General features: G+C 41.2%; 15 protein-coding genes across 45 annotated transcripts; 13 read left to right on the top strand and 2 right to left on the bottom strand.

Annotated features, from left to right (window-relative positions):
* Positions 1-676: 676 nt before the first annotated feature.
* arnt (aryl hydrocarbon receptor nuclear translocator) lies at positions 677-15,450 on the top strand. Of its 11 annotated transcripts, none has more exons than XM_038711331.1 (21): positions 677-1,023; positions 1,699-1,798; positions 1,961-2,005; positions 3,549-3,596; positions 3,781-3,828; positions 4,471-4,684; positions 6,572-6,785; positions 6,915-7,017; positions 7,117-7,182; positions 7,370-7,455; positions 7,630-7,706; positions 8,075-8,209; positions 8,314-8,388; positions 9,538-9,689; positions 9,950-10,072; positions 10,553-10,640; positions 13,150-13,337; positions 14,151-14,349; positions 14,523-14,715; positions 14,802-14,938; positions 15,041-15,450. In XM_038711331.1, the coding sequence occupies exons 1-21, from the start codon at positions 987-989 to the stop codon at positions 15,125-15,127; spliced, it is 2,415 nt and encodes an 804-aa protein (XP_038567259.1). In that variant the 5' UTR covers positions 677-986; the 3' UTR covers positions 15,128-15,450. The 11 variants fall into 11 exon arrangements, with proteins under 11 accessions (XP_038567259.1, XP_038567258.1, XP_038567261.1 ...); XM_038711330.1 differs by having other exon boundaries at positions 9,947-10,072; XM_038711333.1 differs by having other exon boundaries at positions 678-1,023; positions 9,947-10,072; positions 14,541-14,715.
* Positions 15,451-17,951: 2,501 nt separating this feature from the next.
* Positions 17,952-20,241, top strand: LOC119897550 (cortexin domain-containing 1-like). Its single transcript, XM_038711342.1, has one exon. It carries the CDS (start codon positions 18,477-18,479, stop codon positions 18,660-18,662), a length of 186 nt encoding a protein of 61 aa, XP_038567270.1. The 5' UTR covers positions 17,952-18,476; the 3' UTR covers positions 18,663-20,241.
* A 204-nt stretch (positions 20,242-20,445) lies between these two features.
* On the top strand, positions 20,446-34,437 carry setdb1b (SET domain bifurcated histone lysine methyltransferase 1b). Of its 2 annotated transcripts, none has more exons than XM_038711329.1 (25): positions 20,446-20,599; positions 21,786-21,989; positions 23,283-23,449; positions 23,551-23,594; positions 24,306-24,432; positions 24,520-24,690; positions 24,847-25,048; positions 25,354-25,427; positions 26,385-26,575; positions 26,716-26,845; positions 27,113-27,326; positions 28,283-28,396; positions 28,528-28,825; positions 28,953-29,214; positions 29,659-29,749; positions 29,843-29,959; positions 30,133-30,302; positions 30,453-30,677; positions 30,838-31,008; positions 31,825-31,955; positions 32,208-32,227; positions 32,356-32,474; positions 32,949-33,202; positions 33,296-33,384; positions 34,103-34,437. In XM_038711329.1, the coding sequence occupies exons 1-25, from the start codon at positions 20,583-20,585 to the stop codon at positions 34,218-34,220; spliced, it is 3,720 nt and encodes a 1,239-aa protein (XP_038567257.1). In that variant the 5' UTR covers positions 20,446-20,582; the 3' UTR covers positions 34,221-34,437. The 2 variants fall into 2 exon arrangements, with proteins under 2 accessions (XP_038567257.1, XP_038567256.1); XM_038711328.1 differs by having other exon boundaries at positions 30,453-30,692.
* A 453-nt stretch (positions 34,438-34,890) lies between these two features.
* LOC119897541 (meiotic recombination protein REC8 homolog) lies at positions 34,891-49,990 on the top strand. The gene is made up of 17 exons (XM_038711315.1): positions 34,891-35,098; positions 36,593-36,661; positions 36,740-36,882; positions 36,959-37,034; positions 37,131-37,251; positions 37,384-37,462; positions 38,438-38,505; positions 38,613-38,691; positions 38,814-38,895; positions 38,976-39,153; positions 39,753-39,954; positions 45,233-45,414; positions 45,529-45,571; positions 45,776-45,860; positions 45,933-46,007; positions 46,153-46,262; positions 49,409-49,990. Exons 1-17 carry the CDS (start codon positions 35,043-35,045, stop codon positions 49,510-49,512), a joined length of 1,752 nt encoding a protein of 583 aa, XP_038567243.1. The 5' UTR covers positions 34,891-35,042; the 3' UTR covers positions 49,513-49,990.
* A 267-nt stretch (positions 49,991-50,257) lies between these two features.
* clk2b (CDC-like kinase 2b) lies at positions 50,258-57,423 on the top strand. 3 transcript variants are annotated; one of them, XM_038711322.1, is made up of 12 exons: positions 50,259-50,386; positions 50,665-50,747; positions 51,467-51,557; positions 51,645-51,711; positions 51,793-51,909; positions 52,000-52,166; positions 53,645-53,739; positions 55,984-56,113; positions 56,214-56,296; positions 56,709-56,788; positions 56,870-56,960; positions 57,049-57,423. In XM_038711322.1, exons 2-12 carry the CDS (start codon positions 50,682-50,684, stop codon positions 57,229-57,231), a joined length of 1,170 nt encoding a protein of 389 aa, XP_038567250.1. In that variant the 5' UTR covers positions 50,259-50,386; positions 50,665-50,681; the 3' UTR covers positions 57,232-57,423. The 3 variants fall into 3 exon arrangements, with proteins under 3 accessions (XP_038567253.1, XP_038567252.1, XP_038567250.1); XM_038711325.1 differs by having other exon boundaries at positions 50,258-50,747; positions 57,188-57,423; XM_038711324.1 differs by having other exon boundaries at positions 50,258-50,747; positions 56,870-56,973; positions 57,188-57,423.
* Positions 57,424-58,601: 1,178 nt separating this feature from the next.
* LOC119897546 (complexin-3-like) lies at positions 58,602-67,031 on the top strand. 2 transcript variants are annotated; one of them, XM_038711327.1, is made up of 4 exons: positions 58,602-59,457; positions 61,345-63,864; positions 64,704-64,791; positions 65,133-67,031. In XM_038711327.1, the coding sequence occupies exons 2-4, from the start codon at positions 63,629-63,631 to the stop codon at positions 65,355-65,357; spliced, it is 549 nt and encodes a 182-aa protein (XP_038567255.1). In that variant the 5' UTR covers positions 58,602-59,457; positions 61,345-63,628; the 3' UTR covers positions 65,358-67,031. The 2 variants fall into 2 exon arrangements, with proteins under 2 accessions (XP_038567255.1, XP_038567254.1); XM_038711326.1 differs by having other exon boundaries at positions 58,602-63,864.
* A 231-nt stretch (positions 67,032-67,262) lies between these two features.
* LOC119897544 (cytochrome P450 11B, mitochondrial) lies at positions 67,263-74,754 on the top strand. Of its 2 annotated transcripts, XM_038711321.1 has the most exons (9): positions 67,266-67,652; positions 67,883-68,038; positions 69,395-69,609; positions 70,729-70,932; positions 71,058-71,224; positions 71,315-71,481; positions 72,778-72,856; positions 72,946-73,158; positions 74,471-74,754. In XM_038711321.1, exons 1-9 carry the CDS (start codon positions 67,330-67,332, stop codon positions 74,579-74,581), a joined length of 1,635 nt encoding a protein of 544 aa, XP_038567249.1. In that variant the 5' UTR covers positions 67,266-67,329; the 3' UTR covers positions 74,582-74,754. The 2 variants fall into 2 exon arrangements, with proteins under 2 accessions (XP_038567248.1, XP_038567249.1); XM_038711320.1 differs by having other exon boundaries at positions 67,263-67,652; positions 71,058-71,481.
* Positions 74,755-74,791: 37 nt separating this feature from the next.
* Positions 74,792-89,022, top strand: pklr (pyruvate kinase L/R). Of its 4 annotated transcripts, XM_038711318.1 has the most exons (14): positions 76,772-77,698; positions 78,465-79,110; positions 79,980-80,144; positions 80,754-80,845; positions 80,954-81,085; positions 82,306-82,341; positions 82,460-82,646; positions 83,038-83,311; positions 83,775-83,925; positions 84,746-84,898; positions 85,012-85,178; positions 87,029-87,095; positions 88,380-88,494; positions 88,638-89,022. In XM_038711318.1, exons 2-14 carry the CDS (start codon positions 79,077-79,079, stop codon positions 88,742-88,744), a joined length of 1,680 nt encoding a protein of 559 aa, XP_038567246.1. In that variant the 5' UTR covers positions 76,772-77,698; positions 78,465-79,076; the 3' UTR covers positions 88,745-89,022. The 4 variants fall into 4 exon arrangements, with proteins under 4 accessions (XP_038567245.1, XP_038567244.1, XP_038567246.1 ...); XM_038711316.1 differs by lacking the exons at positions 76,772-77,698; positions 78,465-79,110 and adding an exon at positions 74,804-74,900; XM_038711319.1 differs by lacking the exon at positions 78,465-79,110 and having other exon boundaries at positions 76,952-77,698.
* A 1,564-nt stretch (positions 89,023-90,586) lies between these two features.
* LOC119897540 (potassium/sodium hyperpolarization-activated cyclic nucleotide-gated channel 1-like) lies at positions 90,587-107,276 on the top strand. The gene is made up of 9 exons (XM_038711314.1): positions 90,587-92,590; positions 98,418-98,624; positions 99,456-99,669; positions 99,978-100,139; positions 101,094-101,312; positions 102,206-102,352; positions 102,439-102,679; positions 102,881-103,045; positions 103,471-107,276. Exons 1-9 carry the CDS (start codon positions 91,893-91,895, stop codon positions 105,882-105,884), a joined length of 4,467 nt encoding a protein of 1,488 aa, XP_038567242.1. The 5' UTR covers positions 90,587-91,892; the 3' UTR covers positions 105,885-107,276.
* Positions 107,277-111,964: 4,688 nt separating this feature from the next.
* Positions 111,965-132,486, top strand: zbtb7b (zinc finger and BTB domain containing 7B). 4 transcript variants are annotated; one of them, XM_038711312.1, is made up of 4 exons: positions 111,965-112,268; positions 114,144-114,251; positions 128,267-129,342; positions 129,482-132,484. In XM_038711312.1, the coding sequence occupies exons 3-4, from the start codon at positions 128,273-128,275 to the stop codon at positions 130,110-130,112; spliced, it is 1,701 nt and encodes a 566-aa protein (XP_038567240.1). In that variant the 5' UTR covers positions 111,965-112,268; positions 114,144-114,251; positions 128,267-128,272; the 3' UTR covers positions 130,113-132,484. The 4 variants fall into 4 exon arrangements, with proteins under 4 accessions (XP_038567240.1, XP_038567239.1, XP_038567241.1 ...); XM_038711311.1 differs by having other exon boundaries at positions 111,965-112,294; XM_038711313.1 differs by lacking the exons at positions 111,965-112,268; positions 114,144-114,251 and adding an exon at positions 126,436-126,694 and having other exon boundaries at positions 128,267-128,794; positions 128,912-129,342; positions 129,482-132,486.
* A 1,065-nt stretch (positions 132,487-133,551) lies between these two features.
* Positions 133,552-137,846, top strand: LOC119897537 (NADH dehydrogenase [ubiquinone] flavoprotein 1, mitochondrial-like). The gene is made up of 10 exons (XM_038711308.1): positions 133,552-133,843; positions 134,798-134,880; positions 134,985-135,155; positions 135,290-135,473; positions 135,550-135,739; positions 135,867-136,079; positions 136,173-136,339; positions 136,438-136,519; positions 136,994-137,139; positions 137,294-137,846. Exons 1-10 carry the CDS (start codon positions 133,760-133,762, stop codon positions 137,387-137,389), a joined length of 1,416 nt encoding a protein of 471 aa, XP_038567236.1. The 5' UTR covers positions 133,552-133,759; the 3' UTR covers positions 137,390-137,846.
* Positions 137,847-138,178: 332 nt separating this feature from the next.
* Positions 138,179-153,368, bottom strand: khdc4 (KH domain containing 4, pre-mRNA splicing factor). 3 transcript variants are annotated; one of them, XM_038711304.1, is made up of 14 exons: positions 152,993-153,368; positions 152,353-152,536; positions 151,289-151,417; positions 151,118-151,197; positions 150,974-151,026; positions 150,699-150,877; positions 149,266-149,477; positions 149,078-149,138; positions 148,426-148,486; positions 142,306-142,586; positions 141,991-142,134; positions 140,398-140,507; positions 140,202-140,287; positions 138,179-139,249 (listed from the first exon to the last, which is right to left on the bottom strand). In XM_038711304.1, exons 1-14 carry the CDS (start codon positions 153,352-153,354, stop codon positions 139,023-139,025), a joined length of 2,169 nt encoding a protein of 722 aa, XP_038567232.1. In that variant the 5' UTR covers positions 153,355-153,368; the 3' UTR covers positions 138,179-139,022. The 3 variants fall into 3 exon arrangements, 2 of the variants coding, with proteins under 2 accessions (XP_038567232.1, XP_038567233.1); XR_005443407.1 differs by having other exon boundaries at positions 139,187-139,249; positions 140,398-140,479; XM_038711305.1 differs by lacking the exon at positions 138,179-139,249 and having other exon boundaries at positions 140,145-140,287; positions 140,398-140,479.
* On the top strand, positions 153,320-188,885 carry kcnj14 (potassium inwardly rectifying channel subfamily J member 14). 2 transcript variants are annotated; one of them, XM_038711307.1, is made up of 5 exons: positions 153,320-153,373; positions 178,892-179,046; positions 179,154-182,407; positions 183,500-183,817; positions 185,630-188,885. In XM_038711307.1, the coding sequence occupies exons 3-5, from the start codon at positions 181,349-181,351 to the stop codon at positions 185,858-185,860; spliced, it is 1,608 nt and encodes a 535-aa protein (XP_038567235.1). In that variant the 5' UTR covers positions 153,320-153,373; positions 178,892-179,046; positions 179,154-181,348; the 3' UTR covers positions 185,861-188,885. The 2 variants fall into 2 exon arrangements, with proteins under 2 accessions (XP_038567235.1, XP_038567234.1); XM_038711306.1 differs by lacking the exon at positions 153,320-153,373 and adding an exon at positions 172,262-172,350.
* LOC119897538 (urotensin-2 receptor) lies at positions 160,220-164,112 on the bottom strand. Its single transcript, XM_038711309.1, has 2 exons — positions 163,906-164,112; positions 160,220-162,319 (listed from the first exon to the last, which is right to left on the bottom strand). The coding sequence occupies exon 2, from the start codon at positions 162,253-162,255 to the stop codon at positions 161,110-161,112; it is 1,146 nt and encodes a 381-aa protein (XP_038567237.1). The 5' UTR covers positions 162,256-162,319; positions 163,906-164,112; the 3' UTR covers positions 160,220-161,109.
* A 1,188-nt stretch (positions 188,886-190,073) lies between the features above and the next one.
* On the top strand, positions 190,074-223,716 carry myh14 (myosin, heavy chain 14, non-muscle). Of its 7 annotated transcripts, XM_038711296.1 has the most exons (46): positions 190,075-190,419; positions 193,982-194,168; positions 195,715-195,921; positions 197,007-197,163; positions 198,311-198,338; positions 199,033-199,147; positions 200,508-200,555; positions 201,347-201,358; positions 202,494-202,586; positions 202,700-202,763; positions 203,030-203,128; positions 203,288-203,431; positions 203,534-203,748; positions 203,844-203,996; positions 204,311-204,484; positions 204,802-204,975; positions 205,066-205,180; positions 205,563-205,631; positions 206,596-206,801; positions 206,934-207,055; positions 207,340-207,409; positions 207,495-207,655; positions 208,339-208,447; positions 210,493-210,624; positions 210,723-210,929; positions 211,077-211,214; positions 211,450-211,573; positions 212,226-212,397; positions 212,508-212,720; positions 212,879-213,023; positions 213,109-213,315; positions 213,508-213,612; positions 213,872-214,024; positions 214,347-214,595; positions 214,687-214,800; positions 214,885-214,983; positions 215,071-215,283; positions 215,378-215,539; positions 215,639-215,767; positions 215,887-215,975; positions 216,054-216,177; positions 216,289-216,497; positions 218,136-218,244; positions 218,718-218,890; positions 219,087-219,110; positions 219,907-223,716. In XM_038711296.1, the coding sequence occupies exons 2-46, from the start codon at positions 193,995-193,997 to the stop codon at positions 220,094-220,096; spliced, it is 6,189 nt and encodes a 2,062-aa protein (XP_038567224.1). In that variant the 5' UTR covers positions 190,075-190,419; positions 193,982-193,994; the 3' UTR covers positions 220,097-223,716. The 7 variants fall into 7 exon arrangements, with proteins under 7 accessions (XP_038567227.1, XP_038567224.1, XP_038567228.1 ...); XM_038711299.1 differs by lacking the exon at positions 219,087-219,110 and having other exon boundaries at positions 190,074-190,419; XM_038711300.1 differs by lacking the exon at positions 200,508-200,555.
* The last annotated feature ends 5,570 nt before the right edge of the window (positions 223,717-229,286 follow it).

Here is a 229,286-nt window from a genome sequence, read left to right as displayed (position 1 = left end):
TGCACTATCCTCATTATACTAACACTATACCAATATAACCAAAGTTTTCCTTTTGCACATTCTATTACACTGTTATTGCACATACTGTACATATATTTGTTGTGTGCATATGTGTATATACTTAACTGTATACCTTCCTTGTAAATATTTTTTCATTCTCCTTATTTCATCCTTTAATGCTACTTTTCTTGTGACCAACATTTTCTTTTTTCCCACACTATCCCCACAAGGTTGCATAAACATCCAAATATACAAATTACACATACATAAGTACAAAGAAAGTGCTATATGGCTTCTTTCGTATAACTTGTTCTATATTGTATTGGCTTTGGTATTGTTTAGTCTAATTTAAAATATTTTGAATATGTTTTTGCACATTTTCTGTGTAACATAGAGGGGGTTGCAGCAACCCTGTGTTGTATATTTGACAATGAAGCTTAACCTTGAACTTTGAACTTAGCCATAATGCCAGTAAAAAGGCATGCTGCTCTTTTAGCATTAAACCACGAAAGAGTCATAGCCTCTCCACCCAAAACAGACATTTGAAAACTGAAGTGCTTTAACTTTGCTGACCTACAGGTCCTCCACTGTCAGCGGGCCGGAGCTAAACATGGATTTCCCAGCAATTCACGTCATTTGTATCCGGCTTGTGTGTGTCCAATAGAAAGAGGAGAAAAGAAAGCAGTGTAGGCTGCTTGCGCTCTGGTAGCCTGAAACGCCATCTTAACTAGAAAGGGGGTTTAAACAGGGATAAATCAGGAAAGGGGGCATTCATTGGAGGAGATAACCCCTTATTTTCGTGTATGTTTTAAATCCTCGGGTCGCTTTGGAACAACATGTTACTAGTCATGGTTTTAGGCGTTTATAACACCAAATAAAGGCGCATACGAGAGGAAATCGGCAAGACACTTATTAGCTTCTAGCAACCTAGCAAGGGGGAGGGGCGGGGTAGTAGGATTTTTTTCCACAGCCGAAGTTGTTTGTTTATGTTATTCCAAACGGATATGTCCTCTTCAAACCCAGGTAAAGTGCAATAAAAGTAACAGCGACAATACAGTCACATTGTACTACATAACTGTTAATCGGGTTATGGGCGTTGTCTCATGCAAAGCTAAAGCTGGCACTTTCCTAAAGATAGCGTGACAGCATCAGCTAAGTTAGCTTAGCAAAGCTAATGCTACAGCGAGGCTAGCTTGTTATTGCATAAGTGGTAGCTTGCTGACATGCTAGCTAGCTCATAGTGGCCAGATTAGCGACTAGCTAACTGTAAAGGGATGTTGTGATATTTTTTACATAGCTAAATAAAGTAAGATGACAAACCAAGTCTAAATTAGCTAACTGTGTTACCAAGCTGCGGTTGGCTATTTCGGTTAATATTTTTCTGTTTTTAAGTAACGTTAAGTTAATGGTCCTTACAACATTGCTAACTGTATGCTAAACGAAACGTTAGCTTTAACGTTAACTTAGTGTCGTGGTTGTCTTGACAATCCACAAACACGAAGAATAGTTTATGTGGACCTAATGTAGCACATTAAATGTTATACACACATGTTATGAAATAAAACCAATGACAGCTATGTGAGCTGATGCTAATTTGAGTATGGGCTCCGAGTGTTTTATTTTCTTTTTCACAGCTTGAGGCACAATAGGATATCACCTGTCATATCTGCTAACGTTACATTTCTGTGTTATTAATAGAGTTACCAGACCCAAATCTGGGTATGGGGGCAAGTGGGGCTCAAGCAAGTAGTGGAGGGGCTGCTGTTGTACCAAAAGGGACCAACAAAAGAAGAGCTGCGTAAGTTTGTGTGTGTTAGTGGTATATTTTATTCTGATGTGTCAGTATTATGTTATGGGTATTTGCTGACTGTTTTACTTTTGTTTTTGACATTTGTGGTCAAAATTCTTGTAAGAATATTGGTGTTAAGCTACCCATGTGGCTCACTTCTCCTTTTTCCAGGCCAGACTTTGACGATGAAGATGATGAAGGCAACAAGTTGTTCAGGTACTTTACATTTGTTTTGAGGATGCACGATATTGGGTTTTGGCCGATAATCAATATGCCGATATGTTAAAGGTCATTTTGGCCGATACCGATATTTACACGTCCTTTTTTTATTTTTTTTATTTATTTATTTTTTTATTCCACTGAAGAGAACACCAAGTCTCTCCTGTACTACTTTAACCCTAATACTCATTTGTTGTAGAAACATACATTAAACAAGACAAATAACATTTCATTCCACAAAAAAATTACCATTTTACAAATGGAGATAGACAGACATTCACCCCTGAAAAATATCAATTATTTCACTTAGGAGAGGATTATATGCAAGTGCCACATTTTATTTTTATGTAAAACCATAACAACCAAGCTCATTATATATTCTGAGCTGTAAACAGCACTATTACAGTGAGCTGTCTATTACACAAAATAAAAGCGGGTGTATCTTGAAGTCTCAGTACTGAGGATGTGCTTTAAAGCATAACAAACAACACGGAAAAAAACTTGAGCTGATCACGTCTGTAGCTGAGCTAATATCTATTGTCAGCTGTTTACACTGTTCCAGCAAACTCCTCAGCAGATTTTTTTAGAGAGGCATGTTGGGAGTGCTTAAAATGTCCTACAGTCTTCCTCCTGATCCAAACGCGATGAATAAAAAAAAAACTATTGTTATTTAGTGATGGGCACCGAAAGGCAGTATTAGATGGGCCTGGGGATGAACTGTTTATTACCAGGCTGCAGTCTCTGCCTGCTGTCTGTGTGTCGGCTTCTACACACACAGACATGCAGGCGCGCACACACACACACACCATGGCCAGCAGAGATCATGGCTGGGGTGGAGACAGAGAAATGAAGGTAACGCTGACTCCAAACTACTCAAGTTCAAGACAGCAGCGATCATTACTGTAAGTACATGCAATAAAACCACCATGAGTAAAAAGATGATACTTTATCAGTACATCTGTTAAACGAGCATAAACCTGTAGAAAGCGTCATTTTAATCTGCTCTGTCCACAATCTCTCATCCTGTTTTATATAAGCACAGCTAACGTTAGCTTGGCAATTAGCCAGATTTACAAACCAGCTAAATTGAAAGCTGTCTGTAGTCTAGCTGTTCATCTTAGTTTGCCATGTAGCTTAAAACTTGGCAGTGAATGACAGCAGAGAGACGGGGAGGAGGACGGACTGATGCCATATTGCGAAGGAGCTGTCGTCTTCTTAATCAGTGAAAAACATCCTAACCACCGATGGTATGTTTGTTTGGCTTTAGCTGCCTTCACCCGCGTCTGCGTGGCTCTATCCAGGAGCGGCAACATGATGCCCAGAGCTCGACAACAGCAGCGACGCATGTTTGATTCTCATTGGCCAAAATTTCATTTTCTGATAGGATTCCGATAATGAAAATATGCCCAATATCTGCAGATATTAAATCGGATGCTTCCCTAATTTGTCTCAGTTTGTTCTGTCCTAAACCAAGATGAGGTGGTATATCAAGTGTTTAGATTGTCTGGGCTGCTTCAGTGTTTTCTCTGTTTTTCTTCAGGTGTGACGATGAAGGAGGTTCCAGCAATGACAAAGAACGCTTTGCCAGGTAGGAGGATGATTTGGGAGAAATCGATGGGGTGTAGTGGAGCAATACTATTTATGCAGCTGTTACCCCATGGTGCTCTCCCTCTCCTTTCGGAGTATTTTTTTTTTGTTATATAATTTTTTTTTTTTTTGCACTTACACTTAATTTTTGGGCTTATGTTTTAGCGGGTTGGTTTCATTTCCAGGTTTTTGGAAGAAGATCAGAGTTTTGCAGATAAGGAAAAACAAGCCAGGTATGGCCTGTACCACTGTGGAAGGCTTCCTCTCCTGCTTGTATCCACATCAATATTGAATGTACTGATCCGATACTATTCTCTCCTGCTGGGACCCCAGCACATTGTCATTTTGAAAGCTCCAAATTACCGGTATATTTTGGAGCTCTATGAATCTGTTTTGGTGCTTGTCAGAATGTTTTGCTTTTTTACCGATGCAGCTGGTTGTCTCTATCAACCCACAGCTGTGTTATGTGTCACTAACTGCAATGCTGTGTGCACTCAGGGACTTATTTCACTTTGGTAATCCCTTCCTCTTGAGCAACTGTTCTCTCTGTTTTGTGTCCCCACTCTCAGGATATCTGAAGGGTCTTTCTCTTTCAGCATTTGCTCTCTTTTGTCACACAGACTGCCTTGAAAGACCAGTCTGTCTCGCTTTCTCACTATCATTTTTACAGATCATTGACTACACAATATTATTTGTGCGTCCATTATGTTTCTCACCTTTTCTCATTCCCACCTCTTCTTCCTGATTGACATACTTGCATTGCAGCATTAACTCTAAACTCTACTCCACGTTGTCCACCTGCCCGTTTGTTTTCCCCATCTCAATCCCTCCTATCCTCTCCACCTCTGCCTCCCTTCCTCATTTCCTCACTCCAGGGAGAACCACAGTGAGATTGAAAGGCGGAGGCGGAACAAGATGACTGCCTACATTACCGAATTGTCAGACATGGTGCCTACCTGCAGTGCACTAGCACGGAAACCAGACAAACTAACCATCCTACGAATGGCTGTGTCCCATATGAAGTCTCTGAGAGGAAGTGGCAATACCAATGCAGATGGGTCATACAAACCTTCCTTTCTCACTGACCAGGTATGAGGAAATGAGATGTAGAAATTATTCATATGGGAAATATAGTCAATTTCCTTTTGACATAGACTGCATTCACATTGGAGAAATCTAAATCTAAGAACTTTCCTTGAAAGCATTTGACATTTACTCATTTGGCAGACGCCTTTATCCAAAGCCGCTTACATTTGAGAAACATACAGCATACAAGCACCAAAAGAATCAAGACAACAAGAGATCTACAGGTGACAAGTGCATACGAGTAAGATCCAATAGCACGTATGGCATCAATGGTGTAATACCTAGGGAAAGAAATAAGAGTTAAGGAAAGAGTGTAATCAATACAAGAGCATTGTAAGGGGGAAGAAGAAGAAGAGCACAGGAAGTGCATGTTCAGCGTAGGCAACAATTTTGGAAGTCAGTACTACTTCTGTAGACTTCAACCAAGTAATTTAATATACAGGTCTCATAGTCACCATGTAGCTCATACAAAACCTCTCTGAGGTCAGTGGAAATCTTTTTTAAGCATGCAAGTTAGTTTCCTCACAAGGTGTAGTTTTAAGTATAGTTACTATTTTCACTGTCTTTGACATTGCTGGTGTAATCTAAATTTGTCAATGTCAAAACAGGCATCCTTCTTTTTCTTCATACTTCACCAGCATTTTCTCCCAGCCCTTGAACAACTTGTAAATTGTTCAGAAACAAACTTTGTGAAAATGCAATGACTGTAAGTAAGTCGCTGGTGGCTTACACCATCCTGGTGAAGCTCCTTGCTGAAAGGTGAAAAGAAGCAACTGGTGTCGCAGTCACTGAGGAAGCTCATATCTGTATACACTCTACCCAAGGCAAAAGTGTAAACAGCAATGATAAGGACCAATGTGCATAGGGATTTGGGTATTCTGAATTTGGAGAAAAGGGGGATTAATCACAAAAAAGTAAAATGCAAAGACTTTAGATTCATGCTTTTTATAGGGATGCACCGAATGTTCGACCACCAAAATGAATCGGCCGAAAATAGCAAAAAAAAAAAGCACTTTCGTTGTTCGGCCTAATCAAAAGACTAAAGACATTTTGCCGAACAATTAGGTTGACATGTCGGTAGTGTGGAAGCATTTTAAAGTTTCTGAGAAAGATGCAAAAGTTGCCTTTTGCAGACACTTTTCTGCTGTCTCCTAGCACATCCACTCCATCTGTGACTGACTTCTTAGAAAAGGCAACAAACGGTCTGACCCGCTTTGAGGCGATTAAGCTAGCCGCACATAAATTTGGAGTACACACGTATTCAAGCCTTTATGGTAAATCCATTGAAACGGACCAGTGCGAGCTGACAGGCAGGTTAGCGACTTTATCCTCTCATTTTCTCTCTTTACAAAGACAAGTGTTGCAGTATGAGAGTCCTACCTGAAGAGAGGCTGTGAAGTCTTCATGTTACACAATAGGAAACCACATACAACATTATTTATCAAATTGGGTCTGACTTGATAAATTTAGCACGAGGATAGACATGTGACAATGTCCGGTTTTCAAAATAAGGTGTCTATACAGGATGGAAATAAGATTAATTGGATTATATTCACAGAAACTATAAAACATTAACATGTGTCCATTAAAAGTCAATGGACACATGTAATTTACTTTACCAGACCTTCTCGGGCCTCGGACCCACCCAGCATAGTCCAAATCCTGTGGGAAACACTGAGTAAAAAGCACATTTTGACCATTTTATTTTTGCGATGTTAAAAAAAAAAAAGGCAAAATAAATGGAATAAATCTGAATGTACTTGTTCGGTATTCTGCAATTCTTTCCATTATATTTGGCTTCGGCCAAGAATTTTAATTTCTGTGCATCCCTAATGCTTTATGTTAGATCTCATCCTCACTGCTTAGCCTGCCTTTGATGTCTGTCTATAGGAACTCAAGCACCTCATACTGGAGGCGGCTGACGGCTTCCTGTTCGTGGTGTCATGTGAGACTGGTCGCATTGTTTACGTCTCTGACTCCCTGACACCCGTCCTCAACCAGTCGCAGTCTGAATGGCTCGGCTCCTCTCTTTATGACCAGCTCCACCCAGATGACACAGAAAAGCTCAGGGAGCAGCTCTCTACTGCCGAGAATAGCAACACAGGTACAATGCCAAACATAGACACTAGATATGCATACAGTAGTAGAGTTCATATCACTATTAATCTTGGCACACGATCACCTCATTACACCCGTGACTGAGTCGATTTGGTTTCTTGTTTGCCTTTTAAAGGGAGGATGTTAGACTTAAAGACGGGAACAGTGAAGAAGGAAGGCCAGCAGTCATCAGCCAGAATGAGTATGGGAGCCCGTAGATCATTCATCTGCAGAATGAGGTGGAACTCATACTATAATTAATTATCCAGATCATTATTTACACTCATGTGTACCTAGATGCATAAATGGACGATTTGGTGCCCTGTGTGTATTTGCAGGTGTGGCTCTTGTCCAGTGGAACCAATTTCCATGAACAGACTAAACTTCCTTAGGATTAGGAACAGGTGACCAAAAACCCAAATGTTTTTCTTTTACATTTCTTTGGGTTTTACATTTGAGATTACTGTGCAAAGGATAAACATACCGGGAGAAGCATTGTAGCAATAAGAGTAATGTGAGCACAATTCTTTTACTGGCATAGTAATGGGACTGATTTTGCAGTATTTTTAACACTATCTTCCTTCACCCCAGGAATGGTTTGGGTGTAGCCAAGGAAGGGGAGCCCCAGTATGTAGTGGTCCACTGTACAGGATATGTCAAGTCCTGGCCCCCTGCAGGTGAAACTAGTACTTTCTTTTTCAAGCTGTGTGCAAATACAGCCATTTGTTACATTTACTTTGTAATATGGCTAGGGCCTGTAAATGATGCTAAATTTATTATTATATCAATTGTATTTATGAGATATCATATGTGGCCCATGTTAACACAGTTTTTGCACGTTTGTGTTTTAGGAGTATCATTAACAGACGATGAAGCAGACAACACTCAGGGGAGTCGCTACTGTCTAGTTGCCATCGGTAGATTACAGGTATGATGGATGCCTTGTGTGTAGAGATACATATGTCTTTTGCTCTGGATCACGTTAGAATGCCAAAATTATTTTTAACTAATCATGTATTGAGCAGTGGATGGATGGAGTAGGAAATAAGTTGTGTAATGGTGAAAATGTGATCTTCAGTGTGGATCTTTTTAAAAAAAGAAATTGCCTTTATTGGTGGTAGAAGAGACGTGTATTCTCTTGAAAATTCAGCCACAAGGCAGAATTTTATGGTCACAATCTACAGTGTGGCTTTTAATGTATCTAACTTGTTTTGACCCATTTAACATGGTGTTAGCTTACATTCTTTGCGGTACTATGCTTGTATTAAAAATCGGGTTTTGTCCCCCCCACCCCAGGTGACTTGTTGCCCAGGTGACACAGACATCAACAGTATCAGTGTTCCAGTGGAGTTCATCTCACGGCATAATTGCCAGGGCATGTTCACCTTCGTAGACCACCGCTGCATGGCTGCTGTCGGCTACCAGCCCCACGTAAGACTGGGACAGGGACTGTTTTCCAACAGCCTTTGCGCCAGAAGTTTGCCTTAATGTCCTGTGGGCTAATGGTGGTTCTGTTATCTGCTGTGTGTTTGCAGGATTTACTGGGAAAGAATATTCTCGAGTTTGCCCACCCTGAAGACCAGGGCTTACTGAGAGACAGCTTCCAACAGGTAAGTATGAGCATGTGCTGATTTTTGACTGTACTACCACATCATTGTGGTTACGTACATCTAAAAGAGTATGACATAGCATTACACTCTTATAACATTGGCGCAGAGCAGCTCCCTCTGCAGACACAAAAGGCTAACTTTATAGAACTTTTGTAAACGATCTTTGATGTGTAAAACTGGCCTTCCCCTTTAAGTAACTAGTTTCCTGTTGGTTTTCTGCAGTGACCTAATTTCTTAAATGTGGTATATATCAGAAATAAGGCTGCAATTCGATTATATAATCATTATCGATGCATCTTAATCTTATTAACGGACACACTGTGACCTACACTGCACGTTTACTCATCATTACTTGCGCATTGATATTAATGATTGTGACATTTTAGTAGGTTGGTTATTCATTCCACAGCGGTGGTGTACTGAATACAGGGGGAACACTGGTCTCTCTGTTGTGTGCATGCCATAGACTGTCCGGGTGCTGCACTTCCGCGAGTTCTGCCTTTTGCGTTCCGTCAACATTTCGTTATCAATTAATGTTTAAATAATCGATTTTTTGACATTTGTCAATCGAATCAGAATCTTCCACGTCCACATGCGTCTAAGAATCGCTTTTTTTCCCTCCCCTAATCAGAAACCAAGTTATCTTCAGGTATGTAGGGTAATGTAGATTTAATGGATCTAATTTGCATATGCTTTCTCACATGCATGACAAAGACTTGATGTGGGTAAACTATTGCTGTGACAGCAGTGTGGCAGAACTAAAGAAAAGATTACTAGGGCCCTATGATTTCAGCAATGCGGAAAACAGACAGAATCACAGAATTTGATAATAAAAATGGAATCAATTGTAAAATGCGGAATATTGTCTAATCCACCAAAATGTGAATGCAGTTTATAAAAAGCTGGTTTTCCCTAGCATTATAAGCTTTATTTTCACAGCGTATAAGCCGAATGAACAGAGAACTGTGCTATGTTTGGTGTAAAGTACAGGTTTGACTGAAGGCAGGGCTCAAGGCCTCTTACACACACGTGCGTCCTTTCAAGCTTTTGTAAGCTTTGTTGTTTCTTGTGTGCCTGTTCACCTACTGCTCATCGATTATTAAAAACACCAGATAATGACTGTTTGGCATGCTTGACTTGTGTCCACAGGTGGTGAAGCTAAAGGGCCAGGTCCTGTCAGTGATGTTTCGGTTTCGCACTAAATCAAGAGAATGGATATGGATGAGAACCAGCTCCTTCACCTTCCAGAACCCATTTTCAGAGGAGATTGAGTATATCATTTGTACCAACGTCAATGTCAAGTGAGTCACACACTGATTTTTCCCAATACCGGTGATTACGCAACATGATTATACAATCAAATCCAGCACATAATGAAACTATTGCGTCTTGAAATGTGACTGTTGTGAAATATCCCTCTGTCTGAATGCTTACCTATCAACCTCATTCCCCAATTAATCTTACACCATTACCACACCCCCTTTTAATAAATCATACACTGATTACTCTCTCCCTACCTCCCACCTCTCCTCTACACACGCCTCTGATTGTGGGGCAGTAGAAACTCGACTCAGGACCCCCTCACTCCCATCTCCTCCCCAGGGGGTTCCCTGCCCCCCTCCCTGGGTCAGAGCAGCCCAAACTGCACTCCTGTAGTGCTCAGCCCTGGGCAGGTGGCCACCAGGTGAGACCAGACCAGGCCTGGCCTGAGATTCCTCCCCCTGCATGGGAGAACAAGGGCTGCTTCTTCATGGGAGACTACAGCTGTTTCTAGCAAACTTTAGTCCTTCTGTGTTTGTTTTCATTTCCCCACTCTGGGTGATTCTTCTCTCCACTGTATTTGTCTCTGTATTGGTGTTTAAAAAGAAGTATGTCTGATAGCTGTGTTCTTACAGTTGGTAGTGAATTTTTTTTAGAGAGATCAACCTTTTCAACACAGGTGGTGTAGCATGTTAGCAGTATGTATTTATTCCACTGACCTTTCTCTGCCAAAGGATGCTACTTTCTTCTTCTTCTGTCCTCGTTTCTGTTTTATGTTGCCTTGTTAACCGGTGGCGGGGTGAGTGCCATTTTGTGAGCTGGTGTTTGGGATTTCTCACTCAACAGCGGAGGGAATGGAAATGAGGCTATTTTAGACTAACTCTCTCTCTGTTTCCTTTGACAGGCAGTTACAGCAGCAGCAGCAGAACGATCTAGAGGGAGGTGGAACCAGAGACGGCCTGTATGAGGCAGGACCAATCACCCTCTCACAGGTTAGGCCATGCACATGTGGGAATACATGAATGTCTAGTTTGATTGAAATATATACACTGCTCAAAAAAATAAAGGGAACACTTCAGTCACACTCCTGTGAAATCAAACTGTCCACTTATGAAGCAACTCTGATTGACAGTCAGTTTCACATGCTGTTGTGCAAATGGAATAGACAACAGGTGGAAATTATTGGCAATTAGCAAGACACCCACAATAAAGGAGTGCAGGTGGTGACCACAGACCACTTCTCAGTTCCTATGCTTCCTGGCTGATGTTTTGGTCACTTTTGAATGCTGGCGGTGCTTTCACTCTAGTGGTAGCATGAGACGGAGTCTACAACCCACACAAGTTGCTCAGGTAGTGCAGCTCATCCAGGATGGCACATCAATGCGAGCTGTGGCAAGAAGGTTTGCTGTGTCTGTCAGTGTAGTGTCCAGAGCATGGAGGCGCTACCAGGAGACAGGCCAGTACATCAGGAGACGTGGAGGAGGCCGTAGGAGGGCAACAACCCAGCAGCAGGACCGCTACCTCCGCCTTTGTGCAAGGAGGAGAAGGAGGAGCACTGCAAGAACCATTCCCAAGACCTGATTCCAACTGAGCACATCTGGGACATCATGTCTCGCTCCATCCAGGATGCTTTAGTCCAGGTCTGGGAGGAGATCCCTCAGGAGACCATCCGCCACCTCATCAGGAGCATGCCCAGGCGTTTTAGGGAGGTCATACAGGCAGTGGAGGCCACACACACTACTGAGCCTCATTTTGACTTGTTTTAAGGACATTACATCAAAGTTGGATCGGCCTGTAGTGTGGTTTTCCACTTTGATTTTGAGTGCGACTCCAAATCCAGACCTCCATGGGTTGATAAATTAGATTTCCATTGATTATTTTTGTGTGATTTTGTTGTCAGCACATTCAACTATGTAAAGAAAGGAGCATTTATGAGATTATTTCATTCATTCAGTAGGATGTTATTTTAGTGTTCCCTTTATTTTTTTGAGCAGTGTATAAGACATAGAAGACAGAGAGACGGGACACTGGTGCTGCTCATACCGAAGCTCTGGGGTTCTGACAACTTTCTATCCCTTATCGTGGTGGAAAGGGCTTACCGGTTCAGGAAAGTTCCAGACAGCAAAATTCCTTAACTTCACCCACAAGGAAAAGGTCCTCCGGGTAGCACCAGAGAAAGGCGACTTTTATCTGGACAACAAGACCGTTTCTTTCTACTGGTATTACAGCGACAAGCTGCAGTGCTAAAAAGCCTAATTCAGCGGCGTGAAAAAGATCCTGTGGGATAAAAATGTTGACTTTGCCCTGTTTTACTCAGCCAAACTACAGATCAGATACCAAGGAGCTCTTAGATTATTTACTTCATCAAGCTGAAGTTCAAAGTTACTTCACTGACCTCTGTATCGGTCTGTCTGTTTTCCTATCCAAACAGAAGTGATACAGTTGGTTATAGCCTAACAATAAAGCTAAATCACTGCAGGGGAAATTCCTTCACCTCGAAAGTCCTAGTGACGTCCATTCTAGGTCGCAGGCCACAGTTGGACAGTATGTTATAAGTATTATTGTTGTTAATAGTAATAATAGTTTTGGAAAGAACCAGCAAAATGTTGATTATGTGGAAACTTTTGTGTGGACTTTGTTTAAATGCTTGCTTCACCTGGAAATTTTACTTTATTGAAAGAGATCCACGGTATTACACAACTGTGCTTTTAGGCTATATGAAAATGAACTTGCTCCATCTTACATTATTATTATTTATTATTATTAATGTAATATAATTATTATTAAGTAATGATTACCAATTTCATTATCAGTTAATCTGCCAATCATATTCTCACTTAATAATTTTGTTTATAAATTGTCAAAATGGTGAAGAAGCGATTTCCTAAATTTTGTTGGTTCCACAGTGTAAAACCCAAATATAAATGATTTACTATTATAGAAAGAAGAAAACCATAGAATATTCATATTTGCAAGGCTTAAAGCAGTGAATTTGATGTGTTAATTTGTTAATAGTTGCCGATTCATTTTCTGACCATCGATTAATAAACTAATTGTTTAAGTCTAGACTTGACTTAACTGTAGTGTGTGTTAGGGGTCAACTGAACAGTCTCAGTATTACATCCCCCTCAATACACCGTTACTATTATGTCAATATTGTCATGTGATTGGTTGTGTTTTTCATGATTTGGTCTGCACATATCCAGTTTACTCATTTGTTGAGCTTTTAAGTTATGTCTCCTCCTACATTGATTGCAGCTCCTCCATCTGTTGCAAAAGCCATAAAATTGCAGAAACTATACAGATTGCAGTGCCGTATTAGACAGAACCTCTATGAACACCACATTCAAGTGTTCTGGTGCGTTAGGGAATTGTTCATTTCAAGCAATTAACTTTTAGAGTGAGATGATGAATGGTCACAATTGGATTTTGGAGGTTAATGTTTCACCACTTTACACTTGATAAGATTTGAAGTGTGATCCTTGACTAATACTTCCTCAGATGCCGGTGCAGCCAGTGACTGCGGCAGGGCCGGACCACAGCAAGAGCCTTGAGAAACCAGAGCTCTACCCCTCCCTTTTTCAAGGCCCAGATCAGACCAAGGGTCTGCCCTCCACCCCGACTCCCTCCACACAGATCTACCCTCCAGCCAACAACTTCACTGCTGGTCATTCCAATGATGCATACAGGTAGGAAGTCTTCTGTGTGTATACATGTAACCCAGATGTTAAACCTGGTGCCAATAATGAGTCTAATCAACTGGAGCTCTGTCACAGACAGTTACTAGAGACAGTATCTCTGTTGACATATTATGTACAAACAACATGGCATAGCACAGAAACAATGTTTCTTAACACACTCAACTGTCACACTCACAGCGCATGAGAATGTGACAAGCAGTCCATAGCTCCCGAAGTGAAAACAGTATTTCCAAATCTCTACTGGTGGACACATTTCTGCTGTCACACGGTATATACTGTCATATTGCCTAACCCTAAACCTCAGCAGTTACTCACTGTAGTGAGAATGAATAAACTGACCCCATTTATGTAACCTACCAACTGGTTTGCATGTCTGGAGGTTTTGCCAACCAAAGCAGAGCTAACAGGGGACTTTTTTGTGTGATAGTGGCTTACGTGCAACAACAGCCCATGGGAAAACTTCCAGTTCTCTCAGTTGTAAATCTGCAATATACTATAGTCAACATAAATGGTATATGAGAACACGGGCTTCCCACGTGTACCCCAAGTGGGTGTAGATGCTGGATGACAAAGATTATGATCTGTTTAGAATGGATTCCTGAAAGCAGGAACTGTATGTTTAAAGAAGTTATACTCACTGTTACACTGACTTTAAAAACAATTTCTTCATTTGCTGTGAACGTGAAACGAAGTGGCTTCCATGTTTATTTCAACAAAGTTTTTAACATCTGATGAGATTTATTAAAGTTATTTTCTCTCAGTACATAACAGAGCTCTCACTCCCTTCACTTTTGTTCACAGGCCAGGCAATATGACTCCACAGATAACTCCACAGGTGGCACAGCCAGCCCATTCAGCAGGGCAGATGCTGGCTCAGATGTCTCGTCAGAATGGAGCGCCGCACTCAGTTGCCCCCTCCAGCACTGCCAGCCCCCTCCATGGAGGACCAGCAAGAGGAGGATGGCCTGGAGCTGGAGCTAGACCACAGTTTAATAACCAGGTAAGCCGGTACAACAAGATTGAACGTCTGTTTTGTTTTGCCTTTGGTTGTATATTTTTATTCAATCTTCATTCACAAATGAAACAAACTAGAAACTTGTATATGCTTCTTATCACTTATTTAAACTCAACCCCATCTGTATACTAGTCAGTAAATGGAGTTACTCTTTCTAGTTACACTCTAACCAGCAGGTGGCTCCCCAGGCGGCAAAGACCATGTCTCCACCGTTTGCTCCCATGGGAGGATTTGGAGGTGGCTCTTCAAACTCTTTTGGCCAGATGCCTACAGGTGCTGCTCCCACTCCAAGCAGTGGTGCCAACTATCCGCCCATTAATGCACGTGCCACCCTCAACACCAATGGTTATGGTAGGTTTAGTGAATGTATGTGTGAATCTGTGTCTCAGTGTTATTCTGGTGTATCCTCTCACTCACCTCTCTGTCCTTTGTTCCAGATGCCTCTCAGTCTGGGGCACAGTTCCCCTCTCGAGCGACGGAGGCAGTGTGGCCCCAATGGCAAGGCCAGCAGCACTCACAGAGTAATGCCGAGCAGCATCCTCATGCTCAGGGCAACCAGCAAGACATGTTTCCTGTGAGTGATACAATTACTAATATCTCGCCGTCTCTCAAGCAGTTTCTTCTGCCTCCAGCTGCCACTTAAAATAAATCTCATTGTCTCTTTAATCTGATTCAGGATGTGTTATCTATGCTGGACCAGCCTGCCAACTTCAACAGTGATGAGAGCTATGAGATTTCCATCTTCCCTCCATTTAACGAGTGACCTGGTCAATACTTCTCCACTGGTCTACCCTTTTGTCTTGACAGTTTTTGCCCTCAACCTTTCTTATATTTAGCTTTTCTGCTCCTCTTCCCGCTCCTGAGAGTAGCTCTTTTCTCTTGCTTTGCATGACTTAAATTGCACTGCCACACGCCAGTTAAAGATGGAGGGATATATCTGACTGCAGATATATAGAGAAGGAAAATCAAGGATTTTCTACTGACTAAAAGATGAGTATTTTGACTATTTCAGCCATTGTAAGAGAATTCTCTAGCTAGCACTGCCCAAAGCTCAACTCTATATATATATATATATATATATATATATATATATATATATATATATATATATATATATATATATATATATATATATATATATATAAATATATATATATATATAAATAATATATATATATATATATATATATATATATATAAATAAATAAATAAATAAATAAATAAAATAAAATAAAATATGCGCGCACAGTCACACATCCACACTTGAATAGACTGCACAAAAACACTGTTACGCTCTGGTAACCATCACAGGAAGTAAAATCACACATAAAGGCCTTTTATTAATATGTTCCTAGTTTTACTCAGGCGTTGATGAGGATTTTTTTTTTTCTGTGTCACTCTTTTGCATGTAGACTAATAACTTCAATCGTTTATTCAAACTCTCAGGAAATTGCAGGGATATACAGCTTTGATGATTAAAAATATATATATATTCTCAGCTGTTGCACGCAAACTACCACTGTCTGTGCTCACAGTTTTAAACCCACAGCATGTTTCTGCATGTCAGTACTGCTTTCATGGGGCGCTTCTACAATGTGTAGATTTATACTAAGTGCAGTTTTCTATGTACATTGGTGGTTTCACCTATAAATCTAATTATTTCATTTTTCTCTTGAGGAACATGAAAGGTTTTTTCCTTCATTGAATGATTATAACAGACACGCAGTGTCACAGTGGCTACATACTGTTTGTCTAGGTGCCCGGTGGAAATGTATACCATTTATTTTTCTTTGCCATACATATTTACAGTACACGTGTGTATGTATGTAAATGGATGTGTACAGTATCATTGTGAACATTAACACAGTGGAAGGGGTTCTGACTTGATATTCTTCTTTCTGTCGCCCTGCTTTACCCTGTACCAAGTATGGGCTTTTTGTAATGCTTTTTGTAAAAGAAATACAAAAAAAGAAATAACACAGCAATAATTAACAAGCAGGAATTGTGTACTTTTAAAGCCATTCTTTATTGTTGTCATAAATGTTGTCCTTAATTGATGTTTTTAAATGGAGAGACGTGGTAGTGATGTTTGATTTAATTGAAATGTTTCCAGTATTTTATTATTATGAAACTTTTGATGATCTCTTGGCCTCTCCATTGCTCTTTCCTGATTGGTATTCAGGATTTAAGTGGAATAATGAGAACTAAAAACAATATGATCTACAGGTGAGAAAACCTAGAATGCTCCAATGAGATTCCCCAAAAGTTTTTTTGTGTGGGTTTTGTCTTCTTGTTTATGTAAAAAACATTTTGATTTGGACTGAATCCTTGCCAAGATCCAATCACCAATCATTTTTTTGTTGTAAGTTTGTACTGTAGAAGAATGTTGTGGGATAAAACATAATGCTTCTAAAATATTTTAATTTTTAATATGTGGAATAAGTTTAAATTTGACCCTTTTTATTACAGTTTTCATTGTCTGTGTGTAACACTCACACACTCATGGTGACTAATTGTATGTAAACCCATGCTGGTGATTGTCCAGTTTTCATTTTCAAGAGGGTGGTATCATGTTGGTGACTGTGTTGTCTTTTTATTGTCAAAACATTTTTGGTTGCTCTGCAACCAGGTTTTTTTTTTTTTTCCAATGATGTGAACTTTTATCACTCATAAAAACACAAATATATAAATATACTGTATATGTTTAAGAAATGAGAGAGAAATGAAATGTTTGTCTTTTGTATTAAATTGTTATATTGTTGAAAATGAAAAACTTGGAGGTTGTTTTGAACTGCACACACATCATTTCAGGTATAGTACTATCATAGCAGAATTAGTCCCCACACATTTTCATTTTATCCTTAATTACAGTCATATGTATTTCCAGTCTTGTTCATGATGGCTAGTTTTACTGCAGCAGCACGCTCAACTGATCACACTCATGCAAGAGTCATGGCTGTCTTTACTTACATCCATGCATGTATTCACTTCCTTGAAACAGTTAAATGTTATTAACTGGTGAAGAAACAAAAGCCAGCTTAACTTTGATTGGCCTGTATCTATTTTACTTCACCGTTCTGTGTATCTGCAGAGGTCTGCGGGTATGTCGTGGGATCAGTTTACGCCTTTGTCCGTCCCTCCCCTCTTTCTCAGCCTGGGGTGAAATGGATGAAAACCAATGTTAGTCCTGGTCAAAAAAAGGTTTACTGTGTCAACTTATGCCCTGCTTGAGTTGCACTTACAGTGACCGGTTATGTTGTCAATCTTGTTTTGCAGCATCTTCTTTGAGCATTTTACTCAGATCCACTTGTTATTTGCATAGAGTCACTTTACTCTGCACTTGTGTGCATCTCTGTTGTGGCATCGGAGTACAAGCAATCTGCATTTTTTTGGTCAGTATCAGTTTCCAACCGCTCTTAAGTGGATTGCCACTACGGCATCATATCCTCTTTCTCTTCCTCAACCTTTTCTTCTTCCTGTTCTGCATCTTGACCATTCTATACCATATATTTTTTTGCCACTTTTACACCATAAAATAACCGAAATCTTGTGCATGCTTGCAGGGGTTGACTGAGCATCTTAATCTGCACACTATATTTGCTTTATAAACTTTCGTGCGGCCACATTTTTCAGCCGTGTTGTCATGTGTCCATACCTTGTGCTGACCAGGATCTCCAGCGACTCCTGTAAAGGTGTCCTCTCCTGTAAAGGTCTTCCTTTCTGAAGAGACCATGAGAGATGCCTGGGTGTTCTAATCTCAGAAACGGCCTGATTGTTACCAAACTCCTTATTAACTATTCATAGTGGACACAGGTGCCAAATGGGGCTCTGTGTGTCCATCTTATCTTTGGTAGGAGGACAGTAGGTGTCAATGTTGAGAGAAGAAAAGAAACTAAGACAGAGGAATGGATTGAGTTCAGACAAAACAGAAGAAGAGTAGCACTGCTGCACGGTGGATTGTTTGAGCATTGAGCCCATTCAGAGGAAGATAAACTGGATTTTGGAGTAATTCAAGCATTTGTGGAGCTACTTTCATGGTGTCAACTATCGGGGGAAAGTAAACCAATGAGAAATACAGACCTATTTTTTTTTTTTTTTTTTTTTTGGTCAACATGGACACTCCAAACCTCCCCGTGGCCAGGTTTGATGTGGATGTCGACCTCGGTTTTGCCCTCTTCTTCTTCTTCCTGCTCTGCTTCTTCCTGTTGGTGACCATAGTCCGCTGTGCTCAGATGGTGCTAGACCCTTACAGCTCAATCTCTGTCAGTATATACCAGGAGGAGCAATCAGAAGAATGACAGACCTACACATTACACAGTAGAGGCATTTTTTTCTACAAAAGGAGCGATGCCACTTGTTTAAACTCTTCAAACGGGATAACAAAAATGAGTAGCCAGAAGATTATTCTGAGGCTTCTCTCGTATGACTGAGTCCGTCTGGTTGAGTTGCGTGTGAGTGTTTAAAACAAGTTTCTAACTATATAAAACAACAAAAGCTATCTACCTGCAGCATCCAACGACTTACAATCAGAGTATATGTATGTTGTCTATGCCTATAAATAATAGAAGGTATGCATGTTTAAAAATATGATTAGACACAGTTGGAAGAGTCCTCAAAGAGATGGCATGTGACACAAATGATGTTTACATGTGTGCCGTATAATCTAGGCATGATTTAGATGGTTAGTTTTTCATTTATATCCCACAATGCAAAGTGGTCAAACATCAGCATTCCTTTAGCATCAGAAAGGACATTTGAGCTTGGCAATTTGGGCATTGGCATTGTACTATGACGTGTAATATGTTCATGATTTTTTAAATCAAACAAATGTTTCCATCCAGGTAGACCTTTCTGGTGTGATAAATATAAAGGCCTGCGGGTCCATATATTAAAACAGTCAGCTATTGAAAACCAGAATAAAGTAGTATTTATACAGTAAAATTTAATATAAAGTATTGGCTTAGAATATGCTCTCCCTTCTACGCTAATGCAGCACAGATGTTTCAGAGTTCTCAATGGTGGAACAATGATCCAAAACACATGTTCTGCCCTTTTCCCTAAATTCTGTGACAGAATGTTTTGAAGCTTTTCCACAAACTTTCATGCAATTTGCTTTGTTATTGAACAAATGAAATAAAGCATGTGTTGGTAATTCATCAGTAGCAGAATAAGAAGAGTCAAGAAAAAAACAAGGAGAGATTGTTTCTGTGTGCCCTGAATCCTCCTTTTAGGAAGTGGTTCTCCAAGTGAATACAAATAAGTTAAAACTCCTGGACGGGAATAACATAAGAAGTTGCAGCATGACTCAAAATAAGAGTCAGAACTGCGTTGAAACACATTGTTTTTAAGTCATATGTGAATTTTCTATTCACAAGGTCTTATGCATTTACATGAAAATCTGTCAGCCTAAATCCAATTACTTGAAATACTGTTATAATATTTTAAATAATATTGAGTTTTCTTTGAGTGTTTCTTTTTGCTTACATAAGTGTTATAGTTTGGTTTCATAGCCTGCATTTAACATTTTTAAACTGTGAAATTATACCTAATGCTCCTATAAAAGAATGAATCATTGTAAATTTACCATCCATACCATCCCTCTTGGTATCATTCAGAAACTCCATAATTAACTTCAAATAGTTGCTGGTTAATCTCACTTGGGGTATTTTAGTGGCATGTGGAAGATCGACCTAATTTATTCTCAAATTATTAAATCCATCTCTGGAAACAGTTTAATGACGCATTTTATAAGTTCCTGGAGTTAAGTATTTATCAGAATATTTATATAAACTGTGTTTAAAAGGGGCAATTTGTTTATTAATGTCGCTAGTTAATCTTGATTAAGTTTCAGATGCAGTTTTGTAGAACCTGATTTAGTTAATATGTGCTAAACCACAAATAATAATAATATTCTGTTATTGATGTGTCGGCAGTGTTCTGGTTTACTTCAGTTTTCTTCACCATGAAAGTGTTGGTTAATTTATTATGACATGATGAGAAATTTAAGCGCCTCATTCCCTACATCATGCAGCTCAGGTGCACGTTTTAAAAATACCTTAGTAAGCCGGGTGGGCGGGGCACTTGTGTTTCACAGAGATGACCCAACAGCGCGAAATAGCACCGGCCACTTCGGATACCCTGGGATGCAAAACATGCACTTCTTATTGTAGCTAGTCAGTAGCATTACCTAGCTAGCCTTACATTTTCAAGCAGACGGGATGGAAAGCACTGAGGGGTGAGTGTTGAGTGCTGTCTGCAAATGAAGTTATCATCTGATGTGTCAGCAACTCCAGAGGACACAACGCTTTTTATTTTCCAAACTCCTGCATCAGTCGGCAGATGAGATGTTCTCCGTGCTAATGCTAGGCTAACGAGCTAGCTTGCGCTCACTCGTGTCACCTTTCAGTTTGTTTTCTTTTAGCTCCCCGTCTTGAACGGAATGTGTTTTTAAGTGTCAATGAAGTTATGGTGGGTTACGTTAGCAGTTACTCTGTCAACTGAGATAAAAAGGGGAAGTTATGGAGGTATTTTAATGGGATATTAGCTTTCAAACGGTCCCTTGTTTTGCTAACAAGTAACGTTAGCAGCCTTAACGTTTCGCGATTCTCCAGTTTAGACTCTGGCAGCAGTTTTAAGATTTAAATTTAATGTTACTTACATTATTTGATGTGTGCCACATCAGTACCAGGTTTACATATTCTTGCAGTGGTTTATTTGGTTGGGACAGCAGTTACCATCAGCCCCTACGTTTCTGTGTGCTTTGTGTAAACAAAAGGCAACATCATCACATAAAAATCAGACTGAAATAGAGGAAGTAGTGGATTGTACACACGTGTCTCCTCGTCCAATGCACAGTGTTTTAACTGCAGCCCAACTACACAGTAGATAATCTTACAGGGATGGTCCGCATTGATGCTTTAAACGTAGTGATGCTGAGCCTCCACCAACCATGTACTTACCATGACACAAATAAAGCAGACCAACACCGGTCTCGAGTACTACAACACTAACACTAGCTGCGCTGTTGTTAACACAAGACTAGGGATTCAGTAATGTTTATTTTTGGAGGGGTGGTTATGGCGCATAGATAAGATCCTTGCCTTTGGTGTGGGAGACCTGGGTTCGATTCCCACTGTGAGACCATCCATTGAGCAAGACACTTAAGACCTAGTTGCTCTAGAGGTGTGTGACCTCTGACATGTATAGCAATTGTATGTTTTTTTTGGATAAATGAGTAAATGGAATTACTGACAGATGTTTGCAGACATGCAAATGAAAAACAGGTCAGCCTTGTCAGCAGGCTGACCATCATCATGGTATGGATGTGTTCCGATATTGATGTATGAAACCCAGAAGAGTCATGTGTAGATATTTAAAATAATGTTTACATGTCCTGTTCCTGTTGTGTTCCTTCTACTCAGGATGGAGGTGGACGGCTGGGACCCCGATCTGGAGGAAGAGCTAGGCATTTCTCTGGATGAGTTGAAGAAGTGGATCGAAGAGGCTGTGGAGAAGAGCGAGATTGTGCAGAAGAAAAAGGCTCAGCTGACAGAGCTCAAGGAATGGGTGGAGCAGAAGGAAGAAGAGGAGGCAAAGACGGAGATGCTTCTCAACGATGCCAGCCAGTAAGTAGACATTATCTTTTTCTAAAGGTCTGATTATTATTATTATTATTATTTTATTTACAAACATACATCTCTTCTGGATGTTTATTATTTTTAAATGTGTTATTAGTTGCTAGCATGGTTACTATGTGGTTAATTGTTTATTGGCAAGTGACTTTATCCATTTGAAAGATTTGAGGCAGCATGAGGCTTTATCTAAAAGGAGACTTAGATCAAGATAAACCTGGAAACATGCATGATTTATAAAGTCAGCAGAAACAGAACCACTCTCAGAACTCGCAGAGTTTTTGATGGTACTCTGAGTGTACTTTGGATATATGTCTGCATGACAAAGGAAGTTGTGGATTACTGTGTAAAAGCTAGCTGTTTGAATCAGCTACTGCATAATGGGAAAATGTCGCAGGAAGCATCAATGAAGCAGAAGGAACAGATCAACAACTATCTAACCACCAAACATCGTGGATGTCAGTTTCAGGCACGCCATAATAAGATAATATGGGTTTTCTAACAAACACAAAGAGTTGCTCTGCTGATTTTACACATGCTTATAGTTTTTGTGTCTGTTTATAACAACATAGATTGAATTGTTTGACATCACATTGTGCATTATGTTTAAATTTCATTTTGTAAAACACAGTGTGATTTTAAGTGTGATAACACGAGCAGAGGGATGACAGGAAATAAGGGAGAGAGATGCAACAAATGTCCCCAGCTGGACTTTTTTGCCCACACATAAAATTTGTAAACCTCGATTGTGCAAAATTAATTGGAATATTTTTTTGTGGAAGATGACACAAGGCCAAGGATTACTATGTCTCTAAAAGAAAAATGCGAGTGGGCAGCCACCTGTGACCAATGAATGTGGTGCAAACACAGAAAATCTTCTGTTGTTGAATTGAATTTTCAATATATAAACAGCATAATGCAAAAGATTGAACATATTACAGTAAATCAATGCAGAACAGGTAAAAAAAAACAAATCTGGGCACATATAGTAGTTCACCAAAGTAAAATAAGAAAAGGGGCACAAAGTATTAATAAAATACCACATAAGTACGACATAAATGAAGTACAACTGGGGAGATTCATTGGTTTATAAAAAATCTCTTAATCTTTTGACGGAAACACAAAATTTTATACATTGATGAAGAAACTGTATTTAATGGGATCTGTCGCATCATGGCCAATACAAAAACTGCTTAGTGTTTGCGGCGATCCACTGGTGCATCCTTAGGTGCACAGGACTTGTTTGTGTCTTACAGGCTCACAGTTGTTCTCTCTGCTCTTCCTCAGGTCCATATTGGAGTGTGAGAAACTGGTGAAGGCAACTTACCATAGGAACGGTCTCGTTTACCGCGAGAGCAGCTCTGAGGATGAGGGGGGTGGAGGAGGCGTGTTGTCCTCGGAGGTCATCGAGATAGACGATGACGACGATGACGATGTCATTGCTGTTGGCTGTCGTAAGTCTTGCTACTTTCAGTTACCATTCGTTGCTGCTACAACATGAAAACAATCAGGTTATTAAACATCTCTTTCTCTTCTGCGCTTCACAATGTTTCAGTGGTTCCTCCAAAGAAGCCTGTCACTCCGGGCAAAGATCCAGTGGTGAGAGCAACAAAAAGCTTCATTGCATTGATCTGTATTTACACTTTACTGCTAAATGTTTTGTTATGGGCTGGTCTGACGGCGTGTTGGTGTTGAGTTTCACTAAAAACACTACTTTAAAACTTTGTCAGTTATTTCCAGTATCTGTAACTTAATAACAAATAAGTTGTAAGACTAAGTTTTAGACTAGATAGTATACGTAGTGAAATAAATGTATACATATACTGTATGTACATATACTGTATGTACATATACAATAAAAATATACCTATATTTTAAAACACAATTAAATAAAGTAAAGAAATTAAATGAAGCGAGGTGCAAAGTACAAGTACGGAGCAATGCATTAATAAAAGTGTGTGGTACAAGCAATTAATAAACTGAAAGATGCACCCTCATTTCCTTATGTTTCCTGGGAATACCAAAATAGACCACTGACGCTCATCATTTCCTGAAATGTTGCCAAAATTGTGTTAAAAGCATGATAGATATTAAGGGGAGGGACAGGCCTGGACAAAGGACTGTCTTCCTGTCTGATTTAATCATAGACAGTTTACCAAAAGCTAAAATCTACTCCTGTCTCACAAAGCAGGATTAATTAGATTGAGTAAAAAAAAATTGGATGTGGATTTTACAGCAAACATCTGCGAGGAGAAACACTGCTCATTGTATGCAGATGATGATGTATGTCCTGTTTATTTATTTCGACAGGTAAAAGAGGCATCTGCAGCTTTACAGAAAACCTCTCAGCAGGTGCAGAAGTTGTTCCAAATGGTCAACAAGCCTTCGCCAGGTGCCCCATTGCTCAGATCTCCAGCACAGCCTCCATCCCAGTCAGGTGAGTGCACATGTTAAATGCCCATACCTGTTTTATGTTTTATATTTTTGATACTAAGAGTGTGTGTGTGGCTTTCCTGCCCGCCAGGTATTCAGAGTTCAGTGCCAGCAGTGTTTATATCCCAGGTTCCATCTCAGTCCATGACCCAGCCAAACCCAAACGTGAAAGAAGATGAGCTCAGAGTCGGGATGAGCATTCTGGGAAAGAAACGCACCAAGACCTGGCACAGAGGCGCCCTCGTTGCTATCAGTCCTGTTGGTGTGTTCCCAGAACATTCTGTTCAACTTTTAAAATGATGTAAAACATTAAATATTTAAGGTTTCCTGTATAAATTAGTATTCATTGTATGTATTCTCTTCTTGAATTTTCCTGATCTGCTATCTTTAATGCAGCACACCCTCTGTCTATATTCAGGAAACGGAATATTCAAGTATAAAGTGAAGTTTGATAAAGGAAAGAGCCTGCTGTCTGGAAATCATGTGGCTTTCGACTATAACCCCACCCTGGAGATTCTGTATGTCGGGGCTCGTGTAGTTGCCAAGTACAAGGATGGCAACCTGGTGTGGCTATATGCTGGAATAGTAGCAGAGATGCCCAACAACAAGAACCGTATGAGGTGGGCGAACAAAGCCAAAAAGTGGGGAAATTAAGGGTGGGGATGCTGATTGCATGTGCTTAATAGCTTATGGTAGAGCTTTACTAATACTGTATTTTTGATGCCAGTATCAGTATTTAAGAAATATTGAGAAAATATCGTAATTTCTTTTAACAGAAACATTTTGGGTAACTTAAATTTAGTTAGAAGAATTGTGACCAAGACCAACGATGTAAAAGAGACACTACATATACAGTGTCTGCAAATGCTGATTTATCTGTGACAAGTCAGAATCTGGTTAATATTTTTTTTATTATGTGTTTCAGGTTTTTGATCTTCTTTGATGATGGCTATGCTTCATATGTGACACTACCTGAACTTTACCCAGTTTGCCGACCATGTAAGTGCCGTTTCTCTTTTTTACTTCCTTCTTTCTTGTAGTCTGTGAACTCTGGTAAATTCTACCCGTTATGCAGCTGTAAAATAAGTTTGTTAAAGGTTCAATGTGTAATATTTAGGAGGATCAGAAATCCAATAAAATTTACATAACTATGTTTTCAGTTGTGTATAAAGACCTTACATAATAAACTGTTTTTATTACCTTAGAATGAGCCATTTCTATCTACATACACCGCGGCTCCTCTTACATGGAAGTCACCATGTTGCGCCACCATGTTTCTACAGTAGCCCAAATGGACAAAAAATGCTCTACAGAACGCGTTTCATCACTACATTGAATACGTATGAAAAAGGGAGAAGAATTAGTAGTAGTTGTCTGGTTTATTAGAAGTAAGAAGAGAAGTGAAATTTGGACAAACAGAGGACCACACTTATTATTTATCACAAGACGGAGCATGTTGACGACCGTAGCTTCTCCTGCGCGCTTGGAAAGGGAGGGGTGATTGGTGACTGATGGTGCATTCATGTGGTGTCGGAATAATCTGAAGTTTTTTTTTTTCCCTCCTTAAATCTTTTATTGCAAGAAGAGGAATAAAGTATACATGGGACATAAAGAAGTAGACAGAACAGGATACAAATTTATAAGACACAAATAATAAAAGTTTTACCAGGGGTAGTCTATATTATAGTAATATTAAAGGAGGACCATATGTTGACAGTTTTCACAGCCTTTTTGTTGTCGGATTTAGAAATTAAAATGATAAAAGATATCGTTGATGTATGGTGTTGTTTATACATTCTGATAATGATAATCCAACAAATGCCTTCACCACTAGATGCCACTAAAACTTAGACACTGAACCTTTTAAAGCAGTTAAGGTTTTTGTGAGCCAAGTTGTGGTACAAGTTAAAATGACAAATTAATAAAAGTGAGTGAGATTATTCTTGTTTTTTACAGTAAAACGTACCTGGGAGGACATTGAGGATGCATCGTGTCGAGACTTCATCGAGGAGTACATCACTGCCTATCCCAGCAGGCCTATGGTGCTCCTAAAGGTTGGGCAGATCATCAAGACAGAGTGGGAGGGAACCTGGTGGAAGAGCAAAGTTGAGGAGGTGGATGGAAGCTTGGTCAAGATCCTCTTTTTGGTATGTTGGCGTACAAAATTGAGAAAAAAAACCAGTCACCTTGTTAGACAGATGTCAGAAAGAATAGAAGCGTAACAGTTAATTTATCAGTGCAACAGTTGACCGAGAGTTAACCTCTTATGTGGTTTTGTGTTGATCAGGATGATAAGAGGAGTGAGTGGATCTACAGAGGCTCCACCAGGTTGGAGCCAATGTTCAACCTGAAGATGACCACCGCCAACACCCAGGAGAAGAAGCTTGCTGGCCAGCAGAGGACACGACCTAACATGGGTAACGCACACACTCATATTCACACGCTTGCAATTTTTCAATCAATTATGTATATTATATTATACATATTATATAAATATTTGTACCTAATTTAGATAATCTTTTAGAAATTTGTTCTTTTGTGCTGTTAATCTGTGTCAAAAAGCCACTTTTTAACCACTGTGTTGGTGTTGTAAAAGAGGAAAATATGAAAATATAGGCCTTCTGTTATAGCACACTCACTCAGTCATTTTCACTTCATTTCTCACTGTCCATTTCAATTCCCAGGGGCGTTGAGGAGTAAAGGCCCGGTTGTTCAATACACCAGTGACGCACATGTTGGAGCCTCTCCCGTAAAAACACCCCAGGCCTCACCTAGCCAGCCTTCACCACCACAGCGTCCTCAGCCCCCACAGCCCCAACAAACCCTACAACCCCAACCAACCCAACAAAACCAACAAACCCCTCAACCTCTGCAGCCTCCACAGCCTCCACGTGTTGAGTAAGTGATGCTTACTGAACATCTAGCACAAACACTACTCAAGACATCTTTTTACATACTTTGCAATTGAAGAAGAACTTGATGGAACAATCACTAGCATGCTACCAAATTCCCTTAGGGCAGTCTTCTAAGTAAGATCAGTATCTTCTCATGACCCAGTTAGAGCTTCATCCTTTGTCTTATAGAAAATCGAGGCAAGTGACCAAAACAAACACTGTGGAGAAGGATGGGAGAAAAGTATTTCATTCATGTGAGATACTGCACTGTCACAGCTTTTCCATTTCTAATGCATTGTTAGAAATGAGATACATTTTAGCTTTACATTTTTTTGCTGCTTACTATGTTGAAAGAAAGTAGGAATACGTCTGACTTAATGAATGACTTCTTCTTCTTCTTCTTCTTCTTTTAAAGAAAGGTGTTAACTTCGACCCAACACCCAGCAGTGATGCTGGGTGTGTTGTCAGAGGTGAAACGTCCTTGAACAAAACACTGCTTTGAACCTGCCGTTGAGCTATTCTTTAACAACTACTCAAAGCTGCATTATTTGATGCTTGACATATCACTTTTATAAAGTTGGCAAACTTGGCCACCAGCTGCCTGTTTTTACACAATCGACACATTCAACAGACACAGAGCAACATTAGCATTCATTTGGAGTCGACCTAATGAAGTCAAGTACAATATTCACTCTTTGAGCTTTTACAGCTTCTCCAACATCTGATGGAAATCAAAAACCATGAGCGGATTCACAAATGCCCTGTAGAGCTGAGCAGTATAGTCAAGTCATAACTCTCTGTGGGCCTGTCACTTTAAACGACAACTTTCACATTACATGTTAGATTGAAGCTTTTTTTAATGAAAATATAGTGATAAGTGGACCTTTAAATCTAGACGATTTGGAAGGAAGAGGAGACTTTTAACATTGGCTGACTCTTTTTCTCCTCGCCATCTTCAAGCAATAAACATCAGATGGCGAAGAAGAGTACTTCTCCGTTTGTCCCTGGGGTGGGAGGCACTCACGCCTCCAAAGTCATGCAGTCAGTTTCATCCAGTCCCAGCACAATCTCTGGGTGAGTCCACCTTGTTGTTTGGTCTAACACATTGCCTCTTGTGACGCAGAAAAAAACAGGAAAAGCACTGTTGAAAAGTGTTGTCCTGTTAGACATTTGATTTCTTTTTTCTTTTGTTTGTTGATCCGTAGTGGGAGAATGCTGAATGTCCAAAATATGGTTACGTTAACACAGCCGTATCAGAGACAGCTGCCCTCCCTGGCTCCACCCCCTCCTCCTATCACCCACGCAACGGCCACCATCCCGCATCAGCCCGCATACCGTGCCCCGACGGACCGCATCTTCTACCTAGCACACAACTGTCAACCCGCCTGTCTGAATCGCGTCCGACCTGCAAAACCAGACACGCACAGAGGAAAGAACCCCCTCCTCACTCCTTTACTGTACGATTTCAGACGCATGACCGGACGACGCAAAGTCAATCGCAAGGTAAATTTGAAAGAAGAGTAAAACACTTAGCAATATTTTACCTAACCTTTTAAATATGTGTATTTTTTTTTTTTGCTCTAGTTTGGAGTTAAAATGAATTGTACAATTCTTGTCTTCCTCACCTCAGATGTCTTTCCACGTGATCTACAAAGCTCCGTGTGGCCTTTGCCTGCGTAACATGGCAGAGATCCAGCACTACCTTTTCCAGACACGCTGTGACTTTATATTCTTAGAGATGTTCTGTCTAGACCCCTACGTGCTTGTGGACCGTCCCTTCCAGCCACAGAGGCCATTCTACTACATTCCCGACATCACTGGTGGAAGGGAGGACATCCCGCTCTCCTGTGTCAACGAGATTGATTCCACACCGCCTCCTAAAGTAGCTTACAGTAAGAATTACACTGGAAACAAAGGAGAGATTAATTTGGGCTTGTGGCGGGATCAGACTACACAATATTGTTTGAGCTTTCGAGATGATCAGGTGATCGTAGAGTCTTTAAAGCAGAAGTCTACTGATTTTGGACATATTAATTGAGACACTTACAATGAATCCAGTTACCTATCAGTTAAAACATGGATTGTTGAATAGCTTGAATGAAAATACTTTTTTATTTCTATTTCATTCCCTAGTTGTGCCTGGATGCCTTAAGTTTTTATAATGCAAATCATTTTGCTGTGGTCTATTTTTGCAAGCCTTTAGCTTCTTGCTTCTGCTGAAGGTGTTTTTTTATTGATGACCTATCCATGCCTTTTGCTGCCCCTACCTTATTTGAAAAGTCTCTTTGGAATAGGTTATTGCAGAGACTAATAGATCCTCCTCTCATCCCTTCAAGGTAAAGAGCGTATTCCTGAAGATGGAGTATACATCAACACCAGTTCAGACTTCCTGGTTGGTTGTGATTGTACCGATGGTTGTCGAGATAAGTTAGTGAGGTTCCTTGCCCATGACCCCATCCTTTTTTCATATTTCTCCCACTGTTGATATTCTGAACATACACCTTTGTGTCTTTATTACAGGTCCAAATGTTCTTGTCACCAGCTGACCCTTCAGGCTACAGGTTGTACACCGGGGGCCCAGATCAACCCAAATGCTGGATATTTGCACAAACGATTAGAGGAGTGCCTTCCCACAGGGTCAGACATTTTACACACACCAAAGCATCTCCCACCTGTGGTGCATTCTACAGAAAGACTAACTCACTCTCACCCCTCATAACCTCCATAAAAGATAATTACTCCTGAATATTACAGCTAATTTGGTTGTATTGTCTCAGAGGCCATGATCTCTCTCCTTCTTTTTCTCTCAGTATCTATGAGTGTAATAAGCGCTGCAAATGCTGTCCTCAGATGTGCACCAACCGGTTGGTGCAACACGGCCTGCAGGTGCGTCTTCAACTCTTCAAGACCCAGAACAAAGGCTGGGGCATCCGCTGTCTGGATGACGTGGCCAAGGGCTCTTTTGTCTGCATCTATGCTGGTGAGGAAAGGGAACAGACTTATAAGAATGGTTTTACAAGGACAGAGGTGATCGAAAACAGGCGGACATCATCAGTTTATTCATTACAATACAACAACAGATGACTTGATTGCAAAATTATTTTTTTCCCTTTTTATTCCACTTTAACAGGTAAAATCTTGACAGACGACTTTGCTGATAAAGAAGGTCTAGAGATGGGCGACGAGTATTTCGCTAATCTGGACCATATAGAGAGTGTGGAGAACTTCAAGGAGGGCTATGAGAGCGAGGCTCACTGTTCAGACAGCGAGGGGAGCGGTGTGGATGTGTCGAGGATAAAAATCCAACCATCTGCTTTAGCATCAGCTAACCCTGTTGGGCGACCGTCCAAGAAGGGTGAGTCCAAAAAGGGTGAGTCCAAAGGGGAGAGATCAAGGTTGTCCCTAACTGACTGAGTTGGGTTCTCGGCAGTGTTTGTGTTCTCGACCCCAGGTGACATTTTACCTTCCTTCTTCTCCACATGATTTTTCACATCTTTCTTTTGTTTCTGTCACAGTCCGGAGTCCAAGTTCATCTGGGGACAGCAACGACGACGATGAGAAGGATTCAAAGAGTGAAGATGAAAGTGACAGCTCAGACGACACTTTTGTGAAGGAGAGCTACTACAGCTCCAGCTCTGTGTGGAGGAGTTATACCACACGTGGTCAGGTCAAGGGGAACAAGGAAGGTGAGCTGGAGGCGTTGTTAGGAGGTGTATCTCAGAGGACACTGTCAGTGTTTGCAGTTTTTATTTAATGGAATAGTTTGACATTTTAGGAACTATGCGTATTCGATAGTTCTATTAAATTATCGATACCACTCTCCTCTTGTCTGTAAGGTAAAGAACTAGTCCAGGTAAGCAGATTTAGTTTTCTTTTGGACAGAGTCAGGCAAGCAGTTTCCCGTTTCCACTCTTTATGCTAAGCTAAGCTAACAGGCCCCTGGCTCGAGGTTCATGTTTATGGTGCAGACATTGTGTCAATACTTTTCTTCTAATTCTTGCTGATTCTAGTGGATGACTAACACCAAAATCTGTTATCCACTGCATTGTGACTGCACTGTTGTTGTTGTTAACATTTTAAATTAATTCACAAAGCAGCAGCTGAGCTGTAGAGACTTTAAAAATGTTATTATTTTGTCTTGCTTTTTATATTTCATATCATTTGTAGATTAAAACAATTATGTATAGACTATTTGATAAGGAAAATAATTGTTTCTTGCATCACTAATCCAAAACCTTTGCATCCACATGGCATTTATTTTATGCTTCCAGCGAAGTTTCAGGGTTAGTGTGCATGTAAGAGTGCCACATTTGGTGACTTGGAGGGTGAGTTAAAGGTTAGATCTTGGTATGTGCTGTATCTTTCTCAAAACACCTCTTTTATTATAACAAACTTATCTACAGTGTTTCCCCTGCATTAAATGTGTGAGTCCAAAGCTAGGTTTGGAAGATTCCTGGGGTTTGTTTTGTTTTTTTCACACACCCCTCTCGGTCCTGCTCCAGGGAGTCAAGACAGTAAAGACGGATTGAGTGCATCAGCCAAAGGAACTGATGACGAGAAGCCCCCATCTATGCCAGAGGAGACGGGGAAAAGTAAAGTGGCTTCCTGGCTTACAAGCCAGGGGCTGAAGAAGGTGAGTAAAGAGGAGATAAAGTTAGAATAACGTTTTATTGATCTGAACTCTGTGTGCGTAGCCTTCTTTAAATAATTGCAGTGTCTCACACAGAAATAAAAATAATCCTCGTGCTCATCAGCACTCTCATCTTAGATGTTATCATTTGTGAAGGGATAAACGGTAAAAGGTGGAATTTATTTTAGGAGATTTTGTCTCATCACTGTCTTGCATAATGATAGATAACCTTTAATTTTCTGTTTTCCATGACAGGATTCTGGAGACAGCAAAAGGTGTGTTGGACAAAATATTCTTAAAGTTTTTCCTGATTTTAAACATGTTTTATTTAACAACAATTCAACAGCTCTGTGAGTAATAATATCTTTAGAATAATATAAAAATGTTTATGTGTTTCTTGCAGTCAGATGAAGACAGAGATGGGGAAGAAGCAGGATGTGATGACCCTCTCTGACAGTGATGATGTTCAGACCATCAGCTCTGGATCCGACGACAATAAGGAGAAAGAAAAAGTCACCCCAGGTAATTTGAAGAGACAGGATTAATGTGAAAACACCTGAGTTTAGGTTGGTTTTCACTTGCGATTTTCTAGTGGCATTTTGACATCATCATCCAGTACCTGCACTCACTATGCCAATATACAAAAAATGTCTGTGGACACATCTGCAAGCAGCCTTGTCAGTGTGGCTGCTGTGGAACAATGTTAGTACTCCACCTTGTGAGTTTTTGAAAGTTGGAGCAGAAGTTAGTTTTGGGCACTGAAGTCTTTTCTTAATGTTAACATGTTCTTCCCATCCTAAATAGAATGGAATAATGGAGTTATACATGAATTTCCTTTATTTTGATGTCGGAATTATAAATTGGCCGTCCTGCTCTCTACAAATTGGCATCGGCCATTGAAAAACCCAAACTGGTCAACCACTAGTTGTCACTGTTTTCACATTTCATTCTTTTCTTTCTTTCTCGCTTGGTCTTGTTGCTGCTGTTCTGGCTCAGGTGTGACTAAGAAGCAGGTAGCAGTGAAATCTACACGTGGCATCGCCTTGAAGGGCAGCCACGGGATGATGGTAAAAGCAGGTCCGTCTGGAGGCGGGGGACCAGGAGGTCAGGGAGGAAAAACTGGACAGCAGGCACACACAGGAGGAGGCGGTGAAAACTCTTCCAAAAACACCCGCCTGTTCTTTGATGGTGAAGAGTCCTGTTACATCATTGATGCCAAGTTGGAAGGAAACCTTGGGCGTTACCTGAATGTAAGTGTGTAATATACACAATCTCAGTGTGTAACCATTTAACTCACTCATTCACTCAAATAAATCTAATTTTGTCTCCTTTCTGTATTACAGCACAGCTGCAGTCCTAACCTCTTCGTCCAGAATGTGTTTGTGGACACACATGACTTGCGGTTTCCCTGGGTGGCGTTCTTTGCCAGCAAGTGAGTTTTGAAACCAATTTTAGATTTGTCACAGGTCCCGTTATGTCAACTATGAATATTTTTCAGCCTCAGGAGAATTGTGTGAATCGCCAGGGGGCCAAAAACTGTGACGTGTAAATGTTATTTTCACAACTTGTTTCTGCTGCTCCATTGGCCAAACATATACTGCAGGTTTAAGTACTATATGTGTGAGTTTCAAGGCTAATCAAATGTCGGAAAACTGCACAGCGATTTGTAGTACTGAGAAGGATGCAAGGTTATCATTGTTTTATCCTCCGATGTGAAAATTGCCTGGTAAACAGTAGAATTACACTATTTTTTAGTCTACAGATAAGATGTTTTCCAATAGAGATGGAAATTATGGATCACTTTGCAGATTTGAATAGTTTTGATGATTGAAGCAGTAACTGTTCAGCACTATTTATAAGGTTAATACTTCGGCAGCCACCTATCTGCTACAGAGTTTTTGCATAGTAATTGTCTCCTGTGGCTTTCACAGTCTGTTGGTAAGTTTTTAACTAGGAAGCGATTACGCCTGAGCTGACAGCAGTCCTCACAGTGACCAGTGAGGGAAGCTCCACTACCTTTTCATATACAGTAGTAAATCCAGCTATGTGTTTTTCCAGGAGAAGGCAGTTATTAATGTAGTCATCATTGCACCATACTGGAAAGCTCTTGTCCTGCACTAACTTGCCTGCTTGCCTGTGTCCTCGTGCAGGCGGATCCGGGCCGGCACAGAGCTGACCTGGGACTACAACTATGAGGTGGGCAGCGTGGAGGGGAAGGTGCTGCTCTGCTGCTGCGGATCCACTGAGTGCCGAGGAAGACTTCTGTGATCTGCAGTCATCATGAACTTCACTCCCTCTGCTGGATCTTTAGGAAACTTAGAGAAGCCCTTTCCACACTGTAACTTGTTCTTTTTTTTTTAAGAAAAAGGAAATTTATTACAGCTGTTTTGTTGCCTTTTATTTTATATGAACCTATTACTTGATTTGCCCCATTTTATCTGTGACCCTTATCTGAATAAAATGCAATTTTCTTTAATGAACCAAAGCTCCTGCATCTGCTCTTTTGTGAAACAACATAGTACAATGTCAGGCTAAACCAGTTTAACTACTATGGGAAAGCTTGTGATTAAAAACTCAAAAGAAGAACAGTGTATGTAGATGCAGAAGTTACTTTCATAAATGCATAATTGAATCAAACAATTTTCACCACTTAATAAAATATGTAATGCTGCTCAAGCATCTTAATCCAGATGATTTATGTAATTAAAACATGAATTAATTTGTTTACATTGCACGAGACAAACGTTTATATTTAAATTTCTTAAATGTTTTATATAAGAAAACTATCTGAACAAATTGTCAGAGCTGTGATTTTAATTGCAGAGGTGGTTTAACTTTTTTTTATAGAGAACTAATTTTATTTAAAGAAATTCTATTTTCTCAAATAAAATGTAGGCTACCACCGGTACATTACATGTCTGAGCGTAACTAACGGGACAAATACCACTATTTTCAGTTGCTCTCAGCGGGATTGACCAATCTGCTTCTCTCAAACTAAAAGAAATTAACCCGACACATTTATCTCACACAGTGGACGCGCTCTTCTCTCATTACCTATGAATTTATTGATTTTCTAAAAGATTTGCTAAAATGTTTTACTACCCGACAGTTTTAAAGCGTCACTCAGGATGTTTCTCTACAATCTGGTGAGTAAAAATGTTCTGAATATTTTAAATCGATCCATAGCTTTGCCTCAGTGATGTGACTTTGTATTGGTGTGTAACATTATTTGTCACTGCGACAGTGGAAGGAGTATTCAGACATTTTAGTCGTAGTTAAACCAAAACTTAAAAATACTCTGTTACAACTACAAGTAAAACTCCTGCATCCATGCACACATTTTCCTAAAGTAGAAGTCGTTTCATCTGGAAAATGTGTTGCAGTAAAACTCCTCACTAGCATTTTAATATTGTAGCCAACTGCGGTAACGTTAGCTAATATTACTCATTTTATACACTGGTGGGTGGTTTATTAATTTACTGGTTAACAATACCTTGTATTTTTGATGTTTATTACAGGCTTTTAAATTCTCCACCTGCAAAGTAAGAAGTATCTAAAGCTTTCAGATACAAGTCGTGTAGTAAAAGTACAATATTTATGCAGTGTAAGTCAAAGTAGGCTATACAGTTTCTTAACAGTATCTCAGTACAGTAACGTTGCTTGAGTAAATGTACTTCCTTTCAACCACTGGGATGTTAACTACATTATTAACCCATGGGAAATCTATGAAGCTGGATTATGTTTGTGGTTGTTTTTTTAAACCTCCGTTTAGAGACTGCTGGTTTGTTAACTGAAAATTAAAGACCTTAATAATTAATGCAAAGACTGACTGTCATCAGACATGTAGTAGAGACGTTATTGTAGAGATATTGTTTGTTCGGGTGTACATTTAAAAAGCTACATTGCAGATTCTCCACCATATAAGCTACACACACAGTTGGAGCACATACACAATTGGACAGGTATTTTTTTTTTTAAAACAGGAGTGCAGGTGCACCAGTGGCAAAGAAAACAAATATCTAGCATCATATACACTGTAGACAAAACAGCAAAGTCTGAGTCTTTGAAGTCCCCTTTTCACAAGACAGCAGCTTTGAAGGTCAGATCAAAGGTCACACAAAAAATGCATGTAGGATGACATACTGACCACCAAACCAAAAATGTCCCAGGTTTTCATTTCAGAAATCTGGTCACCTTATTGTAGGTGCAAGTATGACTACATTATTTGATGTGTTAGGTTTAGGCTTAATTCATCTTTAATTTGCTCGGTTGACATGACTGTAATAAAGTACAGTATTGTCAGGTAAGACTATTTTTTTTTATTTCTGAGTAACAATGCATAATTATTATGATCCGCACTGTAAGATATGTTAGATAGAAAGATAGATACATAGATAATAAATAAACTTTATTGTTATTTCCCTGGGCATTTGCATACGCAGAAGAAATGAAAAGTGCTTGTCATCAGCTCCCGATGTAGTGCATATAAAAGACAATAACAATGCACAAATGGTCACTGCGGTTGAGGAGTTTAGTTGCCCCAGATGCTTTCAGAGGTTGCAGATTACTTAAAGCCCTTTTTTTTTTTTGTTGCCCAATGAGTAAAATATGAAACAACATTATACCAATGCCCATTTCAGGCTAGTTGCTACAAAAGGCATCAGAATCCCTCGCCGGGATTTCCTAAAAGTCAACGTCACAAGCACCTGGTAAGATGTCATTGTCACATATTTATAATCTGCTGAGCTGTAATCTGTCCAGTTACAATAAAGCTAATGCCTGTACAGCGATGACATCATGAACTACGTCCTGGAGCGGGTCCCGCCACCTCGGCCTGGTCTGCCGCGACCTCGCTTCTCCCTCTACCTCTCCTCCCAGCTCCAGTATGGCGTCATCGTCGTCTACCACCGGCAGTGTGCCATTCTCCTGGGTAAGACATGATTAACAGGGTGGAGGAAAGAGATGCTGAGACAAACGCAATGGTTCCTGAACTTGTGTCCTTCCAGAGGAACTTCAGTCCATCGTGGGCCGGCTGGTGAAACAGAAGACGTCCCAGAAAATTGATATGGATGACTCCAGCAGGTGAGAACAGGTGCTCAACATGCCACACATTCGCCTGCATGCACAAACACAAAGATAACTCAGGCCCTTGCTGCTTTGCCTCCTGTTTTCTCTCAGACAACCTCTGGACTTCCCTGATGCCCTGTCTCTCTTGGAGGAGACAGAAGGAGCCCCAGACCCCTTATTTGGAGTGATGTTCATGCCAGATGCCACATCCAGTCCCAATACACTGATAAAGGTACCCAAATAACCATGTAAGGAAAGAAATTTAACACTTAGCAGACATTTGTAAGTGAAGGTAAAGCTGAAAATCATCTAAATATCTGTACTCATAAAAATAAGCGTCCTCTGCCTGTTCTGTGTCTCTTAGATGGGTCAGGATTACCTGAGAGAAACCTCTCCTGAGCATCCTGGACTGGCCAGTCCAGCTGCAGCTGCACTAGAAATTGGTAGGATGACTTGATATGCTGTAATGACATAAAAATAATGATCTTTTCAGGGCATTGGGTCATTGCAGCAGCAGAAAATAGAATATAGTGTAGAAGCAAAAATATCAAATTTATTCTTAAAATGTAATGTCTCATGTGACCTGAAAAATAACCCCCAACCCTGAACCGCCCCAGTAGAGCATGTACCATCTCATCCTTACCGCAGTGTATGTCATCTCTCTCTGTCACCCTCCTTTCCTGTCCCACTCCACTGAGACTATCTAATAAAGCAGAAATGCCCCCCACAATGAAAATAAATGTATTAATAATAAAAAATGATCTTGTCTTGGGCGATGATGAATTTGGTGTTACAAACTAGGTACAAGAAGAGTTTTATGTGATGTGGGATCCAGCATTTTTGAAAATTGACCCATACCAGAGACTCAAAGTCAGGATATCGAGGGCTAGACTTTTACTCTTGTTTTCAATCTGTCTTTTTAAGTCCCCCTAACTTTATACTTTATAAGTATAATACTAAATCACAGGAACACACCTTTAAAGCCTGTTGCAATGTCTCATTCATGATGCTGACACAAAGTGATTTTATAACCTGAAGTATAAAATGAAGAAAAGTGCTGCAGGGAGTATAAGTACTGCCTGTAGGTGTCCAGGAATATGCAGTATAGCGATATGCACAGAAATGCCAACAGGTCCCAGGAACAGGCCGAGATCAGATTGTGCAGATCCAGGCAGAAATACACGAGAACAGCGCAGGGTAGAAAGATACGGTGGGTCAGGTCAGGGCACACTGTCTTCAACAACATCCTCCTAATTGGCTGAGGCTGATGCTGCGGTGTCAGGAAGTGTTGTGTAGCCGGATCTCACTCAGCAGAAGAGAGCACGTTAATTGCAGCTTGATTAGTAGTGTTCCCTCCCGCTGGTTTCACTGTAGGTGAAAGAGTGGCTTTTTACTAACGTCATATTATCCCCCCCCAGGCATAACGGCATCTCCAGACACCATCACTCTGAGAGACACGGAGCCTGTCGCTATCCCCGTTGCAGAGGTACAGCTGTCAAAAGAAGCTCATGCAAACACATATACATTTTTGTCACAAATTTCCTACTGGTCGTCACTCGCATCCATCTTTCTCTTTCTTCTTATCACTGGTAGTTTGAGGGCGAGGAGCTTGCCGATGAGCATCCAGATACTATTGACTTCCTCTTGGACCAAACCGATCACTTTCCAGAAGGTGTGTGGCAAAACTAGGAGCTCCTTTCTCTTGTGAAACGAGGGTGATAAAAAGAAAGTTTTGAGGTGGAAAGAAAGGAGGGGGATTGTCATCATTTTTCTTTCTTTAACTTTTTCTTACAGGAGATTTGGAGATACTGAGAGAAGGAGGAGAGGGTGACCTGGAGAAAGAGAGAACAAAAGAGCTTACAGGATCCACTATTGAGTAAATGATCCAGATGCATGTGGAAACACTGGTGCAAACAGATCCGCACAAACACACACTGACCTCTGTACCTGTGTCAGATTACAGCCCACCACTCTCTCCAGTGAAGACGCAATGTTGTTGCCTCAGGAAGAGCCGGGCCTGTCCGTGGAGGAGCCTGGACCCCCCACAGACCAGCTCACCCCCGTCTCTGTGCCCGCTATCCCCTACCCACCGCCTGCAGCAAAGGAACGTGAAAGACCAACGCTGGAGTTAGAGGTGCAAGCCTGTGTGGCGTTTGTTCAAGAGACAAAATACGGTACCGCTTTGAGCTAATGAGGCGGACTTCATAAAGGTGTATTACTGGTTAATAAAACACTATGAATACTTTATTGTATCTGTTATATGCCAATAACAACAACAATTCATGGGTTTCCAGGTTGTGATAAATCCCCTTTGCTGTTGTTAATGCTCTTCCAAAATGACACTTGCAATTTTCTTGTGTTGAATGTTTTTAGGTTATTTAAAAAACTCCATCAAGCCTGAATTTGTAATTGTTAACACACTGTTGTTAAATGGATTGAGGTTCGGTAGTTGAAAGGTCTGTTGGAAGGGTTTTCCTGAAAGCGCTAGACAAAGCAAATGTCAGGCTGAAGGAGGATAAATACCAGCTAAAGGATTTTTTCACAACCTGGCAACCCAAAAGCTCTTACTTATGGTTTATAAGTGATCTATAAAGCTCCAGTAAATTATTTATTAAGCGTTGATAAACTCAGTAGTTACAACTTATAAATACAATATAAGGTGCCCTAACATAAAGAGGTACCCAGACAGCTGGAGGAAAGTTTTTTTACTTCCCACACCCCTCCCATGCCCAGGATTTGCCTTCCCCAGAGGTGAAGACGAGGAAGAGGAGGAAGAGGCAGCTGATCTTCTTTGACCCGGTGACGCAGCTCTCCCAGGAGGTGCTGCAACAGTGGATCAACAACCCTCTGACTGAGACCAGACGGCCACTTCTCCCAACGCCTTCTTCTCACAGGATGCTCCCTGCTGCTGAGCTCCTCAACAACCCCTGCACCCGTAAGTAACCTCTATGTACAAAAGGCAAATAGCAAGTCAACGTGTCTGCTGTGGAAAAGGCCTATGATAACATTATAAGTTTTCCTATAGGTTCAGCAAAGCTAATAGGAGTGTGAAGAAAGTGTCAATTAAGCCCACCCCCACAGAAGAGGTCTAATCAGGCACCATAAGTGAAAATATCTGTGTGGTTGGATTATGGTTGTTAGGTAGCTGGTTACAGTAAAAGTTATTAAGGAAATGTTAAAAACGCAAAAAATAAATAAAGTTAGGAAATGTAGCCTACAACATTTACTGACTTTTGATGATTTAAAAAAAAGTATTTTACCTTTATTTTGCAAGGAAGTCCCATTGAGATCAAAAATCTCTTTTACAAGAGAGGCAGCCATACATAAACACAACATATTAAAAAACTACATATACACCATGACAAAATTCATAATAAAAAAAAAAACACTAACAAAAAGTAGATATATTCAAACACAATAACCCCTTAAGAAAAACAACCACATGCCTCTTTCACCACATTCATTATGAGCTCTTAAATTTCTAAATTGATATGCACGTTTCTAATTTGAGATCTTTTTGCAAATTATTCCACGCCCAGGGTGCATAGTATGAAAAAACAGTTTTCCCCAGATCTGTCAAAACCCTGGGTACATCAAAAAGCAACCACTTTTTACTGATGTAACTAGAAAAGTACACAGTTGACGAGTAACGTATGTTTATGTCACCTGTTTTTATTACAACAGCCATACTTTTAATTAACACCAAGGGCACTGCTGAGGGTTCAGTTGTGTGTACACTTGACAAAGATGACAAAAATGTTGGCATGCAGCATCATGCTCCTGGAACGCTTTGAGTTTGGAAGTCAGACATTTCAACTTGGAAATTTACGACTTCCGAGCAGTCTGGAACGCAGTACTAGACTCACATGCCACTGAGACAGCGGTGCTCTGAGCTAAATGCTAACATCAGCATGCTAACATGCTCACAGTCACAAGGCTAACTTGCTGTTTAGGAAGGTATAATGTTTACCATGTTTGTTTAGCGTGTTAGTTTTCTAACATTTGCTAATTAGCTCTAAACACAAAGCACAGCTGAGGCTGATGGGAATACCATTTGTTTGCGGGTATTTTGTAATAAAGCAAAGTGGTGGACAGACAGATAGACAGATGTTGCAATCTGCAGAGCTGCTAGCATGGCTCAAAATCAAAATCAAAATGATGGCTAATGTATTGTGAGTACATAGTTGAGAAGATTGGCCATAATTGCCAGGAGTATAGCTACCAAGTACAAGTGTAATTGTAGATACTATTAACCACTTCGTAATTAGTACATTACAACAGCTTTCAAGCTGTGGGTGAAAATGAAAGCGCAGTGAAAGCACGGACAAAAGCTACTGGTACAGCAATTCTCTCTAAAGGTTTATCACTCAACCCAGGCTAAACAAGTTCTGCCGCTACAGGTAATCTGCTCAGTGTTCCCATCAAAACTTTTATTTTAATCTATGCAATATATATAGTTACCATTATTTCAATTATATCATTACAATATACATCAGTAAGAGAAGTTAATCCACAAAATAAACAGATACAAACATTTTACTCTAGTGTTTCTCAAACGTACAGCCATGTGTCCCATAAACACAGAGCCTTCCTGCTGTGTTGCACTGTGAAATATTATTTCATTTATGCCATAAAATAAAGTAACCAGATTTTTATATAAATATAATGTTATTATATATGTAATAAAAAAGGGGGGCAATTTCGGTTTTATAATCTGTCAAATATAACTCCTCTGAATGAAATCAAGTCCTTATGAGGCAGAAATAACCTTTAGAGGCTGCAATCACTTTCTGGCAAGTAGAATATTGCATTTTATGTGTTGTTTTGGCCATTTAAAGGTATTTTAAGAACTGGATTGGTTGGTACACAGCAAGTTAAATAATGTAGAGTCATAAGGATTGAGAGAGATCATGTCTTTATTTTATATATTACTTAGCAGTTTGTCATGTTAATAGGCTACATTCCGTTTTCCAAATATAGACCTACCAAACACATAATCCATCGGCAACAACAGACTTATTATTGCCAATAATCATGTAAATGTCATGCCTGGTTACAATATAAACCGCAAACACTTATTTGGCCACAATTGTGATTATTCTGTTAAAAGAAATGTTAAAGTATCACAAAGACATACCTTTGCTATTACCACAGACATAAAGTGTTTGCAGTTTATAGTGTAACCAGGCATGACATTTACCTTTTTATTCACCGCGGGAGTTTTCCTCGTTTGTCCTGGTCGCTGTTTACATTCCACCTCAGGCCTGTGTTAGTGAGGCGTTACTACCGACGAGATAACTAACGTGGAGAAAAAACATCCAGATTCCCTGCTCAGCAAACCTCAGCCACTAACTACCAAAGTACAGACAGCATATTAAGTGTCCCACCAGGGACACTAACACACTGGACCACTGCTACACTACATTAAAGGACGCCTATCACTCTGTTCCCCGTGCAGCCTTGGGACTCTCTGATCACTGTCTGGTTCATCTTATCCCAACATACAGGCAACAACTGAAATCTGCTAAACCTGTTGTGAAGACTGTGAAAAGATGGACCAACGAGTCAAAGCTGGAGTTACAGGCCTGCTTTGACTGCACTGACTGGAGTGTTTTTGAGGCTGCAGCCACTGACCTGGACGAACTAACTGACTCTGTGACATCTTACATCAATTTTTGTGAGGACATGAGTGTGCCGACTAAAACCTTCCGCACATACAACAACCAAAAACTTTGGTACAACCTGGCCAGGAACACACTGAATAAAAAGATGTCAAAGCAGCAAAGAGATCCTATGCTGAAAAGCTAAATAACAGCTTTGCAGCCAACGTCCTGCGTTAGTGTGGAGAGTCCTGCAGACACTCACCAACTACAGGAGACCATCCCCCAACACTGCTGGTACTCAACAACTGGCAGACGAGCTGAAAGGCTTTTAATGTAGGTTTGAAAAGCCCACAGTCACACCTCTCCCCCGCTCCAACACCATCGTCAAACAGTCACCTTCCCCCTCTGACACACTGCCACCCCCCTCTCTGATCCCTCATCTGCACTCAAGATCTGTGAAGAGGACCTAAGCCACCTCTTCCAAAGGCAGAAGATCAGGAAGGCTCCTGGTCCAGATGGTGTGTCGCCATCCTGCCTGAAAATCTGTGCAGACCAGCTGGCCCCCATCTTCACACAGATCTTCAACAGATCACTGCAGTGAGTGAAGTTCCCTCCCGCTTCAAACGCTCCACAATCATCCCGGTCCCCAAAACACCCACCATCTCTGGACTAAATGATTACAGGCCTGTCGCCTTGACATCTATATTCATGAAGTCCATTGAAAGACTGGTGCTGCCCCATCTGAAGGACATTACAGGCCCCTTGCTGGACCCCCTGCACTTTGCCTACAGGGCTAACAGGTCAGTGGATGATGCTGTCAACTTGGGACTGCATTACATCCTGCAACACCTCGACTCTTCAGGGACATATGCAAGGATCCTGTTCGTGGACTTCAGCTCGACGTTCAACACCATCATCCCGGACATCCTCAGCACCAAACTCACCCAGCTCTCTGTCAGTGGATCACAAACTTCCTGACTGACAGGAATCAGCAGGTGAGACTGGGGAACATCACATCCAGCACTCAGACTATTAGCACTGGCGCCACCCAGGGGTGTGTGCTTTCCCCCCTGCTCTTCTCCCTCTACACCAACGACTGCACCTCAAGAGACCCATCTGTCAAACTCCTGAAGTTTGCTGACGACACAACGGTCATCGGCCTAAGCCGGGACGGTGATGAGTCGGTCTACAGACGGGAGGTTGATCAGCTGGCTCTCTGGTGCAGCCAGAACAACCTAGAGCTTAACATGCTCAAAACTGTGGAGATTAATTATGGACTTCAGGAGGAGCCCCCCCACTCTGCCCCCCATCACCATACTCAACAGCCCTGTGTCTGCTGTGGAATCCTTGAGGTTTCTGGGATCCACTATATCCCAGGACCTGAATTGGGAGCCCAACATGGACACCATTATCAAGAAGGCCCAGCAGAGGATGTACTTCGAGCTCAGGAAGCTCAACCTGCCTAAGGAGCTGCTGATCCACTTTTATACAGCTATCATCCAGTCTGTCCTCTGCACGTCCATCACTGTCTGGTTTGGATCTGCCACCAAAAAGGACAAGGACAGACTACAACGGACAGTCAGGACTGTAGAAAAGATCATCGGTGCCAACCTGCCCTCCATTCAGGACTTATACATTTCCAGAGTCAGGAAACGGGCAGGAAACATCACTGCAGCTCCATCTCACCCCGGACACAATCTGTTCCAGCTTCTCCCCTCTGGTAGACACTACAGAGCACTGTACGCCAAAACCAACAGACTCAGGAACAATTTCTTCCCACAAGCCATCACTCTGATGAACAGCTGATTTCTGACTCACGGTGTCAGGAACAATTCTTGTGCAATAACCCAGTAACTCTGCCTCTAATCAGCCACCTGTTTACTGGCTAACACTTATTATTTATTCACCATTCTCTATTTCAGTGCTGTTCATACTGTTATATTGTCATATTGTAGATACTGTATACCATATCCACCTACCTCAAGTCATAACTCTTGCACAAAATACTTATTTATTCCAGCATCCTTTGCACTATGCTTCATTGCACTATGTACATGTGTACATATATGCATGTATATGTACCTGTATATCACATCCACCTCCGACATGTACATTCTTCTGCATCCTGTGCACTCTGCTCACTGCACTATTTGTCCATATGTCTATATTGTTTTTGTTCATAGTGTGTATATTTGTGTTGTCTACACTGAAGTCTGTGTCTGATTTTATTTTTATTATTGTGATTTTGTATTTTTGTATGAGTAAGCACATCGTGAGCAGTGTATCCAATCCAGAGTCAAATTCCTTGTATGTGTACACATACCTGGCAGTAAAAGCTGACCAAAACCGGGGACTGTCCCTGGAAATCGGTCACCCTACCATAAAACAATCCAGAGTTTCTGTGAAATACAGCCCAGTGGCACCAACTGTAAAATGTCAGTAAATATGCCTATAGGCTGTTAATCTTCTCTAAAGTGTTATAATGATTTATTGATTAAGCGTAACAAATGTCACCTTTCATAATACATTTTTCTGCACTTACAGTTATTTTAAAGGACTCGACTCAAATAACTTCAAAAATAAACCACAAAGCAATTTCCTCCCCCACAGTCTTGCCCAAAGATGTGCAGTTTCTATGGAGACGGGCTGCGACCATCACAGCTATCTCAGGCCCGGACCTGCAGTTCGGGCAAAGAGGGACCGAGTCTTCCGACTCTGAAAAGGAAAGACAGCGCGAGATGATTGAGGCGGCTGAAAGAGAGGAGGCGAGACGTGAGCTCAGCCCCAAGGAGGTGTGGAAAGATGTTTATTTGTGTGACTCTGATATGGACATCTGTGCAGCCTTTTTGTGCAGGGAGAAATTTCAGAAGATGAAAAGCTGATTGTGCGTCTGTGTGTGAGTACAGGTCCCCAGAGATTTGGCAGAATCAGAGGCGTTTGATATTTCAGGTAAACCTTACTGTAAACTGTACTGTGAAGACTGTGTAACCACTGCAGTAAAATTTAGCATGAGCTTAAGTGGTTTGTGTCTTCCCTGAGGTGAGGCTGAGGTCAGAGGTCAGGGTTAGGCATGTATCACTTATGGTTAAGGGGCAAGCCTCCAGGGAATGAATATAAGCAGTGCAATGTCCTCAAATCTGTGTTTTTGTGCAGGCCAAGGATCACTGCCACTGGAGGGCTCCTATCCGAAAGAGGTGCCTCGAGAGATCTCCCCCATGTACACCCCTGAGAGAGAAGGGTAGGTGTCAAAAGAACATATGCGAAGTGTGTGAGCCCAGTCATCCTTATATGCAAACGTGTGTGTTGGCAGGTCCACTGTCTCCAGGTCTGTTTCTGTGCTGCAGGACATCCCAGAGGTGGTTGACGAGTTTCTGGAGTCTCTTGGGTAATGACAGTGAACGCACACACCTTTACTAACCAGTAGAAACTCAGAGCTCAGAATTTTGTCTTAAACAGTCTTTGCATTTGATTAGGTTTGGAGATAGTAATACGATTACATGCTTATGTGGCGTGTGTGTATGTGTGTGTAGGCTGCTGCCGGAGTTGCCCAGACATGAAGCGGCACCTGTGCTTTTTCATTCTCTCCTACCGCCCGAGGTCGACCGCAGAACTGTCAGCAACACTTTTCAGAGGCTCCTGGGTGAGGCATCAGTTTCAGTTATCAGCATATCATCCCATCAGCCCAAGGTTTATTTTTTGTTGGGTTTTTTTTTTCCACCTGTCCTGCCTAGCAGCCTGGTATAGAGTATGATGAGCTGGATACCATGTTGCGCCAGACAGATTTTACTTTAACAAGAGAGAATTAATATAGTCCTTTGTCTGTTTTATTATTTATTTAATTATGTGTATGTATATATGTAAATATGGGGATGGGGGAGCACAAACAGGCAGCACAGAGAAAGGACAAGACATGTAAGAGAAGGGGGATGGAAGGTGGGGACAACAGGGAAAATCAGTGGGAAACACCAATTGCAGAAAGCAACGAAACCTGCAATAGAATGGGGAGGGGGGCTTGGGGAGGAGAAAAACAACAACAAACAAACAAACAATAAAAAAATAATAATAATAATAAAAGACAACCAGCCGAACAGCATCAATAAACAGAGAGAAAAATGAAAACAAGAAACCGTCAAGCACAATAAATAAGCAACACAGCACAGCCATAAGAGCTGGAATAATAACAATTAATTTAAATAAGTAACTGAAAGAAAAGCATCAGGAATAATTCTACCAGGGACAACCTAGATTTGTTTGTGTCTATGTGTGAGACTGTGTGTGTCTGTGTGCGTGTGGGTGAATGTGTGTGTGTGTGTGTGTGTGTGTGTGCGTGTACATGTGTGCGCATAAGCCTGTTAAAGAATGTAGTTGTTAGTGATATTGGGACGCCACGACTGTGCCACACCGACCCCAGCAACAGGCAGGCAAGAACCCCAGTAGCCAATAAGGGTGGGAGAAAAATAAAATAAAATAAAAATATGACTCCCAGATGCACCGCGATGCAAACGACCTAAAAGACCCCGACCTAACCAACAGACGGCCAGAAAATAAATAAATAAATAAAAACGACCATCCAAATGTCAATTGACAATGCAATGCTGACGGAACGCAAGAGGCGTAACCTGCGGAAGAGCAGCGCCCGGACCGACCGCGGCGCGCACACAACATAGACCAGTGCCCCCCCACCCACCCAGCAACCCACCGCCGCGCAGCGAACAACCAAAACGTGTAAATGCTACGCAATCATCTTTATCAATGCACAAGTGATGAGCCCAACGCACGCTCTGCGCGAGCACGGCGACACCCAATGCCCGGCAGCCCCCCGCGAATCCTGCGTGCGAGGTCGGGCAAACGAGAGAGAGCGAGCGGCAGAACACGACAGCGAAAGCCAGCGGAGAGAAACACCAGCAGCAAGTCCCAGCCCGGCAGCAAACGCGCCGCACAGGCTACCGTGCACCCGCCAATAGCCAATAAAAGTCCGCCATGCCCCCAAATGCCGGAAAAACTAAGGCCGCCGCGCCAGCCGACATCCCCCATGCACAGCACGCCCCCAGGCCGCCCTGCAATGCCAAACCAGCAACGAGGCAAAATCAACTAGCTCAGCTGCATGCCGCCGCCAACCCACCCACCGGTCCAGGGCTGAGAACTCCAGGCACAAACCCAGAATAAACAGGAGCACAGCCCTGTCCCGCACCCACACTGCACATCCCGAAAACTAACTTTATACCTCAGTATCCAGAGGGGTCCAACAACTGGCCGACAGAGAAATGGGGAAGCATGGATCTGATGCCAACGAAGCAAACCAAGGATGCAAACTTGTGCCTCCATGCAAACGAGGAAATTCCCCCCCCGGACTCCAATGCACAAACTAAACGCCCAGCAGCCATCCAGAGACCCTGCCCAGGAAAGGACAAAATAACAAAAACACAATGCATCAACATGCATCTACAATCGCCCTACAATCCCACCACAGTCCTCCAAACCGCAACCGGATCAACCCGCGCACCGCCCAGAGACCCCCATCCCTGGTAGCCAGGGCACCCCGCGACCCCCCAAAGGACCCCAGACCACATGGCCCCGGGGAAACTGCGCCCCGCCCCAAGGAAGAACAGCAGAAAGCCGTGCCGGGAAGTTCCCTGCCGCCAGGGAGCGATAACGCGGGACAACCAGGCCTACAGCCACCCGACCCACCCCATGTCAGGCAAGACGGACACCAACCCCACTGCCAGGACCCACACACAGGACCCACACACACAGGACCGATACACAGGACCCACACACAGGATCCACACACACAGGACCCACACACAGGACCCACACACAGAACCCACACACAGGACCCACACACAGGATCCACACACACAGAACCCACACACAGGACCCACACACAGGACCCACACACAGGACCCACACACAGGACCCACACACAGGATCCACACACACAGAACCCACACACAGAACCCACACACAGGATCCACACACACAGGACCCACAGGGAGGCAGCCGAGCGCCACCACATCCGAACAGCGCGTGGGTCAAAATCACCACCCACCCTACAGCGGTGGCGCACCGAATACAGGCCAAACAGTCTATCAAAATTCTAAACAACAAAAACAAAAAACAAACAAATACGATCCACTGACACCTGTCAGTTAAGTCAGAATCCCCCACGCTCCCCCACACCGCAATGCATCCAACAATCAACCCACCCCCAGACACACCTACCGGCCTCACGGGACCCTGAGCAGCAAGGCAGTACATACCCACCCCCATTAAGTGATAAAGTTGATCAAGGGGGACCAGAGAGACTGGAATTGTGTCAATTTGTTTTTTTTTTATAGCAGACATTTTCTCCATGCTAATGTGATCTATAAGGAGATTCATATATTGGGCGATACTTAGATTCTTTTTGGCCTTCCAGTTCATGAGGATAGTTTTCTTGGCGTTGCATAAGGCAGTGAGAAGCATGTATGATGTGTCAACCTCTATACTAATGTCACTTAAGTCCCCCAGCACACAGAGTGATGGGGAAACTGGGACGGGGTAACTTAGCCATATCGATAGGTCTTCACAAATCTTCTGCCAGAATTTTTGAATCAGCCCATGTTGAAATCGTATTAATGTTACAGCATTAACACCGGAGGAAGCTCTTATATCAATATGTGGTCATTGAGTTATAATATCTGACTTTCAGTCTCAGTCAGAGTGGAAGCTTTAATAATGTGTGCTTAATTATTTTCCGCACTAATTGGATGTTTTTAAGTGGTTGTGTGTGCTTCTTGTCTGTAGAAACTTTATCGGCCAGGAAGGTGCATGCGGAGCAGGCCGAGCCTTTTGGTGACATATTGATATTACCTGTACCCGAGTATGAAGAGGAGCATCTGTCTTTGTGACGCGTACACGATCACACATGACAAGTCCCCCCTGAGCCTCCAAAACAAACGTTGTTCAGTCTGATAGAAGATTATTTGTCTGTTTCTTACATTTCCTGTGTTCACTCTCTCAGGAAGAAGAAGATCTGGATTTAAGCAGTATAAAAGTCATAAAAGTATGATGTTTTGTTAGCGATCACTTCATGAGATTTGTTATTGGTGTGGCTTGTTGACATGTTTGAAATTATTGAAGTTGTTACCTGCTGTTTTTATAGAATTCCAAAAGTATCAGAAAGCAAGTTTTAAAGTATTGGTCCCTTTTGCTACGGTGGCCAATAAGTTGAATCAACTCCATGATATTTCAGATAAATATTTTAACTGTTTATATATATATATATATATTGTAAGACCTGCATGGTATTCTGCACTGAAAAGAAACATCCACCTGTCTGTTCAGGTAATGTGTCCCTTTGAACATGAACTACAAAATAAAAACTTTATAAGAGTTTTGTTGGTTATTTTTGTAAAGAAAACATACACAGGATATTGAAAGGTATCTGTAGCATGCAGAGCAGGACAGGTGTGGCAAAACATATTGCAGGGGTTAAAGAGGTACAAGGAGGAGAGTAAGTAAGTTGAGTGAAACCGGATCTCTCCTCCTCACCCCTCTGTCGCTCCCCTCAACCACATCTTGATTCTCCTCTGAAGACTTTCTCAAGGGGTTGTGACCAAAATGTATTATTAGCCTCTGTCTCAGCTCTCTCTTTCTCACCCTCTCTCTCCGTCCTCTTCCTCCTCCCATCTTTTCGTCTCATTTCTGTCTGTCACTTTCTGTTTGTGTCATGTAGCTTTCTTGCTTGATGGTGTTTGATTTTTTTTCTTCAGTCCTCTTAAGGTATTCTTTCTTCTGTCAGTTTTGTGACTAGATTGTGTAGTTGTGTCTCTGCTTTACTTTCAGTTTTCTGCTGACAACACTGCAGGCTATTTTTTACTTTGTCACAACTCCATGTCCTTCTAGTTTTTCTGTGTTATTGCTTTATTATTGTATTGTCCCACCCTCCTTGTCTATTTTGTCTGCTACTGCTTTTGCTTCACCTGCCTCTCTCCATCACCTTACTACAACCTCCCTCCAGCCTCTTTTCTTCCACTGAAGCTCTTCTAATCTCTGACTAGCTCAACACTTCAGCGCAATGGGAAAGACAGAGCTGTACTCTTTCTATAAGGGTTTTCTGGACTGTATTTGCCTCTGCCTCTCTGTGAGTATCTCCATGTTCTGTGCATGCATTCTTAGTATCTTAGTATCTGCATTTCCTTCTACCAATAATCCTGTCACCTCTGCTTTGTGGTTGACCTGTGACCTGAAATCATCAGCACTATGTGGTCATTTTGTACTTACGCTCTGATACTTATCTTCCAATAACAAACCACATTCAGACTGTGTGTGTTTATATGGGTCACTTGTTTGTCTTATTTGTGGCCTGTGTCCTGCAGTAAGTGTCTCCTCAGCACATGCTGGCCTACTCATATTAATAACAGTCTCAGAATGTGGATGGAAATAGAGCCTCAGCTCCTCCATAGAGTGCCAGAAGTAATTTGACATTGCTTATTAACCTCTTTTAGAACAAGCTCAGGCCATCAGGGTCAACCTTAATGTGTAAAAGCTGCTTTCTGGAGGATTTGTTGTTATTACAGCCACAAAAACAGAGTGCAGATCGAACGAAATGCATGAAATGAAGCTCTTTTGAGTGCAGATTTGTTTCACCATGTGGGCATTTCTCTGCATGTTATATTGAATGCGTCACTCTTAACCAGGGGTAAATCCAGCTGATGACCTTTGCCCTTTAAGACCTAGTGGTCAGATGTCACTCAATCTGTCTCAGTCTTTAGTTGGAGAGTGAAGAAAGGGACGGAGGCAGGTTGATTTCTGCACAGATTTTTCTTCTTTTGCTCCACCTGTCATAAATTTGGTTTCCAGCGGAGCAGCACTGAAACTGCAAGCGATAAAGAGAGAGACACTGAGAATGGCCACCTGATCTACAAAAGTGGGGATGTCCTGGAAGACAGATGTAGGTATCAGTTCAGTTGCAAGTGTTGGCAGTGTTGGCCTTGGTCAGCATTCGCCAGCTTTAATATCACCTCAATCTGTTTCACAGATGAGATAGTCAACACCTTAGGTGAGGGTACTTTCGGGAAGGTGGTACAATGTTTGGACCACAGCAGGTAAATTGCTTCATCAAATAATGGAAGTTGCAACCAGTGTGTAGTGTTAATTACTTTCAAACACAGTGTTTCAACACACAGAGGAGGAAGTCGAATCGCTCTGAAGATCATTAAGAACTTGGACAAATACAGGGAAGCAGCCAAACTGGAAATCAATGTGCTGGAGAAGATCAGAGAGAGAGATCCTGACAACAAGCAGTGAGTAGTTTGGGATTTTATTATTAATTATAGGATGATATTACTCTTTTTCTGTCTGTTACATTTCTTCTCTGTTTCTTTTCCCATCAGTCACTGTGTGCAGATGCTGGACTGGTTTAACTACTACGGCCACATTTGCATCTCTTTTGAGCTGTTGTCTCTCAGCACCTTTGACTTCATGAAAGCAAACAACTACCTGCCTTATCCCATTAACCAAATCCGACACATGGCCCACCAGATCTGCCACGCTGTCAGCTGTGAGTTCAATATCCACTACGCTTCCACAACTTTGCTTTTTATCTTGTACCTCTGGATCAGTGTCAGTGATGACAGTAAGACGATTGTCAACAGCTGTCCCAGGGCAGGTAGATATCTAGAGAGTGACTCTTACCTGAAGATGATACACGTGTTCCTGATTTACATCCCCATACCAGACTGAAGTGAAAGACCAACAAACTTAGGCTGTAAACACACAATTATTATCGTTACTGATCTACAGATTTCAGGTTTAATCTTGATTATTTTGAGAAAAGAATGAAAAATGTTGATCCCTGTTTCTGAAATTGTCTTCAAATGACTTGCTTTTTATGTCCAATAAAAACGTGTTTAAAATTGAAGAGGATGGATATGCAAAATTTTGACCAAGGAATGTGCATGTAAAAGTATAAAATATAAAGAATATGTGCAATGCACACTGAGTCAGATGTAAAGGTTTCAATGTAGGACTGTGGCAGGTTGAACTTCTTCAGCTGCTGCAGGAAGTACATCCCCTGCTGGGGTTTCTTGATGAGTACCCACTTGAGGGCCTGGGTGATGATGGTGCCCAGGAAGCAGAAGGATTCCACAGTGTCGACTTGGTGTTGTCATCTGTAAACTTTAGGAGTTTGACGAAATGATGACTGCAAGGTGCAGCTACGTAACAGTTACTGTGGAAGGGTTCCTTAGCGAGACACTTGTGTAGGGATGCAAGGTGTATTGCCAATTATTAATAACCAGTTATAACACATTAATATAAAGAAATCTTGTGTTGCCAATAGCGGTGCGAGGAGATCTAGTGCCATTAGAGCTCGCAATACTGAAATGTGATGATGCTGTGAGATGAAAAGCTGTCTCACGATATCAGCATGGCGGAATGAGAGGGTGAAATTAGCTTAGAAGATGCCCCACCACTTAAATAGTTTGTACGGCAGCATTTTGGGTGGAAGCAATAAACAGTGCCAGAGCGAGAGACACAAACAATATTTAATATTAATATTCAATATTTAATATTTAACATTTCACAATGGACCTGCATCGCTTTGCATTTTCTGACTTTCAGTTGAATAAAAGATTATTTTTCCATTCATATATTTCATCATTCAAGATTTCTTAAAATAGTGTTAAAATATTGTTTCGGCTCATTCTCTTGAACCCAATAGGCTGTCGTGTATCGTCTCGTGAGCCAAGTGTATCATCACACCCTAGTTGCTGCCAGGTTGCACATTTTTAACAGCATACTGCAGGTGCACACCCTATTGTGAACCTATTTGAGGCCCATAAACAACTACAAAACTTTTGTTTGTTTTTTAATTAAACCAAGATTTCAGTAGAAAACTTTTCAACCCCCCCCCCAAAAAAAGGTATCATGACATCTAAATATTTTTACCTAACACAAAAATCAACCAGACGAGGGAGATGGCTCTCTCCTGATAAATCGTAATCTGCTTTCCTTCCTCTCCCTCTGTCTCCACTGCAGTTCTCCATGACAACAAGCTGACTCACACCGACTTGAAGCCTGAGAACATCCTCTTTGTCAAGTCGGACTACTCCCTCATATACAACGCTGAGAAGGTTAGAAACAGCTAAAGGCATGAATTGCTGGGATCTTCGGGGGTGAAAGGCAGGGAGATTTCTTTTTTGGTTTTGCACAGCAGATACCAAGAACCACCCACATGTCTGTCCTTTATACTGTAGGTACATATTTTTGTTGTGTTTGCTGACCTCAGTGTGGCACTAATTCTCTGTGTTATGGCATCTTTGAAGAGATATTGTTTTTGTTTTTATTAATTCTCTGTTTTATAGAAAAAGAATACATTCTTTCTTTAAACTTTGTTGTTATTTTCATAGTTTTCATAACTGGAAATAATAACATTGTACTCAGAAGTAATGCTGAGATCTGGAAACACTGCAATATCGCTAAAATAAGTCCAATGAGGCATAAAAAACAAGCAGTGAGACAATCTTAAAACATGTTTATTCACTTTCTTGCTGAGAATTAGCTGAGAAGGTTGATACCACTCTGATGTCTGTATGGTAAATATGAAGCTACAGGCAGCAGCCATTAGCAGGGATAGGCAAAGATACTGTGATGATTATAGACAGAACGGACCCAAACGCAACGCTTCAGGTTTCTAAAGAGGTTTATTGAGGGGAAAGGGGGATGTAGAGGGGCTGGAGAAAGGGGGGAAGATGGGCACCGGCAGACGTGGGCGCGGGGGACCGAGGAGCTGGCGGAGCAGGAGAGGTTCAGGCGAGAGGGCCGAGGGGGACTGGAGGCCGAGGAGGGAAGGATGCGGTGGCTGGCGGTCCGGCAGGGAGCGAGGGGAGGACCGGGGAGCGCCGTGGAGGCGGTGAAAGGGGAAGGCAGGTAGGCAAGCCCGGCTGGCCTAACGGGGAGGAAGAGGTGAGTGGACCTGGCGGGAGGAAACAGACAGACAGGGTTAGTTCAGGGTGACGGGAAATGAAAAGGTTCGACGTGAATACGTTCATTAATAGCTTGAATGTGGCTGTGGCAACAAGTCTGGAGCTACGACGATCAAGCGAGGATGGAGTGGAGAGCCGGGGTAGAAATACTGGTCGAGATGAGGCTGATAGCTGGCAGGTGCCGCGGTCGGAGATGGAGGTTGATGAGACGTAGGTGTGGGTAGCCAGCCAGGCTCCGGAGCGGAGAGGGAGAGAGCACACAGAGTGAGAGAGGAGGAGACACAGGAGAAACCAGGATGCGAAGGAGGAAAAGAAAAACAGGGCACTCACCATCAGCCGGGCTGCCACCGCAACAGATACTACTTCAAAATGTATTTTAAAAGAAGATACCTAATACCATAATTTTAAGTGTATCAAAATAAACTACAAAATACAGCAGCCACGCCATGTAAATAAACATAAACTACTGTATTTTTGTATTCCAAAAAACAATAAACATACTTTTCCAAGGTACCATAAATTACTTCCTGTCAAATCTCTATCTACCCCTTCACCAGTACACTAACTCAGTTGATTAAGTGAACTCTCTGCCTAAAACAAACTTTGGAACACTATTTTTTGTGCAAACAGACAAAAACATAGCAAAAGCTGAAAGTAGCAAGCCAATGTTAACTGTAACCGCTACTACTGGGGTCAAACATTTAGTTAGAAGATAAATTGCAGAACATAAAATAAACACCAATTGTTAACAGTAACTGGTCTGGATCATTTTTCTGTTCTGATCTCAACAAGTGTGGACAAATTACTGAGTAAGCACCAATCAGAGGCAGCATTTTATGATGTCATCAATTTCTCATAAAGTATTTAACAGTATATTTTAAGTATAAAAACCAAAACGCTTAAGTATTTTGATCACAAGTATTAAGCTATTTTCATCAACCCTATCAAAAACAAATGACAAAATCCTAGTTTATATTTGAAATAAGTACCGGCCATTAGCTTAGCTTAGTATAAAGACTGGAAGCAAAGGGAAAAGCTAGCCTAGTTCTGTCCAAAGGTAACAAAACTCCCCTACCAGCACCTCTCAAATTCAGTAATCAACATCTTGTTTGTTTCTGTATCAAAACCAAAGTATAACAACTTAGGCATAGGCAATGTATTCAGAACGAAAGTGAAGCACGCTTTTTCCTTTATGTTAATCAAAGCTAACTGCTGACTCTAAAAATGTTGCTTCTTATATTTGCCAAAATGTCTAACTGTTCCTTTAGCACAGCTGTGTGTGCAGTGTGCAGTAGGAGATTATTACCAACACTGGTGTGCTCACTTTCAGTCTCAACTCAAACGTTATACACCTGGATAAGTAGTTGACTTGTTTACTTTCTGTTATTTCAGAAGTGCAATGAGAGGAGAGTAAATGACACCACAGTGAGGCTCGTTGATTTTGGCAGTGCTACATTTGACCATGAACACCACTCTGCCGTCATTTCCACGCGTCACTACCGAGCTCCAGAGGTCATACTGGGTAAGAGATGTTGATTTAGACCAGGGAGTAATCCGGAGCTGTCAGTTCTGTTTAGTTGTTTTTGTTTTTGAAGGTTTTGTCCCTGTTCTCTATCCCACAGAGTTGGGTTGGAGCCACCCTTGTGATGTGTGGAGTATCGGCTGCATCCTGTTTGAATACTACGAAGGCTTCACACTGTACCAGGTTACATGTGTGTTTATACTGTTAAAATAACAGCCTATACCATTCCCATGTCTGTTCGGTAAATATGAAGCTAGAGGCAGCAGCAGTTAGCTTAGCATAAAGACTGGAAGTGGGTGGAAAAGCTAGCCTGGTTCTGTCCTAAGGTAATAAAACCCACCTACCAGCACTTCTAAGGTTCAGTAATTCACATGTCATATCCTTTGTTTCTATACACAAAACAAAGTGTAATGGTGTGTTCGGTCTGTGTTTAATTGCCCCAAACAGCCAATGTACCAACTATACAGATGTTAGCTTTAAGCTAGCTAGCAACAGACAGTGGGTGTTCAGCTCTGCTTCTGGCAGCATGCTGATTGTAGGATGATTTTGATCATGTTGACATGATCTTCACTTGTGCATCTGTGTTCACTTGTAGACTCATGACAATAAGGAGCATCTTGCTATGATGGAGAGAATACAGGGACCAGTTCCTCAGAGAATGATTCAGAGGAGCAGGTAACATACTCCACTGTCACATACACACAAACATACATGCAAGCAAACTTTATCTGACAAAATATACTTTTTTCTTCACAGAAAGAATAAATATTTCCACCGTGGTCATCTTGACTGGAATGAGTGCTCCAAGGCCGGACGTTATGTGAAAGCCAAGTGCAAACCATTAAGGGTGAGCCGTGCAGGTACAAACTTTTAAACATTAGCGAGGTACAATAACTCCCTTAAACAACATGTTTTTCTCTAATTGTTTTTTTTAGACGTACTTATTATCACACGGGACTGAGCACCACCAGTTTTTTAATCTGTTGGAGAGGATGCTGGAGTACGAGCCCTCAACACGCATCTCTCTTTCCTCTGCTCTGTGTCACCCTTTCTTCCTGCCCCTCTATCATCCAGGAAGGAGTCAAGTCTGGAGGAGCAGCTGTGATATGAGCAGATGACCCTGAATAACCACTTACTTACATTACACATGAGAACTGTGCCAATATGCTTGCAAGTTTTAGTTTCTCAACTACAAATCATGTATACTTTATATTACATCATTAAAAAATAATTTAGTGCACACAGAAGGACAAGTAGAAGAAAGTGTTAAAGATGTAAGGAATAAATTAGTAAATTATTGGTTAATCATGCCATGAGTCTTACAGGAATATTCACTTGATAGAGACACTGGTGCTGGTAAAAGAGTGAGAAACAATGGATTTGGATGGATGTGGTATGGAGTGGGATTCCTTATGAACTCAGTGGAAAGAGCGATTGGACATGAACTCTCTCTCTCTGATGATCTGATAAAACTGAAGGTGAATGGGGTTGAGGTGGGTCGTGTCAATCAGACACTGAAATTAAAGCTGAAAACACCAGAGAAAGTAAGAGATGATGGGGTGGTGATGGCCCAGTGGATAAGACCATGCCTTTGGTGTGAGAGACCCGGGTTCAATCCCCCACTGTGACCCATCCACCATTGTGTCCCTGAGCCCTTAACCCCAAGTTGCTCCAGAGGCATGGAACCTCTGACATGTATAGCAATTGTAAGTCGCTTTGGATAAAAGCGTCAGCTAAATGAATAAATGTAAATGATTGCAGAGTTAACTTGAAGGGGAACCTGTAAACATGCTCAGTCACCTAGTAGGAAAGATTCAAAAATAATTAGAGTAACACAGCACAGGTTAGAAGAATCGTAGAGTGTTCTGTAAGATTTACAGAATCTTCTCTGTTGACGACTCTACACTTATCTACAATATGTATGTACAAGAATGGAGTTCATGGGAGGACACCACGGAGGAAGCCATTGCTGCACGTCTGAAGTTTGCAATAGAGCACCTGAATGTTCCACAGCACTACTGGCAAAATATTCTCTGGACAGATGAAACCAAAGTTGAGTTATTTGGAATGAGCACACAACCTTATTTGTGGAGGAAAAAAGGCACAGATATAATATAAAAGTGCAGATTTGTCGTGTGCTAATGAGAGTGTATCATAACTACGGATGGGTATCACTACTCGATACCTTTATGGTTTTGCTTGCAGCCAAACACGCAAACAACACGCCAGAAGAAAGAGAAGAGCACGGCTTTTTTTCCTTATGTGTCTGCACCACTTAACTATTTCACTCCTCTCTCATTCAAAAACTCCCACGCTGTTGTCTTTCTTCCTTATAGGCTAATACTACCAGTGAGGATGACCTAATTAGGAGGAGGAGCGATCTGATACAATTTCTCAATATTTTTATTTAACAGTTATTTGAAACACGAAAAAATAAACTAGATAACCTTGCTTGTCCATAACTACAATAAAAATAATAATTGGCTACCAATCAACTACTATGGCTTCAACAGGTGGCATTTTATGCAAGGTATCCAATGAAGTACTTTATTGGTATCACTTTAAGGGAACTGGTTTTGGTACTGGTATCGTTAAATTTTAAACAATACCCAACCCTAATCATAACTAATATTTCTTTCAGGTAAGTTTTTGTATCAAAATAAATGAGTGGAAACACTCACACAAATTAATTTACAAAAAGCAGCATGATTGTAAGTATTTTGGGATAAACATGTAAAACCACCGCATATTGTCTTTTCTGTATGCAAGTGAATCAAGTCTGCTTCAAAATGTTAAAATTAATCTCTAAAATTTAGAGGATATAGATACAAAATCCTAAGCTTGCAGATCCTCGTGGCCCCCAAATGTCCTTCATTCACTACGTGTTAGCAAGTAGTAGCTAATCAGCTCAATTGCAAATTGGTTTGCAAGAAAATTTGCACCACTGCAGCACAAGCTTTTGTCTCTATCTTGTTGAAGTGACCATGCATCCATCCATCCATCGTCAACCACTTATCCTGTATACAGGGTCGCGGGGGGCTGGAGCCAATCCCAGCTGACCTCGGGCGAAAGGCGGGGTACACCCTGGACAGGTCGCCAGTCCATCGCAGGGCCAAACATACACAAACCACCAGTCACCTAAGGACAATTTAGGGTCACCAATCAACCTAGTCCACATGTCTTCGGACGGTGGGAGGAAGCCGGAGCACCCAGAGAGAACCCACGCAGACGCGGGGAGAACATGCAAACTCTACACAGAAAGGCCGAGATGACCGGGGTTCGAGCCCGCAACCTTCTTGCTGTGAGGCGACAGTGCTTACCACTGCCCCACTGCCCATCCTAAGGTAGCCTATATATGATCATTTAAAAAGTAAATTTGTAGTTTTATGGTAATGCATTACCAAAAAACATAGTCATAGTCATTAGATGAATGTAGTTCTTCTCTTCTTGTGTTTTGATTGAGGCCTTTCAGATCATCACCCAGAGTACGGTCTACACGTAGGCCTATGTCACACACACACACACTTCACGTTTACCTCCAGCTGTCCTCTGGCATATTGATGGAGTGCAGCTCAACAGAGAGCATGGTCACAAGGCTGAGCGAGTGAGTGCGCTTGCCAGTTTTCCTCTTCTTCAGCCTTGACAGAGCTGAGAGAGACTGATTATGTGTGTTTGACTGAATGAGAACTTATTCCTGAGGTGTGTGTTTTTTGTGGGATTTTATGTGTGTATTTAGTGAGAGTATGTATGTATGATGTATCTTCTTCCTTTGTAATGCTAAAAGTAATTTTAGGTTGTTAATTAGAAGGAATGATCTTAAAAATAAGACTTTTTAATGTGTGCATGGAAACACGATGAAGGACAGTAAGTCAATATCTCTTTGTGTGTATGTTAAAAGACTTGATCCCATTTACTTGTTGTTTATCAATACAGAACTTTTGTATCTTTTTAAAACAATATTTAACTGTTATGACACTGTCACTTGTCTTCACATATTTCATAAGAAACAACAGGATAATTTCAAGTATACAGTATTTAAAAATATATATATTTTCAATTATACTTGACATTTTATGTGTTTAAATTTTGGGACTAAAACGACGTGTTCATTAGGACCCTGAATGAAAACCGTTATTTTTTCCAGTTTAATTAAAATTTTCACAACAAATAGAGGAACGCCTGGGTGAAGCTCCTGCCGCAACTCAGAAAGAAAAGTAGGCTTTAAACAGGTGGTTTGACAGGTTGAGACACCCTCACACTGCTGTCATCTGCTCCAGCCTTGGAACAAAAAGGCCATGGAAGACATGTCTGTGCCAAAACTTTCCTTAATAAATCATTATTTTAGTCTTTCCAAGTTCAAGTACTGTTCTCTACCATAGACCTGAAACCCGTGCTTTGTGGCATGTGGTTGTGTTTTAAGAACTACATACAGAACTCCAATACAGAACTTTAATATGGCATACTCCCTTTTAATCCCCCCAAAAAGTGATAATTGAAAAGTGATTTTTTTTTACATTTACAATTATACAAAGTACAATGTATGTCAAATCTGTTCTCTGAATTTGAACCCACACTAATTATGAGCAGTGAGCAGCCACTGCAGCGCCCAGGGACCAGCGTCAAATCTAAGCCAGAGCACTGACTGGAGAAATGAACCCAAACATACATGTTTTAATTGAGAGCCATTTAAATAAATATCTATTCAAAGATGTTATGTTCAAATAGCACAAAAGTGAATCCCCTGATGGTCATGTTGGCTTTATTCAAAGGAATCATTTCAGATTTTAATGTATTTAGGTCATCATGCTAATGTATTATGATGATATGTATATTTAGTATTTTTGAAATTAAATTTATATCTATCTTACTGTTTGAGCTGAGGTCATGCCTCTCGTGAGTTAATGCATGAGAACATGTGTGCGATTGTGTGTGTGTGTTCATGTGTTGGTGTCAGCGACCGCCTGTCACGTGTTGGAAGCTGATCCGCCTGAGAATCCTTTAAGTGGCTCTGGTTCAACCACACAACCCGACAGTACACAGTGGATTTGACAAAGTGTACAATACTTATCAAAAGTCAGCTTGAGTATAATAGTAATTTATAGCAGTTATGTTTAGTTACTGTGCATGATGTAATGAGTAGGACCATATATTAACATATTTAACAAATTTCATATGTAGACTCTCCCTCTGTTTCTCCCATCTTCCTGTATCTGATCTGAACCTGCTTGTAGAAAAGGACTGCTGACACAGGACCAACTCAACCTCCCTACCTTCAGTTGTAAACGCCTGCACCTTGGAAGAGTAAACTGATCCCAGATCTGTTACATGAACATGAGTTTGAAGAGGTGTGGCTTTTGTTGGTGATCTTGTTAAAGGATTAAAGCCTCATCACCTGTTAGAAATTGAAGTGCTCTGTGCAGCAGGGTGGAAACCAAACACAAAGAGGGTAAGTGTGTGCTCACGAGACGTGCAGGCTATGTGATGTCAATGCCAAATAGGGCATTAGAGTAGGCCGTAGAGAAAAAAATCACCATGGGGTCATTGAAGGAAAACATTAAAACATAGAAAATGACAAAAGGAAATCAGGAGAAGTGCTCGAGCACATTCTGAGAAAAGACACGGGTAACACTTTACTTTAAAGCCCCCGTAATTAGCAGTTATCAGTAGTATACAGTATAAAGATCTAATGAAAGGTTTAAAACACACTATAATGTAGTTGTGAGTAGATATAAGTATTTATTAATGTATTGTCTATAACACCTCCTGGAGGCAGCCCCGTGTAGAGGCCTGAATATAAACAGATCATGAATGACAAAATAGTCAAATTAAGAAGCGGTTATAAATGTTAACTAATACTATACAGTGTTAAACACTTCAAATATCCATATATCTGCTCACAACAACAATTAATAAATGTTTCTTTAGTACTTATAAATGCTTAATAGGGGGACTTAAAGTAAAGTTCTCACACATACATCATCTGCAAACTGTAGTTATGTGTTAACAATAAATGAAAATAAGGAAATCAATGGATTAGTAGAATAAAATTGCATGAAAAAGCATTTTAGTTTAGAAGTTTTTAAAAAATGAATTAATAAAGGAGGATAAATAAGAGGAAAAAAGATTCCTCCCATGGTCTCCCAAACTAAAGAAATTAGCAGTATTGTATATTTACTTGATGCAAATGATACTGAATTTGCTTAACATGCAGCAGAAAGTTTTCTTACCTCTTATGTCTTTTTCAAGTTTTCATTGTAAGATAATACGTTTTCTTGTTAAACACAACGCCTTCAGTAGTTGTACTGCAACATCAGGTGATCTCATATCTTTTCTTTGTGCTGCATCCCTCATCCTTTATCACTTGAAGAGATTGTTGTGTACACTTCTAGCATTTGTTTCATCAACAGAATATGAAATAACATGCTCTGCATCTTTAACCAAACCTCAGCATTGACATTTTTTACTTTGTTGGAGAAATTAATTGGGGTGGCTTCACTCTGTCACTTCCTCTTTAACAGTTTGGGCAGCTTTTTGGTCCATCTATCAATACTTTTCTCTTATCTCCCTATGACTCAGACTCTGCTGTTGTAGACCACAGTCTCTCCATCCAGGTGTCTCTTTGTTTTATTTCCCCTTCCAAATCTGCGCACATCTCTGAATATCTAGTGAGCCAATCATGTTCTTATAAGAAAGTGAAAAGGTGTTGGAAGTTAAATCTGAGTTGCATGACACTGATGTGAGGCCCGTGAATGCATGCATGTGTCACTCAACATGACATCAGCTAGTGCCAGCTCTAAATCTTCATCACAAACACGTGAGTCATCGTGTGCTAATGAGATTCCCCTCATTAAGTCCTTTAAGTGGTAATCTTTATAGGAGACTTGAGAGGTGCAAAGAGGGAAGCAGAAGAAGCAAAGGCTGAAACCTGGCCCAGCAAACTTAAATTTTCTCCTTCTTGTGGAGCGTCTTCTGTTGTTTCTTTTTGTTTTCTAAAACGATTGTCTGGTTACAATGGAGGCAATCTGGCCAGAGCTTTATCAGGATTTTATGCTGTGAGCTTTTGGCCAACTGTAGCTGCTTGCATAGGTAAGAAAACTGTGGACTGGAAAACATCCTGAACCAAGTTAATGTTGCGTGTAGATAAATAGTGACAAATGGTCTGAAAAATAACCTGTTCAGTATGGTTGAGTATGACATTTTATTTTTGTCTATTTTTGTTCTTGTGTGCTTTCCCTTTTATTACTTCCCTTCCCTGTACATGACCCTTCATCTGTGTGTGTAATCTTTGTAAGCAGGTGTCTGAGAGCGAGAGTGTCATTAAGTCTGTGTGTCTGAGCCTTGTCTACTGTCCTTGTCCTTGGCGTGTCTGAACCGGAGTTAATGTCAGACTGTGTGTCCTCGTGTCAGAGCAACACAACATGAGTGAAGGGGAAAACCATTCTGTACTCACACATCATATATCAAAGAAGTAAGGGTTTTGGTTGTTACCTCCCATCCTGAGCACTCCGGTGCATCATGGAGGCTGTGGTGAGAGTAAAGAAATCGCTGAGGACACCCATTAGGAAGCTGACCGGCTGTGTGTCGGGGGTGAAGGAGAGGAAGTTGTGTGCCAGACGCAGGAACAGGAGGGGCAGAGGTGGGAGAGGAAGCGGAGGATGCAACAGGTTGGGGAGGACCCCTCCTCTCCGAGCTGCACACCCCAAAGATCCGTCAATCATCCGATCATACCAGGCAGACCTGGAGAAGGAGAGGCAAGTGGACACATAATGTAGAAACTTGCAGTGGTGGAGGAAGTATTCAGAGTATTCAATGTAAAATTCCTGCTTTACAAGTAAAAGTAATTACTGCATTAAAAATGTTATTTATGCAAAATATTATTATGAAATAACAGGCTAAATGTTCTTGAAGTAACAAAAGTAAAAGTCATCAATGCATAAAAATGGTCCTTTGAGTATTGTACTATTTTATTTTAAATTATTAGATTAGTGTTGCTGATGCATAAATGTGTAAGCAGCATTTTACAGTTGCAGTTGGTCAAGATGAAGCTATTTCCATAATCTTCTACAATAATTTATAAGATGTGCCTTGTGTGTAAAATCTTAATCTGTGCAACTATAGCTGTCAGATAAATGTATGCAAATGTAAACTGATAAAAAGTACATTATTTCCCTCTGAAATGTAGTGGAGTAGAAGTGTAGAGTGGCATGAAATGGTAATACCCAAGTAAAGTGTCTCAAATTTGCACTTATGTGCTTTTTCAATTCTCATAATTCCCAGGTGAAAATGGGTAAACTGACTTCTCTTTGTGTGTGAAATAAAGTTTTAATGTGGGAAAGAAATACTGTCAAACTGTATAAATAAAAGTGTTAAACACTTATGGCAATGAAACTGTGCTTTGAATTCACATCATTTATAATTGAGACATTCCTTTATAATGGTGTTTTCTGCAGCAGTTTCCATTTACCTTTATTTAGAGAAGGCAAAAATAATTTAATTTAACTCATCTGTTCTGCGGCACAGCTGATACTTCAATTAAATCCTGTCTATATTCATGTCAGGTGTATTTGTGTTTTGTCTGCTGTGTTCACAGGAAGCTGCGGGAAGAAATGAACGCTCAGAAGAATGCAGAGAGAGCTGCTATGAGAGCTCACTTCAGGAGAAAATATCAGCTGTCTGAGGTCTGTGTTTATGTTTGTAATAGAATGAGAAAAGAAACATCCATTTTCTACTGTTGTGAATTTTCTGCAAAACATCCAAGCTTCACCAAATTTGTTGATTTAAGACGTTATTCATCATTTCTTACTGATTTTTTTACCAGAATCTTGTATTTATTGTCTGTTTTTTTGTTCTGAACAGATTTTTAATTAATTAAACTTATGCACATAGCAACTTGTAACAGTCCTGCAAAATGTAATGCCATTTTCACCAAACAAAATATAATGCTACAAGAGCTTAATGCATTTTGTCACATGTTCAGCATTTCAACCTTTTTCTTCTTCTGATTTTCCTTCACGGTTAGAACTCCAAGGACACAAACCACCTGAGGTCTGTTGGGGGGAAAGTGTCGCTCCCCCACAAGCTGTTGAAGATCGTTCATCCTGAAACCAAAACCAAGGACAATGGCTTCAACCTGCTGAGTGCCTTTCAAGGCCTCAGTTTTGGCACAGCAGCACTCACAGGGGGGAAACACAGCAAGACGTCCACTCTTGCACAAGAAAGTTGGGCCTCTTGTAAAGTCATGTGATCAGGGGAGAGCGGGGTGAGTTGAGCCAGTTTTTACTTGAGGTGTCTTTAAAGTGAACACATGGCAGTAATGTCTCCAACTAAAATATGTAATATATATCAGGATGTGGTGCATCCCTGGGAATAATCACTATGTAACTAAAATACACTGTTTTCAAAATATGACTTTCCAAAAGAAAGTGCCCCTCTTGGCTCAACTTGACCCCAGTGAGGGGTAAGTAGAGCCTAGGGAGAGGATAAGGTATGCCACATGGGGGTCAGGGACATCAGTGTAATTTTGATGTGCCCAACTCAAATGCCAGTTCATGTATTGACTTCCCATTATGTATATATATAAATGCATGGAGTGATGGTTTCATTTTGGTGATAAAATATAATAATGCAATGTAGAATTACACAATAATCATGACTCCTTGAACATAAAAATCTATCACTTATTTCATGGGCCTCTCTCCATCACAGAGTGAGTAAAATGGATGACTTTTCAAAAATGTGTCGTCACATGACCAATTTTAGTTATGGGTACTGAGAAACAGGGGGTGGCTCAACTTCCCCACAGGCTCAAATCATCCGTCTCTCCTCTATGTCATCACAGGGACCATCAGTACTGTATACCGCCTTCTGATTGTGCTAGTTGTTAAAAGAAAAGCAGGGCAAATACCCTCATACATAACTACTGCTTAAAATCTTACATCAGACTCAGTCCAATCATCTCTGTCACACACAATGAAACCATGTTATTGACACTGTCTTTTTGTACTTATTTTTTCTTCTTCTTTGTAGCAATAGCAGTGTTTAACTGTCAGATAATTTAATATCTCATATAAACAATGAACCAAATATTAATTGAAGTGGGTTGAGAATGTGATCAAACCTGTAAATGTAATGAATTAAATGTATACATACACCAGTCAGTGAAAGCTAACTCACAAGTGATGTTATATTTTGTTTTAACCGATACAATAATGATATTGATTAATAAAACAATGACTCAAGTTAACATTGCTGAGGTGTTGGGGGTCAATAAAATCATTACATGATCAGTTAAATAATCAGTAATACTCTTTTGTTAATGAGATTCATAATTAGGTTTTCACATTTTCTGTCAACTGTTGATCACATTTGCTCCCCATTTAGATCCTCATTTAGTTATATTCTAATTACTCATTAGTTTATAATATACATAATAAAATATAGAAGCTACAGTAGCTAATTTCTTCTTACAAGGCTATCTCATCTCTCTAAATTTAGAGAGATGTGACATTTAGAGTCGAAATGATATAGATCCAGTTGGGCGATCTATATACACAAGTAAGGAACCTCAGGGCGACATGTTGACGTTTTGTCACACATTCACAGAAGTAATGAAATAACATCCAGTGTACTCATTTTGTATATTTGATTAACTGAGAAAATGTTTTTTTGTTGTTATTTGTGTGTACATGAGCCAAATTGTATCTGTAATGTATATGAGCCAAGTTTTAAGCCATTAGTTTCTTGATTGTCATTGAGTTGATAATGGTGAGAAAATAGTCTTAAGGTGCCTAATCAAAGGTTTTTATACAAGAGGAAGCAGAAACCCTACAAAATAATATAGAGTAGTCGACAGTCATGGTCTTTTTTTGTTTTGTTGGATAGCTGTGTCAAAAACCTATAATAAAGACATGTTTGACCAGCTGGACTAACTCTTTGTTTGACCTTTACATGGTGTGTGTGTGTGTGTGTGTGTGTTTGTGTGTTTATGTGTGTATCTTTTAAACCAGCCGAACATTTGGGCTCTGTTGTGATTCTCTTGAACTCTGATCTTAACATCCATAAATCATCATCTGCTATCGGTTCATCGGACATTCAAGGATGTGAGGTTGACGATGGAGGAGTGAAATAATCAGTCCTGCAGAGGAGACGATGACAACAAGGGGTATCACAGCTCTGGATGAGACCGACAGACACATCTTGTTTGGACCACAAGGAGCATGTACGCCCGAGGGACCGTGTATGTCAGGGCACAGGACGCCTGTGGGTCCAGAAATCTTCTTTGTGGTGTCACACCGCATAGAACTCTTTGTGTGACTGCAGCAGGGACGGTGGATGATGGAAAGTTAGATGGGAGGGAAGGAGCTGAGCGTACAGGAGTTCGAAAGAAGGGTGTGAATGGACGGGTGCGGAGCTTTGAGGAGATCCCTCACACAGGAAGGAGCGGCTGGGTCAACTTGGTGAAGTTCTGGAGAGAAGATCGTTTCCGGCAGCTCCACATGCACATGGAGAAGACTTTCAACTCCCTCGGCCCCATCTATAGGTAGCAGGAACATACAGGGATGATGTCGAAATGTTTTAAAAAACAAACATTTAAGAGCAACAAATGAGGTGCATGCTGGGAGTAGTTGATCACCTCAAGTGTGACACTACTGGTAGAATTTGGAGCAAAAGTCATCAAGGTTTTCCAATGTGTTTATGTTGCAGTAGTGCAGATACGTTCACACCATAGCCTTTCTGTGTGTGTGTGTGTGTGTGTGTGTGTGTGTGAAGGGAGCACGTGGGCACCCAAAGCAGTTTGAACATCATGTTGCCGTCTGACGTCGGTGAGCTGTTTCGCTCAGAGGGCCTGCACCCTCGACGGATGACCCTGCAACCCTGGGCAACACACCGAGAGATTCGCCAGCACAGCAAGGGAGTGTTCCTCAAGTCAGTACCACACTGTGTATATGTACGTCTATTATTCATGTCGTGGTGACATACTGTAAATCTGTTTAAGCAGTCACACTGTGGGGACTCACCTCCCTTTTGGGGACAAAATACAAATCTCAACTATGTAAGTCATTACATTTTAGGGTTAAGACTTGGTTTATGGTTAGGATAAGGCATGTAGTAGTTATGATTTAGGTCTCATTGTATGAATGTAGTCACTGTGATGGAAACAATGTGTGTGTGTGTGTGTGTGTGTGTGTATAAGAGCATCACTTGTGCCACCCTCATCTTGTTAATTTTTGGGGGGTTTATTCAATCAGTTGTGGAAAGTATTCAGCTAAACTCCTGTTAGCTTTTACATGCAGAATATTAATGTGGTTGTAGCAAATTATTCTGATAGTTTTCAGCCAGTAAAAACTGGAATTCTGTATTCTACCACTATTCTACCAGTCAGAAATGTTCAAATCTTACATATAATTTATTTAAAAGGGTACTAAACGTCTTTAGTACCACACTTTCATAAAGTCAAAAAGTCAAGTGTCAAAATTGGACCAGAAGAGATATCCTGATTTTTAGTCCCTGATGTAGGTCAAGCTGCTGGAATTCAACTAATAACATAATTTCTTTGGACTCACACTGCCTGTTAAATGCCCACATCTTTCAAATCCCATGCCCCCTTTTTGTAAAGCAGGCTTGATCTCATCAGTTATTAAAAGCCACAAAATACAAGAAAACTGTTTTCAAAGGCTAAGTAGCTCTCACCATGGTGAGTAAACTGGCCTTTATGCGTAAGCTTGGTTGATTTGACCTTTTTTTTGACATTTGAAAATCAATTATTTATTCTCATCATGGTCGACACAAAACAACCACAAAGAGACAAAAGGACCCCAAAGAGGTATAAAACAACTATACAGAGATGCAAAAAGACTACACAGAGACACGAAAGGACAACAAAGTGACCCCAAACAATCACAAAGACACGGAAAACACCTCCACATAAGGTGGTTGTGTTGTCACTTTTCAGTCTGGGTGTCTTGCTTCTATTCAGAAGTGGGCCCATTGTCTCATAATCTATCCATGATCTTATAGATAATGGCTAAGTATTGTAGAAATAACTGAATGAGGAGGTAAAGTTGGGCAGAGGTTAAGCATGCAGAAGAACTTGTTTGTGTGTAGGGCTTGATACTGATAGGGAAGCAGACTTTGACACAGCACCTCTATACTTTATGAATAATTAAGTAAAGGAACAGCATATCTGCTTCAGAAAGGTAGTCAGTTCCTTTGCTTCACAATGACTGAGCAGATTTGATATGGGTCCACTTTAATTTCTCGCCCCAAATCTTCCCTCCACAGGAACGGTGAGGAATGGCGAGCTGACCGTCTACTACTCAACAAGGAGGTGATGATGAGTGCTGCCGTGAAGCGCTTTCTCCCCCTGCTTGATGAGGTGGCGAGGGATTTCTGTGGAATGCTGCGGGCAAGAGCGGAGAGGGAGGGAAGAGGCGATGAGGGGAAACGCAGTCTGACCATGGATCCCAGTCCTGACCTCTTCCGCTTCGCACTTGAAGGTCAGGGGTCATCACCCCCAGTGATTTGTGACCTGTGGTTTCTTTGTAAGATTGCACAGTTGAAGTATACATGAATTCCTGTTTTATTTGCACAGAGGCAACACAATTCTGGCTTTTGATCTCTCTGGGAAAAGGTTGATAAATGTAGAAAGGTGCACAAGGATCGGGGACATCCCACCTCTTAACACCTCACGTCTCCTTTTCATCCAGCAATGAGCAACCTGTGGGACGGGAGTGCCTGGATCAATGCCAGCTGCCTCTTTTGACAGGCTTTCATTAATCCTAAATATCAGCTCTCTGGGTTGCGTCACGAATGCTGACGTAGGCTGTGACAATGTCTCACGTCAGGCAAATTATACAATCTACAGGAACATCTCCCCCTGCGAAGATCTCACTGCTTCTGCTCTGTCCGTTTTAAATTTTAAATGTTCTTACCTCGCATGAAAACCAAACCTCATTTTAACCTGAGGCGTATCTGTCGTTAACATATTATAGATGTAGGAGGTCAAGGAGAACATGCAGCCTTAAAAATAGAAACCCCAACAAAGATGATCAAAGCTCCAGCATTCTTTCACCAGGTCTGCTCCTGTAACGTGTCCGTCTGCGACATGCCACATTCCCATGTGTGAATGCTTATGTAAGTCAGTGTGCTGTACACTTACATGCATCTGTGTGTGTGAGAGAGTGAAGGTGAGGGGAGGGTTAATGACTTTGAGTCGTGCTGGTTTGCTCTTAATGGACCACAGCACACAAAGCCAGGTGTAGGAATAGACTGCCTCTCTATTCCAGTCAGTGATGTGTAGTTAATATGACACAAGCACGTCTGATAGGGGCTGGATGTTTGGTGGAAGAGTGGCAGTTCCTATGAGACAAAATATGCTCAAAATATTCTCACTGTGTGAAGCTGGATTGGAAAAACATAGAATATTTACTTGCACTCACTGACAGAAATGTCTTGTCATGTCATGCTTCACATCTTAAATTTAAAACATGAAAATATGAGTCAGGTTTTATAATCTACTGTCAACCAGTCATCCATCATTTGGTAAAGCTTTTATTAGTACCTTGAAATACACCAGTTATTGCTCACCCTCCTATTAACCCTCCGCCCCCCTGTAGCCAGCTGCCATGTGCTCTACGGGGAGCGTATTGGCCTCTTCTCCTCTTCTCCCTCCTTGGAGTCGCAGAAGTTCATCTGGGCCGTGGAGCGGATGTTGGCAACCACTCCTCCCCTCCTGTACCTGCCCCATCGCCTGCTGCTCCGCATGGGCGCTCCCCTGTGGACCCAGCATGCCAGTGCATGGGACCACATCTTCAGCCATGGTAGGATGAGCTTCAAGCATTCACTGGGCACCTAAATCAGGGAATAGTGGATTGTTTCTTTATCTAACTCAATTCAATGCTCCCATCTTACCTGACTCTGTCACCCTGTCCTGGTCTTCTTCCAGCGGAGGCGAGGATCCAGAAGGGGTACCAGCGCCTGGCATCCTCCCAGGATGGAGCAGCTGGAGGCCAGTACACCGGAGTTCTGGGCCAACTCATGGAAAAAGGGCAGCTATCTTTAGATCTCATCAAAGCCAACATCACTGAGCTGATGGCTGGAGGAGTCGACACGGTGTGTGTGTGTTTTTGTCTTCTTCGGCCTGCGTTTGTATACCTTACCCTAACTGATTCCATGTCACGTCTCATCCCATCCTCTCTGCAGACAGCGGTGCCCCTGCAGTTTGGTCTGTTTGAGCTAGGCCGTAACCCAGAGGTGCAGGAGAGGGTGAGGCAGCAGGTGAGGGCATCATGGGCACAGGCTGGTGGTGATCCTCAGAAAGCCCTGCAGGGGGCGCCATTACTGAAAGGCACAATAAAGGAGATTCTCAGGTAAATAACACTCAAGACACATCCATCTGTGTATGACCTGATTTAAATTTTTTATCAGTGGATGGAGTTTGATCATTATAATTTTCCCATAGAACTTTTAGGACCTCTAATCTAAATGGAAGCATGAAGGTTCCTTCATCCAACTCAAGGTCCTCTTACTAACCTTTCCAGGGCTTAATTTCCATCAGTGGATGGAGTTTACACATTTGTCCTGAAGATCAGCTCAGTAGTAGGTTACCTTTGTCTCATCCAGACAAGAAGTTTTAAAAATGCTATGGATGGAAACATCCATAGACTGAGCTATGGTAAATGTATTGGTCCTTTCTAGTCTTCCGACCACTAAAAGCGCTTTACACTAAATGTCATATTCACCCATTCACACACATTCATACACTGCTGGCAAAGGCTTACGTCCTAAGTGCTTATCAGAAACAGAAACTAACATTCAGACACATTCACACACCAATGGTACACAGGAAGGACACTTTGACATGGAGGAGTGCTGGACTTCCAATTAGTGGGCAACCCACTCTACCTCCTGGGCCACAGCTGCCCCAGAGCTCCCAGAAACAACTGATGAAGATTGTGAGATACGTACTATGTTTCAAAGTTCTAGAAAGAGTGTGTAATTGGACTTTGAGTGTTGTTGTTGTTTTTTCAAACTACTTTTTCCAAAGTCAAGAAAGAACTTTCATGCTTAAAGTAACTTTAGTACACGATGACACTTCAACAAGGCCTGCGATGGACTGGCGACCTGTCCAGGGTGTTCGCCCGATGTCAGCTGCGATTGGCTCCAGCCCCCTGTGACCCTGTACGCAGGATAAGCGGTTGACGATGGATGGATGGATGGACACTTCAACAAGATAGAGACAAAAGCTTGTGCTGCAGTGGTGCAAATTTTCTTGCAAACAAATTTGCAATTGAGCTGATTACTAATTGCTAACACATAGTGAATGAAGGACATTTGGGGCCCCCGAGGATCTGCAAGCGAAACTGCTTGCAATCTCCTTTACCATGAAGCAAAACCTATTTCTGTGCCATGAAAACAGGCTTTAGCTGAGGTGATGGATGTGAAATGAGAAGAAAAAAAAAAGTCTCCTTCAGATCAATGATGTGAGCCGGGGAACAGCTGTCTAAATGTCTGTTTTGCTTCCATCACACGTTTTTCCATCAACAGGTGCACCCCTCAAATATCTGAAATGAGAATTGATTACCCGTAATCTTGAGTTTGTTTTGAGAGTGAGTCAGAAGTCAAAGGTAACATCTAGAAAACTGTTTGTTTGTGTTTTGCGGCAGGTTGTATCCGGTGGGAACAACAGTGCAGCGGTATCCGATCAAAGATATTGTTCTTCAGAATTACCACGTACCTGCTGGGGTGAGTACATACTCATATCTGCACATAAACATATTCAGGTACATTCACCTTACTTCAGTGTGTTTGACCGCCATCAACTCTCCCCTCAGACCATGGTCCAGGTCTGCCTTTACCCCATGGGAAGGAGTGCGAAGGTGTTTGAGGATCCGCAGCGCTTTGACCCCGGCCGGTGGAGCGGCAGCAGAGAGGATGGCCAAAGAGGCGAGGGGGCAGGGTTTCGCTCCCTGGCGTTTGGATTCGGGGCGAGGCAGTGTGTCGGAAGGAGGATCGCTGAGAACGAGATGCAGCTCTTGCTCATGCATGTGAGTGGCAGACGAGAAGGAGGATGAGGATGGAGGTCAGAGAGAAAGGATGCAGTGTAGAAGCTGATGTTAGGTTATAACAGTGGTTCTAAAACCTTTTCTGTCATGCCCCGTTTTAGAAGACAAAAAAGGTTCAAGCCCCTGTCTCCAGCAAAGGTGAACTTTTTTTTATTATCAATTATTAACAACATGGGCAATTGAAAAAACTAACTAACTAAATTATCAGGTTCAAGCCCTTTTTTTTTTATGACACCACATCAATCATATTTATGCAACTTTAGGTCTGATCAGTTTTCATGCAGTGGCCATATGTTTGTGTGAAAAATAATAATTTTCCAAATTAGATTTTATTTTTTGTGTGTTTTTGGATCCAACACGTTGATATGTCAAAGGGAAAATAGTTTTTCAGGTCACATAGATAATGTTCTGAAAAAGAGATACTGAACATTGGCATAGTAAACATGTTTTAATGTGGTATATAAAGGCAAAAGTGTACAGAAATGGCTGAAATAACCCAAGGCTCCAGTACTTTGATGTAAAAATACTCCATTAAAAGTAAATGTCCTGCATTTAAAATCTTACTAAGTAAAAGTATAAAAGAATTATTAAAGTAATAGTAATTGCTTTGATGAAAATAGACCCCTGCGACTCATTACATCATCCTGATGCCTCAGGGCAGATTTTTACTGTTGTAGCTGCTTGAGGTGGAACTCATTTCAAGTTTTTTTGTTTTTTTTTTACAGTTAGTTTGTTTAATCCAGTGGTTAACAAGACGGATCAGATCCCTTCCAAAAAGCCAATTTGTATTCATTTTTAAGACTGTACTGTTTGCTTCTGTTGTGGAATATTGGATAATTGTGCTACCACTGGGGCCCCAAAGAGTCTTGAAGCCATCAGAGAAGTTGAGGGAGGATCTCTTTTAGTGGAACTGCTAACAAGAAAAAGTTTATTTAGTTAATTATTGCTAAGGGGTCACAAGCCAAAAAGACTGGGAACCACTAGCTTAATATTTAACAGTGTGTTGAATAATGTGTTTTTAATGTATCTATTAACATTTCACTCTGAATTCTAGTGGAGTAGGAGTATCAGGTAACATAAAATGGAAATACTCAGGCAAAGCACCAGTAGCCCAAATTGTACTTAAGTAGCCTACAGTGCTTGATTCCTGGTGAGTACAGCATAACTGTGATCCTTCTTAACACCCGCTCTGCTAGTTCTCCTCCACTCTGTCTTCACGCCTCCATCACATCTTATCACACACACCCTGCCTCCCTTCATCCTCCCTTCTCCTCTCTCCTCCCTCTCTGTCTAGATCCTGCTGAGCTTCCATCTCAGCGTGTCGTCCTCAGAGGACATCAAAACCACATGCACCCTCATCCTCCAGCCTGAGACTCCGCCACGGATCACCTTCAGCAAGCTCTGACACAGGAACACACAGAGAACAGAGTCATGCTATCAACATTTAACATGTTTAATGGCACAGTTTGTCTCCTAATCTCCCAAACATCATAGCCAGATTCCTGATTATTCTCTCTGAAGCTTATACTGAGCAACAATTTGCATTCATAACGCTGATGAATAAAGAAGCATTTCCTCCTCCTGTTGTCTTCATTGAGGCAAAAGCAACGGTAACAGCGCTCTCCACTAGATGGCGCAAAAACTCACACCAACCCATTCATTTGCATGTGTCGCACTTGTCCCTCCTCACAATTCAGTCTTCGCCTGCTTCATCCATGCAACAGGTTGGTCACTTTATTTCTAAACATCTAGACTTTACAACCTTACTTCACACTGTGACTTTGTGCTGCGTGTAAGGACTGTGCGCTTATACCAATACCTCTTTCTGTACCCTGCTGTGTTTTTAGTGAGATTGTAAATTTTTCAGCTGTATATATTTCCTGCTGTTTATTTCTGTTGCTCGGCCAGACATCGATTTCCCTTCTTGTTCCTTTTCTCCCCTCGATTGTTTGCAGAGGAGCTCCATAAAAAGACTTAATTTTTCTCCTGAAACAGGCGGCTGACTCACAGGTTAAGTTTTTGATGTTAGAGGCTGAAAGATGAACATTTTAATACTAATGTATTCTATTATTGTTTTATTTGAAGTGTTACAGAGTTGAGTTGCGGATCATGTTGTTGCACTTTGGTCTCCATGCGTAAAACAGACCTTTACTCCAGTCTGGCAGGTAGGCCATGTGCAGTGGTGCGTGCTACACAGAGCAGAGGGCTGCAGGGTAAAAAAAAAAAAAGACAAGAAAAAAGGCAGGGTACATTTTCTCTTGTCAACTCAGGAACAAAGGTCTGTTTGTCCTTTGGCTAACGATTTACACGTCTGTCAGCCCGGGCGTGACTATACATGCAGGAAATACAACTTTGCATCTCCATGCACTCTTAGAAAGACCAGAAACTTTGAGTGAACTGTGTTGAAGACTCATCATCTACATGCGTCACCTCATTTGTCAAAGTCTCATAAGCATTTAACATCTGGATCCTAACCTGTCCACACACCTGTCTCTAGACCCTAGAACTAAATTTAGACCCTGGTCCCTTTGGTTCCTCCAAAAGTTCCTAGTTCCGGGATATAGTTCCTTTGGTCAAAAAGGAACTCACTGCAAGTAGCTTAAGATTTCTGGGAAAAAAATGACTTTTTCAAAGGATCAGAAACTCACATCAAGAACCTCAATCTAAATGTGCATTAAACTCCTTTTGATAATATATCCTACTTTCTAATAAATCATCCTTTCAAAAGGGGTTATAAGCTGTAACAAATGGCTTCTAAATGATTAATAATTTACTTTATAGATAGGTTAAATAATAAACTGCTTTAGGGTTGCCAGGTTGTGGCCGGTGTTTAATCTTCTATATTATGACACTTTCTTTGGCTTTTAGCTCTGTAGTTCATCGCTTGAATTCTTCCAATGGGACTGTTTACCGTAGGGCCTTCTGGAAGCGCTGCAGGCAATCTCATTTTAATAATAATAATAATAATATATATATTCTTTATTTATACAGCAGTTGTCATAACAGAGTTACAAAGTGCTTTACATGGTTGAACATAAATTAAAAAAAATTTCAAGACAGAGACAATTTAAAATTCCACAACAGTGATACAATAAAAATGGACATATAAGACAAGGCAGAAATGAAAGGCTGCACAAAAATTAATAAAATGCTATTTTTGTAAAGGGATGTCTTGAGAAGTGATTTAAAAGATGTCACCATATCTGTAAGCCTCAGGTTCTCAGGGCAGGGAGTACCTGCAAAAGCCTGGTCACATTTGGTCCTGAGCCGGGGTTAAGGAACAGCTAACAGAGGATATGAAACTGCGCTCTGGTTCCTAGGGGAGCAGCAATTCAGCACTGTAGCTGGGAGCAGAACCATGAAGTTCTTCAACAGTGATCAATTCTAAAACTTACAGTTAACCAGTAAAGGGAGGCTAAAACCGGACTGATGTTATTTTGTCTTCTAGTGTTGGTCGAGCATCTGCGTCTTGTACCAGCTGAAGTCAGGAGATTGTTTTTGGGCTTAGCCCTGAATACAAGGATCTGGCAACCCAAACCTTTTTCTTCTTTAGGCTTTTAACATATATTTAAAGCATTTACTAACAATTTATTAACAATTACAAGCAGTAGGGTTGAGAATGATGAGCCTGAACAGTGAAATATTAGTAAAATGAAATATTTTTGAGGGGAACCTCCTGAAAAAGTCCTTTGTTCTCTGTACCCCAGTTTGGGTGACACAATATCAGTTAATTTGGTCATGCTCTTTTGAAAAATTCAGATGTAGAGATATGTGTCAGTAAATCAGTTCAGCTTATATAACTTGGGCTGCAAGTTTTCATTATTAATTACTCTGTTTAATTGTTGTTGTTGATGTCGTTGGTTTTTAACAAATTACAGATAAATTGTTGTCTAAAAAAGAGATAGAAAAAAGTGAAATAGAATGACATTTTCCTAGAGCCCAAGGTGACGTCGTCTTCAAATGTCACGTTTTGTCTAGCCGACAGTCCAAAACCCAAAGTTTTACAACAATATAAAAAAGAGAAAATCCTCACATTTGAGAAGCTTTCATGTGGAAATTACTCAGGGTTAGGATTACATAATCTGCAGCGATACAGCAGAAAGTATCACTTTGTACTGTAGGTCACCCTGATAGTTTAATGTCATCACTGGGCTATTGACATAAAGTTGTTCCATTTTTAGCATCATTTTGGCCCAGTCAGGCTCAGCCACCTACGCTGATTCATCCAAAATCACCAGTCTGTTGCAAGCGGTGGACTCTAAATGGTGTGAGTGGGAGGAGAGATGAAGGGGACAGCAGAGGGGTCAGAGGGTAAAAGTGAAGGAAAGTCACTGAACTAGGCTTGTTCAAGTGACACTGGACTTTGAGAATGACAAGTGCACAACCTGAACACAGGCAAGGATAAAGGCAGAGGAGGAAATTTATACAATAGTGAATAAAATCCACGGAAATAAACCAAGAGAGGAGGAGGAGCTGTGCAGTGGATTTGGATCTTTAAAGAATTTATGTTTTGTCTAAATGGGTAAGTGGACCAATTATTTTCATTTGTATTGTGGCTGCAGAGCAAGTTTTGTACATTATCATGCAACAGCTTCAGCATGATTCATGAATTAATCTGATCACAAAAAAATTACCTTTTAGTGATCAGATTAATCATTAAATTGAACTAGACAAAGGAACTGTGTGCGGTTAAATCAGTGTATGGTAATCTAGTGGCTAATATCGGTGGTTATGCAGCATCAAATTCATATAGTCATATGCATGGCTCAGTTGCCCCTTTTTAACTTATCGGTCCAATGACGTGTCGTTTGCTAGATCTGTTTGATCTTTAGTGCAGGAGGACAAACATGTACTCACTGATCGACCTAGAGTCTGTGCGAGGTTTCAGCCTGTTAAAAGGGAATTTTTCCTTGCCATTGTCATCAAGTGCTTGCTCATGGTGTACATTGTTGGGTAAATAATATTACAAAGAGTTTGGTCTAAACGTGCTCTAGATGAAAGGTGCAATAAAATAACCTCTGTTATGAATTGGCACTATATAAATACATTTTAATTGAATCAAGTGCTCACATGCACTCAGACCTGCTTTCATGCAGAAAGGTGACTCTCTGCAAACAGGTCACACCTGACCTCTCTTATCAGTCATAAATCCAGTTCATTGACTGATGTTTCGCAGCTGTCTCTGACCTAATGTCTGCTTTATTTATAGTCAGCTTTTCAGTAACAGGTACCTGGCTGCTTGTATATATGTGTGTGTGTTTCCATGTGTACGCTCTGGGATGTGTCAGAGGAGGATCTCAGTGGGACACGTAATGATGTGTGCAGCGGTGCGGCAGAACTGGGTCACGAGGAAGTGGAGAGAAAAAGACACGAAGAGAAAGAGAGAGAAAACACTGACAGCTACCAAGTCCACAGGATAGAGGAACTGTGCATGTTCACGTTATCCTGCAAAACCTCCAGCCACCATTTTCATCAGGGAGTTTCCACTGCATGCCTCAAGCTCCTCTGTTTCTGCATGTCCATTCATCACAAAGGGCTTCAATTTATAGCACACATTTAACTTTTATTTTTACACAACACTTATTAAAAGATTGATAACCACGGTCTAAACAGTATGACATGCTCTGCAGAAATAGCAAATTCCTTTTTTCCCATTATAGATTAATAGAAATCTACCATGTCATGTTCCTCCTTTCTTCACCTCGCCCTCCAGTCTTCCTCCCCACCCCTCCCCTCTCTCTCTCTCTTTCATCCTCACCTCTTCACTCCTGTTGTACCGTTAGCAGCGACCTTGTCTGTCAGGCTCTCCTCTCATTCTCCTTACCTCTTGTCTTTACTCTCCCCTCCCCTGCAGTGGCAGAAATTGCAGACTTGACCGGCTGTGACATCCTTTAAAATGGATGCCATTGTACTGGCTCCAAGTATTCAGCACAGGTACCACAATGCTTAGTATGAAGGACACTTCGGCTCCATTTACTGGTTTTTATTGTCAGGTTTTTTGCAGCATTGGTGGTGTCACTGGGATAGGGTGTTGAATGGCATAACATACTGGTGTCATCCCAGTTTGAGTAGAGAAACTGTTTGAGGGTTGTTTGTGGTAGATTCGTTGATTGTAGTTATTAGTAGTTTTTAGAAAATTATCTACACTATCAAATAACTCAACATTTTTATTTTAAAGCTGCTGTAATAAATATTTTATAGTAACAGTGACACACTGTGTATAATTTTAAAGGGGTCGTTCGTAGTGATGATAGCAAAAATAATCGTAATAAAAGTATCTTTCAGCTCATTTTGGTCTCTAAGGAGACCAAACCAGAGCTAGAAGGAGAGTGAATATTGGACTTACATTAACTTTAGTTTTCACACTCTCATCTATTAATTTGTCATTTGGTTGTGGAGAATATGTTCCACTGTGGTTTTCAGGATGTGGCTGAACATGTAGCTCCTAAACTGACATCTCAGTTTTCTTTACTTACCTTTTTCAGTAGAGAGGGAGATCATATTTTATTTAAAATGAGAATATTTTCTTCCTCCAGCTGTCTGAAATACGGCATTTCCTACTGGAAAGAAGAAAACGTACATATTCTATATGTTTCCTCTGCTCTCACTGCACATTCATTTTTATCCCACCTCTTCACTCTTAAAATAAACTAGTGTTGTTGTTCTTGTTCATCATTAACACAGATATAACACACTTTTTTTCTGTTTGAGGCGTTTAGTTCATTTGTATTCACAGGTGGATTTGGCAGGAGACTTTTCATGACAGATTTCACCCCGCTGACAATATTTCTCTGTCGCTACAGCTCGCATCAGGCGCTACTCTGAGGTGATGACACTGCCGGACTCTTTCATCCAGCGCCAGCAGCTGGACGCCAGCATGGCTGACACTTTCCTGGAGCATCTCTGTTTACTGGACATCGACCAGGAGCCAATCACAGCGCGCAACACCAGCATAATCTGCACCATTGGTGAGTGTGACAACCAGCCACAGTCTCAGTTTCAAGTTTGTTTTCTGGCAAATGTTGTTTGTCATCGCTGGCGGTCTGTCAGACAGCCAGCTCCTGGGTGCTGGGTAGCCTTCAGTGTGCTGGCAGGGTTTCATTCTTGGCTGTGGCGCTGTGGAGCTCTCTGTGTTTCTTCATCCCAGAAAAAAGGCAAATAATTAGAAGGAAATACAATATACAAATTGTCTCTTAGTTAATCCAGCGCGTCGACTCTCTAGAAACTGCTTTTGGTTCCTCTCAAAGGCAGGTGTTTCTTTACTGCTCACAGAAGGGCTTCAATGTATCAGGAAAGAGTGAAAAAAAGGCACATCATAATTTTCCAGAATACAAGTTGACATAGGCCTTTTCCATTTGCTTATGTTGTCTTAATGACATGCCAAAAACCTAAGGTATTCAGTTTACTATGACAGTACAGTGGGAAATCGTCACATTTGAGAAGCTGGAATCAGTAATTTTTGTTTATTTTTGCCTGAAATATTATTCAGTTATTCAATACTGTCAATCAATTTCTTATTTCAGCACAGTGAATGTTTTAATGTAAAACGTCCTTTCTCTTATTTCTTTTCCTTTCAGGTCCTGCCTCCCGATCAATCCCCAAACTCCAAGAGATGGTCAAGGCAGGAATGAATATTGCCCGTCTAAATTTCTCTCACGGCTCACATGAAGTATGCAGCAGCACCCGTGTTTCTCTGTGTACCGTCTCACATTTGCAGCACTTGTAAGGACAAGTTTTGGTCTTTCTATCAGTCATGTATTGGTTTTCTGTCTGTCAGCACCACGGTGAAACCATCAAAAACATCCGAGAGGCAGTGGAGACGTTAACTTCTGACCCCTTGTATTATCGGCCGGTTGCCATCGCCTTGGATACGAAGGGTCCAGAGATCCGCACCGGATTAGTGAAAGGGGTAAACATGTTATGCTTCATCTATCAAACTGTCTAAACCTAATCAACCAGTCACATTCAGTCAGGTGTAAGAGATGTTGGAAATATGTCAGCTGCTTTATATCATCATCACTTTTTACAGGTTGTTACCTGCTTTGTTTTTTTTTGCAAAACAACAATTTGTTGTGTCTCTTTCACTTATTTATCATCACCTTACTGTGTTGTTCTCTGTGTTGCTGTTGCATGCCATCTGCTTTGCTGAACAAATAACTCCAAGCTGCTGGAAACCTCTTCATGCCTTGATTAGCTTAGAAAATGCTCCGCATGATGAGCTGCACACAGATTCTTGCTTGTAGTGTGTTCCCGAAAGTCTGTGTAGTAGCTTAATTGGAAAATAAAATACAGTAACAAACACGGGTGTTATAGGATTGTGTGTTAATGTTGTTCTAAAATTGTTTATATTAAATATTATCTATAAATGATATTCTTACCAACTAATTCCAACGTTTTACATAACATGATTGCTGATGCCATTTAATTTCTTGCATGCTTTAGCAGATGATATTTTACATTAACAAGAAGTATGTTGATAACAGGAAGGATAACACACACTCTAAAACAAAAAAAACAACAACTAAAAAACAAGTACACTGAAGCGTCAGCAAATAGACATCAACAAATTATTGGTAGAAAACAGTGGACAATTATAAACCTGTACAGTTGTCTGTCATGTTATCATCATCACTGGCTCTTAAAACCTGTGATGTGAATTACCAGAACTATTAAGCCACAAGCATCATAAAACACACAGGCTTGTTGAAGCTCAGCATTGCATTAAATCAAACACTCACTGGTTTAGACAGCGTGTGGAGCTCAAGCCGATATCAGCCCCGCGCAGGTTGTGTTTTTGCGACAGCAAACCGGTGAAAGATTCTCTCTCAGAACCAGAAAGGCAAACATTTGATCTTTGTTGTTTTTTTGTTTGCGCTCCACAGATAGTGGTATATCAGCATGCTATAGATGATAACATCAAAACTTGGACGGTTGCCACATTGTAATTATCACATTTCATTAAAAATTAATAGCACAGCATTTCTCACAGCATTTCTCACTTTGTTGGTTCATGCTCATGGTAAACAGTCTGCAGGACAGTTTTTATGTCCATGTCTGTGTGTAGACACATTCCTGCAAACACAGTAGCTCAAAACAGTACTTGGAAGAAACTCTCTACTTGCCCCACAGGTTTCACACACAAAGATGATTTCCTCAAAACAACTAGTAGGTAATCAACAACACCTTCCATGCATTTGAAAAGACATAAAAATGCTATTTAATGCTTTACTCAGGATTACTTTCTTTCCGTTTTGTGTGTCTGTACATGTGTGTGTTTGTATAGAAAGTAGAGGAGGAGGTGGAGCTGGAAAAGGGCAGTCATGTCCGAGTGGTGACAGCAGAGAGTGATAAAGACAAGACAGACGGGAACATTATCTGGGTGGACTATCCCAGCCTGCCCAAAGTCATCAAGAAGGGAGGCAAGATCTACATAGATGACGGCCTCATTGGACTCAAAGTACTAGAAACAGGTAATACACTTTTGGTTGCAAAGTTGTTATGTGGCAGCATGCCTGTAATGCTGCTGCTGTACATCTGCATTGAAGTGCTACTTCTTTGCCTCTTATTGTGTTGTTTTATGATATGTATTGTATAGATTTTGCAATATAAGTGCATCAATATATATAATAAAAGAAACAAGAAAGAAAAAAAGATAAATCCACATAAGCATCAAAGCCAGTGTATAAGTACATATATAAATACGTGTTAATTTGGATTCATATGTTGATGTTTTCTGACCTTATGTGAACGAAAAGACACAAATTTGCCCGTTTTCCCAATGGAAATAGGTAAATTTTAAATATCACCTGGTCACAAAAGCGAAGTTTGTGGGGAATAATAACCATTTATACTTTGAGGCAGGCTCCGACTGGGTGGATACGGTGGTAGAGGCTGGTGGGGTGCTGTGCAGTCGTAAAGGCGTTAACCTCCCTGGCTGCGACCTGATCGGCCTGCAGGCGGTCAGCAAGCAAGACGAGGCTGACCTGAGGTTTGGGGTGGCCCAGGGCGTGGACATGGTGTTCGCCAGCTTCATCCGCTCTGCCCAGGATGTCAAAGATGTGCGGCGAGTTCTGGGGGCACCCGGACGAGATATCAAAGTGATCAGCAAGGTGGAAAGCAGGCAAGGGGTTCAGAAGTGAGTCAAGGAAAATACTATAAATAAAACTATTAAGGCACATTTAATAAGCTTCACTGTAGCTGGAGGCAGTGATTTCTTAATGAGGCTGCGACGTGACTTCCAGCGCTCCTGTGGACAGACAGCTGTCAGTGATGGATGGACATATGTCAGCTCTGGATTTTACACATAATAAGCGATCCATGTGGCTGTCTGTGTGAGCTGACACTTAATAGATAGAATTTATGTAGTAGCTCTCTTGTGTCCATTACTTATCTCTCGGTTTCTCTTACTGCTCAATATGTTTTCAGGATCCAGAAGCAAGTGAGCAAAATCCTGTTTTCACAGGTCAAGACCTGAATAATTCTCTGCTTCCTCGTCCCTGCTCACTCCTCCTCTTGTGCTCTTTTCCAACTCCCTCTTTTTTATCCCAAACTCTCAATCCTTTGCCTCCGAACCCCCCACTCCCTAATCTCTCTGTCAGTTTTGAGGAGATCCTGGCTGAGAGTGACGGCGTGATGGTTGCCAGGGGCGACCTCGGGATTGAGATCCCGGCGGAGAAAGTCTTCATCGCCCAGAAGATGATGATTGGACGTTGCAACTCTGCTGGCAAGCCTGTCATCTGTGCCACACAGGTCAGGGACGAGCACATACACAAACACACACACAGCACAGCATGCAGAAATGATCAAAAATGCAGATTTAGACGCTAACCACAGTGTTATCCAATCAAATGTCAAATGGGTCCAAGTAAACTAACATTAACAGCAACACATTAACCCCGCACTCCTACATAATGTACTGCACAAACACACAATTTCTTGTCCAATAAATTTATTCTCAGAAACACACACACACACATACTCTCTTTCACACCCCTCTCCCATTACACACACACACACACATGCACGCACACTCCTGCAGCCATGTTGAGTCACAGTGCTATGTCTTGTTTATGCTACAGCTCCTGACTCAGAATGACAGCGTTATAGCAGGTTTGCTACTCGAGACCCGAGCCCACAACCAACTCCCACACACATTCACTAATCTGCATAAGCAGCAGCTTCTTAACTACTAGGCTACAAAAATGCAGCCTCTCAGGCAATGCTGTGAGCTATCTTCTTTCCCAACTGTCTGGCGCGCTTATTGACTCATAATACTGGGTCCCAGGCATGCCAATAATGATCTCGCCTGCTGACTAAATTATCTCTCATTTCTTCCCCCCCACTGCTGTCCATCCATCCACAAAGCCATTAGCTACCTCTCTTCATTCTCTCCCTAAAACCTTTTGTCTGACATTAGTTTCTCATCTAGGACAAAAGTGGATGTATTCAGTGGTTTGTTTGTATGGATTAATTGATCGAATCCCTTTGCAGTGCCCTAATTATGACATTTTGGTTGTGGTTAAAAGACCAATGTGAAGCTAATGTATTGTGTGTGTATGTGTGTTTGCAGATGCTGGAGAGCATGGTGGCCCACACACGGCCAACCAGAGCGGAGAGCAGTGATGTCGCCAACGCTGTGCTGGATGGAGCCGATTGTGTAATGTTATCTGGGGAGACCGCCAAGGGACTGTTTCCTGTGGAGGCAGTCGCAATGATGCACTCGGTGTGTGTTTCTGTGTGTGCAAGATGTCCACTCTATTACATCTGACTTGGAGTCCTCTGATAACCCTCTACCCCTCTGTCTCCCCCACACCCTCACTCCTCTCTGGCGCTCAGATCTGCAGGGAGGCAGAGGCAGCCATTTTCCACCAACAGCTGTTTGAAGAGTTGCGTCGCCTCACTCCTCTCTCCTCTGACCCCACAGAGGTCACAGCCATTGGAGCTGTAGAGTCCTCCTTCAAATGCTGTGCTGGAGCCATCATTGTCCTCACCACCAGTGGCAAGTGTGTACACCAAACCTATTACCACAAACAAATATATGGTATTGTTAAAGGAATAGATTTGCTTTCTTGCTGAGAGTTAGACATGAAGATCAATACAACTCTCATATCTGTACAGTAGGCTATATATGTAGCTACAGCCAGCAGCAGCCTGTAAGCTTAGCTTAGCACAAAGACCGTCTGTGCAAAAACAGTCTGTCCAAAGGTAACAAAATCCACCTACCAGCATCTCTAAATCTCAGTAATTAACACATTGTATCTTGTCATTAGTACAAAAAGTGTATAAATGACCTTCGGACAGAGCCAGGCTAGCCGTTTCCACCTGTTTACAGTCATTGTGCTAGCTAACCGGCTGCTGGCTGTAGCTGTAGCTTTTATACTTACCGTACAAACATCGTTCTTCTTATTTAACTCTTGGGAATAAGCGTATCTCATAAAATGTCAAACTATTCCTTTAAGGTTAGGAAATGATTGTGATTACTTAAAATAAAAAGGTCAATGTGAGGTCTGCAGCAGGATGCAAACTCCAGTCTCCTGCACGGAATTCAATCTACATGCCCATTCACACCTTAACCTTCCACGTCTATACATATAGGGGACACCACTTCCTGCATTACCACTGAATGGTGGCATTGGACACAAATCATGAAGAGTCATCCAATATGAACATAATTTGTAATAGGACACTGGGATGCATACACATACTGGACGCATTTGTGGAATTGTTAGACCTGAGTAATCACTCACGGTTCTTGAGTTTCTCTTCCTCCCTGGACAGACACACAAGCTCTTTTAAGGCTGGAGCGACAGTTGTTATTTATTTATCCCAGAGCAAAGCTACAGATTAAATATTGCCATACTGTTCCCTGATTTCGCATCCTTTTACTACAATGTTTATGGTGTGTCCCGTTATGTTTTTGTCTATTTTGAATTTTCTGACTGCTTGCTGTGTAAATTAACTACCTGGCAAAATAACAGTTTCTGTTCTCTGCACAAATGCACACACACACACATACTTGAGATATGCTACACATATATACAGTAAATGTGTATTTTAAATGAGCACATATCTATATACACACATAGGCATAACATAGGGTGACAAATTGAAGGGGGGAAAAAGGCCAAACAGACACAGTTGACCTTGATTTTGGATCAAGATGGCAAGGAGACAAGACTAAGTGTCTGCAACGATGCTATCAGCTCTGTGAGGCCAGCAGTGCTTTGAGCTAAGTGCTAGTGTAGGCATGCTGATATACTCACAATGACAAAGCTAACATGCTGATTTTTAACAGGTACAAAGGTTACCATGTTGAACATCTTAGTTCAGCATGTTGGCGTAGAGTGTTGGGAAGGATTCTTTGGAAATGTAGGTCACCGATTACAAGTTACCCTATTTATAATGTAATAGTAGTAACTATATCAATTACTTGAGAACCAATCAAAAGGATCAGAATAGAAAATCATAAGTAACTCTAATTTAATTACACATTTTTTCCTAGTAACTGTAACAGATTACAGTTACATTTATTTTGTAATTAAATTACGTAACTAAATTACATGTAACTAGTTACTCCCCAACACTTTCTAATATTTGCTAATTAGCACAAAAAGCACAGTTGAGGCTGATTGCAATTTATTCTGAGGGAAGCATGAATGCCTGTACCAAATTTCATGGCAATCCATCCAAAAGTTGTGGAGACATTTTACTCAAAGTTAAATGTCTAACTCATGGTGGCGCTAGAGGAAAGTCAGAGTTTCACCAAAGTCAAATAAAACAACACTTTACTAAGACACTTTATGTTGCTTTTTCCATTAATTTGGCACCTAACTGTACCTTCTCGCCTCTTCAGGGCAGCACATCTCCTGTCTAGGTACCGCCCTCGATGTCCTATTATTGCCATCACCAGAAGCCCTCAGGTACAGTCTGCTGAACCAGCAGCACATTTGTCTTGTCTGAAATGCAGCTAATTAGTTGATTTGTCACTTTTAAAAACTGCACAATGTGTGATACAGTCAGTATTTACTCTCACTGCTATCAGAGGTTAAAGGACAGGGTCAGATTCAGAGTAACACATCTGGAATTGGGGTGGACACTGCGGATGGTCAGATTGAATGTTGTCTGTCCAAACCTTTATTTTAACAGTAGAAACTCTCTTAGAGCAAGTTCTCTTTTGCAGGAGTGTCCTGTTGACAGTGATATACAAATAATATGTTTGAACTAGTCATGTGATAAAAACATTTCCAGCAAGAATATAAAAAAGAAAAAACAATAAAACAAAAATGATAATGGATACAAGAGACAAATAATTACAGAGACAAAGTTATCAATTGTAACACCAACTGCTGAAAGTGTTTCAGTAATAGATTTGATAGAAGAGGATTAAAATAGGCATTTTGGGCCCACTTTTGTCCAAAACATTATATTTCCATAAATACACACATTTTTAACACTGCTGGGAATCAGAAGCCTACTCACACATGAATTTTAGTTATAAGGTATGTCTTTTCCTGAGGGTGAAACTAGAGGAAAGGCCACGGGGGCATGAAGATCAGACAGGTGTTTCCCCTTTGCAATATGTATGTGTTTAACAGCATTCTGCCCATTACAGCGTATTCAAATGTAACATTTGGGCCTGATAGTGAAAGCTCATAAAGCTTTCAGGATGGAGTGGGTTAGTCCTCTGGGAAGCATGAATGTATTTATTTATTGTATACAAGTGGAAACTTTGGCCTGCTGGTGGTGCTTGAGGAAGGGGATCAGACCAGATAATATTGTTATTCTGAATATGTCTGGCCTTGAGATTTTGAGACAATCTTGTCACGGGCCAAAATTTCAGTGGCATAGATCAGTGGGTCCCAACCTAGGGTATTTAGATTTTTCTTTACATTTTTCTTAAATGTTTGCTGTTCTTGTGAAATACTGGATACTTACATTTCTTTACGTCTCTAAAAATCCTTGAAACAATCTAAGATGGGAAATCATTGTTTGTTTTGACCATTCATAACCTTTGAAGCATCATCACATACTGGAAACCGCTGCAATAAATAGGTCCCTGGGTCATTGTGGGCTGACAGACATTCATCACCATATAGGCCCAACAATAAGCAGTTTAAAAATCAAATAACAATAAAGATTCATTCTAATGTAACAAAACCCCGAAAGTAACGCTGAGCCTTCACAGTCGCTGTCGTCTCCCTCAGGTGGCCCGTCAGTCTCAGCTGTTAAGAGGAGTGTTTCCTGTCCTCTTCCACCCGCTGCCTGCTCCTGTCTGGGCTGATGATGTAGACAACAGGGTCAACTTTGGCATGGATATAGGTCAGTGTGTGTGTGTGTGTGTGTGTGTGTGTGTGTGTGCATGTGAGCTGTTTGGATGCCTCCATTAGCCTGCTTATTTGAATGCTATGATACTCTCTTACTCACACACCCTCTCCTGTGTATCTCTCCATCCATCTCCTCAGGAAAAGCAAGAGGATTCTTCAAGTCAGGCGACATGGTGATTGTTGTGACAGGCTGGATCCCAGGGTCGGGTCACACTAACATTATGAGGGCAGTCACGGTCCCGTAACAACCCTACCTTACTTGACTGAGAGCCAGTGTTAAAGCCTCTTTAACGCAGATATAATGTATAAATGTGATGAAAACCTGAGAACCTTTAATAAAATCAAAACCACTGTCACTGATAGATTAACAAAAGCATTTTTGACAGCAGCATCATTGTTATTTAAACTCAAGGTTATGGTAAGGAAACACTTGTAATTGGTCTCACAAATGTTGAATTTGTGTTGAACATGCCTTGAAAGCTGAAATACTCCCTCCAAATAAAACTTGAATCATTAACTTGAACAGTCTCTGTTCAGTCTCTTCTTTTCATCTCTGTTATTTGTGTTTATTTAAAAATTTTAATTTTAAATTTTAAAAATTAAAAAATTAAAAACAAATAATGTCTCTGTGCATGCCATTTTTGAAGCATATCTTATTGGTAGCCTTTATAGAATTGGAGATACCGCTTTCATTCCTGTCCATAGTCCTGAGCTTATCTCTGTGATGGTGCAATTCTTTCTGCTGTTGTGAGCAATGCGATGCAGAGATGACGGGTATTGAACTACACCCTTTTGTCCACGGAGATAACCCAGATGCCGACATTTGCCTACTGTTCTCTTGTAAACGAATTATATCTGTTCCCCGATGGGGCTTTCTCATGTCTGAATATCCTTTATGTGACGTCCTTGCCTTTTTCTGCAGCTATCATCCTTCTTTGGTGTTTCCTTTTCAGCTCTATTGCACCTAGACTCCCCCTTACTTAGATTACCTAGGCTATATTCTACATATTCTGTCTGTAATATCCACATTCACGTGAGCTCATTGAGCAAAATGTATGGAGACAATGCATTTAGAGCACTTAAAGAATTATATTTTTACTTATATACTTCCAAATTCGGGTTATTTTAAAAAAATCATGTAGAAGAAATATATACACAAAAGTACTTATTATGCAGAATTGCCCCTTTCAGAGTATTATTTTATACACATAGGCCTACATATAATTGTATTGTTTTTTATTATTGATGGTGCATTAATATGTAAGTAGCAATTTAATGTTGTAGGTGGCTGAGATGAAGCTGATTTATTGGATGGATACATCTATGCATCATATTTTATACTATAATAAGATCCATATGTAGGCTAGACATGTGTAATCTGCAAAGTAACCTGTAACTATTGCCATCAAATAAATGTAGTGGAGTAAAGAGTAAGCTAAAATATTTTCCTCTTAAATTTAGTGGAGCAGAAGTATTAACTAGCCTATAAGCTAAAAATCACATAAAGCACAAATAGCCTACCTTATAGGCTACTTCATTGTGTTTGTAAGTATACAGCTTTTTCTGGGGGTAGCAAATTACTGATTGTGTATTAACAGAAAACTTGAAGTCTTCTGAAATTAGCAGCTATTACATATCAGCTCTGGGTAACATAAAAATATAATTCATTACACCAGAAGTAGCCTTTAAAATAGGCTACTTAAGCTTTATCATCAGGTTGGTTGGACCTCACGCTTTGTTATCAACATAATCCTGTTGTATTTCATTCTCCACTGGTGTCTTTTTGTTCCGTTTTTCTGTAACTTGTAACCTTTGTTGAAAAGGCTTGCTCTTGTTTTCCGAGATTTAAATAAAGTTTCATCATCGCTCTCTCCATCACGCGCTCCCTCGTCTTATTGGTGAGAGAGGATGACGCGCGACCTGTACCTGCGAGGGATGGGTGCGTGTTGCGCCGGCCGGGCATGCGGCCTTGGGGGATGGATGATGGGGATGCGGATGCCATGGCAACAGGCCGATTAGATCCAGACCTTTATATACACATTTATTTATTTAATATGTCATTTGCATGCGCTGCGCGCCACTGAGAGCGTGCGGGATCGACCTCTGACTGCCGAGTCAGAGTGAGAAGTGAATTTCAGCTTTTAACAGGACTCCATTGGCTCTGAACGGTCTTTGAATGAGCTGCCACCTTCAACGCTCAACAAGTTGTTTTATTTTTTAAGGAGGCTTTTGAATTCGTCAGAGCGCACCGTTTCACCGTGGAGCTGCTTAGAGCCTATTCGTCTGTCCTCAGTGCCAAACGGGGCGAAGGGACACTGCCTGTTGTCTGGACACAATGTCACTGAAAGTCGGCAGAAGTGCGAATAGATGGCTGATGAGAGAACTGAAGATTTCGGGCGTCCGACCAAGTTAATTCCGGCACCGGTATACGAAATAGCCCTGTTGTAGAGCCGCTCCTCTGGCAGCCAGAGCGCTTCAGTCAGGCAACATTTCGGCGCGCCTTCCATCATGATGACACTGAAAATGACAACGTGCCGCGGATTCCGTGAAAACACGGGCTAGATTGGTGGTAAATTGAGGTTGACGATTTCCATCGTCTGTTTTTCTGTGTGCGTGTTTCTGGTGGGTGTCATAATGAATCAGTGCGCCTTGGAGTACGAGCGCCCGTGTGTGCCTATTGTGTGCGTCCCTTATGTACATTAACAATCCAACCCTCCTGACAGAGAATCAAGTGTCCTTGTCATTCACCCGCGGATGAATGTCTCCACTCTGCCACTTTCACGCTCAGTCATCTCTTAGCCTACATAATGATATATATAGAAAATAGCACAATTGGGTGAGCAGCCTGGACATATAGGCTACACAGACAGGACTCGGTCAGTGAAGGGCGAGCTCCGTTATCTACAAAAGACAGGGAATCCGGTGCCAATATGACCGGCGTCGGAGCGATGAGGGCGGCTGTGAAGAGGAGAGGGAGGGCCTCGGGGGAAGAGCAACGTTTCAAGGACGAGGAAGGAGGAATTATACAGAAACATCTGTAAGGACAAACGAGACTCCTTAAGAGAAGAGTAAAAGTGAAGCTGCTGGCGTCACACCGGCAGGAAGGATTTAATGGATGGGGCTTTTTCCAAGGGCACTGAGGTAGCCTAAGCATGGCCACATCGACGGAGAGAGGGTGGAAATGTGAGCTGACGGCTCCGGGAGAATGACTAGAGATACAGAGACCACTCTACTTTAGTGTCTTCAATTTAACATTCAGATTGACATTGACATTCTCACCTAGCCTATGTAATCTAGACAAGTTGACTTAAGACCAAAAGGTAGTTTTCCTGAGGGGGCGGGAGTTACAGGTTAATTTCACCCTCCCTTCACCCTCCACCTCCCTGAGCCGGGATGGATGGGGTGGCTGGAGGCGTGGGTACCCCCAGTAGCGCCGGGGGCTCTGGGTGTGACAGCCTTCCCAGACGAAGCGGAGGGGACTCGAAGCGGCGCAGTAAGGGCAGCCTGCCCTCTCCGGGCTACAGGCTGTCCCAGGCCTCACTGGAAGGGGAAAGGGGCTCCTTCGGGGCAGACAGCACCTCCCTGAGTGGACGCGGCCGCCGCCTCTCCATCATGAGCTCCTCCACCAGGGACGGCGTTCCCTTTCGCCCAGCCGGTACCCCAACCACACCGGTACCCCTGCCGCCTCCTCCGCCCTCCTCGTCTGTCACAGCCCACCCTCCTCCGCGCTCAGTGGGCTTTACTGCGTCCCGCGCCGCCCTGGCCTCCACCTCCTCCACCGGGACCGGAGTGATGGTGGTGGCCACAGGCCTAGAGACCACCACCACCACGGCCTGTAACACCACCGCCGCGGGGAGCCCTGAGATGATGGGTCAGCATGGACTGGGTTTGTTTGGCATGGGTTTAGACGGGGAGGACTACAGCACCTCCAACCAGAGCACTTTCATCCAGAGGCAGTTTGGAGCCATGCTTCAGCCCGGGGTCAACAAGTTCAGCCTGCGCATGTTTGGATCACACAAAGCTGTGGCACTGGAGCAGGAAAGACTGAAATCAGCAGGGACATGGATCATACACCCCTACAGTGACTTCAGGTATGGAGTAACACACACACACACACACACACACACACACACACACACACACACAGCAGTCACTGTTGGTTTGTAAAATAAAAGCCACTTGTAGCACATAATAACACAATGTTCTTTTAGTGAAATGGATCAAAGCAAGTCAGAATTGTACTCACTTTAGCAAGCAAACTTGAAGCATAATGATGGACACTTAAGCAGTCGGAGGAACAGGGAAAGAGAAACAGGTCATTCAGCAGCCTCTTCTGTTAAGTGGGGGAACAGGGAGGGGGACAACTTGGATGAGAAAGAGACATGTAGGAGGTGATAAATATAATATTTCTGGGGACACAACTGAAGTGTATATGAAGTGATCTGAGAGTTAAAGGAGAGGAGATACAATGGGAGAGTGAGTCTCAGAAGGAAACAGCGTAGAGTTAGAGGATGCATGAAAAGGCAGAATGAAAAAAGGGGGAGTGGATGAAAAGTCCTTGGGGGAACAAAGCAGCCAGAGGTAGAGCTGTTTATGGAAAGGACATTGTGTTGGTGACAAGGCCTTCAGGATACACCCCATGCAGGAATGTCAGGTCTCCAATTGTAACATAGTGAGAGCATAAATACTCTAATTGTAGCCTGTTGTTTCCAGAATAAATAGTTTCACAGTTGGCGGGAGATAGAGGTGAGGAGATGCAAATTAGGAGGACAAATTTAGCCAAGAGGCATTTGGCTGATCGGGGAGCAGTGAGAGATGTCTTCCAAGTCAGTTAGGTAAAATGTTAAGTATGTTTTCATGTGAACAGTGATGAACCCAGCACCGCATGCCCTGCTTGTGACTTCATACAAGGTTGTGTCTTCCAGAATAATTGGCACCATTATTTACAGCAGACAAGCAGCCTTGGATTGGCTGCAGTTATTGGTTTGTTAGAGACTTTGCACAAGTATGCTCCTAATATGTGCAGGTGGACAGCAGAGGGAGGGACAGCATTCATAATCTCCAGACAGACTGCAGCAACAATGGATGACTTGATTCCCAAGACTCCTGGCCCACTTTTGTCTCAGCCACACACACACACATAGACACAGTCATTTCGTATTGTCTGTCAATTTGATGATCACTCACAAGTGCTGCTTATGAGTCTGCTCACAGAAGATACTGTGAATAAGGTCAGCAAGGAATGGAGAGCAGAATGGATGAAGGGGTGTGGATGGATGGATGCCCCGCTGAATCTCAGTCACCCCTGCACTTACTGATATTATTCATTCGACATATCACAAGATGTTATTAGTCCTAATTAACCCTTTGGAGAATCACAATTGAACGTTGAGCAATTATGGATGACATCCTTAAATTATGCGAGTTGAGTAATGCATTATGCATAATTCAGCCATCTAACTTTCCAGTTAAGTACCTGTAGTCTGGAGCGACGACTGAAGAGCAACTCTCTTAGGCCGGAGCGAGAGAATGAAAGGAAAGACAGATTACTTCTGAAGCCCCTTTATGTGTTTCTGTCCCGGTGTTGACCTTGAGCACAAGAGCCTGTGTGTGTCTGTGTGTGTGCACGAATATGTATACTTGTATGTGTGTGTGGTCTGGCTTTATTGAGTCTCGTGATAAGCTCTCACGTCCTTCACCTCATTAAGTAAAGAGGCATATAAAGTGGAAGAGAGGGGTGAAAACATGATAGACATGCAGTCTGGCTGGGTTATGTTGAAACAGAGTTTGTGGCATTACACATATAGTAGCAGGGATTTCTTATATAATAGCCGCTTGCTGCTGTGATTGTTTGTCTGTGTGTCTGGCAGGATGATGGGTGGAAACTTGCTCAGAACTGACATCTGGCCAACTGCAAACAGGGAACCAATCACAGGCTGCTCAGGAGACACTTGGCCTCAATTACAGTAGAATTAGTGTTTGGTTTGACAACAGCTGAGCAGGTAGATGCAGGTCAGTTCTCCTCTAGCACCTGCTCATGTTCAAAATCGTATACTGATGAGGCCGTGGAGAACAGCTTTGATTGCATTTGCAATTCCTCTTTGTGTGTATGAGAGAGACTGTGTGTGTGTGTGTGTGTGTGTGCAGATCATGAGTGCACGTAAGTGTGTACCTGCATGAACCACACACAATACACGACCCAGTATTGCATCAGTCCGCTGTTGGGAGATCAGAAACCAGGCTTTGTCAGGTATTTAGTCTAACATGACAAACCTTCACATCATTTATAGTTTGAATCTAATGTCTTCTCTCGTCTGTTTGGTTATTTCCATTTGTTTGAGGTCAAATCAGCTGCCACATCTCAGACTACAGCTTTAACTAGTACACAGAGGCTGATTAATGTGCAGTGACATGTTCAATGTCATCCATTACGCTACTCAGTAAAATAAAACATTATTGCTGCATGCTATTGAGGTTAGATGAAAAACATTGCAACAGTGTATGTTATAGCCTGCGTGTGTGTGTTCATAGACAGGCAGGGAGAAACACATATCTCTAATGGATAATGTAATATATAGTGGAGATAAGCACTCAGATTATTTACTTAAGTAAAACTACAACAGTGTAAAAATACTCTATTACAAGTAAAATGGCTTAATTTAAAGAGCTACTAGAAGTAAAGAAGTAATACCAGCAAAACTATAAAGGTAAAAATACTTCTGAAATATGGCCCCAGTCAGTAATATATCATATATAATTACATTATTAGATTGTTAATACTGATGCATCATGCATCAAGCAGCATTTTACTGTTGCGTCTGTGTATCTGGTTGAGGTGGAGCTCAATTTCTCTCCTTTATATACAGTTTGGTCGTTGAGTTCAGCGCACGAAAGAAGAAAAAACAAAGTTCGGCAACGGACATATGTATTTTAATTTTATGTAAGTTTTTTTATGGGCTTTATCTAATGTTTGCTTTTTTCCCTTCTGAAATAGTGGCTAATGTTACCTCTTTGGGCCTCAGAGACGTAAGCTATTTAAAATGAAGCCATTTGGAAAGTTTACAAGGGAAATGTGTCTTACTGCTAACAGCTCTTCTGAAATGTGACAAAGCGCCCAAACTACACTGCGTTTTTGTAAGCCAATAAGTTTTAGTTTTTTTAAATTGTCATATGTTGTTTTGTGTAAAATCCTAAACTCCAAAGTAAATAGTTTCTATAACGGTGTAAAAAATACGAGATTTCCTTCTGAAATGTTGTTGATGTTGAGTAGAATTATAAAGTAGCATACAATGGATACACTCAAGTAAAGCACCTCAATACTATACTTTAGTACAGTACTTGAGTAAATGAACTCGGTAACTTTGCACCACATTACCCTACCACAAACAAAAACTTTGATTATACATTAAGTGGCGCTACCAGCAGAGTTTCAGGAGTCGGACCACACATCAATCATGTCACTCCCAACATTTCCATAAATACCCACACAACCCATCTCTTCTTCTTCGCTCTCGCATTCTGCACCTCAGTACTGTTGCAGGAGAATTGTGAGTATCACTGTTTGGAGCTGGTGTGTGGGGTCTGGGACCGTCTCGTCCTCTCTACATGTTGTGCTAAGTATGCTAACCCATGACTTATCTAACATTAGTTACAATACTTGCTGTGTTGTTGTTCGCTCTAATCCATGGCGTTTGTCATATTGTTGGCTTTCTCCAGAATCACATACTTTAAACTGCCAATTCTTTTCTGGATTAATCGAATAATCTGTTTAGTCCATAAAATATCACTAAATAGTAAAAAAAGCCCATCACAAAGTCCTAGTTTACATATTCCAGTAGCTTGCTTTGTCCGAGAAATAATCCAAAACCCAAAGGTATTCAGTTTGAGATCATAAAGATCTAAGGAAACCAGATAAATCCAAGAAGCTTTAGAGAATTTCAGATACATTTTTCGTTGATCGACTAATTTCTTAATAGACTAATCGTTTCAGCTCTAGTACAACATACAGTAGTAAAAGCAAAGTCTGTACATCATTATAAAATATATTTTGCCTCTTAAGAAGCTCTGTCATGTGATTTCCTCCATCAGAACATTAAGTACCACTATAAAGCACTGGAGTTAATATTTTGTATATGCATGGAATTGATAGCCATAAACCATCAGTGTTGTTTAATGTGATTTACAGAATTTTTCCTGTAATCAGACTAAACATATCATGTCCTCAAGGTCAAGAATAAATCTACAGCCTCATCACAACAGCTAGAGAATCGTTGTGTCTGTAAATAATCCCTGTATTTATTGCCAGTGATTATGAAGTGATACATCTGTCAGTATAAGTGACAAAGTCAGGGAGAAGTGTGTAGCAGAGAGATGACTCATACTTAATCTTCATCAGTCTAGCAGTAGCGTCACACCATGAGGTTGTGTTACTAAATCAGCGCTCAATAGCAATCGACCACTGAGCTGTGAGTGTACTTTCTCATAGAAAGAGAGTGTGTGTCTATGTGTGTGTGTGTGTCTGTGTGTGGAAAGGAGGAGAGAGGATGCAAGAAGAAGCAAGTCACTCAAATGGGTTAAGATGATGGATAAAGGGATTAGGAGGGAGAAGACAGAAAGATGACAGGAATCATCTCCGGATGATTGAATCGCCTCTTCTGTCATACCTTAATCACTTGCTGCATCCCAATGACAAGACTGATTCTCCTTATTTTTATGAGAGGGCTACGTCATCCAGAAATACCCTCCAGCATGAAATACGGATTGGTGAGGCCTCCCAAGGTTACTGATCATTTCCCTCCCTCTGTCTAGCTTTCTCTATTCAATTCAGTTCAGTTCTGCTTTATTGGTATTAGAGAAAAAGGATGTGCTTTATGTTGTCAAAGCATTTGCAAAGGATGAAACTGTCTTAAGGGAAACATTCACATGTACTAGGCTGGGAAAAGGCTACAAGGAAGAATTTGTACTTCTTCGGGTCCCGGGTGATCCCAAGTTCTTACTCGGCTTGGCTCAGGGGGATGTAACAAAGGGGAGACTATATGAAAAACTTAACATTACAATATGTCTATGAAAATGAGATATTAAAGGATTAACTGAAAGAAAATATGGTGCTGGTGGCAGGAGAAGAGAAAGACTAGCAAGTCTAAAAAGTGTTTGAATCTCACTGAATTCTCCTTTCAAGGGCCACCCCATTGGTTTCACACAAAGATGGCAGCTTGCGCTTCATGGAGAATATCATTCAGCTGGTAAAGACAGTAGTATAGTGTGTGTGTAAGAAACTCACTGTTGACCTTGTGACCTTTCAACTCAGTGATGCTGAACTTTAAATGAATGTTTCTAACAATCAAAAAGTCATATTTAGCAGTCATTTCTCAAAACTCATTTGTTTTTTTTAAGCATTTTGGTAGGCCAAGGCATTGTATTTTAAAGAATCAATCAATATTGAAGCAGCAGGGGCCGAGATATCCAGACTTATAGAGTCCAGTATGGGTCAGGCTCCAGAAGAAAGTAGTCAATCAATATACTTTACCATTCTATATTAAGAGGAAATCATACAATATATGTGATGTTGGACATCAAACAGCAACTTTTGAATGTCACTGCCATTTAATACTTATTGTTTTCTAATATCTTTCTGTAGCCGTTTCACCACCACCCACGATTTATAAAAAATTTTGTAGCAGTGAACAGCTCATTTCCTTTGTGCATTACATTGTGGCATTTTGTCACTTTTACAGTGTGAACATACTACACGCTACTAAAAACTTGCTTAGAATTAGTGTGCATGTACGGATGTGGGACATACTGGATGACAGTGAGAATATATTTCTTAGACTTCCAGTACATATAGATAGCATAGACATATTCACATCACAACAGAAAACAATAAAACATAGTTGACCACTGTCTTTTTCTGTCTAGATTCTACTGGGACCTGTTGATGTTAATGTTGATGATGGGGAACTTAATCATCCTGCCAGTGGGCATCACTTTCTTTAGAGACGAGAACACTCCCTCGTGGATCATCTTCAACGTAGTCTCAGACACTCTCTTTATGGTCGACTTGGTTCTCAACTTCAGGACCGGCATCATCAAGGAAGACAACACTGAGATATTGCTGGACCCCAGGTCAGTGAAAGTATTAAAAGTATTGAAAGTATTAGTCATGTCAAGGTAGCATTATTTATGCGTATGTTATAGATAAAATATCAATACAGCAGCTCTGTTGCCATGAATGTTAACTTGCTTGTCACGGATGTGTGGTGAAGCAGGTTGGAGGACCCAAATGCAGGACGCAAGGCAAAGGAGGTACAGTTCAAGGGGTTTTAATAAACAAACAAAGGCGAGCACACTTACAAACTGAGTGGCAGATGACAGAGTCCAAAAACAAAGGTTGTCCAACAGAACATCCAATAACAAGCAGGGAAACACAACGAGTGAGGCTGACAACACAAGAACACACTGCAACACAGGGTAACAACATACAATGACCCAACAAGGACAAGACAGAAACACCAGGTATATATACACAGGGACTAACGAGCAGGGCGGGAGCAAGACAGGTGAAAGACACAAGGCTAACGAGGCACAGGCAGAGAGAGAGAGAGCAGGGGAAAACAGAGACAGACATGCAGAGGGATCACAGGGGTAACAGACATGACAAGGGTTACCGAACACTAGACGAAAGACAAGACAGACCCACAAAACCCAACAGACCAAAATAACGCTAACTAAACACAAAAGTTCAAAACACAGCATGGCAGACAGGCAGAGTGTGACATTGCTCTTCTGGCTATCTGCTGCATTTGTGTTATCCATGTGTGAGATGTGAAAAGATGACAAGCAGCCAGTGGCAGAGCTTTGTTCACGTTTCAGTTCTGTTCCTGTTGAGTATTGATGACAACCATTTTATTGCCAAATTACAAATGTCACCCTGTCTTCCATTCTGCTCTAACTCAGGGCAATCCGCCAGAATTACCTGAAGAGCTGGTTCTCTGTGGACTTTGTGTCCTCCATTCCCGTGGACTACATCTTTCTGATGGTGGACAGTCTCGACTCCGAGGTCTACAGGACGGCCAGGGCACTGCGCATCGTCCGCTTCACCAAAATCCTGAGCCTGCTTCGACTGCTCCGCCTGTCCAGACTAATCCGCTACATCCACCAGTGGGAGGAGGTGAGAAACAGAGACCAGGAAACAAAGACTAGAAACAGAGAACAGTGTCGAAAGGGAACGAGGCTGTTCTAAACTCAAAATGTAAATGTAAAATATAAGTTATCACAAGCCTCATGTTTTTAGGGTAGAATCAAATCCATTTTTTTGAGTATTGTCCCAATGAGCTGGAGGAAAGGCCTTTTTATATTTGCATTTACAATAAAATCCTTGCGAAAACATAAACCCCACCTGCCCTCTCCACCAGTTCTTCTATTTACCCCACTTGCATCCATATTTTCCTCCTCCTCTTTCCCTCTGCTCAACCTCAGATATTCCATATGACCTATGATCTTGCCAGTGCCATGGTGAGGATAGTTAACCTGATCGGCATGATGCTACTGCTGTGCCACTGGGACGGCTGTCTCCAGTTCCTGGTGCCCATGCTGCAGGACTTCCCTCCTGACTGCTGGGTTTCCAAGAACCTGATGGTGGTGAGTCTCTAACCAACCATCTGCATCTATGCGGCTGTTATTTTGAACATTTTGCAGTGAACGATTTCATTGTGCAGAGAACAAAAAAGGACACGACGTTCAGTTTTAGTTAAATGAAATGCACAAAGCACTATCTCAGCTTGTTCGAACAGAGTGCACGATATTTATTTCAGATGAATGCAAATCACAGATTCAGAAAGGCTCGGTTTTGGGTTATCTGTGTGTGTACAGAGTGAGGGTGTTTATCAGATTTGTCACTGTTTGCTCCTTATCTGTGTTAGTTGGCTCATGCAGTGACATATCCAGTTGGAATATGGTTGACTTTCACAATCACACAAATACTAAAGATTTTCCCATTAAAAACCTCAACAAAGAAAAAAAAATCAGGTGGAGGTTTAAACGCATGCAAGCAGTTGAAGGCCTTGGGACCTGCTGGGGATTTCTTCACGTGCATGCAGATGTACGGACACAGACACAGATCAATGCACACAGATACACAACTGTATGAATAGCTGACTCAAGTCTCAGCTGTTGCCTTGGTGACTGTTGCTAAGCAGGCTGATGCTGAGATTTTCCCCAGAGAAAGTCCGCTCATCCGATGGACCATTAACATATTTGTATAATTGGACTCACAAACAACATAAAACTGAAGGGCACACACACAAACAGAGGCTGGTCTTTCTTTCTGGTTGTCTTTAGGACATTTATTTAATAATGCATGATGACCGCCCTTTTATTTTGTGTGTGGCTTTATACACTCTCAAGCAGAGTAGGTTTGACAGTTAAATTGCTCTGCTGTTAAATGTTATGATCTTAGCTGGTGTGGCTGAGTGCCTCTGAGGGGAAAAAGCTCATGTAACCTGACTAAAATAAGAATGGTTCAATATTAGTGCGCTTTTTAATTAAGACTTGAAACTTCTTTTACCACGCTCTCTTTCTGTCTCCCACTCGCAGAATGACACATGGGGCATTCAGTACTCGTATGCTCTATTCAAAGCCATGAGCCACATGTTGTGTATCGGGTACGGTGCCCAGGCTCCAGAAGGGATGACTGATGTGTGGCTCACCATGCTCAGTATGATCGTAGGAGCCACCTGCTACGCCATGTTCATCGGCCACGCCACCGCTCTCATCCAGTCACTGGACTCCTCACGGCGACAGTACCAGGAAAAGGTGAAATGTGACGCTCATCCTTCTGTTCCTGCATCCATCTCTTCCTCAATCTTTTGTTGTTTAGCCAGTAAATCTGATTCAATCATTTTCTGTCTATGGCCGCAACTAACAAACATTTTAATTATCAATGAAGTTGTGGGATGTTTTCTCCATTAATCAATTCATCTTTTAGTCTATAAAAGCTCAGTAAAATATGGCCATCACAACTTCCCAGATCTCAAGGCGACATCTTCATATTACTTGTTTCTGTCCAAAACCCAAACATGCTCAATTTATGATATAAAACAGAGGAAATCAGGATATTGGTTTTGCAAAACTGGAACCAGTGAATGTTTGGCATTCTTTGCTTGATAAATGACTTAATTAAATGACTGTTAATTATCATAATAGTTTAATCATTTTCTGTCAAATGGTAAATCTAGTACTGTCCAACAAACTGCTCACAAGATATAGGCCTACCTGGGGTGGTCTCGAGATGATTAGTAGGATAGGTTAGAGTCAAAAACATATTTCTTCAACTTGGAAGTATTTATTTTTTCCTGACTTCTCTCAATTGATTTATTTTTCTTGCCTATTTCAGGCCTCATATTTCAATTTGAGTCCAAAATCCAAAATCAATATATGCTGTAGTTTCCTGCAATGGAACAGGTGCACTGTTACAACACCTGTCTTATGACAACTTAAAATGATGACCTAACATTTAGATTACAGCTCATTGAGTGTCTATTTTGTAGACATATAGTATGTCAACTGTGACAAGGGGACACATGTCAAAAACGTTGGGAACCAGTTGACTGATCAATGTTCTTATGTTATTTGTGTTTAAAGCAAATATGCAGTGTCTAGTTGCTGGTCCCTGACCTGTACATATGTGTGTTTGTGCGTTATTGCAGTATAAGCAGGTGGAGCAATACATGTCGTTCCATAAGCTTCCTGCAGATGTTCGGCAAAAGATCCATGAGTATTATGAGCACCGTTTTCAGGGGAAAATGTTCGATGAGGAGAACATCCTGGGAGAACTTAGTGAGCCACTTAAAGAGGTAATACATTCCCAAACATCCACACACACCTACAAATCGCAAATGCTCTGTCCTCCAGCAAATATCTCTTCTTCCTCTTTGTCTAGGAGATAGTCAGCTTTAACTGCCGCAGCTTGGTGGCTAACATGCCGTTGTTCGCCAACGCTGATCCCAACTTTGTGACTGCTGTGCTGACCAAGCTCCGCTTTGAAGTGTTTCAGCCTTCAGACTTCATTATCCGCGAGGGCACAGTCGGGCGGAAGATGTACTTCATCCAACATGGACGAGTCAGTGTGCTGACCCGTGGCAACAAAGAAACCAAGCTGAGCGATGGGTCTTACTTTGGCGGTGAGAATATGCAGAGTTATCTAGATACGTTTAAGTTGTGTAGGAAGGTACTTGCTTGGAAGGTAGAAGATAAAGGTGATTCTAGTTCATGTTTGTGCACAAGTAGGCCTGTATTCTGTAGGGTTAATTTATCTCACAGCATTTCACTGCCTATTCTCATCTTCTACTTTTCTCCTCCTTCCATTGTCCCTCCACATTCAGAGATCTGTTTGTTGACTCGTGGACGGAGGACAGCCAGCGTTCGTGCAGATACATATTGTCGTCTATACTCTCTCAGTGTGGACAGCTTTAACGAGGTGCTTGAGGAACACCCGATGATGCGGCGTGCCTTCGAAACTGTTGCTGTTGACCGATTGGACCGTATTGGTAAAGTGTTGATTTCTGATTGGCTCATACATTTCTCTCACCATCTTGTCTGTGCGGTGACTTGCTTTTATCCATTCAGCTCTTAATTCGACAGTAAACTTGCCAAATATTCACAGTTATCCATCCAATTCTGCTAAATTTCTCTGACGCTTTGTTCTCAGCTGGAAGGTCAGAACTCATCTTTGAAAACTACCTGAATAAATAAAAGCTTAAATCATGAAAGGATGAGCAGTGTTCCCGGTGCAGAACAGAAAAACCTTGAGGCTAAAACCTCAGATGTCTGCTGTATGTTCAGTAAACAACCTAGCCTTCAACAAAATAAAAGTTTTCACTCTCTGACGCCTTCCTTTTTGGGAACTTAATAGCTCAGAAAATGAAAAAAGGAATTATTTTGTCATATTGTCTCTGCTCTTTCTCCTCTACAGGTAGGAAGAACTCCATGCTTCTGCGGAAGTCATCCCAGGTTGGTTCCCTGGGGGGCAGTATGGGTCGTGGTGGAGGCCGGGGTGGAGGGGGTCCAGGAGCCGGAGGCGGCCTGGCAGGGGGCGGCCTGGGTTCCTGTGACAGCATGCTGGTGCAGCAGATTGTCAAACACGACAGCATGCCTGCCATGCAGGATGCTATTGCGGCTGCTGCTGCAGGAAGAGGTGGAGTCATGGGAGGAAGTGGCACAGTGTCTCCTCGCCCACGGCCGGTCATCTGGGCACCGCTGGTTCACGCCCCCCTGCAGACTGCGGCTGCCACCAGTAATGTAGCCATCGCCCTCATGCACCAGCAGCAGCAACAACAGCAGCAGCTACAGCAGTTGCAGCAGCAGCATGCGCTTGGAGGTGCTTTCTTCTTGCCCTCCCCTCTTGTCTCTCCCTCTCCCTCCTCCTCTTTCCCTCTGTCTCCTCCTCGTGCTCCTGTGTTACAGCCCCTCCGCCCTTCTGTGAGCTCTCTCATCGGGATGATGACGATGGGAGGGATGAGTGGTTTGTCCCCAAGAGGAGGATTTCCTGCCTCTCCCTCAACCATGGGCCCTCCTGGTGGGGTGATATCGCCCCCTATTGCCTCCTCTGTCCCGACCTCTGTCCAACAAGGAAGGACTCTTCATTACAGCCTCCGCCTCCAGGCTGATCATCCTGCTGTGATTGCTGGATCACTTGGAGCCCCGACAGGTGGAGGGCCACCAACTCCACCCCTCCACAAGGCCCCTACCACCAACTTACCTGCTGCTTCTGGTGCAACAGATGGCAACACTTCTGTGTCGGGCCAGAAGGGAGCAAAAGAAGCTCTGTTGCGCCATGGAGGAAACAGCTCTCAAGGTCTGCCAGCACTGGGCCGACTCACCCAAGAAGCCAGGCTGTTGTCGGCCTCACAGCCCACTCTGCCTCACCGCTCCTGGGCTGGACTGCAGCCTCAGCCGCCTCTCCACCGGAAGGCCTCTGGTGGTAATTTGCTGGCGGCTCCATTCCTGGCAGGGCAGTTAGCCAGGGGAGGCAGTGCGGGGATGCTGACCTCTAATGCTCCAGTTCAGTTGGTGGCACATATACCTTTTAATGCACAAACACAGTCCACAGTTCCTTTTCAGCCCATTTCAGCACATTCTGTCTCTGCAAACACAACCACATTCACACAATCTGCCCCTCACGCTGCCTCTGTACCCACACCTACAGCTGCACACATGCCTTCTGCAGCTTCTTTGCCATCTTCCTCCCCTCCAAAGCACACCCCTCTCTCCTCTGCCACCCCTTCACCTGCACCCACCCCCTCTTCTCCCACACCTATACTCTCCCAGACACCTCGTCCTAAACTTATCCCAATGACCCCCTCTCGCTCTGCCTCTCCTCCTCCCTGCTGCACTCCTCCTTCAGGAACACAACCGCTGTCGCTCTCATCAACTCCTCGTCCCAAACCGATCCCTACACCCTCTCCTCGGTCTTCTTCTCCCTCTCCCTCATCCACACCGCCTCCATCTTCTGTTTCTACCCCTGTTCCACTACCTCAAACTTACGGGCCCAGGTCATCTCTTACCTCCTCTTCTCCCCCTTCCTCTTTGGTCCCCTCTTCCCCACCGCATCTCCAGAGCCCGCGAGCCAAAGCATCTAACACACCTCCTTCTGCCTCTCCATTGTCTGGTCCCAGTCCTGCCCCAACCCCAATCCCTTCTCCAATACTCACTCCCACTCAGACTACCCGCACCCGCACTTCTACCCCCTCTCAAACACCCACACAAACAGTCACACCTGTTACTCCCACCCAGACCCTTACCCCTACACCTTCGCCCTCGCCCATCCCTATTACATCTGTCCCCTCCATAAGTAAATCCCAGAGTCCAACTGCTTGTCTCCAGCCTTCTGTCTCTAGCTCAGCCAGAGGCCCCACTTTGAGCCAGATTTCAAAACAGGCCCTGTCTCTAACCCCAACCCAAACTACATCTCCTCCAACACCAGCTACCACCAGCTCTCTAACTAAAGTAACTTTCTCTGTTCATCCTGTAAAGCAAACCTCTCCTGTCCCTACCCAAAGCCCCATTTCAGGCTCTGGTCATTCTATCAAACCAACCCCAGTGACAGCAACCCCATCTTCAACAACTTTATGCCCAAACCTGAGCTCCTTTAACCCCTCATCTCTTACTACCACACCTTCCTCCACCACCCCCTCTCCTAGTATCCAATCTGCCTGTGCTCACCCCCCAAAACAAATGCCAACCACCACAGCTGCCCCTACCCAATCAGCACATGCAGCCGCCCCTGCCAACACCACCTCCCCTAAGGGTGGGAAAAAGGACCCTCAGCTGCCAATCACCAGAAAAGACTCAGAGGGACTTAGACACAAACTGCCCGCCAATATGTAAGAAAGAAGAGGAATAAAATCTCAAAGGATGTTGGACTGGTGTTGTGTTCACTGCTCATTAACAGAGCCATGGGTATAGAGACTTGTGTCAGAGTTTGCACCAGACATGTGGACAGGTACATCTTGTTTGCATTCACTCTAGGATGTGATTGTTTTAGAACATCAGGTGTTCATGTGACTCTCAATCATGCCATTGATCGAGGAAAAAGACTTTATGGGACTGTCGAGTGGTTAGTACAGGCAAGGGTGGAGTCTGAATAAACATCCAAATGTATACATACATATCTGTGTTAGTGATTGTTGGAGCAAGCAGGGGAGCTGAAGTGGAAACAGCGTACACAGTAAAATGAGCTGGAAGCAATAGAGTGTCAGAAAAAAAAAATATGTGAAAAGTCTCTATTTTCTTGATGGAAACAGCAATACATATGAAACCTTTGAGACACTCATAATATGACAGGAAATTACCTACAATCTTGCTGCTGTTGGGAAGAAAACTATTATGATGTCAGGTTCAAATGCAGGCAACAGAGCAGACACTTCCTGGTTTCCAGCTCTAACTCCCTCTTGCCTCCCATTCTGCACCAAAGTGTAATATTTTCTCATCAGAATAATAATAATCATTATAAGGATATAGACTTTAAAAATCACTGTTAAGTGGATACTCGTATGAATTTTAATAATTAGGAGCAGTCCACTGGTAGTTTAGTTGTCCCAGGTGTGTGGTGTTTAGTTTTTAAACAAAGACAAGACTTTTAAACCTACATGTTCACTCTGACGATTTCTGTAAATTGTGTTTTTTGTGTGACACACAATACTGCTCTGCTGTGTACTGTGGCTCACTTGATTTTGTTCCACCCAGCTCCGTGTACTGTAAATACGTGCCTCTCTGTGGGTCTATTGTAAGCTTCCTCGCTCCTTAGTCTTTCATCCCGTGTCTGTCTCACAGCCTTTCATCTGATTTCACAGCTCTGGTTGCTAACTGTTTCTTTGACGGCCGCTCACAGAGTCTCTCCCTCTCTCTCGGTTTGTCCAACACTTTGCTCTCTGCTGCCATCAGCCTCATGTTCAATTTGCCCATCCTTCTGTTTCCTGCGATGCAGTTTCAGTGCCATTTCCAGTGATGTTTGATGTTTTGTGTGGGTAGCAACAAGGCATTTCTGTCTTAACCCCTGATACCATGATGCCTAGACTATATATTAAAGGACCAAATGTTTTATTTTTTATTTATCACAGCTTTAGCTTATTGAACAGATAAAATTGCTAATAATGCTGTCACAATGATGATCTTGAGCGTGGTGATGATTATGACTATGATGAAGATGATGATATTCTTGACAACCATGATGGTGATGATGATGATGATGATTGTGTATATCTGGATGTAAGAATAAAGTGGATTTAGATATCATCTTGGTGAGGTGTGTTGAGGCATGAGATCATGTGTGTTCCCATGTGTGTTTCTGTCCTGTGGACAGGTATATTTAAAATGCAGTTACATTAACAACAGACAGGATGTATAAAAGTACTGACCATGTAGCAAATATTGCTTTTTAATTCAACCCAGACATGAATGTTGATGACTTTTGCAGAGCTGATTTGAGACACTTGATTTTTAAAAGTGGTTGCTTTTGGTTTAGTTTGAAACACTTTAATTTCAGAGGGCTTTAACATGTCACTAACATTTAACTAGAGCTGAAACTGACATCCATAACTAACCATTCCAAACCATTACAACCACTACATTTTATTACTATTAAAAATGTTTGTACTAAATTTATTCAGTTATAGTTTCTGTAAATGTTATTTGCCAACATAAAGGTCTAAATATTATTTCAAACCACAACGTCAGAAAGAACATTTTGGAGAGAACTTCAGCTTATAAAATAACCACCAACTTTTTAATTGTAGATTGTAAACTCAATGCAGGCAGCAAAACCCCTCAAATTCACAGAAAAGATATCCTGAGCATATGACCTCACTGTCCTCAGCGGCAGTTATGGCCCTGTCTGTGAGTACCAGAAACAAAATAACTACTTTTAATACCTTTGTCTAATCTAATTATTTTGTGAAATACTACATAATATTACTTCTTTGGACCTTGACCATTTTTTTTTTATATTCTGAGAAGTTTGCAGGAGAAATGTTTAGTGGAACTGCTATCTTAAATGTGACAAGGGCCCCAACACTCTACACTTTATTGTAAAGCAAGGCAAGATTATTTGCATAGCACATTTCAGTAAGAAGGTAATTCAAAGTGCTTTACATAAAACATAAAGGCAACGTAGGGAAATATTTCAAAAAAGACATTTAAATACAATTGTAGCCAAAAATGTTGGGGAATTCCAGGGAATTATGAACAGTTCCAAATACCCTTAATCTGTAAAAATATGTCGCTTTTTTTACAAGCTTAACATATGTTCTTAATGTAAAATCTTTTCTCTGACACACTCAAACACATCTGTGGCTGTTGCAGGACTGTAATAAGCACGGCCAATCATTTAATTCGGACCAAATTCAATGATTGGCCATGCTTATTAGTGGCTTACCTGCCAGTCTACCTACCTACCTGCGCACACTCTGCCCGTGTGCTCACTGTGCATGAAAATGTTGTTTTGGGGGGGTGGCTTTGGAGGGAGGGCTGAAGGGAGGGGGTAGGATTTTTTCGGTTGGATACATTCTAAGTCTAGATTTCTCTTGCTAGTTCTCCAATGTTGCCTTCCCTTGTTTTAAATACAGTACTTGAAAAATTGTTTACTTTCCATACTGCCACTGTGGGTAAGGATTTGTTGTTTCTGTAATCTAAGTGAACTAATCCTTTAATTTGTATATTTCATTTCACTTTAGATGGATTATCAAGATACAGAGCACCACTTGAGACTCGACTTGATTCATCACTCATCGTGATTTCTGAGGATTTGGGACTCGAGCAGTTTGATCAGGTCAAGTCAAGCAAATTTAAAATCTGAAAGCCCAATATCACAAATCACAAATTTCCCTGGAGGAGCTTTAGAATCTGCACATAATACAACACCCACTATCCTTAGAAAATAAGTTCATATTAGGAAAATCTTCAGAATCAAAAATCATCAGTGTGTGGTAAAATAACTTCTTGTGTGAGCGACCAGTCGAATATACGTAAGAACTGTTCGCTTTGATTCAGCTTCTGCAGTCCCGGCTCTGCTGCTGCTTCTGGATCCCCAACCCTAATCCTGTACCTCTCAGCAGAGGGCAGACACACTCACATCCAAGGTTAAGCTTTTGAATGTGGGGACACTTAAATCTCTCTCGCTCTTGACCAGAACAAAATGAATATCCGCATTCGTGAGGGCAGATTACAGTCTCACTGATACACCTGCCTCCCCTTCCCTTCCTGAAACCTCCCCTACCTCCCTCCCTCACACACATTTATTTTACCTCTCCTCTTTCATTAATGTCCAAGGGGTTTTTAACAGCCCTTCAGCCATGCAGGCGGCGATGAGAGAATTATTTTTCACCTCTGCGAGTTAAGAGGCATTAACATATTGGATTTACACTTGTTACTATTTGCACACTGTTTGAATAGTCCCTGCTGAGTATCACAAATCACCATAAATTTGACAATAAGAGGGTGATTGCCTTGTAGCTGTAAATGTTATAGGTTTTTTTTTGTTTCGCTGTTTGGAAATTGCACTGACATTTTTAATTAAGGGAGTGAAAAGAGGTTGTTTTTGTAACTATGCTTCTACATTTCCACTGTGCAGAAATAGAGCATTTTTGTAGTGGAGGCCTCAGTTGAGCAGCCTGCTGGCTGTACAGTGACCACTAGATGGTGATGACACTTTAATTATCAGATCAACACAGCAGGAAGAAGGAGCATCTTGCACAATAGCTCCATTTATATTGCTTAAGTATGTATCTGTGAGCGAACAGGAAGGCCATTTAAATTATGGGAACTTTGTGAAGAGGAGAAGCCACTGTGGAGCAAGGAGACAGAGGTTAATGATGGCAGAGCAGCCTGGATTACTATAGCCATAGAGGTGGGGGGATAAACAGGTCTGTAATTGCTGCCTGTCATTCTGAAATAGACTCAGAGAGAAGTCTTTACTCTGAGGCTGCACTGGAAACAAATTAGAATGGCAGGACGTTTCAGGGGCTGAAAACTTACAATTATGAGTATTTTACTCCTTATCATACTACATTGTTGCATTACATTGTAATAGCAACAGTCTGTGTGTATTTATGCCGCAAGTTTAATCTCTGCATTGACATAATCCTCAATTCCTTCATCCACAAACAGAATGAAGGGTTCTCTCTGCAAGTTATTGTGCTTTAAAAAAGTGGTTCCCAGCCTTTAAAGTAGTGCAATGTGTAGTCAAGGCCCTTTGTCACAGGCAGTAAAGAACACAGATATTTCACTAGAGTAAAAGTAGCATTACCACAGTGTAGAAATGCTCTGTTACAGGTAAACGTTCTGAATTCACAACGTTACTTAAGCAAAAGTATTAGCATCAAAATATATTTAAAGTACCAAAAGTAAAAGTGCTCATTCTGCAGCATGGCCCATTTCAGAATAATATATATTATATTCCAGGAGTATAATTATTGACGCATTGAGTACTTTAATGTTGCAGCTGGTAAAATTGGGGCTAACTTTAGATACTGCTGGGTCTCTTAATCAATAAAAATACATCATAAATTAATAGTAGGTATTTTTTGTATTAATAAATGTAATGTGTAAAGTAACAAGCAACTATGTCTTGCCTCTGAAATGTAGTATTGTAGATGTAGCATAAAATGTAAATACTCCAGTGAATTACAAGTACCTCAAAATTATACTCAAATGCAGTACTTAGTTAGTACTTAGTTACGTTCCACTGGTCACAGGTTGCATATTGCATATCAGTATCAGTTGTTGCCTTTTTTAATAGTTTTTAGGGGCCTGGGGAGATTGAAGTATCCAGTTTCACAATAAAAAAATAAACATAATTTGTGTCGCAGCAGAACCCCCCACCCCCATTTACTATCTTGTTAATTATCTCAGGGCCCCTTATATGTATCTTGCGACCCCTTGGTTGGAAAACAGTGCTTTAACACAAACTAACTGGAAATAAGTTGCATTTATGGAACAAATGCTATGTAGCATACTTTACACGCCCTTTTCTGGTAGCACAACCGCAGAACAAGCACAGATTTAAGGTTAGGGGGTGGTAATGGGTGGGCTGTCTGAGCTCACCGCAAAATTATATATATACTTCCTGCACCCTCACTTCAAAACCCACCAACACACACCCCTGGAGCTTCGGCAGATGAGGATGAGATTCAAACTTTAAAAAAGGCGAGGTGATTCCCATACCCATAACCACTTCAAACAGGAGGCATAAACGTAAGTGTTCGAGAGTTCAGACTTTCGTTTTTTTTTGCAGTGGAATGAGGCTGTTGTTTAGCGTCTGTCACTTTTCTCTCTGGAAAAAAATCATAAATAGGCTACCATTTCAGCAGATAATAGCATAGCTTAGTGACTGATTCACTACTAGTAATTTTAGAAAGTCCCTGGTGTTGCCCTTTGCTGCCTTCACACTGGATGTGACACATCCTCTGTAACAGTTTCATTTATCACAATCTAGCTTCCATATATCAGCTTCAGTCCGGGCACTTGTTAAAGTTGGCAGGCCCTATCTGTGCTGCTTCTTCATCCAAGTCCAGGTGGTTTCGGAGGGAATATTGCTGAGTCATGAAGAGGGGGGCACTTCTGTTTCGATTGAAAATGCTTTTGAGTCGGACAGCTAGGACTAAACAATAAACAGATAGGCCTATCCTTCAATCCGCTTTCGCTCGCCCGCTGTAGTCTACCCACCTATGCGCGGTGATGCCCAAAGGAGAGAGAAGGAGGAGCGGGGTCTCCAAACCTGCCCACCTCTCTCCTCCCTGCGCCACCGGCACCGCGACAGACACCGCTGCTGGCCTATCGCACCAGAGCTGGACCCCCTCCCTCCCTGCCTCCCTCCCCATGTGCCCTGCCCACCCCGGCGGTCTCTACTCCAGCCCTGCCAGAGCCAATCCGCGACTGGGTGTAAGTAGGGCAAGCCGCTTCCTGGTTCTCAGAAAGAAGGAGCAGGGAGTCGGAGTGGGCCAGCGGAGGCAGCACACAGGGGGGTCAGAGCAGCCCAGAGAGCCGGCGGTCTGCAGAGAGAGGACCAACAAGAACGACGCACGATTTGGCGAATCATAAAACCTCCCGGGTGTCGAGCTGAGGACGGCACGAGTGGTGACCCCCCCGGCGGAGAAGAAAAGACGAGCTGAGAGGATAAAAAAAGAAGAATAAGAAGTAGAAGAAGTAAGCAGGGTGGGACGTTATAATCCAGGAAGTGTGGAGGCCGGTCAGGTGGGAGGCGACGAGTCTAAACAGGTGACACTCTGGCTCTCACAACTCAGGTAACTGCTTCACCTGGCTGCTGTGGGTTTGACTGAAAACTATAACGCACCTTTACGCTAAATGCGATGTAAGTGACATGTCTGTTTGCCATGACAGCACCGGCTTGCCTCAACCTATAGTCTCCCTCCTCCCTCCTTCCCTGTTCTGATCGGGGTCACGGGAGGACAATCCACGTCACGGGTATTCGGTAACTCCCGTCGACATTTATTCCCCCTTTTGTAATAGGCCTACAGCCAGTGCGCGTTTCGCATTCGCTTTTTCACGACATTTGTATTAGTATTTATTTTTTTTCGGAGCAGGTGCGGCAGCCGCGGTATGGTATGTGCGTCTGTGCGCGGCGGCCAGGTGAGAGAGCGAGCGAGGGAGCGGGGTCGGCGGGTACATTTCTGGAGACTCGGCTGCTAATTATAGCCGAGAACACCGGCTGACATCCAAAACCTAACCTGCTCTCACGCACATCACCTGCCTCTGTGCTGCTGGTGGGCACGCAGAGCAGTAGATCTATTGGATTTAGCCTCTTGCACCTAATGATCTCCCTTCAGTGGTCTGTTAATCATCATTATCATCATCATCATCCTCCCCATGGCGCACCCAGTGTTTTATTTTAATCCTGTCACTATCCTGTGTTTCAGTAGGATGTGCTCAGTCTGTAATGTTAGGTTAAGGCTTCTGCCTAACTCATGGGTGGGGAGGGCTTTCATGCCAGTGGGCTTTTGTGTGTCATTAACAGAGGTAGATGTGCTGCTGACTCGCCCCTCTGACAGACCGGCCCAACAAGCTCTACTGGTTTGGTTTCCCTGTCTTGGGCACAGCCTGTTTTGTTAAATCTTTAGCCGTCCATGCAGGTAGTTAATGTCTTACAGCATGCCCTCATAGGCTCAGGTATTGTTGCAGCTGTTTTGGCTCACCTCTCGGTCTCTGAGGGGCTCGAGTGGGAGGCTGACACACCGTCTATGGGCCTTTAGAGAAGTTAAGAGAAAAGAAGCCTTTGCTTTTACTCACTGTTTTCTTCTTCTGTGTGCCAGGGTCCATCACATGAGTGGACAATTCTAATGCTCTCTCTCGTGCTGGGATCTTTTCCCACATATGGAAGAGCCATCAGGGTTTTGAAATAAATTCTTAATGCCACCTCTGTTTGCCCTAACTTTGTCTGCAATGTAATTAGACATCTGTGCTTCATCCCTCGTTCCCGCCGTCCTGACATGACCTGCATCCTGCTCTGCTTTCTACAGGCCCGCTTCTCGTAGCTGATACCAGTTTCCTTCATCACAGTGTGTTTTAGCCTGAATCTGCAGTTCAGACGCACTCTCCACTGCCACCGCCTGCATTTATTGAATATTTCTTAGAGAGCTGTGGAAACTATAAAAATGCATGCACACACATCACTTCTGTACAGTATGTATTTAATCTCAAAGAAGTGTGTGTGTGTGGGTGTGCGTGTGTGTGTGTGTGGGTGTGCGTGCATGGGCTTTCCCAACCCTACTGACTGTTGGAGAACATCTTTTCTAAAGAAGTCAAAGTAGGAAGCAGTCGGTTTCTGTCTGTCTTTTTTACAAGAACCCCCCCCCCCCCCATACCACACCATATTACATCTGATGCATCATGTGATTAATTGCATGTGTGTTTGACCACATGCACTGTAGCTAAGTCCAACTTATTTTACAGAAGAAAAGAAAACATGTGGCTCAATTAGTCAGCACGTTTGTATTTTCTTGATATCTGTTAATCACGTACCCCATCTTTGTTCACATACTTGGCGAATGCCTGACTCATAGCCCCCCTTTGGGATGAATAATGCTCAAATTAAATCAGGTTAATTTTTTCACACTTCGGTGCCTTTTCCCTCAGGTGCATGACCTTTGCTGACCTCTGAGCAACCATTCAAAAGCGGAGGGGGACGGGCGAGAGGCAAGAAGGAAGCAGGCACCCATCTTCTCCTGGGTTTATGGACTGGAGGTAGGAGTCACACCAGATATCGCCTATGTATTAAGTCCCAACAGAACCTCTGTCTTTACAACATGCTTTTATTTATGATGTCACCCATTTTCGTAAAAGCTCTGTTCTTCCAAAAGATTCAAGCCCATAGATGTACAATGGGACAAAGATTATCTAACAGTTTCAGTATTCATCAAACAAAGCAAATGATACAAAAAGTGTCGTCCAAACACATCTAAAGGAAAAGGTGTTCTAAAAAAAGAAATATTATGCAATTCACCCTCATGGACAGCTATACCAGTGCATTTGTTGACAAGCTGAAGGAATTGGATTTGATTTGCTGACTTGGCTTATGATCAAAAACTAGTGTGTTGACGACTTTGCTAACATAGCCAAACATCAAGCAAGTACAACCACACGAGACACAGCAACAAGGCCAGCTCTGTGTCTGTCTTGCAGCCTTTTTATTCCGCGAAGCTCTCGCCAACGACTTAAAGTCCTCTTCGGTCTCTTTGCATCTGCTGTAATGTACGTAGTGAGAATACCGAACTAGACCCATCTCCAACGAAGGGTCTTGCTCGCCCAAGCTTGCCCAAGTTACATAGTGCAAGAACAGGCATAATTCGGGGCACAGAATGGGAATGAAAGAGGTTCCATTGTCCCTATTACAAGTCAGTGTATTTTAAGGTAAAATAGTTCTAATAGTCATAATGTTGCTTTAACACCCAGTCCAAATAGCTACACTTGAAGGTGGGGCAAAAAGGAGAAGACCGAGATGTAATTAATTGTACAAGTGGAGATAATGGTGTACACTGTAGGACACACTTTTTGACTTTCTGTTTCTTATTAAAATCATTGCACTTGGTTTAACTCAAGAAAAGTGACGAAAGTAATTGCATGAAGTCCTGCCTATTGTCCCCTCTGCAATCAAGCCTGTCACTGCCTGACGAGTGAAGCTTAGAACAAATGTGGGGGGATAGTGTTGGGGTGTGATGTTATTCTACTGGACTTTCTTAAATCTTCAAAGATTCTTGATAGTCATCATATACATTTGTCATTTTAAAGGTGTGTGTTCCATTTATGTTAATTAACAACCCCTGCCCAGCCCCATCCACATTACTGCGTTTTCGTTTCAAAACAGAGACCTTTTGCTATGTTTGCACTTCCTGTCCAGACTAAAATGGCAAAAGTGAAGATCTAAAACTGAAAAGTTTGAAAACGCTTCCGACCCCGGAGTAGTGTGGATTGGACCAATGATAATCTGAGAATCTTTGCAAAAGGAACCATAACTTTCTGCACATTCAAACTAGAAGATATCAAGTGTCACATTTGTGAAGTTGTTTCCTCTTGTTGCTGTTGGTGTGCAGTAAAAATCATCAACCAGGTAATGTGAAAGTGAATATAATTTTACTGACGTAATAAAGTTAGATGGTGTCTGTCAACCAGATCAAACAAACATTTATAATACATTTATACAGTATAAAGCGCCTTTCTAACCGCACTAAATCCACCGAATTTAGTGTTTTTCTCCACCATACAGATGAATTTAAAAAACATTGAAAACATTACAAATTTCACCTTTAAAACAACAGCAAATCTGCCTTCATCCCCTCTCACTGAGCTGCACACACGTGTTGTCACAGATGAAAATCACTTAAATAAATTCCAAAATGATTAAAAATGGACTGAGATCATTTGAATTCATCAAGCTCAGCCCACCCGGTGTCTGAGTAACACAAATAAGCTCCTGGATGTACTTAGTAAACTGGCATGACTAATTTCCCTGATACGAATCATCCAGAACACCCATCTGAATCCGTTTTATTCGTCCTGTTGCGTATTTTTTTGCTCCTCTCCCTCAGTTTACACCACAAACACATTGTTGTCAAGGGTAAACTTTGTTTTCATAGGATGGGAGGGGCTTCTTGAAAACATCACTGTCCATGGAAAAAAATATGAGCTGAATGAAGTGGTCAAGCAGTTAAATATTTAATCGGCAACCTGGAAATGAACTCCTCTGTGGTTTGTTGGCTGCAGACACTCTGCAAAATAACTGCCATAGGCTTTTAAAGATCACAAACAATGCCAAAAATAAACTCTTGTGTTTAAAACAGGCTTATGATATTTATAGGTTTTTGATATGTGATGCAATCACAACAAAACAGAACTGCTTTTCAGAAGCTTTAAAGATTTATTGATGTTTGTATAACAGTAATACTAAGTTAAACACACTGTACAGCAGAGGACACATTTCTCTAATGCAGGCAACATTACACAGTGCTAAATTAGAAATCTGCAATTAAAATACAAGTGGGACTACAGTGGATATTCCATTTCTGATTCCTGTGACTAAGAATGTACTTTGTTAGGGAACAAAACTGCCTAAAATATAACAAATACCAAACGTTTGTTTTATCTCACATATTAATAAAGAATATTATTGTAGCACTTCTCATGCACAGACTTTTTCCTGGCTTTTAATAGCATACAAATTCAAATGACTGTTCTATTGAGGAAACTAATGGCTCAGTGTGTATATATATACACATGCGTGTGTGTGTGTGTGTGTAGACCACACAAGTCTTTAATGTGGATGTGTATATATTATTTACTGTGATGAAGTTAGGTTTCATTGCCGATGTCAACCAGACTGGAAAAATCCAAACAACATTTATGTACAGTAGTATAAAGAGCGTACTGCACACTCCAGCATACTGATTAACTTAAATAATGAAAAATTAATTCAAACATTGCTGAATTCAGCTGTACAACCACAAACCTGTGTTTGCACCCTTTGTGATTACTGCTCATCATTGTTAGAGGCACCATGGAAATGTCTTTCTGCCCAACTACATTTTAAAATACACAATTATAGTATTATAAGGATTATGTGTTAAATATATTAATTGAAGCTTGTATTTCATTTGAGTCGAGTTTGAATGTTTCTGTGACTTTGGTGTGGGTGTGTTTATGTGTGTTGGTGGGCATGTTGGTGTTACAAATCATGTGACCTTGGCTTTGCTGGAGTATGACTGGTGACAACCATGTCTCCGTGAAGTGGTAGGTAGGGGGAAGTGACATTGAGTGGTCTGTCAGGCGAGGAACACACACACACACACACACACACACACACACACACACACACACTCCAACACATGCATATAGACACACATACATGCATGCACACAGTTCCAGGAAATGCTTTAATTAGGGCATGTGAGCCCATATAAATTCCCCCTTTTCAGACATGGGTCTTTCAGTTTCATGCAAACCGACTGAGTGGGAGGAAGGTGGGGAGAGAGAAACAGAAAGGGGGAGGGAGAATGGGAGATGACAGAAGTAAAGGTTTTTCTCTCTGCCCCTAATATTTGAAGGTGTCTCACCTTTTTTCTCAGGTGTTTTGTCAACTTCGCCCCTCTGCAACAACCTTTATTCTGAGAAAATGTCTCGATTCCTTATTTTTATTTTGAGACAAGGAGAAATTACACGTCTGCTGTCAGACCAGTGTGTCACCCAATGCAAGAAGTGGGGCTTCAGTTGTTAAGAAAAATATATTTCGGCCGATGGTTCATTTTCATGAAGTCACGCTAATTATTTTATCGCTGTAACGTATTTGTTTTATGATTGGAAGTCCCCTTTAAGCCATGACCATATCCCTATGACATTTTCACCATTTATCTCTCCTCATTGAGGCAATAATGGCACAGGGGGTGACTGCATAGTGTCCGTAATCCACTCTGCTGCTACTACAGTTAAGTCTTGCCCCCACTCGATCTGTGTCAATAGAGGAAGTTATGTATCTGCCATTTCCTCTTTTCAGTCATGAGTTTCTGTAGCATTTGACAGCCCTCCCTCGCTCTCGACCACCAGCCCCGCAGCCCACGCCACCCAGAGTTAACCAATTGGCAGGTGGCCGTGACTCTTCTTCTTCTTGTAAAGAGTCAGAGAAAGAAAAAAAAAACTGTCTTGAGAAAAAAGCTACAGGCTGAAGGAGTGATCATGATTCAGCTCTTCTAGTAACAGTGCAATTGTTTCTGTACACATTGAGCGGGCGGTTATCATAAATAGGTACAGTGAGACAACACTTCAGGGAAAGTGAGAATAAACACCCAAACATGAGCAGGCGAAGGGAGTTCTTGGTTGTTGAAACTGACCCCTTTCATGTGTGATGTTCAAAGGGGAACTCCAGCCACAAATGGAGGCTTTTATTCCAAAAGCTTGCATACCATCCCTTTTGGAAAAGTGAAGTGACTTTTGTTTTTTATTATTTAAAAAATGATCATCATTATTGTTGCAGAAGGGGAAATTGACACAATAGATTGTTTATATTTTGAATATATTACTTTTGGAACAAACTCCTTTAATAAAACTCACATTTATTTTATTGCTTTAACCTTCTACATCAAACATCCATCATCAGGACGGTGACAGAGAAAATCATCGTTACGAGACGTCCATCAGGACAAGAAGTTAGCAGTTCAACCTCGTGTTTTTCACCACAGCTGAGGGTGATGTAGTTGTGCAACAGTCAGCTGGATCACAAGTCAAGTCCTGCCATGAAGTTATTCTGAAGTTCTGATATAATTCATGGACTGTAGTCACAGTAAAAACAAACTCCCCTCCTTGTAACGCTACTACACCATTAAGCTGATCTGTCAGAAAGGTGACGCATCTTTCACTCATGTCCTCTAATTATCTTTTTCCTTCTCTCTGCTCCTGCAGACCTAGAATATATTTTTTATATATAGTTTGTTTTTCCCCTTAATCTCTCAGAGCTGTTTATGCTCGTTTTCTATCTGTCAGTTTTTTCTTCCATTTATCTCTCCATCTGCTCTAGTGGTCGAGCATCTTTACACTGAGCACAGGAAGAGGAAATTGATCAGGATCAGTTAGTTTTGCGACATTTCTTTCTCTCTCTGTACATATATATGCGTGTGTGTGTGTGTCCAGTGCTTTTGCAATATCTTCCCCTGAAGTGGGAGGTCATTTGTGTGGGAGAGCAGCAGTTATTGAGACCCTCCCAGTGATGTGGCAACTAAATGTAATAGACAGACACAACACATGCACAGTAACAAATGTTAGTTTTAACACGTGTTCTTATCAACAGCTATTTGCAGACTGAAAGGCTTTGTTCAAAAACTGATACAGTTGTTTCCTGCAGCCTCCACCTAATTTAATTTTCACTCATACTATTTGTTTTGCAATTATTTCCTTTTTTCCTTCCATGTCAAAAATATATTAAGAGGCTATATTAAGAGGCATAAATAACATATTTGATGATTTTTTTGTGACGTTTTTTCCATTTAAAAAATGTGGAGTTTAGTAGATTCGGTTCTGCAGTCAGTTTTGCTGCTATGTATTGTATTGTTATATGGTTTATCCACCACCAACGGAAAAAACAGTAAAAAAAAGTTATGTTTGACTGTTTCAGAAGTTTTACAATAAAACCATCACATAGGGATTTATAGTAATTGTGTCACATTTATTTAGAGACTTGGGGGGGGGGGGGGGGGGGTATATGGTTGCATGAAATCCATTTATATTCTTGTATGAATTACTTGCCACATTTTACTTAAATTTCAAACAAAGCATTCAGCAACAACATTTGTGGAAAATTACAGATCAGATAATAAGCTTAATATTGCTTTTTAAATACACAATAAAAATATAAACACAACATAATATTTTGTCTTTGCCTTGCAACTACTTGCATAACACACCGATATATATTATATAAGGCATTAATATCACCCTACATACACAAAAAGCTACGTTAAATGGATAATGCAGCTAAATATTTATTTTATTTTGTGTCCAGTCTCTATTAGACAAAAAGCCTAATGTTCCTCCTTGGCCACTTTTTTTTGTTTCATAGCTTCAGAATATTTTCTAATTATATATTAGTATTATTGGTTTCTTAGAGCAGATTTCGTAGGAGTCTGATATTGACCTTCATGGAAAGTCTGACAGAAAAGTGAATTTCATGTTGCCAATTAACATTTCTACTGTACCTAATAGAAATATTCTACAAGGTTATCTTTAAAAAAAATATGATCAAGAAATGCATGTACAAAAGATTTATTTTGTTTACTCTCCATGTAAATGCTCCCTGTGAAATAACTGAAGTTTTTTTAAACTGAGTTAGTGCGCTTGGCGTTCTACTCCACGATTAACACCTACACAGTTCATTGTACTGACATGTTAAAACACCCCCTCTGACTTACAGCAAGTATGCTGATAAATTACTGTATGTCTGACTGTAATGATTCTTTATCACCCTATCATTGTTTTCATTACAGTTTTTCACATGCAGTGCAATCACTTGTTGTTCTTGCAGAGAAAACGTTCCTTAACTTCCATCAACTTTAATGAGCTCATCAGACGTATAAATGTCATTAACACCACACGTACAGATATAACGTTTCTTTTTTGCTCTTGTATATTAATTGATGCAGGGTGCCGTATGTGATTCGCCCCCACACACCTTGACACTCCACATACAGAGATGTGGAGTGTTTTGGGGTTAGAAACTGCTGACCAGATAAAGAGCTAAGAGAGAAGGAGAGTGAAGTGTGAAACCACTGCGTCAGCATGCCATCTCCCTCTCTCACATCTGTGTGTGTTCTCTGACTTAGGGTGAAACTCCCTTTTTGTGATGCTAATGATAGAGGTGGCTGCTACCACATCTCTCCCTTAGACATCTGCACACACACCCACACACACACACACACACACAAACGCATACACCTGCAAGGACTCTTGCTACTTCCTGTGGCTGCTTGCATGTGTTCACCTCTTGCTCGATCGCTCTGTTTATCTCCCAGTCGTCATGTCACTGCTCCTCTCCCTTCTCTTCTTCTGTCTCCCCCCTTCCTCTCCCCTTGTAACTTAACTCTCTTGACTCTTGTTTCATGTCTCCGCGATAACACAGATTGTTCAAGGCCGGGACTAGATTTTCCTGTCTTAACCTCCCCTCTTCTCTGCTTTATCTTACAGAGTATCTCTACACCCACTCCCCTCCTGACTACCTCTCATGTGTTTCACCTCCCCCATACCCTCCTTTTTCTTGTGTGATTTCTAAGAACATGTGTGTTTTTAGAAAACATACCCCCCTCATGTTCCTTTTTGTTGTCTCTTCACAAATCTCATAACGTTTTCCTCTTTCCAACCTCAGATTGATTTCTTTTCCTGCTCCTGCTCACTCCTCCTTTCATGGTGTCAGACATGGCAGTAATGTAGCACATTACACTCATTTCAGAAAAAATAAGCACTAAAAATACACCAATGAATTTCTTTTTCTTTTTTATAGGGAAATCCTTTTTAGTATTATATTGAATCATCAGTTTCATACAAAGTCTGTAAAGAAGAAATAACTTTAAATATTACACAAAAGTGACCAGAGACTACTGGAAAAACAATTGACTGAAAATGTTCCGGTGTGTTTAATTTTAATTGTAATTTTTTTTTTAAAAAGAGAGATTATGTTATGTTGGGTTGCACATAGACCAGGGTAATATATATTTAATCAACATACTGTGCTGTAATGGAGGCAAGATATTCTGTAGGGATCAGGAGTGTTAATTCATTATTTTCCTGGTCTTCAATGCTAAATTGCTATAAAATATTATTTTTAACTGCTGAAGTTGAGTAAAATGACAACTCATTTCATAAAATTGTCTCATGAGCGCATAACCTCTAAAAAGTCCAAATTTATCCACAAAATATTCTTAATTACAAATTTTTATGCGTTTATTTACATTCATTGGGATATTTGATGTCAGTGTTGCCTAACCGTTGCAAAGGGAAGTCAATTTCTTTAAAAGAAAAATTTACTTCAGGATAAAAGTAGGTGAATATTATGGGACAGAGCATATATGTGCACTCAAATGTCTTGTCCCATGTGTTGATAAGCTGATAATCCTCCTGCAGATTCGCATTGGTGTTCAGGTCCGGCATGCAAACTGGCTGCTGTTATAGCTTGCAGTGGAGTGTTTGTGGTGCGGTAGGGTGAGGGGATAAGGGCCTCTGCTCTGCCAGCCAAATGAATAATGTAATGTGTTCTTGGAACTAAGACCACAATGTGCGCATGCGTTCTCACACACACACACACACACACACACACACACACACACACACACACACACACACACACACACACACACACACACACAGTGCCCCAGTTACAGTAAGGACAGAGGAGGGCTTGGCTGCAGTGTCTTTCTTCAGTAAAAGACAGAACAAACTTCTGCTGAGTAACACCAGCTCAATGGACTTCTCTTTTTTTAAATTCTGCCTGCCAGTCACACCAGGGTGCAATCATTTTAATTATCACGATGTTGTCTTGTCTTTGACAAATTCAAATGCCAATTCAAATTCTCCCTGGTTGCGTCTGTTTCTATATCTGCTGGTGGGATGCAAATGTTCAGTCCAGAGGGAACTGTTGGGACGCAGGGCGGGAGGAGCTTGTGTTTTATCTCCCGGCAGAGACGAGCTGTATTATTAGAAGACCTGGATGTGTCAGCTCATGCATATACAGTGCATTGTTGTGTAGTTCAGGGTGTATTTGTTGCTTAAATGTAAAGGTTTTGCACTCAGATAGTCCTGAGAGAGTGCTCTGCTGGGCTGAGTGCAGCTTTGGTTTGGCAGACGTGTGTGTTTATACTCTCATCTCTTCTCATCCCCCCGTTTCCTCCTCCCCTACTCTTCCTCAGAGAAGGTGTCCCAGTACCACACTCCACTCACTACCCCAAATAAGTGAGGTGTAAAGAGGGTGAAAACATTTGTCTTTCTTAACCCCTAAAATCTGTCACACAGAGAAGAAAAGGTGGCGAGAGGAAGACAAGTGTGTGGAGGAGAAACGGTATGAGCTTGAATCTTACTTTCCACTTTGTGTTTGGCCGCTTTGTTGTTTTTCTGGTGCAGTGGTAGTTTATCATCATAATTCGATAGACTGTGGTTATGAGTTACTGTACTGGGTATATCTGAATGAAAACACCTTTATGTGTGACTGTATCAGTGTGTGTGTGTGTGTGTGTGTGTGTGTTGATGAGTGTTTAATTTGCTGTTTAGAATGGAAAGCTACTCCTTATTTGTGAGCATTTCACTGTAATAAGTACATTGTATAATGTGTTTGAGCTGCTACAGTGTTTAGAAATTGCTACATTTTGTTTGCTTTTAAAATGTCACTCTTTTTAATTTATGACTTTGTTAAAGGCTAAGAATTATCCATATTCTTGCCCTTCCGCTTTATTTAAGCACCGAGAAAGCCTGCAACACATGCAATCAACCATACATGCTCACATTAACCAACATACACACACTGTCACAAACACACACATACAGGCACTTTGGAAAACATCTGACATCAGAATTTATAAAAGCATTTCTCTTTCTCCCTCTCAGCCACAGTTTTCTGTGAATAGTATAAAGTCATATTTTCCCCCTTAGCGCTGGAGCCTGATATAATTGAGGTGGACTGGGAAAACTTACAGCCTTTAACGGAAAATAAGACCCATAAAAATAATACTAACAGTTCTTGTTCCCGTCATCACACACTCTGAGCGTGTGCAGAGGGATTTCGTGATATAGACGTCGGATACTATAACCAGCTTTTATACTGAAGAATAAATCTTTGTGTGCAGGTTTGGTCAATCCTGCTGCTGTCATTTTCCTGGCCTCCACACAAATTTGTCTACTTTTTTTTAGGAGTGGTAGTGGACAGTAATGGTGGATTTAAGTTTCCATTTCCTCTTCGGTAAAAACGAATCCTCGGTGGATTCTCTTCTAAACACGTTTCATTAGATTTTAGCTTTGTTTTGTGATCTGGTCGTGCAACTAAGTTGCAGCTTTTACGTTTAAGACCTTTTGGCCTGGCAGTAAGATAAAGACAAAGTGATTTTTAAAAAAATCGCAAAATGTTGTAAGCAGGTTTTTTTAAAGTAACAAATAAATCCTCGTTGTTAAGAGAGAGGAAGAGTGCACATAATGAAAGCAAGGGATGAGGAAACCGTAGAGTTGCAGAGGAGGTGAATTCCTCCACCGTCGACAAAAGAGTGGGAGGTGAGAACAAAAAACAAAGAAAGAGATAAGAGAGACAATTGTTGGAAGGATAACATCTTAACATCTGTAGTGTTAAATGCATAAAAAGTAAAAAGATGGCAGATTTTACAAAGAGCAAATACTTTTTAGTGAGCATTTTTTGTGGTTATATGTTTTGGCTAACAGTGACATTAAATGACACACCTAAAGCAAATAGTGATGTGTGTTACTTCACTTCAAGATCCTGTACCCAAATTAACGTGAATAAACTTACAATGACAGTTATTATGTTTTAGGATAATAGTTAAACTCGTGCTCGTGATATAACATTATTATTTTGTTTGCAAGACAAAATGTGTGCTGTGGTATCTGCCTGTGGGCTGTTTTAACATTAGTTAAAATGTGTTGCAAGATTCAGCAACTTATGCAGACATGTCCTTGGTTAGCAAAAAAAAAAGAAACAAGGTGACGAGGAAGGAGAAGGGGGGGATATGAACAGTGTGCAGTTTGTCTGTGTGTGTGGTTGTGTATGTCATGATGTGTCAGTAGTAAGTGACTCACAGACAGACAAAAAATTGATGGGAATCATTGCATCTTCATTGCAATCTTATTATTTTCCGAAGACGTATGTGTTCTAAGGAATATGCCTAAAATAACAAGCTTGAACCACCAACCACCCATGATGCTTTTTTTTTTCTCTCTCCCCTGCGCCGGAAATTTAATGTGCGTTGTTGTGTGCTCCTCCTAAAACCCCTTTGTGTCTTGCTTTTCTGCATTGCTTTTTTCAAGATTTCTGTTTTTTGTATTGTAGTGATTTTTTGCTTTGATAGGGTCTTGATACACTGCAAAACTTCATATATTGTGTGTTTATGCACATAATAATTATTAGCAGCAATCCTGTTTTCCTGTGGATGCATTTAAACAATATTTACCTTTTGATGGTGATCCTTAAATATGACATTCAGGTCTGTTATCATGTCTACTTACAATAAGAAACTGTACACAAACAGGGTCAAGAGATGCATTTACACTTTACCCTAGAGAGGCTTAGGTTATGAGTTTGCAATGGGATGTTTTCCCATGATATTTGTTCTAGCATGTTATTATACATCTGGGTATGATGTAGGGCTGCAACTAATCTTAATCTACAGATTATTTTCTTTAAACACTCTTAAACATTTGTTTATAAAATATCAGAAAATGCTTAAAAAAACCAAGGTGACATCTTCAAATGTCTTGTTTCGTTCAACCCCACTATCCAAAACCCAAAGATAGTCAGTTTACAATTATGTAATGCAGAAAAAAGCAGATAGTCCTCATATTTGAGAAGCTGGAACCAGATATTTTTGGGCATCTTTGCTTGATAATTGATTTAATTTATAATTTATATAGCACATTTAAAAACAACAGGATTTTTATCAGTCAGGTTAGAAACTGCCTCAACACAGGTGGCACCGATGCGTGTCTGTGTAAGTGTGTGCAAAGGTCAAAAGCAACATATGCCCCTTAACGTCCTCACTTTTCTGTGTTATGTCATCTTTGTTGCGTCAAGTTGAAGAGATATTTTTTATGGAAATGCTTTGGTCTTGATAAATAAAAGTAAATATCTTTTTTAGAGGCTGCAGGGTTAATTTATGACGAGCACACTGTGGCGTTTAACATGTGTAGGTTTCAAAGGAAGAGCTTTCTGCACCAGTTTGTCTCTGTGGTGCGATGTAATATGGTTTAACTCTCATATTGCACCTACCTGAATGTTTGTTCCTGGGTGTAATATGACTCATAATGCCAATATGATTTGTTACATGATTATTCAACTTTGACATTGAGTTGCCTATAAAAATATTGGTATGTCTATTTTGGTTGAATGCGCTGGTTACCTTCCTGCCAAACAAGTTCAATTCGTGTATGTGGTCTGAAGCTTGAAGGGTATTTGTTCTACATCATCCGCAGTCCTTGCCACGACCTTAGATACACTACACCCTATCTACCTGTTGGCCTCTTTCTGAACAGGGAGAGGTCGACGAGGAGATGGTGTTTATCGGAAAGTGTTCGGAAAATGGGCCGTTGGGTTTTGGAGAGAGGGGGCGCGTAGGCGACTTGGGGGGGAGGGGTATCTCTGAGTCTACCTTCGTCACCATGCACGCTTTTTTGATACAACAGGAAGGAGAGCGAGTGAAAGAATGTGCGAACGAGGTAGACATCCCCTAGGATGAACGCTTAACCCCAAGTTCTGACAACGAGATCAAACCTTTTAACACACACATCTAAGGGTAGAAGGAAATAGGAAGGGGTAAAAAAGTGCATTTCAAAGACAGAGAGAAGGAAAGCTAGGGAGTAGAGTTGTTAAGAGCAAAAAGATGGATGCCATGAGACACACGCTGCCTCGTCTCCAGCTGACTGTACCCATGGCCAAGAAGACGGGGAAGGTAGGATTAACATTTGAGACTTTAGCACGCCCTGGGATGAGAAAGCGAAAGGTTTGACATCGAGTGGAGTGATGGAAAGGATAAGGAAGTGCTGGCAAGTTCTTGAGAAGTATTTATTTAATTGGCTGTACTTTTCTTTTTTGTCATTGAATGGGTGGAGTACCTTTAAACATGTACGTGTTTTAAAAAGGCTGGCATTGAGATCACACATAACAGTTTAAATCCAACAATAGTGGGTGGGGGGAGCCACAGATTGACACGCGATGTGTGCATTTGTATTGTGTATGTGTGTGTGTGCTCCTGTGCCTGTGCGTGTGTATTTAATAGGGTGTGTTTTGGAGCAGGTTAGTCAGGTGGATGTACTGTCGTTGTGTAGAGCCCTCTCAGCACTGTGTGAAGATTGTTATTGGATGGCCAGGGGGCTGCCAGTTGCTATGGGAGGGAGATGAAGGGCAGGGAGGGGGAATCTGGAGGGTGAGTTGTTTGTGGAAAATCTGGTCTGCTCAGGTGTGTTAGAGATACTGTTGAGCAGGTATAGCATGGACAGGGTGAGGTGCGAGCTTAGGGAGCCAAAGAAGGGAGTTGTTGGGTTGTATTACTAACAGGCCTCGTTATGTCTCACAAAGAGCAATAAAGAAATTTTTTGGCCTCGTTTGATTGGCATTATGAAATTTTACCTAATGGCCAACACTATTGAACCAAACTTGATTTTATTGTTTTATTGTGTTTTAAACAAAGAGACAAAGATGGGATTGAAGTAATGAAATCTAGTAACTGACTGTACTGCATATGTGGCACATCAGTTTTATGAGTGTTGTACTTTTATACATTGTAATTATTCTCTCTCTCTCTCTCTCTGTTTTTTCCTTCCTCATTCTTTCACTGGTACTCCCCCCGTTCACCCACTATAGCCTGTCATTTCCTCCATCTCCCTCGCATGCTTTTCTGTCTTCTCTCTGTCCTCCATTAGTCCCTGTCTTTCTTCTCCAGGTATTTTAATCAAATGGCTAATGCTATAAAGGTTTCACACAGGAATTAACCTACTGCCTTTGGCTACAGCACCTACAGCACATTGCATAATCCTGCATCCTCTCCAAGTCACTTTTATCGATCGTTTGGTTTTATATACGTCGCTCTCTCTCTGCTTTAATGATTATTTCTTCTTCACCTTCATTATATAATTTGCCTCAGCTGCTGGCTGTGTCATCTCCATCACATAAGTCATCTGATGCCCCAACCCTCGTCTCACTGGCCGAATCACCTCCCAATTTAGTAATCTGGAAAGAAAGTACGGGGGGAGTTGTTGCTAAGCCTGGTTTAAATTGTCCCTCACATGAAAGAAACTCCTTGTGTCAGTCACGCTACAGGAGATTTACTTTTAGGTACTTTTAAGTGTATACACGGCTCTCTGAAGGAAGTGAAGGTATTCTTTCAATATGAGAAAATGCTGAAATTCATAGGAAAAGAAATTAAATGTATTCATATTAAAGAAGATCGTGACAGGTACAAAACTATAACTTGCTCAGACCTCAGTCCCTTCCACTCACCTGACCTTGCCCTTCTTTCACCCAGGTGGCAATGTCTCCAGGAGAGGACGGTCTGATTGGGATCCCCTTCCCGGAGCACAGTAACGAGCTCTTGTCCCACCTGAATGACCAAAGGAGGGCAGGGCTCCTGTGTGACCTCACTCTTACGTCCCGTGGGACACGCTACCCGACCCACCGCTCTGTCATGGCCGCCGTCAGTCTCTACTTCCGCCGGTTGTTTGGGACAGAGGAAGGGGGCGGCGAGGGCGGAGGAGGTTTCAGCGTGTGCCAGCTTGACTGCGTGGCACCCGACGCCCTGGATGCCCTGCTAGAGTTTGCCTACACTGCCACCCTGACCATCCCCAGTTCTGGGATGAGAGATGTGCTGCGAGGGGCTCAGCTTCTGGGCATCAAATGTGTGGCGGACGCATGCAGAGACATCCTGGGGGAGACGGCGGAGGCAGAGGGGGAGACGGCAGAGGAGCAGAGAGCCCAACACACAGCTCCTGAGAGGATTGCACAGGGAGAGAGCATTGTACAGAAAGGGTCCCGAAGAAAAACAGACAAAAAGAAGGTAAAAAAAGTTGGGTCACATTACATTAACTCCGCAGTTTTGAACCCACCACCTGCTTCTCCCGTCTCGCACCCTTCCCCTGCATCTGACAGCTTCCGCTCCCTGCCGTCTACCCAGCCTCCCAGCCCTGAACAAGAGGAGCTTCGCCTCAAATCTGGGCAGAATGGAGATCCCAGGGCGTTCAGAGAGCCAGGGAGAGGGGCCACACCAAATGGAGGGATCCTTCACTGGCTGCATGAGCGCCCCCGTATAGCCCACCCACCTCCTGTCCCGCCCTTGAATGATAAGCTGTCAGAAGATGACGACGTGGAGAGTTTTGGCGACGATGGTATGCTGATTGGAAGCACCTCTATACCTTCCTCTGTAGCTGATCAAGGAGCAGCGGCATCAGCAGCGGGAGGTGGGAGGAAGCGGAAGTCTCAGACTCCACAGCAGTGCCCTGTTTGTCAGAAAATCATCCATGGAGCGGGAAAACTGCCCCGACACATGAGGACACACACTGGAGAGAAGCCCTTCCAGTGCTCTGCCTGCGGAGTCCGTTTCACCAGGTACAGCAACTTCTCACATGTAATGTGCGCAAAACAATATGGTTTATTGTATTGTGGCCTGATTGACTCTTTTAGTCATGTTTTGCTCCTCATGCTCTTCCATTCCTGTCTCTTTATACCTCATCTTTCTCTTTATTAGGAATGATAAGTTGAAGATCCACATGAGGAAACACACAGGCGAGCGCCCCTACCCCTGCCCACACTGCCCTGCCCGGTTTCTCCACTCATACGACCTCAAAAACCACCTGTCCCTCCACAGTGGGGCGAGGCCTTTCGAGTGCCCGCTCTGCCACAAGGCCTTCGCCCGAGAGGACCACCTCCAGCGTCACCGCAAGGGACACAGCTGCCTGGAGTTGCGCACACGCCGGCCCAGACGTGGGCCTGAGCATGGGGAGGATGGGAGAGGGGATGGAGGTGGGAGGGAGCAGTCCAACTCTCTGGAGGCTCTGTCTTTACAGGCTCACTCCTCAGCGTTCCTCCCTCACACGGTGCTGGATGGTGGCAGTGGGTCTGGCGCCGGCCCTCCGCTGATCTTTCCAGGTGACCTCGAGAGTGGGCGGTCTCTTGCCCTTCAGGCTTTGGCTCAACTTGGACCTCGCGGACTGGCCGGCTACCCTGAGCTCTTCCTGCGAAGTCTGGAGCTGCGAGGGGGCAGGGAGGCGGAGGGAGAAGATCCAGGAGGAACCCACTCGCCGGCTGCGCAGCGTGACCAATGGGCAGACGAAGTGGAAGAGGAAATTGGAGAAGAGGAAGTGGAGGAGGAAGAATAGTGAAAAGAGCGTGTGTGTGTGTGTGTCTGTGTGGTAAAGCATCCACAGTAAAAAAATAAAAATATAAAAAATAATCTCCCTCACCTAAAACAAAAAATGGAAAACGGGTTTTCTGAGATATTTTAAATGTTTTTCTTCTGGCACTAGAAATTTCATTTCATTTGTTAAATTTTATTTCTCGTTTGCTGTTTATTTTTTTATGTATTTCAGGTTTGAGCTGTTTGATTAGATTTTTCTAGCTGGACATGTGTGTGCTTGAGTTTGTGGTTACTGGGATGCTTTTCACTATGCAAACTAAAATCCAGAGCTGCGACATATAGGGATATTTGAAGATGTATATTTTACTTACAACATAGATGTACTGATTCAGGTGTAATTCAGAAGTCATACCACCTAGATCACAAGAATGAGTTTGTGCGCCCACTGTCCTCTGGATGTTATCAGTGGAAAATGCAGTCCAATGAATCAAACTTGTTCTGTACATTGTAAGCAATAATGCTCTTTGTGTCTTTCTCATTAATGGTAGGATCTTTGCTTTAATTTGGTGTGTAAACCAAAGATTTTAGTTGAACTGTTTCCTTAACGTTAACAGGAGAGGAGAGAGGTGAATTGTAGCCAATGTTGGGTTTGAAAAGAAGATTCTTCCCAACTGTTTTGATAGCCATGAGAAAGAATCTGCTTCCATGTTTGAGTGTTTCAGAGCCGTTGAGCTCTGTGTTAAATGCCTGACCAAAAGAGACAAAGTCTGGGTCAATGAGTTGATGTTGATTATGTTGAAGACAGTTCTTCTTTTTCCAAAGGCTGTGGATTTCAGTCTTCCAATGCACTCGTTTGGGTTCCTCAATAAAAAAAAGGGGGGGGGGGCATGGGGGCATGGTGAGGCGACAAATGAGGTGTTGTGCCCCTTTTTTCTGTACTTATTTATTTATTGTTATTTATTATGACTCTTCTGCTGAAACTCTTTTGTGAGACCAAATCCAGGGTGGGACACTTCTCATCCAAGTCTTACAAGAAGCTGCATTGCGCAAAAGATTCTGGCTCAACATCTCCATATACCTAAACGCCTTTCTATGGGCTGTGTGTCTTCTTTTGGCGATTCTTCCTCGAATGCATTCTTTGCACATGTAACCCCGTCAGGTACTGCAATAATTCAGGCACATTCCATCCTCCGGGGAAGAGAGAAGGGAACCAAGCAAAGAAGAAGTCAGGGGGTTTAAAACTTTGATATAACTGGAACACAAAACTTTGCTGTTTACCATTTGCAGCATGCTTTTCTGTTGTTAATTCAACATGTATAGTACTGTATCACATGTTATTGCACGGCAGTTCTTATAGATCGCTCACGCTGTGTCTAAAGGGGCCATTATCTTTTGAGTTAATCTATCTTCGACCAAAAACCTTTTTAGTTCAACATGCTTTCCCCCAGACCAGTACATTAAGGCCTTTTGCAGGATGTAATGCAATCGTTAATGGCTTTAAGTGACAGCAGTTGTCTTTTTATTTTCAATCCTCTTGCAACCTATGTAGTCAGAACCTGGTGTAGCAGTCGCACTGGTCTGGCCCTGTGTGCACTATCCACTCCTTGTTGTAAATCATTTTTTATTCCCAGTTTATTTGCACTATGAGATTTGAGAGCTTCAAGCCTTTTTGTCTGACCTTCAATATCTAATCCATTAACTCACGTGGTACGATTCAAGATTGTGATTGACAGTACGTCTTTAAAACCTGCATATGTTGAATACCCTTCCTCCTGCATAATAGTACAGAGTTATAGTCAAAATAATGTAATATATTGGGATGAAGTTGCCTTAGATTTTTTTTTGTGCTGCAACTATTCTCAGGAAACCTTGAGCAATGCACTAAGTGATCATACAAAATATTAAAATGGGAAGAAATCGTTTGGTGCTGTTTTGGGGCGATTGACACTCTTCATTTAAGTGTAAGACCAGTAGTTTCAAAATAAGAGATTTTGTATTGTGTCATTTGATGTTTGAAAACCACATCAATGAAACCTGTTGTGAGATAAAAATATCATAATGAAAGTAAACTACTGGCCTTACTGGAACCAGTCCTACTGGAATGGCAGTATGACAGTTGGTCCTGTTCATGAAGGGTGTTGGTGCTCCCAGTCAGAGCTTTGTGAATGAATGAGGGTTAACTGATGCCAGCTGTGAAATGTGTGTCTATGTAAGCTGTTTGTTTTCTTGGCTTCGGTGAAGGTACATGGGGTCCGCTTTGAGCAGAGACCCCGCTATCAGGGATACATTTTTGTCTTTTAGTTTATAGTGGAATCTTCTTGGAGATATGAATTCATTTTCCTATCATTTATTTCAGTAAATGTAAAGAAAATAAATAAAGATCTATGAGCTTGCTGTTTTCTGTGTCTCTGTTATTGATTTATATTACAAAACAACTCTTTATGGTTTTTCTTAACTACAACCTGATTGATACTGGATTTTTGATGATTATGATGTCGATATCCCTATTTGAGAGTTTAAAAAACCCAGTAACAGTACATCAGTCGATATAATTTTTTTAAAAACATAAACCATAACATAAACGTACAGTTTTAATACTGAAGCTTTTGAATTTGGGTGTAAGATATGTACTAATGGTGACATTTTACAGTTGTAAACTACCTTGTGTTCTCTGGTGGACAAACTATGTAATGGAGACAAAGGTTTTGCAAAACCTTAAACATACCTTTGGCATTTCTTGTGACTCATTGGCTGATACTGTATAGGCTATAATCCAACATATCTGTGATAAGCTAATCATGCAGTCTGCCTAGTTATTTGTATTCGTCAAGCTCTATTAGTAACCTCTGATAATATTACTCATTGAAGGTGATGTTCTTTAAAAAATTTTTTTTTACATCAATCTCAATTAATGCCAGTCCCCTTTGAAAGTAGAGAACAGAGTATCTTGAAGGAGAAAAAAAAATGTTTTTAGAGACCACCTTCAAATTCACCTTTAGGTTTGGGATCCTTTCGTTCCATTAATGGAAAATATGACTGAGTGGGGAGAAACAGACCTCTTTCACAGAAGATTATTTTGACACAGTTGGAAAAGCACAGGTGTGAGTTATAGCCTACATGAATGATGGCTGAATTACATTTAGCTGTCACACTGTCTTGACACTTGCATAGAAAAGAGCCATTGTCAATGTTATTAGTAACATCTTCTTTCCTACTATGACCAGACAAAATGTGTGCTGTGAAAAAGGCCTGTTGTAAAATCTCATAACTTACTATTTATGGACTTTGAATACATTTAAAGGTTATTTTCACGTTAATAATCCATTTTAACGCTGTAAAGCATTATGTCAAATAATGGCAGTGCCTCTAACGTGATTCTGATACTAACCCATTAGTTGTGTGTGCACGTGCAAGCACTTGTGAAAGCCGGGGTACCTGTCGGCCTCCGCACGGGCAGCGGGGATGGGATGTGACGTGGTTCGTTAAGCCTCTTAGTTTAGCCTAATTAAGCTGAGCCAGCAGGCCCCACTAAGTTCCTTTGACAGCAGAGGTTTCAGAAATCGATGTGATTGCGTGAGAAGTCAAACGGAGACCCCAGGAGGAGTGGCTTTGGAGTAATTATTAAAACAGTTTGAAGTGAGTTGTGGGTGTTTGTTACGGGCTCCTGCAATGCTCCCTCGGCGTATGCTGTGGGGCGCTGTGGCGCGTCAGGTCGCTCCGCGTCTCACCTACAGCACTGCAGCACAGCCGCAGGTAGGCCGGCATTCACACCGCAGCACACACTGTAGCCTAATACACACTGCTATGCACTGAACATGTAAGTACACTGACTACTTTCAAGTAGGCAGGCATGCGAGATGTTTGACACGCAGAAAGTAACAGTGAGGGCCTATTTAGTCCAATTGTTAACATATCTACATTTTGCAAAGAGAGAGAGATAAACATGGTGTTATTCTTTTATTAGCTATTTTGGATAAATTTGTCTTTGGGCTTGAATATTTTCCAATTGCATGTTTTTAATATACGACTATGATTTATGATATAAAAAGATAAAGCAGGCAATTAATTAATGCATTATATGTCCATTATATTTTTTCATTATATTGCAGAATATACCAGTTATTACCACATTTCATGTAATGTTAAATGAAATGTAACCTATATGTTTTCAATTCTGTAGTCCCACTTAATGTTGTTTTCAGAAATTTGTTTTGTGGTTTGATGCATTCCTAAAATTCAGACTATTCACTGAAATCAGTTTTACCAACTCGCATATTTCCAATACTAAGAACACAAATTCCACATTTTTGATTTTTCATCTAATGCATTCTAACGCAGAGCTGCAACGATTAGTCAATCAACAAAAAAATGTATTGCCCATTATTTTGACAATTGGATTGTCATTTTAGTCATTATATAAAAAAAAGAAAGAAGCAAAAAGAAGAAGCAAAAATGGCAAAATTTGCTGGTTCCAGCTTGTCAGATTTGAGCATTATATGCTTTTTTTGGTCATTGGCCATCACTTTGGGCTGTGGGAAATTATAACAGGAGTAGACAAAATGATTATTTGATGTATCAAAGACAATCATCAGATAAAAAATAAATGAAAATAATCATCAAGTGATGGCAGCTCAAATTTTTTATGCATTATTGCACATGGCCACTTTATCAATCACACTTTTCTTTCATCTTCCTCTCTGTGACCAGGTAAAGCCAAAAAAAAACAAATATGGCCCTCTGAGTGACCAAGACCGGATATTCACCAACTTATATGGCCGGGATGACTGGAGGTAAAGACATATAAGGCTAAACCATTTTGCCCGGTCTCTAATGACCTGAAACTCTGCAGAAATACTTGTTCATCTCTTTCTCGCTCTCTCACTCTTCCTACCAGACTCAAGGGATCACTCAGACGAGGAGACTGGTATAAGACTAAGGAGATCATACTGAAGGGACCAGACTGGATCCTAAATGAGGTGAAAGTCTCAGGGCTTCGTGGCAGAGGAGGAGCAGGCTTCCCCACCGGGATGAAGTGGAGCTTCATGAACAAACCCAGTGATGGAAGGTAGGAACAAGGAAAGGAAAGGAAAGGATCAAGATCTGTTTTGACACTTTATGCTTGCATCTCTGTCCACACCAGTAATGGCACTCTGGTGATGTTTCAGTGTATTATGTGTTTCCTTCTTTCCTGTGTCTTAGGCCTAAATACTTGGTGGTGAATGCTGATGAGGGCGAGCCAGGGACATGCAAAGACCGCGAGATAATGCGTCACGACCCCCATAAGCTAATAGAAGGCTGCCTGGTCGCGGGGAGAGCCATGGGCGCTCGTGCTGCGTACATCTACATCAGAGGAGAGTTTTACAATGAGTCATCGAATCTGCAGGTATACAAAGGCACAGACAGATGGCTTGTCAATCCATAGATGCTGTGAGGTTTATACCATGAGTCGTCTGTTACAGGTGGCTATTAATGAGGCATACAAAGCAGGGCTGATAGGGAAGAACGCCTGTTTCTCGGGGTTTGACTTTGATGTGTTTGTCATGCGGGGAGCTGGAGCCTATATCTGCGGGGAGGAGACGGCCCTCATCGAGTCTCTTGAGGGCAAACAAGGGAAACCACGACTTAAGCCGCCATTCCCTGCAGACATAGGTGAGTTGAAAGCACCTACATCCGTTTTCTTACTGGGGTTAATTATGGTTTAAGAAACTGCAAAATAGGGTTATATTGTAATTACAGTTAGTAAGTGGTTATTTACTGCTTTTCTCTCTCCCTTAAGGGGTGTTTGGATGCCCAACGACAGTTTCCAACGTGGAGACAGTTGCTGTGGCGCCTGCAATCTGCCGTCGAGGTGGAGCTTGGTTCGCCAGCTTTGGGAGGGAGAGGAACTCTGGGACGAAGCTGTTCAACATCTCCGGTCACGTGAACACACCGTGCACGGTGGAGGAAGAGATGTCTATTCCTCTGAGGGAGCTAATAGAGAGACACGCAGGTGTGTGTTTACAGCCCATCTCTGTGCTGATGTAGGTTTACCCTTTGAGATGTTGAACTTGACTTCCATTCTCCTCGTGTGCGATTGGTGCAGGAGGAGTGAGGGGCGGCTGGGACAATCTATTAGGAGTGATCCCAGGGGGGTCCTCCACTCCCATCATCCCTCGCCATGTGTGCGATGATGTTCTGATGGACTTTGATGACCTGGTCCGAGCAGAGACTGCACTGGGAACCGCTGCCGTCATAGTTTTGGATAAATCGGTAAACAGATCCCTGAATAATGTACACAACAAAATACAACGCACATTCAGCGACAATCAGCCTGGAAAGATATTTTGAGAATTGTATTTCTTCTCCAGACTGACGTGATCCGAGCCATTGCACGTTTGGTTAAGTTCTACAAACATGAGAGCTGTGGCCAGTGCACCCCCTGCAGAGAGGGTAAAGAACTGCAAAATGTATTTAACACTAGCACAAGAAAATAATACTGTCTCGGAGCTTTTCCTGTGACCCTTTCCCTCTTGAATAGGCTACAATAGTCGTGTACACAGCCACAAAACCTCAGTGAGATATGTTCTGGATACCAAAAAATCATCATGAATACAGGAAAGAAGTTCCCGAACACTGGAAACAGAGCTCCCTTAAGCTTTTACTACCCACACATTACTCCATATTAGATGTGCAAGAACATCAGAAGTACTCCCACCTCTTAATCTTATAATTTAGGTAATAGAAACACTACTGTAATGTAAAAATTTTCTTCCAAATTTTACTTAAACAAAATGGAGTGAAGGTTTCAATGAAAAAATACTTGTTAATTCCCTTTAAGTGGGTATTTGCCAGAAGAATAATGTCTGATTTCAGTGTGCGTAATTTTCTGTTGTATTCACATTTTCTGTTCATCCTCTCCTTCAGGAGTTGACTGGATGGATAAAATGATGTGGAGGTTTGTTCGAGGAGAAGCAGCAATTTCAGAGATTGACATGATCTGGGAGCTAAGCAAGCAGATAGAGGGACACACCATATGTGCCCTGGGGGACGGAGCTGCCTGGCCAGTGCAGGTGACATCTCTCGATCGTTTTTTTTTTTTTTTAACCAGTCCAACAAATGAAGCTGGCAATAAACCACTGACTCAGGCTAAAAGTTCAAAAAGTACTGATTTACATTTTAATATGCAATTTTTGTTTTTCTTCACTCCCCATATTTAATCTACAGGGACTGATCCGCCACTTTCGGCCGGTCATGGAGAGCCGCATCGCTCAGTATAACAAGAAAAACCCTCAGAGAGCGCCAGAGATTGAGATGATCTGAAACAGATGTCCATTTTAGCATTTAGTCCTTTACAACAGTATTAATAACACATCATGCCATATTGCTTTGTGTACATTATTTTTAAAATTTTTAAATATGAAAATATTTGTTCTTATTAAGAAAAACAAAGTTTTACTGCTTGAATGTCCAATCCAAAAATGTTTTTCAAGTGTTTTCACGTAACCTATATTTGTAATATAAATCACAAAGTCACAAGGTCACTTCATCAGCTGTTTACTCTGAGAAGCTGAACTGTTGACAGCTAGTGGGCAGATGTGGCCAACTTGGTTTGTGATTATCCCTTAGACTTAGTCATGATCCTTGAGATTTCAGTACTGGTTGATTTAGCGACACCTGTGGTTACTTGTGGTAACAGCAATTGTGGTTTCATACTACAGGTCAGTGTTCTGTAGGCAGCAAAACAGACAATGTAAAGTTAAATAAAGAAGTCAGTCAATAACTGGCCTTTTTCCATCATTCTGTGCGCAATCATGATCATGTCTCACAAGACTAACAGCAGGGTACAGTGAAATAGTTGGTTACCTCGCTGAGAAGATGGAGGTGTGCAGCTTTTCTCCTGCAGCTCTTCACGCAACACCTCACTGTGGCTGCTCCTGACTGTCCCCTTCCTCCCTGCAATATTTCAAACTGTTCTGCTGTCAAAAAATGACGATAATTACTGTTTTGTTTTGTAGATTTTTGATGAATGATAGCGGTAAGTGTGTAACCCACTGTCAAACATATTGAACTTCCTGTGACTACTTCATAATAAAAGCCAACTCGTGTTTCGCCAATTAAAAGCTTTTAATGAGAAGTTGCAGCATTAAGAAATGTTCAGTTTGCATTAGCAGTAACTTAATACAGAAATGTTTCTATCTATATCTCTATCGATCTATCTATCTATATAAATAAATATTAAAATACTTTCATTGGTGGGGCATAAGCTCAATCACCATTGTGTTACCTCAATCTGTGATAGTAACTTAACAGACATTTATTTAAATGAAAATCTTCCAAATTTTTACTTTAAAAACATGTTAAAATGAATCTCAAGCTCAAACACGGCAATAAATTAAGTTTATTTATTTCATTAAAGCATGAAATAAATTCAGTGGGTTTACTACATATTAGTCCAATATGATCTGTACAAAAAGACCAGAATATAAAAGGACTGTGTCACCAACTAGGATAGGGAGAATGGAAAGGGGGTGACAAAGTAAGAAAAGCTGTGGGGATCAAATGAAAAGTAGTCAGTGATGTACAACATCATTGCCTTGTGATTTTTTTTTTTTTTTTTTACAAAGACACTATATTCAAACACTTCACCTGGCATGGGATTTTATTCCATTCCAAATAAAATCGGAGGCAGAATATTGCTCATCTGACCATCTATACATCCACAAAATAGTTTGGGGCATCAGTCCTGCAAATGTTCGTCTTCAAACTATTATGTGTGCACCAAAGAGGAGTTTTCCAAAACATTAGTATGTCCATTTGGACCCAAGTACTAAAATAATGCTGCGGCCAAGATGTAGCTGTAAAGAGACATCCATGTGATGAAAGGGCGATGAGTGGTGGAAAAAGACTGTAAGACTCTGCACAAAGCAATGAAGGAGGTTAGATTTTTCCTGTTTTAGGGTGCCATCCAGAAAGGCATAGACTGTGGCTGTGTTTTAGCACGAGGGGGTGGTGGAGGAGGGCAGCGATAGCCCTGCATCCACCCTGAGGAAGTGGAGGTGGGGGGTACTGCCACAGGGTTACCTGGCCCTGAGGCTTTTGAGGTTGAATGATCTTCCTCTTCATCAGAAGAGTCGCCGGTGTACGCCACTAAACCAGTTTTCATTCTCTTCGCTGCAGGGTCTGAAACAAGAAAAGAGGAAGCACGCAGAAGAAAGGAAGAGGTAGTACATTTGGCGAGGGAGGGAGGGAGAGAAATATGGGGAGAGAAAAAAAAAACACAAAAAACAACAGCAGATACATGTTTCAAATAAGACAGGGCAAGTTAATTATTCCAAACACATTTTGGGAGAAACAAATAGTTAATTGATTTAAATCATAGTTTGTCAGAAGAGTTGAGGAGGGGGCGGCCATTCGAAAGAAGCCATTGGTTGGTGGGGAGCGACAGTGTTAAGGCCGTCCAATCGAGCGCCAGGACAGCGTCACAGGACGAGTCGTGCCCCACCCCCAATCAGAATCCAGCATCACCCCAGAGATACATGGAAGAGAAGAAAAACACAGAGAAAAAGAGAAAAACACAAAAACAGGAGAGATTCTCGTTAGTGAGAAAAGCAAATAAACTACAGACACCCCAGACTGATGATGTCATCAGAACGGGACGGTAAGGTGGACTCGACAAAGGATATCTACAAAGGATTGAACTATGCACAAAATGTCAAGCCACAGCTCCACCTCACTATCTGGAGATTTCTAGTCACAGCAGCAGAACCCTGTAAGAATCTTAAGGGCCAGTTTGAGAGGGAGTGTGTGTAACGCCGCATTTATCTAATCTGCCACAAAACCAGTGGGCTTCATTATTCAAATCCAAAGAAATATAACCATTTTGGGCCAACTATGTTTCTGTGATACATCTGCCGAGGCTTGACATAAATAATCTTCAACAATCTCCAGTAAACCACTGAAATTTCGACACAGTCTTGTGGCCATAGAAAGACTTCCCATTTTACTCTTTGCAGCTCTATATTTAAGCTGTGAATAGATCCAGGCTCAGTTTATATGGGGCAGAGTCCACAGTCAGGAACTGTGGATTTGGATTTGGGCAGGGATTTGTCAATCCACAGGATAATGCCCTTACCCACGGAGCCTTGCGGTGCTCTTCTCTCCTCCATCTTGGGTCTTACTCCATTCACAGGCAACAGAGGCGGAGGCATTAGCTGCCGACTGGAGAACACAAAGGAGAATGGTGAGAGTTAAGTAGGCTTACTGACCCTTGCGCACTATTCATTTTTTAATTAATAAAATGTAAACAAATATAACCAAACTCTGTGTACCTGTCCCTCTCACTCGGTAGGCCAGAGGAACTCTGTGCTGGGGGACCTGCAGTCTCCGGGCTGCCCACTGGGAAGCCTGCACCTAAATTAGTCATATGAATGGGTCCATGCTATGAGCAGAAAAACACACAGGCGCGATTAGCAGATATCCTCTACTAAACCCTGTCCTAAATTAATATGGCTAACTATACTAACAAAACTCCCTGTAAATAGCTTACCACAAGTCTGATTACACTGACACAATGAAAGATACTTATCAGTTTTAATAATACCTTTTTCTGAAACTCCAAATTACCAGTAGAAAGACACAGGTAAACTGGAAGTGAACAACAGCAGGAAACAGCAAGCCATGCTATCTCAACCAGTGTACAGAAAATATTTTAAAGAGCTAAGATGAAATAGTAGTACACCTGATGAAACTGTTACATGACACACACACACACACACACACACACACACACACACTCTCTCTCTCTCTCTCTCTCTCTAATGGTGCTTTCAGACCAAAAGCGAAGCGAGCGTTTGGGGCGGTGAATTTACATACATACATACATACAACAAATTACATTCTTAAGTCAATGCAAAGACATGTAGAACCACGATTTCCTGTCGGGCGGCGCAAAGGAGGCGAGGACGGCAACGCAAAGGCAACGCCAAGGAATTCGCATGACGTTGAGTCGCGATAGCCTATCAGTTGTTGAGATTGTCCGTACGTCACCGAAGGCTTCAGAGCAATGTGTGGAGAGGACCAGGCAGAGCGGGGGATTGAAAATCTGCTGGCAGGCGGAGAGCTGCTAAACTTAGGGGAGAGGAGCAGGGAGCAGCGCTGCAACCTCTGGACAAATAAACACCCATAGTCAGTCTGGATTATGCTCTGACAACTACGCCGTTTAGAGCTCGGAGTAAACTGCTTTTAATAAATTAGCTTTTAACTTAAGTTTTTGGGATTACAAAATTGATTTATCTTCACCGGAGCTTCTCAGCAGCTAGCTTCCATGCACATCCGCTTCCAGTGTTGTTAGCGTCGTTAGCTCTGTCGGATTACGACTTTATATTTATATAAAAACTGGACATTACTTGGAGAAAAGAAAGCAAGCAGGTTGAACTACCTGGTGAGTTCAGAAAACATGTGTCTGTAACTTTATTCCAGCTATCATTGTACTTTACTGTGATCAAGTGAGCATAGAATAGCCCTGATCGATCCAAACTCCATTCAGAAAACAAACATTTTAGAAGTTGTTGTCCTACTGTCTTGCTGACAGAGCTGACAAAGTTTAATCTGTTTATTGCCATTTAACCACAGCAAAATGTTTACTTTGGTCTGGTTTACTTTGTTCATACAGCTGTAGTAACGGCGAGTTGTGTTTATTCACGTTAAAATCGGCTTCTTGCGCTGTGTGTGAACACTTGCAGCGAATGTACTCACGCGAGGAAAGCGTCGCAAGGAGAAAATTTGCAGTTGGTCTGAATGCCGCATTAGGTAAAGGTGTAGGCATACACACAAAGGCAAAAAACTAACAAGGGGGCCTCAAGGTGGAGAAAAGAAAATAATGGTGAGAAAGGGCTATAAAGGTGGGTGAGCTGTTTTATCACCTGGTATCCGAGCAGACCGCTGTTCCTCTCGTCTGGGACCTCCTCTGTGAAGCGTCTTTTCTGTGGTGGGTTGGCTGGGGCAGCAGGAGGTGGAGCTTTGGGTGGCGCTGCAGCTGATGGAGGAAATGGTACAGGAGGAAGATTCTGTCAAGAAAGAAAAACACAAAGTATTATTGTTTCTTGTTTCAGAGTTCAAATGTTGACATTTCTAACACCACTTCAAAAACACAAATTTCAAGTTGAAGGGAAAAAAGTAACCAATATGTTTTACCTCATTCATTATATAAAATGGAAGATTTGATGGCTCGGTCCTACCTGTGGCATAGCGCTTGGAGCAGGTGCAGGGGCAAGAGCTGGCGCTGGAGTTGGAGCTGGGGCAGGAGCAGGAGCAGGTGTGGGGGCATGGGGGAGGGGGTACTGAGGAGGCAAACCTGCAGGTGCTGCGTGAGGTAAAGGAGGTGGGACAGCGTAAGGTGGAAGGACAGGTTGTGGCTGAGGTGGAGGTACAGGCATGGGGAAGCCTGGCTGGTATCCAGCAGGGGGATAGTAAGAAGTCTGCGGAGGCATCCCGTTCACCACTGGAGGCTGTGCAAAGCCTGGAGGAGGGAAACCGATGGGGTCAGGCTCTTTCTGTCATTTCTACAATCATATACAGTGTGTTTTTTTGTTTGTTTGTTTTTTAACAATATATTTATTTATTTTTCTGCTTTAACAAAGAATTTAGTATAAAAGCATTTCACAATTAACCAGCAACAAAGCACACAAAATCCAAAAATATAGCAATAGTCACTTCAGAAGTCAAACATTGCCTCCCATTCCTTATATAAATAATGCACATACAGTGGGGGAGAACAAGTATTTGATGAATACTTGTTCTCCTCACTCGTGTGTGTGTGTATATATATATATATATATATATACACACACACACATACACACATATACATACATACATACACATATACATACATACATACACACATATATATATACACACACACACAAGTCTTTGAGCTACAGTCCAAGTTAAGTCTCAAGTCTCTTGTGGTTATTACGAATGTTGCGTCACCAGCTGCGTTCAATCCATGTTGCTAATAAAACCTCATAGCTATAAGGAATATTGTTAACCTGTTTTTCATTTACAGAGCACAACCATGTAATATGCAATGCAATTAATGACAGCTTATTAAATACTGTAAGTCAATAAAACTGTGACGTTGCATAATCAACAATAAATCTGTCTGTTTTTAACTTACAGAGCACAACCGTGTAGCCTAATGTACAATGCATCTACAATTAATGACAGCTTATAAACTACTGTAAGTGAACAAACCCTGTTGAGTTTCAAACCCAGTGTAAAGTTAACTAAATAATACTGTAAAGTTACATGGTCAACAATAAAGCTGTAACATGTTTTTCCATTTACAGAGCACAACCATGTAATGTGCAATGCAGTTAATGACAGCTTAAACTACTGTAAGTCAACACACCCTGCAGACTCTCAAACCAGTGTAATGTTAGTCTATAACTAAATAAAACTGTAAGGTTAGGCTACATGATCAACAATAAACCTGTAACCTCTTTCCAGCCAACGGCAATAATTAACGTGATGGCAGCCAGCGGGACGTAAATGATTACTTTAATCGACCACCACAAGTTTGGCAAGTAAACAAACGCTCGTTCATCTTTTCATAACGAACGACAGTCAGAATTAACCTCCCGTAGCTCGTAGCTGAAGCAAGAAGCAAGCTAACGTTAGATGGCCAATACTGAGCTAAACATGTTTACTCACCACATATTTGCGTTCAGCGCTTCTTTGTTTGGGTCTTGTTGTATGAAGTTTTAAAGCCAAAGTTTATGATGAATGGCACAGCAGCTGCCGGTGTTTGACACATGCGTCCGCGCGCAGCAGATGTTACGTAGGCAGGTTATAGGTAACGGAGGGAGGGAATAACGGCAAGCTCATCAGACCTTTCCTAAAAATACACGTTATTCACGAGTCCCGCGCCACGAGTCCGAGTCGAGTCTAAAGTTAAAGTAACAAGTTAAAAACATGTTACAGCTACACGGTTGTGCTCTGTAAGTTAAAAACAGACAGATTTATTGTTGATTATGCAACGTCACAGTTTTATTGACTTACAGTATTTAATAAGCTGTCATTAATTGCATTGCACATTACATGGTTGTGCTCTGTAAATGAAAAACAGGTTAACAGTATTCCTTATAGCTATGAAGTTTTATTAGCAACCTGGATTCAACACAGCAGGTGATACAACATTCGTAATAACCACGAGACTTGAGACTTGACTTGGACTCTAGCTCAAAGACTTGTGAGCATCTCTGGTCTGGAATAGTGTTATTAAATAAATTTAACTTAGCAGGGGCTACATATGTTCACATCAACCAATTGTATTGCAGAAGCTTCAGCCAAGTATTCACAGTCTGAGCCTTGGTACAAATACTACTCCATTCTTCCAAGGAAATGTCGTCCTGAACATCATCTCTCCAGGAATTCAGTTTGTTCAGACGATTCAGTAGAGCTAGACTCAAACATATTGTAAATAGCTGAAATTCTGACCTTATCATTTCATTGGGTCGAAATCAAATTTTCTAAGATAGACAAAGGGGGTACTGCCAAATTTTGGTTCAGGGAAGCATAAAGAAAGCTCCTCAACTGTTAATATAAAAAAAAATGTTCGCTAGGAATATCATATTTTGCTGTGAGTTCTTCAAATGACATAACAATGCTTTCTCTATACAAATCTTGAACTTTTCTTAGACCCTTATTGGCCCATATTTGGAAACCCGGATCATTTTTCCCAGGAGCAAAGTTTTGGTGGCTCCAGATAGGGCTGAAGCATGATAAGGAATGCTTTTCACCAAGAAATTTCCGCACTTTGTACCAAACCTTGATCGTATTGAGAACAAAGGGATTATTTGTTTGCTTTTTGAGTTTTTTAACATCAGCCGAGTAGATGTAGAAGTTGAGAGGTAATTTGGGAACAACTGAGAACATTTCAAGCTCCATCCAGGATGGGAAAGCTTCAGAGATGAAATGGTACATAGCAGTGCGAAGCTGTGCGGTCCAGTAGTACCACTGGGTATTTGGCAGATGGAGCCCCCCCGTCATACGGTTGGTACAGCAAAGACAAACGTATTCTGGGACATCTATTATTCCAAATAAAAGCAGTGAACGATTTTCTGTGCCTTGCAAAAAGGGATGGTGGCGGTGGCAGAGGTATATTCTGAAACAGATCACAGTCATTTTCAGAATGTTAACTCGGCCAATCAAAGATATAGGTAGGGATGACTATCTATCAATCGGAGTATTGAGTCTACAACAGGGTCATAGTTAGTTGAGACTATTCAATCAATCTCCGTCCGGATATGAATGAATGCCGAGGTATGTAAAGCAAACTGTTGCATTAAAAGCGGAAGTAACAGGTTTTTGAATTATTTATTTTATATCCCAAAAACACCCCAAAATCATTAATTAGATTCAAGAGCGTAGGTATAGAATTGTGCAAGTCAGTAAGAAACAAAAATCACATCATCAGCAAAGAGGGCAATTTGATGGTCTATTGATTGATCTATTTTGATGCCTGAGATATTGGTGTGCGATCTAATGGCCATAGCCAGAGGCTCAATGGCAAGAATAAATAGGAGAGGAGAGAGAGGACAGCCATGCCTAGAACCTCTACAAATATCAAAGGGTTTAGATACCATATTGGTAGTAAGGATCTCTGCCGTGGGATTTGTATATAGTATCTTTATCCATCTACAAAATCTTTCACCTCAGCCAAAGCGAGTTAATACATCAAAAAGGTAGGGCCACTCAACCCTGTCAAAGGCCTTCTCCGCGTCTAAAGACAGGATTGCAGTGTTTCGCGCCCCCCTACTAACATACAGAATATTCAGCACTCTCCTTATGAAAACCCTGGCAACCTTTTATAAAACATTCTGATCACTACCCACCACATCAGGGAGAAAGCCCTCCATCCACATCGCCAGTGCTTTACAAAGTACCTTAGTATCAGAGTTCATTAGCGAGATCACATTTTGTTTGTGGTTTTCCCAGTTTCAGTAGCAGGGTTATCAGGGCACCTCTCAAAGAAGGGGGTAGGAGGCCATTTTCATAAGTTTCTAAAAACATCTCCAAGAGGGGAGAACAAAGTTTATCCTTAAATTTCTTGTAAATATCAATGGGCAGCTCATCAGGGCCAGAAGCCTTCCCTGCCCTCATATAGTCAATTGCATTGGAAATTTCCTCCACGGTCAGCGTAGCGTTAAGAATGCTCTTAGAGTGTTCTGAAGCTTCAGGAAACTCCAACCTGTCCCAAAAGGTAGCCTGGGTATCATTTCCAGAAGGATACTCTGATGTATATAATTTTTCATAGAAGGATTTAAAGGTATCGTTTATCTCCAGAGGGTTTACCTTCACAACTCCCCCTGCATCCTGAATTGAGCCAATTGTTCTCTCTGCTTGCTGCTGTTTGATTCGCCAAGCCAACAGCTTCCCAGCTTTTTCACCCTGGTCGTAATATGATTGATTAAGTCTCAATAAGCTTGTTGCAGCTCTATCTGCAGACACTGAGTTACATTGAGCCCTGAGCAACAGCACCTCCTTGTGGGTATCGGCAGAATTATTGAGAATAATTTCTCTCTAGAGTCTTAATTTTAGTTTCAAGTATTTTCATCTTTTGTTGTGCATTTTTTGAGTTGGAGCTACTAAACTTATAATTTGCCCCCTTATAAATGCCTTAAAGGCTTCCCATCTAGTGCAAGCTGAAGTCTGGGTTGTGTTGATTGAAAAGTATAGATCAATCTGCTGACCAATGTGTTCAATAAAGCTTGTATCTTGCAGCCATTTGGGTTGAAAGCGCAATCTCGGCGGATCTGCCTTCAAGTCAGAGACTAAATACATAAGAGATACTGGAGCATGGTCAGAGATAACAATACTATCATAGAAACAATCTTCAATTTTTGAGCGTAAAGTTGCTGGGATTAAGTAGATGTAAGTAGATTAAGAGTAGCAGGAGTAAACCACATCATCTGGTTTCAGTTCCCTCCAAATCTGTTAAATTCAACTCCTTCATAAAATGCAGTATGGCTTTTCTAGATTGGGTGTGGGAGATGTTTGAACCAGTGGGGCGATCCTTAGCAGGATCCAGAGTACAGTTAAAATCTCCTGCAATAACATATTTACCTGGAAGTGCGGAAATATTCAAAAACAAATTGCTGAAGAACTTAGGCATCTTCATTCGGACCATATACTTTAATTAAATTTATTTGCTCAGACAGCAAGGTACCCCTTATAAAGATGTATTTACCAGCTGAATCACAGATTGTTTGCAATATTTGGAATGGAATAGACTTATGAATAAGAATAATAACTCCTTTTGCATGAGAGCTAAATGATGCAAAAACCACCTGCTCTGGCCACCTCTTGCGTATTTTAGAAATAACAGCCAATAGATGTGATTCTTGCAGAAATATGATCTTCGACTGAAGTCGTTTTAATCTGTTTATTACCCGCTTAATTTTGCCAATTTTATTTAATCCTCCAGGATGTGAATTTAACTTTGACACTATGAGTCATTGGGTTTACCAAAGGCGCTTGACCCAAAATATTGCCCCATGAAAACACAATAGATCATCCCAACATCCCACTTTAAAGAAAAACAAAAAAAACTTAAGTAAAACATAGTGCAAGAATACATGCAAACCGAACAATCAACTGCGAACATATGAACAACCCTCTTTCCCTGTAACTGTAACTACCGTTAATGTATGGCTGTAGCTACAACTACCTCCCCCCTCCTTGCGGCGCACAACAGATCCACGCACCCGTGAGGAGCCGCTTCTGCGGACCTCCTCCGTACAGCCTTAGCCCTGCCACTATATACGTACCTCAGCGTGAGAGATTCGCTCAGCACAGTCCTTGACTTCCTTTTTTACATTGTCCACAGCAGACAGCACATTTTCAAATTTTATAGAAAATTCCACCTTCGTATCATTGATGGCCTTGAGAATATCTTCCGGGGTAACTGCACTGCTTGTGTTCATCACCTCTGCTCTGTTAGCGCCACTAGCACATGGAGGTAACGTCAGCCCAGCACCCTCGGACTCCAAGCTTTCACTTGGTAATTCTGTTTTTTTGATGCGATTCTTCTTTGGCGACATTGTAAAATTCCAGAGCCCATACGCTATTGTCGCCTTTTCTGGTTTAATAAGCACAATGATGAAGTTATTTCAGGATTTTTCCAGACTTGTGGCGGAGCCAAAAGAGACACGACCGCTCAGTACCGTGCCATACCGGAAATCACAGCGTGTGTTTTGACTGAGGATGGCATAGCTGTCAGCTGAGGGACAACAACAGTGTATTGCCAAAAAAGTGATAAACCTAAACTGCAGAGACAACCAGCTACATTGTACCTTGTTGTGTTGGCATCATTGTGCTCATTTGACTGAGGAAGCGAGAATACTCTCCATGAACCTAGAGAAAGAGAAACATTGTACTTACTTACTGTTAGCAGGTCAAGGAACTAAAATATGAAAATGTACTATTATCTGTAATCATATTGAGTGAATAATAAGAACAAAAATGTGACTGTATTATGGAAGAAAACAAGGAATAAACCTACTGTATAATAATTGGAACTATTAAGTTCCAATACAAATGACCTATACCTAAAGCACCTTTGGAAATATCAGTAGTGGCCACTAGGGATATTACTGATTAATCAATGAGAGATTAATCATGGCTAAGAATTTGATTAGTCAAAACTACATTGTATCAGCTGACAGTGGCTAAGTTGACATCCCTCAGAGATTTGCTTTAGACCTGTGCCAAATCCAGACAGTTGTAATAACTACACCCTGCATTGTCAGCAGCCATGGTCAGCTCTTCCTCAAACCAGTTCAACAATGGCAGTATGTGCCAATTGTTCAAATAAAGCTTTTATAGTGGAAAAACGCACATTTTGATTTAGACAAACTTGTAATGTAACTGAGCGCCAATTGTAGTTGGAATGGAAAATAAAGAGTATCACGGTTTACCATTTTACAATAACAGGAAATTACTCACTGTCTGAAGCAGGTTCTCACACAAGGTTTTTGCTGCAGCAAGTCCTTCTGGTTTAGGATGACTGGAAGGAAAACAGACTGCATTTAGTTCTACTAAGCCCACAGAGGCTCGTTCATACTGCACAAGCAGGAATCATGTCAGTCTTCTTAAGGTTCTTAATCTTTCTTAATTTATAGGACAACTCCCACCTGATGTAGATGTACATGGGTTCAAAGGCCTCTCGTCCAGAGGCAGGCTCTAAACAGCCTGATCCCTTTCCCCTAAGGAAGACTTTTGCACCTGTCTCAGCCTGAATGTGCTGCAGGTACGAACAGCCAGGGCCCTCGACCCGCTCTTTGACCACAAACCCCGGGATAGCATGCTCCAGGCCCACAAAGATTTTATCTTGAACATAATGCATCTGAGAAAGGAAAGACATCATAAGGGTATAAATACAACTATATGCATTACTAGAGGTTATTACCATTCACTGGTTAAATAACAATTAATTTTTACCATCGTATGGACCATACTGGTGGGGTTTTTCTACATATTTTTGTCCATTTATTACAAATTGCATCGGTTTTACTTTATCTGCAATACTTGTCCAAATCCAAAAAACGATTATTAGACTGAAGAATATTAGTGATTAAGTTACAGAGAGTTAAGATGGTAATCTATTAGAGTGGCCATCATATGCAATGGATTCTGGTCAGTTTGGATGTCCCGATACAATATTAAAGTTCAGAATCGGGGCCAACCAAGACATTTCTTGATGATCAGTATCGGCTTAATAGGGCGCGGACCTAAGCCCAATCCTTTGTTTTACGTTAACTTTCTCACAAGTGTCGTTAACAAAGAGTGCAATTTGTGGCAGGATGCTGCTACAATGTCTGCAGTGTGGAAATAATTTTAAATGTAAATCAAAAGCAGTTGAACAGCCACTTGTAGTAACAGAGCATTCAATACTAACAATTGGATATGGTACCTAAAAAATATTCACCCAACAGAATACTGTGAGTTCACTCAGGTAACTCAGGCAGGTTGTGACTGTGAATGTTAAAGTTAAGGTTTTATACCACTTCAAAGTGGAACTGTGATTATATTACTTTTTTTGAATGTTCTAGTTCTACTACAACAATGCTGCACTAAATGGAATTGATAAGAGCTGTTTTATTTATAAAGACATCTTTTAGTTTGTTTATTTGGTTATTTTGTAAAAATAAATTTAAAAACATTGATATGGATGATATATTGGATTAATTGTTATCCATTTAATGTACTTGAAGATTGCACTATGCAACTGTATTATCTAGGAAAAGACAAGTATCCTAACGGGATTCGGTATCTGCGGATACTCAATATTAAATGAGTCGAATCGGGATCAGGAACAAAAAACACTTGATCGGGACAGCCCTATCTTCCAACATCAAAATGCAACTTCTCCAACATCTCCAACATCAAAATGCAGCTTAATTTTTATGGAAGTTAGATTGGTTGTAAGTGATGTAAACAATATGCAATTCTCAAAAAAAAGTCTTCTCTGTTGGCAATATTGGAAGCAAAATGACGGTAAAATCCTTTCATAGTACTATCACGTTAGTTCATGAGATGTAAAAAGTCAAAAAGGAACCCGTCTCACCCCGGACTGAAAGTGTGGTTTGTGGTGGGTCATGGGGGGCAGTGAGGGAGGAGGTGGATTGTGCTGTTGGTAAACTGTGACAGAAGCTCCACCAGGGGGGAAGGATGAAGATGATGATGAGGCAGTTGCAGCCTTCACCACACCGTTGGTGATGATCTCCTTGATTCTATTAACTGCCCCTGGAGAACGCGGAAAAAAACCCATCAGTCTAATTACATGAGATATGAAGACATATATTCATGACCGACTGTGGATAAGTCTGAAAAAGTACTGACTGTCGACGAGGTCTCTAGTCTGTCCTTGGACGTGCAGATACAAAGGGCGATCCCTGCGTGGAAAGAGTAGAGAGGTTGTGTTTAAACAGCAAGCCAACTAGCTTTTACGATCAGCTACTCAAAGTGAGAGGCGAGAGAAGTCACCCTGGTACAGCTTTGCCCTTCTCCTCTGCTGTCATGTAACGGCCTCTGGTTGACACCGCGGCACCGCTCACTTTACTAATCTGCAGACATGGTAAAGTGCATATCAATAAATACTCCACAAAGCTAGTGAACTTAATACTGTGAGATATGATTATCCATATTGCTACTGACCTCATCCTGCGTTTGTCCGCGTGTCAGGAGGTTTCGACAAGTGATTGGGACATCATTGATTTCAACCTCAGCTACGACCAGGTCATCCTTGGCCTTTGTTGGCACTGGGGGCTTCCCAACAACTACAGCCTGATAGAGGAGGGGAGTCAGAGTGTTTCTCACGCCAAGTTGATTAATTGGGCTACATCACTATACCGGGACAAGTGACTATATCAATATTTGGTGTTTCACGTTGCAGAATTTGTTCATAATATATACTGTGAGGCTGGTGAAGATATATTTGAAGAAGACTTGTAACGTCTATTTTATCAGCATAACTCGTATGGTGCACTGGGAGGAAATATATTCTTGATAGTCCCGACAAAGAAATTATGTAGTCAGATTTCTCTCAGCCTGTTATCAGATATGCTTAATGGAAACTGAAAATGGCTTCAGTTCGACACCCCATTTTCATGCAGCCCAGGGAGATAAACAGAGTAGGCAGTTATGGACATCATTTTTCATAACTGTATGGATGTTGTGGCATATATCAATATGTGAAGAGTCCTATAGTTATCATTATGATGATTTCACAGAGCTTCAGCCAAAGTTAAAGATAGCACCCTCAAACTATACAGTAGGAGGACACAATATGGATAAAATATTTTTTATCAGAATAGAGAAAATAATTATATATTATATATATATATATATATAAAATATATAATTATTTTCTCTATTCTGATATAAAATTATATATATATATATATATATATATATATATATATATATATATATATATATATATATATATATATATATATATATATATATAAATATAAAAGATTACGATAAAATATCTTGGTCATAATATCAATGTATATTCTTAAGAAACAAACCTGTTAATCTAGTATTGCCATTCAGCAGTGGCCCCATTTTAAATACTTTTCAACATTGCACATAGGCCTTGTACAACCAGAGATGTTAAAGGGATAGAAAACTGGCCCTGCACCAGAGCTGATTAAGATTTTAATGATTCCTTCATTGGAGACTAACCAGGAACGTGATGTTATGCCCCTTATTACCTTATCGGGTGGTCCAGGGACGCCTATCTGCGAGGGTTTGAGTTTGCCCTTGGCTACCAACATAGCGTTTATCTTGGCAGCCACAGCAGCTGCAGCATCCAGAGCCCCGGTGGGTGCAGCTTCAGCCTCCCCCATCCCACCAGAGCCATAGCCGGGACCGGGTTGGTCCCATTTGCTGCGGCGGCTGGGAAGACAGAAAAACATGAAAGGGAGATAAAATAATGGCTGTGAAAAAGAAAGCAGGACTGAACTAACACTTGATTTGATGGTATAACCCAAGTTGACTAACCAGACACCGTTACTGTTTATGTTGTGGAAACTAACCAAGAAGTGAGATTCTGGATATGGTCTCACTTGATTACGGCTTATTGTGATCACAGGTGTGTTACACAAGAAATGTTACAGGCACATTGTAAACCCGCATGCATTCTGTGAAAATATCTTAAATAACATGTAACTATTGATAACTAGCCTGTGTTAATGGTCAACAGCAGCTCGACAACAGTCCGCCATGATTACATAAACTGGCTAACGTTACCGTTAGCTAAGTTAGCTAGCCGGCTAACAACAGCATCTGAACGGCGACTCAAATAACGTTTACCACACCAAAATATAAAAACACTCGTTTTGACTCACTCACCCGCCGTTTTGAGTTCCACAATATGACATCAATATCCTGTCAAATAGAAATTTGACGCTCAGTGCAAAAACAAATGCCAAAGAGCTCCCACTTAATGCAGTTAGGCTGTGTTTGTCGCTCGCCTCTGCTACGTAGTTCAACGTTTCCGTCTCCGGTTTGCTGCAAGTGAGACGGTGAAACCGCACGGAGGCGCCAGATACCATTACATGCTTCTTATGAGCCTCTAAAATGTTCAGGTGTGATGCTGCTGCCTCACCTGTCACCCCGTATTTTATCACCTCCCGGCCGGACTTGGTGAGTTTCTCCAGAGGAGGCATCAAAGGTTTCAGTAGAAGCAAAAAAGCCTTGAGCAGCAGCTTCATGACAGGACATTCAGTCAAGGTAGGTGTGAGCAACTACTTCTTAACATGTCTATCTGTTTGTCATTGAAGTTTTAAAACACATGGCAGGATTTTGTTTGGGCTGGTATTCATGATGATTTCGACAGCTACGTTTTTTTGTACTATTTGTGTACTGAAGTCTTTAAATGCAAACAAATGCAAGCTAGCACTTAGCTAAATTGTCCTTCATTGTTGAATGCATGATGCCCTGGAATTTAAGGTTTTCCAGAAATCCTTTTGAAATGTGACTCAGTATTTGCCTTTGTACTTAATATAGGCAACAACATTTGTATCTCATACACACTTTTTTAAAATATGTTTAAAAATGCTGCAAACTAAAGCAAAGTATTTCATGCATCACTGTGATGTAAGCCTATGTGTAAATATCTATACAGTCTATGGTAAATATACAATTTTTTTGTTCTTTGCTTGTGGTTTTCTTTGTATTTATATATTGAATGTTCCACAACTACTTTATATTGTCACTTGTGAAGGAAATATTTGCATACTCTTTGTTTGCTGTGAAAACAACAAACTATAAATCATTCAAAAATCAATTTAAAAAGTAGCCTATAATGAATGTGAGCCTTTTTCAGTAATCACAAATAGCACATTGACAGAAATTTTATTTTTTAATGGCAAGTAAGAAAAACAAATATTTAATTGGGCAAAATGAAAAATTCTAATAGGGCCAATATATTATGCTTCTTCAAACCTATAGCATTTTAATGTGACCTGCTGGCTTTAATTGTCTCTCAAACTCTTTTGCAAATAGATTACAAACTAAAAATCCCTCTTACCCTTTCAAGCTGAGCTGTAGGCTTACAGTATTCTTTGTGATGAAAATCAGGCCTGGGATAAAGGCCCTGTTTGGTACTTATGGCTTTGTGGATGAGACCAGCAGGCAGCATCCTGTCCAGAGACAGACCACAGCATCAGGCCTGCTCACTCTGGCAGGTACAGGTGTTCAGTTACTGACCACCCAGGAGCTCAGAGACATGGCCAGGAGGTGCAGGTTACTGTGGAAGGTGAGAACGTTGTGTGGGGCCGACATGGATCAATAGATTGAACAACCAGCAGCCCTTGTTGGATTTCTGTCTGCTTTCTTGAGTTTGATTAGGATCAATGTCTGTCATGTGTACGCAAGAGGAAATGGCTTCTCCTAAAAGGCTCGGTATTCGTTTTCAATCACAACTCTAGCTTTGTTCATGCTCATCAATTAGAACTGAAGTTAGTTTGTGTTTTGCTTTCTAATTAAAGAGTGGAAACAATAGATTATTTTCAGTCCCTATAAAGCCATTAAGCTTCTTTTTGTGCAATAATACTTTTTAAGGTTCACAATTATGTTTCTACTGAAGTAGGTGAGTTAAGAAATGTAACAACGGTGGTGCCATTTTCAGTGAACAGCCTACACATTTAAAGTGTTATCAGTTTCACTTTTTTAAAACTCAGTTTTGTAATTTTACATATTTCTCCTGTTAAGTCACTTTAAAATGAGTTAAAGTGATGATGGACAGCGAATGCTTTTCTTTTCAAGTTAATATTTTCTGATCCTACACCCCTGTCACTAAGACTTTTGAAATGATATATTTCACCATTTAAATAATCAGGTTTTTCCCTTCCAAGTCAAAAAAAATACATTCAAACATGGTTTTCTCTCTAAAAAGCGGCTCAGCACCTTGTACACACAGGACATTTTTAATGAGTTTTTTTTTTATTAAAAGTAGATTTTATGATCAGTAAAAAATAATAAGTTATAGTACAACCGTTGAGTAACACTTTGCATTCTCAAATTAAGATCTGATGAGCTTTGAAACATTTCATTTAAATTTAAATTGGCCATAAACATAGTGAAATTATAATAATATGTCTTTTCAAGATATTTGCTCTTTACTTGGTGAACAGAGCTTGTTCTGCAGTGATGACCCCTCAGGACGGGAGATGTCCTCCCTCTGGGGACTCTATTACTGGGATGGGTCAGTTTCTGAGCCACCCGAGCTGAACGTTCAGTCAGTGCAAAGACAGACAAGAGAAGAACATGTTGTGTAGCAGGGAACACGTGCAGCTATTGTATCACTGTTACCTGCTGCTGTTGATAAAATCTTTTATACATTTTATTATGTTACTACGGCAATAGAAACCCAAAGAACTAACTCTGTACATACATTTGTCATGCATGTATGTATATAGTTAATCCTTGGGGTCACTACTACCTGGTGTAGTTAAAATAAATGCAGACACTGAAAGAAAAACATGAAAGTTCAGATACTATCAACATTAATGCCACTGGAGAGAGAAATTACCTCATTTAGGTATGGAATTATAACATACATCAGACTACATGTATTCAGTAGTGTTGATAAAACTATGCAGTCCACAGCGTCTCCTTGCAATGTGCTGCCACCCAGGAACACGGACAGCACGTCTATCAGAATGTAACCATGAGGCTGTACAAGTGGTAGACATCTGGCTATTGTATTTAATGTTAATACTAGTAAAATTTATGGGCACTGTCCTCCTTCTGTGTATGGTTACTTGGCATTTTTAGAAAGGCACTATGCCAGCATGCAAAAACAGATTGAGTTCTGTTTGCTACATATTGAATTAAGAAAACAAATTTATTGTCAGTGTGGAGCCGTGAAGAACAGAAAGGGGAAAATATACAAGAATGGGGGGCAAGTAATAATTTGGTCATTGTTCTTATGTTTTACCTGCAGGTGGCACTGTAATTCTAACTGTGACATAAACGCCATACTACTCACTCTCAGATAAGGAAATGCTACTGCTATTTTTTACCTGTTTGACTGAACCTGTTTATACATAGGGAACTCACTTTCATGCTATAATTCTTTATTTTGACACTATACTGAATGGAATCGCTCATAGCTGCCTTTCCTGTTTAAAATGCATCTTTGGCACAGTAAGCAGATAGTCCTATTAGTATTCATATCCATAATAGGGCTGCACCTAACAGTTATTTTCATTATCAGTTAACCTGCAGATTATGTTCTTGATTATTCGATTAATCGTTTGGTCTAAAAATGGCAGAAATAGTGAAAAATGCCCATTAACATTTCCTAATGTTTAGTTCAAATGTCTTGCTTTTCTCTGAGCAACAGTCTAGAACCCAAAAATATTTTTTAGTCACCCAAGACTAAAGAAAATCTGAAAATCTAATCGCTGGAACTAGGTAATGTATTTTTGCTTGAAAAATTACTGAAACAACTGACGATGATTGACTGACTCATCGATTAATAATTTCAACTCAAATAAATAATAGGCTACACAGACTTTTGTTCTCATATTGAACCGTGTCATGGAAATGCATAAGGTCCCTCCTCAGCCATGATCTCCCTACACGAACAAACCACAGGGTTTGGATGAGTAAAGTGTCAGAAGGTCAGAAGTGAGGGGAGCTTTGACGCCTGACTTCACGGGGATGACTGTTTACGGGCAGTGTGCTGCGAGGAGGAGGAGGAGGCAGGGGAGAACAGAGAAAACGGTGAAACACAGCGAGAGGGACAAGGAGCGAGAGGGGCAGACATGCCATATTTACTGTCTTTCCTAGTAAGAGACCAAGTGTGAACCGTAATGTGTATGTCGGTTGATGTAACCTCCGGCCTTCAAGGCACGCAAGCCTGGGTCTCGCCTGATCCTGGCGGCTGACACAGAGGTGCGAATTCAGGGGACGTGATGGGGAGGAGGGTGCCCCATGGTAGGGTTGCCATGGGTTGAACAAAGAAACACTGTGAGCTCCTAGGTTTCAGTGTTTGCTGTCAATTACAAACTGTTTTTTTAATGCTGTGTTGACTACAAGTGCGGTTATCGTAAAACTTGAATTACTGTGTTTGATATAAGCTGCTGTGACGTTACAGATGCTTTAAGATAGAAGTTGAATAAGTTAATGTTAATTCTGGGATGAATTAAGTTTTTTATATTCATAATGCAAATGTCCGCCAAGAGACTTTAACACTAACCTTATATAAGGTGAAACCCTGCAGAGGAATGAGAGTGTAGGCATGGCGGAAAGTGTGGAGGGGACAAAAAGTGATTGAGAGAGGGAAAACAGATGGGAAGATTGAATTTTAGAGGAGGGCAGGCGGAGGAGGAGTGCAAAGGGAATCTTTTTTGTGTATGTCTGGAGAGAACGGGAGCCTCTTATACACCTCACAGCGTGAATTTGGCGCAGGCTGTGGCCTCGTCTCGTCTACACAGCGGGGTGCTTTCCTGAGTGGGCTGCCCAGGGGAGGGGCACCTGCAGCAGCCTCAAACACTGGTCAAGAGGAGAGCCTGACAGGCGGGGCAAGGGGTGCTTGGATGGAAAGATGCTTGGTGGTTCCAGGAAAAGTACATGTGCTGGATTTATGAAATCCTCAGGTAGAACAGAGCGTCGCTCCCAAAAGAAAATATTTGTCCTTGTGTTTTCCCCTTTGGACTAGAGAGGAAGACACTGCCTGCAATATCAGGATGAAATCAAAAGCCTCTGTTGCGCAAGAGGACAAAAGTTATGATTGGAGCAAGTCAGCCGGTGCTGGCATCTACCAACACAAACAACACAAAGTTTATAGATAGGCCAGCCTGCCAACTGAGACAATATTTTCCATCCAATTGGTTGGGTTGACCAAACACCACGTATTTGAAGTTTATCAAACACTCAGTCATCCCCGCAGACCTGAGGGAGGACTTAATCATCTGATATATTGAGTTTTAGAACCTGTCCTTATGCAGACTCAGAAAATTGAACTGTGCTTTAATATCCACGCTGCTCATAAGTGTCTTCTTTGGAAGGGTTTCATCTTTACAGAAGCTACACACTCCATTTTCTGCCTTTTAGGTATGACCCAGGGGTCCAAAAACCACCAACTCTCATATGAGAGCTCATGATTTCAAACATATATGGAGTTGGCTCTTTTATCTGCAAGAAATTCCATTTAAATGGACAAATGTGCTGAGTGGGCCTCAGTTGTCTGTGAAAGGTGGATGGATATTGCATTAACTTTACAACTAAAGCGCCCCTGTGGTGCGACGGCACAGGGCTCTGGATAATAACTGCAGTGGGAACGTTATGCTCAGAGGTAGCCAGGCCAGGTAAATGGAAACACATGGTAGGCTGCAAGGACCACAGAAGGGCCTCAGAAATAATGGCATCACAGTGCAGAGAAATGCACGCACTCCCCTGGCAAATGCTTTTGGTGTCTCTTCAACCTGCTGGTATTACCAATGCAGTAAAGTCCCGCGGTGCTTCATGGCTTCTCCCGCTTCCCTTGGGTTTCCTTTTCCTTAGTTAATGTTCCTGCCTGTATGCACTTTATGTGCAAATAAATAAACACAAACTTTAAGTTTGATTTCCTCAAATAATTAAAGTCTCATTTTACATTATACTTGACATGAAATCACTCAAATAATCCATTACCTGGGGATTATGTTCTCACAGAATTTACTGAATGTCAAGTCAAAACACAGTTAACCACACTTAATAGAGCTTAATGGTCCTTCTGTGTGATTTGGGTGGATAAAGAAAAATACCATTACCCAGAAATGTCACTTGAGAAGGGCTCTTAACAATCAGCAATGAAATAAAAAAAAACTTAACAGATCAGTGGCACTTATATATCTTCATTCCCTGTATTCTGTGTCAAACTTTCAAAGTGGTCTGGAATATTATTTAAAAAATCTTTCCTTAGAGGACAGTATTTCTGTTTTTAATGTAGATTAAAATGTAGCTTTTGTCTTAATGGGAATTAATACATTGTGTGATTCTCTAGTTTTGCATTAATGGGGTCCAGCATGTAGTTTATTTTGTATAAAGTTATCTCAGATTTTTACTTTGCATGAAAATGATTTTACATTATAAATTTACATTTAAAGAAAAACAACTTCCACAAATTGTTTAACATAACACATTTGTTTACTTTTTAATAAGGTGGGATTTAAGGAAAAATCCACATCCTTCAGCACAGATGCAGACATGTTGTAAGCTTTAGAAAGTAAGCCTATATAAACAGACAAAACAAATTAGATTTGAACTTATTTAAACTGAATTGAATTTAAATAAGCATCTACTGAGAGTTACACTTAGCCAGTGTTGTTCTGAGTTAGATTTCAGCAAGTTGTATTTTTGAAAGCCATTTTGTCTTTATTAGAAGTAAGGGGGACAGATGGATGGTGACATGCAACAATAGTCCTTTGCCCGACTTGAACCCGGGACCTTACAGTCACGTGCCAGCATCTTAAACCCCTAGCCCTTGGCGCCCCCCCCAAGAAAAGAACACCATGTTTCAAACCAAAGCATCATGCTCATATGATACCACCCTGCTTCTTTTGTCCCTTCTTCCCATCCTTACTCCTTTCTGTCAAACAACAATATTTGCTCATCTGCGTCAAAGAGCAGCAGGGTTTGCGATACAGTACAGTGCAGCCTTTGAGTCAGACAGACAGAGACAGCCGTTGCTACAGGGAGACACAGAAACACCAGCCAGCAAGTATATATACAAGAATGGGGAAGACCTTCTAGAGCCACTGACATGCTGACACAGACACACAAACAAAAGTATGAATGCGACTCAAGGATTTTTTAATTATTGTATTTTTTACTGTACCTTTTACATCTGCTTTTCAGCCTCCTTCTGTTCCTCTTCACTGTTGTTGTTTCCCATATTTTTTCTTCTCTTCTCACATCTGTTTATTGCATTATTTTTATGAACACCATAACGTGTGATCTTTAGTTATGTTGTGTTCTTTTGCCAAAAGAAGTCACGTTTTCATCTTTTTTCCTAGTTAAAGATCCAGTCACACAGTGAATTACAGAAAGCATACTCTTTATTCAAGTCTATATATTATGCACTACTATAAACATCAGTTAAATCAACTCAAGGTGAGGCCATGCAAAGCATTGCATGATAGTACATTTCAAACCCAACATGCAGGTCATGATTATAAAAAAGGTCAGTTGTTTTAGATATGTCAGGGTTCTGGGGAAGCAAACAAAAGACTGTTGAACCGCTCAAACATAATTCATTAGGTCAATAAACATAATCTCAGAAAAATGTCCCAACAAGGTCCTGACCAGTTACAACCAGTTGTTCAAAAACAAACATTTTCTTTGATAGTTCTCTGAAAACAAGCAGAAGTGCATCAGGGTTTTACTGGAAATGCTTGTGCATGAGCAACATACAGCATAGACTTTGCTTTCCTAATCTTACAGTAATAATACAGTACAGGTTTAATGGAGGACAAGAATTCTGTTGACTAAATAAACCATTCTTCTCTGTTATTTAATCTGTTGATTTGGTTAAATGACTTTGCACAATTAATTACTGTAGTAACCACTTGTCTTAGAAATGCCATTGTATTACTTTACCATAGTCACATATATAATATCATTCAAACATTTAAAACAAAACGATCATTATGTAAACTTGGTTAATACAGCAATTGAAAACACATTTGACCAAAGAGTGGAAAAGGTTTGCAGATAAAGCATCCATTAGATGATGACACATGATTGTCTCCCGATAGGAAATCTTGTTCTTTCAAGGATCTATACAAAGTGCTATCATTTGTTCAGTATTGTTCAGTTTCCTTAGTTTGCAGGCTAACCTAAGACACCTAAGACACCAAAGACCATTAATTTGTCTTTGGTGCCTGTTATGGAACTCATAAAGCATCCATATACAGTACCTTTTCACACACGTACACACTTATATCATTGTCTCTACTGTTCGAGAGACGCACATACTACTGCAGTGGACTGCTTTTACGGGAGAGCTGATTTGCTGATGTCAGCGTCTGCCGGTTGCGTCTTCGTTTTCCTGTCAATAGTGTGTAGAAGAATGGATTCACACAGGAGTTTCCATAGGTCAGCCCTGTGAGGATACGATTCACTGTCACCTGTGTCCCTACTGGTACTGTCCGCAGCATGTCAGGCTTATAGAGTGGCAGCAGCTGCCAGATCCAGAAAGGGAGGAAACAGGCCCAGAAGGCCAGGACAATACCAAGGATGAGGAGCAGCACTTTGGGTTTGGGTGCACGGGGAGTAGAAGCGGTGCTGCTCCCACTGGCCCAGGCTGGCCTGGTCTGAGACACCCAGTAAAGCCGGCCTAGAGTAGCATAAAGTGCTCCAATGGCCAACCCAGGACCAAGAATGCTAGTGCAGAAGAGCACGCTTAGATAGGCCTTGGAGCTCTGCTCGTCCCATGCAGGCACACACAGCTGGCCCTCCTGGTTCTCCCCATCCTCCAGGTGCAGTGTGATCATCATGGGCAGACTAAGAGCCACAGCCAGTCCCCAGGCCAGACCTACACGCAGCAGGCCGGAGGAGTTGGAGGAGGAGGTATGCAGGGGATGGGCCACAGCCCGGTAGCGGTCGAGACTCATGGCGGTAAGAGTGAAGATGGAGGCGTGCATGGTGAGGAGGTCGAGGCTCAGGAGGAGGCGGCAGCCTGGCTCACCAAAGGCCCACCCGGACGCCAGGCTGTCGTACACGATGAAGGGAGCAGTAAAAAGGTAGAGCAGATCAGCAAGAGCAAGGCTCAGCACCTGCAGGTGAAGAGAAGAGGAGGAGGAAGAGGAGGAAGAGGAGATGGGGGAGGAGGAAGGGGAGGAGGAGTTGGCAAGGCAGGATGGTACAGGTACTCTCATCAGGCAGCAGGTTGCTCCACGTCTTCTCCTACTTCTCCTGCGCCTCAAAACAAGGCCCAGAGTGTACAGGTTACCTGTGATACCCAGCAAGGAGAGGAGGGAGAGGAGGGAGCAGAAGAGAGCTGTGGACGCCAGGCTGGGTGATGGAGAGATGGAGGGAGAGGAGGAGGGCACAGAGAAATTAGGGATAATAGAAAGGAAGGTGTATGGGGAAGATGGAGGCAAAGAGCCGGAGAGGTCCATAATGTGAAATTATAGAAGGGTTTTGAAAGTTAGGAATGCCGCCAGTGAATGTTAAATGTTCTGTCTGTTTCAGAAGCAAAGTAAAAGATGCAGAGCCAGAGAGGAGGGAGGCAGGGTAGATTGGGTCAAAAGGAAGAAACAGGTGGAGAGGAGAACAAAAGGATATTTTGTCAAGTTACATCAATACTTTCCTTTTTTATATATTCTCTGGTTTCTGGAGATTTTATTTGTTTGACACACAGGTTAGGGACAAAAAGCTAAAAGTGACTGATCTCTGAGGAGGCTGCAAAGAGATTTATGTAGGCCTATATGAATCTTGACATCAGATAAAGTAAATAAAGTCAAATAAACATGTAGAAATGAAAATGTCAGCAAACCACAATGGTTTATGTTTTAGCAGAAACCTGCTCTAGCTGGCGCATCCTTTACAGTTTTATAGTTTCACAGGGAGCCAGGGAGGCGGTCATGCTTTTACTAAAATAATTGGATTTTCAGAGTAGGAGGGCTCCAATGGAAGACTGTAAATCCAGACTGAAACCTGCTCCTTCTTAAGGTCAGCAGTTGGGCAACAATTAGGCTAAGTGAGACACAAAACAGTGTGAGGGAGTTAACATGGCTTAGAAGTTGTTTCATGCAAACAAAGTCTAAATAGTCATGTTTTACTTTTAGATGTCTGCTTTTATATTGTGCGTTCTTGCGCACCAGTGGTTTGGATGAGGACCGGTGCATACAAATCTGCCGAGTCAGTGGATAGCGCAATGAGGCGGACAGGACTGACGACTGTTTGACTTTATTTAATATTTTATTTTATTTTAAATGATGAACGGAATTTTTAGCCAGTTATAATTTTTCAGAAGAAGATGGTGCTAATGTAGGCCTACTCTATGTTGCCTTTTGTGAAATATTGTGAGACAAGACCAATACTTTTGGCCCAAGACTGTCGATCTGAAATGTAATCTGCAGCGACATCAAAGCAGACGCTGGGTGCCTGACAGAAACGGCCGGTATGACACATGGTGACCCAGGCTGCACCGGGGTTAAGAGCTACTGTTGAACTGCAGAGGAGCAGCCAAACCCCCGCGGTGCCGCGCGCCTCCATACGTTACCGGCTTACTTTAACAGTGTTGTGTTCGTGACAGGACCTTTCCTATCCGGAAATCTGTGCAGTAAAAGGTTTCCAATTAAATTCCATTTGAACGGAAATATTTGATGCAAATGTGTATCCTCAATAAACCTATACCCCAAAAGCTTAATAATTCTTTGTTAAGGAAAACATCCATCCATCCATCGTCAACCGCTTATCCTGCGTACAGGGTCGCGGGGGGGCTGGAGCATATCCCAGCTGACATCGGGCGCAAGGCGGGGTACACCCTGGACAGGTCGCCAGTGTTAAAGAAAACATTGTTAGCAATAACTAAAAAAGTAAAATATGTAGCATAGGCATCCACAAACTTTAGAGAGAACATTATTTCATCCAATAAAAATTGTGATTTTATAAGTCGCCAATTTAGCCTGTACCACTGCAGTGACCTATGTTTGGGCCCTAATCAGTGCTAAAGACAAATGAGTAATAGTCATAATCCACTCAGTATTAAAAGAGCATATTTTAATCAGCCAATACTTGCACACATTTGTTTTTTTTTTTCTTACCTTAAAACTGTTTAATCCCTGATGCTGTAACAATAATATTCCATTGATTTGTTTGGTGAAAAAACTCAGTTTCCATTCTGAAATAGCCCCCTGAATTCTTCAGGAACGAGATTAGGATTATTTATCTTCAGCAGGAGGAGGTGGAGGTCGGAGTATTTGTGCCCAAACTTTGCCATCTGGTCTCTGCCGTCCGTCCTGCTCAGTGCAGCGCTGTCTCCTCAGCTCTGTCTTTGATGTGTCTGAGTCGACGGAGAGGAGTGTGTGTGAGTGGGAAGGGGGTGGGATGGGATGTTGAGTGAGGGGGCTTACTGTATCCCGCTTAGTACTGAATATTAATATTAAGTTATTTTGGCCACATTTTCATTGATTTGAAACAGAACTGCAGCAGAATATGTAACAGTGACCTTCAATCTCCAACAATTAATAGTGTAGATAGCAATAACAGCAAAGATATCTGAAGAGTCTATTTTTGCAACATGGGGTTGGTGGTTGAATATTCAGAATCAACATGGAAGACAAACACCTTTCATCATAAAAACATTCAGTTTATGGTAATAACAGTTCAGTTGATTTAAATTATGACTGAAAAAGCCAAGCCACAGTTGTTGCGGGTGGTAAAAGAATTTAAAATACAGATAAAGCTAATAGTGTGGGTTTTGAATTCTGATATTTTATAGCCACGTTTGGGGGGATTTACAGTAAAGTTTGATTTTGGTTTGATGACTCTCTAATGGTTTCAATACCTTTGAGCCAGGCATAAATCTCACGGTGAACTCACTGCAAAGACTTTCCATGAAAGTCAAGAATCTGACCATAAATGGTATCGTAACATCATATTTTTGGCAAATAATCAGATGCTGTATAAGTCACAGATATATTGCCACTACATTTAGTTTTGAAAGCTACCAATTTATTGTGATGGATCTTGTTTATTTAGCAAGAACGTTTTTATGGTTTTCCTATGGTTTCCTATGTTTTTACAATGTCAATGGCTCGAACAACAAAATGATGCATTTATGGTCACCTGCAAATCCAAATGGCAAGAAAAAAAGAATACAGCTCAAAAAAGGTTAAGACCTGCATGGTCCCATCAGTAGAAAAATGACAAGTGCTCTGTGGTTCCTTTTTGGATTTTCCCTTTTTTTTCATGGGGCCATGATCTACAACTTCTTAATAAACACAGAGTAAAATAGGGGGAGTATATATTGGATTAGTGGTTAAAGAAAACTGTCCTGTAACCCAAAGGTCATAGGGTTAATCCCATACAGTATAACACAAACAAGTCAATCAAAAGCCAAATTGTCTTTAACACGGTTCATGTGTCACATTCTGTTGGTGAATAGATTTTGCTTTTTGCTTGATACCTAAAGGATGTAAGCATAATATAAAACTGCACAGTTGATTCATCCAGTAAGATTAAATTTGACTCTGCTGAGTTTTGACTTTCTGTGGGAAGGGCAGAGAGACAGACGTACTGCGCCAGGGTATCATTGGTATTTGCTGTCATTTCATGACGCACTGCAATAACTAATACACTTCAGCTCTGACCCAATGTCAATACCACATCAGCTCATGTTCAAACACAAGGAGCCTCACACCCCCACAAGGGGTTTATATCATGATTTGGTGTTTAAATTATAGAGGAAATTAATTATCCAGTATACTTGCCTGTATCAACATTTTTCCATGTCAGAGAAAAGTTTACCTGGTAGATCTAATAAGTGGCCTGACTTTTAGCTCTGACAACATCACAGAATAAACAGGTCTTTCAGTAGTATCAAAAGCAACTTACAGTTGCCTGTTATCCACCAAGTTGTTTTTGGCCTTGCCGTTGTATAACCCACAGCTGTGGTTTGCCAGCTTCAAGAGGCTGAACAACTTGGAAATGATTTAGTTGTGACTAGCTAGTAAAATGTGTAGGCTGTACGCCTCATGTTGGTGGCGGGGAGTCCACGTTGGCTGCTTCATACATGTGCTGGCGTTCATAAGATAGACAGAGACAGGCTGTAAAGACGAGAAAGGGATGGGTGGAAGGGGGGGGGGGGGCATACCTATCCCCATGGGGTGTGAGGAATTTGAACAAATACCTGGCACAGGCATGCCAAAATAGGGGGGGGACTATGGAGGCATGAGAAGCTCCCTCATACCCTCATACAAATAGACGCACAGGTAAAACCACTTATTCAATAGAAATGGAGAAGGAGGCAAGGGTGCCAAGGTGGCAAAATGTTTAATGAAGTGATCTCTGTCTCAAATTTGCACAGAAGTGTGTGTGTGTGTGTGTGTGTGTGTGTGTGTGTGTGTGTGTGTGGTGTGGGTGGGTGGGTGGGTGTGGGTGGGTGTGTGGGTGGGTGTGTGTGTGGGGGGGGTGGGGGGGTAAAGTCTAAAAATGTCTTGAAAGTACTGTGCTGTTTATTTGTCTTTGTCAGAACACATCAATCTCAGCCTGCAGACACATTATATAATTCCTAATTACATTTACCTGAGCTATGGGCTTTGTACGTGTTTCCCCTATTAATTAGTCCGTGTCCATCGTTAGTATGCAAATACAGAAGGTGTGAAGATGAAAGCATACGTATTGGAATTTTAAGATTATTAATATATCTAATTGTATAAAAAAATGTAGAAATATTAATATGTGTTTTGTGTTGGTATTTTGTGATGTGTAAAACAATTCTGTCCTGGCAATAGTCACAAAAGACATATTTAGACCAATGAATTCTGTCTTAAAGTGCAGGACAGTTTCTTTTGTCTCTCAAGACATTTTTCAAATCTGACTAACTGACTGAACATAACTCATCAGCTTAGATTTTTTGGTCATATAAAGTAGTAACTGTTATTTATATTTGTTTGCTAAGATATGATCATCTCAATCAGTATTTACTTGTTTGGTCATATCACTAATATTTTCATTGTCAGTTAATCTTCTGATTATTTTTCTCTGTAGTATCACCCATCCATCCATTCATCCATCCAACCGCTTATCCTGCGTACAGCGTCACGGGGGGGCTGGAGGCGGGGTACACCCTGGACAGGTCGCCAGTTGTAGTATCACCCAATGTGACATATTTAAATTGCATGAATTGCAAAAATATTCAGTTTACTTTTACAAAACTCAAAGAACTGATGCATTTGGTACACGTTATGACTTAAATGATTAATCAGTTGTTTAAATTGTTGCAGATTATTTATACATATTAATTGATATAATCAATTAATCAATTCAGCACAATTGTATATACAGCATATATTATTCAATAACAACATCCCCTTTATAAATACCCTCAGGTAATAATTGTTTTATTAATGGAAAGTGTTGTCTGCTGCAGTATCACAGTGGACACCTGTTACAGAACGTAACTGTGACAGTGAGTGGATTACACATCCTGCCAAAACAACGTATTTCATTACGCTAATTGCGTGCTTGTCACATATAAATGTTCCACATGTCAAATATGCCACATGTCATATTCTGGGGCTTCTGCACCACAACTGTTCTGGTATCATGGGGCCAATTGGGCCCTGAGGTGTCTTTGTGCTACTGGGAGTTCACAAGAGGTTGAGCATGTCAAAACAAAACAGACCTTGAGATTACACTTGCACTCCCTTGAAAAAACAGTCTTTATTATTCTGTATATCTTCATCTATTTACGCAGCACACTCAAACAAAGGGGCTGTAACATGTCCAATCAGCGGGTAGTCACAGCATGACAAACGCCCAACACGCAAACATTATCAGCTCCCTAACCTTTTCCTGGCTGTCCTTGCTTTCCTTCATGCATTTCATTAATTAGCTTACCATTTCTGAGCAAATTGACAAATTGCCTGCTGCTTGACCGTCCTCAGTATCGTAGTCTTGATTAAATGGGCGGACATTTTCTTGTGTGTGACAAATGGTGGTTGGACCAGGCTGATTCACAACTTGTGATGAGTTATTGACCCCCCCCCCCTTCTGCCTGTCTGTCTTTACAGTTGCACATCAAATTCCCCCTGTTCCCTCAATACCCAGCCAAGAGTTTGTACTATGTGAGTACACCATGAGATTTAGTGTGGATATGAACCCAGATTTGCCTGAAGTCATTCCTCCTGTCCAACAAGTATATTTAACACATAGTGTGCATGCCTCAGTCTGCCTTTTGTAAGTGAGATGTGATAGTTTAAATGAGGAAAGTAGTACAACTGAAGTGACTAGTTGATAAAAAGAACGATAGTGAGCCAGTTTTTAAAGCAAAATTGGCAAAAAATCACAGTTTCCAGCTTCTCAGATTTAGATGTTTTGTGGTTTTCTTAGTTTTATATGATAGTAAGCCCAGTGGTGGAACTAACACTTTTAGTAAACGTATTAATGTATTTGCAACAAAAAGTACTGAAAGTATCAAATGTTAAAGTAGGCCTACTTGTTAGGCAGCCGAAGGGTCCTTTCCTTTTAATACTTCCACTGTATCATATACTTAAATATCAGATTATTGTGACTATAACATATGTTGTAGCTGGTCGAGGTGGATCTCCTTTTAACTACAGTACTTTATATTACCATTTGTCAGTTCAACCTTTAACACTATATCATTTTAAAAACTCAGTACAGGTTTTCTCTGTCTGTGTAATCCATAGGTGTCATTTACACTGGGGACGCTGGGGACATGTCCCCACCACTTTTTGAAATGGCTGATTTTGTCCCAATCACTTTTTTAAAGCATAATTTGTTAAAAATGTTCTAAAATATAGCTTGCAGTTAAATAACAAATACAAATGCCTTTAGAAAGGTTTATTTGCACAATAATAGAATAATAGAAGAAACAAATGTGCATTGTCCAAAAAAAGTAACTTAAGGTTAAAAAATGAGGTACTGATTATAAAATGACTCAAAAACATGCAGCACCAATCAGTAACACAGTTTCTTTTTGGCCAAGTTTTCTGTTCTCTCCCTGTGAACATGACAAAAGAGGAGGGAAGACTAAATCATGCAAAGTGACACCCTTGGTGTAATCAGAAAATGAATGAAGAAACCAAAGCTGTCAGGTAGAGTAAAGAGTACAATATTTCACTGTGAAATGTAGTGGACTAGAAGTAAACAGTATCTTAAAATGGATTGTACTTGTACAGCACCTTTCTAATCTTCTGACCACTCAAAGTACTTTACAGTACATGTAACATTCACCTACATTAATACACCAGTGGCAGAGGCTGTGCAAAGTTTCAACTGCTCATCTCAAAGAAACTAAACATTCATTCACACCGATGGGAACAATTTGGAATTCAGTATCTTGTCCAGGGACATTTTGAAATACAGACTGGAGGAGCCTGGGTATGACCTTCCAATTAGTGGACATGAGAGGGTCTGTTTGCCTGCGTACACTTTGAGCATGATATCTAGTTTTTAGTGAGTCTGCAGCACCTTTGTCTGAAGTGCAGGGGATCTTCCTTCTGTGTTGGCACCCGAAGTAAGTCTGCAGAGGGCAGAAACCGCACATTGAACCAATATGCGCTTACCCCTGAAATCACGGAGCATTAGATTTGAACCTTGTATGACCATGACAAAATCTGCAACCTGTTACGCGACGCTGAGCCTGAGTTTGCTGCTCCATCTGCAGAAATCAGATTAGCCTTTCACAGGCATACGTGAAACGTTATAATAGCAGCAAGCATCTAACCAGTCATCAGGGAAACTCTTGCTTACCAAGCAGGATAGTTTAGTTAATGCCTTCCCCATGATTTACTATGAATAGGTGTTGGAACTTAAATCACACTTTTACTTCATAGAAAACTCATTAATGCTAAAATCCATGTGTTACATGCTCTGTTCGCAAATAACGTTTTTACCTTAAAGGAAAATTCAATAAAACCAAATGTGTGAACAGGTTTCTCTCTTGTTATCTCTGTTTAGCATCTTTCAAGTCATAAAACACCCGAAGGTGTGAAGTTCTGTTCTTTTAGTGTCTGCACAGCTGCTGATTTTAAATCTTGGCCTGTTATTATGCCCTCAGAAACCAGGTGTGCAGCCTCTGGTCAATCTGCAGCCATCCAGTCTTATTAGCTAATCACCAGTTTAGAGTGAAAACTTTCAAGTTGTAAACTGAGGCACTGGATCTTTCACTGCAGGCTCGTTGTAGATGGATAGTTTAGATCTGCCCACTGGTGGCTCAGAATCAGTACTGCATCCCCACTCCTTGTCCAATAATAATAATGGACCAATTATACAATGCTTCAGTGAGGACACACACACAAAATAAGGAAGATCCACCTCTCTCACTCTGCCACCCTGCTGCAGATATTCCCTCGAAATTATAAAAACTAAAAGTAAAGTAAGTATCATATCAAGTTTCCATATGAATGATTTATTGTAAGTACCACTCTGTCAAAGTATACCCCATGATTGAAACTAAATAGTGGAAATGTTGACTCACTGTTGAGCCGTTAGGAATGAGCGCCATTGGTGCTTTTATGCTTCATTACAAGTCAAACGAGTAAAAAGGAAAGCTTTGTCCCAGATGTACATATTTCTCTTTGTTTATTTTAGGCCACAATGCCTGCAACAGTTTACCACAATCACATCAAGTCAAACATTATTTACGTGACACAAGGAAGTCCAGTCACCATTTACCACATTTTAAAATAATGTAAACTTTGGAAATAAAGTAACTTATTTTTCTTATTTCAATTTGAGAAGAACTTGCAACAAATGTCCCTGGTTGTGTTTGAACCTGGCAAACCCAGTAACGTCTCCTCTCTGACCCCCTTCTCATTGGGAGAATTTAGGTATCATCAGGGGTGTTCAATCCCAGAGAAAAACCTTTTTAACTGATACTTTTCTGCCATGTTTGAACATTGTCCCAACAACCAGTAAACAAAACCAAAACCAGGATATCTGCAGATACTGTTTGTCCCATGTGTGCTGCAATCATATACAGCTTAAAAAAGGGACCATAGAGTCTCCTTCTTTTATGTCTTTCAGATCATTCACAAAGTCTGACATCATCATGCCCTCCAACACCACTTTCTCTCTCTCTGCCTCTGTTCCCTCCTCCCGGACAGTTTTCCATGGGTCAATTAGTGTTTGACACAAACACTTATGCAATTTAAAAGGACAGAGGGAGTTATAATCTATGTGACATCGATCTAGTTTATTGTCATGTCAACATATTTTGCAAACCAACAGATGAGGATTATCTACTACATAGATTAGTGGTAACAATTACAAAAAGTTGTTTTTCATAAATGCACAGTGAATGCACAGTTTTGATATCCAAATGTTTACATTTTTATGTTGTTGGATGTTGTGGCAGCTGCATTACGTCGCTTCTTTGCCGTTTGTCCTCAGTGGTCTTCTGAGCTGATCCTTATTTCCATAGAATGACAGAGCTCATGACATCATAGGTCACTTCTTGGGTGCCTTGACGGAGATTAAATCAGATTAAGTATTAGTAAACACACACTGTCGCTCTCTCTCTCTCTCTCTCTCACACACACACACACACACACACACACACACACACACACACACACACACACACACAAATAAGGTAACTCAGTAATCTGGCTATAGTCACTGGTCACTGTCTCTCTTTCTGTCTGTCTGCCTGGTTTTCAAATTCATATTTACATCAAATAATCTTTATTGGCATAACTATAATTAAGCATAGTATTGCCAAACCCTGTTGTGTATATATGTCTACATAAGTCTCTCGCTCAGACAAAAAAAAACCCCACATAAAATTCAGTGAAATTATTATTATTATTATTATTATTATTAACACTATTTATCAATACAAATGATATTATCTTTCTTTGGAGTAGTTTTATAACAGTCAGAACCAACCTTTTTTTTTTTTTTCTTATAGCAATCTAACATGTCAGTCCAGTCTGTCAGAACTGTAACCTGACATTTAAAAGTGCACAGACAACACAAATAAGAGCTTAATTAAAGGGTAAAAAAGGTTGTATATCTTTTATTAGTCTATAAATATATAAATGGAAAGTAAGATATGAGGCATTATGTAATAGACAACAATTAAACAACAGATTAAATCATTGTTAGACCTGTAACTTTTAAATATCTACTTAGTTCATTAGCAATTCGTGTAACATTGTGTTGTTTAAAAATAAACTAAAATAATAAAAATGGGTAATCCGGATCAATAATCCGCGTGTATTACACATATAAACTGTTAACATTGATGAATGGAGTGACAAGGTCACTCTGCAGTCCGCAGATGCGCGTGGTAGTCTAGATAGCATCTCGACGTGAGCGCGCTCATCCACCACCTGAGGGCTCGCGGACAGCTTACAGGACCGCAAGCACGGGACAGCTCGCTCACAGTTTCAAATATGCACTTTTGTTTTTGTTTTTTAAATTAACCATCCGTTAAATTCTGTTGAAAAAGGGAAATTAAAGTAAACTGACGTGGTCACAGGCGCTGAATTACCGTGGGGAAATGTCAACTGTAGGTAAGTGCTGATGAATATCACTGCGCAAGAAGTTGCCTAAACACCAATTTTTTAAAAATATTTTTTTTCTTTTATGGCTGTGTAGTCTGTAAGCCACATGCGAACTTAAAGTGGAATTTAAAAGCCGGTAACCGCATGATTTAACTCATAATAGCTAATCTGAAAATATGATGCAGTTTTAAACATTTTGGTGTTTATAACATCAATTACATTGTTAAAATCCCTACTGTTACTTATGAATTTTGCTTTGTAGATTTGCTATTGGCTCCAAATGGGATTTAAGAATAGGATATGATTCATAAACAGAGAGCCACCATCAGAGGATGAAGAAAGAATAAGTAGATGTTGCTGTTGGGAGAACAGTGAGCAATGAAGCTATGACAGAACAGATAAGGTGGCCAGAGAGCTTGGTGTGCTGATGATTTAGACTTTAATCCTTTTTTGTTTTTGTGAGTTGTGAACTGATGGAAAACACAGCTGTGTTTTGAAATAGGTTTTAAAGTGATGTAATACTTCTGAACAAATGAGAGACAAACCGCTTTGAAATACATGTAAAGGACACATATATCATGATTTTTAAAGGATGCTCTTTCATAGTTTCTTTGCTAAATGTACAGTAAGTAGTACACAGATAGTAAGGTAGATTTCAAACATTTTGTGCTTGTGGCAAGACACTACTGTGGGTTTTTCAGGGAGGCATATAGAGATGGGACCATATGACAAAAGATGATTTTCTTTTAAAAGGCGCTCACGGTTCCAAAGACTTGATTTGTATTGTAAATTAAGCCTCAGTCAACTCAGCAGGGAATCTTTTTTGATGCTGACCATAGTTGAAGTTATTTGACCAATGCATGGCATCCAAGGGAGTTAGCAAGTCAATGTTATAGCTAATGATGATAAAGGGCACTCCATAAAGTTAGTGGACATGGGAGTGACAAATGACAGTGACAAAAGTAACAGTAAGTAAGTAAAAACTGGACAATGACTGGAAAATTAGTGTTGCAGAGGCCAAGATATCTTGCTTTTAGTCTCTATTATGGGTCAAGTCCAAAAATCCTGGATCCTACACCTCCATAATAAAACTCAATTTTGCTGACCCTCCCTGCAATGTAAACACCAACGTCTTTCAAACATCATGCACTATTTTGGTTGTAGTCCTAAAGACACTGCACAGTGGAAAGAGCAGTTTTTTCCCTTTTTACAGTCAAGAAACGTTACAAGGTACAATGTAACTTTTAAGTTAATTTAAGATTTTCAAAAGAGGTAAAGAGATAAATAATATGACAATATTATTATCATATGTTCTTTTAATCTACATTACACCAAGACTGCAATTCAACTGCAGCATGGCTGTGTCATTTCACTCCATGCATTTTAACTGCATGATTTCTGTATTTGACATTTTTCCAATTTGTGACTGTTTGACATTCAAACTATGACACAGTGTGCATGCCATGGAGCCAAAGAATGATGCTACAACATCAGGAACCCCCATCTTTCCATTTCCTGAAGGGTGTTAAATGCATTTCTCAGACTATTTTAGTCATGCACACATTTTAGAAATAGATCCAGACATTCAGGACAGCCCTGACATGTTGTTTTGTGTGTGTGTGTGTGTGTGTGTGTGTGTGTGTGTGTGTCTGTCTGTCTGTGTGTAATCACATAACTACTGTTGTCATGAGCAACGTGTGTGACAGTAACGCCATAGTGTACCGTGTAATTTACATGCCTTGTTTATACTGCATTTAAAATGCAAATATCTGCAAATAGCATAACTCTGTTGGGCAGTTCCTGGGCAGATGGGGTGAAAGCAGCTGATGAAGGCATGCTGTGGACTTGTGCAGTGGTGTGGCAAGTTTACAATGGCTAACTAGAAAATAAAAATTAAAGGGAATATAATATAACAGTTATAGCTAGGTAATAAATATTAACCTTGAGAAAGTAAAAAGGTGTAATTGTTGTTGATGAAAGGTCAGAGTGGTGTTGATTGAGCTCTGTGGTCATGCATTATATTGAAACTGACTTTCTAAATAGATGAAAAGTGTTTCTATATGATAATAATTTGACAAAAAGGGCACTTATTTAGTGAGTAGCGATGAATATGAATATTTCTGAAAGAATAATTGAGGTGAAGAGAAAACGTGGCTTGGGTCTAATTTAAAGAGTCTAATTAGTCTTGATTGCGTACTTCTGTATGTTCTGAGTATTTCTGTAATTAGAAAAGAGTTGTGCAGAGTTTTAACCAGCACATTGCAACCTGCACCATCTTAACTCCCCAGATTAACATTTGGTCGTCGTCACACAATGACCTTGATCACTGCACACAGCTGAGGGAGGGAAGGCAGCGGAAAAGTTTCAATTAGATGGAATAAGGCCCGCTGCCAAGATGACTCCACACTTGTGCTTATTATCAGATGTTCTCATAAGAGTGTGTGTGTGTGTGTGTGTGTGTGTGTGTGTGTGTGTGTGTGTGTGTGTGTGTGTGTGTTGCTACTTCCTAAAACACTTGATGAAATAGTTCTTTAAGTAAGTTGTTTCTGTAATTTTCTTCAGATAATATACAACACAACAGTAAAAATATTCAACTTCAAATCTTTTAAGATATATAAATGAGCATGTGTTTGCAAATGTCAGCATGAATGAGACCCTTCTAATTAAATTTTAATGCTTTTCTCAAATATAATATCATCTACTATTTTGTTGAATTTTACTCTTCATTACGCAACATCCATTACTGTTTGGTGCTCTGGTGCTGCAACTGTCAGCTGCAGCTACTGCAACATATGAATAATACCACCAGATCAAACTATATTGATCAGTAAAAGGGCACTGCAGTATTGTATTGTCACTGTGCATTGGTTTTTTATTTTTTCAGGCTGTTACATCTGTTGCAGTTGTCCCTTTCTGTGCATTAACATTGTTCTGCCTTGTAATGTAAAATTTTATAGAATAATAAAGAAATGAAAGAGATGTAGAAAATAGGCCTTAGACAGAGACCCATGTGACACTGTGAGAGAGACCCAGTCTGTGCCCTGGTTTCTAACCCCATTGATCAATAATAAGTATTGATTTCTCTATATTTGCATTGTGCCATCCCAATATAGATGGTTATTTTGAGGGTTTTGTGTACATTGTGTGCACAGTGTTGATTAAACTCATCATGAAACCGTCCAACCAAATTTAATGATACATGGAGCAGCATAACATTATTTTACTCAAACAGGAAATAGGACAGATCTCATGAGACATGGGAGGCACAAAGAGTGACAAACCAAAATGAAGAACATAGTTTATTCTGTGCCTTTTTCAATGACACTGAAATCATATTCCTGCAAACTTAAATCTGGCCACATAACACCCTAATATGTTAAAATAATCTGGATAGAAAGAGGACAAGGGAGGTACTGCAGAGAATCCATGGTGAGAGACCCAAAATGAAAACAACGAGAGAAAGATATGTGGTGAAAGTGGATTAACTTGCTTTTGCAGGAGAATTATGAATGTGATCATCAAGGTAGATATTTTGCTGTACATTTTTGGGGTTTATGTAATACGCAGGAGTCTTGCTACTGCTAATTCAAACCAGTGAGAGTTGTAATACCATTAAACTGGCAACAACTTTGTCTGTGCTGTCCCCTACAGCTGTTTACGGTTAGTTTTGCTTGTGTATCAGTGGCTAATTTAAAATAATCTATAAACCTGAATGATGAAGCACATTAGCAGTGTTTTATGTTTTCAGCAGTTGTTGGATTATTATTTTGCCAATGAATGCTGCCCAGTCAGTACTTTATTTGCATTGGCTATGGAACCATTATCTGCTGCTAGAAGACTGAACATTGATGCAAGAGGAATTACTGACCCGGCATACAGTTTTAGTTTATGCTAATGATGTTAATCACTTCATTTAGATTCTCCTAGGTAATTCCAAATTAAGTACATCCAAATTAGTAGAGTTAATTATGATTATGGCATTTTGGAGTGAACAGTGGCTCTTAATAGATCACAAGCATTAACCTCAGCTTTCTCCCAATCTTTTTTCTGGCCCCCTACAGACTTTAAGTAAGTAAGTAGTTATGATAAATGCCCCCATGTCTTAAAGACTAGTGCGTTGCTCTTTTTCTTCAAGCTGTTAAAAAAAACACCATGAAATGTATTATAGTCTTATAGTCATAGATATTGTTCATACTTTCATGTGTGCTGTATCACTTGTAAATGCTTCTGTTACTTTTAAAGAAAACCCCTGAACAAGAAAATTGTCATTTTAAAAAAATATGGCATAAACAGGATCCTAGGTTAAGATATAGGTAGTTTACCTGCTAAACTAGGTGGAATATGTTATTATGTATCATGAGTTAGCAGCCAGTTTGCAGCTACAAACCTAACCCTATTATAGAATGGTGATTTTTTTCATTCTTGATGAATTGTTAGATTTATGAAGCGTCAGAAAACTGTGGAAAGATACCCATCACAATTTCCTAAAGTCCAATATGATGATGAAGATTGATTGTTTTGTATGACCAACAGTCAAATATCCAAAGATATTAAATTTAATATGTAATGTAAGATGAGGAAAAAGCAGCAACTTCTCTAGAGATCTGTTTGGCTAAAGGGCCCACAAAGATTAGTAGTCCCAGCATATGTTTCAACCTTGAAATAAAGCGGGACTGCAGATAAGATGCTGCTCTGGGGGCCTGGCAGTGTGAACTTCACGCACACTATTTTCCCAGACACCCCTGAATGAATGTTCTTACATGAGACATCACTTGAGACATTTGCCACCTTACACCAGGATAAGGTTAGGCAACACAAAGACACGTGCAACCTCACATTGCCTATACACACGTACACACACACACACACACACACACACACACACACACACACACACACACACTTCTCTCATCACCTCCTCCAGCTACTGTCAGTTGTCCGGTGACACTTTAACCCAATCACAGAGATAGCTGACCTGAGAGCGTGTTCATTTGGTAGTGTTGGCAGGAGGCCCCAAGGTCAGGACTGCCTCCTCACACATTTGTTAATTAACTAAACATTGAGCAACACAAGCCTGGAATAATCTATCTATATAATTTTTTTGAAATTAAGACCTTATAAAACCATATGGTCCAGTCTGAGTTCCAATAATGCCCTAGTAGTTATTTTATTACATTCATGCATTTTGGTTGAACATATTAAATACTAGACTGGTTTGCGGTATTTTTACCTTTATGGTGTTTGCACAATGCTGAAGCTACCGTAGTGATAGAATAAGAAATTATAGAAAGTTTAACAGCAGTTTTAAGCATGAAATGAGAATAATTTTCCCTCTCTGCCAGCAGCATATCACACTGTTTAAGCATAAGGTAGTGGAGGAAGAAGAAATCAGATACTTTACAATACTTAAGTAAAAGCAGCAATATCACACTGTGAAAATCATACTTCTAATGTACCTAAAGTATCAAAAGTAAAAGTACTTGTTATGCAGATGAATGTTTCCTGTTTCTGGATTAATATTACTGCCACATTAATGTGTATGTTGCGTTTTACTGCTGTTGTTGTTTAAGATTGTGCTAATTTTAACTACTTTTTATAGTGACAAGGTGGAGGATACGTATACAGCGTAAAATTGAAATACTCAAGTAAAGTACGTTGAAATTAAAAGTACAGTTCTCAAGTAGTACTTAGTTACATTCCACCACTGATGATGGTCTGCCACATCTGGGGACAGCAAATAGCAGACTCTATTTTATTACACTGGCCAAGGAAGATGCACTACAGTGTTTATTTATTCATCCATGTGTAACATGTGGTTATGTCTCAGATTCTACTGAAAGTATTGACCAGTTCCAATAGACACAAGGATATTTGCTAGATTCAGTGAAATATACTACTTTTTCCCATATTGTCTTGAATCCTGTGTATGCCATAACATACCCTACCTGTGTGTTAAAGACATTCTTGCCACTTTCTGTAACAGTAGTGGCTCTTATGTAAGTCGTCAAAGGATTAGCAAAATCATCGGTGAGATTACCGGAGTCACGAGCGCAGCTGTAATCCACAGCATATCGCCATCTCCACAGCAAGACATACTGCCTCTTCACCCAAACCAACCCAGAGTCCTGGTTTATCTCAGTCCCCTAGCTGAGCTACAATCCCAGTCTCAACATTTGTCCAAGAAAATCCCCTGCACTTCTTTGCAGTCTATTTGGTTTAATCCACTATTGCTTATTTTTTTTTAAAGATTACTTACACTGTACCACTTGGTTTCCTGACCCAAATATAATAAATATATAAGGCCCCTGCACTTCAGACCTTTTTAGTCATCAGAGGCTTCTTCATAATAGGATAACCTTTTTGGTATCTCACCAGTTCTTCCTAATAAATACTATATCCATCAATACATAGAAATATGTTGTGATGCATATCATCAGAGTGTCCATATATACAGATACTGATTTTTAATTAAGTCCTAAATGTACAGAAATTATTTTCCAAAGACAGAAGAATGGAAAATGACTTTCTTTCTCTCGGTTTCTCTTCACAGGCTCCATCATTCCACAGGTACACCACAGGTTTCCCTTTGTCGTGACAAACTTTTGGTTCTTCAAGTTAAGACTGTCCACAGCATTTGACCGATAAAATAATCCAGTAACAATCCAAGGACTGCATGAGAGAAACCTTAGAGATGCACTACAAACGGTAGGTTTCTGATCACCATCCATTTAGATACTTATCTTATACAGCATGATAACTAATTTACCTTAACTTTGTCATTCTCTTTTTGTTTGTTCTCATTTCTTTTCAAGACTGGCAGCGTGTTAATCAAGAAGCCCCTAAAGCAAAGGGATACAAAACAGACAGCCAATCTCAGTAAAGAGAACCGAAAAACCTGCAGACTCTTTCGTTGTGATCTCCTGAGATTGTTTCCCCCAAAGATCAATGCTTTTACTGAGCATGTGTCATAAAGGGAGGTCAACACACAAGCGAAGATGAACCCTTATGTCACTTCACACTTCAGGAGGGATCTTTTCCCCCATTTCCATTTGTTGTAGACTTTTGTCTTACCTGCTGTTACTGGTTGAATGACATCGCTTCTTCTCTATTTGTACAGTTACAGCAGTGTCTATTGTTTTTCAGTTCCCTTTGTAGTCGCCACAGTGCTGAGTTAGAGTTGAAGGTTTAATTCTGTCCACTGTTCCAAAGAGACTGGATATGAATACTCTGTATACTTGTCAGGATCAGTAGTAGAGTTCTCTGGAGATGGTTGGGCAAGGTGAATACTAACACTACAAGCATACCTTTCCATTGCCAGATATATTTGCACATTTCTCTTTTGCTTTATTTAAACTCTTCAAAGTTGTCATTTTCACATTGCATCTACATGATAATCTTCTGTTTTGTTTGCGTAAACTCTCTCTGTTGTTCAGGCAGCCTTTTGTTTTGTCTTATTTTGTATCTTGTTCAAACAGTTACGCCCTCAGCCATCTTTGTTCTCAGCACTTCTCAGCTCTTCTCATTCTGTGGCACACACCTGATCTATCAACTCTGGTGCCAGACCTCCAGAAAAATGTAGAAAACTTCTTCAGGTGACCTGTGTGCTTACCTTTTCCCTCCATATAAATCTTCTACTTAAATCTAAAAACACAAATAATATAGGAGATAGATCAAAGTAATCTCTTTCTGTTATTTTCTTCCCTTCTTCTTATCTTTTGTCAGACGTAGGCGCTTTCTCAGCCGTAACGCTGAGCTGTAATGAGGTATGTCTGGTCTAACTGTTGCTGGTGATTGCTAACAGCCGTGTAGTTCAGTTCAATATTATCCACATAACAGTCTGTACACAAAACAAGTCTTCACCAAATTGACAATGGCCATTAAACAGATTTGCAGACCGTTAGATAGAAAATGTGAAATTGTTAAAGCAGTGACATGATTGAACAGGAAATGGCAAACAAAACATGGTTCTTTCAGTTTGGACCCTCTTGTTGGGCAAAAGTGACATTTCCTTGACTTGTAAAGAAAGGTTATGAGACTAGTTTAAGTCTGCAGAAACAGATACATTGTGTGAATCTGCCTATTAAATTGTGTGTACTATAGTCAGTGCTTTATCCAAGACCTGTTGGCACTGAATTATGAATGATGAATAATGACAGACATTTGATGTACTGAAAGCACTGCATTCTTTGTGTCCTCATGCCCATACTAAGTGGTTGTAAAACTGGGAACAGCCTGATCGTAAGAAGTGGCATGTTTTTTTGCTTTTGACTGCATGTTGGAGATGATTTTATCACCGAGTCCCATTTGAAGTTAATTTCTATTTGTCTTGTCTTGTATGCATCTTGTCACAATATTATGGCACTTTGTAATGATTTGCACATCCTTTACATGTTTCTTACTCCTTTCTACTATTAGTTTATAGCTTCCATGAATCGATGCCTGCATGAGGCTTCCCTTTTATTGTTTTGAACTGAAAAGAACCTTTCCTGCTTGCTTTTTCGATGTCTGTTGAAGTCAATCCTTTCCTACCACTCCTTGTCAAAAGAAGTCTTGTAAACTCGGGGTCACAGAAATAGAGTCCTTTGGCTGCTGCTGACATCTTCCTTTTATCTCACCTTTGCTTCTTTAGTGAGTATGATTTAAGGACATTGGTTGCTAATGAATGCAACTGTGAACCTACTTCAAGAAAGCCCACTTTGTTTGCTGAGGGATCTATCACTGAAAGGATAGACTGTACTGAGAAACAGCATTACACGTTGAGGAAAGTAAACAAGTGACCTGTCAATGGCCTTGGTGGGAATTATCCTCTTGTTACCATTGGCCACTATAGACTTGCAATTCTCTCTTCATTAAGAAGGGCTGAAAGACTGACTGTGTTGTTAGCATCACACACTAAATTGACTGTATCAAGGTGCTTAATTACTACATCAACAATAAAATCAAGGCACACTAAGGAATACTAATTAACTGTCAACTACTCCATAAGAGAGAGGGGACTTTATAGTACATGATGGGAGCGGCACGCGTGAAACGCCGCTTCAGTGCTGTGGTGGATGGGCCAGTGGAGGAGGAGGAAGTCATGAGGCTGGCACAGAGTGCTGCAGACACGGCTAGGGCAGGGGGCAGTCCGACGGGGTCAGGGACCCCAACCAGCCCCTCCCCGACTCATGCCCTGAACGGCAAAACTCTACCTCTCCAGAGCAACACCAACAATGCACGGAGGCAGAGTGCCATTGGAGAGTCAGTTGGAGGAGACGCAGGAGAAGGCGGGGTGAGATCAGGAGGAATGTGCTCAGGTCTAAGGAGTGGAAGAGGCTGTAGTGTAGGAGGAAGAGGGAAAAGCCATTCATCCTTGGCCCAGGATTCGCTCTCTTCCCCCTCCACTACTAGCCGCAGGCACACCAGGCGCTCTAGCCGCCGGCCCCGACAACGCTTTGTGGGCAAGGACGGACGCTGCAACGTCACTTTTGTCAACATGAGCGAGAGGGGCCAGCGCTACCTCAGCGACCTCTTTACCACCTGTGTGGACATCCGCTGGCGCTGGATGCTGGTCATCTTCACCCTCTCCTTCCTTCTCTCCTGGCTGCTCTTTGGATTTGCCTTCTGGCTCATTGCCTCCATGCATGGGGACCTCTCCATTCAGCTTACCCCCAGCTCAGGTTCCTCTCCGGGATCAGGAGAGGCCGGGTCTGGAGGAGAGTCTGATAGAGAGGCAGTGGTTGAGGAGCCGTGCTTCCTCCAGGTGAACAGCTTCATGGCGGCCTTTCTATTCTCCTTGGAGACACAGACATCCATTGGTTACGGATTTAGAAGTGTGACCGAAGAATGTCCCCTGGCGGTGGCGGCGGTCGTTTTGCAGTGCATTGTGGGCTGCATTATTGACGCCTTCATCATTGGGGCAGTCATGGCAAAGATTGCCAAGCCCAAGAAGCGCAACGAGACGCTGGTGTTCTCTGAAACAGCTGTGGTGGCACTGAGGGACGGGAAACTCTGCATGATGTGGAGGGTCGGAAACCTACGCAAGAGCCACCTGGTAGAGGCACACGTTCGAGCACAGCTACTGAAGGTAAGTGAAGGGAGATGGATTTTGACCATTATGAAAACAAGAGGTCAGAAAGTAGTGGAATGATAAAAGAGACAAGCCTATCCCTTTTTTTAGTAAAGAGGTGAATTGGAGGATGTTAAAAGACAAAAAGTAAGAGAGAAAAGTAAACTAATGTATCAAAAGATAAAGGTCGCTACTGAGAGATAGCTGTAGTTGAAAAAAGGTTGCAGTAGAGAGAAAGAGAGAGTGCTGAGACCATCTGGCCTGTATTCTGTGGACCGTAGTTAATGAGAGCTTGTTTTATTTTCCCTCAGGGGTTAGGAAGATTTGCCATGGATTAACTTGCCCACAATTCTTTAACTGAGAACCATTGTCCTTCATGATCTCATTTTTCCTGTTGTGCATGTGGGACACAATGAGTATTGCAATAAATGTATGTTTATGCTAACTTTACTGTCTGGCCTTATGTGGGTAGTTTTAAACATGTTTCCTTTTGTAGTGAATGTTTTGTCATCATCAATGCTGTGCGTGTATACGTGTGTATGCTGCAACGGTTGTCTGGAGGGTCAGAATCTGTGGAACACTGAGGCTACAGCATCTCTTAATAGCATGACCATATCAAAGTTCAGACAGGGCAGATGGGATTAATTTTGTGAGGATCAAAGAAATACAATTCTAAATACTGGTACTGGATATTGTCCTATAGTAAGGGTTGGGTGAGTGATAAGCCTATGCATGGGTGGTATGAGTAAAGACTCGCATAGTCAAATTCAACTGAATATAATAACCAAATGCTAAGCTTTTGGGTCAGGGTAAGAAATTTAATTTCCAACGTTTATCTCAGAAGACTTGATGACAGATGTATTTAAAATGACACATGGATTACCTCTTTTGTATACCATCGTGTTGCATTTTATAGCCAGAATTAAATAGTTTAATTTTCTTTTACTTGATCATGTCCTGTCCGCCTGTTTCATTTTGGAAATCATTTCTAGTCTCCATTTAATATTTTCCCACACGTGAAAATCAATTTATGCAGCATCCCAACATCTAATGTGGAAAGGTTTGTGTACCACAAATTGACTTTATTTTATTCTTCACTCCCAACTCCAGTCAAGGGTGACAGCAGAGGGAGAGTTCCTCCCACTTGACAATGTGGACATCAACGTGGGTTTTGACAATGGCACGGACCGTATCTTCTTAGTCTCACCAGTGACAATTGTCCATGAAATCAACGACGAGTCGCCCTTCTTTGAGATCGACCGAAAGGCCCTGGAGAATGACTCTGAGTTGGAGGTGGTGGTCATCCTCGAGGGCATGGTTGAGGCCACAGCCATGACCACACAGTGCCGTAGCTCTTATCTGGCTTCTGAAATCCTCTGGGGACACCGATTCGAACCAGTGCTCTTCGAGAGGAAAGACTGCTACCAGGTCAGAAATACACAGAGATACTCAGGAAGTATATGGATCCATCCCTTCCCTTAATGCCATGTAAGAAGTGGTATCCGCAACTTCACTATAGTCAGGAGGGGTGTGTATATTAAGTGTGTTTTTACCCACAGTAGCAGTTTGGCTCTAGAGATGACAATGTCAGTGTCAATGTCTTAAAGATCCCAGAATGCATTTTGAAAAGTAGTGTACAACTGATGGTTATCACTAACCAAGCCCTATACCATCATGCAGCTAATAGAAAAAAACAGTCCACCAATTGATTGTCCGACGGCAATGATGTAATTAACTGCGTTGAAATAATGATTGGAGTAGTGTCCGACAGTGTTATTTTCATTATGCTGGTGAGCTCACTATATAGTCGTCTATATACAAGTCCCTGCATAGGTAGTAGGGAGTAGTGAATGAGTGGTGATTTTGGACACAGCCTGTGTTTAGTGCTAATTAGCAAATGTTAGCTTGCTAACACACTAAACTAAAACAGTGAACATGGTAAACATGGACCTGCTAAACATAAGCATGTTAACATTGTTATTTTGAGTATGTTAGCATGCTGACTTAGCATTTAGCTCAAAGCATAGCTGTTCAAAATACAACCTCACAGAGTAGGGTGACCAGACATCCCTGTGTTCCGGGGACAGTCCCCGGTTTTGGTGGCCTGTCCCCATCTGGAGCTGTCCCCAGAAATATCCCCGTTTTTAACTGCGTGTTAATCATAGACTGTATAAGGTGTTAACAGACCTGAAATCAGAATGTACGTAGCTAGAAAGACTGGACAGCAGAGCATACAGGTGTCGTGCTGAAAAGTAATTGTCTGCCCAAAAGTGATCACTCAGTATGTTAAAGCTGTATCGCCCAGTCCCTTTACAACTACAGCTGCTTTTATCTGGTTCAAACAGACATAACGTGCAAATAAATATCACTTTATGTCCGTGGTAATAGCAAAGGTATGTCTTTGTGATACTTTAACTTTTTTTTTTACGGAATAATCACAGTTGTGGCCAAATAAGTGTTTGCAGTTTATAGCATAACCAGGCATGACATTTATTGGTAATAATAGAAGCCTGTTATTGCCGATGGATTATGTGTTTGGTAGGTCTATGTCTAGTATCCTTGTTTATAGTTGGAAATTAGAATGTAGCCTCTAATTAACATGACTTACTGCTGAGTTATATATAAAATAAACATGATCTCTTTTGCAATCCTTATGACTCTACATTATTTAACTTGCTGTGTACCAACCAATCCAAATTTTACCTGTTGAAATACCTTTAAATGTCCAGTACAACCTATGTAATGCAGTATTCCACTTTTCGGAAAGTGATTGCAGCTTCTACTTATTGACTGAAAGATAGATTCTGTCTCAAAATGACTTGATTTCATTCAGAAGTTATATTTGACAGATTATAACTCAGCTAGTACTGTTTACCTCTTAAAATACCTTTAAATGGCCAAAACAAAACATAAAATACAGTATTCTACTTGCTAGAAAGTGATTGCAGCCTCTACTTATTGACTGAAAGATTATTTCTACCTCAAAATTACTTGATTACATTCAGAAGAGTTATATTTCACAGATTATAAAACTGAAATGGTACCCCTTTTTAAATTTCATATATAATACGTAATATATTCTTAATGACATACTGACCACCAAACCAAAAATGTCCCCGGTTTTCATTTCAGAAATCTGGTCACCTTATCACAGAGCCGCTATTTTAACTGAGACTTGTTGTGTTTCCATACAAATTAAATGTAAAAAAAAAAATTCTTGTCTCGTGCCTTTTTTGCTAGGTGGACTACTCATTCTTCCATCGGACATATGAAATCCCGACCACTCCTTCATGCAGTGCTAAAGAGCTGGCAGAACAGAAGTTCTTACAAAGCTCACACTCGTCATTCTGCTATGAGAATGAAGTGGCTCTGCAACTCGTCTCCCCTGATGATGAGCCTGAACAAGACCCTGAGTGTCCCTCCCCACCCACACGAAGGCCATCTCTGGCAGAACATCTCCACTACAACTGATACAGTGGGATAGGAAGCCTTAAGGGAAAAGAGGCAGAAAGTAGCCATGGAGGTTTAGAGGAAGAACAGGAACAAAGAGAGGGTAAGAACGGTAGGAATGGGCAGTCCAAGAGAGACCAGATTAAAAGTACATATATGGATTTGCCAGTGTCAGGAACAGGGTAGGAAGTGAAACCGTTTACAGTGAATAGAGAGGGAAGAAAGTCCAGAATAGGAGCAAGTCAAGAGATCCATTAGAGTTTTTAAAAGTTTACAGGATTTAGATAAATTCTACTGTACAGATTAAATTGTACAGAGAAACAGAAAAGATATGGACAGATAAAGAAACAGTGAGAGGTTTGGGATCAGTCTATAGGGGAGATGGGTTACTACACTGACCTAGTTGTCTGATTGGTCCTGGCAATCTTTCAGAATTATTGAACAAATGTCTGCAATGTCTCACATCTGGCCCATCATCACTACCACAACACACCCATCTGGCTCTAATGCCTGACTGGCAGAATATACAAGAGCAGCCCATGGTGGCTCTAACCTGCAACTGCACCTCCACTCTTATGATCTGCAGGAATTCTTGACCTCTACTGAAATGAATGGTAGTGTACCTTCTGAGGTACAACTCAGGAATGTTTTCCACTATGATGCTGATTTATCATTTTAATGCTTTATTTTCTTATGGTAAGTATGGATAGTGCACAATTTGTGATACTTTGAGGTTGGGGGTGGCTGTTGAGAATGCTTTTGAGTATTTGGCTTGGCTACTTGTAGAGCCAAAGCAGGGCAACAGTAACATGAAGAAGCAACTGAAAACTAGCAGCTTTTTAAAGCAGTTTCTTTTCCATGTTATGTGCTGTACGTTGTTTGTCTTTTGACCCTTTTTCCCCCTGTGTCATGAAAAAAAAAAGTTAACTGGTTGTAACATTTGATTTATTCATTTGTTGAGATGAAGACCATGTGGTCAGAGGAAGCATGAGTGTTTGTCATTTTCAAACCACTGCAGTGATATACAATGACAGATGACAATTGCTGTGTCCAGACCAGTTAATTACCATACATTCTTTCTTGCACTACTATGTACAGTATCTTTTCATTTTGCTAAAAACACTCATATTGTATTGTTCTTGTCTGTTGCTTTTGGATTCTAGTACAACTCAGTTACAACATTATATTTGAAATGTCTTGGCACACTTGGAAGACCCTTGATGGTTTAGACTGAATCGAGAAAAAGGGGTCTGTAAATGCTCTGGAGGCTAGTAACCTCCAACATCACAAGAACATAACTGAGCTGAACTGAATGGGAGAAGCGTTCTGACGATGATGACATGGCTTGCTTCTCTGAGAATAAAACTGTCAAACTTCTGCACAAGTGGATGAGGATTGAACTGGAAACTACACCACATCCATAGAATATTATTCAGTTTTTTGTGCCCATAAAATCATTTGACACCCTGCTCTAAGTCGAATGTGTTACGGTAGTGAATGGTGCCTTCAGAACAAACCAGAGATTTTGCAACTGGCCCGTCATCTGCAGCTGCAGCTTATTTTTATTGTGTGTATTTGCATAATGCTACTTATTCAAGAGTGTTTTTTCAATCACTGTAACATTTGCAGTACGTTGTTCTAAGTAGACAAAAATATCTATGCAAATGAATTACTGTGAATCTGCTCAGTTACTGAGAAGTCTCAATATGAATATGCATTGAACATAAAGATGCTTTTAGCTGCATTGTATTGTACACGATGTAATAGTTGCACTTTGTAGTTAAATTACAAAGCACCTGGAATGTTGTTGTTTCTTTTAGATCCTATAATAATGTACTGTAAATTATGCCACCGGAGTATTTAAGTGTTAAATTACAGGTGTTGGTGATGGAAATGTAAGTCAGTGTCAGGAGTGCAACATTATATTACTGTAAGTGTTAACCAATAATCAGCCTGTCCAATGCACATCGTAGGAACGTTGTACTTTGCACAAAAGTAATATATGGAGATGAATATCACTAATGAAGATCTACAACAGCACAGTAGAGTTGCTGGATCAGAACAGGTTAACCTCATTGCATTAGTCGCAGTGCTTGACTTCAGTTATCGAAATATTTTGTCATGGTTACCTCAGGAGTGTTGAGGTATTGATAACATATTATCTATTACAATTAGTGTTAAGGCTGTTATATGTTTGTGTCCTCCCTTCACTTCTCCTTCTTGGCTACCATGTTCTATTTATAAGCTGCATGGAGGGGGTCATGTCGTTCACCTTTCCTCCACTTCCATGAAATGTAACTTGAACTTACAGCACCATCACTTTAACAACGATAGCACTTTTTAAACACCCCAGAAAGAAATAGACAGATGGATTGTTTGGTAATTTAACTGGTTGCTTAGGATTCACTACTCACAGTACACATACTACATTTTTTAAATCGTAGGTATTTATAATATACATTGTGTAAAATACATAGTATAGTGTCATTTTTTAATAAATAAGTGAGATGAAACCAATGAAAGTTGTAGATACCTTTCCTATGTTATTTTTCTAAAGAGAACTGCTCCAACATTGAAATTAATTTCAGAGCTGCCTCAGGCACAGAGCACTTCCAAATGAAACTGAACTGTGTTGAGCAAATAAAACACGGGGACTGAATTGCAATTATTGGTTGTTTCTTTATTTATTCTCCTTGTAGCTCACATCGCAAGCCAGTCCATTTTAAAAATCTTATCACTGCTCTGATAATCTTTGCTGCGTTTACATTTACAGATTTAGATTTTATGTACTACTTACATATAGGTAATATTACTGTAATTATACAGAGATTAACTAAGATTTTTACAAAATGTTGAGAGACGAAGATTATCCTTATAGTGTCTTCACAATTACTTGGCTGCTGGAGATTTATGACTCATAGACACATACCAAATCACCAGATCTTGTTTCAGAAGGAAGTGCAAGGAATGTCCACAACTATCTCTTTCTCTATCTATATATACTGTGTATACATATAGGCTATATATGTTCACTGATAACCTTGTCTGTCACTGACACTAACAGTCTGTACCTAAACCTTAATAACGCATTTTCAGATTTTTTGCAGGAACATGTGAAAGAATGTTAAAACTGTATGATGTAAATAAAACTATACAAATCTTGTAATGACTGATTTGTACAGCTCTGACTTCAACAGAAGTCATATAAGATATAGTAGTTTTGATTTATTTGTATTGTGTTGTCAAAATGGCCTGTTAGCTTCTGCAAAACTCTTATCACTGCTGACAAATCAGAAGAATAAAACACCCCTTAGCAAAGACCCTATAATAACCTTTATGGCTTATATGCTAAAACATGGGAGACAACATATAACCTTCCATTAAATGGCTTATGGTCAAACATAAAAGAAATAAACATTGATATAGAAATATCAATGTTCTTTGTATCTTTTTTGGCTTGATTCTGCTCTTTGTCAGTGTCATAACTACACTTACAGGAAGCCTACTAAAATCTATTATATTCATGTTGCAAAATATTTATCTTAAGATATCTGCATTATGGTTGTGGTCAGTATTGCAAAAATTAGACACTTAGTGCTACATGTTTAGTTTAGTTTGAAAAAATAAATACAGTTATATGGCCCACTTTAGCTTTTTGCGGAGCTTTCAAACATGTCTCATGGTCTTTATCAGCGGTTGGAGTTTGCTCCTTTAGAGTTAATACAGTCATACATAACATAGTTATATGTTTTGAATTGTGTAAATATTGTTTTCTATGTGGCACATTAAGGCTACAACGCATTTCTGAAGATTTAGCTATGATTCCTGTGATGCTTTTACAGTGGTGTAAATGTTTACCCATTGCCCCAGGACCCTGGTACCTCGAGTACTTGAGCTCAGGATTTTCTGGGATGATCTGAATCACGCGCCTGGAGTCAGATCATTCCAAGCAGACCATCGGTTGTGTGCGGATGGGGATTCATACAAATCCGATCCCAGATCTGTGTCTGCCGACACTCGCTGCCACTGAGTGGTAAACAAAGGGCGCGCAAATCTCCCTACTTTACCGCGATAGTGCCGCACAGGCACCTGCTGCAAGGTTCCAATTGGCTGTTCGACACGTCAGTCACAGTTAGCCCCGCCCTTTGTCCGTTAGCATTGGCTAACGGTGGAGCTTCTTGAGCCACCGTTAACCCCATTCGTCGCCGCAGACGTTTCATGCCAGCTTTGGGGCGGAAAGTTCCCGTCGTATTCATGAGGCGGGACTACTTCTCGGTTGTAGATTTTCATTGGAGTTATTTCTCTCTGAGGCTGGACCAAAAACCGTCTTCTCGTACCTGGTTGGCCCGCTAGTAGGAAGCACCGCTCCTGGGCTGAAGCCGTCGTGTTGCCCTCACTGCTCTCTGTTTTATTCTCACCAAGAAGTGTGAGTGCGGCTCCGCTGAGTGAGCGGTGCAATGATAAAAGCCGCATATGCGGTAGGCTACACACCTATCAGGCAGGAAAATACCCACGAAACAGCCTCACCACGCTTCTCCTCGCACCACAGCCTTATCCACGACTCTGAGCGGAACCTGAAGGTGAGAGATTTAATTGCCTTTACTCTAATCCAACTCTTAAATAGCCAGTGTAATATCCTGAACGTATCATATTTCAGTGTAGCTGGCTAACCTCGCTAGGTTGCTCTAAATGCGGTGGTAAAACGCCTAAAAATGAAACGTTGATGGGACTACAGGCGTTCATACCGGTTTGGTCTTTATTTATGTCTTCGAAGAGAGACTTACATCGAGATGACCTGATGTCTGGCCAAGGAAAACTGTGTCTAATGGCCACATTATAAGGGATTTCGACTCATATATTATAATGTAGAGGCCTACTGTGATCTTTGTCTAATATGATCATGTAAATAACAGTGATAACAATTCCTAGTTATTACTCTCAGTGAAAATGGCTTGGTTTTGTGGCTGCCACATGAATGCAGTTCACAGAGTCAATTAAAGGCTGGGGCCCATGTGATTGTTCATGTCTTATGTTCAAGGTGTGGTTGGCCTCGTCAGTTTTTTGTGCTGGAGCTACGGTCCTGAAATGCAGGTAATTTTTTAGGGGTCACGCCGCAGCTGTACGTCTCCGCAGCCGCACTGTAATTATCATAGCCAGTGGCTTTATAATGTCACCTCTCCTCTCTGGCCGCTACAGTGCGCAGATGCCACACAATCTCATCACCGAAGCAATGCCACCTCGCATGAAAGCTGAAGTACAAGGCGTCTCCAGCTTCCCCCACCCTTTTAACACACGCATAATCACGCGTAGGCACCCACACACTCATTACACAGACACGCATAGATAGATGCACACACACCACAAGACCCCCCGCAGTGGATGACCTCAGTTAAAACTCAGTAGGTATTGTCTGAGGGCTGCTGCTTTAGTGTTCGGGGTGTTGCTATGGAGGAGAGCAGTCAGGTTTTGGCAACTCCAGCTGCTGCAGGACGAGCTCGCTGGTCAGTCCAGCCTGTACTGCGACAACCTGTGAGGTCTCTCTGTGTGTGTAAACACTATGCTTTAGGGCAATCTTTAGGATTGATGAGACCCAGCAACATCCTATACTGTAGCTGCAGTGTCTGCATGCAGATTATGGTGACTGTGGCCATTTTACTGTAATAGATAATGTCCACATCTGTCACTCATTTCAGTAGTTTTGATTTCTCTTAGGTTTGTAGGCAAATTAATTTTTTAAGGATAAATCTGGGGTCATTGTTTTTATCTTATTGTTAACAAAACCTATAAAAATTCTCAAAAATAATAAATTGATGATGATGATGATGGATTGCCTATGTAGTCAAAGCCTGACATATAGTTCATTCCTTGTACATAGACCTTCACGGTTCCCCATTAAAAATACATCGATCCACTGGGTGACATGTTGCTTCATTATCATGAACATAGAAACTGTAGATTATTCACACAACCCACATTCCTTGTTTGGGTGAGGTAAATACTTAATACAGTAAGAAATGAATTTGCTGAAAATAGTCCCCAAGAAATGCACTATTTCTTTTCCTTTTAGTAAATCAAAGGCCTCAGAACTACATATTTGTGCCCAGCTTTTTAAATATTTATGTCTTCAGTAGAAACAAATGGGCTTGGGTCTGAGTGCAACACAGGGTAGAGAAGTCGTAAGGAAATAAAGACAAACTACATCATTGTTGTTTTGTGTCTTTTTGCGGTATTTGTTGACCATAAGAAAAATATAGAATAACACCAGCCTTTAAGAACAGCTGTATAGCTGTTTGATGTCACTGAGGGATCACATTTTTTCCATACTGAGTGGCTGGGTGGTGGCGGCGACTCTTTTGTCAACATTTTCACTCCACACCCAGAGTCTGGGAATTGGAGTAACAGGTATGGTTAAGGCAGGGTTCGGGGGCAGGGCCCTGTCGTGAACAGACAAAGCGGAAAAAACTTTCACTGATGATCCATGGCAGGAATCATGCCTGATGACGTACCTGCTGAGGTATGGAGATGCCAATAATTACCACATACACCATACGGGCAGGAACAAAAGCCTTCCTGTCAGATCAATGGCATTTCCTCCGAAAAGATCATAATCATCATAATGATCTGTTGATCCGACACATGATTTTGATATCAACACTTCACCAGCTAACTCATCATTCAGTTCATTAACAGAAAGTTAATCCACCAACAAGCTGGCCTTCTTGAAGGGTTTCATTCCTAAGTTGCATGTCACATGAAATTCAGCCCATCAAATTCCATCAACTCAGATGAACCACTAACCCATGAGAATTGTCTTTCAAGTACATTTACATTTACTAATGTAGCTGAACCTTTTATCCAAAGCGACTTACAAATGCTGTCTATTTTCAAAAGGAAAATGTCAGATTTTGGAATTAATCATTTCTTTACTATGTAATTAGTCCATTAATTAGATTGTGAGCAGCATGAATGTCAGTGTCCTTTGCTAACATTCAGTAGGTTATTATCTGTGCGGCTGCAATTAATAACATTTTGATTATGGAATCCTCTTCTGATTATTTTATTGATTCATTGTTTGGTCTATTAAAAGTCAGCAATCAATGACAAATTCCCATCACAAGGGACCATGGCGACATCTTAAAATGCCTTCTTTTGTATGACTATGAGTTCAAAACCCAAACATATTCTGTTTCCTATCATAGAAGACAAAAACAAAACTATAGAATAATCATATTTGTGAAGCTGGAACCAGTGAAATTTCCACAATTTGTACTTTACACTGGCGACAGTTGCCATTGAATGGTCAGTATGGGCATCTTGGACAGAGCAGCAACTAGCCCATTTTGAAAAAATTCCTACGAGCCTCAGTGGAAAGTTTTAGATTCACTGGTTCTCCTCCACCAAGGGATGAAATCACTGGTGCACACTATTTCTTAGTTGTCAGAGCAAATCTAGAAACATCCTGTTGTAGTACTACAGTCACTCTGACTGGAGTTGGCCTTCGTTTTTCAGAGTAGTAACCACTTCTAGCTACTGTCACCTCATCTTTCACAAGATTCTTGGTCCTAAGGCGGCAAATCAACATTTGGGTTCCAATAGTCCTCAGTGAGGGTCCAGTGGCCTGTAGTAGAAGGACGCTTCATTTTCTTTCAGTTAACAATAGATTCAGTTCATTTTGATCCTCTCGTCTCCTCACTGCTATCCCACCCTTTTTTCTTCTTCCTCACCATCCCTCCCCCTCTCACTGTCATGTCAGTTTACTCAGACGATTGATGTATCTCGCTGTTTCTCCATCCCTCCATCCTTCCACCCCCCCGATCTCTGACTTTCTTCCTCCCTTCTTCTTCTTGATTTGCTGTGTCTTTCAATTAGGCCATCCCTGATCTCAGCTGGATATGACCTGCATGCTACTTGCGTGCTACTACTGCTCTTCGTTTTTGTGTGCATGTGTGCACATGGAGTATGTGTGTGCGTGTATCTTGACACAGTATCACATCAGTGTCACTGTCCGACGCTGTCCTTTACATCATCCACACAATGCGCTCCAGTTTTCAGCCACAAGGCCTGTGACAAAAAAAAATGGCTCAACACAGGCTCACATTTTTATTGCCCTCCCTTTTTTTCTCCCATTCTTTCCTCACCCAGTGCCAGTAGAACCATGTCCAGGCCAACGGGGGGCGGTGCCAACGATGTCACGGTCCGCTTCCTGTCATCAGGGGCGGGGCCGGGGCCAGGGTCTCCCACCTCCAACTCTGTGTTCCCTGCCGCCAGCCAGGCCGACTGGGCAGCTAAGAGGCTGGTTTGGGTGCCGTCAGAGAAGCATGGCTTTGAGGTAAGCAGGTGTTGTCCACTTGTAAGAGAAATGGATGACTTTTTGTTTCCAACAAGCACCAACATCTAATTATAATCATAACTGGATATAAAGCAGTTAAACAACAAATGTCAGGGCTAAATGCAATTTTTTCAATTTTTACAACTTGTTTTCACATTCCTGTTTCCCACTATCTATGTCTATATCCCATGGTTAATCCATTTGCCCCAGGTGTCAAGTGAAGGTGTGTCAAGCAGGTGAGGCAAAGCAGCATAGGGTGTGTGTGCATCTTTGTATGTGTCATTTTTTACGAGGTTTTTATCACCATGACAATACATTATTTTAATTATTTTAATTTGTTCTACGTTTCCTCGGGTACTTGCATAATGCACATTTCAAGTTTTTACTATGGGATGTGACATATGAATTCGATGTCCTAGCTCCGAGTCTCCCTCCCTCTGCTGGACTGGTTTCATAGAGAGCTCTATGAATAGAACAATACTCTCCTTCAGCCTCCTAATGTTAAAGAGGCCATTGTAGAGACACTGACTTCATTTTACACTCATGAACTGAGAATGGCACTGTTGGACAAACACACACACACCGAAAATATACACATTCATACAGCATAACACACAGAGAGACACACATCCAGTTTCATATTCTGAGCATGTAGTTCAATCGGTGACTAATATACACCCACACACGCACCAACACAAACGTGCACATAATTTGTGTGTTGTGCATGTCAAGTAGCGGAGAGAATAAAGATGAGCCGAGCTGCAGAGTCATGTGACCTGGTCCAAATCAGAGTTCACTACTTCCTGTCCAACCAGCACCAGACCAACAGCATGACAACAAGTTCCTCTCTTCCATTTTCTGTCACCATCTATTCTTGACTGCACTTATTCTAAAGCTCACTGGCAGAGATTCTGACAAACATTTTCACAATTATATTTTCAATGTTGCTTAATTTTAAATGCAGGCCAGCTGGTTTACTGTAGAGTTAACGGGCTAGACCAGAGTTTTGTGTGAGTTACAGCAACACAGCTGCATTAATTACAGTAAAGCAAACTATATGTTTTTTAATTGATGTTCTACATTAACTTCTATTCTAGTCGGTACTAAATGAAAATCTGTGAGGATCTTGAAACTTGCTTACTTGAGACTAGTAACTCTTCACAGTTTAGTCGGTTTTATTTTTTTGTCAGTGATGGCTTGTTGGAAAGCTCTTCCTTGTAGGTGCATCAAAGGAAGATGCAGCATCCAGGATTTAAGATTTCTGCGAAGATCTGAGCCTGCCAAACAGCATCTTTTTTCAGCATATTAAATTTACATTAACCTTTTCAAGAGATCGAGTTTTATTTATTGAATATTTGAGATTGATTTCCTCATGAAGGCATTGCTTGTTTGACACCTGACTGTGAAATGTTGAGGTTGACATGATGTTCACTGTGGTGTTCCTCAAGCAAGTATCTGCTAACTGATTAATTTTCACATTGAACACAAACTCTCTTTCTTCATCTCCCATACTGTCTGTTAAACCTCTCTCTTTTTCCACCCCCAGTCGGCCAGTATTCGGGAAGAGCGTGGTGATGAGGTGGAGGTTGAGCTTACAGACAGTCAGCGGCGGATCACTCTGTCCAGGGAGGAGGTGCAGCGGATGAACCCCCCACGCTTCAGTAAAGTGGAGGACATGGCCGACCTCACCTGCCTCAACGAAGCCTCGGTGCTGCACAACCTGAGAGAGAGATACTACTCTGGACTGATATATGTGAGTGCACAAAACAATAAACACATGAGAGGGTGAACGCATTCACAGCATATAGCAAATAATCTCACACAATGCATATTCACATACATGTATTAACAAGAGAAGGCAGTTTGTGATGTTGTGTACACGCATGTGTTAACGGTTAGCTCCTCTGATGTCTCCTGTGGAACTGATATGGGGTGGTAAGAAAGGTGTGGAGTCAGTTTACAAAGTTGTTAGTGTGCGTGTGTATGTGTGTGTGTGTGTGTGTGTGTTTGTGTGTGAGGTGTCAGTGGGAGGCATCTACAGTTTCTACTGCAGTAGGATAAGGATAAGTAGGAATGGAAGTCATGGTGATTTACATACCCAGGAAATATATTATACAGTATGTGTGATTAAAGTAGATTAATATATAGGCAATGAAATGTAGTTGAGTTGCCTGTTAATGGGATGGAGGATGAAGCTGAGAGGAAAGATTAGCAGAAGGACAGAGAGCAGTATTGATAAATTGTTGGAATAGCTTTAAGGGGCGTATAACAGTATGAGATAAGATAAAGTAGTTTGTGTATCATTGGTGGCTTTCATTGCAGTTGGAGTGCATGTTTGGGTATGAATGGGCACTGTGTAGAAGATGTAACCATTGGCTGCATTTACAAGACCCAAAATGTTCCTTTGTTAATTTATAATTGTCACCTTTTTTTATGGACCATATGTTTGGACTGAAATCAATTCAACTGACAATTCCCTGAATGTTCAGATAAGACTGTCCTATTTGCCTGCGTTATATACTGAATCAAGTAAATGACAGAGCTGCACCGAGCGCTCTGCACCTTTTTTGGTTTAGTGCTGTACATTCTGTTGAAGCAGTTGTTTAATAAAAACACGCTTCTCCTGCAGTTATCAAACAGGAGAAGTTAAGCCACCCACTATTATTGACAGTCTCAACTAACTCAAGTTACTAAGCATTTGCAGAGAGAGTGTTGAACATAATAATAATCAAACAGAACTAAAACAAAATTATGCCGTTTTTATTCTGTCTGGATTGTGAAATACAAACTATGAGGATAAGGACAATGTAAATCTCTCTCTTCTGTGTGTTTTTCCAGACATATTCAGGCCTGTTCTGTGTGGTGGTGAACCCTTACAAGAACCTGCCCATCTACACAGAGGCCATTGTGGAGATGTACCGGGGCAAAAAACGCCACGAGATGCCCCCACACATCTACGCCATATCAGAGGCCGCCTATCGCAGCATGCTACAAGGTATTCAACACTATCTATGACCTCTGACCCCTGACTAACTCTGGCACTGCAACAGCTCATCTGGGCTGGAACATGGTAATGAATCTCGTCTGTGATCTTTGCTCGCTAAGCCACACTGTGAACGCTACTTAAAGGTGCGGTATGCTCTTGACTCGTGGCTCAAAAGCCTTTAAAGTGACAACAAACAGGCAAGACAGTATTTTTTGCAACAGAGATTTCTGGGTGTGGCACTCCCTTTAATGAGTGGATTAAGTGATATTGTTTATTTGTTGTGGTGATGAAATGTGTGATAACCACATATAATATGTTTAAGAATGCATGATTTTTTTTAGGCCCTACCAGTAATATTGAGTTCATGAGATGAGACAGAATTCCCAGCAGCCATTTAAAAGCGGTTAATGGCCGATTGAGCAATGTCTCTGCCTCAGGGTGTCTTCCAGAGATAACAGGACATGACAGATGAGGCTCTGCGTCTATGTATTTGCCCCCCCCCCCCCCCCCCCCCTCAGGGTAGACTGTAGGTGTGTTATTACAGTGATTTAACCTGTAGGACCAGTATGAATTCCTCTAAACTGAACGTGTGGGAATCTTAAACACAAGTAATGTTGCAAACAATGTCCACCCATTGACTACCAGTGTTATGTGGTTTGGCAGCCTGGAGAGACTAGTTCAGCTGGTGGCCTGTTTCTTTCTAAAGTGTTAATCAGTGAAGCAGTGACTGACATGCCAAGAGTCAGAGCACAGTCTGAGCCCTAGTTTGAGTCCATCTTTATACATATAATATGTATTACCCATGAAGATTTGAGGTGTGGGTCCCTATTGAGGCTTCCAGAGAACTTCATGCCTGGTTAGTGGCGGTGGAGGCTTGGTGTAACATGAGCCAAGATGGTGCCATAGATAACCTCCTCACTCCCACACAGCACCTTAGAGGGTGTTATTTCAAGAATCATATATCAACATGTGTAGATTTTCAAATCGTCACAGTTGTGATCCTTGTAGCTGTTTGATGTTGACCTCCCACATGTTTAACACTGTATGAACAAATGTAGAACAGAAGTATCTCAAAATCGTTTCTCAACAGTCCGACAGATCTTTCTCTATATCTATATGTTACTAATTTGTCCTCACATTGTTTTTTCTTTAACAGACCGAGAAGATCAATCAATCCTCTGCACGTGAGTTGCCTGCTGTGTGTGAATGCTTTGTAATTTGCTGTGAGGAAAACCTCTGTATGGGTCACATTTTCAAACATGAATTTAAAGAATCAGGACGGAAAAATCACATCTTTGCAAAATGCCAGGTCTATGATGTGAATGCATCATCCTGTCTGTTCCCCATGGTTTGTCTGCCTACCTGCTTGCCTGAGGGCCTTTCATTCGGCTCCCTGTCATCATGTCTTCCTGCCAGACTCTTCCTGTCATTGTCAAGGATCCCATTTTATGTTCATCTTGAATCAGTGTATTTGGGACGAGCCGTCCTCTCCTTTTAGGTCTTTTACAGCTGCTATTTTTACGCCACTCTCCGTGGTTCTTCGCCAAAAGCAACAATACTGACGCAGCCTGTATCCTCCACACCTGCTTTCTGTTTGGACCTGTGGCTTTGAATGCACTGCATGGGCACTATATTTACTGGTGTGATGAATGTGTGTTTGGCCACTTGTTCCTGTGTGTCCTCTCTCTTTAAAATGCTTATATATACCATTCATAATTGAGACCATATGTGTTTGAGATGGACCATTTTGTTAAGAGAATGGTATTTATTGTGTATGTGTGTGTGTTCCTTACTCGGTCTTGTGTGTGTGTGTGTGTGTGTGTGTGTGTGTGTGTGTGTGTGTGTGTATGTGTGTGTCTGTGTTTATGTGTATTCCAGAGGCGAGTCTGGAGCTGGGAAAACAGAGAACACTAAGAAAGTAATCCAGTATTTGGCTCACGTTGCCTCTTCTCATAAGGGTGGCACTTTGGGCAGGAACAAGGAAGCTGTCCAGGTACGTCGCAGTAGAGACATCACAGAAGTAAAAAGAAAAAGAAGAGCAGCAGCCGAAAAAAACAACATACAAAGAGAAGAAGGGCTTTTCTAGGAACATTTAGAATGAAAGTGGAGGGGACTAACAGGAAAGATGGAAAAGGTGGAGAAGCATTTGAGTGTTGAGCGAAAAAAATAAGAGATGAGGAAAAGAAATATGATGTAGACTGTAGGCTATAGGAAGCTAAGTTGAGGCTAAGCAGAACTGTGTTCACATTACAGTAACCAAATCATGTTACAATGCCTCAAAAGTATATCACTTGACCTCAGAGATATCAGTGCAGCTCATCTGTGCTTTTTCTGTGTTCTGTGCCATGATATGACCATAAGTCACTTGTGTGTGTGTTTTCACCAATATATCTGGAGTCTGGGCTGAATTATGTGTCTTACAGCTGTGAAATGTTGCCATCTGGTATTTAAGTAAAGGAATAGTTAAAGTTTTGGGAAATAGGCTTATGAACTTTCTATCGGAGAATTAGGTGAGAAGACTGATGCCACTCTTGTGTCTGTGTGGTACAGTAAGCTCGGATCTAGAATCAGGAGGATTAGCCTAGCTTAGCAAAAAGACTGGAAGTAAGAGGAAACAACAAGCCTGCCTCTTTCCAAAGTAAATTCTGAACAAATGCATAACAACAGCTATAAAGCTCACTAATTAACACATAATATCTTGTTGTTTTGAATTGCACTCAAACAGAAATGTAAAACTGACAGCATGGAGTTTTATGGGGACTTTCGTACTATAACTATTTTTTGGTGTACACACGACCGCAGTAACTTCTCAGAGTCTTGCCAACACAGTGAGGTTGGATTGTGTTAATTATTGAGATTTAGATGAGCTGGTAGGTGTGTTGAACTTTAGACAGAGCAACACTTCCATTCTAAGCTAATCTCCAACTCTGTACTTAGCGCACACACATGAGACTGGTATCAATCTTCTCATCTAACTCTCAGGAAGGAAAGTGAATAAGCTTGTTTCCCAAAATGAACTATTTCCCAAAATTAAACTATTAATTTAAAAAAAATATAACTCACCATTGTTGCAGTGTCTTCAGAATTAGTTCAAAGTTGCTGTTCTCAATACAGTCCAATGCAATGTTTCTTCCCTAACCCAATCACAATTTAATGAACCTCAATCCCTTTCCTCTTAATTTTTTTATTCATACATTATGATTATAAAATGGGTTTCCCTGCAGGTGCAGGTGCTGTTTATCAGTCTTCTTTTTCTCATTTTCTCTGCAATTTCCTTTACCTTCCTTCCTTCCTGCACTTGTTCCCCCTCATTCTCTTCTTTCTGCTTTGTCCTCTCTTTCCTGCATGTTCAGATGGATGGCTCTAGATCTTTAACAAGGGGCAGTACTTTGGTGAACAGGGTGAGTGAACTCGATCCTACTGTCCTGTCCTGCTCTTTTATCCTGTATTTTTTCCTGCTTAAAGGTGGGGTTTGCGATTCTTGAGATTTCCAAAACCATACCAAATACCACGATGTAGAGCGAACAACGATACAGCAAGTAATTTAACTAACGTTAGCTAAGTTGTGGGTTAGCAAACTGTCGGTACAGTTGCTGCTGCAAAGCTAACATGCAGAGAGGAAGAGATGGTCTCAGAGCCAGCACACAAGCTCCAAACGGCGACACTCACAACTCTCCTGCTACTATAGCTAACATCACAACAACAGCATGTCTCGGCAAACTAGAAAGTAAGCTGAATGCCCGAGGGCAAGTAATTTAACGTTGACACACATATCATGGCTGGAACGGCTGGAATAGTGTTGGGTGGCTCGGTCAGAGCCAGAGCTGTGTACGAACACTGGGATTTTTTTCTGCGCACACACAGAATGGACAACTAGCCGTGAGGAGATATTCGCTGAATTTGACAAAAAGACATTGCATTGGATTTTAATCGCACACTCCACCCAGTTTTATTGAACTCCAAGATGATACTTACTAACCAACACAGTAACCTTAAACTATCAGTATTGATGTGGTTCCTCATAACAATCAAACCTTGCACAGTATATTTGATTTTGCTTGTTTGTATTCCTTTCTTTGTTATTGTTATTGTTGTCTTATTTGTCTTTTTTTGTTTGTTTGTTTATCCCATCCATATGTTCACCCATTCTCCTCCCCCCTAAAACTTCATTTCCTCACACACAATTCGTCAGAGTATGCAATATGTGAGTATAAACGTATTTAGACAACTTGGGGTTTATTCATTGGGGGTCACTTTTTGTAGAAATGAAACTTTCTGTGTAGAATATTTACAAGAGCTGATATGATTCACTTGATACATGATGAGAATCATGCCTTCGGTGGATAGTGCTTTTCTTTTTTACTTACCTGTCATAAATCCTGTCTTTCAGGGTCTCTAGTTTAGGCACGTTTTATTGTATTCTTCTCAGTGGGGTGAGGGTTGGCTTCTCATTCCCACTGGTTTTTGCTTACCTGTAGAACTGGTTTTAATTACATGAACTGTACAGTGGGAGTGGGTATGGGTGTGGTTGTGTCGTTTGCTGCCATCTGTGTGTGTGTGTGCGCGTGTGTGTGTGTATGTGTGTGCGCGTGTGTGTGTGCATGTGCGTGCGTGCGTGCGTGCGTGTATGTGTGTAAATATATTGTTCTGTCGTTGTGTGTAGTATACCCTTTAAAATGCTGACCTCTGTGTGTGCTTGTGTATCTGCCTCTGGTGTTGGCTGCCTGACATTCCTTGACCGTTTTTACAGTATAACCATCTCCTGTAGCTACAGTAACTCTTCTTCATTGGCTGCTGCTGATGTTGCATCAACAGCTGCTGCACTGGCAATGCGACAACCGTAGCAAGGCTTTGCAGCTAGCTAGAATCAGCCAATATGTAGCTTGTATATGATATTGGCATCTAAACCTGCAGCTTCTCTGCCCTTGTTGTCGTACAACAGTGGTTCTCAACTGACTCTTGTTAGTTGGATTCTAGAGATTGACTTTTAATAATGTAGATTTTAATAATAAATTAAACATGAAACATGATGATTCTTTTCATTGATTGCTTAACTAAAGAGAGCCCATTACTCATATTGACGTTGAGAATCATTTGTTCCCGGTCCTGCGAATGGTGTGTTTTGTGAATGCTATTTTGGGGTCTAAAATGCACCATTTTGTGTCACTGATCTTCAAGGATGAGTCATGCTTTTTTTTATATAACAGATCAGTAGTTACTTCAGAGAGAGCAGGATTAAATGGTGCATTTTAGTACACAGGCCCTATGGAGGTTTTTTTGTTGAGGCTCATATCTTTGTAGTGCTGTGAAGCTGATCTGACGTCTCCTGTGTGTCTCAGGGCGAGCTGGAGAGACAGCTGCTGCAGGCCAACCCCATACTGGAGGCCTTTGGTAACGCAAAGACTGTGAAGAACGACAACTCCTCTAGATTTGTAAGAACAGACTTGACAGTTTATACAAACCTCCTGAGCATTCTTTTCATGTCAGTATCATCAGTTTGATAATTTACTATATAAATTAACTGAAACTTTTTCTTCTGCTTCAGGGTAAATTCATCCGCATTAATTTTGACGTGGCGGGGTACATTGTTGGTGCCAACATAGAAACCTGTATCCTTTTACATAGGTTTTTGAAAGATAGAAACACTCTTGCTGTCTAAATAAGCTGCCTCATTTACAGCGTAGTTGGGCGAATTTACCTTGTCGTATATTGTGACTCCTGTGTTTATTTGTGACATGCAAAATAATTTGATTATTTAAAGATTTATATATATTACATATACACTATAAATTCTGATTTGGAAAGGATACATTGCTAGAAGTAGACCAGGACTAACTAGCTTCAGCTGCACATGTCCATGACGACATAAATCCAGACCTCCTTGAAAAGTCCCGGGCCACCCGTCAGGCCAAGGATGAAAGGACGTTCCACATCTTTTACCAGTTGTTGTGTGGAACTTCAGAGGAGACAAGAGGTGAGCCAAAGTGTCATAATGAAATACGGCTATACTACAGAATATGCTGCATGTTATTTTGGTGAAATACACCAGTAAAATGTATCCATGTCCTGTGGTAATTTATGTCTTTTCTACTTAGCTCTCTCTGTTTCACCTTTTTTTAATTTCCATCCCTAGCGGACCTGCTGTTAGGAACTGCTGATGAATACCGCTTTCTGAGTGGAGGCTCCATTCCTGTTCCTGGTCAGAGCGATTCAGAGAACTTCACCCAGACCATGGACTCCATGGCTATTATGGGCTTCACCCCAGAGGAGTCAATATGTAAGAGAGGGGATGATAGAGACGAGAGAAAGTAGTTTACTTCTTTCCGTTTGGATCCGTGCTATAAATCACCTTCCCTCTCCCTGTCATACCTCTCTGCAGCCATGCTTAAGGTGATCTCTGCTGTGCTCCAGTTTGGAAACATTTCCTTCATGAAGGAAAAGAACCAGGATCAGGCCTCAATGCCGGATAACACAGCTGCTCAGAAACTGTGCCATCTGCTGGGCGTCAATGTGCTGGAGTTCACTCGGGCCATCCTCACTCCCAGAATCAAAGTGGGTCGAGAGTATGTGCAGAAGGCCCAGACGAAAGAACAGGTAAGATCTTATGTGCATAGACATTTGTAGTCATACAGATAAACAGATATTTGTTCCTATGGAGTGTGTCTAATAGTGTATCCTTGTTCCTCTAGGCTGACTTTGCTGTGGAGGCCTTGGCGAAGGCCACATACGAGCGTCTGTTCAGATGGCTGGTTCACAGGATCAACAGAGCTCTGGACCGCAGACAGCGACAGGGAGCCTCCTTCATAGGGATCCTTGATATCGCTGGATTTGAGATCTTCCAGGTTTGTTCATGTAATGATTGTATGTTTGTATGCAGTAGGTCAGTAGTTCAAATTTAACATACATAAGGGGTGATGTTTGACTTTTGCTATACCCCAGCATTAGTTCTGAAATGTTTGTGATAATGGATATTTTATTTTCAAGCCAGTGTTTCCCTTTATTTGTACATTTTAAGGATAGGTTACAGTTAGTATTAGGTTCGGGCAAGTGTTATAGGCATGTAGTGTCACAAACGCTACAGTGTATAAGTGTGTGTGTGTTGTTCTATAGGTTACATTACATGAGTCTTTGTTTGCTTTCCTGAATCCCTCTGCAGCTAAACTCCTTTGAGCAGCTGTGTATCAACTACACCAATGAGAAGCTGCAGCAGCTCTTCAACCACACCATGTTCATCTTGGAGCAGGAGGAGTACCAGCGGGAGGGCATCGAGTGGAACTTCATCGACTTTGGCCTGGACTTACAGCCCTGCATTGACCTCATTGAGAAACCAGTACATACACACAGCGGAACACAAATTATCATTAATTGATGAGAATATAGAGGCTGACAGTCCATATTTACTTTCCATACAAGTAGCGTGCATTGTTTGGTTATTGTAGGAAAATAGCATGATAAGGTTCAGGTTGAGGATTCAATCTGTGGCACACAGAACCTGTTCGCAATCAACCCCACCCACAGATGAAGGAATGAAAGAGAATAAAAGAACATAAAGAGAAACATGCAAAGCACACAATCGCACACTTTGATTCGGTATTCCACTTGAAAGTTTCACTCACAATAAAGGTTGTTTTTCCCTGTCTCTGTTAGACCCACCCGCCTGGTGTCCTGGCCCTGCTGGATGAAGAGTGCTGGTTCCCCCGTGCAACAGACCGCTCTTTTGTAGAGAAGCTGTCTGCTGAGCAAGGCAGCCATCCAAAATTCTTCCGATCAAAGCAGCCACGTGGGGAAGCTGACTTCTCCATCATTCACTATGCTGGCAAGGTATCCTATCATTTCTTGAACAAATTCCACGTCTGCCATCTTTCCCACTCAAAGAAACCGAGTTGAAAATGTCCCCGCAATGTCTCTCAGGTGAACTACAAGGCAGATGATTGGTTAGTGAAGAACATGGATCCTCTGAACGACAACGTGGCATCTCTCCTCCACCAGTCGTCGGATCATTTCGTCTCAGAGCTTTGGAAGGAGGGTAAGACTGATTTACTGTAGCGTTCAATCACTACCATGTACAGTAAACCTTTAATTTATGGACGTCATATGTGCACAGTATGTAAAAATGTATGTAAGAACTGTACTTTAAACTGAAAAATTTGTCAGTTATAAAGGTTTCTTGTGCGAAATGTACTAACTTTACTGTATTTTTTTCTCTTCTCTTTCTCTATGATGGAACTATTCTATCTTTCTGTCCATCTCTGTTCTTTTTCCTTCTTGTTCTCTCCTGTGTTTGCTTACTCTTGTCCCATTTCCTTCTGTTCTTTTCTCTTTCCTCTCCACTAATTTTGTGCTCACATGGGCTCCTTCTTTCCTTCCCTCTTATTTTTCTCTCTGGGCCTTCCTTCTTCCTGCATCAGATATTCAAACTCTTCCTCGTGTGTACTTCTTTGACTCCTATGCCACACTACAGGCTAATGGCTCCGACAGTAGGTTCCTCTCCTCCTCTGCGTGTCACATTCCTCACTCCCACCTCTGCTTGCATTGCTCCTTTGTTTTTTTCAGTGTTTGATTGTCGTGTGCCCTTTTGTGTAATTGTTTACTCATTTTAGTTTCATATTTGTTCTGTAGTATTCATTTTTCTATCATATTCTCACTGTGCTGTTGAAACAGTTGTTCTCTCTTTTACTCTGTCACCAAGTCTTTTGCTTTTAGTGACAGTGCTTGTGTGATGTAGTTTTTTTCCATTCATAAAGAAGTAATTCACCTCCTTTTTATAGAAATTGAACAGTGTCTAGGTAGCAGCATGCTTTCGATAAGAGTTGTGTTGCACAGTACTGCCACAAACAACTGGAGCAGTTTTATGAAAACCAACCATGTGCAGGCAGAACTGTGATCCTGAATGAGTTCTAGAGATGTTACATATTGGCATACAGTGGTAACATTTAAATAGCTTAAATAGTATAATGGTATTACTAATATAGAAATTTGGGTTATTGTGGAATTGGCAGTTTTGTATACAACTCAGTCAATACAACCGTCAAATCAGGAACATAATAAGTCAGCACTTTTTTTTTCAAATGATAGACAGAGAAAGCTGTAGTCATGCCTGTTCAGACATGTTCAAGGTTAAGCTAGAAACCTGTTTTGCTCTTGCACTGTACTAATTCTGTATGTGTATCTTACTGGTCCATATGGGTAAGCAAATAAATTCTTTTGTATTTGCTTTGAAACCATATGATTGCATCTCTAATGAGCTCCAAATCCATTGTCCACCATCTGATATCATCTTTCCAGAGACTTGATTGCAGATGTAAAATCATAATGCCATGGCATTAGTATGGCATTCATACAGACATGTCCATGTCCAAACCAAGTCTGGTAAACCCTATTCACTCCACTTAAGTCATACTTGCTGCTGAAACTGAGACCTTTGTGTGTTTTTTGGTTCAGTGGACAGGATCGTGGGTCTTGACCAGGTGTCGTCGGGAGACAACAGTGGGCCCGTCACGTTCGGAGCAGCAGGACTCAAGACGAAGAAGGGTATGTTCAGGACTGTTGGTCAGCTTTACAAGGAGTCTCTCACAAAGCTGATGGCCACGCTGAGGAACACCAACCCCAACTTCCTCCGCTGCATCATCCCCAACCACGAGAAGAGGGTAAGACAGTAGGACTAGAGGGGTAACAGGATAGATGTGTTTGAATTAAATCTTCCATTTATTTCACTTTCTCTTGTCTGGTCTGCTTGTCTTTCTCCCTCTCTTCCTTTGTGTCGCTTGTGGCTCGCTCAGGCCGGTAAGCTGTCCCCCCATCTGGTTTTGGACCAGCTGAGGTGTAACGGAGTTCTGGAGGGGATCCGTATCTGCAGACAAGGCTTCCCTAACCGCATCCCATTCCAGGAGTTCAGACAGAGGTGTGCGTGTGTGTGTGTGTGTGTGGGTGTGATTGTATTTTTGTATCACAGAAGAGACTGTAAACAGACTCCAGTCAACTACCTTTCATAACCACCTCTCTCTCTCTCTCTCTCTCACACACACACACACACACACACACACACACACACACACACACACACACAATAAATGCCTCTTCAAGCATGTTCTCTGGCATCTCTGGAATGACCTTTTTGACACATCCTCAGTTTTGTGTCTCTTGCTTCAGAACACACACGCTTACAAAATCACTTTTGTCTCCCAGATATGAGATCCTGACTCCTAATGCTATTCCCCGCACCTTCATGGATGGCAAACAGGCATCAGAACTCATGGTAAGTCATTTTTATAGTAGCCATAAAAATACAATATTTTGGAAATTGCTAACCACTGTTAACTGGATGCCGTTTCCTCATTCAGATCAGGGCTTTGGAGCTGGATCTCAACCTGTTCAGGGTGGGTCAGAGTAAAGTCTTCTTCAGAGCTGGAGTCCTGGCTCACCTGGAAGAAGAAAGAGACCTAAAGATCACTGACACCATCATACGCTTCCAGAGCGCCTCCAGAGGCTACCTTGCACGCAAGTAAGAGTTTTACCTAAGAATAAACATTAGCAGAGAGGGGGAGCTATGATAGACACATGCTTATTTAGTTTGTAAGCCACTCTAGCCTACTTTGCACTGAAGTGTTGTTATCATTTTTAAATATTTGTTATACTACGATTTAACTTGAGTCATCGGCCACTCAACAATCACTTGTTTACTAACTGAAACTAAAGGGATAGGAGAAGGCAAGTGGGGTTTCTCTGTAAGGAGCGCTCGCTTGCTGCTGTTTAGGAGGGCGTTTTGTATTTCGCTCTTAAAGTAGCATCAATATTTAATCTTTTGTCAGCCCCTATCAGTGACTCAGGAATTGCAACAGCATTGAAAGGTATTTGGCACCGCTTCTGGAAGCTTGTGAATAAATAATAAAGTTGTGTTTTTATAATGGAGACAAAAAAAATGCTATATTATCTGCTTTTTTGCATGACAACAAAATTTCTTGCAAAAATGTCAAAACTAACACACTGTTAGTACTGCCCTATAACTGAGCAGCGTAAATGTTAGTAGGACGGTGGAGTACAGTTAAAAATGGGACTTAATGAGCTTATTCCTGCAGATGTTTTTTCTGCTGTAGTTCCTATGTCTGAAAGGACAATCCGCCACTTTCATTCACACACCCATGTGTATTTTTGTGGATTTATTGTTTAATTTGTATTACATCCCAGAGCCTTTCTGAAGAAGCAGCAGCAGCTGAGCGCTATGAGGGTGATGCAGAGGAACTGTGCTGCATACCTCAAACTCAGGAACTGGCAGTGGTGGCGGCTGTTCACCAAGGTACTGTGCACACAACTACATTACAACAGAGACGGGGAAATATACAGTGGGTACGGAAAGTATTCAGACCCCTTTAAATTTTTCACTCTTTGTTTCATTGCAGCCATTTTCCAAAAATCAAAAAAGTTCATTTTATTTCTCAGTAATGTACACTCAGCACCCCATCTTGACAGAAAAAAACAGAAATGTAGAAATTTTTGCAAATTTATTAAAAAAGAAAAACTGAAATATCACATGGTCATAAGTATTCAGACCCTTTGCCGTGACACTCATATTTAACTCAGGTGCTGTCTATTTCTTCTGATCATCCTTGAGATGGTTCTACACCTTCATTTGAGTCCAGCTGTGTTTGATTATACTGATTGGACTTGATTAGGAAAGCCACACACCTGTCTATATAAGACCTTACAGCTCACAGTGCATGTTAGAGCAAATGAGAATCATGAGGTCAAAGGAACTGCCTGAAGAGCTCAGAGACAGAATTGTGGCAAGGCACAGATCTGGCCAAGGTTACAAAAAAATTTCTGCTGCACTTAAGGTTCCTAAGAGCACAGTGGCCTCCATAATCCTCAAATGGAAGACGTTTGGGACGACCAGAACCCTTCCTAGAGCTGGCCGTCCGGCCAAACTGAGCTATCGGGGGAGAAGAGCCTTGGTGAGAGAGGTAAAGAAGAACCCAAAGGTCACTGTGGCTGAGCTCCACAGATGCAGTCGGGAGATGGGAGAAAGTTGTAGGAAGTCAACCATCACTGCAGCAATCCACCAGTCGGGGCTTTATGGCAGAGTGGCCCGACGGAAGCCTCTCCTCACTGCAAGACACATGAAAGCCCGCATGGAGTTTGCTAAAAAACACCTGAAGGACTCCAAGATGGTGATAAATAAGATCCTCTGGTCTGATGAGACCAAGATAGAACTTTTTGGCCTTAATTCTAAGCGGTATGTGTGGAGAACACCAGGCACTGCTCATCACCTGTCCAATACAGTCTCAACAGTGAAGCATGGTGGTGGCAGCATCATGCTGTGGGGGTGTTTTTCAGCTGCAGGGACAGGACGACTGGTTGCAATCGAGGGAAAGATGAATGCGGCCAAGTACAGGGATATCCTGGACGAAAACCTTTTCCAGAGTGCTCTGGACCTCAGACTGGGCCGAAGGTTTCCCTTCCAACAAGACAATGACCCTAAGCACACCGCTAAAATAACGAAGGAGTGGCTTCACAACAACTCCGTGGCTGTTCTTGAATGGCCCAACCAGAGCCCTGACTTAAACCCAATTGAGCATCTCTGGAGAGACCTGAAAATGGCTGTCCACCAACGTTTACCATCCAACCTGACAGAACTGGAGAGGATCTGCAAGGAGGAATGGCAGAGGATACCCAAATCCAGATGTGAAAAACTTGTTGCATCTTTCCCAAAACGACTCATGGCTGTATTAGATCAAAAGGGTGCTTCTACTAAATACTGAGCAAAGGGTCTGAATACTTATGATCATGTGATATTTCAGTTTTTCTTTTTTAATAAATTTGCAAAAATTTCTACATTTCTGTTTTTTTCTGTCAAGATGGGGTGCTGAGTGTACATTACTGAGAAATAAAATGAACTTTTTTGATTTTTGGAAAATGGCTGCAATGAAACAAAGAGTGAAAAATTTAAAGGGGTCTGAATACTTTCCGTACCCACTGTACAACACACATCTGCAAGTGATCACTGACGTGGCTGAAAAGCTTCAATTCTTTACTTTACTATTAAACTTTTTTACTTTGATTTAGTTTATGTTTGTTGCACTTGTAAAGCAAACTTGCAATGGTCGAGTTGTGATACAGATTACTAGTTGGTGCAGAATGTATTAACTAAAGCAAAGGCAACAGGATTGGGTTTTAGAGCCTATCAAGAGAAAAAATATGTTCTAAAATCTATACGTTGACTTTAGATCCTTGACAAGGGAAAGAAAAATAAAATCAGCCCGTTGCAGGAAATAAAATCATAGGGGATGCAGGAATGGGGATGTCCTTCACATTGACCTCTGATCCTTGTTCTGTGCCAACCAGGTAAAGCCCCTGCTGCAGGTGACCCGGCAAGACGAGGAGATCCAGGTTAGGGAAGCCCAGCTCCAGAAGGTCAAGGACAAACTCACCCGAGTGGAGCAGGACTACACTGAGCTGGACAGGAAACACGCTCAGGTAAACAACTCTTCACCTTGTTGTGCTGCCGGTTCCCCCCTCTGCTATTAATCAGTGCCTCGATCGTCACTCCTTCTCCTCCACCTCTCCTTGTCTAGCTGATGGAGGAGAAGTCAGTGCTGGCTGACCAGCTGCAGGCGGAGGCGGAGCTGTTTGCGGAGGCAGAGGAGATGAGGGCCAGGTTGGCCAGTCGGAAACAGGAGCTGGAGGAAGTGCTGGGTGAGCTGGAGAGTCGATTGGAGGAAGAGGAGGAGAGAGGTGTGCAGATGACCAATGAGAAGAAGAGGATGCAGCAGAACATACAGGTGAGGAGATTAAGTAAAATCAGAAATATGTAATACTGAGTGACATAAAAAAACAGAAATGAAAATCAGTAACATCACTGAAGTTAAATTAAAATTGTCTTTCCCTCCCTTGCATGCTATTAAATCATGTCCTTCTGTCATTGTCAGGACTTGGAGGAGCAGTTAGAGGAGGAGGAAAGTGCCCGACAGCGCCTCCTGCTGGAGAAGGTCACCTTGGAGACCAAAGTGAAGAGTCTGGAATCCGACCTGCTGAATGCAGTGGAGCAGAGAGACAGACTCAGCAAAGTGGGCATCTCGCTAAAGCTTTTTCATCTTGTGCACGAATGTTAGATAAAACAGTATTTATTATTATTATAACAACAACCCCCATATATACAGTATGTATTTTGTATCTGCTTGATCCTGTGCTGACACCTTTATGTCAAATGGAAAACTCCACTGCTTGCATGCTCCTGCAGGGTGTACATGTTTTATATATATTTCATGACCCAATGCTATTTTTTTATTTTTCTCTGAGCAGGAGAAGAAACAGCTTGAAGAGCGTCTGAGTGAGGTGACTGATCAGCTCACTGAGGAGGAGGAGAAAACCAAAAGTCTGAACAAACTCAAGAACAAACAGGAGGCTGTCATCGCTGACCTAGATGGTAAATGTCCCAATGCATTTTCTACATAGTTGTCAGTCTTTCTGATTTGTTTGCATGCTCATATTTTATGTGTAGATTGCAGAAGTTACACAGATTGTCTGTGAAAGCGTTTAGTATTTTGAGTTATATTTTATTTACATTTGAATATTTTTTTTTGCACAATGTGAAGTTGAAGCAACTTTCTACGAATTTAAAATGTTTAAATACGATATTTTTTAAATTCCTGTAAAAGAGTGAATAATTGATGTCAGTATAAAGCATACTAATAACCTCCATAATTTTGTCCATAGCTAGAGGAATGTTACGCAAATGCTATTTGCAGAGAGTGTTGCTTTCTCTGCAAATAGCTGTATTATTTTTCTCTATTCTTCTATTATTCTTATATAACTTGCATTTGTTTATTCCATATTTATATATTTCTACATTTATTTATGTCATCTGTATGTTTGTCTGTGTGTAGGACCTTATCACCAAAGCAAATTCCTTGTATGTGTAAAACACTACTTGGCAATAAAGCTCCTTCTGATTGTGATTGTGATTCTGGTTACATTGTAGCACCCAACTTGACTGGTGGTATCCCTTTTGTCCAACCTTGTCTCAATATTTGCAATTTCTGCGATCTGTAATTCGTCGCTTCTATAAATGTGTGCAGAACGCCTGAAGCGTGAGGAGCAGGGTCGCCTAGAGCAAGAGAAGTGGAGGAGGAGGATGGAGAGCGAGTCGGTGGAGGCCCAAGAGCAGCTGTCAGACCTGGGCATGCTGGCTGCCGAGCTCAGGGGCAGCCTGGCTCAGAAGGAGAAGGAAATCACCACCCTGCAGGGCCGGTGAGACACAGAACAGTATATAACAGACACACAGTAACACATAGGCTTGTCATATATTTTTCACACTGCGCCCCTCCCTTAATTCATCTGTCCTTCCCTGTCTCTGTCAGGTTGGAGGAAGAAGGAGCGCGCCGTGCCGAAGCTCAGAGGGCGCTTAGGGAGGCCATGTCCCAGGTGTCTGAGCTGAAGGAGGAAGTGGAGAATGAACGAGGGATGAGGGAGAGGGCAGAGAAACAGAGGCGAGACCTGGGGGAGGAGCTGGAGGCTTTGAGAACTGAGCTGGAGGACACTCTGGACACTACAGCTGCCCAGCAGGAGCTAAGGTAAATCATAAGTACATAAATCATAATAAAATTTTGACTTTGAAATTCAAAAGTTCACTTTTTGTGTATTTGTTGTCAGATCAGGACTGAAAAAGAAAGTTTATTTCAAAGGAGAAAATTATTATCGAATTTTTTGTCTTCCTCTTCCGTCTACACAGGTCTCGTCGGGAAGCGGAGTTAAATGAGCTCCAGCGGTGCGTTGAAGACGAGACTCGCCGCCACGAGGCCCAACTGTCAGAACTCAGAGTCAAACACAGCGCTGCCATAGACAGCCTCCAAGAACAGCTGGACAACAGCAAGAGAGTAAGAGAAACGCCACATTCAAAAACAGATGCACATGTAAACACGCACCTGTCGCTCATCGTGTGGCAACTGCGTTCTCTTTCAGGCACGTCAGTCCCTGGAGAAGGCCAAGGCAGTGCTGGAGGAAGAGAGGCAGAATTTGACCTCGGAGCTCAAGAGCCTCCAAGGGGGACGCATGGAGAGCGAGAGGGGCCGCAAGAGGGCTGAGAGTCAGCTTCAGGAGCTTAGCGCAAGACTGGCTCAGGCCGACAGAGAGAGGGAGGAGAGGGAAGAGCGTGTGCACAAGCTACAGGTGCAAATAGATACAAACACGCTGATATTAAGCCTTCAATTCATTTATTTTGTTGTTAATTTTTTCTTTGTATCTTTTAAACTTCAGAAAATCAGATTCTTATTGTATATTGTGTAACAATGTATTTGTTGTGAATTAATCTTTGTTGTAAATTTACCTTTATCCCCACTCTTTTATTCCCACTTCTGTCAGTGTGAGATTGAGGCTCTCTCCAGCAATTTGACCTCCTCTGACACAAAATCCCTTCGGCTCTCAAAAGAGGTCAACAGCCTGGAGAGTCAGCTGCATGATGCAAAGGTAACTAACTGAAAACACACACACAGCCAACAAGGTGGGGTCAGGTGTTATGTTAGGCATTGGCTTTTGGGTTACAGCCACAGAAACCTTTAGCACCTATAGTTGAGAAAATGGCAATCATTTTTAAAACACCTTGAAAAAAAATCCTCCTCTTGAATTGAGAAAAATGAAAGAATTGGCTCCTGATTCAAAATAAAAACACCCACACATGCACGGACTGTCACCAGACCTTGGCTGACACACTTGGATTCTCTCTCAGGAACTGCTGCAGGATGAAACTCGTCAAAAGATGGCTCTGGCCGGGAGGGTTCGAGCGCTGGAGGAGGAGAAGAACGGACTGATGGAAAGACTCGAGGAGGAGGAGGAGAGAGCCAAAGAGTTGACCCGGCAGATTCAGACTCATACACAGCAGGTAAATCCCACGCAGGCTTTGTTTAACTCATCTCTTTAAAATACGTGCCAATCAATCAGTTTATGTTATTCCAGAGCATCGTCCATAGCAGTAAAATATCAAAACTAACCCATCAAATACAAGACAAATCAGAAAAACACAGTAGATACATACTTAGGAATATCACATTTGACCTTCTCATATTTCAAGTAGTTTCCAGTTCACAATATCTGAAGTAGACCAAAGATGTAGAGTTGATGGTTAGGCGTTTTCTTTGCTCTGTGAAGTTTCAACAAACACATCCGCGACATTTATTCACCACCTCTCTGCTCCACCCCTGCAGCTGGCAGAGCTTCGTAAGCAGTCGGAGGAGGTGAACACTGCGGTGGAGGCCGGAGAGGAGACCCGCCGGAAACTCCAGAGAGAGCTGGACAGCGTCATGCAGAGGGAGCGGCAGAAGGAGGAGGAGAAGGAGAGAGTAGAGAGGCAGAGGGAGCGACTGAGGGAGGAGATAGAGGACATGACGCTTGCCCTGCAGAGAGAGAGGCAGAACTGCACGGCCCTGGAGAAGAGGCAGAAGAAGTTTGATCAGGTCAGAACCTTAAACAGGGTGCGAACATGCGAGTAAATGTCCCTAAAGTATTTTCCCTTCGCTGCTAACTTTGTCTCCTTCACCCCCTCAGTGTCTGGCAGAGGAGAAGGCGGTGAGCGCTCGGCTGGCAGAGGAAAGGGACAGAGCGGAAGCAGATAGCCGAGAGAAGGAGACAAGACATCTGGCACTTTCCCGAGCCCTGCAGGTAAACTAATTGAGAGCAGAAAATACAAGAATGTTTGTTATGTCTCTGTGCTTGTGGTTAATATTCTTGTGTTTATGTGCGTAGGAGGCCCAGGACCAGAGGGAAGAGCTTGAGAGGGCCAACAAGCAGCTCCGTCTGGAAATGGAACAGCTTGTAAACCAGCAGGACGATGTCGGCAAGAACGTAAGAATCTTCCTCTTAGGACAACCTTTGTCACTTCTCTGTCTCAGTCCTCAGTGCGTCACCTCCTCTTATCTGCCCTTGTGTTAGGTTCACGAGCTGGAGCGGACCAGGAGGACTTTAGAAACAGAAGCCCAGAACCTGCGAGTTCAGACGCAGGAGCTGGAGGAAGAGCTATCGGAGGTGGAGAACTCGAGGCTGAGGCTGGAGGTCACCCTGCAGGCGCTCAAGGCTCAGTTTGAGAGGGAGATAAGCACCAGCGAGGAGAAGGGAGAGGAGAAGAGGAGGGCGCTCAGCAAACAGGTGGAGAGAGGAAGGAGAGAGGAAATCACAGAAGGTGTTGCTGTTGCTCTTTCCAATATCTCAATATTTTCTTATGTGCTCCTTCCTATGCCAGGTAAGGGAGTTGGAGATCCAGCTGGAGGAGGAGAGGAGCCAGCGGTCCCAGTCTGTTTCATCCAAGAAGCAGCTGGAAGCAGAACTGCAGGAAGCTGAAGCCCAAGTGGAAGCAGCCACCCGTGGAAAAGAGGAGGCTGTGAAGCAGCTACGGAGGCTGCAGGTAAAACAGAAATCTCCCTACACATAATCAATGCTTTTCTGTACTTACCAATTGCATGCATTTTAAAAAAAAAACTATAACTGCCTATAATTGTATCAGGGTCAATTGAAGGAAGTTCTGCGTGAGCTAGATGAGACCAAGTTGGCTCGGGATGAGGTGATCGCTCAGTTGAAAGACAACGAAAAGAAGATCCAAACACTGGAAGCAGAAGTCCTGCAGTTCACTGAGGTGTGTGTATTTGACTGAAACCCAGCAGAAATATGAAGAAATAATGTGTTTTTAAATGGTTTTTAGTGTTATAAGTCACTTTTAAACCCCTGGGTGTGTGCACTCGTTTGTCTGTGCAGGAGCTTTCTGTATCAGAGAGGCAGAGGAGGCAGGCTCAGCAGGAGAGGGACGAGATAGCGGATGAGATGGTCAACAGCAGTTCTGGAAAGTTAGTATCACTTTCTGTTAATCAGCGCGTGTTTGGTAGGACTTTTGTCAGTGTTATTAACATTGTATGTTTTTCCAGGACGGCACTGTTTGAGGAGAAGCGGAGGTTAGAAGCGCGAGTCAGTCAGCTGGAGGAGGAGCTGGAGGAGGAGCAGAGTAACTCTGAACTGCTAGCAGAGAGGCAAAGGAAGACTGCTCTACAGGTACGGCAGATGCACCTGCACATACACCCACATCCAACGCTCTCTCTGTCACCTGTTACATGCATGTAAGCATACACGTCATCATTGCTGTCCTCTCTGCTCACGGTCCAGGTGGAGACTCTGACCGTGCAGCTGCAGGGAGAGAGGACTCTGGCCCAGAAGGCAGAGGCAGCTCGGGAGCAGCTGGAGAGGCAGAACAAGGAGCTGAAGACCCGACTGGGGGAAATGGAGGGAGCAGTGAGGGGCAAACACAGGCTCAGCGTCGCCGCACTGGAGGCCAAGATAGACTCGATGGAGGAGCAGCTGGAACAGGAGAGACAGTGAGAAAAAATACACAGACGTGCATTAGTATAATGCGTTTGAAAGAAACCTTTCCCTTGTGTCATTTGGTAACTGGGTATTTGTTTATGAAAACAAAAAAATAATGAGGGGCACCAGGGGCAATACACATTTTCTACATAAAGTAGACTACATATTAAAGCTTACTGTGAATACTATATAATGAGGGACGGTGAATTAAGGCTACTCCATTTTCAATATACCTCCCTAGAGGTTTTTTGGTCCCACACAAACCATGCCGTGACATTAATTGTAAACAGCTCATATCATATGAATGAATGAATTACTGTAAATGTTTATTATTGTGTCCTGAATATAACTATGTCCAGCCCACATGGGACTACAAGACACCAGAAGTCCATACAAGCCAGGACCAGAGTGCAGCGCATACATTTCCAAACAACAGAGAAAGTCCAAACAATAGAAAAACAGCGAAAGCGTCTTTCACAATCAAATGGTTCGCGAGTCGGTCCGGGCCCGCCATGATTAATTGTCCCATAATCACGGGCCCCCGAGCCACGGCGGGGTCTGTGGAGGATAAATGACCAGAGTTATAAATGAAAGGGGCTTGCGGTTACGGAGATCTGAAATGAATGTATGCCTATGGCAGTGTTATTTGATTTCCAATTAATAGCGCCACCTAGATGCCGATTGACAGCAAATTTGACACAGTGCCTCAGGGTGGCGTGTTATATAAGGTCCCCGAGTTTGGTGTATATCGGCCGTTGCAAACCTGAAAACCTTGAAAATCCCATTGAAATGAATGGAATTGTCTGACCATATTTGAGCTTCGATTATAGCGCAACCTTTTGGCCGAATTGCACCAAATGATCAGGGCCCTCAGGGAGTCGTCCCACATTAATGCTCCAAATTTGGTGTCGATCGGCCATTCCAAAGCGAAGATATGACATAATTTCCTGTTTATAGCGTTTTTCGCAAACTAGCTAGCATATAATTGCGACATTTTTTGCGGGATCAAAATTTCCTCTACAAACGTTCATCAGCTTATCTGTGCCAAGTTTGGTGTCGATCGTACTTGTGGCTACGGAGGAGTTAATTAAAATAGGTTTTTCAGTTTTCGCAATGTAGCGAAAAAAAAGTTTAGCCGGAAATGGGCGTGGCCTATACTACGAGATTCAGCTCGATCCCCCGAACGTGTGGTTAAAGGTTTTTGATATCCGCCGTCATGAGCGGGAGTAGCAAGCCCAAATGCGTTGACCTTGCTTATAGCGCCCCCTAGAGGTAGAAGTGTGTGGATTTTTGCGCTTCAGTTACTTTCAGGGGCTTGTACCTACCCTGTGAGTTTTGCGTCCCTAGCAGTTACCATCTAGGCTGCAGTAGTGGAATTAGCGGCGGAAGAATAAAAATAAAAATAAAAACGAGAATGATTACAATAGGGTTCCCAGCCGCTTCGCAGTACTGGGCCCACTTCGGGCTTGGACCCCTAAAAATGGGACTCACTTTCCACTTCACCCAACTTCGCACAGCTCTCATGGTTATAATAAACACTCCAAATAAATATACCAAAAACACAATAAGAATGTAATGTTTTGGCTTGATAGATGTTTTGAATTGCTTGGTGCAGCAGGTATCTTATAATGGACTTTTTTGTCTCTCAGGGAACGAGCCATGGCCAACAAACTGGTGCGGAAGACAGAGAAGAAACTGAAGGAGGTGATGATGCAGGCAGAGGACGAGAGAAGACATGCAGACCAGTACAGAGAACAGGTAAGACAATTAACATTATCCTGACATCAGCAAAGGGGAGCCACAAGAGGATACAGCATTAAATAATCATTTAATGGGGGTCAGATCGGATAAACTCACTGCTCTAATTGTTGCCCCGTGGCACAAAGAGAGTGTTAAAAAATCATTCTAAAATGAGTGATTTATCCGGCTTAATCCAACCTAATCCTAATCCTGCCCCGGCATCTGTGTGTTCATTGGGAAGGTAGAGCGTATTCCACTCCGAAAAATAAACCCCTCAACCACAGCAGAGACACAGACTCTCCTCCCAAAACATCATCTGTGATAATCTGCCAGGTTTAATCTGACTCCTGATCCCTATCAGTCCTCCTGCTCCCAGACTAATCTCTTTTTATACACCCGTCCCCTTCTCTTCTCTTCTCTTCTGCGTCTCACCCCGGCCTCTGCTATACGCCCTGTCCTTTTTCCTCCTCTTCCCCCTCCCCTTCCTCCAGCTGGATAAGTCGATGGTCCGCCTGAAGCAGCTGAAGAGGCAGCTGGAGGAGGTGGAGGAGGAGAACTCTCGCTCCAACGCCCAGAAGAGGAAGCTGCAGAGGGAGCTGGAGGAGCTTGCCGACAGCGGTCAGAGTATGACGCGAGAGATCACCTCTCTCCGCAGCCAGCTCAGGTAACCACACGTGTGGGTGTGTGCGTGTGTTTTTCTGTCTTTAATGATCATCATTTATTGTTGTTTTGTTTGTTTGTTTTTAACCCCGCCATTAACTTGATATGATTTGTTTTGCTTTGTTTTTTCGTTGCATCTGTTTGTGTCCATCTAACATTGACAAACTATCCATCTGTCTCACCGTCACACCAACACTCAGCATCCCTGAATGGAGACCAGATAAGTAGGTCACTGTGTGTGTCATGTTTTTATTATTCGTTTGTGTGTCTGTGTGTGGAAGGGTACATGTACAGTTCATATAGTACATCTGTTGGATATTTTTTATTATGCATTTCATCTGTAGTTACATAACATGTCATTTAGATGATTTAGTGATAATCTTTCATGCTAAACATGTTTGCAAACTGTTCTGCTGTTCTCCTTCCAACGAATCGCACTGTCATTAGACAGAAAATGAATTGAAGACCATCAATTACTAATTGATTAATCATTTAAGTAATTTATCAAGCAAAACTGAAAGCAAACATGTGCTGCTTCCTGCTTTTAAAAATGTGAAATTTTGCTACTTTTTGTGTGATCAAAGTGATTGCTTGTTTTGCCTGTTTTATATTCCCAAGATATAAAACAAAGGCAAAACAAGCAATCACTTTGAACTCTTTTCTGACTATTAAGGTGGAAAAATTAATTAATACAAATACACAGATTATATAATATATACTATAATATAAACGGATCAATAGATAGTGAAAATTATTGTGAGAAGCAGCCTTAGTTTTAAGTATTTAAATGGCTGATCTACCGCATTGGCTAAATACGAGACAACGATGAAGATCAGTCTGAAAAAAGATAACAGCCAGAGGAAATAATTCTGTCTGTGAAATTAAAATTCATATTTATTTGGAAGGATTTCATGTTTCATTTAATCTAAAAAGTCTAAAAAACACTTTGTATCTTCACAAAACATCTCACACTGCAACCAGCTGGTTCCCAGCAAACTCTAACGCTCTCCTCTTGTTCAGGCGTGCTCCTTTGCCCCTGGCGATGCGTGGACGCAGAGCGCTTGTCGACGACCTCTCGTTGGAGAACTCTGACTCGGAGGAGCCCCCTGCCTCGCCGACCCCTTCCTCTGGATTCCCAGGGACCCCGACTCCTTCCTCCGAACACAGCCTGGACCCTCCGCCGCCCTACAGTGTGAACACCACAGAGTGATGCGCAGATAGACTCACATAATGTACACACAAACACACGCACACATCTGCCTCTCAGAGCCTCCACAACTCAGGGGTGAAGGAGCAACATGCACACAGTACATCACAACACTGTAGTTTATAAAGGTTAACGATGTAGGATGCACACATCAGGCGCTATTACTATAAAACAACCTCACTAAAAAAACAGAAGAAGTGTAAAAATTAGATTTTACAAAGAGGCATCTGGAATTGATTTTTATTTTGTAACAGACTGCGACGTAAAAAAAAACAACATAGCAAAGACTGGAAATTTCTACATTACATCTCTGTAATAAACTTCTGAGAAACTAAACTACATCTCCCAGAGTTCCATGGGGAAAGTGAATTATTATCAACTAATGTTATGATGCTGTACAGTAAGTAGAAGGCAGGCAACATGGTGGTCATGTATTTTACATTAATAGGTATTTAAAATCTAAGCCATGTTTATTAAGCCTTTGATGAGAAAATACAATCTGATTTCACAAAGGGCTGCTGGACGGTGAAAATACCTCTTTTCAGAAAGGTGTTGTGAAAAATGTATCTAACAATCTAAATGTATCAACAAGAGACGTCAAATACACACATGGAGAAGAGAATTCACCTTCTTTTTACGAGCGTGTGCAAATGTGATTTCTGACATTTTCATATGTCATAGTCATAGTAAAAAAACAAACAAATGAGAAACTTTGAGTCATCTGAAAAATAGTATAATATGAAGACATTTTGGGTGAGTTTCCAAAAGAGAAATGGCAATTAGTAACCAATGTGTAACTTTTATTGGAAATGGTTGATCAGAAACTGGGACGTATTGCAGTAAGTTTCATAACATATTGATCTAATTTTCATATCATTTGTCAGAATTGTAGAGACAAATAACTGACCATAAAAAGCAGCCTACACGCAGTACAGCTGCACAAAGTTGTTTTAAGTGATAAGTCTGTTTTCTCTAGATTAGACACAGTATGTTGTTAGACAAAGCAGTAGGTAGTATTAGATAGTTTCTTAAACTAAAGTCTTCACATATTTCTTCAGAAATTTGCATAATTTATATCAAATGTGAACTTAAGTTATTGATCGCTGGTTATTTTCTGTACAACTCTGTCTTGTGGAGAAGCATGTTAATCTGACGTTGGCCTGAACTGGGTTACGTTCATGGTTCAGACTTGTTTCAGTCAGCGTCACAGTATCAGGTCTCGGAGGTGAATTTGCATGGAAAACTTTTCTGGTGGAGAACTGGTTTGAGCTTGAGTGTCTCCCGCAGCAGCATAACTACAAACCTGTGGAGAACTGTATTAATTGATCTTTTTATCTAAATCAGAACAAATTGTGACAATGGATCTTTTTTTCTTGTTTTAGACTGATAAACACATCACATTTTATTTTGACAAGCATCTTGTATATTGTAATTTTGATTTTTATTGAGTAACTGTGTAAATTATTGATCAAACAAAGCTTTTGTGTTTAACCAAATGGTGGGCGTATGGATGAGAAAAAGGGACTTAGTACCAGGAGTAGTAGTAAACGTAGAGTAACTGTAGAATAGAGTAGACGACAGGAGTGTAGAGGCTGCTTAGGGTTTCTGCTATCATCCAGTGACTCTACTGGAGTTATTCTAAGTAGAATAAACTCAGTCTCTGCTCCCAGTTCCTGTTTAGAAGATTCTAGAAAAACTGAGCAAGAGACTCAAAGCATTTTCAGATACTAGTAGTATTAGATAAAAAATGACAATGGGGAGTAAGGAATGAATTTTTATGAAGAAACAAGTAGAACAGAAAGTAGACTTTTTTTTAACCTAGCTATCAACTTAAAATGTGTGTGTGTGTGTGTGTGTGTGTGTGTGTGTGTGTGGTGTCAACCAAACACAAGCGGCTTGATGACCCTGCTGTGAAACAGACAATGTTTTTTTTTTGTCAAACCTGGTTTTAAAGATGTTTCTCTTTAGGTGAAACATCTGCATTTTCCTCAGCATGTTGTATTTATTGTTTAAAAGACGATGGTCTTTTTTCAATTTTATTTTTGTTTATGAGCTTTTTCAGCACCTGTTTGCCTGTCCAGGAAGTTAACGTGATGTCTAGTTTTTGAATTAGACACAAATAGCTACGCTTTAAAGGAATGGTTTAACATTATGGGGAATTTGCTAAGTCAGTTTCTTCCGTAGAGTTAGATGAGAAAATCGATACCACTTTCATATCAGTTTGGTAAAATATATTGTTATATGTTGTATGTTTGAAAACAAAAAACAGAGTTGCGTTTTTACGAGCTGAACTATGTCTTGGCCAGACACAGTAAGCAGAGACTACAGGAAGTCACTGCACTCAGACAAGAAATAGTCTGGAACACAACTCCCCATAAAACTGCATATTGTTGTTTTTACATTTAGTTTTTTATACAAATTAAACCTACCTAAAATAAAACGTGCAGGGCCAGGCTACCTGTTTCCCCCATTGTCTTCTGGGTGTAGCTTCAAATTTATTGTACAGATGTGAAAGTAACACAACAAAAAAAAATCCAAAAAGGCTTTTTCCCAAAATGTACAACTATTCCCTTAAATCAGAAAGAATGTCACTGGCGCTTTAACTTTCAATTGGAACTAAAGAAAGATAAAGATTGTGTAGCTGAAATCACAAATGTTGTTTCTGCACTTGCTCTGAATGTTTTCTTTTTATTCTGGTTATATATAAACTATATAGCAAAGGATTACTGATCGTGTTGGTGTTTACCGTTAAATACGCACAGGGCCAGTTCAGTTGTTGTCGGTAATCAGGGCTGTCTGCTCCCTCTTCTTCCTTCTGATTTAAATTAACAGGTGTATATTTTAATGAAACAACAATGCAAAGCTAACATCTGCACTGGCAAAACAAGAACAATAAGCGTGAACGCGTCCTAATGTCCTATGTGTATCCATATATTAACCTGTTTTAAATATTTTATTCCACGCCAGGTTCACTATGATTCACAGTTGGTGACCGGTGAATAAAGATCAAACCACTTGGGTCAAGAAAGAGTTTGACTACTGACGACATATATTTAATGCCCTATTAAAGGGTTTTATTGTTTGTTTTCTGTATGTACAATTATTTTGTTTTAGCAATATGCAAAGGATTTGTGTTCGAAGCTTTGTTTATTAAGATATTGTGTAAATGCACTTTACACATTACCAGTGGAGATAAACACAACTGGACTTGTCATTATGTTACGTCTGCTTTGTCGGGTTGTAATTTATCTCAAAGAGGCCGACATAGCATTAAGCCAAACGAGTTGACATCACTTGTCATCAGGATACAGTCTGTCATCTCAGAATGTCATATCAGCGTCTAAACGTGGCGACTCTGTTCATGCCTTGATAGACCAAAATCTGAATGAGGGTGGATTAAACTGCTGGAACGAGAACAGATGAGTTCTGTTCATCTGTAGCAAGAGACGAGGCCGGTGCTTCTCTTAAGGTGTTATTTTTCTCTGTGTGTTTGTTTATGGTTACTGTGCAACTTAAGACATTTTGGAAAAATGTGTTTTATTGTTTTAGCCTTTTTTGTTAATGATGCTGTAATTATAAAACATCTGACTGGGGTTACCTTTAATATATGTCATTGGTTTTGATCTTTGTGTGTCTGTGTGTTTCTTTGAGATGACATGCTGGGCATGCACCCATACTCTTCAGTGGTGGACAGTAACTAAGGACATTTCCTGAATACTGTACCTAAGTACAAATTTGACGTTCTAGTACTTACTACTCAAGTATTTCCATTTCATGCTACTTTATACTTCCACTCCAATACATATTAGTGGGAAATATTTTACTTTGTAATCCACTACATTTAACTGACATATTACTTTAGAGATTGCACATAAAAATCATTATCAGTTTATAAAAATATGATGCATTTTTATAGATTTAACTACAAAACAGTGTAAAAAAAAAGTACTTACAATTAGCTCCACCTCATGGAGCTACAACTGTAAAATGCTACTTACACGTTAATCAGTTATAATAATAAAAATATACTGTAATAGTATAACACTCACTTTTATTCTGCATTATGAGTACTTTTACTTAATACTTTAAGTACATTTTGCCAAAGTACTTTGCCATTTTCAATGCACTTTTATTTGTAATGGATTACTTTTATATTGCAGTATTGCCACTTTAACTTACTTTTAAGCAACTTACTCCATCACTGGTACTTACACACAAACACACACACTAGAAAACAGGAGTTATTAGCATTATTACAGCATTTATCGTTGTTTACTGGCATCATGGTTATCTGTCACCATTTTAAACATTAACATTTCATTCTTTGGCACTGTAATCAATACACAGATTGAGACTCACACACAGCTGAAGTCAAAGTTAAAAGCTTAAACATATATACATATAAAATATTTGGTGCAAAAAGAGAGCAAATAAAATTTTGTTTGTACTGTATATGAATATATATTATTTATGTATAATTATCTACTGCCTGTCAAATGTAATTTTAATTTGTAGTTGAATCTCAAGCAAAGTAGTTTAATAGATTATAAATGCAGTTCAGTTCAGATTTCCTTTTCCTCAAGTGGAAAATCGTTTGTAGCATATAAACAATAACAACACAATAAGACATGTGAACAGTGAACAGAATATCTGTGACTGTCATTTTGCTGGAAATTGACACTTAACAGAGATACACTGCTGTCCCTGTTTACATGTTTTTAGTTTAATTATATAAGCATGTATTTCCAGTACACCTTCATTTAAGTAAGATCTTGGCAATTAATTCACCCTTAAAGAAGAGACAAGATTTGGGTGTGACGTGAAACAGAGTAAACCATGAAAAAAGACTCATCAAGTCTTTGATGAATGAAAGATTTTCTTAGAGAAATTGACAAAGGATTGAAAAAATCTGTTATTTTTGTGGCATATAAAATAAAGGTATACACATATACAGTATGTTGCTTGTTTCCTTTTTCATAGTACAAATGAGTTGCTTGAGATTTAACCCGAATACCTCCAGCTGACATTTGCATAAAAAGTATAAATGACTATGAAAGTCTTGTGAAATGCTTTGAATAAAAACTGTTCCACTGCCCCCTCAACATTTACAGCAGAATCCATGCATCACTGTTAATTAACTATTCACATACATTTGCTAAGTAACAAACCTCTATAAAAACATGACACATTAGCAATCAGGTGACTTCCTGTCCTTTAAGATATCAGTGAACAGCCAGTCATCCTCGTGCGGCAGTGTTGGTATGGGACAGTGCTCAGGATTACGAAGTGGGACAGAGAATGATTGAGCAACACCTTCAAATGGTGTAAAGTTTGGGTTATTTTCATATTTCATCAGCATACAGGGACTCTCTTCCTGAGGATGCTGGTACATCTGCAGCTCTGAGGCGCTGTAGTGGTAGCTGATAGGTGTGGGGAGCTGGTTTTGGATGATGTCTGTGCCTTGGGATGGCTTGAAATTGTTACACTGTGTCCCTGGAGCGTCCTCGTTTCGTCTCAGCACACTCTGGAAGTGGTTTATGGTCAATTCCTGATCTCCATGAAAACTGTATCCATACTCTCCTGTCTCACTGTGTAGATCCTCCACCTCAGGTCTGTTGCTGTAGATCGTTTCTGTGAGACTATCTGACTGATCTGCAAATCCAACATCGTTGGCGCCAACGTCCTGCCCAGCATCATCTTGGCATGCACAGATACTGTCAAAATATGCCTCTACGCCCATGAAGCCTCCTGAGTCCTTACTGCCAACACTGAAAAGATCCGTAATATCTGTCCACTGACTCTCTGAAAAGTCAGTAATATTCTTCTGGGCCGGTGTGCATGTTGAGATGTCTGTGAACATTTGGATCGAGAAGTCGCAAGAGTCAAGAGACAACGGAGAGAGCTCTGGAGAGAAGGAAGGAGAGACGTCCACATTTTGGCTGAGCTGGATGAAAGCCAAGTCCTGTTGAGTAGTTTGAGAGTCTTCTGAGAGGTTGTTGGCTGACTTCAGCTGCGTTTCATTGTCGTAACACTCAGTATGAAAGAGCTCTGCCCAGTTGTAATAGTTTATGCCCTTTGGGGAGCTCATGGATGTGAATTCATCCACTTTGTGATTTCTGCTCCCTTTTTTCTGTTTCCCTTTGCTCTGGTTGCTTTTCCTAGTGGCGCAGGTGGCGGGTTGTGATTTGGGGTGTCGTTTCCAAAGGTGTCCCGAGTCTGGCTGCTTCTTTTCACTGATTTCAGTTGCATGTGAGCCAATGGAGACGTTGCTCCTGGACTTAGTGATGCCATCTGCATCTGTGTGAACACTGCATTTATCTGGATCTTGTAGATAACTACCTCGGGAGGGGCTACCTGACTGGTCAAGTGTCTCTGGCTTCTCTGGTGGCAGAGCGGATAGATTTTTATCCTCATCGTTAAAATGCAGAGTAGATGTCAGCCGGTGGTTTGCTGCTTCTATGTCTGCAAACTTTCTGAGAGAGACAGATGACAAATGAGACAGTTGTTTCCAAAATACGTTGAGACAATAGTTCCAGACCATTTTAACTCATGTTATTTCAAAACAATAGTTTCACATTTTGGGAAAAATGCTTGTTTGCTTTCTTACAAAGACTTAGATGAGAAGCTCAATACAACTCTTATGTCTGTAGGTTAAAAGCTGCAGCTGGTTATCTTATCTTAATTTGTCACAAAGTCTGTAAACTGAGAAAAAGCTAGCCTAGCTCTGTCTAAACATAACAAAATCTACCTACAGTCAACATGTTATACCTTGTTTGTTTAATACTGTGGGAGATAAAAACCCTCAAACCAGGCCAGAGGCCTTACAGGCCTTCACTCTCACACTTTATTCTCTTGGAACTGTGACTTAGATTTAGATGAATTGTGGTTCTTCTACAGTTGCAATAGTAATCTTCAATGAGACAATAACTCCAGTAAATTCAAATCAACTCAAGTTCAGTGATCATTTCAAACAAGTGAAAATACAAACACATGTGTATCTGAGCTGGTCTCAGGGAGCAGAACTCATCAAACTCTGCATTACTTTGATTGATATATCCTGTTTTGCTTCTCCTCTTCTGGGTCTTAGGGTCAGACCCACCTCCACCTCCATCTCTGCACATATTCAATATGAAAACAATACAACCCTTCTAAAGAAAGAAGAACACCTCTAAATAAATAAAACTGAAATGTGAAATCAGAAATAAGACATTGTCTTAATATTAGCAACAATGTATATGCATGAAACAGTCACACAGTTGGTAAACATTAACTCTTCCTACGAAAATGTGAAGGCCGCAGCATGAGAGAAATAAGGCGGAGCGAGAAATCTGCACTTTCAAGTTCAATGTGTCCATCTTTCAATAAATACCTTAAACATAATTATAATAAACATGTGAAACATTATCCTAAACAAGCTAGGCATATAAAATATTCTCACAACATGGCTAAATTAAAATATTCAATTAAAAAAACAGCACACTGGTTTTACAGAGGGGTTACATGCAGGACTATTTCTTGGCCAGGTGCAATGACTTTCCGGGGTCCCCGCTGGTTGCCTGGAACCCTCATGGTGATTTTGAGCCAGGCTAGCTGTTTCCCACTTTTTGAAGTCGTTGTGCTGAGCTAAGCTAACCGGCTACTGACTGTATCTTTATATTTACTGTTGTCTACAAATAACAGAGTGGTATCGACCTTCTCATCTAACTCTTCCTTTAAAATGAAGAAATGTCTACTCGTGATCCCTCATGACAAGAGCTGTGACCTGTAGCCAAGAATTTTTAGAGGCCTAAAGAGGTGAAAAGTATCTAGTTTCAGAAATAAATTCTAAAATTGAGCAAAATATTAAAATACAATATTGTTCAACAGAAATATGTTTTTCTTTCTTATCCCTCTTATTGTCTGGTGATGCCTTCAAATTTGGGTTTGGCAACCACTGCCTTAAGATACCGCAAGAAAAATTTTACATTTTCATATCAGCTGACAAAGGTGCTTCTCTTATGCTCCAACACACCTCTGAATCATGTTGTGCAGGAAGCGACGGTGGTTGACCTGCCGTTTGGACGGTCGGTTCTTCCGGGGTTTCTGAAGAGTCCTCATCATGTGACCTGCTGCTGAAGTTACAAAGGTGTAGAGGTCACGACCCCACGGGACGCCTCGCTCCAACCCGGGTTCAAGAGTCACAGGGATGGATGGTCGCATGGCTGAAAAGAGAGAGTGTAGGGGTTAAAGAAATGAGACAAAAAAAAGTGAGAAAAGAGTAATTCAAGGGAGCTGTCATGTCACTGAGCTCTAATGTGTTGAAATCAGATCAATCAAGTGAATTGCAATTTGAGAGATGTAATATGTCATTTTAATAACATGAAGATAGCACTCTTGAAAATAAATCAGTTTTTAAATGTTATTCATTTTAAATTGAACTGTCAATGGAACTAAATACACTAAGTACTGTACTTAACTACTTGAGTAATTACATTTTTCAATCAAATAAAAAGCAGCTGTAGTTACTAGTTACTCTGCAGATGTAGTTATTATATATGTACGCTGAGTGAAATGCATTACTACAAGTTAATCTCCCTTACATTTATTTATCAGACGCTTTAATCTTAAGCAATAAAATAAGCGCATTCAAACACGTGGATACATTCCAAGAATCAGCTTCATCAAATATCCTGAACTGCTTCAAATGCTACATTTAAAAACAATAAGATGTGTTTTGTTTTTGTTTATCAATCTACCCAACAGTCCAGCATGTGTACATTATGTCTAGTTTTGTTCCATTCTGTTCAGCTCAATTGAAAAATATCCAGAAAATCATGTTTACCTTATTCCTCCTCAGGCTGCTGTGTGTCTTGTTGTCTCTTCCTACAAACTGCACTGAGGACTCAGCTTTGACGGTGGTGGGCTTCTTCTGAGAGAAAGGTGGTGTAATTTCATTGTTGATGTACGTGTGCACATGTATTGTGGGGTCTGTGTGTGCAAATTAAGTCAAGTGACATCAGAGCGCAATGCAAATGCACAAATTTCTCCCTGGCAGTATGAATGGAATCCAACTTGACAAATTGATAGTGGGAGAGGAAGTGAGACACGATGAGAGGCTCTGAAAAGAAAGAGGCAATTATATGAGAAGTCAACCGCTTGTGGAGGTGTGGGCACACGTCTTCATTGTGTGCCACACTAAAGGCAGCTTGTTAAA

The sequence above is a fragment of the Micropterus salmoides genome, unplaced genomic scaffold (genome assembly GCF_014851395.1).
Source record: "Micropterus salmoides isolate LMB-PRFRI ecotype aquatic unplaced genomic scaffold, ASM1485139v1 Ms_hic_scaffold_11, whole genome shotgun sequence".
NCBI lineage: Eukaryota > Metazoa > Chordata > Actinopteri > Centrarchiformes > Centrarchidae > Micropterus > Micropterus salmoides.
The sequence above is the reverse complement of the archived record's forward strand: the minus strand, read 5'-3'. Positions and strand labels throughout refer to the sequence as shown.

Coding starts and splice junctions, on each gene's coding strand:
- arnt (XM_038711330.1), top strand. CDS start 987: ATGTTATTCCAAACGGATATGTCCTCTTCAAACCCAG. Junction 7,018..7,116: donor TCATTCATCTGCAGAATGAG/GTGGAACTCATA, acceptor GTGTATTTGCAG/GTGTGGCTCTTGTCCAGTGG. Junction 14,939..15,040: donor ACCAGCAAGACATGTTTCCT/GTGAGTGATACA, acceptor AATCTGATTCAG/GATGTGTTATCTATGCTGGA.
- LOC119897550 (XM_038711342.1), top strand. CDS start 18,477: ATGGACACTCCAAACCTCCCCGTGGCCAGGTTTGATGTGGATGTCGAC.
- setdb1b (XM_038711328.1), top strand. Junction 28,397..28,527: donor AGTCCCAGCACAATCTCTGG/GTGAGTCCACCT, acceptor GTTGATCCGTAG/TGGGAGAATGCTGAATGTCC. Junction 28,826..28,952: donor GACGCAAAGTCAATCGCAAG/GTAAATTTGAAA, acceptor TCCTCACCTCAG/ATGTCTTTCCACGTGATCTA.
- LOC119897541 (XM_038711315.1), top strand. CDS start 35,043: ATGTTTTACTACCCGACAGTTTTAAAGCGTCACTCAGGATGTTTCTCT. Junction 37,252..37,383: donor GTCCCAATACACTGATAAAG/GTACCCAAATAA, acceptor TGTGTCTCTTAG/ATGGGTCAGGATTACCTGAG. Junction 45,572..45,775: donor AGAGGCGTTTGATATTTCAG/GTAAACCTTACT, acceptor GTTTTTGTGCAG/GCCAAGGATCACTGCCACTG.
- clk2b (XM_038711322.1), top strand. CDS start 50,682: ATGGGAAAGACAGAGCTGTACTCTTTCTATAAGGGTTTTCTGGACTGT. Junction 52,167..53,644: donor GATCTGCCACGCTGTCAGCT/GTGAGTTCAATA, acceptor TCTCCACTGCAG/TTCTCCATGACAACAAGCTG. Junction 56,297..56,708: donor AAGGCTTCACACTGTACCAG/GTTACATGTGTG, acceptor GTTCACTTGTAG/ACTCATGACAATAAGGAGCA.
- LOC119897546 (XM_038711327.1), top strand. CDS start 63,629: ATGGAGGCTGTGGTGAGAGTAAAGAAATCGCTGAGGACACCCATTAGG. Junction 63,865..64,703: donor GCAGACCTGGAGAAGGAGAG/GCAAGTGGACAC, acceptor CTGTGTTCACAG/GAAGCTGCGGGAAGAAATGA. Junction 64,792..65,132: donor GAAAATATCAGCTGTCTGAG/GTCTGTGTTTAT, acceptor CTTCACGGTTAG/AACTCCAAGGACACAAACCA.
- LOC119897544 (XM_038711320.1), top strand. CDS start 67,330: ATGTACGCCCGAGGGACCGTGTATGTCAGGGCACAGGACGCCTGTGGG. Junction 69,610..70,728: donor CTTCCGCTTCGCACTTGAAG/GTCAGGGGTCAT, acceptor GCCCCCCTGTAG/CCAGCTGCCATGTGCTCTAC. Junction 71,482..72,777: donor ACAATAAAGGAGATTCTCAG/GTAAATAACACT, acceptor GTTTTGCGGCAG/GTTGTATCCGGTGGGAACAA.
- pklr (XM_038711316.1), top strand. CDS start 74,807: ATGGCGCAAAAACTCACACCAACCCATTCATTTGCATGTGTCGCACTT. Junction 74,901..79,979: donor CTGCTTCATCCATGCAACAG/GTTGGTCACTTT, acceptor CTGTCGCTACAG/CTCGCATCAGGCGCTACTCT. Junction 87,096..88,379: donor CCATCACCAGAAGCCCTCAG/GTACAGTCTGCT, acceptor CGTCTCCCTCAG/GTGGCCCGTCAGTCTCAGCT.
- LOC119897540 (XM_038711314.1), top strand. CDS start 91,893: ATGGATGGGGTGGCTGGAGGCGTGGGTACCCCCAGTAGCGCCGGGGGC. Junction 92,591..98,417: donor CACCCCTACAGTGACTTCAG/GTATGGAGTAAC, acceptor TTTTCTGTCTAG/ATTCTACTGGGACCTGTTGA. Junction 100,140..101,093: donor TTTCCAAGAACCTGATGGTG/GTGAGTCTCTAA, acceptor TCCCACTCGCAG/AATGACACATGGGGCATTCA.
- zbtb7b (XM_038711310.1), top strand. CDS start 126,626: ATGGATGCCATGAGACACACGCTGCCTCGTCTCCAGCTGACTGTACCC. Junction 126,695..128,266: donor TGGCCAAGAAGACGGGGAAG/GTAGGATTAACA, acceptor TCTTTCACCCAG/GTGGCAATGTCTCCAGGAGA. Junction 129,343..129,481: donor TGCGGAGTCCGTTTCACCAG/GTACAGCAACTT, acceptor TCTCTTTATTAG/GAATGATAAGTTGAAGATCC.
- LOC119897537 (XM_038711308.1), top strand. CDS start 133,760: ATGCTCCCTCGGCGTATGCTGTGGGGCGCTGTGGCGCGTCAGGTCGCT. Junction 134,881..134,984: donor TATGGCCGGGATGACTGGAG/GTAAAGACATAT, acceptor TCTTCCTACCAG/ACTCAAGGGATCACTCAGAC. Junction 136,520..136,993: donor GTGCACCCCCTGCAGAGAGG/GTAAAGAACTGC, acceptor CCTCTCCTTCAG/GAGTTGACTGGATGGATAAA.
- khdc4 (XM_038711304.1), bottom strand. CDS start 153,354: ATGAAGCTGCTGCTCAAGGCTTTTTTGCTTCTACTGAAACCTTTGATG. Junction 151,198..151,288: donor GCGGACAAACGCAGGATGAG/GTCAGTAGCAAT, acceptor CCATGTCTGCAG/ATTAGTAAAGTGAGCGGTGC. Junction 142,135..142,305: donor CTCCAAGCGCTATGCCACAG/GTAGGACCGAGC, acceptor CTTTCTTGACAG/AATCTTCCTCCTGTACCATT.
- LOC119897538 (XM_038711309.1), bottom strand. CDS start 162,255: ATGGACCTCTCCGGCTCTTTGCCTCCATCTTCCCCATACACCTTCCTT.
- kcnj14 (XM_038711307.1), top strand. CDS start 181,349: ATGATGGGAGCGGCACGCGTGAAACGCCGCTTCAGTGCTGTGGTGGAT. Junction 182,408..183,499: donor TTCGAGCACAGCTACTGAAG/GTAAGTGAAGGG, acceptor TCCCAACTCCAG/TCAAGGGTGACAGCAGAGGG. Junction 183,818..185,629: donor AGAGGAAAGACTGCTACCAG/GTCAGAAATACA, acceptor CTTTTTTGCTAG/GTGGACTACTCATTCTTCCA.
- myh14 (XM_038711296.1), top strand. CDS start 193,995: ATGTCCAGGCCAACGGGGGGCGGTGCCAACGATGTCACGGTCCGCTTC. Junction 202,587..202,699: donor ACGACAACTCCTCTAGATTT/GTAAGAACAGAC, acceptor CTTCTGCTTCAG/GGTAAATTCATCCGCATTAA. Junction 218,891..219,086: donor TCTCTCCGCAGCCAGCTCAG/GTAACCACACGT, acceptor ACCAACACTCAG/CATCCCTGAATGGAGACCAG.